We start from the raw sequence: 288358 nt of genomic DNA on the forward strand, positions 1-288358 counted from the left end.
CAGGGAGCCCGTGGGGGGGGGGGGGGGCGGCTCCCCATGATGCACTGCACAATTGCACGGCACATCACATTTTTTTCCGGGGGCCGGAACAACACATCCTGGGCACCGGCCCTTCCCGCTGCCTCAGCATGTGGGGAATCTGCTGGGCACATGGGGAGCGCACCCAGCAACGCCAGGAGGATCGTCTGCAGGGAAGGTAAGTATAACCTGCCTTCCCTGCAGCCCGCTCTGAAGCTCCTCTCATGGATCGTGAGAAGAGGCTCTCAGTCTTAATGTGTTTTATGTTTGTTGTAAACCACCCAGAGATATGGTTTGGGAGCATATATATACTTATATATAATATACTCACCTACCTACCTACTCTCTCTCTCTCTCTCTCTCTCTCTATATATATATATAAATCATTTTAAAAAGAAGTAAGAAAGAGAAGACTGATCTAGCAAGTGGTCATGCAGATTTCTCATTTGCACAAAGAGGAGTAAGAGAAGGCTAATCAGCCTTCAGAATATTGTGGTGTGGGGCTTTGGGCAGCGCAATACCTTCTGAAACCCTTCACTACCACAGTGTTGAATGTAGCATAGCTAAATGTAACACCTGCCCAATAGCCATGCATGACAAACAAAAAGGGAGCACTTGGCTGCATTAATTAGCAAAAGCTCTCAAAGGTTTTCTTTGCCTTGCCACAGGACTGAATGGAGGGATAGGAACATAGGACGCTGGCTTAGACCAAATCAGAGCAATGGCCCATCTAGCCCAGTATTGTCTACTCTGACTGGCAGTGGCTCTCCAGTGTTTCAGGCAGACGTCTCTCCCAGCCCTACCTGGAAGAGATGCCAGAGATTGAACCTGGGACCTTCTGCACGCAAGCAGATGCTCTACCACTGAGCTACAGCCCCATCTTACAGCAGGCAACACTCACATGTAGTCTCCCATCCAAATGGGAACTAAGGCAAACTCTGTTTAGCAAAGGGGACAATTCATGCTCACTACTGCACAACCAGCCACTTTAAGTGGTTCAGCGGGGAAATGCTTGACTAACAAGCAGAAGGTTACCGGTTCGAATCCCCACTGGTACCATATCAGGCAGCAGCGATATAGGAAGATGCTGAAAGGCATCATCTCATACTGTGCAGGAGATGGCAATGGTAAACCCCTCCTGTATTCTACCAAAGAAAAGTCGAGTTGAAATTGACTCGACGACACACTTTACTTTACTGCCCAACCAGCTCTCCTCCACATCAAAAGGTTGTGATGTCTGCTTGGTTACATATACATATCTGCCTGTTCTAGATGGGGTCACACTTCCCCAAAAGGAACAGGTTCGCAGTCTGGGAGTACTTCTGGATTCACACCTCTCCCTGGTTTCTCAGGTTGAGGCGGTGGCCAGGGGTGCTTTCTATCAGCTTCGGCTGATACACCAGCTGCACCCGTTTCTTGAGATCAGTGACCTCAAAACAGTGGTACATCTGTTGGTGACCTCCAGACTTGACTTTTGTAATGCACTCTACATGGGGCTGCCTTTGTACGGAGTCTGGAAACTTCAGCTGGTTCAGAATGCGCCAGCCAGTTTGGTCTCTGGGTCATCTCGGAGAGACCATGTTACTCCTTTACTGATGGAGTTACACTGGCTGCCAATAGGTTCCCGGACAAAATACAAAGTGCTAGTTATAACTTACAAGCCCTAAAGGGCTTAGGCCCATGGTATTTAAGAGAGCGTCTTCTTCATTATGAGCCCCACCGCCCATTGAGGTCATCTGAGGAGGTCCATCTCCAGTTACCACCAACTCATTTGGTGGCTACACAGAGACGGGCCTTCTTGGTTGCTGCCCTGAGATTGTGGAATGTGCTCCCTGCTGAGATACGATCCTCCCCATCTCTGGCAATTTTAAAAAAACACCTGAAAACCCATCTTTTCACCCAAGCTTTCTCAGCTTCCTAAATTTGGGGTTTTTTAATATCTGGTTTATTTTAAAATTAAAAACCCGATTTTGGGATTTTAATCATTGTAATTGTTTAATTGTTGTTTTAAAATGCTTTTAAATTGTTAATTGTTATATTGCTTTTAATTTGTTTTAGTTCTTTACTGTTTTAGTGGTTTGTTTTAATTGTAAACCGCCTTGAGCCATTTTGGAAGGGCGGTATACAAATCAAATGAATGAATAAATAAAATAATAATAAATATAAGCCCATTAGAGTTTATCCCCTTTAAGCCACTATGTTTAACAGTGATGTGGCATTCAGAAATAATTTTGTCACTGGGATTTTAATTTTAAGGTAGAGCTTGAAAATATTATTATTAAGAATTATTGGCCCACATGTTGCACAGCATTACGCAGGCACTTCCAATCAGCCTGCACTTCTGGGGCATCTAAAGAAATGTCTATGGTCTTGCACAAGAGCTCAAGTGTGCAACAACTTAAATTGTGAACTGGCACTTTGGGAGCACAACTTACATTGTTCTCAACTTTGGGATCACAATTTTTACTGAGAACAATGAAAGTGCTCCCAAGATGCAGGAGCACAACTTTAAGTATTTGTGCATTTGCACTCTTTAGCAAGATTATTGGCTCTAACTTAGATGAGCTGCAGGCCACTTGGAAAGGACTTTGTAACACTGCACAACATGTAGGCCATTATTTTTAAATGATGATGATGATGAATATTTATGTACTGCATTTAAAAAAATGGCTTTCAAAGCAAAAGGAATAGGAAGATGATTCCCTAATGGCTCAGCAGGGAAGTAACTTGCCTAGGGAGCAAGAGGTTGCTGGTTTGAATCCCCGCTGGTATGTTTCCCAGACTATGGGAAACACCTATATCCGGCATCAGCAATATAGGAAGGTGCTGAAAGGTATCATCTCATACTATGCGGGAGGAGGCAATGGTAAACCTCTCCTGTATTCTACCAAAGAAAACCACATGGCTCTGTGGTCGCAAGGAGACGACACCAACTTGACGGCACAATCTTTCCTTTCCTCCCCTTTTCCCTTCCCAAAGAGGCTCACAATCCAAAAAGAAATACAGTGGAGATATCAGTAACAGCCACTGAGAGGGATGCTATGTTGGTTTGAATAGGGACAGTTGCTCTCCCCCTGCTAAATATAAGACAGACATCGGTTGAAAAGGTTCCTCTTCTCCCAGTTAGTAGGGGTTTGCCCAGGGATTTACCCAATCAGCCACAAAAATTACTTTTGTGATCTGTTTCCTGCCTTGCTGTGCTACCTTCTCACTACTGATGCCTTCAGAAGTAAAGGAACAGGAAATGACTTAACAGTTATTTGCCATCTTCATTATGATAATGTTACTAGGTTCTTGCCATTTCCTCTCCTTTTCATTTGTCTTTGTCAATGACATGGTTGAAAAGATATAGATCTCAGGTGAGTGTAAAGGGAAGCATGCTTTTCTTAGGTATTAACTGATAAAGAAAATGTTCTATTTGGTGGGGAGGTTTGTAGGCTGCCTCAAGCCAGGTCCCTGGGAGATCATATTAAGCTACGGTAAAAAGACACAATCAGGTCAGATATCTCAAGATTTTCCCAGCAGGATCTAGGGCCTGGCTGCCAAGTGGGATTGAGGGATTAGGCAGGTTTGACGGAAGAGGCATGCAAGAATTGAATTTGAAGATGAAGCCCAAAGAGCAGAAGTTAGGACAGGAGCAAGCAAGGAAGGATAGGAAGGTAGACAGATCAAACAAGAGGAGTGGAGTAGTTCTGGAATGCTGGCCAGAGTTTCCAACAGAATCTTCTGGAATCTAGACTTTGGCTTAACTTGTAACTTGGGACCAGAGTACCTGGTTATCTTTTCCTGGACGAATTTGCCTGTGAATCAAGATCTTCTTGAGAGGCACTTCTCTAAGTGTCCATGCCTTCAGAGAGGAACCAGATGGCAACTGGGGGAAAGGTCTTTTTGGTTGTGGCATCCCATTTGTAAAACGTGCTTTCCACAGAGACTCACCATAACTCAGTGGTAGAGCTTCTGTTTGGTGAGAAGGCCCCACATTCAATCCCATCTCCAGACAGGGCTGGGAAAGACTCCTAACTGAAACCTCAGAGAAGCTGCTGCCAGCCAGTATAGGCAATACTGAACTAGATCAAGGGTCTGACGTGGTATATGGCAGCTTCCTATGTTTCTGAAAACTTAGGTTACATTTGGTTTGCCTATGCACTTTATTAAGGTCTCATACTGGCATTTTTTTACATGGAATGTAAATTTTTACCAGAATTTTTTTTACATGGAATGACCTTAATAAGCGGCTTAATCCGGCATTGGTTTTATACTGCATCTGTGCATTTAGAGCTTTAGCTATTTAAATTTGCTGTGCTTATGATTTTCTTTGAAGGATTTTTGTTTCAATTGTTTATGCTAAGTGGTTATTGTTACCCAGTTTGGAAGCTGTACTCACATTGAAAAAGTGGGTTGTAAATATTCTAAATGCACTAAAAGGGGGTTATAGAAAACTTCCAGCCAATCAGCAGCTAGGACTGAGAACCTGGAATGTTTGACAGAAGGAAGCCAACTGCAATATCTCCTCTGTGTAGAGCCAAAGCATGAAGGGGGAAATGGGACTGGCGAACTACATCCCCTGTCCCAGCACTCAGGCCAATCACACCCCAGGGCATCTTGTGTGTGCTTGTCTGCACAGCCTCAGGTCAGTGCTGCATATTCAGAGGACTCTTCTGTGTGATTTGGAACCCATGTTGGCTGTACACAGAGCAGATAATGAAGAGGGCTGAACAGAGGCGTATCTAGGGAAAACAGCACCTAGGGCAAGTACTGAAATTGCGCCCCCTGTCCAAACATCTGATACCCATCTTTCAGATAACTTTACCATAATATCAGCTGAAAAATATAAGTCAAGCTCATTAATCTTTTAAAATTTCAAAAACTATTTAGCAGTGGATGTAACCAGACCAAAAAATGCTGGAAAACTACACATTTCAGTATGCTGAGGCTCATGAAATACCCAAATACTATCTGGAGGTGTACTTGGAAAATTAAACAGAAGCGCCTGTCTAATTCTCTACTATGCATTGTAGCATCACTATTACATAAGTTTTAAAAATAAATGGAGAATTTGGCTTTTCCCAGATACTCTGAAAATAATTAAAGTATATGCAGAGTAAACTGTGTCACTGCTTGGAATATATTCTAGTCTTTCAGAAAGAAAGTTAAAATGAGAGAAAGAGAGCAAGAAACTCCCAGTGGGCCTTAATACTAAGGATTTCACACTGATTCAAAGAAAAACTGACCATTAATAGACATATTATTAAGACACCACATTTAACTCACTTATCATAAGAAGCAAAGTAAGAGCAAATGAATACAATCCTAGCTCATAAGCTTCTGCTCAGCATTCACAAGCCCTGATTCTCTGTACATAGTGCCAAACTGAATATGTGTACAGTGACTTATATTATATTAATTTTTTTTTAACCTGTAGCCCCTTCAGGGCACTTCCTATAGGCCATGGGGGGTGTCTTCAAAGGTTACCCCTCCCACTACTGGCCTCTAGAGCCTTGCAGAGACCATTTGAGCATGTGCAGCAGCCATTTTTTAAAATAATTGTGGGTTTTAAAAAAAATGGCCACTGAAAACAAAATGGCCACCGCGCATGCTCAAATGGCCTCTGCGAGGCCTGGCATGGCCTAGGGCCTCACAGAGGCCATTTGAGCATGTGCAGTGGCCATTTTGTTTTTGGTGGCCATTTTTTAAAAAAAATTAATTTTAAGAATTTGCACGCCCTTCAAGTGGCGCCCAGGGCATGTGCCCTGCCTGCCTTACCCTAGATACACCCCTGGGGCTGAAGAGGGCTAAAGAGCTACACTTTATAGGTCTTTCAGGCTAGCCAAATAGCAGAGAACTTTGTCAGATCTAGAAGGGTCTGGTCTTAGTTTGCAGGACCTGGTGGCTGACAGAGGTTTCATTCTATGTTACTCCTGCTAACCTGGCAAAGAGGCACATGGTGATTCTCTTTATTTAGCAGGGGGAGAGTAACTGGCCCTATCCACCCCACAGTACTGTACCTCCAGTGACTGTTGCTGGTGTCTATCTTATGGTGTCTTTTTAGACTGTGAGTCCTTTGGGGGCAGGGAGCCATCTTACTTATTTATTATTTCTCTCTGTGAACCGCTTTGGAAACTTTTGTTCAAAAGCGGTATATAAATAGTTGTGGCATGCTGATTATTATGACAGGCATTTTAGTATGTTGCTTGAATACAGAGAAGTTTTTAATGTTTGCTTGTTGAGAATGGTTTTATTCGTGCCCAAAGCCTTGGCTAAATGTATCATCATCATCATCGTTATCGTCATCATCGTCATCGTCACCATCTAACATGATGGACATCCTGCTTTGATATTAGGGGCCTGCTGGGCCTGCTGTATGACTTGAAAGGCAGCCCCGGCAGTGTAGTGGGATGGGGCTGCTATGGAATGACTTAAAACTGTTTCCGGGTAGTCACATAATGTAACTTCCATTGGAACTCAACAGTACTATGCAGGAAGCCTAAAGGACTTCTCCAGTTCAGCAGGGCTGCACAGGAGCAATTTAGTCTTGAAGTCAGCCTCTGTATTTGGTGTTGGGTTAATTGACACAGCCTTGCAAAAGAGTCCACTAAAATTATTTGTCCTCCAAAAAACAGAGACTAGGCTGTCTTCCAGCACGTATTTCATGCAATAGTTATTGTAGTAACATTTTATAGTTGTATAGAACCAGTGAGTTGGTTGAAAATACAGGTGCTCCTGAGGAATTATCATGTTGGGTCCCAAACCCCTGCTAACTGGGCAAAGAGGCACCTTTTACCGTGGTGAATCTCTTTATTTAGCAGGAGGAGAGTAACTGGCCCTATCCACCCCCAGCACAGTACTTCCAGTGACTGTTGCTGGTGTCTATCTTATGTTTCGTTTTAGAATGTGAGCCCTTTGGGGACAGGGAGCCATCTTATTTATTTATTGTTTCTCTTTGTAAACCGCCCTGAGCTATTTTTTGAAAGGCGGTGTAGAAATCGAAATAATAATAATAATAATAATAATAAATAATCTGCATCCCCACAGTGATGTCAATAGGCTATACCTCCCTCGCAGCTCAGGTGGAAGAGGAATGCTGCAAGTCCATCAAACAGTAGAGGAGGAGAAAAGAGGCCTTGAAGAATATATCAAGGACAGTGAAGAAGATGCACTTCAAATGGTCAATAACGCAAAACTATTCAACACCAATGAAAGAAATCAGGCCTACAAGAAAGAACAAGTCAAGAACCGAGCAGAAAAATGGAAAAATAAGCCACTGCATGGTCAATATTTACACAATATAAGTGGAAAATCAGACATCACCAAGACCTGGCAATGGCTTAAGAATGGTTACTTGAAGAAAGAAACAGAGGGTTTAATACTGGCTGCACAAGAACAGGCACTAAGAACAAATGCAATAAGAGCAAAAGTAGAAAATCCACAACAAACAGCAAGTGCTGCCTTTGTAAAGAAGCAGATGAAACAGTGGACCACCTAATCAGCTGTTGTAAAAAGATCGCACAGACTGACTAAAAACAAAGGCATGACAAGGTAGCAGGGATGATACACTGGAACATCTGCAAAAAATACAAGCTACCTGTAGCCAAAAATTGGTGGGATCATAAAATTGAAAAAGTTGAAGAAAATGAAGATGTAAAAATATTATGGGACTTCCGACTACAAACAGACAAACATCTGCCACACAATACACCAGATATAACTGTAGTCGAGAAGAAAGAAAAACAAGTTCAAATAATCGAGATAGCAATACCAGGGGATAGCAGAATAGAAGAAAAAGAAATAGAAAAAATCACCAAATACAAAGATCTACAAATTGAAATTGAAAGGCTGTGGCAGAAAAAGACCAAAATAATCCCAGTGGTAATTGGCGCCCTGGGTGCAGTTCCAAAAGACCTTGAAGAGCACCTCAACACCATAGGGGCCACAGAAATCACCATCAGCCAATTACAAAAAGCAGCTTTACTGGGAACAGCCTATATTTTGTGACGATATCTATAATAACCAGCAGTATTGATGATAAAATTCTGGCATCCCAGGTCCTTGGGAAGGACTCAATGTCTGGATAAAACAAACCAGTCAATAACACCTGTCTGACTGTGTAAACAAGAAAAAATAAAAACAAAAACATGGGTGGAGGAAAACAATTTGCTCTTTCTGAATGATGCCCCCTGATAGGTTGTACTTATTCTATATCATCAGCAAATAACATCTGTTTCTAGTATTTAGCAGTGGACCTTTTGTATATTCTCTTATAAGCTGAACTTCAACAATATCTAATACTAGTTAGCATCCGTCTCATAGACTTTCCTCTCACTACTCTTCTGCTTCATTGACTCTCCATCTCACTCAAACATTTTCCTCTCATTTTGTACACAGTCCATTTTTGATCTCCCTTGGCTATGTGTTGTTTAATGCTGTAAAGCACTTTATGACCCAGGTTTGTACGTAAGCACCCAAAGAAAATGAAACTGTACTATGAATTTTCCTGAGGCTCTTGTTATAAAACACATTTTCCTTCTCTACCTCCCAGTTAAAGGCTTTTGTTAGATCTAGAGCAGCACACAGTATGGGTAGACTGTGTTATCACAGGAAAAACTCCAGCTTTCCCTTGATATTTTGTATTCTAACCCCACTTGAGTTTGTTGACTGTTAATGTCCATCAAAATAAAGAAAGTCATTATTGCTCCATTGTGGCCAAAGGAGAGTGATCCAAGAAACTGGACAAATGAAATTGTTTTGATAGACAATTGGCATCATACTGGGGTCCTTGGGCGAACAGCAGGAGAAGTACATTAAAGATCTATTCAACGGAAGCACCAAAATGTAAGTACTACCTCTACCTCCAAGCAAGCATGGAAGGAATATTTGGAAGCTTTTCTTGCAGCTGATGGGCTACTGTTGTGATAGGATTCCAACCAAACTGTAATACAAGTTCCCTCAACACTAGATAGGGAGATTGAGTTAAAAAGAAACAACACCCCCAAACCATGCAGTGACTTTTAACAAAAGTGGAATTCTCATGCTCATTTAAGGCATTGTACAGCTGATCTGAAGTAGTAGTAGTAGTAGTAGGTGGTAATGATGTGGCTCCTACTTGCCATTTTTGTATGATGAATATTTCATCTGAATCTGCTTTGAAGTGACAAGATCTCTATAATATATCTCAGAAAACTTTAGTTTTCAAATAATAGGAAGTAGTGTTGCAGAGAAATTACAGAAAGCATCTTTAACTGAGAAACAAGAGTTTTATATTCATTACTAATAAAACATAAGCTAAGAAAACAATAAACCAACAGTCTCTTATACAGAGAGGGGGATCCTCTCAGTTTTAAATTCAAGACAGCAAGCAAGAAGCAGACAAACTGTGACTCTGCCCCAAGCCAGTACATAGAGGCAAAACATACAGACAAGCATGTCTACTACAAGCACTGGGACAATGCTATGGCAAAGTCCCTACAAGACATAGGGACTATCATGTGAAGATGCATGCAAGTAGAACATTCACTGTGTCGTGATTACAGCTTAAAATATATTGTGGTAACTTTAAGCAGTGATTCTCAAATCTGGGTCCTCAGGTGTTATTGGACTTCAACTCCCATAATCCCCAACCAAAGGCCACTGAGGCTGGGGATTATGGGAGTTGAAGTCCAATAACACCTGAGGACCCAAGTTTGAGAATCCCTGCTTTACAGTATCAGTGATGAAAGAGTCAACAATGAAACAGAATCTGCTTGGGGCCTTCAGGAAGGAAGCCTTGAAAAGCTTACCTCCCTCGCAGACAATCCCTCCATCCATGCTGGGTGCAGAGATGTGCAGCTGCCTCCCTCCCTCCATGCCCAGATGTGCAGTTGCCTCCTCCTGGACAATCCCTCCATCCATGCCCAGATGTGCAGCTGCCTCCTCTGGCAGCGCAGAGGCTCAGGGGCCAAGATGCATTGCCCTGGCCCCTGGAACTCCCATAATGCACCACACAAGTATGGTGTGGATTCCCCTACATTATAGGGATTCCCCCAGCACTGGGCAGGAGGCTGCTGCTGTATCGGTGCCACACGAAGCTGCACAGCACCAACACATGATCATTTAGCCCAGGCTAAGGGCGTGCTTGCACCCTTAACCCTGGCCAACAGGCGGGGCTCTTTGGTGAGTTTGCCACCATGCCACCACTGGGAGCCGTGTGGCTCCTGGTGGTTCTCACATGCAGGCCAAACCGAGCTTGGCTTCCTTAGCCTGGTTTTGCCTGCACGTGAGAACAGCCTCAGAATCTAAGATTGCAAGAACCTTGTAGGAGTGGCAGGGAACACCATTATTAGTCTTTTAGCATCTGGCATTGGCCCCATAAGTCACCTAATGGTGCAGCGGGGAAGCAACTTGCCTAGGGAGCAAGAGGCTGTCAGTTCGAAATTCCACTGGTATGTTTCCCAGACTATGGGAAACACCTATATCGGGCAGCAGTGATATTGGAAGGTTCTGAAAGGCATCATCTCGTACTGTGTGGGAGGAGGCAATGGCAAACCCCTCCTGTATTCTACCAAGAAAACCACATGGCTCTGTGGTTGCCAGGAGTCAACACCAACTTAATGGCACAATCTTTCCTGTCCTTTATTGGCCCCATACAGAATATTCGGATACTACGAATTTTTTCAATGCTTGTGCTTAATGGAGAGACAGTTTCCCTCTTTCCCCCACTTGCGGGCTTCCTGAATGCACCTGGTTGGCTGCTGCATGAGGAAGAATGCTGGACTGGATGGGCCCAGGCTTGATCCAGCAGGGCAGTTCTTATGTAATGTAATGTGTAAATTGGCCCTTAAGTGGGTGGGCCAGTATGTCAGTCTGTTTCAAGCATCTTTAATCATAAACAGATCTGGAGCAAACTCCACTGCTGAGTTCAACACTGTGTTGATTTTTCATATGTTAATATTGTAAGGAGCCACAGGAGTTTGCTACAGAGATCTCTCTGTAGCAAATACGTACAGAGACATATCCAGATGTCCACTAATATAACAAAAGCACAAAAAGTGCTGCTTTGTAGCTTAGCTTCCTGAATGCAACAAGAAATGATTCAACACTTCAAAAGCAGAACAGTATCTTGTACATACATCTTACAACTTTCAGTAATAAGAGGAAATGAAAAAGGCATTCTTAGTCCTTGAAAAGTGAGCCCAAGCTGAAACAAGTTGTTCTAATCTACCTACTTTCTTTTCACTATCTCTACAACTGGATAAATTTGGTTCAAATCGAGGTCCACAAGTTAGATCTCTTACACCTCAAATGTTCATACGTCCACCATCTTGGATCGGGGTGGATGACATCATCACGAACTATACCATTGGGGAATCCTGATGTGTCCATACAGCTGTAGCAAATTTGGCTTAAAGCAGTTAGACAGTTCACAAATTAGCCCACTTGCACCTCAAAAGTTTGCACGTTCACTATCTTGAATTGGGGTAGATGACATCATCACAAACTATGCCATTGAGGTGTCCCTGTGTGTCACTCACTACAACTGTACCTCATCTGGTTCAAATCGGTTAGACAGTCCACAAGTTAGTGCAATTGTGCCACAGATATTCACAAGTCTACCATCCTGGTTTGGGGTGGATGACATCATCACAAACTACATCATTGGGGCATCCCTATGTGTCTCTACAGCTGTAGCAAATTTGGTTCAAATCAGTTAAGTGGTTCACAAGTTAGCCCACTTGTGCCTCAAAAGTTTATGTATCCGCCATCTTGAATTGGGGTAGGTAACATCGTCACAAACTATGCTGTTGAGGTGTCCTTATGTGTCCCTACAACTGTACCTGATTTAGTTCATATTGATCCAGGCACCGCAAAGTTGAAGGGGCACACTCGCACACATGGACACACAGACACATGGAATGCTGGGTGATCTCATAAGCCTACTGGAAAGTAGGCAGGAAAAACTACTTTCTTGCTGAACTAAGAGCATCTCCTTCTCTGTTTGTTTTCAGGAAGACCCTCAAGACTTTCCTGTTCTTGCAAGCTTTTAATTAGAATTTTAATAATTTTAATAATGTGTTTTATATTGTTTTTATTGTGTTTTATGTATTTTAACCTGTGATTTTAATGTTGGGATTTGTACACCACCTAGAGATTTACATATCAGGTGGTATAAAAATATGATTGATAATAAATAAATTAAGTAAGTAAATAAGCTGCAAAACTCCATATACAAGTTTCAATCACTGCAAAAACAACAATCTCACAGGTATTTAAAATCCTGATTACAGGAAGAAGAAAGTAGATAATATGGTCATAAAAAGCAGCTCCATTCCCCTTTTCAGGTAGAATGTTGGATGAGTTGTGTTTAACTGTTGTATTCAGAAGGGCTGACCCTGTGACAATAGAGTGCCTACACACCTGTCTAATTAAAGGTACAGACGTTCAATAGCCACACTTTGAAATCCCCAGTTCCATGTTTGCAAAATTGAGCAAGTGGTGCATCAGTCACTCTTTGCATCACTTTGCTTTGGAAGAGCCCTCAGAGTTAGGATAATGGGATATGAATATAAAATTAGACAGAAAGTGCTGATATGCCACTTGTTCAGCATAATTTCATGCAACATTAAAAAGGAATTGTGTCTGGATGTGGCTGCGAGGAAGACGTGTAGCAAACTTTAGTGGCTCCTTACAACATTAACATTTAAAAAATGAACTCAAAAGGAAAGAACCCAACAATGGAGTTTGTGATTTAAATTTTTTGAAATAAATTGATGGACCAGCACACCATCATATAATGATCAGCCATGGGGGCAAAGTTGGATTGTGCTGGGGGCAGGTTAACCCTTTTCTCATGCCTTTTTCTTATCCAAATCTCCCCCCCTCCCGCTCACCCTGAAGACTTTTTGCCAAAGTGGCTCCCGCTTGAAAAATAGTGATGAACACTGTTGTTTCCACTGTTGTTTCCTGAACAATGTTCTAGGGTTTAAGAAAGGGAGAGTTCTGTAAGATTGGAGCTGCTTATGCAAAGAATTCCCCCCTAGGGCTCAGTTCCTCTTCAGAATTAAGATAAGCAACACACACTTTGTAAAGGTTCAGGTGTACGTGACTGAAGGTACGAGGTTACAAACCAAATGAGAGAGAAATGGTAAAATTGTACAGGGTTTTTTTGCCTTTGTTTTATCTCCTGATACACTATGCAGATGCCATTTTTGACTGTAAAACAGCATAATAGAAAAGTCTGCAAATTTAGATGAGTAGATGATGCAGCACCTAGTTAGACTGGATGGGGCCAGAAAAGAGATGTTCATGATATCAAGGTATAAAACTAGGAACTTGCAAAGCAGCTTGTCCTTAAAGGGCAAATTATTCTCCCCTTTTACTCTTCCCTCAGGAAGCAATGATGTATAAAGTGCACAACACTTGTCTTTTTAAGCAATGGCATTGAAACGTTAATATTTTATCATTTCACTTCTAAAGGCTGCGTTTGCAAAGGTGAAGGGGCCAATAAAATTTATGACCGCTGAATGATCCGCTCACTAAGGAATAAAAAGCAGGAAGAAGAGACCGTTCCTCAACCACACATAGGTACAGCAACGCTAACATCTTTCCCGGCGTGTTCATTCATAAAGGAAAAGGCATGAAGAAGCAGATGACCTACCTTTGGATTCCCTTTTTGATAGGTAAGGCCCTTGTCCTCTGCACATTTCCCAGAGGTGCCCTGCAGTGTAGCTGTTGGAAAGCTGACCTGAAAGATAGGATTTTTTTTTTAAAGGCAAAGCTTCTGGAAGTAAAATAAATAAACAAATGGTACTCTGTGATCTATGCATGAAAACCAAAATAGACATGACTTGTGAGACCTGCAATTAAGATCTCCTGCAGGTGCTTTGAAGATCAGTGAAATGGTGATACTCTGGGAGAAGAGGACAGGTGCGGGGACTAATTCCTCACTTGCTCTTTCCCAGCCTTAATCCTTTCCTCTGCAAAGTGACAGTTAACTCCATGGTGTAAACTAACAGAAGTTACGAAGCGTATGCAATGCAATCTGCAGCATTGTAATCAAGGCAGGAGGGTTGGTTGCTCTGGTCAGCAAGTTGAAATCTTCTCCCTCAGGTGCCAATAGGATTTTCTGGCTTTGTAGATTGTATATAGATTGTATGTGGCAAGATTTGCTACATGTGTGCATGCATTACGAACTGCAGCTCACCAAAATCAACCATCCTAATAATACTTATTTATTATTTATTTATTTATTAGATTTATATACCGCCCTTCCGATATGGCTCAGGGCGGTTCACAACATGGCATTTATATGTTGTATATACCTGAATTCAAAGCAACTCTGAATCTAAGATGAGCTCCTTTAAAAATAGAGATTAAATAAAGGTTATTACTCTTATTTCCTCTTATGAATGTAAGACGATTCCCTGATTTCTAACATCAAAGAATGGGGGGGCGGGGGGGACCTAGTCTTGGATTCAGGTAAAACCAGTATTGCTTTCTGAGTGTGCAAAGTGCTTTGTGTAGATTATCTAGTAATTCCGAGAAGTGCTTTTCAGGGACGTTGGCCACCAGGGCTTATGCCTCACAACAATTCTTTAGTGTCCTGGTCTTCTATGTTGCCTGATGTTGCTGGATGCATTGTTGATTAATGGCTTTGGAACTTGGAAGAAAGCAGTGGATAGAAAGCGTGAAAAGGTTTATTTATCAAAATTAAATACCATGGTGGGGGGCTGTAGTCCTGGGACCGGGCTTTTTTAAGTGCCTCGTCCCTCCCTTACAGAACGGCAGTTCCCAAAATTTCCTGGAGAGAGTGAATGACTGTTGAGCCAGTTTAAGTCTGTAGAGTAGCTGTTCCGCAAACATTTCACACTGGCTGAATTTAGATGAAAAAGAAAACCGGAGGTGCCTTCACCTCTGGTTTCCAAAGCCACATGTCTGAATTCAGCAAACTGGAGTTTAAAAGGATCTGCAGTTTCCCTCACCAAACTCCACTCTGATTTCCACTTTGCTCAGAGTGGAGTTTTGCCACCCTTAACTCCAGTTTTGCAGTGCCAGTGTTACATCCAAACACTGGCACTGCCATTTGGGCCCCATGGAATCAGAGTTGAGGGAGGAAGCTCCTCCCTCACTCTGGCCTGATTGGCTGTGCGGGCTCTCCTTTATTCAAGAAGGAAGCCAACACAGCCAGCTTTCCTACCTCTCTGCAGTCTTTCTGACCACAGAGGCAGCTCTCCCCATCATCTGAATGTGGGGGGGGGGCAGGACCGCAGATCCATTGGACCCACAGTTCTGCATTATGTCTAAGTTGGGCCACTGTTTTACTACACAAAACGTAAAATGTGGGTTCTCAGGACAATTGTTCTCCTACGCTTTGCTGAAAACGAATCTTTTGGTTCAAGTTTTACAAGGTGTATGCACATAAGATTCCAGTACAAGTGCCATCTGCTGTAGATTTTTCAAATAATGTATAGGGTCTGAATAATCTCTCTCCTACTGGCAATGTACTGGTTGTTTCTGAACCAGTGTTATCTCTTAGAGAGCTTAGGAGGGGAAATTTCTAGGGATGTGCACTAATCGATTTTTTGGATACAATTTGTGCCCAAATTGAATCATCCCTGATTTGTTTTGTGTCTCAATTTGTCCCCTCGAATCACCCCAGATTTGATTTGGATTTGATTCAGATAGATTCAGGCCACTTATAAAGGTCCTAGGGGCACCAAATTTGATTGGTGGGTAGGTCCCCATGGGTGCCACCTACCACCCAAATTTCAAGGCAGTGGGGCACTTGGTTGGTTTTTAAGGCTTTTTAAAAAAAAGTTTTTACTGATTTTGTATATTTCTGCCATAGGAAATAATGGGGATTCAAAGTCGCCCTATCCTAACCCTAACATGGATCCCCAGCTTTAATTAAAAGCAAACAAACTAAGCTCTAGCCCTTGTAGAAGTGGAGTTATGGAGTGTTTGGATTATTTGGTGTATAATAACTTTCGTGTAGTTGGCACATGGCAGTTGACAGTTGGCACTGTCCAAACACAGTCAAAATGAACAGAAGAAATGAATCCTCATATGGATTCATTGAGGAAAGGTTATTATACACCAAAAAATCCAAACACTTGAAAAATAGTGACCACACATTTTGCTCCATAACTCCACTTCCGCAAGGGCTAGAGCTTTGCTTAAAAAGAAAGAAAGAAAGAAAGAAATTTGGGAATCTGGGGAAAATAATAGGAGGAATCCAAATCTCAAAGCGATTCAAATAGAATCTGGCACGATTCGATTTGGACCCAAATCTAGCCAATGGACCACAGGGGCGATTTGTTCTGTCTACAAATCAACAGAATCAGCTAGATCTGGGTACAAATCGATTTGTACCCGAATCGATTCACACATCCCTAGAAATGTCTCTATCTGCCCCAGCTACAGTGGAAGTGCACAGGTAAGGGAGGGAGCACTGCTAATTAATATTGTCTGGAGAAATGGAGTTAAAGTTCCAAATAAAATTGTTTATTTAGGAAATCCATCAGGGAAATAGGTGAGACCTAGCATGTCTCATTGCTAGCTACATACAGGAAGAGGGAAAGGGGAAGAAGGAAGTTGCTTTCTCAGATGAGAGAATGAAACCTGAGACTACCAGTCTAAAAAATGGGAATCAGTTTCAGAGTAGAAAAAGCATGGTCAGAGGGGGAATGCACTTACTGGCTGTCTCTACCCCTAATGCCCCTAGTGATCATAGGGTTGCTGCTGCTAAGAGTTGATGCCATCAGGAGCTGCGTCTCCAACATTATCTGTGCACTCACCTCCCTCTTGTTTTTATTGTCCTAAAGGTAAAGTGTGCCATTGAGTTGGTTTCGACTCCTGGCAACCACAGAGCCCTGTGGTTGCCTTTGGTAGAATATGGGGGGTGGGTACCATTGCCTCCTCCCACGCAGTATGAGATGATGCCTTTCAGCATCTTCCTATATTGCTGCTGTTTGATATAGGTGTTTCCCATAGTCTGGGAAACATACCAGCAGGGATTCTAGCTGACAACCTCTGGCTTGATAACCAAGTCATTTCCCCAGTGTGCCATTAGGTGGATACTTACTGTAAAACACGTTCCTGACATTAATAAACGAACCTTTAACAACCATATGCAAATCTACAAACACAAAACAACCACAAAGCAACAAATCATGTTTGGAGAAGAGAGCTGGTCTTGGAGAGGAGAGCTGGTCTTGTGGTAGCAAGCATGACTTGTCCCCTTAAGGTAAGCAGGGTCCGCCATGGTTGCATACAAAAGGGAGACTAGAAGTCTTTGCCCTGTAAGAGATTCCCCTCAGGGGATGGAGCTGCTCTGGGAAGAGCAGAAGGTTCCAAGTTCCCTCTCTGGCTTCTCCAAGATAGTGCTGACAGAGATTCCTGCCTGCAACCTTGGAGAAGCTGCTGCCAGTCTGTGAAGACAATACTAACTGAGCTAGATAGACCAATGGTCTGACTCAATATATGGCAGCTTCCTATGTTCCTATGTATCCATGGGGAGAATACAGCCTATAAGACAAAAAAGGCAAGGAAATAAACATTTTTTTTCTTTTTTAAAAGGGACTGCAGCTCATGTTCTGACAACCAAAAACAACATACAGGAGGAAATGAAAGCCAAGGCAAGTATCTGTTTCTGCACACATTCAGATGGAAGCGATTGACTGTTTGAGATTGATATGCTTCTAAACTTTCATTATCATTGCGATAATAAGGAAAGTTCAGCTACAGATGAATACAGAGAGATTCTTGCAAACGTCTGTACATGCAGCCTTATATTGTATTCAAAGATCTTCATTCCTCTGGACAATGAAGGCTGTGTTCTCACAACCACAGGGAGCCCAGTTCAAGAATTTACTGTGATCACCGAGTGAGTCCCACATTCTCTCTCAGAGTGTGATGTGAGAAACCAGAATTTCCAGCCAATCCTAGACAAAATAGCATTTAACCAGGATCACTAACCAGAATTGGAATGGATCCTGACACTTGTGAATGCTTAACTTAGCAATAGTGGCAGCAAATTGGGGTGCTCTTCAGCATCTGTGCTGCCAGCTGATCTTCCTTTATTGATAATGCAGTGCCCTTGGCCTTGTATCCAATAGCAATAGTCCAAGGTTTTTGAGGCAAGATTTACATTTGCAGAAGCCATGCTGGTTCTCTCCCAGCAGGGCCTGTTCTTCTAGGTGCTTTACAATTTTATCCTTGAGAATGCTTTCCATCAATTTGCCTGGAACAGACGTTAAGCTAACTGGCCTGTAATTTCCTGGATCACCCCTGGATCTCCTTCTGAGAGTCAGTGTTACAATGGCTACTTTCAAGTCTTCCAGTACAGAGCCTGATTGTAGGGCCAAGTTATATATTTTTGCAGGGAGGTCGGCAATTTCAGATTTGAGTTCTCTAAGGACTCTTGGATGGATGCCATCCAGCCCTGGCAATATTTGTTAGTTTTTAATTATTCCAGACAGTTTAGATAATCTCTTGCCACTTATATCTCATTTCTTTAGGTTCCATCCCTGAAAATTTCCCCAACCTCATTTCTTTATGTTTCCGTTCTCGACCTCATTTCTTTAGGTTCCATCCCCCAAAAGCCTGGTTCAGGAACAGGTATATGCACAGTATCCTCTGTTGTGAAGACAGATGCAAAGAACTCATTTAGTTTCTCTGCAACCTCCATATCCTCCTTAATAATCCCTTTCACTCCCTCATTGCCTAATGGTCCAACTGCTTCCCTGGCAGGTTTCCTGCTTCTGATGTATTTAAAGAAGTTTTTGTTATTTCCCTTGATGCTTTTAGCTAAATGTTCCTCAAACTCTCTTTTTGCCTCCCTTATTGTCACCTTGCATTTCTCTTGCCAGAGTTTGTTTTCCTTTTTGTTCTCTTCATTTGGACAGGCCTTCTAATTTCAGAAGGAAGTCTTCTTCCCTTTTATGGCTTCCTTGCCATTACCTGTTAGCCATGGTGGGCTGGCATCTTCCTGGACTTCGTGGTAACTTTCCTCCTTTTGGGTATACAATCTAACTGGGCTTCTAGTATTGTGGTTTTATGTAAACTCCATGCATTCTGGAGCAAAGTGACTCTCCTGATTTTCCCTTTCAGCTTTCTTTTCACCATACTCCTCATTTTCGAGAAGTTTCCTCTTCTGAAATTCAAAGTGTCTGTGTTAGACTTTCTTGGTGATTCTCTCCCTGCATGTATGCTGAATATGATTGCAGCATGGTCACTGTTCCCTAAAGGGCCCACAACACTGACATCATGCACGAGGTCCTGGGTGCCACTCAGGCTTAAGTCCAAGGTTGCTTTCTCTCTGGTTGGTTCCATGACCAACTGTTCTAGGGCACAGTCATTCAGCGTATCTAGAAATTTGACCTCTTTGTCATTACTTGAATTTGAATTTACCCAGTCTATGTGTGGGTAATTGAAGTCACCCATTATTACTGCCCTGCCTCTCCTTGACGCCTCCTTGATTTCCTTCTGAAACTCCCAGTCACTGTCAGTGTTTTGAGCCGGAGGGCGATAGCACATCCCCAGTAGGACATTTCCTTTCAGGCCTTGTATTGTCACCCAAAGGGGTTCTGTGGAAGACTCCGGTCCTCCTAGGTTTTCAAGCTTGTTAGATTCTATCCCTTCTTTTAACATACAGTGCTACTCCACCTCCAAGGCACCCCTTGGAGTTTATTCTAGTATGTTTTGTCTTGTGCTGTTTGCTGTGTTGTTTTTAAAAATATATAAAATGAAAGGTAAGATTTAAATACAGATAACTTAAAATGGTTGGATTCACATAATCACAAGGATCCTGGTTAAAATGTTAATTAGGATTAGCGAGCTCTTTGTAGATGATTGTGAAACCCCAGAATTTCAGGGCAATCATGGACAAACTTCTCCAGTTAACCAACATTTAACCAGGATAGATAACCATGAGGTTATCAGTCCTGGTTAAATCCTGATTAACTGCAGCTCTGACCAGGATTGCCCTGAAATTCTGGCTTCTCACAATCAGCTGCACAAGGCTCACTAATCCTGAATAACATTTTAACCAGGATCCTTGTGATTGTGTGAATCCAACCAATAAATAATAATAAATATTGACATTCTGAATATGGGCAGCCATTTGCTGTTATTCATTGGGCCCTGCTGGATCAGGCCCAAGGCCTATCAGGTCCAGCATCCTGCTTCACACAGTGGCCCACCAGATGCCTCTGGAGAGCACACAGGCAAGAGATGTGGGCACGCCATCTCTCTTGCTGTTGCTCGTCTGCAACTGGTATTTAGAGGCATCATGCCTCTGCGGCTAGAGGTGACCTATAGCCACCAGACTAGTAGCCACTGATAGACCTGTCTTCCATGAATTTGTCTAAGCCCCTTATAAAGCCATCCAAGCTAGTGGACACCACCATATCCCATGGTGGGATACCATAGATTAATTATGTGTTGTGTGAAAAACTAATTCCTTTTGTCAGTCCTAAATTTCCTGACCTTCAGTTTCATGGGATGACCCCTGGTTCTAGTGTTGTGAGAGAGGGAGAAATTTTTTTCTCTGTCCACTCTCTCTACTCCAAGCATTATTTTATAGACCTCAATCATGTCTCCTCATAGTCCCCTCTTTTCCAACAAGCTGTCCACTATGACCCCAAGATCTCTTTCCTGGTCAGTCACTGACAGGCCAGATTCCATCAGCGTATATGTGTAATTTGGGATTTTTTTGGTGCCAAAATGCATCACTTTATACTTGCTTACACTGAACCGCATTTGCCATTTTGTCGCCCACTCACCCAGTTTGGAGAGATCCTTTTGGAGTTCCTCACAATCTGTATTGGATTTCACTGCTGTAAATAGTTTAGTGTCATCTACAAGTTTGGTCACTTTGTTCCTTACTCCAGCTTCTAGATCATTTATGAACAAGTTAAAGAGCACTGGTCCCAGTACAGATCCTTGGGGGACCCTACGTCTTACTTATCTCCATTATTCACTTAAAATAAAACCTCACCCTGTTTATTCTGTAGTGATGTCATCTATTGGAAAACCTTTTCTAGGATGAGAGGGTGATACTGGAGCTTTCAGTGTCCTCAGACTCTTCATCCATATCCATGAATCCATGCTATTGTTCTGCCTAGACTTCAAACATCATAATTTATACAAACATGTTTGTTTCTTGTTTCAGCCATTGAGGAGTTTTAAGTTCTCCTGCAAACTGCAAAACCTTTCCCACTCTACCTCAACTTCAGGTATTTGTATGTGAAATACATATTAATCAAGGGTGGGAGAATTGATTTATTGGGTTTAATACAAAATATTTGAGCCAGGAAGTCTTATTTGTGATTCAGCCTTATTCTTGTCTGAATTCTTACAGCCTCTGAGTCTTGGACAAACTACTTTATAATGTACTGTATCTCAGTCAGACCATGTGAAAATGAGAGTTAATGATTTTTTTAAAAAAAAAAATCCTCAGCAACTAACTAATTGAGAATTCATTGTTGTAACAAATTTCGGATCTTGAAGGAATTCAGCTTCTTCAAACTTCAGTGAAATGTTGTCCTTTGAGTGCAGAGTTGCTATATAGATAATTATTGCTTAGCTTCTAATTTTTATTTTTTCACCATCCGACTTGTTTCATTAATCTTCAGTGCTAGTCATCAGGAAATTTATGCATATATGTTTAAATTAGCTGAAAAATGCAAGTGTGCAGGAAATGTAATACTAAAGAACTACCCAGCTCTTTCAGTTTCATGAAAATCCGTTTAGAATAAACCAAATAATATGCTAAATATTGATTATAACTTTGTTCATATTACCATTTTTTTGATCGATGCAAATAGACCTGATAAGTTGCCATTTTTCTAACCCGCAACCAATGCCTCATCTCCACAGTTCACACACTGAGACCATCGGACATTAAAGCAATTTCTGCTATAGGAAGTTTGGGACATGTGAGTATAACCAAGAGTGCCATCGAATGGAAGAATCAAAGCTACAATGCTGCTCAGATATGGAACAAAACTGCTAGTGAATTGAATGGTGTAGTTTGGTGTATGAAGTTATATTTATGTTCTGAAATGTGAAATAGGAGAAAAATGTAAGTCATGAGTTCTGTGAGTTCTTCGCTCCATTTTTTGTCCGCAGTGTTAAGACTGCCAAGAGTGGAACTGACCCCTCAGTCTAAAGTTAAAGTGTGCCGTCGAGTTGGTGTCGACTCCTGACAACCACTGTGGTTGTCTTGGTAGAATACAGGAGGGGTTTACCATTGACATCTCCTGCTCAGTGTGAGAGGATGCCTTTCAGCATCTTCCTATATCACTGTTGCCCGATATAGGTGTTTCCCATAGTCTAGGAAACATACTGGCGGGGATTCCAGCTGGCAACCTCTGGCTTGCTAGTTAAGTCATTTCCGTGCTGAGCCATTAGGTGGCTGACCCCTCTGTCTAGCTGTGTTTTTAAAAGCTGTTTCATACACAGAGGCTGTTCTATCGAGCAGCCAATCCCAGGGTTAGGCAGAAGCTTGTGAGAACTGCTGGGATCTACGTTGATCCTTGCAGCCCTGCAGAGCTAAACCTAGCACCAAAGCCCAGATATTAAACAATTGTCCAATATCATCTTTGCCATTGCTCCACAACCATAAGATTGTTATAATTTCATAAAATCCCTACACATCCAAGCATAGCTAACAAGTTCTAATTCATCACTTGTCCTATCGACAAAGACAGAGCTTGAACAAAAATATTTTTTTCACTTTTTTAGCCTCACAAGATCCCTTGTAAGCAGGACACTCACTATTATTCTCATTTTACAGATAAGGAAATGAGGCAAAAATATAGTGATTTAAGAAAATGCCTTCCTAGCCCCTTCAGTGGCCTATAGTGGAATTTGGATTGGAGCCATTCTGTGCTATTCAGAAGTTTCCCTAAAGGCCCATGAGGAGTGCCTGCTCAGTTCCCTCAAATATTCCAGGACTTCCACACAACAGACATCCCTTTGCTTCACCTACACAGTCAGTTTTGCATCAGCTCATAATACCACATCCAGATATTATGGATTTTTTTGGATGGTATTATTTGGGTAGTAGTAGGTTGTCAACAGATCAGCCAACAGTGAGGCAGTCCTCAACTGGGGGTAAGATTCTGGCACAGGCAGCTGTGAGTCAAGAGGGCCAGAGACTGTGTTCAAATATGGACAGGGCAATGTACATGACTCTTCAATACAAGTTGCTCAGACCTCTAAGCTCAGGAGTATTCTTATATAAGACCAGCAAGGCTCCTATTTCCCCAGTTTTATTACATCCCAGGAGCTGCTGCACCCATTCCTAGTCCTCTTCTGTGTAAGATTTTAGTTCCAGCCAACTGATAACATTCTCTTCCCTCATAGAATCTGGACTACAAACTACTTGTTTCTTGGAACAATTGATCACTCTCAAACCACCACACCAGCTCAGCCAATCAGTGGCAAAGACTTCATCTCCAGAAGTGCAATAAAATGTTAATGAATAATGAATTGCACACAACACTGTTATTAAACAATAGACTGGACACCTTATAGAGCTAAAATAAGAGCGAGACGCTTCAGGCATTAAATTCCACTTCACTTTTGCGCCAAATCTCAAAAATCTTGGGATTGGGTTTGATAAGAAATCCTTTCTTATTTTTCTTGTTTAGCCCTCTTACTTGTCAGATCATAAATGCATTTCCCCCCTTTTTCCCTAGTCACCAATGAAAGTTTCCCCCCTGGTGATATGGATAGAGGCTAAGAAAGGTTTAAGAAAAATAATATAAAGTTCTGCTTTGGCAATTAATATTTCACTGAATGTTCTTCAGACATTGACATCTGAATAAATTACTTGATGGAAGTTCCACTGAAATTAGAGAAATACCTTAGTCCTTTAGACTAACTCTTGAGTAGTACAATTGAGTAACTTAGTCTGGATGTCAGGCACTCTGACCAGACTTGCTTGCTGTGCAGTCCAGCATGCAGGGAGGGGGATTGGGAAGCAATTTTTTGCTTCTCACCCCACCCTGCAAAAGCCCTTTTCACTCCCAGAAATATGCCTATGAGGGCTATGCAGCCCTTATGGACATATGAGGAAAGTGAAAAGGGCTTTTACAGGGTAGGGACAGAAGCGAAAATCACTTCCGATATCCCTCCATGTGCACAGGGCTGCAGAGGTAAGCTTTCAATGCAACTAGTCTTAAGATTCCTGCAAGGGCAGAGCCTTTGTTCCCCACCTTGAACTCTTGCATGGTCTGTGGGCTCAGGAATTTAGTATGGAAACACTTATCATTCTGTATTTATTTGCAGATTCAAGATTCTGAAGGAGGCCAGGGAGACTTGTTTCAAAGGTAACACTTTTCATTATCTCCATAAAACACCTTGTTGCCTGCTGCAGATCCCTTCCCATGTGCTTGAGTCAGTCATTTTACTCTCTCTCTGCTGTGCTTCCTCTGCACTCCTTTCTAATCCCATGAAGGTTCTTTCAGTTGTGAATAGTTTGATGGGGGTAGAAAGGAGTACCAGTTGGTGACTGCTTGGTGCTTTCTGAGGCTAGAAAAATAGAAGGGGAGTAGATTTTATATATTTAAAAATAAATGAAATGCTACAGGATGTTGTGATGGCTACTAGCTTGGAGGGCCTTAGAAAAGGACTAGAGCAATTCATGGAGGAGAGATCTATCAGTGACTAATAGTCAGGATGGAACCTCCATGTTCAGAACTGTTGGAAGTGAAGGACAGTACACCAGTGAATATCAATTACTGGAGGGAGGAACAGCAGGAGAGGGGTATTGCTTTCATGTTCTGTTTGTGAGCTTCCTGGAGGCATCTGATTGATCACAATGGGAAGCAGGATGCTGACCTTAAAAGACCTTTGGTCCTAATGCTTAATATTTCTATTTATAGTACAGGAAGGAATCTCATCCAGGAAAGCATGGAAACCCTTACAGGTACATCTGAGAGACTTAAACTCTTGCAAACCTATCATGTGGCTCATTGGCCAGATACTGCAAAAAGTCATGTTGCTTCCACGACTTTGCTTAGCTTTGCTGTGAAAGAGATGTGGAGAACTGTATTGCAAAACCATACATACACATGAGGTCCTCATTTCCAAGTCACAAAATTATGTGGGCTGGGCATAGGTAGCCCTAGGGAGGTGTGAATTACTTTTACTGGTGTTGTCTATGGAATTTTGAAATTTCCTTATGAAATTTGATAATCTGTCATATGATAGAAACTAGATTTTTAAAAAACATGGCCTCCTCTCTAAGTATTTCCTCAGGCATATCTAAATTGTTGACTGCTGTTGGTTGTCAATATAAAATTGATCCACCTTTTCAAAAGTTATTTTTCATTCATTCATTCATTCATTCATTCATCAATCATATATCTATATTGCCTAACATGTGTATATCCCTAGGTGGGATACAAAAGTTAAAATACATCAAATCTAAAAACAGGATAAAATGATTAAAACAATTATGATGGAGAAAAACCCAATTACAATTAATTAAAAGCCTAAGAAAACATGTGCATCAAGTAGGATTGTGCAGAACATTCTGAGCTTGGTGCATTCTGCCTTGAAATGGGCCATTTTGAGTGTTCTGAGCTTGGAATAAAATGCCCTTCAAATGAAGTGCCTGTTCTGAGCTTGGAATGGCCCGTTTCAAGTGCCATTTTGGATTCAAAAATTGCACCCTTCTGGCCTCTGCACTTGCACGGCATCCATTTGCATGGTCAGCACTACCATACAAATGGCTGCCGTGTGTGCGCAAAGACCAGAAGAGCGCCATTTTGGAATCCAAAATGGCACTTGGACCATTCCAAGTTTGAATGGAGTTGGTTGTTCTGTTGGAACAACCTGCTTGACTGGTTATTCCAACAGTAAGTTCCAGGGATTTAGCGTTCCTTTCCAAGCTTGGAACAGAGTGCTAAATCCTTTTTGTGCACATCCCTGGCATCAAGGGTCTTTTAAAAAATAACCAGAGATGGAGAAACTCTGATTTTAAGAGGGGGTGCATTCCAGAGCCCCGTGGCAGCCACAGAGAAAGCCTGGTCCTGAGTAGCCACCAAACGAACCAATGGTAGCCGTAACCGGACCTTCCCAGATGATCTTAATAGGCGGGAAAGTTCATGGCAAAAGAGGCACTCTTTTAAATACCGTGGACCCAAGCCATTAAGGGCTTTAGCCAGCACTTTGTATTTCACTTGGAAACATAGCAGCAGCCAGTGTAGTTCTTTTAAGATCAAGTTTCCCTGCTGCAAGGTTATAAGTGTAGCATAAACATAAGCATTTTATGTCATAAACTAAAGTACTGCATCTCAGGAAATCTTGCTCTTTTAGGTCTGAACTCCTGTCTAATCTAAACTAGTCTATTCATCTAATCACCCAATCAATGGGTGGCTTCACAAAACGACCACCAAGTAAGGCAGGAACTGGAGGTTCCCATGGAGTGTGCTCCCATTGAGCGTGATGTCTGAAACCGCCCAAGTCCACTTTGCAGCCAGAGTTACCAACTTCTTACTGACTTTGTCAAAACAACTCCAGCCCTTGGTAACATATCTCAGGCTGAAGTCAATAAGGAGTGAGTAACTCTGGCCATGAACCTCCAGTGGAAATATGTCCTTGAGGATTGTGCAACCCACAAGGACATTTTAAAAAATGCATAGTGGGCTTCAGAGGGGAGGGGAAATCGGTGAAAACTCTCCCTCCTCCCATCCTATGACAGCATAGCTGCAATCTGGAACTGAACTGCAGCACCCAATCAGTGAGAGTCTGGATGCCAGCCTATGAATTTTCTGAACTGAGTGAGTGTATGTCTTTCAGCTCTTGTTAGCAGGTTTAATCCTTCTGTGCAACATTTCTCTCCTCTTGGAAACCGCAGTATTGCACCAGGAACTGGAATAATGTAAGTATTATTTTTTATTATTTATTTATTTATTTATTAGATTTATATACCGCCCTTCCAAAATGGCTCAGGGCAGTTCACAACATGATAAAAACAATTAAAACAAATTAACAATTAAAATCAAACTATTAAAACACAATAAAACCAATAAAACAGCTAAAAGCCCTGAAAATCAGGGCAACAGTTTAAAATAGTTTAAAACAATTAATCATTTAAAACTCTGGAAGGCCAGGCCAAATAAGTACGTTTTAAGGGGTCTCTTGAAGGACAGCAATGATCTCAAATTATGAATTTCTGCCGGGAGTGCATTCCATAGCCCAGGAGCAGCTACAGAGAAGGCCCACCTCTGCGTTGCCACCAGACGAACTGGTGGCAACTGGAGACGGATCTCCTTAGATGACCTTAACATGCGGTGGGGATCATGTAAAAGAAGGTGCTCTCTTAGATATTGGCTTGGCTATCTGTTAGATATTGGCTTGGCTATCTGTTGTTTACCCGAGAGCCAATGTGTTTGGGATGGAAGCCACAACAGTTAAAACTGTAAAGATGAACACAAGCTAGGGATTTGAGAATAACTTTCTGAGGTAATGCCCATGGTCTGTCCCTCCTGGTTCCTTCTGTTCGCTACAAGCCCAAGCCTTTCACATGACCTCATCCTCTTTCACATGACCTCATCATGGCCACTGGTGGGCTTGCTGCAGGGAAGGCAGGGGCTTGCCTACCTTCCCCGGCAGACTAGCAGCAGCTGCCCTTCACTCTGCCATGCCGCGTGCCCACATGAGCAGTGGTGCGGCAGCAGCCGAAAGTGGGAGGACTTGCCAGGGCATACAGAGGCCCATTGCACTAGTGTGATGGACTCCAAAATGGCTGCCGTGCTGGGGGAGACGGCCTGAATGGGACAAAGAACAGCCAAACGGGCTGGTTTTGGACCTAAGGGAGGCTGGTGGGGGAGGGGGAACTTCTGCGGACCCCGCCATCTTAGAGAACATCCCCGGAGGGGACAAGTTTTAAAACAACAAAAGCCCCAGTCTGGGTGGGGGGTTTGTCCAGGATCGGACCACACAGGGGATGGTTTGGTTCGACCCCGAACCATCGAACCTGTTTGCGCATCCCTATCTAAAACCGACGCCAATCGCCCATATGACTGCCTGCCAAGGTTGCAGGTTTGCTTAACCTCAGTTAAACAGTGGGTTAAAAAGTGGGGTTAGGTGCAGGGACAGCGCCAGGATTGGGCTCGATTCCGGTGCTTCACACATGCAGCCTAGCCTGGGCTAGGCTGCATGTGTGAACAGCCCCATGGGTTATAGCAGAGATTCCTAAACTGTGGCACTCTAGATGTTGCTAAACAATAAGTTCTAGCTAGGGGTGATGGGAGTTGTAGTTCAGCAATATCTGGAGTACCACAGGTTGGGAACCCCTGGGCCAGTGGCAGCCCATGAACGCGCTGCTGCAGGGCGGGCGGTGGGAGGCACCTTTAAGAGTAAATGGATTCAGTGCTTACCTCCACTCCCGCCGCACCTGAACGCTGTTTGGTGAAGCAGCGTGCTGTCCAGCAGCCCCTGCGGTGGGGAATCGCCTCCACCACTCACCTGTCTTCCACGGAGCCGAGCCCCTGCCAGCAGCCAGGTGAGTGGAGGAGGCGATTCCCCACCGCAGGGGCTGCTGGACGGCACGCTGCTTCGCCGAACAGCGTTCAGGTGCGGCGGGAGCAGAGGTAAGCACTGAATTCATTTACTCTTAAAGGTGCCTCCCGCCGCCACCACCCTCAGCACGGGCCGCCACTGTCCTGGGCGATAGCAAATATGCAGAGAACTGGAGTCTTGTCTCTGTATACTAGGGATCCTGCTCCACTCCTTCGCCTTGACTTCTGAGACTGCAAACATGGTTCAGCATAGGGCTCTTATGTGCGTAATGTAGCCTGTCTCCAATACATACAGAGGGGGAGGATGATTGTCATAGATTTCAAGGTAGTCAGAATATTATCTTTGTGTGTATAAAGAAAGAAGCCTTGCCTGCTTGACCAGTTTCCTTTTCCTTTTGTGGTACAGTGACCTCTCCGCACAAGCTAAAGAGATGGTGAAGAGCATAAAAGAGAGTCAGGTAATAATAGGCGTAAAATGTTACAGAGTAATGAGCACTCACAGCCTACACACACAAAAAAAATCATATTTGGAGGAGCGTCTTGAATATTAAGTGGTTTGAACTTTGACCTGAAATTCTCCTCTGGATTCTCACCAAGTAAGCACACATTCCAGCACTGCATTTCCACACAGGGTGCCAGAATCGTGGACTTCTTTGCACGTTAAAAAGTGTTATATAAATTGACCTTCAGATAATTGCACTCCCACAGTGCCCTCAATTCTCTTGGGGTTCTTGAAGAATACATTAATGCAACAGCCCTGGATACGTTAGTTGAAGTTGGTAGAGGATTGTCACCCTGAAGCAAAATGGGGGGTTGGGCGGGGGCGGGGGTGGGTGGGAACACAACAGAAAGGCTTATTCGTTTTAGCTCTCAGACACATGACATGGCATCTACATTTCTCACAACAGGATTGGGCTAGTCAGTGTTAATGCTGCTGACACAGTTAATTTAAGCTTGCTGACTAAGGTGCCAATCTCAGTGTCACCAGTTCCCATAGCAAAGAGTCAAATGTTACCAAGCTACTGGCAGGCAAATAAGCTTTCCTAATAAGAAAAATGGCACAAATCAGGACTGTTTGAGACAATTGTTGGCATTTGGTAACTCTGAAAGACCAAGTACTGAGGAAGTGAGGAAGGAGAGCTTTTCACTTGATTCTGATGCCCTCATTCACCTGCAGTGCTTTCTCCCCACAGTGGATAGATTATCAAAATGACTGGAAGCTAATCACAGTTTTCCACCCATGTCCATCTCAGGCTGCTGTCTCCCAGGTAAGAAGCTCCAGTTTTTACTTGGCAAATGGCCAAGCAATGTGGATTCTTAAACATGCATTTGTTATGGCGTGTTATGGGTATCATAGATGGGTCACTCAAGCTTTCAAGGATGAACAAGTCTTCTTTTTCTAGCAGGTTTTCCCTGTTAATTTAATTTAATTATTTAAAAGAACTTATGTCCCACTTTTCTTACAGTTTGTAGCACAATGCAACTTATAATAAATATTTAAAAATACCATCTTAAAGATTATGCAAAGAGGTTGCACACACGACCTCCAGTGATGTCCTCTAAGGGCTGCAGGGAAGACAGGAGATTGCTTGCCTTCCTTGGCAGATGAGCAGTGGCTGTCCTTATTGCTGTTGCGCACCCACATGAGTGGCAGCATAGCGATGGAAAGGGCTGGGAACAGGAGGACTTGGCTGCTCCCATGAGAGCAAGTGCCATGCTCAGAGCGGCCACTCCTCACCCCTCCTCCACCCCCGCACAGCTCGCTGCTGGAAATGGCACCATGCCGGGTGGAAGTCTTCTAACCAGACCTGCTTAACTTAGACCCCTCCAGCTGTTTTTGGACTACAACTCCCATAATCCCCAGCCACAGAGGCTAATAGCCAGGGATTATGGGAGTTGTAGGCCCACATCTGCAGGAGGGCCAAAGTTGAGCAGCCCAGCTTTTAACCCAGAAATGATCATGCTCATGATCACCTGCCGAGGCTAAACAAGTAGGGCTAGCGTGTTCTGGAGCAGACGGGAGCCTTCAACTCCCACTGCTCCAGACGACACAAGCCTGGGTTACCCAAGGTGGCTCGTGTCATGTGAATAGCCTCAAAGTCAGACAAAACAATATCAGCAGATTTGCCTAGCAAAATGGCTTATATCCTACCTTTGAAAGCGATTAAATGGTTATTGCTTGAGCGATCAGTCCAAGGATTTTTGGTGCCCTGGGTGAAGTATGACTTTGGCATTCCCACCCACATTCACATTGTGAACTATCTAGACCCATCTGGGTGAAGTGGTATAAAAATCAGATAAGTAAGTAAGTAAATGCGAGGAAGTCTAGAATGAGAACATTCTCCCCACTTTAAAAAGTGGGGTCTTCCTTTATTTAAAATAAAAACACACATGTGTGTTTGTGTGTGAGGCTATTCACATGATGGTAGAAAATCGGGCTAGCCTCTGCAGGCCCGATTTCCTACCATCGTGAGAAACACCGGGCTCGGCTGCGAGCCCGGTGGTCCTTAAGCAGGTCACCTGCTTAAGTAGCCTGGTGTTTAAACCGGGTTTGTGGAGCAAGTGCTCCGCAAACCTGGGTTTTGCAATCATGAGTTGACACGGTGCGGCTTTGTGCCGCAGAAACTCACAAATAGACCCCCAACCTGGAGGCTCAAAAGCAGCCTCCCGGCTCGAGGGTCTCTCCAGCAGGCCCTGCATGCTCGTGCAGGGCATGATGGAGCTTCTGGGGGCTGCGCAACTCCTGATCCCCCCATGCCCTGCCGGCTCTGTAACGGAGCTGGCAGTCGTGTGGGTGACCGATGCGGCCCCCCTGCTCATCTGTGGGGAGAGCGGGCTAAGCCCGCTCTCCACGCTAAACCCCTAGTGATGTGTCTCACTGATCGTGTGACTCGCCTCAGAGTGTGTAACCAGCCTTTTCAGATCCATTCTGTTCAGCTCCATTCCAATCCCTCCCACTCCCACACTGGCAGCCAGTCTTAGCTGGGGCTGGATGACGATCGTATGCACAGAAGCTAGCTAACCAGCATGTTGTGTGGGAAGAATGCACATGCGGGCAGGAGGAGGATCCTGGATAGATCCTTACTTGACAGTGTGTCAGTGCAATTGCAAGATGAGCAATCATGCATGGACACACATGAAAGAGCAAGTGTTTTAAGGGCTTTCCCTTCTGCAAGGTTATAGGAGTATCATAAACAAGTCGTGTCAACAGGAAGAGGGCTAGGGCAATTGACTTCGGTGCAACTGCTTTGACCCCCAGTGTTCCTTGTTACAAGGATTCACAGATATTGCTGATTATGACTCCCATAATTCTCAGCCAAAAGCTATTGCAGCTGTGAATGATGGGAGTTGTAGTCAACAATATCTGGGAATCCCTCTTACAGGGAACACTGTTGACACGCATTAAAATTTGGTGCTTTAGGTGATCCTTGCTAACTGAACAAGAGGCACCTTTTAAAGGTGTTGTTCTTTTATATTTTACAGGGGTTGCCTAGCAATGGTCTATCCAACCCCAACACAACATTCCTCCAGTGGTGGTGGTTGTGTCTACCATACGTTTCTTTTTAGACTGTGAGACTAAAAAGGGAACCATCATACCTATGTGTTTATTTATTTTTCTATGCAAGTTGCTTTGAGCACTTTTGTTGGCAAGTGGTATATACATAGCCATAGTAATAGTAGTACTTTTTGATGTCTTTATTGCTTTCCTTTGCCCTACTGACCAATTTAAGCATTTGGGGAAAATTCTTTGCTCTGAACAGTTGTTGAAAAATTTCTACTTTTCTTCACCATTAATCACTCTCACACATGCACTGTGTTCAGACTGAATGAAGGCAATTTCTTTTGCCTCTGGTCTCATTTTTCTACTTGTCAATACTAGACGCTTCTTTAATATTTGGTCTATAAAAATCCTTCCAAAGAACAAAGTCTCTCTCTCTCTCTCTCTCTCTTCGGCCTTTGGTGTACATACTGCTCCAAATTGTCTGCCTTATTACAAATAACAAAGAACAAAAAAATGAAATATCACTAAGTAGTAAGCTCTGAAGCATTCTCTCCTCAGGACTTCAATCAGCTCTCTGCAAATTACTTTCTTTGAAGTCTGCAGAGGTGATAACTGGGTGTGAATACTTGAAAGGCAATATTAACACTCACTGTTCCCAGATGGCTAAAATGCCCAAGGATGCAATCCACAAACCACTTGCTATAGAGGTAAATTTAAAAGGGACATTAGTTGTAGTAACAGTTAAAAAAATCAGGTGAAGGAGGACCAAGGGAGCAACTGCACTAAAAGTGACCAAGACCAGATAGGTCCTCTCCTGGAACTACTGTTACTGATTTGCCTTTATAATGTATAAGAACTATATGGTCTGTATAAAAACTATATGGTCTAACCCTAACCAGCCTCAGAATTGACAATGAAGTCATTGAAGTATAGGATAGCTTCTGCCTTTTAGGATCAACCATCAACAATAAAGGATCCAACAGTCAAGAAATACGCTGCAAACTAGCATTTGGTAGGGTTGCAATAAAGGCCTTGGAAAGGATATTTAGATGCTGTGACGTGTCGACACCTACATAGATGAGAATTGTTCAGACAATGGTTTTCCCGTGACACTCTATGGATGTGAAAGCTAGACTTTGAAGAAGCAAGATAGAAAAAGCATTGCCGCTTTTGAACTTTGGTGCTGGAGAAGACTTTTGAGGATACTAAGGATACAGCCAGGAAAACAAACAAAGGGATCATAGAACAAACCAATCCAGAATTTTCACTCGAGGCACAAATGACCAAGCTCAAACTATCATACTTTGGACACATTATGCGAAGACCCATCTCCCTTGAGAAGTCCATAATGCTGGGAAAAGTTGAAGGAAAGAGAAGAAGAGGGCGACCAGCAGCAAGGTGGATGGACTTGATTATGACAGCAATGAATGCACCACTGAGAGACCTTAAAGGCCAAGTTGAAGATGGATCATGCTCGAGAGAATCTATCTATGTGGTCGCTAAGAGTCGACACCGACTTGATGGCACTTAATCAATCAATCAATCAATCAAATCTGGTCTATATTTAATGTTATGATCCAGTTGCACACTATAAACATAACGCATGCTATGGCCATAAAATACATTCTCTTACAATCAAGAATTTGTAGTAGAGTCTCAAAATCTTGTAATGCAGATTAGTTACTGCTTTAGTTAATCCCTAATATCAGAATGGCTGAATTATAGTGAAAGTTTGTTTTTACATCAGAATGTCCCCAGTTCAAATCTTTCCTCTGCCATTAATTCATTAGGTGGCCTTAGATAAGTTCCTCAACTTCCCATCTGCAATATGGGGTTAATAATACTTGCTTATCTTGTTGTAAGGATTACAAGAAAATAATATATATGAAATGCTTTACATGACTTAAAACACTACCCACACAGTTGCACAGCACTAACTTCCATTGGAAGCAATGGAAGTTGCACTGCACAAATGTGCAGATGCAGTTTTAAGCTTTTGCACAACTTTGCCCTGTTGCATAACACCGTTGGGGCTGCCTTTCATGTTCTACAGTAGTCATAGGAACATAGGAAGCTGCCATATACTGAGTCAGACCATTGGTCTATCTAGCTCAGTATTGTCTACATGGACTGGCAGCAGCTTCTCCAACGTTGCAGGCAGGAATCTCTCTCAGCACTATCTTGGAGATGCCAAGGAGGGAACTTGGAACCTTCTGCACTTCCCAGAGCAGCTCCATCCCCTGAGGGAAATACCTTACAGTGCTCACACTTCTAGTCTCCCATTCATATGCAACCAGGGCGGACCCTGCTTAGCTAAGAGGACACGTCTTTCAGCTTCATCCAATGCTCAGGAGGCAGATTTGTGTAAATAAACCAAATAGACACCAAGTCAGCAGTGGCACTCCTTTCAAGGGAAACCAGAATCCAAGACATATTGCAAGCCCCTGGAACTTCCTGCTTTATTTCTCTCTCTCTCCCATGCACCATTTTTCAATGCATGTTTATAGGTGAGGCTGAAGTTCTAATTCATACTAGCTGGGCCGGGCACAGAACATCTGCGCTTCCATTGGCCGCTTCTCCCCCACCTGCTTCTTCTCCCTGCACCACCTCCCACCCACCCACCAGTTCCCGCCATCCGGCCACCCACCCACTGGCGGGAGCAGCCCGCTTTTTCTCCCCCTCCCCTTTCCGGCTGGCTGGCCGGCTGGCCAGAAAGCCAGCCCGCCACATCCTCCCACCCACCCGTCAATTCCCGGCGGCTGGGCTGGCCCGCTGCTGCCTGCTTTCGGCAGCCAGCCCACCGTGGTCTCCTTCTCCCAGCAGTGAGGCCCAGCCCACCACCGCCTCCTGCTCTTGGCGGCCGTACCCGGCTGGTCCACCATCACCTCCTTCTCCCAGCAGCTGGCCCAGCCTGGTCCACTGCCTCCTGCTTCTCTCGGTGGCCGGCCCAGCCTGGCCAGCCGCTGCCGCCGCCATTGTCTCCTCATCCCCGTCTCTATCTCCCAGGCAGCTGCTCTCGCGAGAGCTGCCACGCTTGGGATTAACGACAGGGATGCCTAGGAGAAATAAATATATAGATTAGTGTCTGTGAGAGGATGAATGTGCAGATGTTATTAAAAAAAAATTAATCTGGATTTTTTTAAAAGCAACAATGCATCCTAATCCACTCTGTAACTTCCCCCCACTTTTTCACCAGGAGACTTCTGCCTTTGACAGCACAAAAGATATTGAAGAAGTCTTGGACTTTTTATATGAAGAAGTAAGAACTTGGATCTGTCAGCTTTAAACCCCTTGCCATACTTGATTCAAACTTATTAACTGGTTGCCTTATTTGTTCATATTGATATGCAGCTGCAGTGCTTGTGGGGGGGGGCAGGGTGTGTCTCTGTGTGTAGAGAAGTGAAGAAAAGGGACTGGAATCATTGAAAGTATGACATTATCAGCTGTTGTCCAGAACTGCCCCAACAGGAGGATCAGATGGACTGTTCTGGGGATTAGATTGAGTGGGAAGACCCTCGGATGTGGGCCCCAGATGACCCTGAGCCACTGGGACCTCCCATGCAAAGATAACCAGGGGAACCCAAGCCAGCACCTCCTCCTCAACCCGAGGAAACAGTTGTGCCTTTGTTCTTTGACTTGGAGGAGGGCCCTGAGGTTCTGCTAATTTTAGTAGAAAGCCCCTGCATTGTCAGAGCCAGCACCTAAGAAATCAAGCAAGGCATTTAAGATACAGGGTCTTCCTTAGGGAAGGGGTGGAGCCAATTCCCTCTGTCTGGGCAGCAGCCATAACAACCAACAGTCCACTTCAAGAAGTCACTCGAGCAATGTTCTGTTAGTGTTGCATTACCCAGCAGCTGTGACCCTGCCTGGCTCTGTCCAAGGTGCTGACTTCGTGCATTCGGAGCTGTGCAAGGTCCATGGTGCCCCAGCATCTCTTCCTTGGTGGAGACTCTGGCTTATTCCAAATTAAAGGTAAAGTGTGTTGTCAAGTCAGTTTTGACTCCTGGCACCCACAGAGCCCTGTGGTTTTCTTTGGTAGAATACAGGAGAGGTTTAGCATTGCCTCCTCCTGCACAGTACGAGATGATGCCTTTCAGCATCTTCCTATATCGCTACTGCCTGATATAGTAGCTGCGGGGCTTCAAACTGGCAACTTTCTGCTTGCTAGTCAAGCATTTCCCCGCTGCACCACTTTAGGATAGCTATATTTCTTCACCATTCAGTGCAGTACTCCACAGGAATTCATGACCAGTATGTCCATTTTTTTTTTGCCTATATCCATGAAACTCCCCTTGAAGCTTGTCTATTAAACCTGCATGGACATTTCACACACTTACAAACACACACTGCCCCACACACACTGCCCCGGGGCCCATTATGCATGAACTGATGGTATTTCCTTGGTTCTCGATCGCACTGTTTTAAGAATACAAACAGACTATATCCCTCCGCTTATTAGTGACTAAAAGGGCCCTTACTGCAAAGCTAAGTATTGTACCACTTCAATTTCATTTTCCTCAGGTGAAGTAGAAATTCTAAGCTTGTTAAAACATTAAATAATTTGGATGCCAGATCTTAAAGCCTTCTTGCAATTGTGCTCAGGTTTTATAACATCAGCATCCTAGTAATCTTGAAGAGGAGGGAGTCATTATGGGGTGGCAGTAATAAATCAGTGGTGGAACTGCTTTAAAGATGACAACTGACATCCTGTCTATATATGCACCCACACTTCAAGTACTTGTGGGAATGAAGTGAGAACCCGTCCATTTCTTCATTGCATTTTGAATTATGAGCACAATTGTGCACTAGAATGCTAATATTTTGGGATACTCTTCTGGTCTCCAGAAGCACCCTGTGGAAGCAATAACATGTCACTGCATTAAGGGATGTGTTTCTACTTCTTCATAGTGCTTCTGGAGTGCAGGAGAGCACCCCAAAATATTAGCTCTCTTGCACAATTGTGCTTATAATTCAGAACACAATAGAGCAGTGTAAAGGCTTTCAATGCATCCCTGCAGCTGCTTGAAGTGTGGACAGGATGTCAGCCCAGGAATAGCACTCCTGGTTCAATAGGATCTCATGTTAAGTCTTCAGGAGTGGCTGGTATGGGTGGGGCAAGTGGGGGGTCAGTAAATGAGCCACAGGTGTGGCTCATTTCAACTCTCCTCTCACCACCCCAGCCACCTTGCTGTTTCTCATTTTTCCCACTGCCACATTAACCTTAGGCATGTGGGTTGATTATTCTCCCAATTCCCTAATTAGGTGAATATCCCACTCGCGTGCCTAGGGTTAACGCAACAATAGGTGAAATGAGGAGTAGCAAGGTGGCCGGGGGGGTGGAGAAAGGAGCGCAGGAACAAGGTGCACTTGCAGCCCTTGCCCCGCCCATACTGGTCACTCCTGTTAGTCCTGCTTCATATCAAGATTGTTGGATTAGATGGACTTTGGTCTGATCCAGTGAGGCAGTTATGTTCTAAGAAGCTCAGTGACCTTGTAAGCAATAGCTTTACTGTTATCTCAGAGATGCAGAAGTGCTTAGAGATTATTGGAAGTATACATCATCTCCTACCGGCAATGGAAATGGCAATGGTAAACCCCTGCTGTGTTCGACTCGACACCGACTCAACGGCACACTTTACTTTACAATGATTTGAGAATGCCCTGAGATGGGGTACAAGGTTGTAAAATTAAAACAGTTGGGGATGCCAATGGCTTATCAAGTTAGGAAAGCATGGAAATTAAAATTATAGAATCCTTGTGACTTGTGTTGCTAATCTAGTACTTCTATCATTGCAGGTTCCCAAAGTTTTTGTAAACCTGGTAGATTCTGCTCTACTCACCATCTTATCTCTTCCAGGCAGGGATCCAAACTCTGGCAGGTAAACTACATGTTCATGACTGACATGATGAGGAAAATTAGTCAAAGTCATCCCATTGAAATTAGAAAGTCAAGTTAGGCATTGCCTAATTTGTCCTTTTAATTTCAATGGGAGTCCTTTGAGTAATTTTCCTCATTATGTCAGCCCTTGCAACTATTTAAAAGTTGGAAGTTCCTTCTTGTGTGTGCTAGGCATGTATTGCTCATTTTGCTTCAGTGACATTATGTGACAAGAGTACAGAAACATGTACTGTATCTACTGTGTAACACATCTCTAATTTTGATTATGAAAACCATGGCGGTGTGTGTGTGTGTGTGTGTGTGTGTGTGTGTGTGTGTGTGTGTGTGTGTGTGTCCAAAAGCCCAACATAAGGAAAACCTTTATTAGGATTTAACTAAAAATATCACAAAGTAGGAACAAGTATTTGCATTCTCCAAAACACTTCTTAATCCTGGATTTAAGCACAACAAAGGTAAGGGGAGGAAAAAAGGGCATGATGGGAAAACCTCACGGTCTGTAGTTTGTAACAGTAGAGTGCAGGAGGTACCCCCATTCATTTTCCATCCATTTTGTTTCTTTGTCCCAACAGTCCTCAGTGCAAACTGATATTTGTCCTGCACCAAGCAGTGGCTGATCAAATGAAAATCTGCATAAAACCTCCTGTGCTCCTCTTATTAAGGCTGTTAAAAATACAGACCTTGCAGTGTTTGCATCGTATCCAAATATGTCTTGCCCTTCCTTCGTTTTGCTCTGCAAGCATCCTGAAGAAGAGTTTTGGAATAATGAGTTTGCTCGTTGTGATGTTTTGGTCCCAATGCCCCACCTTGGCGATTGGATTGAGAACATTTCCATGTTGACCTATTAATCTTCCAAAAGCTCAAAAAGATCATGACTTCTGAAGTAAGCTGTCCTTTGTACTAATAATGAAGATCACCTGTTGTAAATCTTCCCCTTGTATTCAGACCTAGCTGATTTTGCAAATCAGCTTTCAACATACATGGTATATTGAATCATTTTTAAGGGCAGACGTGTTTCATGGAATCTAGGGAAGGCACCACAGAGCCAGCGTGGTGTAGTGGTTAGAGTGCTGGACTAGGACCGGGGAGACCCGAGTTCAAATCCCCATTCAGCCATGATACTTGCTGGGTGACTCTGGGCCAGTCACTTCTCTCTCAGCCTAACCTACTTCACAGGGTTGTTGTGAGGAAAAACCTAAGTATGTAGTACACCGCTCTGGGCTCCTTGGAGGAAGAGTGGGATATAAAATGTAAATAATAATAAAGTTTCCTGTTTCCATAGACATGGAGCAGACTAAAAACAAAAAGCACAAGTTTCTAACATGTATGAGAATTAATTGAAAGTTGTTCCTCTACATGTTTTGTCAGACCTCATGTTCATGAAGGATTTATGGCATTATTTGACTACATGTTGAGGTCATCTGGAGAGGTCCGTCTCCAGTTACCACTGGTATGTCTAATGGCGACTCAGAACTGGGCCTTGTCTGTAGCTGCTCCTGGCCAATGGAATACACTCCTGGCAGATATCTGCAGTTTAGGCTTGCTGTTGGCCTCTAAGAGAGCCCTAAAGACTTACTTGTTTGGCCTGACCTTCCAAAGTTCTAAATTTTTTTGAAGTATTTTAATTGGTTTTAAATTGTGTTAAAATTGTTTTTATATTGTTTTAAGTAGTATGTTTTAAATGATGTTTGTTTTTTATGTTTTTTAAACTAGTTGTGCACCACCTAGAGCCTCTGGATGGGGTGGTTTATAAATGTAATAATTAAATAAATAAAATTTGTTTATTGCTTTCCTTTTGGCATTTTCTAGGGATATTCCTCCCAAACCATGCATTTGTTTCAGTGACTGTTCAAGATTAGAAGACATCATATGGAGCTGGTCCTATCAAGTGAGCATCGTGTTGGGTTTAGTAAAGGGGCGTACAAACAAGTACACAAAATATATTTGTGTACTTTTGTCCAGAAATTAATTTGACACAAAAAGTAGTATTTAATGTCTCTATCACATTTTCTTACATTTATTACACTCATTAAGGATGTGCTCGAAATGCAATTTGGTGTCCAAATCATATTTCGAGCACATCCCTAGCACTCATCCTCCAAGGAGTTGAAGTGCCATGCATGAGGAAAAGTAAAAAGGAAAGATTATGCAGTTGAGTCAGTGTCGACTCCTGGTGACCACAGAGCCATGAGGTTTTCTTGGTAGAACACAGGAGTGGTTCACCATTGCCTTCTCCCATGCAGTATGAGATGATGCCTTTCAGCACCTTCCTATATAGCTGCTGCCCTATATAGGTGTTCTCCATATTCTGGGAAACACACCAGCGGGGATTCAAACCAATCCCCTTGGTTAAAACTATGGGTCTATTGACAGGGGGAGCAGATCCACAAGTAACTAATAATATTTTTTAATTTTAATGTAATCATGTGCTAAAAGTTCGACCTTGGCCCCTGAACACCAAGTTGTGGATGGTTCCGGTCCACCAGGGCATTAGAGTTGTTCAGCCCTGCATCTCTGTCTGTATTATGTTGTCCACCAAGAACTGTCCCTGAGCAGCACTAAGTTTTTCATTTAGATTGGTCCAGTAGGTACTCAGTAGATTGGGAAGAAAGATTTAAGTCATACCCTCTGTAAAATGGGTATAGCACTATTTATTCTGCTGGAATGTGAGTGAGGGATTCGAACCAACAGCCTCCTGCTCCCTGGGCAGGTTGCTTTCCTGCTGCACCATTAGGTGGCTCCATGCATGAGAGGTACCCCATTTTATCCCCACAACAACCTTGAGGGTTGTTTTTTTTTTTAAAGTTGGCACAGTACTATACTGCCTTTATTTGCATTCACTGTCATAGAATCATGTAAGGTAAGTCACCCTTATATATGTCTGATGTGGATAGCACATTGCAGCTGGGAAAGGGTGACTGTCATACATGACTTTCCCTGCTTGAGTCTTCCCAGTGTTATTTATGGATGCCTGGGGGCACTGTTCAAGTTAGTGGTTTTTGGACCTGTTGGGCTCTTCTAGTTCTTACTGCTGATGTGTGGAGTTTTATTCCAGACATGTTATGTAGCAATAAAACCGTGTTGTATTTAAGAGGCTTGCTTAATCCTCCTGCTTCGCAACACAACATCCACATGCAAGGATCGCATCCCAGCAGAATCCCTCACTCACATTCCAGCAGAATAAATAGTGTTATACCCATTTTACAGAGGGGATGACTTGAATCTTTCTTCCCAATCTACTGGGTACCTACTGGACCAATCCAACTGAAAAACTCTCCTGCAATTTCAGTTCTTTAAGTCCTGCTCAAGGACAGTTCATGGTGGACAACATAATACAGACAGTAATGAAGGGCTGAACAACTCAAATGCCCTGGTGGACCAGAGCCATCCACAACATGGTGTGCAGGGGCCGAGGTCAAACTTTTAGCACATGATGCTAAAAGATCTCTCCCAGTGGTTTCATCTACATGAAACCGCTGGGAGAGATCATCAGAAGATTTGGTGCTGGGTGCTATCAGTATGCTGATGACACCCAAATCTATTTCTTCATGTCAGCATCATCGGGAGAGGGCATAAACTCCCTAAATGCCTGTCTGGAGGCGGTAATGGGCTAGATGAGGGATAACAAACTGAGACTGAATCCAGATAAGACGGAGGTACTCATTGTGCGGGGTCGAAACTTGAGAGACGATCTTGATCTGCCTGTTCTGGATGGGGTCACACTTCCCCAGAAGGAACAGGTATGCAGTCTAGGGGTGGTTCTGGATCCCTGGTGTCCCAGGTTGAGGCAGTGGCCAGAGGTGCCTTCTATCAGCTTCGGCTGATACGCCAGCTACGCCAGCTGCGCCCGTTTCTTGAGATAGATGACCTCAAAACAGTGGTACATCTGCTGGTAACCTCCAGACTGGATTACTGCAATGCGCTATGTGGGGCTGCCCTTGTACGTAGTCCAGAAACTACAGTTGGTTGAGAATGCAGCAGCCAGGCTCGTCTCTGGGTCATCTAGGAGAGACCATATTACTCCAGTATTGAAGGAGTTACACTGGCTGCCGATATGTTTCCGGGCAAAATACAAGGTGGTGGTCATAACCTATAAAGCCCTAAACAGTTTGGGCCCTGGGTATTTAAGAGAACATCTTCTTCGTCATGAACCCCACCGCCCATTGAGATAATCAGGAGAGGTCCATCTGCTTTTGCCACCGGCTTGTCTGGCAGCTACTCAGGGATGGGCCTTTTCCGTTGCTGCCCTGAGGCTTTGGAATGCGCTCCCTAGTGAAATAAGAGCCTCCCCATCTCTGACAATTTTAAAAAAGTCTTTAAAGACACATCTGTTCACCCAGGCTTTTAACTGATATTGTTTTTATTGTTTTAATGTTGTTTTTAGAATATTGTTTTAAAATGTTTAAATTGCTGTGTTTTAAATTTTTCTTTTTGTTTTTAACTAATGTTTTACCTTTGTTTTTGTCTGGTTGTGAACCGCCCAGAGAAGTGGGTTTTGGGCAGTATAGAAATGTTCTAGGAACATATTAAAATTAAAAAATATTATTAGTTACTTGTGGATCTACTCCCTCGTCAATGGACCCATAGTTTTAATCAAGGATAGTGGCCAGGGAAAAGGACCCATCCCTGCTCCATCAGTGGGGCCCCTAGAGTGCATGCCAGCCCCAAACAAATGCCAAGTCCTCTCCTCACCCTAAGTTGTTGTTGCTTTCAGGCTGCCATGCTAGGCTTGCTTACATGGGAGTAAGCCTCACTGGGCACACTATGGAGGGTATTTCTGAGAAAGCATGCACAGGATGGCGCTATAAGGCAGTTTCCAGCTCCTGTGTTGCTGCAGGATACCGGGGGGCCAGTAAAATAGTCCCTGTGGGCCAAACCTGGCCCCTGGGCCTTATGTTGTGCAGACCTACAGTAATGGCTTTGCCAGACCTTTGTCCTTGCCCAAAGAAGACTCTTTATTCATGTGATACCTGAACACATGGAGCTTCCCTATAATGAGTCAAAGCAGGGTTTCTTAACCTAAGGCCCCCAGATGTTTTTGGACTACAACTCCCATCATCCTCAGCCACAAAGGCCATGTCTGGGGGTGATGGGAGTTGTAGTCCAACAACATCTGGGGGCCCAAGGTTAAGGAACCCTGAGTCATAGCATTAGTTCATCTACTTTTGTACTGTCGACATTGACTGGCAGTGGCTCCCCTGTCAAGGGATCTAGGGATCTTTCTCAGGCCTACTTAGAGACACCAGGAATTGAACCTGGGGCCTTCTGCATGCAAGGCATGCACTCTGCCACTGAGCTATGGCCCCTTTTCTGAGGCCTAGAAACTTGCTATATATTTGAAACGGAAAGCTGAGACACCCAAACCCTGTCCTCAAGTTCCCAAATCATGTTCCGGACATCTCAAAGTCTCCTCTGATGGGAGAGTTGAGGATTTTTGCCACCTTGGCTATAACTAATGAAAGCTCATTCAGTGTAATGTCTGTTCTGCTAGAGCAGGGATTCTCAAACTTGGGTCCTCAGGTGTTATTGGACTTCAACTCCCATAATCCCCAGCCTCAGTGGCCTTTGGTTGGGGATTATGGGAGTTGAAGTCCAATAACACCTGAGGACCCAAGTTTGAGAATCACTGTGCTAGAGCATCCTATATAATAAAACCCTAAGGTACCTGCGTCCGTGTCTCTTGTGGGTGTTCTGCACATGAGTGGCGCGTTGGAGGGGGTGGGGGTGCCCCGTCATGTGAGGCAGGCAGGGGTGCCGACTTGCCTCCCCCTCCACATGACAGGGGCTGGCCAATAGGAGAAGGAAGCGGGCCAATGGGGTCCTGGCCGCCTCAGCTTGGCAGGAGGAAGGATCATTGCCGGGAGCAACCTGTGGCCACGGGGACCAGCGAGTAGAGGAGAGCGGAGTCAGGGAGACCAGGGAGGGCGGAGGCTACACCTGCAGCGAGGGTGAGCGTTTCAGCGGCGGGGCTTAGAGCCCCTTGGTAAAACTTTCCGTCTCCCTTCTCTTTGGACGTGGCCTAGCCGCGAATGGTCCCCCTCCCACCTTACGCAATTCTTACACTTCGGCCATGAGTGCTGGGTGGAGTCAACCCCCCCCCGCTCGCGGCCTAGCTGGCCGCGTGCACCTGGCCCCTTGTGGCCTTCTAGAACCGCCCTCTAGCTGAGGCCGCGGGGCACGCTGCGCGTGCCGCATATGGCCAAGGGGCACAAGGAGGTCCACGTCCCTTGCCCTTGAAGAAAGACTGTTCTTGCAAACATTTCTACACAACTCTTCTAGCGCCCGTTAATGTAACGGGCTTAATGTCTACTAGTGTCAGATAATTTAAGAGGCGGTGAAGAAACCGGTCCATAATATCGTTAGCTAACTAGAATGGCCTTGCATCTGATATTTCTTCAAAGTATTGGAGGGCAGCAGTTTACATCCTTGAGTGTACAATCCAATTATCTGACTAGGCCTCTTCTCTTTCTAAGAAAATGACTGTGTTCAGTTCATCTCTATGCCACAGGGCAATTTCTGATGGTTGCATAAGATGTTTTTCTGTGAAATTGCTTCTTTTGTGTTTTGACTGTATAATTTGATTGTTCTGGTTTATGAGCTATGGAGATGGATCTGAAATTAATTTAAGCCATGGACAAATCTGTTCATTGTACTGTGTTCTCTGCGGTTATGGAACAGAGTTCATCCAGTTAACTGATTGCTGTTTTGTATAGGATGCTTTGGAAAAGCTGCTGACATCTAGAAAGTATAACCTGAAGGGTGATTTCACTGTGGTTCTCCAGACTTCTATCCAAGAACTAAATATGCCTCCTTCAACAGTAAGTGAACTATAACTAGTTTGCTTTTTCTGGGTCACTGTGCTTGATGGTTTAAGGGGAAAAAATATCTCCACCTAAGAAAAGGGATCAAATCACATCAGGTAGTCAAGTCAAATTGGGCTGTAGTACCTGGATCAGATAGGGAATTGGCTTCCATTGTTGGAGGTGATTCAGGCCTGTGTGTAGACCTTACCTTCTCCATGTGAAAAAGGGAATGTGGAAAAACATAGCACGACCTTCAGGACCAGCTGCTTGGATCTTGCCAGTTCCTAAATAATATCATTGGCTTTTAGTCTGTTTCCAGGCACAATTCTAACCTATCTAAAGGTATCTAAAGACTACCTTCCCAACATTAACCTGCCCAAAAGTTAAGGTCATCTTCTGAGGCCTTTCTCAGTGTGGTGCCTCCTTCTGAGGCAAGGCAAGTGACAAACAGGAAGGCCCTCTCCATGGTTATTATTAAGAGTATTTGTGCAATGCCCTCCCCTGGGAAACTCATCTAGAGCCAAATCTTTTAAATCTTGACAGAGATCTTTTTATTTGCCCAGGCCTTTCACAATATATTTTAGATCTGTTCTAAAGTTGCTAATGTATTTCCCCCCTACTCTGCTCTTTTTGGTTATATTTTGTATTTTTTTCCTATTGTTTTCTCTTCTTGATGGTTTAATGGTTGATTATGAAACTGAATATACGGTATCAAATGTTAATTTTAGACATTTGCTACATTATTCATTTAAAACATTCAATACCTAAATAAATATTTCCCCTTGTGAATCTTGTTGGAATTGCAATAGCAATTGGATTATTTCTAGTCAGAAAGTAAAGGGCTAACTCCTGAAAGAAAGTGGATATGTAATTGTTCCCGGGAAAGCACACAGGAATGATTACATCCCTTCAGAACTATTAAAGACTCATATAGACTGGTGGGCCCCAGCATTGGCTCTTTTGTTTATTTATATAGATCAAACTGCACAATTCCCTCGGGATTGGGGCTCAGCCATGGTGGTCCTGATCTATACAAGAGGCAATATGGAGGATTCCTTTAACTACAGGCCAATTAGCCTTTTGAATATAATAGGTAAATTGTACGCCAAACATCTGTGTGTAAAACTATGCTCTTGGATGGAGCAGGAACATATAATCCACAACGAGCAAGCAGGGTTTAGACTTAATAGATCTGTTATGGACCATTGCTTAATTTTACAACTTGTGGACAAACAAGTTAGGGTCTACAAAAGACCCTTGTTTGCCGCTTTTGAGGACCTTAAAATGGCCTTTGATTCAATTTCAAGGAGTTTACTATGGACCAAATTGGCTAGTACATCTATAGACCAAAGGCTTTTATTACTGCTCATTAAGCTCCATGAGAACTCCTCTTTAAGAGTACACTTAGACACTGCTGGTAATTTTACCAATTCGATTCCAACTGAGAAAGGTGTGCGGCAAGGGTTTGTGTTGGCCCCTTATTAATTTAATTTTTACATCAACGATTTGATTAAACGGCTGCAAAATGTTGATGTCCACGCACCTAAATTAGCCAATAAAAAGATCCCGATCCTGATGTATGCGGATGACACGGTTATTTTATCCCAAACCTGGGTTGGGCTCAAAAGAGCTCTAGGTGTTCCAACGTCATATTGCCAAGAGGAACATTTAAAGATCATCTATAACAAATTTAAAATTATGTGCTTTAAAAATAAAGCAAGGAAATTTATATGGACCTTGGATGGTCATAAATTAGAACAGGTCAATCAAATAAAACATCTTGGGGTGGTTTTTCAGCAAAATGCTGGGAAAGCGGCATACATGAGAATGGTAGCTGATTCAGCAAAATGTAGTGTGGTGGCAATTAACAGATTTTCCAGAATGCAGGGAGCAGATTTTATTCCTGCGGCTTTAAAACTATATTCAGCAAAGGTTATCCCTCAGCTTTTATATGGGATCCAACTGGGACCTTATGTGAATTTTGATACGCTAGAAAGAATTCAATCAGGTTTTTTGAGAGCTATCTTCGGTGCTATGAGATGTACCTCAAATGTTATTTTATGTATGGATGCTGGCCTCATAAAGATCAAATCTCATGCCTGGCTTTTAATTATTTATTTTTGGTTGAGAGTCCACCTATGTTCGGAGGGCCTAATTCCTCAGTTTCTATCGATAAATCCACAACCGCAAGGGTGCACTGTAGTTAGCAAAAACCTTGCTGCTCTAGGAATAGACCCTGAACAGCTGCTGGAGCTAGACTTGGTAAATGCTAAAAGAATAGTGAAACAGCGTTTGACAGATATTGAATTACAAAATAACTGGGCTTCTTTAACAGAATTCTATAAAGGAGTAAGAAATAGCTGGGATCTTTCACCAGCAAATTATTTGTCACATATTACACTCAGCAAATTCCGGTGGGCATTTACAAGGGCCAGAACAATTCTTTTCCTTCTGCACTATTAGCCAGGAGATACAGTGGTATTCCCCTGGAAGAATGCTACTGTAGATGTGGCAGTGGGAAAATAGAATCAATCGAGCACATTCTATTATCCAGTAAAATACATAGACAATCGAGGAAGCACTTAATTTTACCTTTGGTCTGTAAACAGACGGATCAATCTGCTGAACAACTTGTTAAATTTTTACTTTCTGATGAGGATGTTTCAATTTTTAACTCCGTAGCTAAATTTTGCTATATTGCTTTTAAGATGTATAATGAGAATCTATAGAGTTTCTTAGAAATTTGTTTTGCCTTTTGCATGTATGGACCGTTTGGTCTGGGACTGTAAATAAAACTTGACTTGACTTGGATATGTTAATCAATTCCTGTATCCCAGCCATCCAGCATGATTAGGTTTTATTAAGATTTTCTTATTTTATGTCAGCTTAAAGTAAATATTAGTTTCAGTTATGACTTATGACTCGGCGTGGATGCTTTAGAACCATCTTTGCTAAGACATGTGTAGCGAATAGTGGATTTAAGCCCAGCCTTTGTCTCAAGGCAAGCCCACATGGAAGAAAGAAAAATGCTGATTCATTCCATCCATGTTTGATCAACAAAGGCTGTTCCTTTAAGACTTAATTGTTTCTTGGTAATCACTGCCATCAAGCCCACTTTTTAACAGATTTTAATCCCCCCCTGGTATGGGCGAAATTTCAGGGAAACTCTCCTTCATTTACCAATGGAAAAATATAGAAAACCTTCTACTTGCAGTCTACACGTGAAGAGCAAACTTGGTAGTGTGAGTTGCTGAGCAATCAACATTGAGGCATGTTTGCACCAGAGTAAAAACCCCTCTCCTGAGTTAAAAATCCACTCAGACAGGTAAAATTCAAAGAACAAAAGGAGAAATAAAACTTTATTCAAAATACTACAGACTGATTCAGTCTGAGGCTTTCTCAGCTTTTAGTTACAGGTAACAGAAACACTCAGTACTTGCAAGAATACTTTCAAAGAGCACTCCAGCTGGTATTTGGAATGACAGACTTTACAAATTGTCGTTACCCAATTGCAAAGATAATTCCTCTTAGTTATGTTACAGATTAAAACATTATAGACCAATTGTAAGGATTTGCAAAAGCACAAAATCAAAAGAAATCTAATGCAGGCTACCTAACACACAGTTCCCTGGCTAAATCTTTCCCCGAAGCCAAAGCCCTTGGCGTCCTTTCCCCTTGAATTCACCCCAAACTCAAGGAGATAATTCAAGTTTCCTACAAACCTGTCTCTCAAGGATCTGCAGATGTCCTTCACTGGGAGAAGTCTCCAGGCTGGCTGTTAGCCATGAGGCTGCCAGACTTCATGGCTGGTGCTCATGAAGCCTGCTCCCCATCTTTTCTCATCACCCTCCTGGTGCCTTCTGAGAACAAAGACCCCCTTCACTTCTTGCCGCCAGCCCCTCTAGGTCCCAATCACTGTGTGCTGAGTGGCTGATCCTCAGAGGGGGTCACTGCCTGTCAGTCAGGACAGGGTTCACTTCTGGTTCACTCTTTACAGGAAAGGAAAGGCTGTTACTGCCTGATTGTTACAACATGTGCCATTTTAAACATTAAAAAAAAGAAATATAACTTTTAAAGGTGTTGCAATGAATACCACTAACATTTGGGTTGCATTATGTCAAATGTTTTTGTGTGCTTAGTGAATAATCATGGCTCAGAACTGATTCTGGTTTTAGACATGTAAAAATGTCAAAGTTGGCCATGTGATTATTTAATAAACAGGTGTCAAGTTTCTATTTTCAACTTCTCTGTAGGGTTACCAATAAATGAGCAACTAGTGGTAAAATTATTTTTTATTAACCAATAAACGATACTGGTAGAGAATGCTGCTGCCAGATTTCTGACAGAGGCCAGTTATTAGCAGCGTGTGATTCTATCCTCTTCCAGAGCAAGCTGGGGTCTCCATGGGGCAGGGATCCAGGAGGGACACAGACCTCAGACAGCTCCAAGGGGGAAAGGATCAGGACCGCAGCGAACTCCGAGCAGAAACATACAAGAGCTGCATGTTGCTCTAGCACAGGGGTTACCAACCTGTGCTACCAGTGGCAGAGAAGCCAGTGGCGGCTTGAGTCCAGCCCGCCCCTGCGGGCCTCCTAGCCCCACCCCCTGCATCTGACAGCAGACGCAGGAGGTGTAGCTTTGCTTGCAAACGAGGCTGCGCGGCCCCATTTGCAGGCCAAATCCTCTGCCAGCGTCGCATTCGCAGTGCGGCCGGAGCAGCTCTCCCTGCCGCGTTTAGCTCGCAAACGCAGCAGCGTGGCCCCATTTGCAAGCACAATCCCCGGCCAATGCCGCATTTGCAGCACAGCCAGGAGTGATTCTCCCTGCCTTTTAGGCAGGGAGAGCCACTTTGGCTGTGCTGCAAACACAGCGCTGGCAAGGGATTTTGCAGGAACACAGCGCTGGCCACACGGCCCAGTTTGCAAGCAAAGCTATGCCTCCTGCATCTGACATCAGATGCAGGGGGTGTGGCTGGGGCACCAAGCGCGGCCCCTGATTGGCAGTATCCTGAGTTTTTTGAAGCCATTCGCTCAATGGTGGCCCTGCCTCTGTGTGGTACTCCAGATGTTGCTGAACTAGAACTCCTATCTATCACCCCCAGCTACAATTTATTTATTCATTTAAACAATGAGAGCCAGCATGGTGTAGTGGCTAGAGTGCTGGACTAGGACCAGGGAGACGCGAGTTCAAATCCCCATTCAGCCATGATACTAGCTGGGTGACTCGGGGCCAGTCACTTCTCTCAGCCTAACCTTCTTCACAGGGTTTTTGTGAGGAGAAACTTCAGTATGTAGTACACAGCTCAGGGCTCCTTGGAGGAAGAGCGGGATATAAAATGCAAAAAAATAAAATGTAAAATAAAAATAAAGTTCAGCAACATCTGGAGTACCACAGGTTGGGAACTCTTGCCCTTGCAGCTCCTTGGAGCAGACTGCTGGTTTCTATGGCTGGGGTCCACGGAGATGAATGGATGGCAGCATGACATTTTAAAATAAGAAATGAGCACCTATCATTCAGTAGTAGACGTCATCGTCGTAGTAATCTCTATTACAGCCACAGACCAGAGAAATCAGAATAAAACTGCTGATAAGTCATGAAGAGCAATCAGCTCTTGCCGAGTTCTACAAGCAGACAAGCACAATTTGGCAGCGTTTAAAGACATTACACCATTTCTATCTGAGAGTAAATGCTTTTACTCAGGCTTTTCACTGAAATTAATTTTAAACTGTTTAATTGTTTTTATCAGATGGAATTGTTTTAACTTTTTATTCTGTGAAACGGTTTTGTTTTTACTCTGTTTTATATTTGTTGTGTTTAAATGGTGCACACCGGCTAGAGATACACATACCATGCGGTATATAAATACATATTGAAGATATGGCCTGGAAAGTTAGTTAATAAGGGTGATATATACTGGGCACAAATATTTCCATAGAAGTCACTATATAGTACAACATGAGCCATTGTTTCAATGGCACACATGCCACATGGGCAAAGGCAATCTGCATAAGGAATATTCTGAAATTTTACTTCCCAAACAACCACGGGTAAAATATTAAAATGAGCTAATGTTAAAGCCCTTCAATATTTCAGCACCATGGTTTGGCTGAAATATCTGGCTGGCCTAAGGCTAAAAGATTGGTTACCCCAAAAGACATCTCTAGGGACTGCTCTGCCTTTCTAGGTCTACAATTCGTTGTCTGAGTGCTATTTTGGCCCATTTAAAACCCAATACTAGTAAAGCCTGCCTGGTGCCATCGAGTCAGTGTCGACTCCTGGAGTGATCACAGAACCCTGTGGTTGTCTTTGGTAGAATACAGGAGGGGTTTACCATTGCCATCTCCCACACAGTATGAGATGATGCCTTTCAGCTCCTTCCTGTATCGCTGCTGCCCGATATAGGTGTTTCCCATATTCTGGGAAACATACCACCAGGGATTCGAATCAGCAACCTTTGGCTCCCTAGGCAAGTTACTTCCCCGCTGTGCCATCATCATAATCATCATCATCATCATTATTATTATTACATTTATATCCTGATCTTCCTCCATGGAGCCCCGAGCGGTGTACTACATACTTAAGTTTCTCTTTCACAACAACCCTGTGAAGTAGGCTAGGCTGAGAGAGAAGTGACTGGCCCAGAGTCACCCAGCAAGTCTTATGGCTGAATGGGGATTTGAAATCAGGTCTCTCTGGCCCTAGTCCAGCACTCTAACCACTACACCACGCTGGCTCTCATTAGGTGGCTACTAGTAAAGCATCCAATGTAAATCCATAGGAATGCAATTTCTTTTGGAGAGATATTTTCCAACTTGTGTCAAAATTATCAATTAACCAGTGGTTCTAATCCTAGAGGGGGGGTGGGGTCAGCTTTGACTAGTAATAAAAAATGCTTATCCACGTCTCCACCTTGACTATACCTGCTTCCTTACAAAGAACTGCATTGGGCGCACAATGATCCACCTGAAAAGTATTATTTCTCAAATTCAGTAGTATTCTACTAAAAATTCTATCTCTTGCAGGGCAGGCATGCTAATGCCAACTCTACAAAAGGGACACCAATGGAAATACCAGGGAAGGAATATGCTGCTCTAGGAGTAGGACTCTGGAACAACATGGTAAGATCCACTAAAATTACTGACTGACATCCTGCCTAAGCATGCATGTGTATGCCAGGAACTAGTGCATCCACTGTGGAGAACTTCCTGAGCTCCACAGCACTATCACACAAGGGGGGAGGAATTTTGCCAATCTTTCCTGCTCCTGGAAGTACCCTCCATCACTAGAAAATATGTCCCTGAGGGTCACTCAGCCCTCAGGGACATATCTTTGGGTGGTGCTGGGTACTTCTGGGGGAAGGAGAGATTGTTGAAAATCAACACTACCCCTTGCGGGATAGGCATTGCAGAGCACAGGAAGTTCACCACAGTTGTGGTGCTTTTTCCTGGCACACAGTGCATGCTTAGTCAGAATGTCAGCCATTGTGATTACTGAGCAGATTACATAACACAAACACACAGCCTTGCTATGCCTGGGCACTGTGGAGAGAGCATTCTCTCTTTAGTATTATCATTAAGATACTGAGGCAACAATGAGAAGAGGAGATTAGCAGCTTCCTCCTTCGGCTAGGCATGAGACTATTCACTGTATAAAGCTATGTGGTTCATTGTCATCAGGGTTCACTGTTTTCAAAGATATGCTTTCCCCAGAAAGCATATCTGCTTTATCTGCTCAGCATATTTATTTAAAACAGGTGTCCCCAGTCCAAATCCAGTGCTCAATCTGCAATACTGCATTGGCCGTTGGCAATAATATAGGCCACCCATAGACAAAAGTGTTCAGACTGTTCCTCCCCTCTCACTGTTCACATTGCTTAAGCTCCTACCCTGCACTGGCACAGAATAATGGACCAGCCAAAATGAATAGGGGCAGGAGCCTGGCTGCATGGGAAATAGCCCTGCCCCAGTGGAAAACTCTCTTTGCCCCTTATTTTTTTTTAAAAAGGAATGTGGCAGATGTGGACATGAGCATGTGTTGCAAAGAGGAAAAGAACATAACAGTTTTTAGCCTACTTTCCAGTAGGCTTATGAGATCACCTGACATTCCATGTGTGTGTGTGTTTGTGAACCAGTTAGAATTTGAACCTGTTTGCACATCCCTACCGAGAGCTGGGCAGATGGTACCAGGAACTGCTGAGTCACTCACCCCTGGCCCCAGTCCTGCACTCACTCCCCATTGATGTTCCACAAAAGCAGCAGGCCACAGCCCAACAGGGGAAGCAAGGAGCAGGCAGGTAACAGCAGAAGGAGCCAATAGCACGCACGCACATGCACACACACACACACACACAAACACACACACAGTGTCTCACCCTGGGCAGCACTGAATGTACAACTGCAGCACAGTTGTAGTGAGTGACACACAGAGACACCTCAGTGGTGTCATTTGTAATGATGTCATCCACCCCAATCCAAGATGGTGGATGCATGAACATTTGAGGTTCAAGAGATCTAACTTGTGGACCTTGATCTGAACCAAATTTAGTCCAGTTGTAGAGACAGTGAAAGGAAAGTAGGCAGATTAGTTCTTACTAGAACAACTTGTTATAATAGGAAATTGCTGGTGATATTACAGGCAGCACCAGTTAAAACACAGAAATGTATTATAATTCCAATTTGCAGATATGAGCCTTTCATTTTAATGCTGTTCACATCTCCAGTGGTAGGACAAGAGTTAACACTTGAATCAAGGTTGCAACCTTGGATGAAAAGAGTTGCATTCAGTTATCTTGATCTTTCTCTCTTTTATCCGCAAGCACTCATAATAAGGATTGTTAAAGTTCTTGTCTCCACTCTCCTTTTATAGCAGGTCAGATGCCCTGATAAGATACACAGCTGTTACACTCCTGTGTTGTTTGGTTTACATTCACTTTCTTAATCAGGAGGGGGACTGAGTGCACGTGCGCTTGAATTCTAATTTAAAATGTGATATACACTTTTGTTGACATGATGAGCAAGTTGTTGAATTTCTTTTTTGGCCTTGAAGCTTGAACTATGAATTGGTTAAACAGAACGTCTTGGATTACTCAGTTTTTTTTAAAAAAGAAAGCACACATGTTCCTTCTTTTCAATGTTGCAGTGCACCCTTTCAGTGGCTGACATGATAAGGAAAATTACTCCAAGTAGCCCCACTGAAATTAAAAGATAAGTTAAGCAATGTCTAATTTGTCCTTTTAATTTCAGTGGGGCTATTTTGAGTAATTAACCACATGTCAGCCTCTAATTCTTTAAAAAAAAATCTTAGAAGAATGAATACAGATAACCACTTACCAAGTGGTAATTTGCCACAGTGTTCATGTTATCATTTAGTAATCCAGCTATCTGTATTTTCCTGTTGAGGAAGAGAATTATACCATTCCCCTTCCTCCCCAGACTTCTGATCAAGTGTGGATGTGTGGTAAAATTCTTTCAGTGTTTGGAAGAATATTACGATTGGCTAGTCTAACATGGTTACATGCACACCACGATAGGTTACCATTTGGAAACCATGTTCCCATTTCTTTCTCTCAATCCACTCTCTGTCTTCCTTTCCTTTCCTTTTGTCCCCCTTGGAAGTTTTTGCATGATGCAAAACTCTGAGGCTCTTCACACGATTTGTATGAAGAGCCTCTAGGGGGTTTGCGGGGAGAGCGGGCTTAGCTCGCTCTCCCCGCAGACGACCAGCCAGTCTGCTCTGGGTGGCCGCAGTGACCGCTCACACAACTGCCGGCTCTGTCACGGAGCTGGCTGGGGCTGGGGAGTTGGTCTGTGCAGAATGGACTGTGCAGCCCCTGGAAGCTCCAGTATGCTCTGCGTGAGTGCGCATGGCATAGGAACATAGGAACCTAGGAAACTGCCATATACTGAGTCAGACCATTGGTCTATCTAGCTCAGTATCATCTTCACAGACTGGCAGCGGCTTCTCCAAGGTTGCAGGCAGGAATCTCTCTCAGCCCTATCTTGGAGAAGCCAGGGAGGGAACTTGAAACCTTCTGCTCTTCCCAGAGCGGCTTCATCCCCTGAGGGGAATATCTTGCAGTGCTCGCACATCAAGTCTCCCATTCATATGCAGCCAGGGCAGACCCTGCTTAGCTATGGGGACAAGTCATGCATGAGAGACCCTCAGCTGGGAGGCTGCTTTTAAGCCTCCCGGCTGGGGGCCTACTCATGAGTAGCCATGGCACGGAGCTGTGCCATGGCTACTCACAATTTTAAAAACTGGGTTTGCAGAGTGCTCGCTCCGGAAACCCGGTTTAAGGGGAGGGGTAGTTTGGCGGGAGCTACCTGAGAGCCCGGTGGCTCCCACGATCAGACAAAATCGGGCTAGGCTCCCCTAGCCCGATTTCGCCTGATCGTGGGAATAGCCCCTTTGTGTTGCTCAAAAGCTCAATAGCAACAGCAGCTCATACAAAAGTGATATATAATCAAAGTTTAATTATTCTGTGCTTGATGGCTGGATGTGTAAAGATTCCACTAAGGCATTAGGCCTGTTCACACAATCATCAAAATTAGGTTGGGAGGCATTCTATCCTGGCTTGCATGATTGTGTGAACTCACAAAAATCTCTCCAACCCAAGTGGCTCAAAGTGGACTACTCCAGATTTTGTACCCTGCTCTTAACCAAGGTAGGAGGAGAGGAGAGCTCTCCTACCTTGCTTTTCTGGTCATGTAGATCCACTTACCTCTCCTATCTAGCCATAAGGTCTAGAAACAATAGAGAGCTGTAGCTTACAGGGTCTGCCATCTATGGATGTGCCACTCTGCAAAGAACACTCTATGATCCTGTCACTTCAACTTCAGCAGGGCTGGGTCTACCTCCTGCTTCTTCGTGACCAATCAGAGGTCAGCTGATGACATCACAAGGCTTTCCAGTCTACTGGCAGCACAAAGCATGCTCTGAAGGCCTGCTAGGACTTTGAAGGACTTTCCATGCTTGCAGCTCCCAATTTCAGCAATGGATGCCTCATTTGACTTACTTGTGTATTTCTGGGTTTGCTGATCCAGCACACAAACAGAGGTTCTGACTGTGTGTTGCTACTGTGGTAGGAGCTCTCTAAGCCTCCAACCCACCCCCAAATAGTTGTGTGAACAGGCCTACAATGTTTAAGGTGCTGTCGTGTGGGGAGATAGGAAAGTCCATTCTATCAATGAGGTTTGAACATAAGAACATAAGAACAGCCCTGCTGGATCTGGCCCAAGGCCCATCTAGTCCAGCATCCTGTTTCGCATAGTGGCCCACCAGATGCCACTGGAAGCAACAGACAGGAGTTGAGGGTGTGCCCTCTCACCTGCCATTACTCCCCTGCAACTGGTACTCAGAGGCACCCCACCCTTGATGCTGGAGGTGGCCCACAGCCCTCCGACTAATAGCCATTGATAGACCTCTCCTCCATGAAGTCAACCAAACCCCTCTTAAAGCCATCCAGGTTGTTGGCTGTCACAGAGGCGTAACTAGGGAAAACGGCGCCCGGGGCAAGCACTGAAATGGCACCCCCCACGCCCCCCAACATACTACATTATACTTAGGTTTTTCCTCACAAGCGCCCGCCGCCAAGCAAAGCAATGGGGGGGGGGCGTGAGCAGCGCGGAACGGACCGCTCGTGGGGGAGGGGGCGCCGACGCGCTCCCTTGACTGCTGCAGCGCTGCTGCACTGAGCAGGAAACATTTGTATTAACAAAAATTTTTTAAAAAAAATTTAAAAAATTTTTGTCATGGCGGCGCCCCCCACATGACCAGAAAAGATGGCGCCCGGGGCACGTGCCCCCCCTGCCCCCCCTATAGTTACGCCTCTGGGCTGTCACCACCTCCTATGGCAGAGAGTTCAACAAGTGGATCACGCGTTGTGTGAAAAAGTACTTCTGTTTGTTGGTCCTAGACCTCCTGGCAATCAATTTCATGGAGTGACCCCTGGTTCTAGTGTTGTGTGAGAGGGAAAAGAATCTCTCTCTCTCTACTTTCTCCACACCATGCATGATTTTATAGACCTCTATCATGTCTCCCCGCAGTCGTCTTTTTTCTAAACTAAAAAGCCCCAGGTGTTGTAGTCTCGCCTCATAAGAAAGGTGCTCTAGGCCCCTGATCATCTTGGTTGCCCTCTTCTGTACCTTCTCCAGTTCAACAATGTCATTTTTAAGATGTGGTGACCAGAATTGTACGCAGTACTCCAAGTGTGGTCACACCATAGTTTTGTATAAGGGCATTATAATGTTAGCCATTTTATTTTCAATCTTGATTCATTAACCTATGAACATGGACAACTGAAGCTGTTGTAGTCAAAGAATAACGACACACATATATAAGCTGACTCTGGACTTTTCCAGATCTAACACTAGCTTTCCTGGGATTTGCTAGCTTTTCTTGATCTATGTTATTTACTTGTTTCTCTGAGCTGAACAGATTGTCTTATTTTTCATGCCTTTCACCTGTGGACATATTTGGGAAGAGGACTATGTTTGAAATACCTTGGGGGGAAACAGGCTCTGCTACCTAGGAGAGAGATGTTTTGTGTGTGTGTGCGTGCGGGGGTGGGGGGGAGTGGTTTGTCTGTTTTTGCCAGGATGTCTGTTATAGAATTTTAGTGTTCATATTTTTAAAGAGTAGGAGAGAACTAAGGAGCTGTGCTGCTCCACTTCCAACAACCTAGTTTCTTCAGGTTCCAGAAGGAATTGTCTGAGGCTTGCATTAAGTTGTTTCCCTTGGGTACATTTCCTCATCTCTAATCTCTATTTGATGATTGGCTGCAATCCATGCAAGGTCAGATGACATGCAAGATACTGCCAGAATTTAAAAAGCACAAGGTGAGTTTATCTGATCAGCATCTCTGACAAGGAGACTCTATTACTCTCATCAGTACAGCACAGCACAGCAGAAAATCACTAGTGAGTACAAAACAATCCAAGTTCATCACAATGAGAACTAGTATACAATATAGGGCAGAAGCACTAAATATGGTAACTTATGGCAATAAATGCCTTTCAGTCATAAAGAACTGGTTTTATGTGTCCATGTTGTATTCAAGGTGTTTTAAAGGTCCCCTTAGTCAATTTGCCGTGTAAATGGTCTGTGCTGATGATTCACAGCTTTGTCTTGGCATTTTCTTTCTCTCTCTCTCTTAAGGGACTGTCACTACAGTGCATGCATAGCGATGCCCTGTCATAGTTTGTTTGTCTAGATCACCTGTCTAAGTGATAGAGGATTTTACTACAAAATATTCAGATGTGTGGGAGAATGTATGGGGAAATGTTTAGTAAAAAGAGCAATCAAAATGCAAACCTTCAAGATGCAAACTGGAGCCATAGCTCAATGCAGAGCATCTACTTTGCATGCACAAAGTCCCAGGTTCAATCCCTGAGTAGGGGTGAGAATGACTCCAGCCTGAAAACTTGGAAAGCTGCTGCCAGTCAGTGTAGACAATACTGAGATAGATGGACTAATGGTCTGACTCAGTAGAAGATAGCTTCCTATGTTCCTGTGTTTTCTCTCTCAGTATCATATAGCCAAAATCTTTCTTACATACACACAGCTGTATCCCAATATTTTACATAAAGCAATTTCTACCAGTGTTATATATTAACTGAATAACAGTTAAAATTGTCCTGGAGTTAGACTGATGTGGGCCATTGTTCCAGATCAGCCGCCATCTTTAATGGAGGATATACTTGGCCTGAAGTTGGCCCTGAAACAGCCTTTGCAGCCCTATATGGGCTAAGTCATTGTGATCTATAAGAGAAGGAGAGACTGTTGTACACAGCCTTGAGAAAATTAAATTTCTGCTTTATCACTGGCTACATGGATGGCCTGGGCAGGTGAACGTGTTCCCTCAACCTCAGTTTCTAAATTATGGGATTTATAGGCATCCTCCTCCCAGGTTATGACAAGAACTATAAAGGATGCTGAACATACACGGGGTTGTATAAATAATGACAAATAACAACCAAGGGCCAGCCTTGCTGTTTGAAAGCTTCCAGTATACTGTCTTCATGGCAGATGAATTGGCAGGCAGTAAATGCCATTTTCGTGGATAATTCCAGTCTGTTTCATCACCAGTCTGGATCAAGAGGATCACTACCATTGACTTATTAAAACTTGGCACATGGCTGCAGAGAATGGACTCAGCCACTTAGTTGTAAACTGTGCCTATTAGCACAACATTGCCTGGATATTTAATATAGACTGATTGATTTCAGCAAAACACTTGCAACTATATCTCTGGAAGTACAGCAAAGAGCTACGCACCTTCTTTTGTTTATTAAAACGTTTAGGCAAAGTTTTCGGATAGCAAAGCTGTATGCCTGAGCTTTCTGTCTTTAGAGGGGAGAGAGAGAGAGAGAGAGAGATTACATGGCTAATGCAGTCTGCGGTAGAGCAGAAGGGTGGAGCAATCGGCCCTGATAATATCAGTCTACCAATCAGAAGCCAGAGAAAACAGAGAGACAAGAAGAGGGAAAATAAAGAGGAAGACCCTTCCTCACTCCTAATGCCCCTAGTGGCCACTAGGATAAAAAGTGCTAATGGTCAATGCTGCTGGAATTTCATCTCCAACAGGTTTACGCCTAACGGTGGCCCCTAAGATTCCACTGGCTGGAGGCCTTACACACTGGGCTTTTACCCCGAATCTCCTTCAGAAGAGAATGTGTGCATTCACACACCAGCCAAACTTACCTCGAAGTCCCTTCGAGATTTTTGGACCCACTCCACACACAAAGCGGGCTTTGTGATGCGAATTCTAGCTTATCTCGATGTATGTCTGGATTTTAAAAATGCTGGTTTTAAGCTACATTTTTTTGAAAATGTTGGAGCAAATGGGAGAGATAATGACATAGAATCATTAGCATGATAAGAGGCATGCTCTCTTCAGAAATGCAGATCTATCTCTGCAGGAGTTCGCTCCCCCCCCCTCCACAATTGGCTAGAAGGAAAACACGGAGCATGCCATATGGACTTATTTCAAAACAAAATCCGAGAGCAGAGGGGAGGGGCTGCTTCCCTTAATGCCGTGAGTGTACTTCGAAGTGGCTTTGCTCAATGTTTACCCCAAAGCCTGAAGCCAAGTGCAAATAACTCCCTGCTGGTTCCCCACAAAGGAGCACTCCTGGTGCAAGCTGCTACTTCCAGGCTAGCCATGCCATCTGGACCTGGAAATGTGAGCTCATCCTGCAGCACTTCTCTCCAGCAACTTGACATCTGTAACCAACTTCAACTCTAGGTTACTACAGATGCCTGTTCCACAATCTACGCACACTGAAAACAAAACTTCTACGAAATTCCTGTTCTGAGGAATCTGGAGAAGCTAAGCAGAGAAATTGAACAGGGAGGTTTGTGGTCCAAGGCAGCTGGCTTCATGTGGTAGAGGTGGCTCTGGGGCCGCAAGAAAGCGGGCGGGAAGAGCACACCGTCCTCCTGCATACTGTAAGATGCAGGGCAGCGGGAAGTAAAATGGAGAGGAGAGCTGGTCTTGTGGTAGCAAACATGACTTGTCCCCTTAGCTAAGCAAGGTCCACCCTGGTTGCATATGAATGGGAGACTTGATGTGTGTGAGCACTGTAAGATATTCCCCTTAGGGGATGGAGCCGTCCTGGGAAGTGCAGAAAGTTTCAAGTTCCCTCCCTGGCTTCTCCAAGATAGAGCTGAGAGAGATTCCTGCCTGCGACCTTGGAGAAGCTGCTGTCAGTCTGTGAAGACAGTACTAAGCTAGATAGACTAATGGTCTGACTCAGTATATGGCAGCTTCCTATGTTCCTAAGCTTTGCATAGGGTAGCAATATAACTTGAGCTGGGCTAACACAATGCATGTATGTATGTATTTAAAATATTTCTATCCTGCCCCTCCAGCACAATCCTGCTTGGGGCAGCTCACAATAAGAAAACATGATAAAGCAACATACACTTTTTCTTTCTTAAAGCTGTGCTGATTCCTCCGATCAGGAGCTAACAGTGTGCCAGTGAATTGGGAAAGTGGGAGGGAGAGATTAAAGAGCAAGATGTTATCCAACTAGTGCCCCCACCATCTCTTGGGGCCCCAGGGACATTTGTTCCCCCCACCCCTTGTTCAATTGTAGCTATGCCTCTGGCCTTGCTATGGTATTCTCTTGCTCTGTGTGTGTGTGTGTGTGTGTGTGTGTGTGTGTGTGTGTGTGTGTGTGTAAAACAAAGGGCTTCCTTCCCTTGTGAAACCTCTCAAGTAGGCTTGCCTGTTCTGAATGGACATCATTTCCCTCTCTAGTATTTTTCATAATTCAAGCCATTAACATCGCTGGGTTTGCTTTCAACTGTCACCTGGAAATTGATGCAGATTCCTGGAGACTCCAGGCCTGTCCCGAAGGGCTGACAATCCTGAAGTGCTTCAGTAAAGAAACCTCATGTCCTCATCTCCGGCTTGTGACAAGTAGGCCTAGATATAGTGCTATCACCTTTGAATTATGCATGTGTGTGTTTGTTTCATTTATATACACTGCCCATCCACAAATAGCTACGGACTGTACCCAATCAACAATTAAACCATTTAAAATACTAACATAAAACGTAATTCAAAACCTTAAAAATGCTAACACTCATTTAAAACCACTGAATCAATTAATTAATATTAAAAGCCAGACTGAAGAGGTGGGTCTTTATGGCACTCTTGAAAGCCTCCAGGAATAACAACCCTTTTATATTCATGGGAAGTGTATTCCACAACACACTAGGGGTGGCTACTGAGAAGGCCTGATCCCAAGTTGCCACCAGACGAACTGGTGGCACCCAAAGATGGGCTCTCTTGATGACCTTAATGAGTTGTGGGGATATTGCAGAGACAGGCACCATCTCAGGTAACCTGGGCCTAGGTCATCCAGGGCTTTAAAGGTAATTTAAACCCTAATAACCAGCATTTTATTTTATTTTATCTATTCATCATATTTGTACACCATCCAAAAACTTTCATCTCTGAGCGATATACAGTGATGTTTTGGCTGGAAACATACCAGCAGCAGCCGGTGCAATTAGACTTATAAGCTACCTTACATAGACTAAAATGCAGCAAGAGCATATTTTCAATGGATCAGTCTCATGATTCTCACCCTGCTTTCATTTTCTCTTCTAGATGGAACCAGCTGGGCAGAAGCAGCTGTATCATTTTGCAGAGATGCCCAATGCACGGTGTCCTTCTCAGGTAGGAGGTTATTCTTTTTGATATGCAGTTTAACTTTCTGTCTCTTCTTGCAAAATACCAACCTATTCTCAAATTTCCTTGCCCATTCCTAAATATTACAGGGGAGTACACATTCTGCACAGCTTTATAAACTTGGGACCTTAACTGGCTGTCTCAAGATACTTTTAATGCGTCTGGTTCTTCTCACACATGCTTGCTCTGTAAAAACATTGAAATCCCTTCTATATAACATTTTCTAACTCTAATATGGCCATTTGGAATAAGTGAATTTGTATGTTGGATTTAGATAGATAGATAGATAGATAGATAGATGAATATGATTGCCATTCTGCACTAGCAGGAATACTCCAATTAATTTTCATTAATGGGTATTAACATTAAAGAGAATATTCCAAAGTAAATGATTTGAGGTTTGCAGCGCTGGTCGTCAGGATATGTTTTGGAAGCTACCCACCCACGAAGGTGACAATGAACCCAGTTCTATGAGATGAGAAGTCTGAGCCTTGGACATGTTGTTAGGGTTGCAAGGACAGTAACATTTGGTGTTTAATTGGTGATTTCAGTATCATTCTTTATCTTCATATATGGCTCCTTTATGGTAAATTTCACAGGAACAGAACAAGTCATAAAGGCATTCACCTGAATCAGTCTGAGCACCTTTTCATAAGTAACACTAAAGAACATTTTGCTCAGCAGCAATACATCACATCCATATGAAATTAATGAAGTATTAAAAATGGAAGAGAGCCTTTCTGAAATCAGATGTGCATTTTAATGTAACTTTTTCATCTGTCATGGGAAATACAAAAACAGATTCAAGGATCACTTGTGGAAATGGCTGCAAAGTTTTAAAATGGAATCTGGGTACAGCCCCCATAAAATGCAGGGCACAGACAAGAAGTCTGCTCCTGTCCATGCACTGAACATAATAGGAAGCAGGAACACAGGAAGCTGCCATATACTGAGTCAGACCATTAGTCTATCTAGCTCAGTATTGTCTACACAGACTGGCAGAGGCATCGCCAAGGCTGCAGGCAGGAATCTCTCTCAGCCCTATCTTGGAGAAGCCAGGGAGGGAACTTGGAACCTTCTGCTCTTCCCAGAGCGGCTTCATCCCCTGAGGGGAATATCTTACGGTGCTCACACTTCTAGTCTCCCATTCATATGCAACCAGGGTGGATCCTGCTTAGCTAAGGGGACAAGTCATGCTTGCTACCACAAGACCAGCTCTCCACTCACATGTTATTCATAAGGTGTGAATAACCATACGTGTGTGCAGATCTGAATATGCATAGACTGTACACAGATTGTATGTGCATTGAACATAATGGATGAATAGGGCCAGGGGCGTAGCAAGATCCCCAGGGCCCAGGGCCAAAATCTTTGTGGGGGCCCTCCATTGTGTGTGCAAAGTGTGTGTGTGCCCCAAGCCATGTCCCCTGCATCTGTAGTTAGATGCAAGGAACAGGGCAACAAACATCTCCCTCCCGCTGCCCCTGCCCCGCCACAGCTTCTTATCTTTGTCCCCGTGATTGTGATGGGTGCTGTGGCTGGGCTGGGCCTCTCCAGCCAGCCAGTATGCCTCTCTCTCTCTTCCCATACAAACTGCGCACCTTTGCAGTTTGACTATGGACATTGCATGCCCGTGATGTCATGGACATGCAACTTGCATAGTCGAACTGTGCAAGTGTGCAGTTTGGCCAGCCAGCGAGAGAGAGAGAGGCATGCCAAGCCATAGTGCCCGCTGCCACACGGGGGCAAAAATTGCCACACGGGGGCAAAAAAAGCGGTGGCAAGCCAAGGGCAGGGGCAGCAGGGCAAGGATGGAGGCATGGCGGGACAGGGGGCCCCCCTGACTCTGGGCCCAGGGACACTTGTCTCTGTTGTCCAATAGACTCTACACCCATGAATAAGGCTTAAGTGTCCTGTGAATGGAGCCATTCTGTGCAGCTGCAGCCCACTTACTGTCGGTATCCAGCAACTTGTTCTTTCCCAGGGCCCTGATGCATGGACTGCTCCCAGCAGAAGCAGGAGCAGAGCTGCACACAGGGGCCTGGGAAACAGCAAGCAACCAGGTGAAACCATATCATGGGGAGGAACTCAGCTGCCACCGAATGGCCCCAGCAGGTCACAGGGTGTTTGGAAGAGCAGCAGAAGGGGAAGATTTTCATCAGGCCTGACTGAAGCTGTTTTACACCCTGCTCTCCAAACAGGGTGCAGGATCGCACCTTCTCTTAGTGACCACCCAGTTCACACAGTACATTTGCCCATGACATTGTTTACCTAGGATAGTAAGGGCTGATCACGTGAACATGTCTGAACTAGGCATAGTAGAAGGAAGATTGCTTCTGGCAGAATTTTAAACTTGAACTATGATCCCATTTATCAGCTGTTTAGATCTGGGATGGCCATTGGCAGCACACGCACCAATTTTATCTTGTGTTTTGTACCTGCTCATGGCTGTGTAATGCACTTACTGATCAGTGGCATGGATTTTACCACAGAGTCTGGTCGTTCGTGAAGGGTTCTGGTTGTGTGTAATAGATTTCTAGCCATGGATGACCACTGTCTGGAGAGCTGAATGGCCCCTGAAAATAAAGCAGCTGGCCATCCCAGTCAGTAATTGCCTCTGTTTGGTGAATCTGTCCTGCTAACTTCAACCACAGCTGTTTTTACTGTCTTATCTCTGCAGGAGCATCCGTACTTCTTCACATACAGAAATAGTAACTCCTCATCTCTCCCTCCAGAGTCTCGGGCTGAAGCAATATCTCAGGTACAGAAAGTACTGGTTACATAATATTTTATTGTCATATGCCTTCATGTAGAGAGGAGGGGGAGATTTGGTACAAGGACATTACATAGCTCGTGAAATTGTTTTCTAGGAGAAATTCTGCTCATCCAGCCCAGCCAAGCGCATATTTGTTGCTACTTGACTGTTGATGGCCATCTGTAATACATTGTTCTCTGTACCTTTTCAGCAAAGAAGCTTTGGAACTAGCATTCCATGTTCTAGCCGCATCCCTTCAAACACAGTTCCAGCCTCAGGTACATATTTTGGCTCTGTACTGTCTCAATCTGCAAGGACCCAGGATTCCTTTACTGCTGGCCTGCTAACTTTGCTCTCCCCTCCCAGCTGTTTTTGGACCAACTCCCACAGTGGCCAATAGCCAAGGATTATGGGAGTTGTAGGCCAACATCTGCTGTAGGGCCAAAATTGAGCAGGCCTGCTTTACTGGGACAGGGTGAAATCAAGGTACTGTCATACATAGGAATAAGAACACCTTTTAGCTTGGATTGCATCATTTATGAATGTTGTTAATAAGGTACAGAGCGTGGAAGAGAGATTTTCACCTTCAAAGCATACATGGGTTCTAGCCAGTATGGTGCAAAGGTCTGGGACTGAGTGTGGAATTCAGCCCAGAGAGACCTGGGTTTAGATTCCTGCTGAGCTATGAAGCTCACTGGGTAGACTTATACAAGCCAATCTAAACTACCTTACAGGGTTGTTGTGAGGATAAAACAGAAATGTGGAAGCTGCCTTATACTTTGTCAGACCAATAGTCTATATTGCTCAGTACTGTCTACAAAGACTGGCAGAAATCAGTCTAATGGTCCTTATAGTTTAGCATTTCCACACTGACTGGCAGCTGCTCTCCAGGGTCCTAGTCTTAGGGGCCTTTCCCAGCCCTACCAGGAGACTGCGGGGTTTGAAACTGGGACTTGCTTCATGAAAAGCCACTGAGTTACATCCCCATCCCCAGGAGAGCACCATCTTGAACTTATTAGAGGAAGCGTGGTATGCAGATGTGATTAATTAGTCTGGTCATGGTGGGTAATTTTATTTATAACAGAGGAAACTTCAGGGATGAACAGGGGGGGAAATGATGCTATGGGAAGTCTGGAGCAGTACACACTCCAAGATATCTGACAGAAGACTTTCCCAGTCATGTGATGCAAGATGGCAGTGATTAGACCCTTCAACATGAAAAACAAGTGCTCTGCCATTGAGTGATAGTCCCTGCACCATTGCTAGGAACTGGATGCAGGAGAATAGAGTTGTGTGTATCGTTGACAATATCCTGTTCAGAGGTAATCTCCAGCAGTGGTTCCCAAGCTGGGCTCCTCCAGATGTTGTTGAACTACAACTCCCAACATTCTCAGCTACAATTTATTGTGGCTGGGGATGCTGGAAGCTGTAGCTCAGCAACATCTGGAGAAACCCAGGTTGGGAACCACTAATCTACAGCCACATAAAAGAGAACTTATTTTGTTCAAAAGCTAGATGTCTAGGTACATGCTATAGACAAACAGAATCTGTAGACCTCTGAATAGTTATTGCAATACAGTGGCTGCATTTGCATGTAATGCGGAACCAGAGTTGAAGGGGCCAGAGATTGCTGGACCATTATGTCTGAATACTGGACAGCCGCTAAGAACCTCTGATTCCATGCGGAGAGTGACCCAAGGATCTGCTCTTGAAATTCCCATTTGTACCCTTGGGTTGTAGTGAGTTCTGCCATTCCAACACGAGGTTTAATGCAGCCTGCCATGCATCCAAATTCAGAGGTGCAGGCCGCATTCTCTCAAATCAGAGTTGAGGGAGGAAGCTCCTCCCTCTCTCTGCCTGACATTGGCTGTGCAGGCTGTCCTTCATGAAAGAAGGAAGCCCGCAGAGCCAGTCCCCCCTCCTCTTTGAAATCTCGCTGAGTGCAGGCTCCCTGCTTTCCGTTACATCTGAATTTGGACAGGAGAGCGGGGGGTGGGGGGCAGGCAGAACCGCAGGTCCATTGGACCTGCAATTCCGCGTTACATGCTAATGTGGCCAGGGGGGAAGTACAATGGTTGTTTTAGTATCACTGGAATGTAGTGCTACAATCTTCCTGCAGTTGAATTCTCATGTGTTCTTCATCCAATATTCTTTCTTAAAATAAACATTTACAACAATGGTTTGCTACTCAAGAACTTGACAATTATTATGAGAACAAGGAGTACACATATGTTTAATAATCCCATAGTACAGTAAAACAAGTTCCTATTCTTGAAGAGCCAAGGAGGGCAGAAAACATTTACAATGTAATTATAGAACACTGTCTAGTGTAGGTAGGTCAATATGACTGTACCGAAGCAACACTCTATGCAAAAATGTCATCACAACACTTACCTAGATTAAAGTCATAGTTTGAATTATTTGGCCTGATGCTGAAAGCTTTGCCCTCTCCCAGTCTCTAATTTAGATAATGGCGAAATCTTCAAAAATACCAAATGTGCATCATGCAAATCTCCAAAATTACTTACTGATAGCATCGAAGCAGGAATACATTTGACTTCAAGAACCTTGATCCCTTGCTAACTGGGCAAATAAACATCTTTTACAGTGATGATTCTGTTGTACAGTATTTAGCAGCAGGAGAGCAACTGGCCCTGTTCATCACTCCAGTGACTGTTGCTTCTGGTGTTTCCACCTTCTGATTCTCTTAGACTCTGAGTCTCTGGGGACAGAGAACCACCTTCTTATTACAGTATTCTTTTCCTGTGTCAAAAACTCTGAAAACATTTTCCTTGAAAAGCAGTACATACCTAACAGCAACAACATCCACCTAGTTTTTGGGCAACACTTCAGATATTAGATTAAAGAAAGACTCTGTGTGTGAGTGTGTTTGTGTTTGTGTATGTATGTGATATGTGTCTCTAAGACTGTATGTTTTTAGATAAATTTTCAAATCCAATTAGGATCTTAAGCATTCACTTGTATTTGTATTTTCCCATCCAGAGAAGTTCTGATTTATGCTGGAACTCACATGTCTTTTTTTTTTTTTTAAAGAGTGCAGGGTATGCTTGTCCCGTTTGAGGCCATTGCAAGAGTTGGGTGGTCTGGTTGTATCAACAACTGGCAGGACCAGTCTTTTTGGGGACATTCTGCTCCCCAACTGCAAGGACCAGAAATGTCAGATTTGGGTTTGTTGGGATTTTTAAAAAATAAAGATAAAAAGCTAAACATTCCTGCTGTGGAAGACTTCTTGGGAGTAACAGTTAATGAAGAACATGATATTCTGGTCAGCGGCCTGCATTTGCCACTGGGGGATAACAAAATTAAGGTAATTTGGCTGAGTGTGGATGTTAAATAACATCAAGTTCTTGCAACTCCCCCCACAAAAAGATATTCCTCATATAGATCTTCTTTGGGGGGGAAAGTTCCACTGTTCTCTCTATTTCTTTTTTATAGTTCATAACTTGAGACCAGCAGATATTAAAGTTATAGGTGCCCTGGGGGACTCAATAACGGTAAGTACGGATCACTGAAAGGCCTCTATTAAACTGAGTGGTATAAAGGCGTTTCTTAATTATAATTTAAGAAAGGAAAGAGCAAGGATCTTCATGACCAAATGAATCTTCCATGCTTTTTTCTTCATAGCCTCATTATGCTTGGCTATTAATCCCCTTTGGGTTAGGAATGCCACCTCTCCTAGCCATTGCTCATTTGCATATACTAATTAATTCAAATATAAATGATTTCAAATATTTTCCTAACACTGAAGCAGGATCAGTCTGGTAATGTCATTAAGAACCTGATCAGGATAATTTTTAAACAAACCTAGTGGTGAGAATTTTATGAAGGAGCTAAATAGATGTTTCCATGCAGAGAAGAACTGGATAGAGGGCCAGTTTAGATGTGTCATTTTCAGCACACAGTGTTTGCTAAAAAGCCCTTACTTCCATGAAACTACCATAAACTTTTAAAATAATCTTATTAAATCTGCCAGCCCATATTCACACAGTGCTTGCATGCCAGCAATGTATAGCCCAGTCAACTAGATATGTGCATGAAACGAAGTTTTCTATTCATTTTGAATTTGAATCAAATTTGAATCTGGTCTGAAAATTCAATTCAAATTTGAATTGAATTTGAATTTATTTTACTCTGTTTTGGTGCCCTGGATGGTTAAAAAAAAGGTGTCAAATGGCCCTCGAATCAAATTTGAATCAAATTTTGAAAATTTGATTCGAATTTGAATCAAATTGCCCTTTTAAGGGGTAATTCGATTCAAATTTGAATCACTCAGATCACCCAGATTCAAGCTGGATTGATTTGAATTCAAATTGATTTGCATATCCCTACAGGCAGCAGTTGTGCAGGTGTGCTGCAGTATGGGCTGGCTGATGTAGTAAGGACTGTTGCAATGTTAGAAAATAGAGCACTGCTACAGGTAGGGGTTTTCAGTGGTGCTGCATGGAAGACATGTTGCTCTAAATAGGGTCCAAGTAGCATTATTTCTTACTGGTCATATCAAAATTATGTATTGTACATGCATTAGTAACTATTCCTGAGCAGTACAACTGTGCAAGAAACCATATCCTCACCTACTGTGACTTGTTTCTACCCATTTCATTTTAAACAAATTACTCTACAAGGCATTTTTCTTACCAGGTATCTCTTTTGTCCTCTTTGATATTAGGCTGGAAATGGTGCAGGATCATCACCACGCGATGTTTTAGATGTTCTGACACAGTACCGAGGCCTTTCTTGGAGGTGAGTGCCACAAACCACAATGTTTAGGTAGTCTGAAATCAACAAATTGTTTACTCACCAGTGTTGCTATTGCTATTAATATCAGTGAGAATGTTCAAAATAATTTGGGTTATATGTCACACCCTTAGCATGTAAACAGTGTTGTTCAACAGGACCTAGCTGTTTTTTTACTGTGTACATTCATGGTAAATCAAGCCACTGTAGATTAAGCTTGTCCTTCCCATGGTCATAGTGCATGCAGCATGGAAATACAACAATCTGCATTCTCTTTTCCCCTGTGAGGTACCTGGTACAGACATCTCAAGAAGTGTTTCAGCATATAAATATTTTGAGGAAACCCCAAATGGTGATACCATTGATGTGACAATACAGGCACCAGTACCTTGATCAAACTTAGCTACAGTGTAGACAGGTATGGAAAAAATATACGATACAGTACAGACCACACAAGTTTGTTGTGTGCATGTATTGCATGTATTTATTTTAAAGGGTTTATTCTGCCAGTTCAACGTCAAGCTCTTGTGCTGGCATCCAATAACAAATCTAAAAAATACAATAAAATTATCAAAGTAAAAACATTAAAATAAAAGTGCAGTTACTTACAACATAACATCTTAAAACTCTTAGAAATCCACTCAACTAGCCCAGGAGGTAGGTTTTCACCTAAAGATGGGGAGTGTGAACCAGGCTGGGCCTCCCTTGGGAGTGAATTTCATGTCCATAGTGTCACTGCAGAGAAGCTCCTGTTGCTCTCCATACCTCTGGAAGAGAGGTGCAATCAGGCCTCTTCTGTAGATCTTAAGGCACAGGAAAATAGATCTGGGAGAAGATGCACTTCAGTGTTGAAAACCTGACTAATGCAGACACAGACCAAAAGCTAGAGGACAAAGTGGCAAGGCTTCAGCTCTCTTGAGTCCAGAAAAATTGGCTCATGCAATGTGCATGTGGCTGCTGTGTAGGCAAGGTCAGAAACTGTTCAGTTGCCATCTTCTCACATTATCATTTTCTCTAATTATGAAATTTGCAAACTTAAGAGGATAAGAACAGCCCTGCTGTATCAGGCCCAAGGCCTATCTAGTTCATCATCCTCTCTCACACAGTGGCCCACCAGATGTCTCTGGGAAGCCCACAGACAAGAGATGAGAGCATGCCCTCTCTCCTGCTGCTGTTCGCCTGCAACTTGTATTCAGAGGCATCCTGCCTCTAAATCTGGAAGTAACCAGACTAGTAGCCACTGATTTAAGTCAGAAGCAATGTTTTGTCATATTCAATATTCCAGACATTGAAATCAGTAGACAGCATACAACATGGAGGCAATTTTTTTGTAATTATATATTCACCGTTGCACTTATTGACAGCCAGCCCCTCTGCATGCTTATATCAGCAAGTAAGTCTCCTGGAGTTTAATATGGCTTACTCTCAACTAGGGCTGCTGCTTTAATTAGCATTTTATTCAGTTCAGACTTTGATAAAGATTCATATCGTAATACAGAGGGAACACCAGTCCCAGCAGCCGCCCTATCTATGCATCTGTTTTGAGTTTACAACTGTTCTTAACCCCCTTTTTTATTTGTTGTCTAATTCTCTCTTTCCTCCTGCCCTCCATTTCCCCTTTCTTTTTAAAAGTAAGACCCTTCAACATTCTTTAGGTCCTGAAAACTAATAGGTCATTTTGGAGGGTGGTTTAAAATATATATATATATTTTTTCAATTTACAAGTGTATATAGTTCTGTATTCCCAGAAAGTTCCTCAAATACATATGCCACTTCCATATTTTGAGGTGACCCCCTTTCACTTTCAAATTCAACCCACTGAGCTTGCTATTGGAATTTACAAGTGGGACCTGCAACAGAATGCTGCATCCCTCCAATCCTAATGCTCACTTACAGGATACAATAAGTTGTTAAGGACTCAAGCAGCAGGCCAATTTCCTCTCTCTCCCTGCCCCTTGTTATGCTGTTGTTTTCCCCCAACTGACACTGAGCATGCTGTTTTTCAGCAATGGGCGTTCCTTTTCGTTTTCTTCTAATTTACAGACTAATTTACATATGTGTACTTGGTAGTCCACCAAATATGAGAAAGCACTACCTTATTTTGGGTTGGCCCCATTTTTCTTCCAATCAGATAGTCACTCATGCACCTGAGTTTGCTATTAGTAAACAATAATAATGGCTCACAATTTAATAGACTGGACATAGAAGGGAAAAGGAAGAATAGGGAAAGAAAAGAGCAAATTCAGGTACCGTGGCCATTGCACACAAAAGTTCTGGGAGGGGAGGAGCCAAATGGGAATTGACCCTAGCCAGGCTGAAGAAGGGGACTGTGCCATCTCTAACAGCTAATTAACAGCTAATAGCAATCCTAGACCTATTCTCCAAGAATTTGTCTAATTGTTTTTGAAAGCCTTCTCAGAATCTATGTAAACATTATGTGTACTAAACAAACCACATCATGCTTGTAACACAACCTTAACAGTTCCCCTATTGGGGAAAACCAATTTCAGGAGCAGGTAATATACAGCAGAGAAGCAGTGAGGGTGGGGGAAGTAGTGGCTAACATTTTCACCACCTGTTTCCCCCCTCCTATAATTGCTACCTCCTTCCCTGGCCCAAACTGCTCTTCCCCATTGTATTTTTATATTTTTGATCCCAGGGAGAAGCTGGCATCCTAAGGTGGCAAACCTAGATGAAATATATTGTAACCTACCCTTGGGATGAAGTGGGAGGAATCTGGATAAATATAATGGTAGAAATGAAACAATGGTGACAGATGTTAACATATATCATTCAGTCAGAATCAGAAATGACAGATTAGGGACAGCCCTGGACATTTTCCACCTCTTTGTAACACTGAAAGCTTCTGTCTTTGATTGCCTTTAAACTTAGCGTATTGCCTTTTTAAAAATCCATGCTTAGTGGTACACAAACATAAATGAAACTATGTAGAGCTTTCAAGAGGAATATTTCAAGAATATTTCCTTCTGAAGCCAACCGTGAGCCCTTAAAGTATGTCCATGAGGGTTGCACAGTCCTCAGGGACATTTACAGGGGTCACAATTGGTTTCAAAGGGAAGGGGAGGTGGATGAAAAATCTTCCCTCCCTTGGAACACACACTGCTTGCTAGCTTTACAAGTGTTTCCTTAGTCTGAAAATATGTCGACCATTATGATATGAGTCATAGTCTTTCATGGTACACATATGCCTTTTGTTTTGTCCGACTGTTATCTTGGTGAAACAAATTTTATGGGTATTTAAAACAGTAGAAAACCACTCAAAGGCTGTGAATAGCCAACAGTGGGTTGCACATGAATTCTACAGGCAACAGGGCCTCTACCATACCATTTTCTCTCTAACCTAAACTTTTAATAGTGGTCATAATAAGGGTTTAGCAAATAGTCTTGTTCACCGGATGTTTCCACAAATTCTGAAATCAAGCATATGTGGACCTGCTCAGTCCCTTAGACTGAAGACATGAGGCGCCTGTAAGGAGATGCTATATAAGTTTAAATGTTATATGTGTGTGTGTGTATGAAGTTTGCTGAGAATTAGAAACATCACCAGGGGGCACTCTGTGACTTTTTCCAAGCACATGTTCTCAAACTGTTTCCTTTCTTCTTTTTATCTCATTCTGCAGTGTTGGTGGAAATGAAAACATAAGCACAGTCACAACACTAGCAAGTAAGTGCCTGTTTCTCTACAGCTGGCATATTTGTGAAGCTCCTTCATAATTTATGGAACAGGCTTGAGGAAAGGTTTAGCAGGTTGGCAGGCTAAGCCACTTTGCATTCCGTATACAGGACTAGCGGGTTGGGGGTGGGGAGACAAAAAGCTGCCCAACAGCCAGTTCTGCAATCTGCTGTGCATGACTTAACACTGTGTTTTAAAGTTTCCTGAGGTCTTGGTTCAATATTCTAACCTGTATTTTGAAAGTATTGTTTTTATGATTATGATTTAGCCCCATATGACTTGGGGATGAATGAAACAAATGTATTGTTAGCTCTTTACTTCATTTTTATGGACCAAAAAAAAGGGGGGGGGAATTAGCGAGCTCAGATGGACAGCCAATGGACACCAAATGGTAGGCAGCCCACAGAGCCCAGAAACTCTTTAGTTGGATGGCTACTTATAGAAGGAAATGAAGGATGGTGTAAAAGACCCTCCCAGCCAATGGCCTTCTGCCAAGTTCAGTTGCCACAGCTGCTGCTCATCTACAGGAAGCATTCTGCTTGCACCAATGACCAACCAGATGCCTCTGGAAGCTCGAGCAGGACATTATGGTGATAGCCCTCTACCATTGTTTATCCCTACATCTGGTGCTCAGAGCTAAGCTGCCTCTAAACATAGAGGTTGTGTTTTGCTATTAGGGCTAATTGTCACTAAGAGACCCATCCTCTGTAAATCTGCTTCATCCTTTTTTCTAAAACTGTCTAAGAGTGATAGTGCATTCTATAAATTGATCATATTAGGTGAGGAAGTACTGCCTTCTTTTTGTTTGAAACCTGCTGCCAATTCATTTCACTGGGGGCGGGGGTGGGGGCCAGAGTGCAAATATGATGAGCATCTGGAAACAGAAAAAATTTAGTCCATTCACTCACTCCACACTATTCTTCTAGCTTAATAAATTTCTATCATGTGTCCTCACCAGTTAGTAACTGTCTCCCTGCTCCAACCTCCACAACTTCTTCTGTCTTTCCATATAGGGAAGATATTCCTCCCTTTTCATAATTTTAGTTATCACTTGGGTACCTCTTACAACTCTATAATCTCCTTTTGGGGATGATGCAACCAGAACTATGACAAAACACAGAAGAACGTGTGTGTGTGTGTGTGTGTGTGTGTGTGTGTGTGTGTGTGTGTGAAAAATATATTATTTAAGGTATCAACACAATGTAAACATAGGAATGTCTATACTCCACAGTTCCACCAACAGCTAGTCCATGCCTAGGACATAATCATATCTCCTGGTATCAGTCAATTCCATAGATAACGCAAAGGTGCATTTCTGTTATAAATTCTGGAACTGAAGATGTCCAAACACTAAAGTAACTGCTATCTTGATAAACTGCCAGACATGTTTCAGTCTAAATAAGGCCCTCTTCAGTGATTCTGCTCCAAAGTAAAGACTACGTTGGTACACTAGAGAGCTATGCCACAGAGAATAAGAATGTTACTTCTGATACAGGGAATATTGATGGACTTTTTGATCTGGTGGACAAAATGAAGTTAGTACCAGCATAGTCTATACTTTGGAGCAACACCACTGAAGAAGGCCTTTATTTAGGCTGAAATGCATCTGGAAGTTCATCAAGACAGCAGTTACTGTAGTGTTTGGACTTCTTCAGTTCCAGAATTTACAATGGGAATGCACCATTGGATTTTCTATGGAATGGATTTATACCAGGATATCTGATTATGTCCTAAGCATGGACTAGCTCTTGTTGGAACTGTGGAGTATACACATTCCTACTTTTTACATTGTGGTGATACTGGCTTTATTCGTAAATTAATAATTCCTTATACATTTTATTATATTATGAGTATGTTATAGATATTGTATTTCTAAATAATATATTTTTACACATTAGGTTTATATACTTGTTTTCTTCTGTGTTTTGTCTTGGTATATGTGAACCTGGACACAGGTCTTTTCTTGGCAACCAGAACTATGCACTGTATTCTAAATATGGCCATGACATAAGCCATTTTCAGACATTATGTTGTACGTACATACAGGTGCCTGTACCTGTACATGTGTTTATATGAATAACTGTACATGCATTCATTTTAAAAGTGAACCTGGGTAGAGGGCCCCTCAAATGCAGGGTACAGATAGGAGGTGTACCACTCTATATGCATTGAACATAAGATATGAATATTTGTACGTAAATAAAGATCTGTACATGCAGACTGTATGTGTGTTGAACATAATATGTGAGCAAAGATTTCGACTCCTGGTGCCCATGGAGCCCTGTGCTTTTCTATGTGGGTAGGGTGACTGATTTATGTAATATAGTACTTGACTGTTTTATTTCTAATAATTCTTTACATTGAATCTATCTCTTTCATACCTGCAGCACACTGAATTGATGATGTATTTCACATTCAGAGTATACCTAACACATAACGCTCCATTTCATGCTGTATTTCATCTTTTTCAGATATTCTTCGTGAGTTCAATCCTTCTCTCTTAGGTTTCTCCACTGGCAAAGGGGGTGAAAGCAAGCCTGAGGCCTATCTGAACCAGGCTGTGGCAGGAGCACGTTCTGAGTAAGCACGGATGCTGGGAGAATTTATATATGTGTAAACTGGGTTGTTACAGACCCACTAGAACTTTTGGCCTTTCTCTGTAATCGTACTATCACATAATCTTTATTTGGAAGTGCTGCAGCCCTCTCATCCTAAGAATGCTTCTGTGGTTGGCAAGTAATGTTAAATAGGGCCCATATTTTGAACTGAACAATGGCTGAAGGGTTTGCAAAATTGGCTAACTTGATGTAGCTGTAACCTTGTGTTTCAGGACTACCTTAAGTGGCACAGTGGGAAAATGCTTGACTAGCAAGCAGAAAGTTACCGGTTCAAATCCCTGCTGGTGCTATATTGGACAGCAGCGATACAGGAAGATGCTGAAAGGCATCATTTCATACTGCGTGGGAGGAGGCAATGGTAAACCCCTCCTGTATTCTACCAAAGAAAACCACAGGTCTCTGTGGGCGCCAGGAGTCAAAATCAGCTTGACAACCTATTTTACTTTACTTTACGGAGTCCTATCGCAATCCTGATGCTGATAAGAATGGGTGTGGTAGCATGAGCAGCGATTCTGCAGTTCCCCCCTTTGCCATTGCTTGCACTACCACCCATTCTTTTAAAAAATAAAATAAAATCATTTTTGTTTATTAAGAAATAAAAATAGCATGTATACAGCAACATTTCTTGAACTTCCAAAAATTATAAGTAACAATCCAAAATTCTGCTCCCATCCCTTGCCAACTCTCCCCCTCACATCGGATATTACAGAGAAAGAAAAACAATTAATTAATTGATCTTCTGCTTTAAAAAAAAAACCCAAATCTTGGGTGTGGATGTTAACCAGATGCTAGATTAAAATTTATAAAAGGTTCCCAAATAAGAGCAAATAATTCATCTGAGTTATTCCTTAGATAAGCTGTGATCTTAGCCATAGAGGCATAGTCCCATAACTTTAATAGCCATTCATCCAAAGTCGGGGCTGCTTGTAATCTCCAGTTAATCATGTGTAAAGACAACTCTGTATGTTTAATAGGTATATAAGGTTTAGTCGCCCATTCTTAATAATATCAGGGCTGCTTTAGGGCTCTGCAGCAGCCCTGGACATCGTGTTAGCCATTGAGGCTTTTCACCCGTGCAGCCAAGAGTGGGCTAAGGAGGTTGGTCAGTTTGAGCATCACAAACTGATGCTCAAAAACATGCTCAAACTGACCAAGATTGGTCAGTTTGAGCATCACAACCAAGCTTGGTTTATTTAAAGAGAAGCAGATGCTCATGAGGGCATTGGAGGGGTGAGTGTCTGCTACCGAGACTCAGAGATGGGTTGTGTCTTTTTTTGGAGCCAGGCTATAGCTGAGGTTCTGTTGGCTGTCTGAAGCAGCCCAAAGTGAATGGGGTCACACACAGCTTAAGCTTCTCTGTTTTTCATCCAAGTGCTTGACCCCACTAACTGCGCAGAGGAAGCTCTGCAGAAGCTCCAGAGGCCTGGTTTTTAAGACTCGAGGGAATCATGCAGTCCTTGTGCACCTGGGGAAAGCACGGAAAGCTTCTTATGGCATCAGTGCTACCAAAGCTGAGAAGAAGAAGAAAGGAAAGGAAGATGGTTTCATTTCAAATTAGGATAGATTCAGTTATGCCTGCTGAAAAGAAACAAGGGGTTCATTCTCACAATTATTATTATTAGGGTACAAATCTCTTACCCTAGTTAGGGAGCTGTGCATGGCATGCTCCCATTTTGTGATCATCTGTGAGAGTAGAGCAAGATTGGAGGCGGGGAGCTTGCTCATCTGCTAAGTCCCAGCTGGGCAGGACTCAGTCTGAAGCTGGGGACGGACGATGGTGAGAACATGCTTGACCTACCCAACTGGGGCTTAGCGCAAAGCCAGCTTCCCTCCTCCGACCTTGTTTTACACTCATAGATGATCACAAAACGAGAGCATGTGGAGCTGGTCTTCTGGTAGCAAGCATGACTTGTCCCCTTAGCTAAGCAGGGTCTGCCCTGGTTGCATATGAATGGGAGACTAGACGTGTGAGCACTGTAAGATGTTTCCCTCGGGATTGAGCAGCTCTGGGATGAGCAGAAGGTTTCAAGTTTCCTCCCTGGCTTCTCCAAGACAGGGTGGAGAGAGATTCCTGCCTGCAACCTTGGAGAAGCTGCTGCCAGTCTGTGAAGACAATACTGAGCTAGATAGACCAATGGTTTGACTCAGTATATGGCAGCTTCCTATGTTCCTATTATGCTGCATGCATCTGTGCAGTGTGCACCAGTAGGTTCCAAGCAAGTGGAGTGTAGGTGAGGGATTCTGCATTCATTTGAGAAGACATGGTAAAAAGCATTTAGATATCTCTGCTTCATTTTGGAGCATCCCCGCAGGGACGCTCGTTTCAGCACAGTTTTCTTGACTAGGGGTGGCAATATTTGAAGTGGCCCTAGGTTGATCTGTTGCAAGTATTTAAAATGTGTATATTCTGTGGAGCTTTGTTGCCGAGCTTAGTTTTTTTAAAAATAGTACTTAGCTATTCTCTAACACTTTCATCCACAGAAAATAAGAGGGTATTTTTTTCATTTTAGAAAAATAGCAATCACTTGTGTGTCATTCACCGTTTGTACTACACACGTTCATACTGCATAATAACAGTAATTTTTACCCAGGTGATAACACACAATAACAGAGTGCAGGGCTGATCACTGTGGCAGTTATTATCATCATCACTGCTTTTTGAAAGTCATTGTCTCAGTTGGCACAGTCTTCACAGTTATCTGTTCACTGACACACAATAACCTTTATGCATCAGGTCCCCTACTTCGCCCCCTAAAGTTACTGAGTAACAAAACACCTCCACCCCCTCCCAAACAGGCTGTACTATTGGAGATCCCCTTCCCTTGGCTTGCTTTACTGCTATCCTTCAAGACAAAACTTTGCATTATGAAAAATATTGTCCCAAATGGCAGCCTAGTCTTGAGTTCTCCCCCTGCCATTCTGTAAGCAGCACCAAGTTCAGGTTTACGGGAGGAGAGCTGGTCTTGTGTTCGCAAGCATGAGTGGTCCCCTTTGCTAAGCAGGATGATCTACCCTGCACTGTCCCCTCTAACAGGGATTCCCAGAAGTTGTTGACTACAACTCCCAGCATCCCCAGCTGCAATGGCCTTTGCCTGGGAATTATGGGAGTTGTAGTCAACAACATCTGGGAATCCCTGTTAGAGGGGACACTGCCACCCTGGATTGCATTTGAATCAGAGACTATATATGTGAGCACTATAAGATATTCCCTTTAGTGGGTGGAGCCATTCTGGGAAGAGCATCTAGGTTCCAAGTTCCCTCCCTGGTATCACCAAGATACGGCTGAGAGAGACTCCTGCCTGCAACACTGAGCTAGATGGACCAGTGGTCTGACTTGGCATAAAGCAACTTCCTATGTTTCTTTGTTTGGGGGCCCCTCAGCAAGTTGCCTTCCACTTCTTCCTCCTACTTCCACTGGTGCAGCACTGAGGAGGGGGCCTGTGGAAGGAGCCCAGTGAACCTGGTGGTGGGGTCTGCGTTCATAATAGAGGGCAGGAAGAGCTTGCGGCTACCGCTCTTCCACAGCATCAGCAGGCCAGAGGTCGGGGGGGGGGCTCTCTCAGGACCTTGGGGTCTTGGCAGCTACTGAAGGATGTTGACCCCCTGATGCCAGGCCTGTCTTGGCATAGAGTAAAATGTAGTAAGGTATATTCAGTGTCCTGAATGTGCATTTCCCCTTAGCCCTGCTCCACTTCATTGGGAAGGGAAGGGAAACACACAACAGGACACCGGGTATGCTTTACACTTAAATCAACCATGGACTGCTGCAAAAATGATTAAAGGTGTATGATTAAATAATGAGACCATTCACACAAGCAGCCCAACCCAGGTTAGGGCAGCCCAGCCCGGGTTGGGCTGCTTATATGGAGCACTGATCCCGGTGCTTCTGTCCCCACTAGCCCTACTTTTTGACCCAGCTGTTTACTGGGGTTAAATGAACCTGAGGTTCATTTAACCTTGACAGGTGATAGGAACATAGGAAGCTGCCATATACTGAGTCAGACCATAGGTCCATCTAGCACAGTATTGTCTACACAGACTGGCAGCAGCTTCTCCAAGGTTACAGGCAGGACTCTCTCTCAGCCCTGTCTTGGAGAAGCCAGGGAGGGAACTTGGAACCTTCTGCTCTTCCCAGAGCGGCTCCATCCCCTGAGGGGAATAGGGGAATATCTTATAGTGCCCACACATCAGGTTTCCCATTCATATGCAAGCAGGGCAGACCCTGCTTAGCTAAGGGGACAAGTCATGCTTGCTACCACAAGACCAGCTCTCCTCTCCTAGACCAGCTCTCCTCTCTGGGGAGAAGAGGGGCTGTTTGAGCACGGGGCACCCTGGAATGCAGGAGTAGGGGGAAGTCCTCCTTCTCCCAGCTCTTGTCTTTTCCACCCCTTCACTTGTGTGGGCGCGCAGCATAGCAAAGGCAAGAACGGCTGCCACTCATCTGTCAGGAAGGAAGGTGAGCTCCGGCCTTCCCTGCAGCCCCCCAGAGCGGTTGTGTGCATGATCTCAACAAAGAGTACCCATGCCACAATAATACTAGTCCAGTTTCACTAGACCTTCTCAAAAACAGCAGTCCTTCTCTGCTTAGTGCAGGGGCGTAGCAAGGTTGGAGTGGGCCCAGAGACAAGATTTTAAAATGCCCCCCCCGAAGCTCAGCTCATGAAGTAAAGATATCTTAAAAGAGCTGGTTAGGGTTATGGTTAATTGTGGACGATGCAAGTCATTTAATGGTGCTAGAGAAAGACATGCTGTTCTGGTAGCTCCAGGTCTCAACACTCACATCAATTTCGGAGGATGAAAACAACTGAAGGAAGCCCAGGCGGGTGTGCAGCTGGGGGAGTCAGTCACGTGACTTGCCTCTGGGGGCCCCCCCAAGGCAGTGGGCCCCCAGACAACTGTCTCCCCTTGCCCTATTATAGTTACGCCCCTGGCTTAGTGTAATGTGCAGTCATCAGATGCTACTTATTCTAAAGGTAATATAAAGAAGTTATTGTATTTCCACTAAAGCACTCCATACACTATTTAGCTGAATGCAGTAGTTTTGTATATAGTCATCTGTGGATTGAGCCTTGTACATTTGAATTTTGTTCTCTGCACCAGCATATTCCCAATGGTCATGTTCCTCTCAAAATTCAAATGGGTTGTCCTTCTTTACATCTAGGCATGTCCCAGCTCAGGTTAGAAAACTAATAGAGCTGATGAAGACAGATCCTGTAAGTAATGTCATGAGATTTGGGGCTTTTATTATTATTTTTTTAAGTAGTTTATCCCATAAGGCAAAGCATGAGGGGTGGGGAGAAGGGGTTCAGACCTTTAGGATGGAGATTCAGAAGTGGAGGGAAGTTGCTGTCACAATGCTGTTGCAGCACTAGCACCACCACCACCGTATTTTCTCAATAGTGACCTATTAAATGACCAAATCAGGCATGACTTTGATCACATTATTGGCCTTGGCATGTTATATACAGCACATGGGGGTGGCCTGAATTTGAATGGTTGTGGGGAATATGGGGGCTTTAACCATACCCAGGAAAAAAGGAAAAACAACTGATGGGGCTGGTATGTCTCTCTTATTGATGTTCTCAATGCATTCCATTGTTTTCAAGGGAATATTCACAATGATGTGCGTGCTTGTTTGCTTGCTTTATTTGTTTATTTATTTGACATATTTTTATACCGCCCAAAAGTTGTGTCTCTGGGCAGTTTACAATTAAAATTATTTAAAATATTAAATCAATTAAACAATTAAAATCATTTAAACATGAAGATAATTAACATTAAGATAATTTAAAACCAACATTAAAAATTAAAACCATTAATCTAATTAAAAGCCTGGGTGAATAAATGTGTCTTCAGTGCCTTTTTAAAAGTTGCTGGAGATGAGGAGGCTTTCATGAGCATGAAAGAATAACTACATGAAAAATAGCATCCCCCCCCCCACACCCTGTAAGCAGCATGTGTGGCAGAAACCAATCTGGATTGGGAGCACAGCAGCAGTGGGGGGAGAGACCTTATTTCTACCCTCTGCCCCAGTCCCAATCCAGCTCCCTACCACTCATGCATGCTGTTAGCCCTGAGAGTGGGAAGCTGTCATTGGAGCCAATGGAAGCACGCCCTCCCCCTCCACCTGCCAGAGCAAACAGTATGGGTGAGGACCTGATCTGTACTGGGGATGTGGAGGGAAGGGTAGGGTTAAAGTCATGTGTACCTGTGTACACTGTACACTCATTGTACGGGTGTTGAGCATAATGTGTGACTAGGACTAATACACCTGTATCCAACCAGGCCCCTTGATAAAACCGTAGTAGCATTGGTGCTTTGTGGCCATTGTTCAAGCTAGGCCCCTGCAAATGCACCTGCGGTCTGTTATTTTACCTAGCTGTGTGGCACAGAAAGACTTGCTGTAGGTTTGCTACCTTGGTTTCCTAGGTTCTGTACAAATAAAAAAGAACAAGCTGACCGTGCCCTGGGAGAGCAATTTAATTAATCCTTTTAAGGCTGAAGTATTTTTCCTTCTTGCTTTTCATTATGTCTCCTCTTGTTTTTCTTGAATGCAGAAAATAAATCTCCAGGAAGACTGGAAGATCATAACACTTTTCATAGGAGGAAATGACTTGTGCAGATGTTGTGACGATCCTGTAAGTTTCTGGGATATTAGAACCAATCCTCCCCAAACACCATTTTAAAATGTTTCCCCTACCACAAGGATTATTTGTATATCTGAATGTGAATCCCTGGATGTTTCCAAGTGGTAATTGTTTAGATGTTCCCTAGGATACATGTGATTATATGTGCATTGGGTCTGTCCTTTACGTTTTTTATTGTTTTAATGTTGGAGTAGACTGCATTTGCCATCCTTTTTTCTCTGGATGAAACTGCAAAGGATTGTATTGGGACTAGCTCTGAGATCTCTATAGGATGTAAACTGTAGGACTGTGAGAAGCAGCACCTATTCATTTGGGGGGCCACCAAATTGTGTGTGGAAATGTTTGGCACTTCATAGGGGCTTCTATTTCAATTTGGCACCATGGGGGTGTGTGGATCTGGCTTTGCTTTGGCCTGCCTTCAAAGTGGTTGCTTCAGTTCAGGGCCAAAACTTCACTTCCTTACCACTCCCACAACCTCTGTACTACTTAATAGGATCAAGATAGGAGACTGGACAGGCTGTGCTTTATCTTTATTCGCTGTGGCCATGGAGCAGCTGCTTCCATAGCTTCAGTTTTAAAATGGCTTCTGACAGGGTTTAAAAAAAAAATTCCTCTGCAGTCCTGGTAAAGCTGCAGGATTTATTGGGAACTGTAGTCTTTTCTGCTGCTGCAGCCCCAGAAAAGATTACAGTTCCCAAGTACCCTGTACCTTTCTCAGAACTGCAGAGAAAGAAGGAAAAACATTCTTTTAAGAATATTTTATAAACTGAAGCCACAGAAGCTGTAGCTCCCTTGCTGATGGGAGTAAAGATGCTTCCCTGTTTCCTCCCTATGTCCAGTAAGTAGATACAGGAATCAGCGGAGAAAGGTGAGGTGATGTGGCGGGTGGGAGTGCTTTGGCCTGATTCAGCTATGGTTGCTTTGACTCAGATTTGATCCAGTGCTCTGTCTCAATCAAAACTCCAGTAGACAAATCGGGTTAAATATCTTCCAAAGTGAATCAGCCACCAAAGCTTCTCACAGCCCTAATAGACTGGAAGTGGTTCTGACTGAGTCTGCTCAAGGCCAGCCTTACCATGAAGCAGGGTGAAACAAGCTGCTTCAGGCAACAGATTGTGGGCCAGTTCTCAGGGACAGTGCAGCAGTTCACCCAGCACTTTCCCTATGGATGGGCAGCAAAGAAAGGAAGGCAAAATAGCACCACAGTGTATTTCCTCTTCCCAAAAGAGGAAGGAAGGAGAAGAGACTTGATAGAAGGGGGGAAAGTGGAGTGAGATTTTAATAGGAAAAAAGAGAAAGGGGAGGCATGCTATTGGTGCCCCACTTCAGGCAGCAAAATGTCACGGGCTGACTCTGTCAAATCATTATCTCATGTGCTGTGAAGCCACTGATATGAGATAGCAGCCATTGTTACCTGCCACCTATTTCAGAGAGGGCAATGGTGGCACATAGTTGGGTCAATTTCAGGGGGCAGGGGTGTAGCTATAATTGAGTAGATGGGTCCTAAGAACCTGGGGGCCCCAGCTCCTGAGGGTGCCTCCAGCTCCTGAGGGGCCCCCCAGCTGAACTCCTCCCTATTTTCTTCATTATCTCCTTCACTCTGAGGCGCTACTGGGGAGAGGGGTGAACATGGCCCCCTCTCCCCAGCTATGCCTATGTGGTGGTGGCGGGAGGAGTAAAAAGCAGCCCATATGTTCATGTCTCAATCCCTATGGGGGACCTAGAGGTCATTCAACCTGAGGCTGATATCATGTGAAATTATATCTTCAAGAACTCCCATTTATTTCTTTATTGTTGCTACTTCACTATAAAGATAACCTTTTGCTGATTAAGTCAAATATTTAGATAACTGATTATCATTTAGATAACTGATTATCAGTAGGCAAGCATTGTACACATACTATGCCAGATACTTTAGATGAACATAACTCATCTAAAAGTCTACCACTTCCCCTATGTCCTATTGCAGTATTTTAGACCAGCCACGAACATTCTCTTAAAAATACCCTGTATGCACCATGAGCCTGTCAAGGGCACAAAGAGAGGTGTTCTCTATGACTGTCTTACAGTTATGGAACTTTTTCCCTTCATGGTCACCAAATCAGTATATTTTTCAGAATTGTTAGTACAGTTTTATATTTCGGTGGACATTTGGTGGTTGGGTTTATGATTGTGAAGCATTTGGGTGGCACATAAATATTGTGCTTCTCCTGGTTCTTGTTTTTAACTTATTTGAAGCCTGATTATTGGCTCTCTTAATTCATGGGAAAGCTCCTGTGCACACATGCAGCTCCACCCCTTGCGTGTCCAAGTGCTTCCTCATTTATGTTAGTGTCTGGCGCAACTCCATGCACATGTGGAGCTGTCCAGGGTGATGAAGCACATGGATGAAACTCTGTGTATGTATTGAAGTATGCATAAAGCTTTGCTCTGTCTTTATATACGCTTTTATGTGCCGTTACTCGCCTTCAAAACTAAAAATCTGTCTCTTTTCTTGAGATCCCCACCTAGGATTAGGTTTTGTATTTCCACATGGCACTGTGACCCTAAATGTCTGCAGTGCAACACAGGTATAAGATGATGCTTTATGCGGTTGCATTGATAGGTCTGTACAACCAGTCCTATCACGGAGTTTGCTTAACTCAGCAGGGGTGCCTTCTCACAAGACGCTTTGTATTCAGGTTCTGATTACTGACTACAAAAGGCATGCTCATTATGTCCACTATGAAAGCTGTGCACTTGTATGAATTGAAGCTTTCCCCTGCCAACCCTGCGCAAATTGTAAAACTGCTGGGAAGAAACTGGAACAGATTATGAGCTGGACATTGTGCACAAAACTCACCATGACCCTTTTCTTTCCACAGGTACATTATTCCCCTGAAAATTTCACAAACAATATACAGACAGCTTTGGACATACTCCATAAAGAGGTATTAAAGGCAACTTTGCCCTCCAGGCTGAGAATGATGGGAGAGAAGATGAACAAGAAGCTGAATTTCTAGCACTAGCTCTAGAGTTTGCTTGAACCACAAGTGGTAGCACAGCCATGTACTATGACTTGCCAGGTTATTGACAACCCCTCTAGTTTACAGGCAAGTAGCAAAACCTGGAGCCCCTGGTGGGCAGCCAGATATTGCTGATAGGCTACATTTGGCTTGTTGGCTCACAAATTGTGCCAACCTATTCTAGAGACTAACTGAAGCAACCATATTTGTTTTATTAATAGAATGTCTGTCCTGCTTTTCCCTCAAGATAATAAAAGAAACTAGCTGACCTGGCGCAGAGCATCTGTGCCCCTAGTTCTCCCTGTCTCCCCCCCCCCCATCTTTTTGTTCTTCTCCCCACTGCTTCTCCTGGTGGTCGGGCAACCTGGCCGCCACTTCTCCTCCCTGCCTCTTCTCCCAGTGGGCTGGGCCATCTTTCCTTTTGGCTGGCAGGCAGGCCGGAGAGGGAATGTGCCACCCTCTCCACTGCCTGCCGGCCAGCTGGCTGCCTTCTTCCGCCCAACGGGCTAGGCCATCTTTCCTTTTGGCTGGCAGGCGGGCCGGAGAGAGAGGCTGCACTGCCCTCTCTGCTGCCTGCTTGCCACCATAGTTTTCTTGCCCACCTGCTGCTTTCTCTGCCTGGTGGCAGCCACTCACCACCATTCTTTCCCCACCATCCAGCCAGCTGCCACTACCATTTTCTTGCCTGTACCCATGGCTTTCTGGCAGCTGCCCACGAACTCTCATGAGAACTGCCACACATGGGATCAGCCATGGGTACATCTTAGAGACATATAGATAGATAGATAGATAGATAGATAGATAGATAGATAGATAGATAGATAGATAGATAGATAGATAGATAACCTAAATGAATGCATGCCTAGAAACATACACTTAGGTGAATAAAAGCACAGAGAGAATGGCCTGGCCTGGCCCCCTTATCACTGATGATGGCCTTCTTAGCTACAAGGCACCATGATCTGGTGAAAACAGATGGACTTATAGATTTTGTGAAAGGATCTTGTACCTTTTCCCCGCTGTGATTCAAGCCCTTCTGCTGTAATTCAAGCACAGACCAAATGATCTGCATTTTTTTTTTAAAAAATCATACCCTACTTTTCAGGGCTGAAGTACACTCAAGAGTCAAGACAGCTTATCTGCAAATAAAATGTCAATACATTGATAACAAGTGACATCATAACAAAAATACAAGGTTTAAAAAGCTCACTTAAACAAATTAGTCTTCACTGTCCTTCTGAAAGTGATTGCACATTGTGAACATGTTTAAGGAGGTTCTTGCATAGCATGGTGTGTGGTTTTTCTTATGCACTCCATATCATGCATACATGAACCTGTCTTATTTCTGGTAAGACACAAGGATCTCAAATCACTGAAAAAACTGCTTCTTGGTCTTGGCTGTGAAAGTGCTCTCTGCAGGAGTGCAGGGTCTATGAATTGCATAGTACTGCCTCTTCCATTATGTGGAAGGACCCAGCTTTGATAATCTTCCTCCCTGTGAATACAATGACACTTAAGATTTTAAGAACTACTTAAGAGTAGTTCTTAAAATCTTAAGAGCTTTTCAACCTGAATTAAGGGGGTGAAAGAACATGAGCCTAGCAAGAGATGTGGGCAACAAGAAAATTAGAATTTTATTTATTTATTTATTTACACTTATATCCCACTCTTCCTCTGAGGAGCATGGTTATTTTTATCCTCACAATTACCCTATGAGGTAGGTTAGGCTGAGAGCTACGTGACTGGCCCAGAGTCATCCAGTGAGTTTCATGGTTGAATGGGGATTCAAACTCGGGTCTTCCCAGTTGTAGTCCAACACTCTAACCACTATACTGTGCTGTCATATCTTCCACACAGGGAGAGAGAGTAGAGAGTAACCACAGGCTGCAGTCAGTGTTGGGGCCAGGTTTTGGGGATCTGGGGCAAAGTTCTGTACTGCAGTTGGGCCTCTCCCTCACATGATGCTTGGACAGATGCCCCTGTAGTACCCAGGAACGCCAACTGGACAGTGAATGCATGCTCTTCCTTCAGCACTACTGCTCTTGCTGTGGGTAGTAGCATTGAAGGAGGGATTTCTACTGCTTCCCACTGCCAGCTGGGAAGCCTCCCTAGTGGGTCCTGGCAAACGTACCTGGGCATTGGTGGTTAGCCGTGGCAGCAGCAGATATTCCTCCTCCTGTGGTGGTACCATTTTAGGTTACCCATACCCCACCTCTCCAACACTGCATGGGAAATCTAAAATGGTTCCACCACTGAAGGAATATCTGCTACTGCTCCCCATTGCCCAGTAAGCTTGCCAGATCCCATTGATGTAGTTGACTGGGTAATGGTGGGGAGCACTAGCCGATGCCTTTCCTAAAGACTGGGTCTTTAAGGGCTTTGGGAGTCAACTGGGTGGGTCTGGGCCCTCAGGCCTCTGTTCTACCTGGCTTCCCTCTGATGCCACCCTTTGTTACAATTTAAGATTCCTTTGAATGAAGTCAGATGCTTCATTCATTCATTCATTCATCCATTCATTCGATTTCTATACCGCCCTTCCAAAAATGGCTCAGGGAGGTTTACATGGAGAAATAACAAACAAACAAAAAATAAATAAATAAGCATTCCCTCTAAAAGGAAATTCCAGATGCTGTTGACTACAACTCCCAGCATCCCCACCTGCGATGGCCTTTGGACAGGAATTATGGGAGTTGTAGTCAACAATATCTAGAATTCCCTGCTAGAGGGAACACTGTTTCAGTAGTAATTTTAGCTATACAACAGGTAATGTGCAGATTGGATCAGAGGAGATGTTTCTGAAGATGTTGTGAAGCTAGTACTGCCTGCTTCATTTTACATTTACCTCTTGTCAGGTCCCTCGAACCTTTGTGAACCTGGTGACAATCCTTCACATAACAACTCTGAGGAAATTATACCTGGAGAAAAGCGTTTACTGCCCGAGACTGATCATGAGGTTTGAAATTAATTTACATTTCAGCACTTCTGTCAACTCAGGAAAACACAGTTTTTCTGTGTAACTGTGTGTATACAGACTTGGAACATACATCTGCACACTGGCAGTCACGTACACACACTATTATGTCAAACAAATGTTAGAAATGCCAGTCTTGCATTTTGTGGCTTTACTGTTTTAAGGGTGTATCAGGAAATAAATGGCACCCAAAACACAGAGTGAAATAGTCTGTTGGAGAAAAACTGGGAGACTTCTAGAATTCTTTTTTAAAAAATGTCTAGAGTGGCAAGATGAGATGCCATCTTCGAAATAACTTACATACATCTGCACATCGGCAGTCACACACACACTCTTACTGAATACTTCAGATTTTGTTTGCACTGAGTTTAATGTGAATGAATGGGTTTCCTTAAAAACAGTCAACTGCAAGGGACTGGTTCACTCAAAAATCCATGGAGTGAGGAAGCAGCATCCCATCCTCCCAAGTGTATATGCCTTGCTTATGGGTCCAACTTAGGCCCATGTGCCCTGGGTGCAACTTAGGCCCATGTGATACAGTGATACAATGATACAATGTAGGAATAGAATCGAAGGGGTGGCTCATACCACTCATAACTCGTCCTGATGAGCAAGTGGGGTGCCAAAGCAACCAGAGCAAGCTGCCTCTGGTTCCCCGCAGCTCTGTTGTACCTCTCTCTCCCATCCCGCTCACCTGGCGCTAACAAGAGCTGCATTGCCTGCAGGTTGGCCATTCATCATATCAATGATTAACCAACCTGCACAGCACTCCCTGACGAATGGCGAGCTTGTAGGCATTAAAGCTCTCATTAACACCAGAGCAGAGCAGGATGGGAGAGAGAAGACCACTGGGGCTGCCAGGAACCAGAGGCAGCTGCACTTCATTCGGAGCCCGTCTGGCTCATTAGGACAAGCCACTACAGGCTCAGACATAACACCAAACCATGTTGGTAGAATATGCATGAGCAGGCAAGGAGCTTCAGGCTCCTCTCCCTTCTTCCTCCCATCTCTCCTCACATATGCAATTCCCTGCCTCCATTCCTGATTTGAAGCCAAATATAATTTGCTGTTCTGAATGGACCGGTTAAATTATAGTTTGCAGTTGCCCTGCAACTCAGGATCAGAAAACATAGTTTGATCCTGATTTCTGCTTCTGAATTTCAAGAGAGGCTCAAACCATAGTTGTCCAGTTCAGATGAACCAGGAAAGGAGGCAGGAATTTACTTGCCACATGAAAAAGGAGAGGGAAACAGAGAGTATGGGAGTCCAAGACTCCTTCTCCGCTTGTTCAGCTCAGGCAAAATTATTACACCAAATGGTTTGGTGTTATGTCTGAACTAACTCAAAGAGAATAGATTTCATCATCTTGACTTCCAGCTTCCAGCAGAATAAACAGTGCCCATTGGGTCACGTCCTGGATTATAGTTCATAATGAATAACAGCCGGTGCAAAAGGAAATTAGTTAATGCTAAAGACAATTCTGGGGTACAGGTTGTCTGAGAACCATGTTCCATTTTATTGCCTCATACATTTAAATGCATTTCATTGGCAGAGATGCTATTTCATATATGCGGAGCATATATAAATCACAATGTACTTGGCTTGAATCCAGAATGATTACTCTTCTTGCCTTTCTAACCTCTAAATTCTTTCCTGCACACAATGAATCAGGGCATTTGGGAAGGATGGAAAAGGTCACAGGTATCTTGAGATAATCATTTTTCCAAGGGATCAGAGAAACTCATCTCTAATCTCTTAGGCTCTTGTCCCAGCCCTTGTCTAGTTATTAAAATCTTGTGATAAGCCTGTACTTGCAGCCAATGACATTTGTTAAAGAGAAGTTGCAAGGGAAACGGAGAAAGACAGTACATCAGTGGCAATCATACTTTGGAAACGGCAGAAATGCTCTCCATTCATCAAACGGGACTGTCATTCTAGGAACGAGGTTGTGGAAGTGACTGGAGAGGAAGTGACTTGTGGAAGTTGTGGGGATGATCAATGTGTAATGAGCGAACAGCAGCAGAGACAAATGAGTGGCTAATCTTCAGATCACAGCACATAAGCCCTTTTCACACACTTGAAAACCATGTTGGCTGAAGTTGTGGAGCGGAAGCAAGATCATGCCCACTGTTTCTGTAACTGTTCCCAACTTACACACATTCAACAGCACTGTGTGCAGTGTCTGTTAAGTGAAACATGCACACACAGAGCCAATGAGCACATGGAGAATAGAAGTGAAGGCAGTGGTGTAATCCTGCACACTATCAGCCTACACAGTTTCCAATGGTGTGAAAAGAGTTATAGCTGTTCAGTAATTTGTGAATTGGAAAGAGGTCCAGCAACAGGTATTGGAATGGAGGTTCTGGGGCTTACACTTCTCTGAAAACCAGGCCTTAGGAACATAGGAAACTGCCATATACTGAGTCAGACCATTGGTCTATCTAGCTCTGTATTGTCTCCACAGACTGGCAGCAGCTTCTCCAAGGTTGCAGGCAGGAATCTCTCTCAGCCCTATCTTGGAGAAGCCAGGGAGGGAACTTGAAACCTTCTGCTCTTCCCAGAGCGGCTCCATCCCCTGAGGGGAATATCTTCCAGTGCTCACACATCAAGTCTCCCATTCATATGCAACCAGGGCAGACCCTGCTTAGCTATGGGGACAAGTCATGCTTGCTACCACAAGACCAGCTCTCCTTCTGACCAGAAGTCCTGTCTCCCAGTCCCAGATATGTAGGGATGGACCATGGTTACTTGCATGACTCTGTTTATTTATTGGTTTCACCTGTTCCAGAACTCAGCTCTCACAATGAAAAAGAGTTATGGGGCCATCCCCTGGGGAGCATCAAACAAGGAATCAAATTCTACTGTTATAGGCATATGTGGAAGCTGGGTATATTTTATCTTTTATTTTATTTTATTTTATTTTATTTGTACACTGCCCCAAAATTCCATCTCTGGGCAGTTTACAGCAACATCAAACACATTAAAAACAGAAATTAAAACCTTAAAACAATTAAAAACCACATCTCCTGATGATGTTGACATGGAGAAATAGACTTGGGTGTCATCAGCATACCATGCAGTGTTCCATGGGTGTTCTGCACACTACAGATGCTGCTGTGTCTTCCAAACACAAGTTGTGCCATTGGGCATTTGCACAAACACTAAAATTGCTCAGTGGAGTTGTGCCAATGTAAGGCCATTATTTCCAATGACCATGTAATCATGCAACTCCCATGCACGATTTCGGCATTTGCACAAATACAATAGAGTGCAACTTGCATTTTGAAGATGCAAGCAACGTCCACTGTGCAAGACACCTGTAGAATGCTGTGTGGTATGTGAGCTGGTGAAAGGGAGGAGGATGGAGAAGTACCCTGGATGGCAGGGAAAGGCAGCTTGATTGCAAGCTTGCCCACTGAAGGTAGATTTATAATTATATGTCCCGCCTGATAATTTAATTTGCTATGGAAGGTAGCATGCAAATAATCCCACAATGAAATAGCTGCAGATGGGAGGAGCTCTAATACATTTACTCCTGGTGCAGATTAAAAAAAAAAAATAGAGCTGGTACAGATACAGTTGTAGTTTGAAGACTACCACTTCAGGCCTCTAGACATTTCTTATCCCTGATGCAAGTTAACCTGCAATTATCCATGATTTGATTCTGGATGAAGGGGCCGATCTGGTATATATTACGGAGACTTGGTTGGGGGAGGCTGGTGGCCCAGTCTGGTCCCGGCTTCTTCCTCCAGGGTACTCTTTTGAGGAGCAGGGGAAGGGAAGTGGGTGGGGAGATGGAGTGGCTGTGATCTACAAGCACAATATCTCACTTGCCAGGATCCCTGTCGAAGTGTCTGACCATACTGAATGTGTTTACCTAAGTTTGGGGACCAGGGATAGACTGAGACTTCTGTTGATGTACTGATCACCCCGCTGTCCAACGGAGTCCCTAACTGAGCTGATGGACTTGGTCTCGGGTTTGGCATTGGAGTCTCCCAGGCTTGTGGTGCTGCGGGACTTCAGTGTTCAGGGTGGCTCAGGAGTTCATAGCAGCCATGACAACTACGGGCCTGTCCCGGGTGATCTCGGGACCAATGCATATTGGTGGTCACGCGCTTGATCTGGTCTTTCACTCTGGTGGTGTTCCGTGGGTGGGGACTCATGTGATTTCCCCTTTGTCATGGACGGGCCACCATCTGGTTAAGGTTTGACTCATGGCCACACCCCACCTCTACAGGGGCAGTGGGCCCATCAGAATGGTGCACCCAAAAAGGTTACTGGATCCAGTAGGATTCCAAGAAGCCTTGGAGGCACTTAGTGTTGGCTCTGCTAATGACCCTGTCGACACTCTGGTGGAGAACTGGAATAATCAACTCACCAGGGCAGTGGACACGATCGCTCCAAAGTGTCCTCTCTGACCACTTCAAAACTGGCCCCTTGGTATATGGAAGAACTAGGGGGGCTGAAGTGGCAAGGTAGACGATGTCCGGTGGAGTTGTTCAGGGTCATGAAGGGGCTAATGTGTGTCCCTTCTCCCTTGAATCAGTACTTAGAACCAACAATTACTCACTGTGATGTTTTTAATGAGTTCTTTGTGGACAAAATATCTCATATTCAGGCCAACTTGGATTCAAATTCCACAATTACTACAGAGTCTAATGCCGAGGTGTCCAGCAGCTCCTCTTATGAGATGACCCTGGATCAGTTCATGACTCCTGAGGATGTGGACAAGTTACTTAGAATGGTGTGGTCTACCACTTGCCGTCTGGATCCTTGTCCAACATGGCTTATACTATCTGTCAGGGAGGCTGCTGTAGAAGGCCTGGTAGAGATTATAAATGCTTCTTTGAGGGAGGGCAGGATGCCTCTGTGTCTTAAGGAGACAATCGTTAGACCGCTTACGAAGAAGCCTGCCTTGGATCCCTCAGAGTTAAATAATTACAGGCCTGTCTCCTGCCTTCCATGGTTGGGCAAGGTGATTGAGAAGGTGGTGGCCTCCCAGCTCCAGGCGGTGTTGGAGGAAACTGATTATCTAGACCCATTTCAAACTGGCTTTCAGGAGGGCTATGGGGTGGAGACTGCCTTGGTTAGCCTGATGGATGATCTCCAATTGGGAATTGACAGAGGGAGTGTGACTCTGCTGGTCCTTTTGGATCTATCAGCAGCTTTTGATACTATTAACCATAGTATCCTTCTGGAATGTCTGAGGGGATTGTGGGTGGGAGGCACTGCTTTGCAGTGGTTCCACTCCTACCTCACTGACAGATTCCAGATGGTGTGTTTTGGAATCTGAACTTTCGTATGGTGTCCCTCAGGGCTCCGTATTGTCTCCAATGTTGTTTAACATCTACATGAAACCTCTGGGAGAGATCATCCGGAGATTTGGTGCAGAGTGTTATCAATATGCTGATGACACCCAAATCTATTTCTCCATGTCAACATCATCAGGAGAAGGCATAACGTCCCTAAATGCCTGTCTGGAGGCAGTAATGGGCTGGATGAGGGATAACAAGCTGAAGCTGAATCCAGATAAGACGGAGGTACTTATTGTTCAGGGTTGGAACTCAGGAGATGATTTTGATCTGCCAGTTCTGGATGGGGTCACGCTCCCCCAGAAGGAACAGGTGTGCAGTCTGTGGGTGCTTCTGGATCCAAACCTCTTCCTGGTGTCCCAGGTTGAGGTGATGGCCAGAGGTGCTTTTTATCAGCTTCGGCTGATATGCCAGCTGCTTCCGTTTCTTGAGATGAATGACCTCAAAACTGTGGTACATCTGCTGGTAACCTCTAGGCTGGATTACTGCAATGCACTCTATGTGGGGCTGCCTTTGTACCTAGTCTGGAAACTGCAGTTGGTTCAGAACGCAGCAGCCAGGTTGGTCTCTGGATCATCTAGGAGAGACCATATAACTTCTGTGTTGAAGGAATTGCACTAGCTGCCGATACATTTCCATGCAAAATACAAGGTGCTGGTCATTACTTATAAAGCCCTAAGCAGTTTAGGCCCTGGGTATTTAAGATAACTTCTTCACCATGAGCCTCACCACCTGCTAAAATAATCTGGAGAAGTTCACCTGCGGTTGCTGCCAACTCAACTGGTGGCTACTCAGGAACGGGCCTTCTCCATTGCAGTCCCTGGACTTTGGAATGAGCTCCCTGTTGAAATAAAGCCTCCCCATCTCTGGCAACTTTTAAAAAGGCAATGAAGACACATTTATTCACCCAGGCTTTTAATTAGATTTATAGTTTTAAATAATTTTAATACTGAGTTTTAAATGTTTTTAATATTTTAAATGATTTTAATTGTTAATTGATTTAATGTTTTAAATGATTTTAATTATAAACCACCCAGAGACACAAGTTTGGGGCGGTATAGAAATATTTTAAATAAATAAATATAAATAAATAAATAAATAAATAAATAAATAAATAAAGGGAGAGAAATGAGTAGCCAAGTTGAAGAACCATGTCTAATTCTTTTCTTGTCAAGGAATTTGTGCCCTTGTGTCTTGATCCCTGAAGATAACTCCACGGAAATTGAGTTGCTGGACTCCTTTAACAGAAGGTATCAGGTAAGGAAGACAGATTTGAGATGTAGTAGAAATGATCTAGTGGCCTTCTTTATATGCCATAAAGACCACTTTATACAACTGGCGCTCCCACTTGATCATTACAAGCCATCTGCAAATGGTCTTGTAGTTTTCGTTCAGCTTATTGTATGAAATTGCTGCCATAGGTCAGCTGTCATGAGTAAAGCCTTCTTATCTCATGGACGCAGCATTTACCAATGAAGGGCAAGCTGACTGATGAAAAACCTAGCTTTGGGCAACCACCATGTGAAAGAGTCACCTGAATTCGTCCTTCATAATGGATGCAGTAGACCATCTGTGCTCTTGGGGACAATTCTGTTCTTCAGACATCATTACAACAGACAGCATATACAGTATTTTGCCTCACAAACTGAACAGTGCTTAAATCATGGATGGAAAGACAGGAGGATCCTTAATGAAATTCACGAATTCCATCCCCTGCCTCCCCCTGCCTCCAGTTTTATCCAAATTGTGAGTGTGCGTGTGCGTGTGCACGCACGCACACACACACATACCTGTGCAACCTTCTAGATACAGTTGCTCATGGGTGATCACAGTTAGCACCCAGAGTCCTCCCTTTTTCCCCCTGGTGGTAATGCCATGAATGACCAGATAAAACTGCTGTGGAGGAGGTCAGATCTAGCCTGCAGGCACCACTTGGCCATCCCTGTAATAAATGATGCTACTGGAACTTATGAAATAGTTATTCTGCGAATCAGTATTTTAGTTTATCCAAGATATCACTAGTATCTTATATATATGGAATTCTATAGAAAATCCAGTTATGGGAGAGGGATGGCTGACAGGTGACCTTCACAAAGTTATGTGAAGTAGAAGTTCCTGAGTTCTTAATTATTTATCCATTTGTCATGCAGTGACATTTTCAGAATAAATTTATATCTGAATTTTATGTCTCATTCTTTAAAAAAAAAAAGAGCAAGTAGAAACAGAATGAGGCACATTATGCAAAAGAATATTTTCATGGGCAATTTTAATATTTTAAAAATGACAAAAATATATTTCCTCTCCTCCTGCTCAAATCCACATTTGATTTTAATACTTCCCTGAAGTGTTAGGAATCCATACATCATGGTCTGTTATAGAGGCATGATAATGTCTCTGAATTTAAGATGAAGAAAAATTGACTGTTTGCCCATTCCTTTTGGGTTCAGGTTTGTCACATTCTAGCAGCTATAAAATCTACACTTCTTATTTTGAAATCTCAGACCCATCAACTACACAAGAAACACTATACTCTCCCAAAATCTTATCAAAATTGGTCAAAAAATGCCACCTATAATATAATATAATATAATATAATATAATATAATATAATATAATGAGAGAATTTTAATTTTTTTCCTGTGTAAGAAAAAACCTTGCAGAGAAAATATAGATCAAGTAGACACTATGAAACATGTTTAGCTGTACTAAAATGATCTTGGCTATTTTTCTATCCCCTGGAAGACTATAAGACAAAATCTGTATTTGTTGGTATAATGTGAAAAAGAATTACAGCATACAGAAGTTTTTCTGCTCAATACTGGTAGAAAAGACAAATATACTTAAAAAGACAGAGGAGCTGTTTTGTGTTTGATAATTATCAGGTGACCTGGTTAGAAGCAAATAAGGATTAAGCAAAGGATTCCTGCAGGACATCGTCTTTGGGATTTAAAATGTGGTTCAGTGGGACAGTGAATAATGACAGTATGTGAGAAGGGTAGCAGTCCTAGAGGAAAAAACCTACTGTTGTTTCAAAGATGCAGTTAAGAAGAAAGTTCCTCTTTCCTGAGAATGTGGAGTAAATGAAAGACCTCTGATAAGTGAGAGCTAGTATAGTGTCATTTGTTAGGTGTCAATAGCAGAAGGTGGTATGTACATTTTAAAATTAGAAATAACAAATAATAGCAGCAAAGAGAATGATCTATAAACCTGAGGACCAACATTATATATTACTCAGGGGATCTGTGATTGGATTTATCAAACTTGTTCCTTTTCCTTGTTGCTGAAATGCAGCCACAAGAGATGGCCAGCTTTTTCAAAGCACTGGGGTGTGTGTCCTGTGTCTGTATTGGTATTACTTTCTCTCCCCTGCAATGTTTTCCTGATCAAAACCATCCTCCTAGCTACTTCTTGCCTTGTTGGGGGGAAACTATAAAGACCTGTATTTATCCTGCTGTGAGGGCAAACCAAAGCTGGGAACAATTTTGATCAGAAAAGCAGTGCAGAAAAAGTTAAACACTCCCCTTATCCCCCACTCCCCCCAAATGGCAGCCCCTCAATTGTGTTCCATTTAAAATAAAAATTCAGGAAAGCTAATAATAGACTTAGGTGGTGGTGGCCATTTTGGAGGCCGCCAAACATGTGCCCTGGCCCCCAGACCATGCAAATGGCCAGGGCACATGTTTTGTAGGCATAGCAGCCTACAGAATGGCCGTCACCATTGAAGGAAGGGCTGGAATGCCCCCAAAATGGACCAAAATGGCCCTTTAAAGAGTGAGGGGAGGCTGGCGGGGGAAGGGGGAAATGGCAGACACCCCCCCCGGGGCAGCACCCCCAGACCTGGCGGTAAGTTCTAAATAGTAAGAATAATTTTATTTTTAACCTTAGAACCTCTGTACTGGTTCCAACCGGCCCCAGGAGGGTTCAGCTTGAGGTAGAGCCGAACTGGTCTGGTCTGGCTCAAGTGTGAGCCCTCCAGAGCCTGGTTCGATGGTGAACTGGCTCAACTTCAAACTGGTTCGCACATCCCTACTGCTGGCAGTCAGTGAAAACAATACTGAGCTAGATGGACCAGTGGTCTGACTCAGGAAGTATAAGGCAGCTTTCTATTTTCCTATATTCCCTTGTTCCTTCCTGTTGCTTTCAGTCCAAGAAGAAGTCAGGCACTGCTTCAGGAAGGCAACTGAGCACGTGAATTGTGCTGAAAAAGGGTCGGAAGAAGAATCTTTACAGGGGGCTATAGGAGCTGTCAGAAAGCTGCTTCAGTCACTCAAAGATTAATTGCTACAGTGAAGCTTATTTGTGGACTCCTATGTGAACTAGGGCAGTGTCTATCACACAAAACCATGTTCTAACTAGTACGTTTTCTTGGAATTGCCCCCCCCCCATTCTAGATTAGAGCTCTACGGTGATGCAACAAGGAAAGGAGCATTAACGGTTGTTTTTTCTTTGTTAGGAGGGAACTCATCGCTTAGTTGAGAGTGGAAGGTATGACACAAAGGAAGATTTCACAGTGGTTGTGCAGCCATTTTTGGAAGACACAAGTATGCCACTGACTCCGGTAAAGTACAAAATTGCAGATATTGAAATGTTCTAAATTTTTGCTCCCAAGTCATTGAAAAAAGATCTATTTTTCATTTGCTTTAAATACTCTGGTTTTTGTCAATGTTTCTAAAATTTTAAGTTAATTGTACCTAGGATTAAGATGTCAGAGCATATATTTGCAGATGACTGCAATTCATAGCGTAGCTATATAATTTTCATCTGTGTGCACTAGACGTTGCATTTCCTCTCAGTGGCTTGCATTAATCGCAAGCTTTTGAATTAATAGTTTCCACCCTCGCCGCCCGGTTTGGCCAGTGGTCCATCTTGATCAACATCTTGCTTCCACTCCTTATGGAAGAAGAATAGAGAACAACTGTGGATTATTCCATTCCTTTATATTCCCTCCAAGTGTGTGCCTCCTAGAGTGTAAAGGGCATCTTGGGATTTATAGTTACAAAAATATTAATTAGTTTATTATAACTTTGTAAAGATTGGAGGTGATTAATTGTATTATTTAGCATCAATATTATTTATTTATTCATTTTAAATCCATACCCAGGGGTTGGGGGGGGGAGGTATTTATATACAGTGTGTACATATTTGTACTGGATGTTCCTTTCTTTCCTTTGAATTGTGGTGACCTTTGGCTATAAGCAATCATGTTTGTTTACAAAACAGTCAAGAGCTATTGATTCCAGGTCTGGGACAACAGCTCTGTCTCGTCCTCTTTCTGTATCTGTGTTCTGGGCCAAATACAGGGCCAAATGAGTTGTGATCAGCACTTTCATGGTAAAAGAAGATGGTAAAAAGATGGTTTTAAAGAAAATAGTTTCATGAGGGGGATTGGATTGGGGCCATGATGTTGGGGGAGGCAAAATTTAACCTCCTTTCCCTCTGCCATTTTCCCATTTGAATTGCTAATGAGCAAAACCTATGAGCAAAAGCTTACAGATAAAAGGCAAGTGCCCCGGTATGTTTCCCCCCACAAGAAAATAGCATTTCTGAAGGGAGCCAGTTTAATACAAAAAACAGTGAAGTGGTAAGGGTTGGAAAGAACACACTTCCCTCAGCACTACAGACTCAGTCTGAAGTGGGCCCTTCCATAGTTGTATATACCCTTTTAAATACAGCAGGAGGTCTGATCACAGGCCTCCAGACACCACATCCAGTTTGGCTCTCAAGTTAAAATAATGAGAATCTCACTACAAGGGAATAATGCAGTATGTTCACACATCTTTAGTCTCTTTCGAGGTGGTACCATTGTCAAATGCTGTCTCTTTCTTTAGGAAGGGTTGCCTGATTCTTCATATTTTGCCCCAGACTGCTTCCACTTTCAGCAGAAGGCTCACTCACAAGCGGCTCGGGCTCTGTGGAATAACATGGTAAGAGGTTGCCATAGATAAGTCTCTCTCAATGCCATCCTTGAACTTCTTCCAATTTTAAAATGAATGTGTGTGGCACTAGCAAAAGAGTCCAATAATTTCTGCTTTTGGCTGCAGTTCTGTGGGGCTCTAGATCTGTTTGCAAACCAGGGTTAATTGGATCACGATTCCTGTAGCAGATTCACAAACTGTGCATACATGTGCATGTTGTTTTGTTGCATCATGCATATTTAAAAAATAACTTGGAGGCTGAGACAAGAGCTGTTGGGGGGAAACCAATGCAATGAACCCTGATGCAAGCCAAGAGCGAACTGTTAGATTGTGACTGCTTTATCTAGTATCAACATTTGGGCAACAAAGTTAAGAAAAGCTCTCTGGAAAATAGTAGGGATGTGCACAAATTGATTTTTTTCAATTCGGTTTGTGCCCAAATCGAATCACCCCTGATTTTTACCCCAGATTCGATTTGGATTTGATTCAATTCAGATTCATATTGATTTGGACCACTTATAAAGGCCCTAGGGGCACCAAATTTGGGTGGTGTGTAGGTCCCCATGGGTGCCACCTACCACCCATATTTCAACGTGCAACGTGCAGTGGGGCACATGGTTGATTTTTAATGATTTTCTTTTAGTTTATACTGATTTTGTATATTTCCACCATAGGAAATAATGGGGATTCGAATTCCTATCCTAACCCTAACATGGATCCCCAGCTTTGATTTTTTTTTTCTTCAAAAGAAGCTAAGCCCTTGTAGAAGTGGAGTTATGGAGCAAAATGTGCAGTCACTATCTTTCAAGTGTTTGGATTCTTTGGTGTATAATAACTTTTCCTCATAATGAATCCCTACGAGGATTCATTGTGCACCTTCATTTCTTCTGTTCACTTTGACTGTCATTTGACAGTACCAACTGTCAACTGCCATTTGTCAATTACACCCCTCCACACACACACACACACACACACACTCACACATGCACACTGGGGTACTCAGTTTATTTTTTTAGGAATTTTTGAAGTGTCTAGATTCTTTGGTATCTTCATTACATACCTTCATTTCTTCTGTTCATTTTGACCCCACTGCTTTGCAGGTGCAGGTGGGGAATTAGTGGCATCCCATGTGCCAACTACCCCTCAACCTGCAAGCCACTAGGTACTCAGTTTATATTTTAGGAATTTTTGAGGTGTTTAGACTCTTTGGTGTGTAATGAATCCTCATAGGGATTCATTATGAGGAAAGGTTATTAGACACCAAAGAGTCTAAATCAGGGTTTCTTAACCTTGGGCCCCCAGATGTTGATGGTCTACAACTTCCATCATTCCCAGCCATATCCATTGTGGCTGGGGATGATGGGAGTTGTAGTTCATCAACATCTGGGGGGCCTAAGGTTAAGAAACCCTGGTCTAAATAGTTAAACCCTGCTAACTGATCAAAGAGGCACCATTTTAATGTGGTGATTCTCTTTATTTAGCAGGAGGAGAATAACTGGCTCTATCCAGCCCAGGCACAGTACCTCCAGTGACTGTTGCTGTTGTCTATCTTATCTTTCTTTTTAGATTGTGAGCCTGTCGAGGACAGGGATCCATTTTATTTATTTATTTATTCATTCATTCATACATTCACTCATTTATTCATTCTCTATGTAAACCGCTTTGGAAACTTTTGTTGAAAAGCGGTATATAAATATTTGTTGTTGTTGTCTAAACACTAAAATGTCTAGAACATAAACAGAGTAGTACCCCATTCCCTTGCGGATGGGAGGGGATGTAATTGGCATATGGCAGTTGACAGTTGGCATTGTCCAAATACAGTCAAAATGAACAGAAGAAATGGTGTGTAATGAATCCTCATAGGGATTCATTGAGGAAAAGTTATTATACACCAAAGAATCCACAAACACTTTAAAGATAGTGACCACACATTTTGCTCCATAACTCCACTTCTACAAGGAAGTGGTAGAGCTTAGCCTTTTTTTAAAAAATGAAAGCTAGGAATCTGGGGAAAATAATAGGAGGAATCCAAATTTCTAATCGAATCAAATCTGACATGATTCAGTTTGGACCCAAATCTAGCCAATGGACCACAGAGGTGATTTTTTTCTGTCTCCAAATCACCCAAATCAGCTAGATTTGGGTACAAATCAATTTGTACCTGAATTGATTCACACATCCCTAGAAAATAGCCTAAGGAAGTAGTGTAGGGCAGGGGCAGACAACGCTTGGCACTCTGGCTGTTGATGAACTAGAACTCTCGTCATCCTCAGCCACAATCAGTTGTGTTTGGACATGACAGGAGCTGTAGTTCAACAACAGCTGGAATGCCAAAGGCCACTTATTCATGGCATAGGGTATAAAGGAATATCTGCAGTAATTTAAAGGCACTGGGAACACAAAATATACCTATTATTTCCAAGGAAATGCTAAGCTTACATCATTGCACTACTTGTTTTCCATAAGCCAAAGTGGAATAAAGGCATCTGTAATAATATTGGACTGCATCTTTTTCTCAGACAACGTATAGATATTGATATGGCGTGATGGAGCCCAATATTACTGCACTAAAAAATCTGAATTAAGTTGAAGTCGTACATATTTTCTTGCTTCCAAAATTCCTCTGCTGCAGGGGACAGTAATTTTTATGTGTCAGAAACTCTCATAGTCTGAGAATGGGACCTAGCCCTTAGAGATCTCAGAGATCATTTAAGACACAGAAGGGACCAGGCAACATTGGCCCTTGCGACTGATGGACAATATGAAGCTTCTGGATTGGCCATATTTTCAATTGTGCATTGGTTTCTTCCCTCTTCTGAAGGATATGCAGCTTTCAATGTATTATGGTATTATTACCTCTGCCTCTCAGTCTCTTTCTCTTCTTCCTTCTTTTGGTACAGCTGGAACCCTTTGGGGGGAAAACAAATGCACAGGAACTTGAAGCTGTGATAACCCTCAAATGCCCAAGTCAGGTAAAGTGAATCTCCGTAGGCATATATAGCACACTGTTATACAGATGCTCATCCAGGTTTGATAGGCATCTGTTATTTCCATGCCCTTCTCGCCCTGCCTATTGCAGAGACAAACTGTTATGTCACCAGCCTGATTCTGCTCTGGGGCCTATGAATTGCTGGGGCCTATGAAATCCCTCCCCTGCCTCCCCCTGCTGCCTGGCACCTAGGTTTCCAGGCAACACATACAGCAGTGGCCTAGTCCATACGGACTACGAAGCAGGATGCTGGTACAAAATGATGGGTTGGAGTTGGTGAAGGCATGTGCTGCAACTCAGTCTAGCTGTGGTGGAGAAAGAATATGTTCTCTTTTTTTCAGATCAAGGTGCCCCACCTCTATAGAGCAGCAGGGCTGCTCCTGCTCCCCGCAAACAGTGGTGCAGGGCCGGTTAGGGTTAGGATTAAGTTGCTGTTGCTAGGTACTTAAAAACTCCAGGGCCTGGGCCCACAGCCTTCCTTTTAATAATTAAATTCAATCATATCCATCCCAAGAATAATGAAGTATGTTTTTAAAAGTTGCTAATATTATAATATAGCCATATCATTACATTACATATATTAATATCTCTATATATAATTCTCCTGGGTGTGCCCAGGAAAAATGCATCCCGGCAGCCCAGATGATTGGCTGGGCTACGGGAGCGCCTGATTGGTCCTGGCGCACAAGGTGGCGGGCCCCAGGCAAGGTGGCGGGCCCAGGGCCGCGGCGGCGGGGCCCAGCGAGGCGGCAGGCCCAGCGAGCGGCAGGCCCAGTGAGGCAGCGGTGGGGCAAGGCGGCGGGGCCCAGCGAGGCGGCGGGGCAAGGCGGCGGGGCCCAGCGAGGCGGCGGGCTGCGGCGGCAGGCCCAGCGAGGCGGCGGTGGGGGGCCTGGCCACGAGGGCGGGGGCGGGGGCCTGACCCAGGACGATGGTGGCGAAGGTGAGCTGAGCCCAACTAGAGGCACAGATGCTCTGTGCCCGGGTCCACTAGTTGTATAATAATACCTATGAAATGGAAGCAGCAGAAAGCGAGGTGAGGCTTGGAGCTCTCTCCCATGCTCTGTGCATGTACCTCCACTGCTGCACTTCCTTTCTGGAAGAGGTGATGGAGGAGGGAACTGGCTGATGAGATTCGGGGCTCTGAGCAATTCCTTGGAGGCCTGTGCCCCATGGACTACTCCCTAATGACACACTTGCTGTGGTGCATAGAGGTGGCTTGATAAAGGACTGTCTTAGAGGAAGTGAGAGAGGGGGGCTGGAAAGCACTGGCAAAGTTATATCCATGCTGTTTGTCAGGAACTTAATGGGGAGAGGTGATTTGTGGGTACAGAGGTGGATCCAAAGAGTTCACAAGGAGGTAAGAGTGTCTCTCGCTTTCTCCATTGTGAACCTTGACTGATCGTCTGCATCATCAGTGCTGAGTATGGATATGGAAGAAGTTTCGTTTTGATTGTATTTGGGCTGTACAGTTAGAGACAAAAATTATCTCACACACCAAGGTGAGGCATGACCAGCTGCATTCACCCTGCCTGTGGGTTTTGTTTTTGTTTTATTTTGTTGGTTGGTTAGGGATTTTGTTTGTTTGTTTGGTTTGGTTTTTGCTTTCTGTTGTTTCTTCCCCCTGTAAGGAGATGCTGGCCCAGGAGACTCTGGGGTTGGTACTAGGGCTCTTCTATTCCTTGGATCCACCAGAAGTCACCTTGACCAAGAGACATAAGTGTCACACTGGCTGACATTCAGAGCAAGGAAGCATCAGTGCAGCAAGAGAGCAACTTAACAAAACTTCACCAAACTATCTGCACCAGTGCAGCAGTGATCTGGGAATTTTTGATGCCTTCCCCTTCCCCAGGAAATCCTCTGTGCCACCTGAAAACATGTCTCCAAGGGCTGCACAACCCCCAGGGACATATTTTCAAGTGGCACAGAGGGCTTCCTGAGAACTGGAGGGCATAAAAAATAGCTGCTTCCCTAGTGCACTTATGCAGTTACTTGAGAAATTCTGTTAGGCTGCTCTCTCAATTAATTCACCAGTCCCTCCTTGCTCTGAATGATAGTCACTGAGTTTTAGGGTGCAACTAGATAAATACGGTAGGAGATGTGATTATATCTCCTGTAGCTTGGGAGTGGGGGGTCAAGTTAAAAGCAAGCACAGCGAGAGGCTGAGTGGGGCTCGGGCTGCAGCACCAGAGCAGGATTTAAATCCCTGTCCCCTGAATCTGTTGTTTGTCCTTTGCGGGGAAATATACAGATACCATGCTGAGGCAAATAGGAGTTTGGGGGTGCAATTTAGATTGGGCGGAAATGATGGAAGGGAAAAGAATTAAACCAACCCTCCCCTAGCATCAGAACCTTGATCCAACTCCCCCCGCCCCCCCAAAAAACCTTTTTAAAAGACATGAGTTTTTAAAGAGACATGAGTTTTGGGTGGTATAGAAATTTGATAAATAAATAAATAAATCCTATGAGAGATCGGATCACAGATTTCTGCTTTCTCTTTTAGTTCAGTCCTTAGTAGATACACATATAGATAGTTCTATTTGGTCTTTGTAAGACAGAGTTGCCTTTAGAGGGCAATTTGGGACCATCCCCTTGTTTTGACTGAAATATCCTTATGCCATAGGCACAGCCATATTTAATGACAAAGAGAAACAGCAACTACACCTACCCCAGCGAGGCCACCCCAGAGTACGGAAGCCAGATGCTGTGTGAGGATAGAGTTCCATCGATCAACTACCCTACTTCAGGTAATCTAAGCTGCTTGACATCCGTCAGCAAAGGTATGGCCAATTAAAAGATTGTTCCCCCTCCCCAAACAGAGAGATAATGTAGATATCCATTTCCCAAGTCATGCACTTACAGCAGAAAAAGGTAACTTTGCCCTGATGATGATCCAGTATGCATGTCTTTTTATATGAAAATTATCTCTGTTTAGTGAAACAATAAAATATGAATTGACTCTCAGCAGTAGAGCATATACTTTGTAGGGGTGTTCACGAATTGTTTTTTGCTGTTCAATACGACCTTGAATCAAATAGTGAAAACCCGAATAAATTCGTTGAACTGGCCGGCCATAGCCAACCGGAGATTCATGAAAAATCCACAAATCACCCATAAGGAACAAAGGGAAACTCGAATTATCCTGTTCCCCATATGTAGGTCCTAGGGACACCAAAGTGGGTTGGGTGTGGCTGCTGACTAAATTCAAGTCAGACTACTGATTTAATTGACTAAATTCATTTAAAATTACCTGATTGTCTGATTGTTTTGTGGGTTCGATGGTAGGTAGGTTGGGTCATGCCCTACCACCTAACCTACTTTGGTGTCTCTGGGACCTATTCATGAGGAATAGTGGGGTGATTCGAGTTCCCCATTGTTCCCTATAGGCTAAACAAGCAGAATGCACACATTTTGCAACCCTGCCTTGAAGAAAGGACACTGCAGAACAGAAACACACACAGTCCCTCCCAACACAGAACATTTTGCCAAACACACAGTCCAGTGATGGCCAGAAATTAATCACTGCCCCAGGATCCACTGCCAGCCACAGTCCCTGCACTGCAGTAACATCACAAGTTACTCTCTGTGCACACAGAGAGGCTAGAAAAATTAAATCCCCCCAAATAAAGAAGCAGGCTTTATTGGGGTAGGCTGGTTTTGGAGGGGACCAAGTAACAAAGTCCAAGGGAAGGGAAGACAAAGAAGGGCAGGGGAATACTGTGGCCTCTCTAACCCACCCTTCCTGCCCTACAGTCCTGCCATCTAATCCCCCTTTCCCCAAACTAGCCCCTATTTAAATTTAAGAACTTAACCTGACCAAGGTGCGTGTGTGTGTGTGTGTGTGTGTGTGTGTGTGACCTTCCTGTGTCATCTGCTGGGGCTTCCAGCAGCATCTTCAACTGCAGTCTGCCAGGTGTTGAACATGCATGTTTTGTAGGGGTGTTCACAAATAGTTTTTTTGCTATTCAATTTGACCTTGAATCAAATCACAGAATGTAATGCAGAACTGGAGTTGAAGGGGCCAGAGGTTGTCCTAGCATTATGTGCAAATGCGTGCAACTCTGGTTTCACACAGTGACCAACCCGGTTCTCTTTTCTACAATCTGAACCTCATGTAGTAATGAGTTTCGTTGCCACAACCCAAAATTAGATGCAGCCTGTGTTGCGTCTGAATTCAGAACCACGGGCTGTGTCCCCTTTAACTGGAATTGAGGGAGGAAGCTCCTCCATCAACTCCATCAGTGATTGGCTTTGTGAGCTGTCCTTCATGCAAGAAAGAAGCTGCATAGCCAGTTCCCCCTCCTCTCTGCAGTCTCACTGCTGAGAGAGTGCCCTCCATTATGTCCAAATTTGGACAGGAGAGTGAGGCGAGGGGTGGGGGGCAGAGGTTAGTGGAACCATGGATCAATTGGACCACAGTTCCGTGTTATGTGCGAATGCAGCCTCTGTTTCTGTTTCTGATCCAAGTTCTATCCTCTCCTGAGGCACAAAAGCAATGGTTCTCTCTGCCTCCAAGCAGGCACTTGTTTACATTTTGAAACTCCCTCCTTTGGCCTCCCCGCCTCCTTGCTCCTCCCCCCAGCTAATGCGGGGAGGAGCACAGTTGTCCATGCCAAAATTTGATCTGCAAGACAACAAGACAACCAAGAAGCAAGGAGATCTCAAGCCAATTGGAAGGCAGTGCCAGGAAACCAACCAGGAATTGAAAAAAACGGAGACAAAATGGCATCTGCTAAATGAATCATGCGAATCAATTTGCAACAAATCGGGGGTGATTCAATTCACGGTTGAATCAGCCCCTTCATTTAAGGGGCGATTTTGTTTGTTTGTTTGTTTGTTTGTTTATTTGCAAATGAATCTGTTAATCAATTTGCTAGCAAATTGAATTGTGCATCCCTAATGCTTTGCACCAAGTTATGGGTTCCATCTGTGTCTTTGGCCATTAAAGCAACTAGTTTGCCTGGGAAGAGCTGCCTGAGGGCCTCATGAGCTGCTGCTCATCCACACAAATAATACTAGACTAAATAGAGTGGCTAAGCTTAAAAACAATTCTCAGAGCCAAACTACAGGGGATGTTAAATACATTGGCTGACATACTGCACAACGTTATGTACGCGACGGAATGTAACGTTTGCACAGTTGCCCAAGAGCACTGATGCGCAAGTGCAAAATTTGCACAACTGGAGTTGTGCAACTATGAGTCCATATATATAATACATAATGGCCTCACTGTCACAACATTATATGGAAAAGCCTCACTATCACGCAACTCCATTTGTACAATTTTTGTGCTTGCAGAGCAACTTGGACATCTGCACAAATGTTACCTTCCACTCCATGTGTAAAATTGCACAGTATGTCAGCCATTGTTCAAAACCATGGTACAGGGAAGGGGAGATTTAACCCACACTGTAATTCTGGTCAAATTTCCAACCCCAGGAAACTGCTGTTTGATGGAAGCTGCCATCAGTGTCAGTGATGGCTCCCTCCTTGAGCAAAAACCAGCTTTGCAGGTGTGATTTTCTTCAAGATTGTAGTGCAGGGACAAAAGAGTTAAACATTTCCTTCCCCACCATTCTTCAGTCCTGACCTGGAAGCTATTTGGTGGGTGGGATAGAAGGACAAAAACAATTTTAATGTGAGATATAGTTTAGCCCTGGGTTTCTGGAATGTTTGATTAAGACAAAAAATAAAATGGCACCTTGAAGGTTAATTTACTGTTGTAGATGAAAGGGTACTTCGTGCATTCACGCATCTGATAAACCAGGTTCTTACGTACCAAAGCTTTTGCTGCAATACATTAGCCTTTAAGGTACCATAAAACTCCCTGTTCTTTTTTTTTTTTTTTTGCATGGTAGTAGAACAGCTGCTTTCTGGAATTAGTTTGCATAATTTGCCAAAATATGATGATGCAAGGCTCACTCAGTTAAAAGGAATAATCTTCTCAGGTAACCTGTGGACTGAGTTGTTGTAAATAATTAGCTGTAACCTCATAGGACTATGCTTGAAAGGAATTTTGTAACACAGTGAGTAAACGACGCTTGCAAGCATAGATACACACTCCTAAATTTTACTGCATGTCCCCCCTCCTCCACATCAGCCCAGCTGAAGTTGTGAAGAGGCGAAGGAATTTACATCCAGCATTCCACCCCACATGCCACTTGGCTGTTTTTGTGTTGGAATGTTCCACAAAACAAGCTTCAAGACCTACTTTGACTGTAAAATGTTAAAAATGTCCCATTTTCAGTTTTGCCTAGAAATCTGTTTGTTTGGAGCTGTGTGCATTCTTAATTTTAGCTTTCTGGTGCCTGGGAGTACCTTCCATGGGACAAAGTGAGGCAGTTGCCTGGCGTGGCAGATTATATTGGAGTGCCAGCTGGAGGACTAGATGCCTTGGCCACCACCATCAGAGCAGCTCTTGGGGACCAGTCTGACCCTTGAGAATGTTGCCATGTGCACCTCTCCTCACACTCCTTGCAAAGCTCACCAGAAGTGTGAGGAAAGAAGCTGCTGCTGTGCTGGCAACCTTCCCTCCTCTCTGCCCCCTGCACCACTTTCAAAACTTGCAAGGGTTGGTTTTGAAAGGGGCCTGGCCCCTGGCATGGGGCAAGGCAGCATTTTGCCCCGACCTCATTTGCCGCAATACCTTGGGCTGCCCACCCCTGCTACCCTGGGTACACTTGAAGGGATCTCTTTTCTCCTTTCTCATTTCACCCTTTCAGCCATTACACTGGTTTCTGTGTGTGAGAATGTTCTACAGGTAGTCAGCTTCATGCCACAATGATTCACCCATTCTATTCATGTGGATGGAGCCCTGAGGGATACCATACAACAGCTCTCATTTCAGAGAGCAGCTATCTCCGAGTGATCTGAAATCTACCAGATAGAAAGGAACAGAAAGAAAGGAACAGAACCACTGCAAAGCAGTGCCACCTATTCCCAAATCCTCCAAGTGATCTAGAAGGATACCATGGTCAATAGTATCGAAAGCTGCAAAAAGATCCAAAAGAACCAACAAAGTCACACTCCTTCTGTCTATTCATTGGTAGAGATAATCCATCACACTGAACAAGGCTGTCCACCCCATAGCCTGCCCTAAAGCCAGTTTGAAATGGATCTTGATAATCAGTATCATCCAAAACTGACTGGAGTTGATCAGCCACCACCCTCTCAATTACCTTGCCCACCCAAGGGAGGTTGGAGACTGGCCTATAGTTATCCATCACTGAGGGTTCTAGGGTCTCACAATTGCCTCCTTCAAACATGGAGGCATTCTGCCCTCCCTCAGTGAGGAATTTATGATGTCAGCTAGGCCATCTCTAACAACCTTCCTGCTAGATGTTATAAGCCACATTGGGTATGGATCCAAAGGACAAGTGGTAGGCTGAACACCTCCAAGGAGTTTGTCCACATCCTCAGGAGTCACAAATTTGCTGTTGTAGTCCAAAAGCAGTTGCAGGAGAGGGTGACTGAAGTTGTGGAGCCATGTTATAGAGTCTCCCAACTACGATTCTATTCTTAAAGGTAAAGTGTGCCATCGAGTTGGTATTGACTCCGGGCGACCACAGAGCCCTGTGGTTGTCTTTGGTAGAATACAAGAGGGGTTTACCAATGCCATCTTTTAGTGGTGAGTCCGAACCGGTCCGGCGGCCATTCTAAGGAATGGCCGAACTGCCGGACCGGTTCGGCTCTTGGTGGTCCGGGTCCGGGTGGGGGGTATGACTTTAAGGGCGGGAGGGCTTGCTTACCCCTCCTGCCTCTTCGGCCCCCTCCAGCGCCCATATTTAACTTAAAAGCGGGGCGCTGGAAACCAGCCGCCCCCGCCACCGCTACCGCCGCCCCCCCCGAGCAGATTAGCAATTAAGGGTGCCCCTGCCGTCGCCCGCCCGCCAGCCAGCCAGCCAGCCCTCCCTCCCAGCTGCCCGCCCGCGTGTGTCCTTACCTAATGCTTTAAGTAAACGAGAGGAGCTACCGAACGGAGCTCCTCTCGTTAGCAAGGCCTCCAGAAGACTGAAGGTGCTTTGCGCGCGCGCATGCGCGCGCCACAAAGGACACCGGAAGCCCGGTCTACCCGCCGGGAAAAGGCCGGGTAGACCGGGCCTCCGGCGATCAGAGGCCCGGTCTACCCGGCCTTTTCCCGGAGGGTAGACCGGGCCTCCGGTGTCCTTTGCAGCGCGCGCATGTGCGCGCGCGCAAAGCGCCTTCAGTCTTCTGGAGGCCTTGCTAACGAGAGGAGCTCAGTTCGGTAGCTCCTCTTGTTTACTTAAAGCATTAGGTAAGGACACGCGCGGGCGGGCGGGTGGGCGGGCAGCTGGGAGGGAGGGCTGGCTGGCTGGCGGGCGGGCGGGCAACAGCAGGGGCACCCTTAATTGCTAATCTGCTCGGGGGGGGCGGCGGTAGCGGCGGCGGGGGCGGCTGGTTTCCAGCGCCCTGCTTTTAAGTTAAATACGGGCGCTGGAGGGGGCCGAAGAGGCGGGAGGGGTAAGCAAGCCCTCCCGCCCTAAAAGAAAGGGCCCCCCGTCGGTGCCGGTCCGGACTGGGCCGGACCGTGCACATCCCTACCATCTTTCACGCAGTATTAGATGATGCCTTTCAGCATCTTCCTATGTTGCTGCTGCCCAATGTAGGTGTTTCAGCATACCAGCAGGGATTAGAACCAACAACCTCTGGCTTGCTTAGTCAAGTCCTTTCCCCACTGCGCCATTAGGTGGCTGAGTCTATTCTTACAGTGCTGGTATTTGAAAATGTATCTATCACACACAAACACACACCCTCTTATCATATCTATTAGATTGTAAGTCTGTGGACGGGGTCTGTGTACAGGTCCTAGAACATTTTAGCCACTTTAGAAATAAACAATTGACCAAATGAATAAATAATGAGGGTGCCAGAGGAATACGAAACACTGCCTGCCTGGACTGTTTGAAACTTCAGTACCAGGAAAGGAATTTAAATTAGCTACACTATAGACCTAAGATCTGGCAATCAAGTGTCTTAATGCGAGCTTTGGCACTCAGAGCATTCAGCCTCTTCATTAACAGTTTTCATCAGTATGTCCATCTCCTGGTCCACACCCCTGTTGTTTTATTCTATAGAAAACTGCTAAGTCGGAGGGATGGGAGTGAATTAGAGTGTGTTCATCTCTCATTAACGGGACATAGACACTCACTATGGTATAATCCACATCACATAGTTGTGGGGAAAGCATAATCTTCCTTCCTGCTGCAAGTTTAACTATGTTTTTCCCTTTCCAGTGCATAGCCTGAAACCAGCTGATGTGCAAGTAATAGCTGCCTTGGGGGATTCCTTGACTGTAAGAAGCATTGTTCTTTTGCTTTCCCTGCCCCCTCCCCAACAAAGAACTGAATCATATTTTGCTTGCTGAGGTGGTGGTTATTGGGCTTACAGTGTGTGCTGGCACATCAGAGAGGCATTGGGTGCTCGCATGCAAAAACACAGTGTGACTCAGGTCACAGCTTCACCACATGGTGCTGTAGTGGCAGTGACTTTTATTGTCTAAGGGGATGATATGCTCATATGGACCCCCTCCCCTCAACTAGGACCAATATCTATTGCTCACCTGAGTAAGAGAGAAACCATATAGGAAGCGAAGATTGTTTTTAAAATATTGTGGTGGAAATGTAGAAAAATGATGCCTGTTTGGGAAATTTTTGCAAAGACAGTGTAGAAGGAGTTGGGATTTCCTTGTTCAAGACCCAGTCCATTTAGTTTAGCCCAGCCCATTTCAAAGGTTCAGTACAGTTTAAAGCTGTGACCAGATCCATGCCCTAGAATAATTTACTGCATTGCCTTAATGCCAGTGTACATAGCTGCCCTGCCCATAACACTTCGGCTCTGTTGTTCTGCTGCCCATGACAGCTCCCTGCCTATGGGAAAAGGTTCATCTGGCAGATCTGTGACAAGGAAAACCTACAATTTTACATGCCAGTCAAGAGGTCTGTTTTGCCACAGACAGGGGGTCTCTATGGTTGGAAGAACTAATTTGAGTCAACCCCTTATTTACCAGAGAAACTCAGTTTGATGAGATCTCAGAGAGGAGATCTGGAGGCAACTGCTTAAAGGCTAAAACAAGAAAGGTTCATTTTAATAAGTTGCAAACTCAGATAGATAGCCAGCACCCTGTACTAGCTACCTTGTGGTGAAAAGGAAGAAAAAAGAACGAACAAAGAAGAGAGTATCCTAAGAATATCAGTCTACTAATCAGAAGAGATTTATAGCAGAGAACTAAGAGAGAACAAGGAGCAGTCCTATGCTCTCTACCTCTACTCCTAATGTCCCTAGTGGGCAATAGGAATATCAGGGTATTAAGCTTACGGAGTCACATCTCCAACCAGAACTAGTGGCCACTACATTACGTATGATAGTGGCTTGCACAGGTCCAAATACTAGTATTCTCATCTAAATTATCCCATCTCTCTTCCCCCATTAACTCTATTAGCCAGTCAAAATTCCACCCCCTTCCCCACATTCTATAAGATGCCAAATAGTCATCTAATCCAGTTAGACATTTACACACATTTACCAACGCCATTCTACATCCCCTGTATTCTCAATAATTTGGGACAGGATTACCTTAACCCATATGAACTTGCAGAAGCCCTCAGGTTGGCTTCAAGGGCCCTGTTCTCTGACCCGTCTTTATTAGCTAACTGACTGGTGAATACCAGGGACAGGGCCTTTTTTTATTGTGGCACCATAGTTATGCTTTAGGAAGCTTGGAAAATATGTTTATTTCAACATATTTTGGTGATGCTGATTGTTTTATTTTTGTATTAGTATGAATGATTTTACTATATTGGCCCATTATTATTATTATTATTATTATTTTATTTTATTTATTATTCCCTGTACAGAGCAAATATGTGACAGTGCTATCTAACAATTCATTGGCCAGCTTGTGTGACACTTCTCAGTGAATTTCCTGGTATATTGCTCAGTTTATCTTGAATCATGCTGACAACACTTTAAAACACTTCTTCATGCAATCATAACCCTGTTGATGGAAACATGTTGTACACAGCAACTATTTTAAAGTTTTCAAAACGTCATAGAACTGAGTGGTTTTTATAATATAATCCTCCTGCTGCAAGGTCAGATGCCCTTGTACCAGGAGCCAAAGCCTTAAAAGGGTAGTTTTACAATGAACCAAAGCAAACCAAATGGAAAAATAAAAATAAAAATACATGAATAGCTAAATTTATCTTATGTCTCTGTTATGTTTGAGACAGGCTGGTAGTGGCATTGGATCAAAGCCAAATGACATATTGGATATAAATACTCAGTACCGGGGACTGGCTTGGAGGTAAGTGACTCTCCTTGTGCTTGGGGCTGCAGAAAGCAATGGATTTACATGTGTGGACAAGCAAGTAGATATATTTTCCCCCAATCCAATCCAATGTGGCAGGGGATTAACAAAAGGAAGCTTCCCAACTCCTTCTCAACAGGGAGACCAGCTCATGAATTTTGCATTTTCAAACTTTCAGCACATGCTGTCCTAGGCCCTGCATGAACTGTAAACATGTCTTGCTTTTATCCTGTCTAGCAGTCATGGCATCCTCCAAAGAATCCCAGGAATTATCATTTGGTGATGTGCTAAGTATTCTTGGTGAGAGATCCATATCCCTCCCTCTCAAACTAGAATTCTCAGAACTGAGAGGGAAATGGGAATTACTCTTAAATGAGTATAAGGTTTTAGTCTGGATGGTTGTTCACAAGACCAGCCCTACCAGGCTTAGACAGCCCTCCCTGGGTAAGGCTGGTCGTGTGGAGTGCTGGGATCATCCTGATTTCGGTGCTCTGCACAGGGATAGCCCGGGTTTTTCATCCTGGATAAGATGAGAGCACATCCTTCTACTCCACTCCCCAGTTATGTGGATGTTCGGGCTGCCTGCAGCCAGAGCATCCACAGAACTGGGCAGCAAGAGTGCCTGACATCAGGGAAATCTCCCAATGCACTGTGCTCCTGGCACAGTGCATTGTGGGATGCCAAAGGACTTCCTCCTCCAGCTCCCGGCTCTGCTGCTCACCACGGCGCTGCCTGTGTGCTGTGTGAGTGACAGCACTTTCAGTCAAATGGCAACTGTGTGCCGGGAGGCAGATAGGAGCCTGTCCTCCCGCCAGCCCCCCTCCCCTGCAAGAGCATGAGAGTAAATGGTTATGTGAATGACCTTTGGGTCTGCTCTTAGAGAAAAGGCCAGAATATGTCCAGTTTTTTCATTTATTCAAATTCATCTAAGTTCAACTCAGGATTGCTAGGCCGACATTTCAAAAATAAGGGTCATTATAGAACTGTGGCTATTCTAGAAAAGTGTTGGGGATCCAATGGGATGTTCTCGAATAAGACACCCTTTCTTTTTTGTGGAGATCCAAACCCAGCTGCCTGCCAGTGAATGTCTCTGCTCATTCAGATTCTGTAAGCACTCACGCACATCCATAAACACTCCCATCACTTGAATCAACACATAAACACTCGAAACTCTCCTTCCACCATCCCTTTTTCTTTAAGCTAGCCAACAACTCTAAATTCCCCAAATCCTTTTTCCATCGTTTTTTCCTTGCAAACACAGGAGATAGTCTTTGTTGTTTATGTCACTTGTTGGTTAAGCGTAACCAAGAGGCCTCTGGGTATTCTGTTTCTTTTTTCCTGTTGCAGCATTGGAGGAGATGCTTCATTAACGAATGTAACAACTTTGTCTAGTAAGTAAAAGCTTTGCTCCTGCAGTCACAGATTTGTGAAATGAAGAGTCTCTCCCTGTGTGTATTGCCATAAAGAGTAATGAGTCAACAGGGGCTGGGATTTGGAATGTTCGCACACTGCAAAATAATCTACACAATCTACAAAAATGTTCTCATCTAGCTCCTACCAGATAAGCATGGATGCAGAGCCCATCATACTCCTTTCTATATTTAGGTACTCTCTGCTGATTATGAGGCTTTTTGGTCAAACCACCATATCCTCCCTTCAACAGCAGATGAAGCAGAGTGTGAGACAGTTTTTGTATTATCAAGCCGTAGACTATACTGTCAAACTCGCTGGAGTTATTGGCTGACACACCGTGCGTGCAGTGTTTCATGCATGCTTCTATGGGTTTGCACAGTTATGCAGGAGAGCTGCTGCACAAAATGCAAAAATAGGCAATAATGGCCACCATTTGCACAACTGTATTTGCATCAGGGTCCAAACTCTGGGTGTAGCTATACTTGAGCGGAGGGGTTCAAAGAACCTGCCCCCACCCCAGCTCCTGAGGGCCGCCCAGCTCCACCCCTCCCTCTTTTCCTATTTTCTTCATTATCTCCCTCACTCCAAGGGGCCGCTGGAGAGAGGGGTGAACACGGGCCCTCTCCACCCTAGCTACGCCCCTGATTTGCACAGTTCTAGCATTTAGGGCAACTGGCCAAAAGTTATGTTGCAATACACACATAACATTGCACAGTATGTCAGCCATTAATGATGAGGTAGGGTATAAACTGAATCAGTAATGATATTTTGTGTTGGTTTTCTATGTTGCCCAGTCCTTGGCACCCTGCAATATGCATCACCATACAACCTGGCGCCTAATTAATTAAAGGTTCTGGGCATCCCAAGCTCCACTTCCCCAGTGACCATGTACTCCACTCTAGGCAATGCAAGTTTAGTAAATTGCTTGAGTTGAGACCTGAGTTATCATTTCAAGACACAGGGCAATTATGGCATGGTGATGATTCCTGGCAAGCTTGCTAACCGTCTGACACCGGCATGGGGGTTATGTCAGGCCAAAGGTTGGACCAACACATTTCCTGGCAAGGTGGTTCCGCCTTTTTGTACAATACCTGGCCAATGTGGTGCATGATGCATCACTATGCAGCTGCTACAATTAATAAGTTGTGGAGAGCACAGCAGCCACCTTCATCAGGTAACTGGAAAGTAACTTTTTGTTTCCCACTTGGTTTTCCTTATCTTTAGATATCCTCCGTGAGTTCAATACTAATCTCAAAGGTTATTCAACCGGCACAGGTGGCCAAAATGAACCAAATGCCTTCCTCAATCAGGCAGTTCCAGGCGCACAGGCTGGGTATGTTTTTCTACACACACATACACACATGCAAGTGCATCTCAAGAGGATTTGCTATTGTCATTGTGTATTAGTTACTTAATGGGATGAAGAAGGCCTCTTCCCAGTGAAATCAAAGAAGTGGGTGGGGCTGGGGGACCAAAGGATTAACCATGTCCTTTTCTTGTCAACCTTTTTAAAAGCCACTAAACTTTATCCATAATGTGACACCCAATCAGTTGCTACTGGAGGGCTCCCCAAAGTTAGAACATAAGAACAGCCCTGCTGGATTGGGCCCAAGGCCCATCTAGTCCAGCATCCTGTTTCACACAGTGGCTCACCAGGTGCTGTGGAAGCCACAGGCAGGAGTTGAGGGCATGCCCTCTCTCTTGCTGTTACTCCCCTGCAACTGATATTCAGAGGCATCCTGCCTTTGAGGCTAGAGGTGGCCTATAGCCCTCTGACTAGCAGCCATTGATAGACCTCTCCTCCATGAAATTATCCAAACCCCTCTTAAAGCCATCCAGGCTGCTGGCTGTCACCACATCTTGTGGCAGAGAATTCCACAAGTTGATTATGCATTGTATGAAAAAGTTCTTCCATTTGTTGGCCCTAGATTTCCTGGCAATCAATCAATTGCCGGCAGGGCCGGATTAACGTAGTAGCAAAGGTAGCAAATGCTACGGGCCCGCGTTTTCTAGGGCCCCCCACAGCTTGTTATCTTATCTCAGTTATCTGGCTCTGCAAGAGCTAATAGATTGAGCTAATCATTAGCAGAGAGGGTGGGGACACGGGGCATTGAAACAATGCTACAGTTGCAGAAGCTGAAAATCAGTGAGTTTATGCAGGAGGCTCCCTTCCCTTTCAAGTTTCCTCACTTCTCCCTGCTCTCTGTCTGCTGTGGATGCTGCTGTTCTGCTCAGTCTGCTGAGCAAACAATCTCATTTCAAAGCGAACTAAGCATCGTTTCCCAATCATTCATTCATATTTCAAAAAGTGAGCAAAAAATGGAGGGGGATGCATATGGGGGATGTTTTGTGAAATGGGGAGATATCTGGCATAAAATCACTCTGTGTGTCTGTGATTCTGCTGGTGGCTGTGACTGATGTTTGCTTTGTTTATATTATTAAATCCTAGTAAGAAGTTGGGATGACTCCATATATACCATCCTGTTGTCTAGTTTGAACTCGCTTTAGTGGTTGCATATATATTGGCTAAGGCTAGTAGGCAACTTCTCTTTCTGTTTGGCATAAATGGCATTGAATGGGATGCATTTATTGGAGACATGTGGCTAAACGTCAGCATAAATATGAATATGTTGTATGCACATCATGCATATATGTGTTTTGTCATGACACTTGCATCCTGCCCTTCCTTTAAGAGCTTCAGTGTGCATGATTCTTTCTTCCTACTTTTATTCCTACTACAGTCCTGTGAGGTGGGTTAGGATAAAAACTTTTGCTGTAAATTGTTGTTGTGATTGCTTAATTGGTTAAATGCCTGCCAATAAACAGTAAACTTGGCCTAATAATTAACAACCTATAACTACATAGCCACCCCCAGTGTTCCCTCTAACAGGGATTCCCAAATGTTGGGTAAAACAGATTGAACAATCTCACTCTAATGAACATTGAACATGAACTTCTGCATGAAATAGACATTTCAGATATCATCAAGAAATTTGCTCATGCTAAATCTAGGAAATGTAACTTCTAAATTGTAGTTTTCTTACTTTTGACATTTGAAATTGATACCTACAACATGTAAATGTAAATAATAGTATTACTGAAGTGTAAGACATTTGCTGTATTATCTGGCTGTATAGCAAATGAAAAAAATGAATTACTTTACTATGTAAGTAAATAATTTATGTTTTAATATTTATGTTCATTTTTTTAAATTTGGGGCCCCTTCATAACATATGCTACAGGCCCCGCACTAGCTTAATCCGGCCCTGATTGCAGGCAGGAGTCTTTCTCAGCCCTACATGGAGATGCCAGAGAGTGAACCTGGGGTTTTCTCCATACAAGCAGGTGCTTGAACACTGAACTGCAGCCCTATCCCCTAAGGGGAATATCTTAGAGCAGACAATGCTCACATACCCATCCAAATGCAAACCAGGGTAGACCCTGTTTAGCAAAGGGCTCCGTTCATGCTTGCTACTGCAAGACAAGCTCTCCTCCCCAGAGCAGAAGGCCTTCTTCTGTGGCAGGTAGGCATGCTGGTATGGGGTTATTTATAGCAAACAGGGTTCAGTGAACACTCCAGGAGCAGCTGTGTTTGGCCGCTGGCCTGAGGACTGAGTTGGAAGCATATAGGCAGGGTAAGAAGGTGGCATTGCCAATCTTAAAATATTTTTGAAAACTAATACCGGATAAGCCCCGAATGGTACAGTGAAGGAGCAGACATCGAGGATGTTGAAATGTTTTCACATATCCTCATTATTAAAAGTTCTTCAAAAGCAGGGGCAGTACAAGACATTCTGCTGCCCAAGGCAAAGGGCAATAGGACACTCCCCCCCACCCCAGTGGCGGCTGGTGCTTGGCGTGAGGCACCTTTCAGTGTAAATTAGTAGGTGCTTCCCTCCTGTACTACCACACATGAAAGCTCTTCGCAGCAGTAGGGTGCCTCCCAGCACCCTCTGCAGCGGAAGATTGGCTCTGCCACTCAGCTGGCCTTCGGACATGTGTGGAGGCCATCTGCTGGCCACGCAAATGGCCTCCACCAGCTGAGTGGAGCCGATCCTCTGCCGCAGCGGGTGATGGTTGGCATGCCACTGCTGGGAAGAGCTTTCAAGAGTGGCAGTATGGGAGCTAAGTGTTGGGAATTCTCTCTGGTAATTGAATCCCTTTTTCATTATAGCAGAGTGCACAGAGGCACAACACAGCGGAATTTGGTTAGGCATGCGTGTATGCTGAAAGTAAAGTAACTTGGAGCCAGTTCATAGTTTCAAATCAATATATGTGGCATTTATTAGAGAACTCCATTCGGGAAAGGAAAGTGAGGAGTTAGGACCTCTAATCTAGCTAGCTAGCTGGATGCAGATGGATTCTGCATCTCTGCACACATGGTGCAGGGAGAGGAGCTTGCTTGCATGTTGCAAGGCAGAAGGAACAGGAAGAGAAGGGAGAGAGGAAGGAGGAAGTGTCCCTGAGAGTAGCAATCTACATTCCAAAGGGATAGTGTCAGAGCAGTAGAGAGGGGATGACCAATGTCTTGACCCTCTAGCCCTCTGACTCATTAGTCTGTCCTCCTGTGTCTCTGAGACAAGAGACAGCGCAAAGTCCTTCACTTCCAACAGTAAGCACCTACTAATCTACACTTGAAGGTGCCTCCTGCCGCCACCCATCCCCGGCAGCACCTGCACCAGCTGCCATTGCTTCCCTCATTTGTAGGTGAGGAACATGCTACCAAAACAGTAACAGCAACAGGCAAGGACTCTCTGTCTATGCTACACCAAGCCAGGCAATGGGGCAGAGGCATTCCTAGCTCAAGCTGGTAGGAGGGAGAAGAGATGTGCAGGGCAAGGAGGGAGAAATGTGCAGCATATCCTAATGTACGAGGGATAGCAGCAGTGAACGGTAGGATGGCACCGACTGACATAAGGGTGGAGGCCTTATGCTTGCCACCCCCTGTGCCCTCCCCACACTCATGCCTGTGGCAAGCAGCTCACCCTGCCTCATGAAAGGGCCACCTCTCTTAAAAACGCACAAGCATGGTGGGATGAAAGTTGTGTGTCATCACTAGTGATGTCACAAGCACTGCCCAATAGGGGCCTATGATACTCATCAGGTCAAATTCCACCCAGCACTGGGATTAGCAATGGACCAGTGGGGGGAATTAGTTGCGGGAAGAGCTGCCTTTTTCAAGCAATGAGATTTTGCAGTTGGAGTGCAGGGGAAATGAGATATCTCTGCAATAGAAGTGCTACCTTGAGGCAAATCATCAGAATCCCATAAAGCAAGTGAATAACACTTATTAATTCCACTCTGAACTGATTTATATGCAAAGCCTCTTAGACAGGATATTTAAAATATTCTGAGGGGTTTTTTTCTTCTAGTAAGACTTTTGAATTTTATTTCTCCCCCCCCCCCCGAAATATCAGATACAGCTGAAACGGAAGCTGGGATATCAGGCAGTAGGTTGTGTGTGTGTGTCCACGCATGTGTGCTCTATGAGTAAACCCTTCCAAGCTCTAAAATGCCACAAATTGCTATATGTGGTACCTAGAAAGGACCTCCCCCCAATCAAATTGGCATTTTTCTTCTTTCCTCCTTAAAATGGCACAGCTTTTCCAGACATATGTGCACAGACCTTTTAGTTCATTCATGCATTCAGTCTAGTATACCTGGTCTCTGCAGACCACACATACTGGGAAGTCAGCCAGTATTACAACAACAAGAACAAATATTTATATACCACTTTTTAACAAAAGTATCCAAAGCAATTTACATAGAGAAATAATAAATAAGTAAGTAAGATGGAATGGATCTCTCTCGCCAAAGGGCTCGCAATCTAGTCCCTGCCACCTATTTACACTGTAGATAGGAACAGTAGTAGGATCACCAAAGGCTTTACAATCTGCACAGTAAGTCCAGCGACATCAGCATGGGAAAAGGGAGTTTGCTTCTTCCAGATAACTGATTTTTCCATTTCACGTACTTGTGATTTGACACATGACCCTTGTGCATATATGCTCTGTATGTAGAGGTCGGGATTGTGCCCACGGCCCCACCTTCTCACCACGCCCAACTTCTGTCTGCACAGAGACCTATATGTATACACACCTACTACACACCAGGCTATGAATGGATGATCTATACTCTTCATTTTTGCAGGGTACAAATTGTTCTTTACGCAGATGTGACTTTAAGTCTAGAGATTAGCTGCAGTGAGGGGGCAGAGCCAGTGGGTGTCACCCCATCCCTCCCCCAATACGTATATCTCTACATGCTTCTGCTGGACTTAAAAGGAAAACAATTGAAAGACAAGAAGCTCTCACACAGTCACATAATTTATGACTAATATTATAAGCAACAGTCTACTTTGACTGACTATGTGAGGAGAGCTGGTCTTGTGGTATCAAGCACGAATTGTCCCCTTTGTTAAGCAGGGTCTACCCTGGCTTGCATTTGCGTGGGAGACTATATGTGTGAGCACTGTAAGATATTCCCCTTAGGGGATGGGGCTGCTCTGGAATGAGCACCTGCATGCTTGCATGCAGAAGGTTCCAAGTTCCCTCCCTGGCATCTCCAAGATAGGGTTGAGAGAGATTCCTGCCTAGAACCTTGGAGAAGCTGCTGCCAGTCTGTGTAGACAATACTGAGCTAGATGGACCTATTGTCTGACTCGGTATATGGCAGCTTCCTATGTGCCCATGACTCATCTGATCCTTTGACTCAAAGGGTTATGGATTTTTGGCACTAAGAGAACAACATGGAGTAGTTACCTCTTTCCCTATAGCTATGATGGTATAGTATGGTAGCTAAGAACTGGGAAGTTCTGTAAAGATAAAACTCTACATAATTCCATTGTAACTAGTGCATTTTGGTACCTTGGTTAAGTCACTTGGTTGAGAGGTTAACCAGTTTACCCCTCTGTTTAACTAGGCCTTGATTGACAAAGAAGTGGGTCCTTAATGTTTTCCAAAAACAACAACCTATTTAGCTCATTCACCTGTTCTATTCAGTGCATGTGCAGTGTGTCCACAGTTGTTGATCTTTACATGAGTTCAGTTATTCACACATTTCATTCAGTGAATACACAATCATGCACTTCATTTGTAATCTATTTCCATAGCGTCTGGTCCCCATGTAAACTTCTAAAATGAATACATCTATACAAAAAAGTGTATTTGCACATGACGTCGTATATTACGAACCCTTTCACCCTGTAATTATTCAGTAACCATGTGGAGAAAGTTGTTTTCTTAACTGCCTCCTGGCTTTCCCAATGTTTAGCCTTTATCCACATGAGGAAAGCCCAGAATGGGGAGAGAAAGCAGATGCTCCCCCTTCCCTTTCCCCCATTTGTTGTTTGTATGTACATAGATACTATGGTGATGTCCCTGAACTTTCAAAGACATGTTTATTAGAAGTCATTTCCACTACGTTTCATTTACAATCTTATCTGGCTAAGATAAAGTAAAATTGATATGCGTCCTGGATTTCCATAAAAGAACCATGGGAAGGAAGGAACTGTCTTACCTAGTTTAGCTATTTATCTCAGTTGAGATGAGGTCAGTTTTCAAATTATGTGAAACAAGATTAAGAAGGATCCAAAGGGAGCATTTGAAATTTCACGTCTTCCTGACTGTTGGGGAAGCAGTTAAATGTACCTAGTCAAGGATCAGAGTTTGAGCTCATTCTAAACTCCGTAGCTTGCTGAAAAGTGAAAAGTTTCTGTTGCCCTGTTCTGTTTTCTGTTGCTGTTAAAGCACCTCCAAACAGCTGCTTCCATCAGCAGCTGTGTTGCCAAACCAGAAGTGAAAAGGAAAAATACTGCAAGGAAGAGGTAGTTTTAGCACAGAGGCTTGGTGCTGCCATTGCTAGTTTTGCACTTGGAACATAGGAACCTTCCTTATACAGAATCAGACCATTGGTACATCTAGCTCAGTATTGTCTTTACTGACTGGCAGTGGCTCTCCCCAAACTTTCAAGTAGGAGCCTTTCCCAGCCGCCGCCTCCTCCTCCTCCTCCTTCTTCTTTACATTTTATATCCCGCTCTTCCTCCAAGGAGCCCAGAGCGGTGTACTACATACTTAAGTTTCCCTCACAACAACCTTGTGAAGTAGGTTAGGCTGAGAGAGAAGTGACTGGCCCAGAGTCACCCAACAAGTATCATGACTGAATGGGGATTTGAACTCGGGTCTCCCCGGTCCTAGTCCATTGCTCTAACCACTACACCATGCTCGCTCCTACCGGGAGATTCCAGGTACTGAACCTGGGACCTTCTATACACAAGGAGATGTATATCTTACAGCACTCAGTGCTCACATGTAATCACTCATCCAAGTGCAAACTAAGGTGAACTCTATTTAGCAAAGGGGACAATTCATGCTCGCTACTGCAAAACCAACTCTCGGATTTAATCTGGGTTTTGAAAGGAAAGTTCAAATTAGATAGATAGAGAGAGAGAGAGAGAGAGAGAGTAATTTTCCAGTTATAATATGCCTTCATGTATTGTACACAGTGCTAATTTTTAAAAGAAAATGGAGGAAAACCATTGTTCCCATTTGTTAGAAATACTACCAAACTTGGACTGGTTTCTCTGCCTCCTTTCATTGTCCCTGAGATGCCTGGACAAAGAGAGCTACTGCTACTTAGTACCAATTCTATAACTTGCCTTGGCAGGAAGCAGGAAACAAGACACAGTTTTTGTGCTGCTTGCACTTATATTTTACAGTACACAGTACACTGAGATGGGGAGACAGGCAGATCACTAAGTGGAAAGGTTGTCCAATCATTCAGAAAAACCCGTTTCGTGCACATCCCTAGAAAGAAGTGGCTTTGTCAAGCAGATATTACTTGTAAAAATGTCCCCCTTTCCTAAAATATATGTCTCCATGTATTATATGCACTATGAACTGTTATTAAAGGGGGAAAATATTATAGTCAGAAAATTAGGATATGTATTATTTCTTTGCATGTCCACTAAAATGCCACAATAGAGGCTATAATCTCTACTACCCTCTTCTATATCTTCCAAACATATTAAACACAAAATGGGAGAGAGTTACTGACTCTGCACTTTACTTTTGAAATGACAAAGGTTTGTTCAAGAATTCACAGTGCACATTTCCACAGGATCTGATCATGTCTGATGGTTTCGGGCTCCCTTGCTGTTAGAAATGAGTCATAGACCACTTTCACTGATGAATCACTGCTTTAAATTGGTTCTTTTCCCTGTTTTCCCGATCCAGTTGTAAACAAAGGCAATATAACGTAGATGATGATGTAGTTAAAGTATTCCTCTGGGTCTAAGGAAATCTAGGTTTAAGTTCCATCATTGCCAGTGATTTAGATTAGATTGAGCAAGTAATGAACCCAGCTTGCTACCACAGTTCTCTATTAGTAAAATGGGAATATCCAGTTCTCACTTTACAGATGTGTTTTAGGATGAATTTATAGCAGTGTGCAAGCATCAAGGGTGTGGTCATGTCATCTTAATTCACTGTTTGTCCACTTTCCTAGGGACTTACCAGACCAAGTAAAGCAGCTTGTGAAATTAATGAAAAATGACTCAGTAAGTTGGCAACTTCCAAGACACTTGCTTACTTGTCACTATATGAAGGGTTTTGTGAAGGGTTATAGGTAAAGCTAGATAATCATATATATCTGTGTGGATACGACATAACTGACTTTCTCCCCTTTTCTTTATTCAGAGAATCAGATTTGACTCTGACTGGAAGATCATAACTGTATTCATTGGAATTCCAGATCTGTGCAACTACTGCAGAGATGTTGTGAGTTATGAGAGTGTCTAGAAGCTCTGTGGTGCAGAATGAAAGCCAAGACTATGACTTGCAGGGAAATATTAAAGATTATCCTGTGTACAAAAGACAACCATCCATGGCTGAAGAGGGCCCACTGGTTGGCTGGAGGTTCGACCATTCATGTATAGAGTTACCCAGGCAAAGGGAATTATGCTGCCAGAAGTGCTACCCTGGAGTAAGAGCAAGATTTCAAGGGGAAGATGGTGGGAGATCAACTTCCCCTCGCACCTCTTCTAGCCATGGTTTGATGGTGGTTTCTAAAAACACCTAAAGTGTTAGAGATATAGTGAGAAATTCCTGTGTTGTACAGTTACAGTCAGCTAGCTGAGTTACAAAAGCCCCAGATTCACATAAGAAGAACTGTTGGATAGCCTTCAGCAGCTTAATACTATCTCTCCATCCTAAGGGATAGAACTGCTGAACCAGAAAAAAAACCTCAGATTACAAAGTCCCCACAGTATTTGAATGTTGGAGATTACAGACTCAGACATCAAAGCAACTCTCCTGGGAGGCTGAAATGGATCATAAATTGTGAAGGCTATTGTAGCCTTTACCAGGCAATCCAAAGGCAGTTCACCAGTATTTCTCTTCCTCCGATCTAAGTCATGTGTGCTCAGGAGCACTCCTTTGTCATTATGGACCATAGCATACGCACAACAGCCCTGAATAATAATAGGATAATGCTAGATATCCTGTCATCAAAAGAGGATAATGCACCCTTTTGAGCATTAAGCAGTATATCAATGTAATAAATAATTTTAAAAGATAGTTTTGCCTTAGAATGAACTGAACATATTTCACTTGGGCAAAGATAGTAGGCTCTGGTCACTTTTGCTCCTCTGGGATCAGTAACCTTCTTTTTTCAATCCCCTGTTTTCATTAGAATTACTACTCAGCTATGAACTTTTCAAGCCGTGTTCAAGAAGCACTGGATATACTCCACACAGAGGTAGGTGGTGGCTCCTCGAATAGCATCTTACTTTTTTGTCTCAGGGCCTTGCTGCACAGTCACTGGGGAAATGCAGGCCCTCCCCCTGGGCCCCCACCACTAATATAGCACACATTGCTGCTGTTATTGCTATGTGGAATATGGTTGCAAAGATAACTCAAGATCCAATTGAATATTGTGTAGGACAGGGATTCTCAACGTTGGGTCCTCAGATGTTATTGGACTTCAACTCCCATAATTCCCAACCAAAGGCAACTGGGGCAGAGGATTATGGGAGTTGAAGTCCAATAATATCTGGAGACCCAACGTTGAGAACCCCTGGTGTAGGACATGCCTAGTGACCTATGACAAAAGTCCCTCCATTTTCCATGACCAATTTTTTTGTTCCTGCTGTGGTGAATCTGACATTGACTATAGAGACTGACAAGATGCTTCTGGAGATGGTTTGTTTTTTGTTAAAGACCTCTTGCTCCTTTCACCATAAAGCAAAGTCTGGCAAAGACCTAATCAGGGCAAAACTGCATATCACATTAAACTGTGTGTATTAGGAGTTAGATAGCTGCTTCATCTGGTCAAATCTGCTTTGAAAGTGGGTGATTTTGCGCAGGAAAGTGGCAGGGTGTGGAAGACTCAACACTTCCTCTTCAGCTTTTCTGCTTCTATTCATGTCCCATGTGGTTTTTCCTTTCATGGAGATCCAAGTGTCTGTTTGTGAGGGTAAACACATCCCTGGGGGAGAACAGCAACTGGGGAAGAACTGCAGTGAAAAACCATGGTTGGGGGAAGGATTAAGCACTCTTTCCCCCCATACTTCTTCACTGAGAATCCTCCCTTGCAAATCAGCTTTTAGTTTGTTTGTTTTTAACATTTTATATCCTGCTCTTCCTCCAAGGAGCCCAGAGAGGTGTGCTACATACTGAAGTTTCTCCTCACAACAACCCTGTGAAGTAGGTTAGGCTGACAAAGAAGTGACTGGCCCAGAGTCACCCAGCAAGTATCATGGCTGAATGGGGATTTGAACTCAGGTCTCCCTAGTCCTAGTCCAGCACTCTAACCACTACACCGCGCTGGCTCTCATTGACAGGCTTTGACTAGAAGAAGCAACTGTCGGGGTTTTCATATACAAGTTTGCATGTCGTTTAGCCCTCGGAATTTGCCTTCAGACTCACTGAAGAGCTAAAACTAGCAGTGCCACAAGATAGAATTTAGAGATGCCCCTTGTTAGTCCTGAGCAGAGAGTAGGAGCACTAGCCAAATCACTTTCAATAACTGAGAGGGGCTGGGGTCATTTGTGTGATCTTATTTGCCACATCAAGCTGCAAGGCAAAGTTTGGAGAAACAGCTCCTCAACCATTGGTCACTTTGAGATCCAGTGGACTCACCTGTCTTTGAAGGGTGAGTCCATCATCCAGCCTTAAAAAAAAAACCCAAACCGAATAGTTTCCTTTCCTCCTGCATCATGGCCATGTCATTGCAGCAGAGCAGTCCACCTCCTGAATTACTCCTTTCCCGGACGATTGTTCCTGGAAGTGTCATCACCCTCTAGGGCAGGGGGGAGGGTGGGCAATCTTGGCCCTCCAGCTCTTTCTGGACTACAGCTCCCATCACCCCAGCCACAGTGTATTGTGGCTATGGATGGTGGGAGTTGTAGTTCCACAACAGCTGGAGGGCCAAGATCGCCCACCCCTGCTCTAGTGGCTTGCAGGGATATCCTGCATAAGGATAAAATAAACAGAGTGCTCTTTACTTGACTGCGTGGAAAACCCTCAGCTGTTGTATGATACTCCCACCAGAGATTTTGCTGCAAAGACATCCAGCAAGCCGGGAATAGATGCAAGGCCACAGTGCCACATGCTTGGATGACTAATGGAATGTGATTGAGTCGGGAGGTGGAGTCACGTAACTAGATCACTAATTGTGTCACCAGCTATAACTCACATCCATTTTAATAATTTTGTTTTGGCCTTTCTCTGCTGATGTGAATGCTTCCACATGAAGGGTTGGGGAGGCGGGGGGGCGGGATCAGGTCAAACAAGAGGAGGAATGAATCAGATTTGACAGCTGCTTTGACAGCAGAGAGGAGAGAGACAAGCTTTGTGTTTTATCTCCTCTTGCCCGAATAACTGGAATCTTCTAATGAAAGCTTGTTTCCCATCAGGTGCCTAAAGCTCTGGTTAACCTGGTTGAGGTAATGGACTTTCTTCCCTTGAGGCAGCTGTTTCTGGATAGCAGATTACCATGCTCTACACATCTAGCACAGTAAGGCAATCCCGGTCAACTTTGGCTTCCAAGCCATTCAGTTATATGAAAGCCATTTGGGGTCCAGTGACTTTCTCATTGGAAGTCTAGTAGAAATTCTTTGGATGGAACATATACTGAGTCAGACCAATATACTGAGCCATATACTGAGTCAGACCAATGGTCATCTAGCTCAGTATTGTCTACACTGACTAGCAGCAGCTTTCCAAGGTTTCAGGCAGGGGTCTTTCCCAGCAGTCCCAGGGTTCTTCTTTACACAAAGCAGATGCTCTACCACTGAGCTACAGCCTCATGATGGGATGTTGCTTACTGTACGAAGATGACTATCCTGTCTTGTGGGAGGCAGAACCCATGGACAGCCAGGAAGGCAAGAAGTCTAACCAGTCACTGGGGTGTGTGTGGTGAGACTCAGAACTGATGAGAGAAGCTGTCCAGTCCAGCACTTGCACTCCCAGTGAGCAGTGGCAGTGGGAGGCCCATGGAGAGACAGGAACCAGACCCAGCTCAGGTCCAGATTGGGTATAAGGGTTAGGACCTAGGACAAGTCACAGGGAGCAATCTCCCTTTCTCTGATGAAATCCCAGCTCCTGGTGAATACAACAAATATTTATATACTGCCTTTCAACCAAAAAGTTCCCAAAGCGGTTTACATAAATAAATAAATAACATGGCTCTCAGTCCTCAAAGGGCTCACAATCTAAAAAGAAACATAAGAAAGACACCAGCAACAGCCACTGGAGGGATGCTGTGCTGGGGTTGGATACGGCCACTTGCTCTCCCCCTGCTCAATAAAGAGAATCACTACTTTTCAAAGGTGCCTCTTCTGCTCAGTTAGCAAGGGAGTTCTCATATCTCATATATGTCATATATGTGAGTTCTCATATACGAGAACTCACCCGGCTCCGTTAGCAGGGTGAGTTCTCACAACTCTCTTAGCACAAGATATCCGTCTCATGTGCCATCTCTTAAGAGTGGAAATCCTTAAAGGGCCTGGAGGCAAGGAGTCCTTGGATTCTCTGGTTCTACCTGCCTGATCTGCCCCCCTGTGTCAGTGAACAGGCACTGGAGAGCAAGAGGGCCCTGACGTGGCAGGGCTCAGCCCTCCAGGGATATCTGGCTCTGGGGCTCTGGGCTCGAGAGGTCCCAGTTCCAGGGGCCCTGGCTCATTGCTGGGGCCTGGTTCCCAGCACCTGTGCAACCGATATGAGTGACCTGGATCTGAGAGACCCGGCTCCTTCAGGTCCGAGTCCTGGCTGTTGCTTGGAGTTGGAACCATGACGCCAACTTCACTCACAAAGAAAAGGCTTCAAGCAGAATAGCTGAGAGTCCTTGGTTGACCTAAATGAGGCAAAAGCCCGTAATAACTAAAACATGGGGAAGCTTCCCAAAATCTTCTTTGTGCTAGACACTTTGAAACAAACTAATTACGAGCCAGCAGGAACTGTCACAACTATCCATATGTGGTAGCCTCAATAAGTCATTTTACAGGCTGCATTTTCTCCATCAAGTCCCAATTTAGCAGATTTCTTATGAACTCAGACGTAAATATAGGGAAAGTAGCCTTCCTTGGTATTTAAGATGGTTAAAGGAATATAAAGTTGGAAGTGATTAGTCTTCCTTGGAGGCTATTCTCATGACCTCCCAAAAGCAGGCTAAGGGATCTGCGCGGCTCCTGGCAGCAAACCTCCCAAAGTACCCCTCCCCTTAAACTAGGTTTGTAGAGCAAGTGCTCCACTAACCCTGTTTTGGTGCCTGTGAGTCGTGGTGACTCAAGAGGAGACCCTCCAACTTGTTGGAGGCTCCAACAAGCCTCCCGGCCTTGGGGTTCTCCCCAGATTGCCCCACACACTCATGTGAGGCATTCTGGGACTTCTGGGGGCCAGGCAGCCCCCCGATCCACACCGCCCCTACCGGCTCCATAATGGAGCCGGGAGTTGTGTGGGTGGCCAATCTGGCCACCCATGGATGGCTAAGCCGGCTCTCCCCACAAATCACCTCAAGGTGCTTCACTTTGTTTGTGTGAAGCACCTCTTGGATCCTCTACAATAAGGTCTTCAGCACTCATTTCTCTCATACTGATTTCTGTTGTGTTTCCAGATCTGGTTTTCAGTATTTTGGGCATTCTTCCACTTTTTTTTGAGAGAGAGAGAGAGAGAGAGAGAGAGAGAGAGAGAGAGAGAGAGAGAAAATGCCATAGAGCTTAATAGCTCTTATTTCATAGAGTAGTTTTTTAAAGACATAAATTATATACTGGTCCTTCACTTGATCCAAATGAGCAGAGATTATTTGTTTTGTGAGCTTCCCGGAAAGCACTTGTTATTGGGTGGCTATATAAATAAAGTCGTCGTCATTGTTATTACACATAGATTTCCATTTGTTAGTACTGAACAAATTACAACACTGCCCTTAATGCGCCTTCTAAAGTGGTGTTACTTTCATGTAACTCTTATTTAGTAAAGGTCCCAAGAAGTGGCAAAAGTTGGGTGGGATTGGAACATTATGCAATTCCAGCAGAATATTCCACCCACGTTTATCACTTATAGAATGAGCAAGCCCCTAAGAGGAAATAGGCTTGTTCACATAAGAACAGCACTGCTGAATCAGGTCCAAGACCTATCTAGTCCTGCATTGTGTTTCACACAGTGGCTCACCAGATGCCTCTGAGAAGCCCACAGGCAAGAGCTGAGGGCATGCCCTCTCTCCTGCTGTTGTTCCCCTGCAATGATATTTAGAGGTACCATGCCTTTGAGGCTGGAGGTGACCTATAGCCACCAGACTAGTAGCCAGTGATAGACCTGTTCTCCATTAATTTGTTCTAAGCCCCCTTTTAAAGCCATACAAGCTAGTGGTCATCACCATATCCCATGGCAGAGAATTCCATAGATTAATTATGCACTGTGTGAAATAGTACTTCCTTTTGTTGGTCCTAAATTTCCCGGCCTTGAGTTTCACAGGATGACCCCTGGATCTAGTGTTGGGAGAGCGGAGAAATTTTTCTCTCTGTCTACCATTCTGTGGTGGGTAAGAGCCCAGCCAAGATGTTACCTTGTATGAAATGCATGAGCATCTTCTCAGCTTGGCTCCGCAAACCCAGCAAACACATGAGCATGGCTGTTGAGGGCTCCTTTACTGAACTCAACAGCTGCAAGCCCCACCCCTCCACTGAAAGTCCTCTAAGGGCGTGTATGCCTTCCCACCATGCTTAGCATTGCAAGCAGTCTGGAAAAGCTTCATGACATCTGCAACTTTCCTCCGATTGGCCACAAAGCGGAGCAGGAGGCAGCTGCAGCCCTTCCGAAGCTGATCCAGCTTTGTGATCATAGAGTGTCCTTATTGTGTCCATTGATGGTGGCCGCTGTGAGTTTTGTGGGTGCTGGTGACTGGGTAAAAGAGGTATGAGGCTTTTCACAATCAAAAATCAGGTGAGGAGCACTCTCATCTCTTTCACCCTCAGTTCAAAGCTAGGTAAAAAACCTTGGCAGCCTTTCCTGAAGCACCCTGGGCTGAAGGGAAATGCATGAATTCTGCTGATCACACAAATCTGGGTAGCCCATCTCCTACCTTGATTTTAACAGTCATATGAACCAGCCTAGTTGATATCTATCTAGTTGTGCTTCTAATTAAGGGAACTGGGTATGTGCTTCTTGGAAGTTTCATTCCATTCACTAATATCCTTTATTTATTTATTTGATTGATTGATTGATATACTGCCCTTCCAAAAATGGCTCAGGGGAGTTTACATCAAAATAAAACCAAAACGATTAAAATCAAAACTAAATCAATTAAACAATTAAAATCATTAACATTAAATCATTTAAAACCAACTTTAAAATTTTAAAACCATAAATCTAATTAAAAGGTTTATTTCATTTATGCCTTTTCCTCTTTAATTTCATATTTAGAAATCAATGCAGCTGTGTTCTCCCCATTCAAGAAGGCTCATCTGACCTAGTGATGATGCAGAAAGCTGTCAAAGACTATCAGGTATATATACAAGGAGCAATACCCTCATTGTGGTTCTAAGCTATATCCCAATATTTTTCTGAATTTCATTGCAATAGTATAATGTCTAACTACCACCATATATTGCACATGGGTATCCTTTGGACATGATTCAAAACTACTATGCAATATAAACAAAAACCATATCAGTTCCTCAAGAGATCCTACCAATATTTTATGACTTGTTATAACTTGGGCTGTGTATATTCTATGTCCATAATCTGAACTGGCACAGATATTGGTTTCCTGACAGTTTCAATAAGTATAATTTAATATAAAAGTGTTAAGTTTCCAGCCTTCATATTTTCAGAGAACTATTTGAAGACCTAAACAGTATTCTGACCTCAATAGAAATAAACACAATGCATGGACAATATCTTTTGAAATATAATAAATTTAAGAGTGGTCTTTCTTTATACTTCAGGTGGGGTAGGGTCTCTACCTTACACAAAGTTCTTTTGTTAAGAAACAAGGAATTTGTGCTTCTCATTCTACCCTCTCCAGCTCTTCTGACCACACTTCCCTTCTCACCTTGCCTTCTGCTTCTCAGTCCTTGAAATTCTGAAAAATTCAAATATTGCGCGCGCGCACACACACACACACACACACACACACAGGTGTTGGGTCGGGGGGAGCCAGAGATTACTCCAAGGGATAGCAATTCCTCCCCGCAAAATATTCCCCACTCCCCTAGTGCTACCTTAAGTGGTGCAGCGGGGGAAATGCTTGACTAACAAGCAAAAGGTTGCCAGTTTGAATCCCCCCTGGTACTATATCGGGCAGCAGTGACATAGGAAGATGCTGAAAGGCATCATCTCATACTGCATGAGGGGAGGCAATGGTAAACCCCTCCTGTATTCTACAAAAAAAAACAACCCACAGGGCTCTGTGGGTGCCAGGAGTCGAAATAGACTTGACGGCACACTTTACCTTACCACTACCCACCAGACTGGAACTTTACAGCCAAGTGTCAGACAATATAATCATAGTATATTATGATCCTATAGTTTGAATTAATGATTTTAGAGAGTATCCATTGTTTAAGGAAGCCTCATTCACTCACTCTTCTACCCCAGAACATTCAGCTCTTTCATGAAGAATTTGGGAGAGGATGTTTGCACACAGCAGGCCTAGCCTTGATCATAATCAATAGCTTGAAATGTCCAAAATATTCACCTGTTTTTCAGTAAACAATAAACCTCATTTGCAATCAAAACCTGTGGCTACTCAAGCAAAAAGAGGGATTGCCAAGTATGTAAAATAGTCACTGGATATTTTGGAGTTAAGGTCAAAATGCATGCCTGTTGTTGCTGGTGACAAATTCAAGAAGCAAAGGTGTGTTTTCCTTAGGCCACACAATCCTCTGAGGAAATAAAGATTGGTCCTTTTAAAGCCCACTTTCCACCTGGAAAGTACCTTTATGAGATCACCTTGCTGTGCATGTGTGTGTCCCTCCTAACAATTTCTCAATGCCTGCACCGATTTGGACCAAGTTTGGTATAGATATTGTTCCACTTAGGGATACTTGAATGACATAGTTTGTTTTGACATCATGCACCCCAATCCAAGATGGAGACTGCATGGAAACAATCTGACTGCTTGTTTATTATTCCACAGAGCAACGTAAGAAAAATAGTGGAGACTGGCAGGTATGATACCCGTGAAGATTTTACAGTAGTACTCCAACCTTTCCTCCGAACGATCACCTTACCTCTTCTACAGGTGTGTCCTTGCTTAATGTGGATGTTTATCGTGTTCATTTTCTAAATAGGCTTGCAAAACTATCAGGACATTGTGTATGATCTTGAAGTTCTGTATGTAATGCAGACTATTGTGATGCAATTTGGATCATGCTTCACACACATCTGTAGTAACCAGACAATTAAAAAACTAAATATATTAGAAACTTCTATTATTGGCTAGAGTTATTCTCCACCCTTTGACTCTTCTTTGTAGTTCCTTTTAGTTTCTAAATAGCGTGTTCTGCACAGAAATAAAGAAGCATGCTTGTTTCACTACAATAAAATGAAAGAATTTATTTCTTCTGGAATCTGGGGCCCCCTACAAACTTCCTTGACCAAATCTACTGTGGCCTTAAATAACAGACAGTTGTCTATGGAAACTGAACACAGCTATTCAGAAGGGCTTCGTGAACACTGGAATGTGAACTCACAAAACAGACCATAGGCCTAATATTCCACATGTAATTGTAGGAGTTCAATTCCCGGTCTTTTACCATGTTTTTGAACTTATGGTCCCACTTTGAATTCCCAGTGTCCTTTACTTTGTATCTGCATTTCTTGATTTTATCTGAGATTGGGAATATATATACCAAAATACAAAGGAGAAAACAAAACAACGGGAATTCTGAAAAAAGAGTCCTGAAAATTCCTGCATGGCTGTGTTAGAAATAGGAACAGAAATGACCAAGGGTTGTTAAAACTGTGTATTCATTTTGATCGCCAGTTAAATTAGTCTTTTACTCTTACGCCATGCCAACAAGGTGGTATCAACTTTGAATATTTTAACTGACTTCAACAATTTACATATTTTTATTATGCTCCAGTTTCTCCATTTACATAATTTGCACTTTTGCTGTTTTAAAATGTGATTTAACATTTTGTGATTGTACAACCTTTTAATTCACAGTTCATTATTATTTTAGGCTTGAAACAGCTACTTTTTAGATGTTTGTGCTTCTAGAAAGATTTTAAGATTCTTTAAAAGAGTTTTAGAAAAAAGATTTTTTTAAAAAAAATTCTAAAAAGGTTTTTAAATCTTAGATCTGTCAATGCAAAAACTAAAACTGACCTAACAATATATGTCAAGTAGACCAAGTAATTTTTGTGTTGTGTGACCTGAAACCTTCTCTCCTTTAAAGTCATTAGGAGTTTTTACTTAGCTGAAGAATGGCAAATCTATCTGATTTGTATAGGGTAGGTTAAGATAAAGCACTTCAGGTTAAAATGTAGCTCCTCTCTGAAAAATTATTCCTGCCTTCAGGGTATCCAACAGAGTTGTTTTTTAAATTAATGCTGTCTTCTTTTTCAGGATGGGCATCCAGATATCTCCTTCTTTGCACCTGATTGTTTTCATTTGAACCAAAAATCACATTCTCAGCTCTCTAGGGCCCTCTGGAACAGTATGGTAGGATATCAAATTCTAGGGCTAAGAGTTTTGCAAATGTGAATCCATACTCTCTACTTTGGCAGTATATATGTTTATGGAAACAAAGGCCCTCATTCCTCCTCTCACTTCTAGTAGCAGACTGATGAAATGGGCAGTCTCAGGACTGATAAAGCAAGTGAAGGGACAAGTTCAATGCATGCATGGGTTATCCTAGTTTCAGATGTACAATTGGAACATATGTTACAGTTGCCCCAAGAAAGCCTCCAAAAACAATATCTTCATGGCAAATCATCACTTCCGTAGCCATGATATGTAGCAGCTCTCACCAGACAGCTTGAGGCATCACACTGGGTGGGTTCACACATAACACGGAGCCTGTTCGCAAAGTCGGTATTACTGACTTGTCTGTGACTGTCTGAACCCATACCAAGGCAGGAACCTGTGGTTCACTTAGGGCCTCCTCAAACCAAGATGTGTAACCAAGATTTGAAGTTGGCTTGTCAAATCAAGTGTAGCTTGCCCTGAGGTGCATGTTATGTCTGAGCCTATGCTCTTCATGAACTTCTGGTGCCTTCCAGACAAGCCCATCCCGATTGCCATAAGATCAATGGCTGTGAAGTACCTGAGAGAGCTTTCCAGCTGAAGAGCAGTGCACGGCAGGCTTGGGATAGTATCCCAGGATCTCACTGGGAGCTCAGCCAAGGGCATACCTCTGGCTCTACTCAGCTATTTGCAGCAAACCAAGACATGTGATTGTCTGCAGTAGCAACTTCAGGTTCCCTCCATATCTCGCAGTGGGTGGGGTGGGGCTCGGGTGTGAGCCCGGCTATTGTGGGTTTCCATATCTCTGTTTCACATTCTCAGCAACCATTAGGAGAGACATGGAGGTGCCTCTGTTTGTACACGTTTGTTATGCAACCCTCAGGGACATAGTTTCAGCAGATACAGGACACTTCTGGGGGCAGAGAAAAACCACTCACAATCTTTCCCTCCTCCATGTGCATGGGCCCTCCCACGGTGAGGAACCCTCCATCTGCATTAAGAGCAGCCTCTTGCTGTGAGGACGGAGTTCCCATTGCATCTTTGACATCTGCGCTGGATGTCAGCCTCTGTCTCACACTTTTCCATATTTAGATGAATGGTTTATTTTATGTTTTATGTATCTAGAGTGGTTTTATTATATGGTCTTGATGGGTTTAACAAGACACTTATCTTCACGTTGTCTTTAGCAGAGCTCTACATGTATATCTTTTAAATTCGTCTCTACTTTTATCCTTAACTTTGTTTCTCATTTTGTCTTAATGTGCTGTTAGCTTAGTTTTATATGAGTTTTATTATCAGTTGTCTTGATTGTATTTTACTGATGAATCAGTGTATCTATGTAATGTTGGTAAACAATAATGTACAGCATAGCAGCAAATCCCATTATAGCTTATTCCATATCCTCAAATTTTCTCTTTTATTGCTTCCAGACAATATTTCCTGCTCTATAATTTTGTCCTTAGGCAGGGCTACATTATACACACAGGATTTTAGTTACATTTTAGCAGCAATCAAACTGAGTCCTTCTGTATACAGAAAAATAATAGGTTTGCATAGAATTTTGGAGCTCAAATTGCTCAATGAATACACTATAGTATTTATTAATTAGAATGAATTACAAGGGTAAAAAACATAATTGCATAATCATCTTGTTGTTGTTTTCCAGCTTCAGCCTCTTGGGAAGAAAGCAGTTTCCTTTGATTTTATGGCTAATATTACCCTGAGCTGCCCAACTCTGGTAAATATTGCACCATCTTCCAGCAAGACAGTGGGAATGGACATTTGGGTATCTCGGTGTGGGCTAAGATTCCTGAACATTTGGATATCAGCATCATGTTCAACAGAATACACACAGCTTACATGTGATTAGGTGCTGGCTCCTTTTATTGGATTTTATTACACTGGAAGCCTACAGGGCATGCCCTCTCTCCTGCTATTACTCCCTGGCAACTGGCATTCAGAGGCATCCTGCCTCTGAGGCTGGAGGTGGCCTATAGCCCTCCACATAGTAGCCATTGATAGACCTCTCCCCCATGAAGTTATCCAAACCCCTCTTAAAGCCATCCAAACTAGTAGCCAATGCCACATCTTGTGGCAGAGAATTCCACAAGTTGATTACGCATTGTATGAAAAAGTACTTAAGTTTGTTGGACCTAAATTTCTTAGCAACCAATTTTATGGGATGACCCCTGGTTCTAGTGTTTTGTGTGTGAGAGAGAAAGTTCTCTCTATCAAGGTGGGAGGGGCACTGCTTTTACTCACATCCCGCCCCCCGCAAGACGACTGCTGCCTAATTCTGGGAGCGCAAACCACACTCCCAGATTGTCTGCAGTGTGGAGTGCTGGCAGCGTGGAGCTCCAGAGGCCGGGAAATGTGTCCCAGTTTCTGGAGATCCCACAATGCACTGCATGACATGTGTGATGCATTGGGGGATTCCCCCAGGAGACAGGCACTCTAGCTTCCTGTCTCTGTGTGTGGCTGAGCTGGAAGCAGCCTGACACGCACACGAGCAGCAAGCCCAAGTTAAGGGAGCCCTCGCTCCCTTAACCTCAGCTAAAAGCCAGGCTGAAAAGCCTGGTTAGGTGGCACTGGCCTGCCAGGATTGGGCCCGAAACCGGCAGTTCTCATGGACATCCTAACCCAGGTTGGGTGTCCCTAGCCTGGGTTAGATTACACGTGAGAACAGCCTCATTGTGTTATCTGGGTTTTAGAGGAGCAAGCCCTATGCAAACCCAAAATAAGCATTTTGTGTTCAGGATGGTGTTCCTCCATCCCATTCTCTGTTTTTAGTTCATCTACACAGCAGCTTTCCATGCCCAAGGGGGCACTCACCCACCAACTTGTCAGACACACAGGCAGCTTTATCTCTCCACAACATGCCTACAGCGTTTCACAACAGTTCTGCCAGATCCTTCTGCCGGCTACCTCTCCCATAGGCCACCAGTGTACCTCACTTTGAGAAATCTCATTTTTACTCAGTTGAATAATCTTTGTGCCCTAGTTATCTAGTCTCTCTCTCTCTCTCTCTCTCTCTCTCTCTCTCTCTCTCTCTCTCTCCATCCATCTCTCTATTATATTTATAAACCTCCTAACGTATGAATCTTGATTCGATGTACAGCAGTTTTAAAACAGTAGAATAAAACACAATTAAAACAGTTTTTTAAAATGGCTTTTAAAAAGGCCTGACAAAACAGGTACATCTTAGTGAATTTTTGAAGGCACCCAGAGATGGAGAAGCTCTTGTATTGGCAGAGATTCCAAAGCCGTGAGGCACCCGCAGAGAAGCCTTGGTCCCGCGTTGTCACCAAACATGCCGGTAGCAGCTGTAACCAAACCTCCCCACATGAGTTACATGGGGCAGCATCCAGATATTACTCTTGAGTAGTCCCAGCGGCGCTCTTACCCCTGGACTTCTGGGTGGAAATCCAGGGCCTTCACACACCCTGGTGGCCCCCCAATCATCTTTAGTCTGCCCCAGGTGGTGTGGACGCCGCACTGCCGGCCCACACTGCGCCAGGCAGCCTAGCGGGACTGTGACCTGGGCCAGGGGGCTGAGCGGGACCTCTGCTTTAGAGACAGAGGGGGGAGTGGAGAAAGAAATATGTGGGATAGGAATATGTTAAGTTGTGTGTTGCAATGTTTCTACTAATGCATATTTGCATAAATATACCTGTTTTATATTCTTGCATTCTTGTGAATTCAGTTGCTGTTTGTGCCCTCAAGAACCCTCATGTTAAATAGAGTGTGTGTGTGTGTGTGTGTGTGTAGGGGGATGATGTTTAACTTGCAGCGGGGGGACGGGAGGGGGCGCTCCAAAGGCCTATAGATCTAGGCTCCAAAATTACCAAGGTGTACCTCTGAGTAGTCCTGCTGAAATAATTACTCCTATAGAGTAACTTCTGAGTAGTACTATTGAGTGATTTAGTCTGGATGCTGCTCATTGATTAGATCTCATTACCAGTATTTCATTAATCTCAATCATTCTTTTATGCCCTCATCTAAGCTACATAATCTGAAGTAATTAAATTAGAGCTGGTATGTCTTTTTACATATGAGCCTACAGGAAGTCACAGTGAGCACTGGCGGAGCAGGGGAGGTTGAATTGAGAAAAGCCAGTATCACTTTTTAGGGGCCATTTCTTTTAAATGCTGGGGGGAATATCCTTGGCTTTTCCCAAACCAAGTCATATGTATGGGTTGTCTGTCAGTGACTGACCAGGAGAGGGATCTTGGGGTCGTGGTGGACAGCTCCTTGAAAGTGTCAACTCAGTGTGCGGCAGCTGTGAAAAAGGTCAATTCCATGCTAGGGATCATTAGGAAGGGGACTGAAAATAAAACGGCTAACATTATAATGCCCTTATACAAAACTATGGTGCGACCACACCTGGAGTACTGCGTACAATTCTGGTTACCACATCTAAAAAAGGACATTGTAGAGCTGGAAAAGGTGCAGAAGAGGGCAATCAAGTTGATCAGGGGCCTAGAGCCCCTTTCTTATGAGGCAAGGCTACAAAACCTGGGGCTTTTTAGTTTAGAAAAAAGACGACTGCGGGGAGACATGATAGAGGTCTATAAAATCATGCATGGTGTGGAGAAAGTGGATAGAAAAAAATTCTTCTCCCTCTCACATAACACTAGAACCAGGGGTCATCCCATGAAATTGATTGCCAGCAAATCTAGGACCAACAAACGGAAGTACTTTTTCACACAACGCATAATCCACTTGTGGAATTCTCTGCCATGAGATGTGGTGACAGCCAACAACCTGGATGGCTTTAAGAAGGGTTTGGATAACTTCATGGAGGAGAGGTCTATCAATGGCTACTAGGAGGGCTGTGGGCCACCTTCAGTCTCAAAGGCAGGATGCCTCTGAGTACCAGTTGTAGGGGAGTAACAGCAGGAGAGAGGGCACGCCCTCAACTCCTGCCTGTGGTTTCCAGCGGCATCTGGTGGGCCACTGCACAAAACAGGAAGCTGGACTAGATGGGCCTTGGGCCTGACTGTTCTTATGTTCTTAATACTAATGTGTTGTGGGCTACCCTTACCATTAAGCAATTTGAAATGATTTCTTTGTGCAGCAGATTCTAGAAAACAACATTTATTGGAAGCGAATGTTAACATTCTTGCTGGGATCCAAACATCCAAGCCTGCCTTTCCTTCTCTAATAGATTGACACAGGATCACAAAACTAAACACCTCTGCATTGTGAAAGCTATGATTTCAGAACTTCAATTCACATAAGTCAGACTCACAGCCTCAACTCCAATAACTCCATCCTTCTGGTAGCATAAGTCCCAGTATATCTTATTTCCTACCATGGTTGATGGTGTTGTGCTTGACGTACACTTTCTTTCTCTGTTAGCACCAACCCTTCCTGGGAACGTATAAGAACAGCAATGACACACATTCATCTCTGAATCCCACCAAGAATCCAAGCCAGGTAATTCCTTTTTACAGTTTACTGTGTATTAAACATAGGAACATAGTACAACAGTGATTTATTTAAAAGAAGCTTTAACAATTCACATTAAGGGGTTGCATCAAAAAGGCATGATGAACTGTTCAAGATTTCATTTGTGCCTCACATCTGCCCAGGGAAGTAATTCTGCTTCTACTTCCATTTAAATGAAAGCTGAGATTCCTCCCCCCCCCCCCGTAATGCACTCCCTAGAGACAACCAAGGCTTAAGATCTTTACCAGCCTTTAAAAGAGCCCTAAAGTCGCTTTTTTTTTTTAGTCTGGCCTCCAGTGGTTTTTAAATGGCTTTAGATTGTTTTATTATTTAAAAAATTGGTTATTTGTTTTTATCTGTTTTTATTTATGCGAACCGCCTAGAGCAAGGGTTCTCAAACTTGAGACCCCAGATGTTATTACATTTCAACTCCCATAATTCCCAGCCTTAATGGAGGCCACTGTGGCTGGGGATTATAGGAGCTGAAGTCCAACAACAGCTGGTTGTTGTGGTAGCTGGTCTTGTGGTAGCAAGCATGAACTTGTTCTCTTAGCTAAGCAGGGTCCACCCTGGTTGCATTTGAATGGGAGACTAGAAGTGTTAGCACTGTAAAATATTCCCCTCAGGGAATGGAGCCACTCTGGGAAGAGCATCTAGGTTCCAAGTTCCCTCCCTGTAATCTCCAAGATAGGGCCGAGAGAGATTTCTGCCTGCAACCTTGGAGAAGCTGCTGCCAGTCTGTGTAGACAATACTGAGCTAGATGGACCAATGGTCTGACTCAGTATATGACAGCTTCCTATGTTCCTATCTGGGGACTCAAGTTTCAGACCCCTTAACCTAGAGCCATCTGGCTTGGGCAGTATAAAAATTTAATGAATAATAAAAGAGTGCTTAGTGTGATGTGAGAAAACTGCACACTAGTACTGTACTTCTACTGTTGCATGGACCACATAGGACTGTGTGCAGCATATTGGCTGGAGATCCAAACAATGTGAACAGTGGCTGAAATCCTGACTAATAGTGCAGTTGTACAATGATTTACAACAATAATGTGATCTTCTTGTACTAGAACAGCAGGAATTGTTTGGGTTCCGCCACCACATCACTCTCTCTCTCTCTCTCTCACACACACACACACACACACACACACACACACACACACACACCCCAAGTTCAATTCTGTAGATGAAAACTAAATTTGAATTTAAGACTGCTGTGGAGACTCAGGAAAAATGGAGGGAACACACAGGTCTAAAAAAGTTAGTAATTTCTCTCTCTCTCCCCCCACCCCTCAAATCTGCTGCACTATTTTAAAAGAACCCACACAACTATTCTTTACTGATACACTTAGGATCTGCAGAAGCTGCACCCAACAGCTGCAGCTCCCAAAAAACTACAGGAGCTGAGAGGAGCAAAAAGCACAACTTAACAACACAGTACCCCCTGGCATAGGCGCTTTGCAGACTAACTGCTCATTAGCAGCAAAATGCCTCTGTTTGGGCAAGTCACATTTGGAACGGAAACAGCAGGGAGAGCAGTCTTGCAGCAACTAACAACCCAACAAAACAGCAACTTTTCCATGCCAGATGTACGACAATGTAGCTCCATTTCGCAGCGATTAAATTCAAAACAAGGCATTGGAAATGTGAATGGCACCTTGCTGTCCACGTAGGGACTGCGGTGTCAGGACACAGGAAGTGTGGAAGCACACTTCTGAGATGCGTCCTGACCCCGTTGCAGGGTCTAGTCCAGAAAGCACCATAAATAACAAAGAAAGCAAGAGCATTTCTGGCTGTAAGTTTTTTACATCTGTCTTCACACTCAACAGCACTGCATGTCCAATCTCTGTAATGAAAAGTGTCGGTTCTAAGCCTACCATTGGGTGGGCAGGGGGGCATCGGCTGGGTGTAGCCTCAGTAGTGAGGCAAAAACACTCTGCAGATGCTCGAAGACACTCTTTTTACTTGCTATGAATGAGAGAATTGCTTCAGATCCAGGACACTAAACAGTGCTATAGAAATGATTGATAATATTACATGTGTTTACTTCATATGAGCCAGGGCTACATGTATAGCTTCTGAGGCTAAGCCTCCTCCAAAACTCTGATGCATTTTTGCCTCCTCCAAAACTCTGATGCATCAGGAATGGGGAGGAGGGATAAGAAAGTGTATTGCTCCCATTCAAGTTGAGGACCCATCTGATGTAGGATGACCAAACCTTAGCAACAGAGAGTTGAGTCCATATCTGAAGGAACCTGGGTTCAGATCCCCCCTCTTCATTCTCGTGTGACCTTGGGTATGGCTATATTTCAGGCTCAGTTCTTCATCTAAAAAACAAGAGCAGAGTGCTTCCATATAGAGCTGTTTTGAGGCCAAATATGAGAAGGATTATAAATCTCAGTGCAAATTCAAAAGACCAGATGTAAATTGTAAGTAACAGGGTTGTACTTGGTAGTGTGTTCAGAAGCAGGCACGGTGTGGTTCGCCAATTGTTGCTGAACTACAGCTCCCATCATCCATAGCCACAATGTATTTCCGCTGGGGATTATGGAAGTTGTAGTTCAGCAACAACTGGAGAACCACACATTGCCTATCCCTCTTCTAGACAGTAGAAGCTCAGGGATGGTGGCAGTAAAAGTGGTGTGAGGCCTTTTAGCGCACGTACATGGATGCAGGCACAGAAAGCTGGAGGAGTGGCTTCTTCCTAATTCTCCCAGGCTTCTGCATCACTAGTCACTGTTGGACTTCTTATGTCTTTAGTTTATATTAGTGTATATGAATTAATTCAAAGTATATTGTGAATGCATTTTCTTTTAGAACTGGGGTAGTGATCTGTCATGTCCAGGACAGACTGCATCCAGGGAAGTCCCAACATCAGGTGAGAAACAAAATGAGCAGAAAGAAAAAATAGAGGATTTTATCAATATAATTTATTTCTGTATATATTTGAGGTATTTTAGTCTTTCAGCCCACCTTTCAATAACATGTTCAAGAACTCTCATAACAAACAAAAACCCATTAAAAATAAGACTCAAATATTGGAGACCGATAAAACTTAGAGACTGTACACACAATGGAAGGAAACTGGGCTAAGGGAACCCAGCCAGTTTTCCTCCATCGTGAGAACCACCGGGCTCATAGGCAAGCCCAGTGGTTCAACAGCTGCCCGCCACAGTGACTCACGAGGAGACCCCTGACTGGGAGGCTAAAACAAGCCTCCTGGCCCCGTGCATTCGCACAGGGCATTCTGGAACTTCTGGGGGATGGGTGGCCCCCAATCCCCACCGCCCCTACTGGCTCTGTGCAGGCTACTGTTTCGGCCACCCAGGGCTCAGCAACTGATCGTCTGCGGGAAGACCGGGCTTGACCAGCATTCCTCACCCAACCCATTCTGGCTCTACACACCGATCATGTGTAGAACCTCAATATTTTAAAATCTTAACCATTTTACATGTATGTGCCAGGAAGACTAAAACATAAACTGCTCTACAAGCCAAAGCCTGTCTCACACAACGACAGAAGGCCATCAGAGAAGAAGGGCCTCATGGCCTTTGATAGAGATTTCTAAAGCCCAGGCGCAGCCACCAAAAAGGCCTCCTCCCATGTTCCGGCCAAAAAATCCCCTCAGATGTTAGTAAAGCAAAAAGAGGAGGCTCTGTGGAATAGCTTAATAAGTAGACAGACTCATAGAGGAACCAATCCCCATCCCACCCACAGCTGCCCGAGCCGGTTCAGGCATCTCCAGCACAATAAATTGTGTCAAAAAATTCATTAGAAACCAGTCAAGCTTCTTTTACAAGGGAGCTGGCCCAGAATGCTGTGGCGAGATTGTTGATTGGTTCCATTGACTAGGGATGTGCATGGAACTGGCTGGCCCGGTTTAGTTTGAGTCCGGACCGGACTCGAACCATACCGGGCCAGTTTGGTCCGGCACCCCCTCAACCCTGCCCCCCAGTTAGGTTTGGTCCAGGGGGGGTTGCAGACCTTTCCCCCCCCAGAAAATTTTTTTAATGCACTTACCCCCTTCGGGGGAGTTGTTGGAGGCGGTGGGATGGTACGCGGAGGTTCCCCCTGCCCCCGCCGGCCTCAGTGCAGCCCAAACCAGCCCATTTGGCCAGCTCTTTGGACTGTTTGGGCCTTCCCCCTCAGCGCAGTGGCCATTTTGGAGGCCGCCGCACCTGCACAATTGGCCTCTAAGAGGTCTGGCATGAACTGGTTCAACGTCGAACCTGTTTGCACACCCCTACCATTTACTAGGAGCATGCAACTCTGCTTTTCCAGACACGATGCCCACTTTCCAAAGGGCAGGGTACAGCTTCAGTGCTGCTCCCAGCTGCCTGCACGCAGCTATGTGCATGCTGATGCCATATGTAGGCTGCTGGAAGCAGCACTGCAGCCACACACAGCCTTTTGGAAAGTGGGTGCCATGCCCAGAAATGTTGTGGGGCAACGGAGGTGCAGGTAAGGACCTGCCTACCTGGTTTTTAAAGGAACCGATCCCCGCCCTGCCTACAGCTGCCTGAGCTGGTTCAGGCACATCCCTAACTGTGATCTTGTTTTAGGGGTGGGGCAGGTTTCCATCCATGAAAGGCTGAAGTATTCCTGGATCAACAGTTTCATTGAACAGGATCGCTTCTGGCTTTTCTAGATTAACCTTCAATTTGTTCACCTCATCTGCTCCATTGCCAGCTTCAGCCACCAATTCAAAATCTCAACAGGAAAATGATGGAGATAGAGTTGGGTGTCATCTGTTTATCGATGACACATGTGCATTTCGTTTCAGATACAAAACGTTTTGTGCACAAAACAGGCCATTTCGGCTGTTTTGTAGCCAAAACAAAAGACCCAATGCTCAAAACAGAAAATTTTGTAGCCAAAACAAAACGTCCCTGTTTCAGATACAAAATGTTTTGTTGTTTCGGTTGTTTTGGAACTCCATTTTGCAATCGCAAAAAGTCTTTCTCCTTCAGTCTCCATTTGAGTTTTGACATCTGTTTGAATTTCCAGCCCTTCCAGCCTGCAGATTGGCCAGCGAAAGTATGGGCTGATCTGCTGGCAATTGCCTCCTTATTCCTTTTAATCAAATTTAAGGGTAAATTTCACCCTCATTGGCCAGTGGGGCAGTGTGCATTTACCCTCATTGGCCAGTGGGGCAGTGTACATTTCATTGTTGTTGTTTCACACTGTTGTGTGTAGATCAATTGCATTTTGGGTGGGGGGGATGTGGATGTGCATGACCTTTGGAAAACTAGCTGATATTTTCCAAAACTCTGCTGTTGTTGGTGATGTTGATGTTATTTGGGGTGGATCGAGGCAGAAAGGGGGCTTTGGGGCAGAAGAGTGGGTCAGGTGGTAGTGCCCCAATGGGTGCCTGCTGCCACCAGATTCCAAAGGAATTGGAAAAAGGGCTGATTTTTAAAGAATTTCTGAAGTTGACATGTCTTTGGGGCAGATTCAGGGCAGAAAGGGGGCCTGAGGGGAAAAACAGTGGGTTGGGTGGCAGTGCCCTAAGGGGTGCCTGCCACAACCCAGATTCCAAAGGAATAGGGCAAAGGGATGATTTCTTAGGAATTGTTGAAGTTTACGCTCCTTTAAGGTTCCCCCCCCCAGGGAATAATGGAGGTTTCAGCAGACCCATAACTCCACCTGGGAGGCACTGGGGTGGCCGGGAGTGAGTGGTGGTATAGTGCACATAGGGTACCAACCACCCCCATGGATTGCTAACCCATGGGGTGCTGGGTTTTGTTGTTTCTGAGGTGTTCTGAGTGTAGATTCTCTGGTAGCATATGAGATTTTCAATGACAAACCATGAATCCACTCTCATATGCTACCAGAGAATCTGAATCTACACTCAAAACATCTCAGAAACAACAGAACCCAGTACCCCATGGGTTAGCAACCCATGGGGGTAGTTGGCACCCTATGTGCTCTACACTGCCACTTGCTCTGGGCCACCCTGGTGCCACCCAAGTGCAGTTATGGGGCAGGAATTATGGAGGTCCATCATTCCCTATGGGGAACAACTTTACAGACACACAAACTCCATTGCATGTTTAAAAATCAGCCCTCTGCCCAATTCCTTTGAAATAATTCTGGCAGCTTCCTTGCCCCCACTGGGCACTACCACCCACCCTACTCTGCTCTGGGCCACCCCTTTCCCCCCAACATGAACCTATACTTTTGCTGAAACCTCCATTCTTCCCTATGGGAAAAATCCTATACTTCAAAAATTCACCAAAAATCAGCCCTTTGCCCAATTCCTCTGAAATTTGGGTGGTAGTTTCCACCCATTGGGCACTACCACCACCACCCACTAGTTTCCCCCCGGGGGCCATTATTTAAATTCCAAAATGTTTTGGATTCAGATTTTGCAATTTCAAACAAAGAACAAAATTGGGGTGTTTCGGATTGGCTGATTTCGAACAAAGAACAAAATGGAAGTGTTTCAGATTCCGGCCAAAAACAAAACAGAAAAACAAACAAAATGCACAACCCTACTGTATTCTGAGCTGAGTTCCCCAACATTTTCATGTCGTTGTTAAACAGCATGAGGGACAAGATGAAACTCTGTGGGACATCATAGTCCAATGGCCAAGCCATCAACAGGAATCCCTCGGCACCACCTTCTGGAACCACCCCACCTATCATCCCTTCCAGCATTAAAGTAGAACCAGATCCAGATGAGTCCCACTGATTATGTGGGGCCAGAAACTACTTTGGGGCAGACCCATGGTTGTAATGGAGGCCATGGAGTCCTGAGCCATTCCTGACAAGGAGGCCTTGTGGATGTAATAACAACCAATTTAAGAGACTCCAGTAATAACAATCAATTTAAGGGACGCCATCTAGCCTGATTTTAATATTTACTTTAAAAGGTCAGAGTATTGCATTATTGTGATTTTTTTAAAAAACAAAAAACTGGTAAATAAATATGATCTTCAATTTAAATTTCTCTTCGTTCCCAATCTTTTAGCATTGTTGGCCTTTCCATTTTCATTCATATTTCAGCATCCATAAGGGCTGTTTAACTGCATTTAAAAATGAAAACTGGGTCTGAAAACTAGCTCTGAAAACAGCCTGCTATTACAGCAAAAGTGCTTTTTAGGGCTGCTGCTGGTATACAGGGCTGAAATAAAGTATACAGTTAGGCTGCATAAATCCCACTGACTTCAATGGCTTTTAAACACCTAAACTGCATGTAGGATTGCCCCCAAAGTGAGAATTAAATCCAGAGTATAGCAACAAAGATAATAAAGGCTTTGGAAACATGTCTCATGAGGCAAGTTGATTTTATTGTTTAGCAAGTATTTTTAATGTTCTGCATCGTTGATCTGCCTATTATGTTTCTTATTTTTAAAAAGCCCTGTTCAGGCAATCTCCAACTGGGTACATGTACACACAAGTACAGAGGGCACAGGAACCTGGGGACGAGTCCTATTAAACACAGTGTGGCTTACTTTCAAGTAAACCTGCATAAAGATGGCCTTTTTCTATAGTGAATGCCTATTCAGGCATTCTCCAACCGGGTACAGCAGTATTCCCCAACTGGTGTGCCACGGGACACTGGCCACTGTGCCATGCTGACGTGTTTTGAGTCAGCTCCAAGTTTAGGGAGTTTAAACAGCCTGCTTTTGAAGTTGACTGGAAGGACATGTTCTTCCCAGATAGGAGGGAGCTTAAGCTCCCTGCTTTTGGAGCAGGCTCGCTCCCTTATGCACCAAGAGTGACACATCCTTCCTGATGCATTATGGGATGAATCAACTCCAGGAGGGACACAAGGGATGGCTACAAATAAAAATAAAAATCATGTAAGAATAAAGTGGGAAAACGAAGCTAAAATAAGTTTTAAAAAATTGCACAGCAGCTTTGCCGCATTAAAAAAGGGTGTGTATGTTGCAGAGCCGCCGCCCCCCCCCCCAAGTCCTGCTATGCTGCCTCATCGTGGCGGGGGGGTTGTTCCTGGGAGGGATGAGTGAAGAATGCCGGGAGGTATACTCCCAGTAGGGTCACCCAAAGCGCGAAGGTCATCCCAGCTGCCCAGCTAAAGCAAGCAGGCACCTATATTGGACAGCAGCGATATAGGAAGCTGCTGGAGGTGGACGATTACTTCAGTGACAACAACAAAGGCATCATCTCATACTGTGTGGGAGAAGGCAGTGGTAAACCACTCCTGTATTTTACCAAGAAAAGCACATAGATAGACAAAATGGAATGACTGTCAATGTAGTGCCGGATGATGGGCCCCTCAGGTCGGATGGTACTCAACATGCTACTGAGGATCTCTCAGAGTCCTGATGGTGTTTATGACTCAGTTAGACTAAAGCCTTTTGGACGTCTAGCAGCTGATGTTGCCGTGTGGGAAAAGAAAATCCGATGCGGCAAAGACAGAATTACAATGGGAACATGGAACGTAAGAAGCATGAATATGGGAAAGCTCAACACAAAGAACGATGAAATTCTTCAAACAACCAAAGTGGTGCCTATACACATGAACAGCACCAGATGGAGTACACAGAAATCAAATTGATTACATTATTGGTGCAAGGAGGTGGAAGAGCTCAGTTATAACAGCAAAGACATGGCCGGGGGCCGATTGTGGAACAGATCACAAACTGCTCATGTGCAAGTTCCAAGTCAAGCTAATGCGGAAAAACAAAGCTATCCAGCTTCCATGATATGATCTTGAGAATGTACCCACCATTTTCAAGGAAAACATCAGGAATCACTTTTAAGTTCTGAACCTCATTGATAGGGAACCAGAGGAACTGTGGAATGAAATCAAAGAAGTTGTTAAGGATGAATGTAAAAAGAAACTGCCAAAGACCAAGAAACAGAAGAAAGCAAAATAAATGTCAGAACAGATGGTAGAAATTGCCAAGAAGAGGAGAGAAGCCAAAGTCAAGAAAGATAAAGACCTCAGGAAGGAACTTAATAGGGAATTTCAGAGAGCTGTTAGAAGAGACAAGGAGCAATACTACAATATCTGTAAAGACCTTGAGGATGGAAATAGACACGGAAAACCAAGGCAAGTTTTCCAAAATTCTCTGAACTCAGAGGGAGGTTCCAACCTCGAATTTGTATGTTAAGGGATGCCAAAGGATAGATAGTAACTGATTCAGAGAAGATCAAACAGAGATGGAAGGAATATGCTGAAAATCTGTACAGCAGGGACGTCAACATCCAAGATAGTCTAGAAGATATTCCCTACTTTCAAGAACATCTAGTACAGGAAGATGAAGTGAGATCAGCACTCTGGTCAATACCAAATCGGAAGGCTACAAGAATTGATGGAATAGCTACAGAAAGGAGACTTAACAGATTGTGAAACCATCAAACAATATCCTTAATTTCACATGCTAGCAAAATAATGCTCAGGATCATCCAACGTAGATTAGAGCCCTATGTGGAAAGGGAAATGCTGGATGTTCAAGCTGGTTTCAGAAAAGGCCGAGGAACAAGATACATCATTGCTGATGCATGCTGGATAATTGAGAAAGCCAAAAATTACCTAAAGGAAGTCAATATGTGTTTTATTGACTACTGAAAAGCCTTTGATTGCATCAGCCATGTCAAGGTGTGGCATATCCTTAGGAAAATGGGACTCCCAGAACATCTCATTGTACTTATGAGAAATCTATACACAGGACAGGAAGCCACAGTCCAGATGGAACATAGTTAAATAGACTGGTTCCAGATCGGCAAAGGAGTAAGACAAGGCTGTATACTTTCTCCCTCTGTATTCAAGTTATATGCTGAACATATACTGAGAGAAGCTGGATTGGGAGAAGATGAGCGTGGTTTTAAAGTTGGAGGAAGAAACATCAATAACCTGTGCTACGCTGATGACACCACTCTGATAGCTGAGAATGTGGATGATCTCCAAGCTCTAGTAATGAAAGTCAAAGAGCACAGTGAAAAAATGGGATTACAATTAAATGTAAAGAAGACTAAACTAATGACAACGGGTACAGCAATTAGCCTCAGAATTCACAATGAAGGCATTGAAGTGGTAGATAGCTTCTGCCTTTTAGGATCAACCATCAACAGTAAAGGATCCAGCCATCAAGAAATACGCCACAGACTAGCACTTGGTAGGGTTGCAATAAAGGCCTTGGAAAGGATACTTAGATGACATGATGTGCCTATATCTACAAAGATTAGAATCATTCGGACAATGGTTTACCCCATGACACTCTATGGATGCGAAAGTTGGACTTTGAAGAAGCAAGATAGAAAAAGTATTGATGCTTTTGAACTTTTGTGTTGGAGAAGACTTTTGAGGATACCATGGACAGCCAGGAAAACAAACAAATGGATCATAGAACAAATCAATCCAGAATTTTCACTCGAGGCACAAATGACCAGGCTCAAACTATCATACTTCGGACACATTATGCGAAGACCCATCTTCCTTGAGAAGTCCATAATGCTGGGGGAAGTTGAAGGAACGAGAAGAAGAGGACAACCAGCAGCAAGGTGGATGGACTCTATTACGACAGCAATGAATGCACCACTGAGAGAACTTGAAGGCCAAGTTGAAGACAGATCATCCTGGAGAGAATCTATCTATGTGGTCGTTAAGAGTCGACACCGACTTGACGACACTTAATCAATCAATCAGTGTTGCAGAGGGCCAGTTCAGTGTGCCACAATATACTTTTTAAAAATGTAAGTGTGCCTCAGGATGAAAAGGGCTGGAAAACACTGGGGAATAGTATACCTACTCAAGAGGAAGCAGAGTGCACCAGCTGACACGCCTCATAGCTATAACCCAAGTCTGCTCAACTTTGGCACCCCAGTGGTTTTTTGACCACAACTCATATAATTCCCAGCCAATAGCTAGGGATTATGGGAGTTGTAGGCCAACATCTGCAGGAGGGCCAAAGTTGAGCAGCCCTGCTATAACCCCTGCTCTTCTGTAGTTCAGCAGCTAGCAGGCGATATAGCTCTGAAGTGTATCAGCACTTGCAGGTGATTCTAGCTGGGAGTTATTCACACTTGGCTTGAGGCTTCGGGGTAAATGCTGAGCGAAGCCACTTCGAAGTACACTTGCAGCATTGAGGGAAGCAGCCCCTCCCCTCTGCGCTCGGTTTTCTTTTGAAACAAGTCCACATGGCATGCTCTGTGTTTTCCTTCTAGCCGACTGGGGGTGGGGGAGAGAGCTCCTGAAGAAATAGATCTGCATTTCTGAAGAGAGGATGCCTCTCATCATGCTAATGATTGTACATCAGTGCCTCTCCCATTTGCTCTGGTGGTTTTCAGAAAAAGTAGCTTAAAGCCAGCATTTTAAAAACCCGGATGTATGTCGAGATAAGCTAGAATTCGCATCACAAAGCCTGGTTTGTGTGTGGAGTGGATCCAAAAATCTCGAAGGGACTTTGAGGTAAGTTTGGCTGGTGTGTGAACACACACACTCTCTTCTGAAGAAGATTCGGGGCAGAAGCCCTGTGTGTAAAGTCTCCTGGTGATCTCCTTTTGCTCCTGTGCCCAGGTACATTGTACCCAGTTTCTATAGCCTGAACAGGACTATAGAAAAAAGCTAATCTTATACATATTTACTTGAAAGTAAGCCCCCAGTGTTTAACAAGGCTTGTTCCCAAGTAAATGTGCAAAGGATTGCACCTTTACAAGAGTTAAAGTTCTCATTTCTTAGCCCCAGCTATATATATTTTTTCAAAGCTTTGTCTGTTTAACATAACATACCAGCAGCTATCTTCTTCCATATTTTCCCCCCTTGTCTAGTACATAAACTTCGGCCAGCTGACATCCAAGTAGTAGCAGCCCTGGGCGATTCTTTGACGGTAGGTCCGCAACATTCAATATACTACTGGGAAATTCTGTGTGTCCCCCCCGCCCCCCCCGAAATGCTATGGTGTCTGCTGATAGCAATAGCAATAGCAAGCAATAGCACTTACATTTATATACCGCTCTATAGCTGGAAGCTCTCTAAGCGGTTTACAATGATTTAGCATATTGCCCCCCAACATTCTGGGTACTCATTTTACCGACCTCGGAAGGATGGAAGGCTGAGTCAACCTTGAGCCCTTGGTCAGGATCGAACTTGCAACCTTCTGGTTACAGGGCGGCAGTTTTACCACTGCTCCACCAGAGGAAAGTTATTACCAATTACCGTGGAAAGTTAATACCAATAGCTCAGCAAAGGAGAATTCACTCCCAATGCTGTTAGTCCAATGAAAAGTATCATCTGAATGATCTGGGATGCTGTCTGATCAACCTATTATGTCAGCTTGCAACAGGATTCCTATTAAGAAAAGATATTCAGGTGGCAGCTTAGAATAAGGCTTAGAGGGCATGCACGTGAGCAGCCTTACTAGGTTTTGCACAGCCCTACCCAGGTAGAGCTGCTCACGTGGAGTGCCAGAATCAGGCCCAGTCCCAACTCTGCCATGCCAGGTAGCCCAAGCTTTTTACCTGGGCTTTTACTGAAGTAGAAGTGTGCAGGCATGTCCTTCTACCCCAGTTCCTGATTGTGTGCTGCTCTGGCTGTCTGCAGACTGAGCAGCCATAGAGCCGGGTGGCTAGAGCGCCCAGCAGTGAGTAAATCCCCCCATGCACCACACTCTTCATGTGGCGCATTGTGGGATTTCTGAAGGCTGGGCTTTGTTTCCTTGGCCTCCAGATGGCTACGCTGCTCCTGGCAGCATGACGGCATGGCTGAAGAAAAGACAAGGATTGCCTGGGGGAGAGGTAGGTGGGATTCTGCATCTCCCCCCATCCCCAGGTCTCCACACCCTGCGTTACAAAGTCATGTGAACAACCTTTATATGTCTTTATTGTTCAGCTATGGGAGCCCCTTTGCATTTACTATGGGAGCCCCTTTGCATTTACTTTTGTATTAATTAATTCATAGGACTGTGTATATATTTTTATTTTTGTAAGTGGAAGATCTGTTGACTATTATAAACATGATTCTGATTTCATACATCTTTTAGAATCAGATCTATAGTCTCATGAATAACTATGTATGGAAATTTGTAGGAATTTGTTTGGTATCTTATGGGAACAGTGTCAGAGTCCAGGAGCTGCTTTAACTGTTTTGTTTTCAGATCTCAGCATTCCCTTCATTCACAGAGCAGCTCCAAGGTCAACCAGTGAATAAAACATGGTGGAGGAAAAAGTTGTCATCTATACTGACAGCAAATCAGTACCAGTTTGAAAGTGGTTTAATGCTGATCTGCATGTTTACCGTAAAACATCTGGGGACAGCTGCAAATGTAGGAATCAGTGGCTGACATGATGAGCAAAATTATTTAAGGTAATCCCATTGAAATTAAAAGGACAAGTTTGACAATGCCTAATTTGTTATTTTAATTTCAATGGGACTACTTTGAGTAATATCAAAGGAGTGTCATGTCATCCAGTGAGGTTCAAACTGTACTTTTTGGGGAAAGAAACATATTTGCCTTCTGTGACAAAAGAAGGATGCAAATGTACGCGAGATAGAAATCCCACAGTGGAATAAGTTCCCTAGACAGGTTGGGGAATCTTCTCCACTGGGGGCATCAGACAAGAGCTGGATAGGCATCTATCAGGGAATGGGCTACTTCAGTTACAGGTTATACTATCTCAACTGAAGCTGGATCACACAATTCATTTGCTCCCTTCTAGACCTATACTTTGCTCCCTTTCAGACTTCTATTATAAACTCCCAAAATGCACCACCACCCCAGTTGTAATGGGACAGCCAAGCTCCCGCTTCCTTATGCTCTCTTTTGCTTTCTTTCTGCTGTCTTTCTTTATTTACCGTGATACACAGTGAAAGCCTATTTCTGCCCACTTTGTGCCATTTTGCTTTGCACTTCTACTCGTTGTTGGACAGGCATGGACATTTGCAACATGAATTTGCTGCACTTTTCCCTCTGTGGAGAAAATCCATTACTGCACATCCTTCCAAAGAATGTGTTCTTTCTTAAAAAGAGAGAGGGAGGGAGGGAGGGATCTAGGAAGGTAGCTTTTGGCAGGGAAAAGGTAAATATGATTCTGATTCAGAAGCAGGTAAGGTGTAGACATGCAAAGGGAAATATACTGGCTGACATCCAGACTAACACTGCACTAGTACAATGAACAAAGATGCATACATGCAAGAAGGTCACAGAGATGCTCAAAGTTACATAAGCCACAGGTTACATAAGCAACACTAGTCTAGAATTTACCAGTACCTGGTAATTCACAGTTCCTGGTAAATTCTGGTTGACTTTATCCATGATTTCATCAACTGCAGCCTTCTAGTTCAGCCTTTATTTATTTATTTTTTTGATAGATAACAGAATTCTTCCCATTTTATTGCTTCCTCTGGTTCACCCCCTTATCATTTGTCATGATTGATTGATTGATTGATTGATTGATTGTCTTTTATAGACTGGTGTAGGAGCCCAAGCAACTGGTTTGGATGATATACATATAAACTGGAGAGGACTTTCCTGGAGGTAGAGCTTTTGCTTGAATTTTCCACCTGGTTCCACGGGAGTAAAGAATTTAAGGCCTCTTGCTTAAGAGTTAAGAAGAGCACTATAGAGATGAAAATGAGAGTTGAACGTATGTGGGATAGCACATGCTATCTCTAAGCATGTCCTCATACCCACTCGTGCAGCATGTTCCTTTCCAAGAACAAAGGCCTTGTGCATATCCTTCCAACAACATACTGCACCAAGCAGTTTTTACTGTGAATTGCATTGATGCACTTCTATCACAAGTTGCACCTCAGCAAATAATTTCCAAATTAATCAAGGCTAGAGACTAGTGCCAAGCCATAAAGCCTCCACAAACGGGGATGGGAGGTAACAGGCAGGCAGGCAGCTAACATAACTCTTAAGTGTGATGATATAATGTCATTTGTCTTTGAAATAAATGGCTCTGGATCTGTTCAGTTCAGACTTCTGCAGCAAGGGTTCCCAGTAAGAATTTATTAAAACACAGTGAGATGGTAAGATGGCTCACACGACCAAATGGGGAGCTTGGGGGATGGCAGGAGACTACCTGCCTTCCCCCACACCACCAGAGCCTGATCGGGGCTCCGCCACCCACACAGCCATACGAGCAACACAGCAGCAAGCAGCACAACAATCGGAAGGTGGGAGGGAGGAAGCCGGGCCACCAGGTATCCCACAATGCACCACACAAGCAATGCGGTGCATTGGGAAAGTTCCCTGCTGCTGGGCGCTCCTTCTCCCAGGCTCTGTGGCCAAGATGGCTGCTGGCAGCACAACAGCCCACACAACCAGGCAGTGACGTAGGAGGCATGTGCTTGTCCTCCTGCCTTACTTTTAGACTGGGTTTTAAACCATGGCTACCCAGGGGAGGAGTGGCAGGATCAGGAACAATCCTGGTGCTTCACATGACCAGCCCTACCTGGGCTAGCCCTGGGCTAGTACCCAGTCATGTGAACTACTTTAGTGGCTGTTAAAATCTGGAGAAAATGTTGCCTTTGACAACTAACAAGGTATCATCTTGACATATGTATAATGAATGCACCTAAAGGAGCAAACAAGCCGTTTGGATCTAACCAATCTATGTCTGAAATTACCTAGCTTTCTCAGAAATTAGGTTAATCTACTCCTGTTAGTCTACTTTTATGGTATTCTTATGGCCATTACTGACTGCTTTCTCCACTATGTGGTAAAGGCCTTTTTAGCCAGATATATCCACAGTCTGAACTGGCAATGGTTCAGCATATATTCAGATCTCAAACCAATCATGGGGAGAGCAAGTGGGCATATGTAGGAAGGATTGCTGTATATATGCATACACATGTTATGCAGTGGAAAACATTAAAAGATTAGTTGCAGTGGGGGATTATGAGACTTCTGTGCACAAGTGTGACCTGAATGTCAGGTATTGACACACTTCCCTAAAATCTAAAAGCCCCAGTTATCCTCTGGCAGACCTCGGTGCAATCTGTCCTCACTCAACAACTGTTCACAAGTATAATTTATTATCAGCAAGGTCAGCATAAGAAGGTCGGATGAGAGTATATGCACCATGCCACTGAGTAGGGTTGTATTTCTATGTTCCAAAGAGGGTGTTATTGACAAGGGTCTGATTTCTGTTTTATCTGCAATCCAATTTTGACTTGATTTGATATATTTCAATAATTGGCCTTAATTTCTGTTTATTTTATAGTTTATACTGGAAGCTTCCCTCCCCCCACCCCCTTCTTTCATTTCCCAATCCATCTCCTCCTCTCTCCTTTCGTAATGCACTAGCACCATACTGTGTTTCTTGGACAGATGGTGCATCCTTGATACATACAGTGCTAATGCTAACTTAGCAAAGAGGCACCTTTTAATGTGGTGATTCTCTTTATTTAGCAGGGGGAGAGTAACTGGCCCTATCCACCCACAGCTCAGTACCTCCAGTGACTGTTGTTGGTGTCTATCTTATGTTTTTTAAAAAATTGTGATCCCTTTGGGGACAGGGATATTTATTATTTATTTATTATTTCTCTGTGTAAACCACCCTGAGCCATTTTTGGAAGGGCGGTATAGAAATTGAATAAATAACAATAATAGCCTATATTCTGCGATAATATCTATAATAATAACAGCAATAACATTGATAATGAAATCCAGCCATCCCAGGTCCTTGGGAAGGACTCGAGATCTGGATAAAACAAACCAGTCAATAACACCTGTCTGTGTAAACAACAACAACAACAATAATAATAGTAACTGGTGCCCTAGGTGCAATTCCAAAAGACCTTGAAGAGCACCTCAACACCATAGGGGCCACAGAAATCACCATCAGCCAACTACAAAAAGCAGCTTTACTGGGAACAGCCTATATTTTGCGACAATATCTATAATAACCAACAATATTGATGATAAAATTCAGCCATCCCAGGTCCTTGGGAAGGACTTGATGTCTGGATAAAACAAACCAGTCAATAACACCTGTTCGACTGTGCAAACAAGAAATAATAAAATAATAATAATGCCACTGACTGATTTTGTATGCCTCTTTCTCTAGTGCTGGAAGTGAAGGAAGTTTGGAGACCCACACAACTTTACCGAGTGAGTAGCTTGAGACACATCAGTGGTGAAAAGGGAGGGGGGGCACCATGTTTGTGGGCTGCTGTCTTGGAACAAGTATTAAGAAAGAACATACTGCACAGGGCTGGCCTCAGGGGCGTAGCAAGGTTGAAATAGCACTGCCTATGGGGTGATGATGGGCCCTCTGCCTTCTTATTCCATGTCTTTGCTGATGAAGAACTATATGGGGATGGTGAAAAAGCATTCTCAGCAAACTAACCTCTCTATCACTCTTTTCTATCACTCCTTTCTATTGCTCCTGTGCAAATTAATATTACACACTGTGATCAGGAGGCAGCAGCTTGCTAGTGAGTTGGGGGTGGGGGGGGAGAGTGAAGCGTGGGCTGTTTCCCAGCCAGTGGACCCTCCTCCCTTATGGAGCTTGGGGACATTTGTCCTCCGCTTCTTCCATTACAGCTATGCCCCTGGCTGGCCTAACTATGGAAGCAAACTGGGCAACTACCTGCAGTGCCAGAACTCCAGGAATGTGTGCCAAAATCATATAAGTGACTTGGAGAATGAGAGTCAGTGGATGACATCCTAACAAAGCGCACATGTAAAGAGGGACTGAGGGGATGTGACTGGGCCCACGTGTAACTCCCCCAGTCCGTCTTCTTGTATACTGTTGCACAAGCAGGCAAGGTGTGGTGAAAAATGTGTTTCCACCTGCTGGGAGGGAGTGTGCCATCACTACTGTACATAAAGTCCCCATTTCTCTTTCCCACATCATCAAAATTCTTCTCCCCTTTCGCCATCTCCAAATGGCGAATTCGGGGATCATTTCAGCTCAGCCCCAATAGTGAGACTGTATTCAGACCACTTAAATGATCAGGAAAACTTCTTGAAGTAAAATGTGTGTTTTTTTACTTCAGCATTGACATTTTGAACTGCTGAGGGAAATGCAACCAAGATATTTCAGAGAGATAACTCTTTTCTTTTCTGCAATATTTCTTTCATGATTGCCCACAGCTACAATAATGGGCAAATTCATAAAAATGTGTCTCAGCCCTTAGTGACTTAACAGCAGAATTCAGAGATCTCACACCTTGACTACAAAATGATCAACGGGAATTAACAATGGCTCTTGCTCGTCATACAATTACTTACCTTGAGTTTCTCCTTCTCTGCCAGACATTTTGAAAAAGTTTAATTCGAAACTCTTTGGCTTCTCCACTGGCACCCAGAAGGAAACCGCTGGATTCAACAGAGCAGTGGGAGGAGCCACAGCACAGTAAGCACCATCGAGATAAATTTGGGGAATGGATGGGGTGGCATAAAGAACCAGCCAAATCATGTTTTTCATTTCAAATTTTATTGAGTTTTAACAATAATAACCATAACAATCATCACAATCATAATGAACACAAATTGACTTCCCGCGCACCTCTTTTCGTGATACCAACTATAAATTTTACCCTTATAGTAATATTAATTAAACCTTCCACCACCATTAATCAGCCCAACCTGCATTTCAGATTTCAAATCCTGCTGTAAGATCCATAGTAGGGAAATAATTCTTTAAATAAACCAAAAAGGGTTTCCAGTCTTCCTTGAAACGTTCTAAACTTTGGTCTCTAATCAGTGTTGTAAGTTTTGCCATTTCTGCATATTCTAAAGTTTTTATCAGCCAGTCTTCTTTTGAAGGCAATTCATTAGTCTTCCATTTCTGTGCATATAATATTCTGGCCGCCGTAGAAGCATACATAAAAAAAGTTAAGTTATTTGTAGAAATTGCTCCTTGTGTTATTCCTAGCAGGAAGGATTCTGGCTTCTTAGGAAATGTCACTTTAACCAGCCAAATCATGTTAAACATAAGCTGGGCTCCAAAGCTGAGGGCCTTCATTAATACTAATGAAGCCCTCTGTGCCACTCAAAAATATACCCCTGAGGGCTGCGCAACCCTCAGGGACATATTTTCAGGTGGCACAGCTGAAATCTGCGGAAATAGATAGCTAGAGCATACCAAATACCATCTCAGAGGCTCAAATATACAGATAGATCATTGGGTGGAAGCAAGCAGCATATGCACTCCTACAAGGCAACAGGCCTGCTTCCTGTCATCAGTTCCTCAGAAAGAGACTCTTCACTCGTAAGGAGCCTTCAGCTCTCTCCCTGTATCTCTCTCTGTCAGTGTAAAAACTGTATATCTGTCCTAGGCTGCTTTTGTTCTCTCACTCACTCACTCCTTATATTGGGGTAAGCAATCTGTGGCACTCCAGCTGTTACTAACTACAACCCCCATAATCTCCAGCCACAATAAATTTTCTGTCCTAGGCTGATTTATTTCCTTCCTTCCTTCCTTCCTTCCTTCCTTCCTCTCTCTTTCTCACACAAACATATGTGTGCGCACACACACACGGACAAACACACCCATATATCAACCCTCTCCTTAGCTTGAGGGTGGGGAGGTGTCACCTCCTACAGCTCTGCTTGCTTTTCTGATTCCAGAGATATTTCAGAGATATCTCTGTACCCAGAGACTCCCATTAAAAACTTCTGCTGGCAACTAAGGAACATGAACTAGGCATCCTGGGCTATTAACTGATAATTATCTGCCTAATAAAAGATTTGGCTGGCCATCAGCCACATCAATATGGTGGCAGAACAACATCTGCAATCTTTCCTGCTGTGTCCCAGTGACAGGTCAGGCCTCTGATAGCAGTTTGTTGCTGCTGCTGGCCGTGAAAGTGGGATTCATTCTGGGCAGACTTCACAAACCCGTGCCTCATTAATTCTGGTGCTGCCACACAATTGAAGGAGTGACTCATGCCCTATGAAATACATTTTTGCTTGAGATTTCCATAGATAATGTTTCTGGTTTGGTTCACCTCATCTCCTTCTGGGATAGGAGCCTGGTCTAGAAATCCAAGGATCCTCTCTCACTAGTACGCCTTTTACCATGTTGTACCTGTCTGAATGCATTTGGCAACCCCACAGGCTGAGGACCTCAATCGATCACCTCTCGCCAAGCACTAAATTGACTCCAGAGGGAGTGAGAGGTTAGGCAGCACGGCTGTGAAATAGCACAGTGCTTCCAAGTGCAGCCATGAGGATTTAGTGCTTTAACTTCAAATGTGGTCTGTCAGAGGCAATTCTTCAACAAAAATAATTGATCTGAACTTCCCTGCTCTTTGGCAGGCGTCCTGGCTGGTGGTGTTCTGCAGCTTGCTCGAGTCACCTGTGCAGCCACTGTCCTATACAGTGCTTGCTGAAGAATCCCTTGCTTTGTATATCTCAAATAACCTGGGCTCTCTGCTAAAATGGTGCCATAGCCAAGAACAGGGGTAGGCAACCTTGGCTCACCAGCTGTTGTTGAATTACAACTCCTATTGTGGCTGGGGATTATGCGAGTTGTAGTTCAACAACAGCTGGTGAGCCAAGGTTGCCTACCTCTGGCATAGTGGAATAGGCTCAGGTTACTGCTGTTACATGGTGCTGGCAGTTCTTTTCACACTGAGATCCAGTGTGGTGTAGGGGTGAGTGTGCTGGACTAGAAACAGGGAGATGCCAGTTCAACTCACCATGAAACTCACCAGGTGACCAGTCACCTTCTGCCAGCCTAGCCTACTTCACCTTCTGCCTGTTGGAGGGGGGAGTTTTATGCAGCCAAGGATGCACATGTGAGGAGAGAGAGGCTCATTAATGGTACTTGGAGACTGATGATGCTTAAGGTCCAAATGGTTTATTAGGAAAATTACAGGCTGCGGTAGAGAGCCTGTGTCCCTGCAGCTAGCTACCTCATGGTGCTGGGAAAGAGAGAAGGAGGAGCAGAAGGAAGAATATCAATCTACCTGTCAGGTGGGCTCAGAGCAGAGGGAAAGAGCAGAATCAAGAGGGGTTCCCTTTCTCGCTACCTCTGCCCCTGAAGCCCCTAGTGGTCAGCAGGATAAACAGGTGTAGAGAGATGATGTTTGAGGACTCACGTCTCCAACAATTCAACCCTGCTCTTCCTCCTGCTGAGCTCCCTGGATATGAAAAGGAGAGGAGCAGAGTGGTGGGACAGAGGGAAACAGACACTCTCTCCCACTACTCTTCACTCCTCCACTCTTCCTGGAGGAGAGTGGTGGGCTTGAGTGTCTCCTGTTTCCCTGCTCCTTTTATGATTGAGGTGGAGGAGCACCTTTTTGCACTGGCTGGCATGCCACTGGATGTTGGGGAGCGGGGGCGGGAGGCATGTCGCATTAGAGCCAGGCACTCCTGCAAGATCACACCGCTCATCCTTTGTTAGAAGAAAAATAGCTACCTGCAGTTTTTCACTTCCATGAAGAGAAGCTACAATTTTGTGTTTGTGGCTCCCCAGTTACATTGCTCATGTGAATTGATCCATCGCTTGAGGAGGTTTTTATGTTTGTTTATTATTGCATATTCCATCTTAAGACAATAGTGCACTCAAGGTGGCTCACAATTCATAAAGTAAAACAACACAAAAAGCAATTGAGAAAAGATAAAATCAGATTTTTACAAATGTTTCCACTAGGCGCCTGCTGGCAAATCAGGAGAACTGGCTCCTGGTTTCAGAGCGTACAAGTCAGCCTGGGGCTTGCCAAATCATATCTGACCCATCTCCTTTCCTGTCTCCATAGGAATCTCTCAGCCCAAGCCCGTGAATTGGTAGACCTGATGAAAAGCAGTTCGGTAAGCACCTCCAGATACCAGGTGCAGGGAGCAGTGTCAAGAGAGGGAGCATCCCTTCAGCTCCTGCTCATGGACCTTTCAGAGGCATCTGGTGGGCCACATTGGAAAACAGGGTGCTGGACTAGATGGGCCTTAGACCGGGTCCAGAAAGGGTTTTCTTATATTCTGAGTATGCATTATGGAAGTCTAATGAGAAAACTGGCAGTTCGCTCCCGGGCTTCTTCTCCAAGATAGGGCTGAGAGAGATTCCTGCCTGCAACCTTGGAGAAGCAGCTACCAGTCTGTGAAGACAATACTGAGCTAGATAGACCAATGGCCTGACTCAGTAGATGGCAGCTTCCCAAGTCCCTATGTTCACTCACATGGGGAGGTCACTGATTCTCCCCACCACCACCATCTGCAGCCCCCTGAATACTGTTCCTCAAGGGGTTGTGGGCTGACCTTTTGGCTTTGCAAGGGGACAGGAAGATGCAGACGGAGGAAGAAATCGATGACCTCCCACTTGCTTGAAGGCAAAATGGGGAGTTATTAAAAGTGAAACAAGTGAATTATAAAATAAGTGCCTTCCATTCACAGGGAGTCTTTGGATCCAAGTCCTTCCCTCTTTGGGGGGTGGGGCTATAGTCAGTGATAGAGTACTTGCTTTACATGCAGAAGATCCCAAGTTCTGTCTCTGGCCTCTCCGGGTAGGACTGGGAAAGACTCCTGCCAGGTATCCAGGAGACTGACTGCCAGCCAGTGTAGACAGTACTGAGCTAGATGGACCAATGGTCTGAGGAAGTAGGCTCATTCACATGCTTATTTTTAGGGTTGGACAAATGTCCTGCCCTAGTTTGGGAGCTGTGATCTCCCATTTTGTGATGGTGTGCAAGGGGGAAAGCAAGGTAGGAGGGGGAGGAAGTGATCATCTGTGGAGCAGCAGTTGGGTTGGAGGGCTCCATCCTACCCAGCCAGCTGCTGTACCCACCCAGGTTTTTTAATGAGGTCGGGCGAAAAGCCTTCTGACCCAGCTGCTGCTTAACAAATGATCACTTCCACCCCCTCCAGCCTTGCTGTTTCTCTCATACATGATCCCAACACAGGAGTGCATGCAGCTCCTGAACTAGGGTAGGAGGTTTGTTGTCCTACCCTAATTAGGATTGTGTGAACCACTGTGGTATAAGGCTGCTTCCTATGTCCCTTTATTAAGTTCTGTGTTCCGAATAGCAAAAAGAGGGTGGGGGTGGGGAGAAACCCTTTTGGCCTCACCTTACCTCTTCAAACCTGCTGGAAGACCAGCGTCAGATTATCTTCTTAAGCTATTCCCAAGCAACCTGCTAAAATGTCGGCTCATATTATGAAAAATGGTTAGTTTTTCATCATATGAAAGCCTCCGTTATTAGGCATATGAACCAATCACCTTGGTTTGTGCAAAAGGAGGTGAGGTTGTTGATTTGGAATTGCAACTGTGGGGTTGCTCATTGTGGGAACATGGGCTCCGTATCTTCAGCAGCAGCAGATGCTTTCCCAGGTCACGTTTCATTTTTTGTTGCTGTCAGTCTATGCTCATTTGAGAGCTTGGTCTCTTAAATAGCTCTCTCCACTGCTGTTCACATACCAGAGCTCTCAGGTCTCTACCCTGGCTCAGGCTCTCCGAGTCTTTGTCAAAGCGCCAGACTTCGCAGGGGCCTAGGCTTCTTCCATATTTCTGGCTGGTATCTTTTCCTCCTGCCCTTACTACCCTTTAGGGCATGCTGCAGGCAGGGAAGAAAGCAGTCTGCAGGAAGGCCAGACACTGCCCTTGGAAATCTGGAGGCTGACAAAACAGGTCACTCATCCTGTCAAGACGTTCTGCGTGAGGCTGAAAAGCGAAAGATATGCACTTTATTTTTGTTTTTTTAATTAGAATTTTTAATTTAGGAAAGAAGAAAGAAGAAAAAGGATAGTTACATCTCTTGAGCTTCCAGTTACAGCAATTATATATGATATTTCAGATTATACAAAGAAAGAAACCTCGTCCGCCTTAGTGTTAACTTTTACCAGTACAGGAGAACACATAAACTTATGCAATACATTTCGGGATCATTATTGAAAAGAAGAATCAATTTCTGGGAGTAATTAGTAACATTAATAGATTACAAAATATAGAAAGATAACCACTTTTCTTGTGGTTTGAACCCCACCGTTCTGGCTTCAGCAAACCCTTTCCTTTTAACTAAGCCTTTTTCATAGGATATGTACTCGCATTTTAATATTTGGAAAGAAAAAAGAGGAAAAAGACATTCTAATGGGGAAAATGAGTTAGATTTCCTTGGGATTTTTAAAGGTAAAAGTTTTTATAACAATATCCCTAATGCAAACACAGCTAAAGGTAAGCTGTCAATTTCTTTGGGAATCAGAATTGCACTTTGAAACCTCGGGCTTGGGTCTGTAAGACTATAATATGGCTCTGTTTAGAGACTAACTATTCAGGTCTGTCCTTGATGAATATTCAGCAGCTTCATCAGTACAGGCAAAATGAGATGGCCCCACCTCCTGAGGACTGGGACATCCAAAACACAGCCATAGCATGCTCTAGCTTTTGCATTTGCTCCCCATTGTCCTCAGGCTGCAATTCAGGATCATTGGCTATGACCTAAAGCCTTGAGTGGCCAAGGACTCAACATACCTAAGAGATGGCCCCTGCCTTACATGCCATCGTGATTTCTCAACCTGATAGAAACAGTGCCGCCCCTCGAGGGTGTGGGGCCATGGAGATGCAGGGCTCCAGCGAAGCAGTGGCAGCACGGAGATTCCTGCCTGGAGCCTCCCTGTCCCCACCACTGCCAGTCCTGGATCATGGCTCCTGCCGCAGCAGTTGCACTCCAACCCCGCTGGGCCCCATTGGTTGCAGGCTCCACTTGGCTGCAGGCAGTGGTGGCTCTGGCTGGGCTGCACCCTTCTGTGGGCAAATCAGGGAGGAGAGCCTCCCAGCCAAGGCTGCCACTGTACACAGCCAAGCAGAGCATGCTGCAGGGATGCCCGGCTGAGTTGGAGCATCCGGGGCCAGTGGCAGTGGGGACAGGGAGACTCCAGGCAGGAATCTCCATGCCACCAACACTGCTGGCATGGGGTGATGGGCCCAGTTACACCACCAACACCACTACCAAGGACGGCTCTGGATAGAAACCACCTTCTTAACAAGGCCATCTGTGCGCCAAGGAAGGGCATGACACTTATGCAAAGTCAGCAGCTGCCCCACATTAGTGAAACTTGCTTTCCCTGGAGATCTGCCTGGGCATTATTCAGAAGCATTGCAAAGGCTTTTTATTGAAGTTGGCTTGGGGTGGCTGCGTGCAAATGCAGAGGCGAATGTGGGAATGCCTTGCACTGCATAGGGATGGCATTATTTGCCACCCCCAAACAGAGAACCAACCACATAATCCTTTGCCCTCACAAGGGGAGTCATTTGAGAGGAAGCCGAGGGATCTAGTGCTATCAAACTCCTGACAAATCATTTTGTGCAGCCCTGGGGTGGGGGTGGGGTGGCAGCAGAGCTTTCCAAAGCCCAAAACCTTGTCACAGGTGCAGAGAGCTGACCTTGCTGTCCATTTTTGTGCATTAGAGGATCTGTAAGGACTGGGGAAGCAGAAAAGGAGAATCTCTTTCCCTCGCTGCCTTTTCCTCTCTTGAGCAGCAGCCGAGTGGAAACGCTGACATTTGAGCAAAAGTCAAATGGGTTTAGCGAGCCATTATCCTGGCCTTATGAAACAGAGGAGAATGATGTCAGACACCCCTAGCACCCCTTTGAAGTAACTGGAACTGAAGTCGAGGGCCAGGCAAACAAATCCTATTAATGAGACAAGAATTCAGCCTCGTGAGTGATTCCCAGGCCTTTGGTAGCTTTAGGACAGATTCACCCAGGGCTTGTTATGTAAACCCATGGCTCTAAAAATAGCCGCCATCCATTCCTTTCTTTGTACTGCATGTTACAGAATGTTTTCCACTGAGTTACGGCTTTCAGCAGCCCCTATTGTTGGCTGGCAATGACGTCGGTTCAGCAGCTGCCGGCCTTCGCTAAGCATAGCTAAGTCACCTAGCTTGGGACTTCTTCTTTGATCCAAATGACCACACTTCTGGGCATCCCCTCTTTCTTTTCAACAGTTCTGGTAATATGCAGCTGGCAGTGACGCCCACTGCTAAGACTTCATCTAAGCATCTCGTCTGCCTCTTTTGCTTGCTTCTGTACCAGTGTGGAGGGATAATGCTCCCTCATCCTAACCCCACCTTCAGCATCCATTTGGAATCGAAGCATAGGCGTAGGGTCTATTGGACAAGGGAGGGCAAAGGTCCCTGGGCCCGGAGGGTCAAGGGGCCCACAAGCAGAGGCCTGCTGCCATCTGGGGGGCCATCCCACTGCCCACCACCCTGCCGATATTTCTCACATTAGAGTTGAACAATTAGAGCCCAGGGGACGCGCACATGCAGCTGCTCCTTTTCTCTTCTGCAGTGGCGGGTAGGGAGGGGGGCTGCAAGAAGCTCTTTCTGTTTGAAGGACACAAAGCAGCAGCTCCACTGGCAACCGTGCAGGGCTCGGCAAGGTCTGTGTTTCCCTCCTCTCTTCTGAATGGAAGCACTGTTTTGTAAAACGCCTTTGGATTTACCGTCTCTGGACATCACAGCAGAGAGGAGGGAGAGGCAAGCAGGCTGCCCCGCCCTTTTGCATCTGATGTCAGATGCAGGGGCGTGGCTTGGGGTGTGCAAACGCTTTGCACACATGCTAGGAGCCCCCTTCCTGCTGTCCCCAGGCCCCAGGGAAGCTAACTATGCCCCTGAATTGAAGCCTTGCATATGACAGAATCTTACAGAGCAGTTTTTATGCTCAAACTCCAGAGCAGCTGTCACTTGCTCCCTTCAGACAGGAAGCCATGTGCCTTACCAAGGAAAAATACACCCTGGCTTTTAAATATATATCTTTCTGTACCATCCCACTGCAACCCCCAATACTCCTGATCCACAAAATGAGGCATTAGAGTTTCAGACAATGTTTTCCCATCACAAACCATCCAAATACTTCATTTGAACTAGTTTGTCCATTAGAATGTCTGTCACTTCATTCACATGACCACGTATACCTGGGCCCAGCCCCTGCCCTGGGTGTGCATGGCTGTGTGAGTGGATATGTGTGCATTCAGTTACCCCATTCACAAAATCATGCATACTTAGTGTGAATGGGGTGACTGAGTGCACACACACCCATTCACACAACCATGCATACCCAGATCAGAGGCTTTACCAAGGTGTGCATGCTCATGTGGATAGAGTATGTCTTGTTTTCATGATTCCTTGTCTCATTCAGAGTGTTTCAAATACATTTTCTAATTGATGTTCTTGCTCCAGCCCCCCGCATTGGATGTCAGACACAGGGGGCATGGCTAGGCTGGATGGGATGGCTCCACAGAGAGTGGCGAACGGGTTCTTTGGGCCCATCTGCACAATGGTGGCTCCACCCCTGGTGACAGAAGACAGCTGTCATACCTCCCATTAGTCTTTTCTTCTCCAAGCTCAACATACCCAGCTCCTTCAGCCATTCCTCATAGGACTTGGATTCCACACCCCTCACCATCTTTGTTGCCTTTGAACCTTTGTGCCTATGAAATGGCATTTCAGGCTGGTATGTAATATGTGACATGGGAAACATGGGCTTGGGAATTCACTCTGAACTGGCTTTTTTCCATGGAGATGACTTGAGTTTACAAGTGCTTCTGCCTGATATTTGGCAACTCCAGGCACAATTCTGCAACAATTACGTAGAGAAACAATTCCTGTGAGAGCAGAATCTACAAGGTTCTGATGAAAGCCCTCTTGATTGTATTACTCATTACTCTCTTGGATCTTCCAGGCATCAAAGAACTGCTATAATATTGTCGTCCATTTCTTCTGTGTCTCTCCAGGACATCAACTATGAGGAGGATTGGAAGTTAGTCACCATTCTGATTGGAGGCAATGACCTGTGCCAATATTGCTTAGACAAGGTACTGTATATATCTGTAAGCCAGAAGTACAGATGTAATTGTATTATTTAGAAATAATACAATTGATTTTCACTTCATATTTAATCAGTTTGAAATTAGTGTCCCCATCCTGCCATTTGATTATGGCTCTGCTCTCAGATCTTAGCTCTGGTGATTTTAAGAACGTTTCCTGGTAGGGTTGTCAAGTGACTGGAAACCAACTGGTCCAGCCATTGCTGAGTTGTCTGATGTTCTGTTTCTAGAAAATCAAGATTTTCCCACCCCTGTCCATTCAGTTTAAGGTGTTTAATGCTTTGAAGTGCTTATAATTGTGTACATTCATGCACTCAATGGATTGGTCCAGGAAATATGGAAACGACAGAGCCTAGCATGCCCTAAAATACAATGGAGACTTCTGCGGGTGCTCAGAAGACTCATATTTTGGTGTAGGGGGGAACAGTGGGAATTTAAAGAGAATCCCTTTGCGGCCCTCAGCTTTCCCTGCCACTTGTCCTCTGCCTTGCAAGGTAAGTTTTGGAAAGGTGTAGGGAGGAAAACCAGTAGCAGGAAAGACTGGGGATAGTGGAGGGGGAAGGAGTTCCTGAATACATTCAGTCTCTTTGACCTATCAGAGAACTTTTAGGGAAAGACCACATTCTTTTTCTGAGCATTTCCTGAGAACACTTGGAAATACTAGAAAGCTATTCACACAAGCAACCCAACCCAAGCTAGGGCAGCCCAGTCTGGGTTAGGCTGCTAGTGTGCAGCGCTGGGATCACTCCAGATCCTGGCACTGCCAGGCTGCCTAACCCTACATTTCGCCCCGGTCTTTAGCCAGGGTTGTGTGTATTCTCGGGCTGCACGCAGCCCGAGCATACACAGAGTCAGGTCCCTAGAGTGCCCAACACCTGGGGGATTCCCCCAGTGCACCACACTTCTTGGGCGGTGAATTGTGGGATATCCAGAGGTGGGGACGCATTGTCCCAGTCTCCAGAGGTCTGCACAGATCATATGGGAGTGTGTTCTACACCAGAGTTTCTTAACCTTGGGCCCCCAGATGTTGTTGGACTACAACACACATCATCCTCAGCCACAAAAGGCCATATCTGGGGGTGATAGGAGTTGTAGTCCAACAACATCTGGGGGCCCAAGTTTAAGAAACCCTGTTCTAGGGCATCTCACCTGTTTGGGAGGATCATCTGGGGGTGGGGGTAAGTTTGGCACAGCCTTCACCCTCACCCTACTGCCCAGCGGTCATGTGCATAGCCTGCTCGTTGATTCTTTATTGAAAAGGGGGGGTGTGTGTTCCTGTGTCTACCTGTGACATCAGTCACAAAGAGTGATTTGCAATTTCACCCACATTCACCAAGTTGTGACTTAAGTTTTGTTTCTGCTCCCCATTGTACTGTTCTGGCAGGGACACTCATCTAGTCCTTGAACAAGAAGAACAGTGGCAGATCCCTAAAAGGCTTCCTTCTTGCCTTACCTCACAGTTCCCAGCATTGACAAACAAAATGATCCAGTTAACAAAGTGCTGATCCAGTCAACAAAATGCTTCTCTAGTGTTCTCGGGGGGGGGGGCGTTGTTGCACTGTGGTTTCAGAATCCCCAAATAACTTTGGTAAAGAATAACATGCTTACAGTTACACAATTTCCTTGTACACTGGTAATTTACAGCCTTGCAGATTCTTCTTGGGATGTGAAAATTGAAAAGTAATTGTTTTTGCTTTTTAATTGTTTTATATTACCAGACACAAAAGATTCTGCAAACAAAGTACAAGCCTTCACAATTTTAATTTAATTTAATTTAATTTAATTTAATTTAACAAAGACAAAAGAGGAAGAAGGTGATAGGAAATTGGGATTATCAAATCTTAGTCTGCAGAGGTGAATTTGACTTGAAAATTACAAGTGATTCACATTTGAAATTTGACATTTCTTAGCCAACATTTTAAACCGCATTTCAGATTTTGAATTTTGTTGCAAATTGAAAGCTTGCTTATTTATTTTTGTTTGTTTGTCATATTTATATACTGCCTAAAACATATATATCTCCAGGTGGTTTACATAAAAATCTAAAATGCGGCAAAGAGTTAGAAAACAAAACAATTTGAGCTTAATTTCACTGGTTGTATTGCACCCATGTCAGTGTTTGACTGAGGTCATAGCTTGTTCAAATCAGCTTAAATCCAAGTCCTTCTGCTTAACTGAATCAGTCCATCTATACCTGCTTTTAAATACAAGTGGATGAATAAAGGAATCTAATGGCCATAAGCAAAAATGTATGCTAGATAAGTAATATGCATGCTACAGCTGTAAGGTTATTTAGAAACATTTTCTTCCAAAAATATCGATCAGTCATTGATAATATATGTCCTCCTGTATATCTCCTGCAAGAAAAGACTATGCAGTGGGCATTGGGGGTGAGTTTGTCATCTACAACTTTTCATGTACTACTGAAAATAGATCATTTGGTGCTCCTTTTTCTTCAGGAGACCTACTCAGTGGAAAAATATATAAAACACATCCAGGACACGCTTGATATCCTTTACAAGGAGGTAAGATTTTTAAGACACTCTAGAAGGCTGTGTTCTTGGCAAACACACTTACATATTTCTTAACCCTTGTAAATTTTCCATGCTCATGTTTCATTCAAGCCCTTCTTTCAGATAGCTGGCACTGGTACTGTCTCACCAGGAGGGTAGTCTAATGACCTTGATCACAAATGGCCAGGAAAGTAGTGAGGTTCTAGTATGGGGAAAGTGGCAGCATTACAGGGTTTTCTTCATCTCAGATAACATACTGGAGCTCCATCCTCCCTGTTTTTTCATAAATACTTATGGATATTTGTGTAGCAGTTGAGGGAAAAGGATAAGCAGACTATCTAGGAACATAGGAAGCTGCCTTATACCGAGTCAGACCATTGGTCCATCTAGCTCAGTATTGTCTACACAGACTGGCGGTAGCTTCTCCAAGGTTACAGGCAGGAGTCTCAGCCCTGTCTTGGAGATGCCAGGGAGGGAACTTGGAACCTCCTGAATGCAAACATACAGATGCTCTTCTGAGAGCTGCCCCATCCCCTAAGGAAGATATCTTACAGTGCTCAGACATGTAGTCTCCCATTCAAATGCAAACCAGGGTGGACCTTGCTTAGCAAAGGGGACAATTCATGCTTGCTACCATAAGATCAGTTTTCCTCCCCCTCTTCATCTCCTAATAGTCCATAGACTTGACTACTGCAATGCGCTCTATGCGGGGCTGCCTTTGTACGTAGTCTGGAAACAGCAGTTAGTCCAGAATGCAGTTAGTCCAGTTTTCCTCCTCCTCCTCATCTCCTAATAGTCAATAGACTTGACTACTGCAATGTGCTCTATGTGGGGCTGCCTTTGTACATAGTCCGGAAACTGCAGTTAGTCCAGAATGCAGCAGCCAGATTGGTCTCTGGGTTATTTTGGAGAGACCATATCACTCCCCTCTTAAAAGGTCTACACTGGTTGCCGATTAGTTTCCGGGCAAAGTACAAGGTTTTGGTTATAACCTATAAAGCTCTAAACAGCTTGGGCCCTGGGTATTTAAGAGAACGTCTTCTTCGCTATAAACCACACCGCCCATTGAGATCATCTGGAGAGGTTCATCTGCAGTTGCCACCAGCTCGTCTGGTGGCTACTCAGGGATGGGCCTTCTCCATTGCTGCCCCGAGGTTTTGGAACACACTTCCTGCTGAAATAAGAGCCTCCCCATCTCTTACAATGTTTAAAAAGGCAGTCAAGATGCATTTGTTCACCCAGGATTTTAATTAGATGTTGTTTTAACTGTGTTTTAATAGTTCTAACATTTTAAATTTTAATGTGTTAATCTTTTTATTGGTTTTTATTGTCTTGTAAACTGCCCAGAGAACTCACGTTTTGGGCGGTATGAAAATGTGATAGATAGATAGATAGATAGATAGATAGATAGATAGATAGATAGATAGATAGATAGATTATATAAAATAGATGAGTAGATTATCTAGCTGGTAGATAGCTAGTCTTGTGGTAGCAAGCATGAATTGTCCTCTTTGCTATCTATGGCAACATGGTTGCAAGGAAAATATGACGGCGGGGGCAGTCTTGTGCATAGTGTGTGCATAAGTGCACAAATCAAAGAAGGAAGTAAACTTTAAAAAACCCACCTTGATTGGCATTCCCTCTTCTATTGATCTGTATGTTGTGGTGTGTGTGTGTGGGGGGGGTATAATTGGTTAATGTCCATGACTGCAGAAAACAAGTAGCTGCGCAATCAGTGCACCCATTCATGACAGTGCTGCAACAACGCTGGTTGTGCAGCCGTCATTATCTGCAGCTCCCAGGCTGTCTTATGAATCTGCAGCAGCCAGGGGCGTAGCATCCATTATGCAAATGAGTTTGAAGAACCTGGGCTGCTAGGTTTCAGGGGCGGCGCCCCAGCCACACCCCCTGCATCTGATGTCAGATGCAGGGGGCGTGGCAACTGTAGCAAATGGGGCCACGCGTCCCATTTTGAAGAATGATTCGCTGAGCGCTAGGCTCCCAGCATAGTTGGGATAGCTTCCCCCTGCTTTCATGGCCTGGCTGGGAACTCAGCGCTGACCAAAACCTCTCAAAAATGGAGCTGCGCAGCCCATAATGGACTGCAGATGGAACGTGCAGTCATTTCAGAGGGAGGAGGGGAGATGGAAGGAGCTCTCCCTCGCCACCCATGCACCGGCGTTGCTAAAAGGGGGAACTCTCCTATTGGTCCACCACCACCTTCCCCACTGCAGCCTCCAGGAGAAGCCAGTGGGATGGCACGTACTCTGGCCCTCTTCCCACTGGCTAAGCTTCTTTGCAGGGTGCTTCCCATCTCCAGATCCTTGGAGTCAGTCGGAGTTGGGCCAGAATTTGCCGCCAGTAGGCAATTTGCCACTGTAGGCAGGTGCTTACTCTGCCTATCCCTTAACCCGCCCCTGCCTGAGCAGTAGCTTGCTTAAAGTAAAGTAAAGTTGTGCTGTCTCCTGGCAACCACAGAGCCCTATGGTTGTCTGTGGTAGAATATAGGAGGGGTTTTCCATTGCCTCCTCCCGTGCAGTATGAGATGATGCCTTTCAGCATCTTCCTATATCACTGCTGTCCAATATAGGTGTTTCCCATAGTCTGGGAAACATACCAGCTGGGATTCAAACCAGCAACCTCTTGCTCCCTAGGCAAGTTACTTCCCTGCTGTGCCATTAGGCTTAAATCCAGCACTGCAAATTCAGCCACCTGTCTGGAAGAGCCACAGGTCAGGGTTTAGTCCTAGGTGTGTAACAAAGTTTAAGACTTTTTTTTTTTTTTGCTCCCTCGTGGTGCCAGCCTGCAGCTTGGGCTATAATGTGCTATTGTATGTTGCGAATACGATGAATATTTATATACCGCTTTTCAACAAAGGTTCCCAAAGTGGTTTATATAGATATAAATGCATAAATAAAAACTAAATGTCTCCCTGTTCCCAAAGGGCTCGCAATCTTAAAATAAGATACACACCAGCAACAATTCCACTGGAGGGATGCTGTGTTGGGGATGGATAGGGCCAGTTGCTCTCCCTCTGCTAAATAAAGAGAATTTCCACTTTTAAAAGGTCACTCTTTGCTCAGCTAGCAGGGATCTCTGTTCTGTTACCTGTTAGAGGTTGTTGATTTTTACCCACAATAGGTAAAACAGCAGAGCACTAAGGAATGAGCATACACTCCAGTTACAGAGTAGGTAGCAGAGGATGGTTTGGATATTACAGCTGTTTAGAGAAAACACATGGAGATCCTTGTATGACTAAACACTAAATATTTATTGGTTAAATACACTTAGATAGGAAAGACCTATCTCTAATCTAAAGGACTACATAGTGGATAGGTAAGGAGAGAGAGAGAGATGTTTCCATCTGCTCTCTAGGAGGAAAGGAAGGATTGTGACTCAGCACAGGAAGTTCTGCAGAGTCAGTTCAGGGGTCATAGAGTAGGGACCGATAGGGAGACCCTGACTCACTGTCTCTACCACCAATGCCCCTAGTGGTCATTAGGACAGTTGGTGCAAAAGGTCGATGCACTGGAAGTTCATCTCCAACATTACCAGCAAAGTGCACCAGTTTAGTGCCACTGGCCTCTGCACCTCTCCCTCTTTATTGCATGAAGTCCTATGCTCTCAGGGCTGATCTGTGCATATTCTATCTGTGTTGTTATTCAGCTGTCTTGTGCTCTCTGCATCAATATACTTGCTTACTGTAATCCCTGCAGCTCCCTCGGGCCTTTGTCAACATGGTGGAGATAATGGAGCTCACTGGACTGCGTCAGATGGAAAGGGAAGCATCCGGATGTGTTATTCCAGGGGCGTAAGTGAGCAGATCACACAGCGATCTGTACTGAATGCTATTTTTAGGGCTAATCTATATCTTTGTTATTCATAAAGTAGCTGCAAAGGGCTGAAAAACCTGCACCCTGTCAGATATTATTGAACCTGGAAGCTGTGAGGCAGCAGATGCTCTAATTATAACAAGAATATTGGGTTCTGTTTTCCCTTTACTCATATGGGAATAGCCTTCATTGATTTCTATTAGAGTTAGAGCCATTTAAGATAGAGTAGCTTTGGGCTCCCTGTTTTCTGTCTAGATACTAACAACAAGGTAGAGAGTAATCTGTGAAGACTGAGTGATGCTGCTTCTCTGCAGGGGAGCTAGATTTGAGAAACACATCAGCCTGGAGTCCCGACTGTGATGCCATCTTTTAGTAAAACTTGATTGTGGTAAGTGTGTCACGAGCTCATTCCCTTCCACTGCAGGGGAGTGCAGAGGCCTTCTTCTCCATGTCACTACTATTATGAGTTAGTCAAAGGTAAAGGCAGTTTGGAACTCCAGAATTTAAAGGCACAGGCTGACATCCTGTGCAATGTTCCATCGGTCTTTTAAAGAACATTTGTGCAGTTACACGTGTGCACTGTTGTGCAAAATGCACAAATTGCACAAATGCTGTTGTGTGGTGGACGGCCACTGGAAATAATGGCCACCCATCTCACAATTGTATTTGTGCAACTCTTGCATTCTGCACAAGAGTGTTCTTGCTTTGCTGTCTGCATGTTCCGTTAAAAGGCAGACAGAACACTGCACAGTATGTCAGCTATCACCTCCTACCTGCTTTAGGTGGGATTTGTATTCAAGACATCACACACTCAAAATAAGAACCATACCTCTAGACCAGTGCTACACAACTTCAGCTCTCTAGCTGTTTTTGGACTACAGCTCCCAACATCTTCAGCCACAGTGTTCTAAGTTATATACAGCCCTGCTCTAGACTAGACTAACAAGCCAGACAGAGCTCCCCCGAGGCAGCAGTAGACTCAGATTCAAGGCCTTACACTCTTGAGTGAGACTCCTAAATATATCCACATCAGCAGGTGCCTATAAAGGCCCAATCCAGTTTAACAATGTGCAAGTTGGAAGCTGAAACCTTAGGCATGTGTCTCTGAATCCCTTCTTGGCCCATGAAAACAGCAAATATCCATTTTGTGTATTCTTAAGCAAGCAGGCACCTATATTGGGCAACAGGAATATGTAGTACACCGCTCTGGGCTCCTTGGAGGAAGAACAGGATATAAAATGTTAAAAACAAACAAACTAAAAGCTGATTTGCAAGGGAGGATTCTCAGTGAAGAAGTATGGGGGGAAAGAGTGCTTAATCCTTCCCCCAACCATGGTTTTTCACTGCAGTTCTTCCCCAGTTGCTGTTCTCCCCCAGGGATGTGTTTACCCTCACATACAGACACTTGGATCTCCATGAAAGGAAAAACCACATGGGACATGAATAGAAGCAGAAAAGCTGAAGAGGAAGAGTTGAGTCTTCCACACCCTGCCACTTCCCTGCGCAAAATCACCCACTTTCAAAGCAGATTTGACCAGATGAAGCAGCTATCTAACTCCTAATACACACAGTTTAATGTGATATGCAGTTTTGCCCTGATTAGGTCTTTGCCAGACTTTGCTTTATGGTGAAAGGAGCAAGAGGTCTTTAACAAAAAACAAACCATCTCCAGAAGCATCTTGTCAGTCTCTATAGTCAATGTCAGATTCACCACAGCAGGAACAAAAAAAACGGTCATGGAAAATGGAGGGACTTTTGTCATAGGTCACTAGGCATGTCCTATACCAGGGGTTCTCAACGTTGGGTCTCCAGATATTATTGGACTTCAACTCCCATAATCCTCTGCCCCAGTTGCCTTTGGTTGGGAATTATGGGAGTTGAAGTCCAATAACATCTGAGGACCCAACGTTGAGAATCCCTGCCCTACACAATATTCAATTGGATCTTGAGTTATCTGTGCAACCATATTCCACATAGCAATAGCAGCAGCAATGTGTGCTATATTAGTGGTGGGGGCCCAGGGGGAGGGCCTGCATTTCCCCAGTGACTGTGCAGCAAGGCCCTGAGACAAAAAAGTAAGATGCTTTTCGAGGAGCCACCACCTACCTCTGTGTGGAGTATATCCAGTGCTTCTTGAACACGGCTTGAAAAGTTCATAGCTGAGTAGTAATTCTAACGAAAACGGGATCGAAAAAAGAAGGTTACTGATCCCAGAGGAGCAAAAGTGACCAGGGCCTACTATCTTTGCCCAAGTGAAATATGTTCAGTTCATTCTAAGGCAAAACTATCTTTTAAAATTATTTATTACATTGATATACTGCTTAATGCTCAAAAGGGTGCATTATCCTCTTTTGATGATAGGATATCTAGCATTATCCTATTATTATTCAGGGCTGTTGTGCATATGCTATGGTCCATAATGACAAAGGAGTGCTCCTGAGCACACATGACTTAGATCGGAGGAAGAGAAATACTGGTGAACTGCCTTTGGATTGCCTGGTAAAGGCTACAATAGCCTTCACAATTTATGATCCATTTCAGCCTCCCAGGAGAGTTGCTTTGATGTCTGAGTCTGTAATCTCCAACATTCAAATACTGTGGGGACTTTGTAATCTGAGTTTTTTTTTCTGGTTCAGCAGTTCTGTCCCTTAGGATGGAGAGATAGTATTAAGCTGCTGAAGGCTATCCAACAGTTCTTCCTATGTGAATCTGGGGCTTTTGTAACTCAGCTAGCTGACAGTAACTGTACAACACAGGAATTTCTCACTATATCTCTAACACTTTAGGTGTTTTTAGAAACCACCATCAAACCATGGCTAGAAGAGGTGCGAGGGGAAGTTGATCTCCCACCATCTTCCCCTTGAAATCTTGCTCTTACTCCAGGGTAGCACTTCTGGCAGCATAATTCCCTTTGCCTGGGTAACTCTATACATGAATGGTCGAACCTCCAGCCAACCAGTGGGCCCTCTTCAGCCATGGATGGTTGTCTTTTGTACACAGGATAATCTTTAATATTTCCCTGCAAGTCATAGTCTTGGCTTTCATTCTGTACCACAGAGCTTCTAGACATTCTCATAACTGACAACATCTCTGCAGACAATCACTTCAGTGACAATGACAAACAACAACAGCAACAAATATGTATATACTGCTTTTCAACAAAAGATTCCAAAGCCATTTACATAGAGAAATAATAAATAAATAAGTTAGATCCCTGTCCCCAAAGGACTCACAATCTAAAAAGAAACATAAGATAGACACCAGCAACAGTCACTGGACGTACTGTTCTGGGGGTGGACAGGGCCAGGCAAAGGCCTCATTTCATACTGCACAGAAGGCGGCAATGGTAAACCACTCCTGTATTTTACCAAGAAAACCACATGGATAGAAGACATTGAAGAGGTGGAAAGCTTCTGCCTTTTAGGATCTACCATCAACAGTAAATGATTCAGCAGTCAAGAAATACGCTGCAGACTAGTACTTGGTAGGGTTATAATGAATGCCTTGGAAAGGATATTTAGATGCCATGACATATCTTTACCTACAAAGATTAGAATCATTCGAACAATGTTTTTCCCTTTAACACTCTATGGATGCAAAAGTTGGACTTTGAAGAAGCAAGATAGAAAAAGTATTGACGCTTTTGAATTTTAGTTCTGGAGAAGACTTTTGAGGATACCATGGACAGCCAGGAAAACAAACAAATGGATCATAGAACAAATCAATCCAGAATTTTCACTCGAGGCACAAATCACCAGGCTCAAACTATCATACTTCGGACACATTATGTGAAAACCCAGCTCCCTTGAGAAGTCCATAATGCTGGGGAAAGTTGAAGGAAAGAGAAAACCAGCAGCAAGGTGGATGGACTCGATTACACCAATGAATACACCACTGAGAGACCTTAAAGACCAAGTTGAAGAGAGATAATCCTGGAGAGAATCTATCTGTGTGGTGACTAAGCATCGACACTGACTTGATGTCGACTTGATTGATTCCAAATCAATCAATCAACAATTCCACAAATGGTTGCAAAAGCATAGAAACTGATATTGGGGCATGGACCATCATGTAACATTTAACTTTTTTTAAAGCAATTTGAAACCCATGTTAATTGAGCTGAGCTATCTCTCTTGGATTGGTGTTGATAGTAGCTTTGCTCTCTTTCAGGAGCCTTTGCCCATGCATTTTGAACCCTCCGGGAAACTCACCTGAACTTCAAGAAATGGAAAGGATTAACAGAGAGTTTCAGGTGAAAACAATAATCATCATGCTAATTATTTCTTAGGTGCTTAAAAAGTAAGGCATTATACAATGTACAAGATAAGATTAACTGTGAGAAAAATGTGACTGAAGGCTTGCTGTCTTTATAAAAAGAAACGTGAGGAAGAGGGAACGAAGAGAAACAGTAGCTGGATTCAGATGTAACCCAAAATTATGGTTTGTACTAACCATAGTTAAGGATCCACACAATGGCCACATTCTCATGTAATGCCCAACTGGAGATGAATGAGGCAGAGGCTGGAATTTGTATACCTTCAAATGCATGAAACCTTGGTTTTACTGCAAAAGTGAACTGTGGTTTCCTTCACCAAGGTCCAGTTTGAACCTTTAGTTTGTAGTACGTTTTGCTGCTCCAACCTGAGGTTTGAAGGCAGCAGTGTTACGTCTGAATGCAGACACCACATACCCGGGGTTTTGTGCTGTTTCTGGGACTCCTGAGGATGTGGACAAGCTGTTTGGAATGGTGCGGCCTAATATCTGTTCTCTTGTCCATTGCCCAACATGGCTTATACTATCTGGTAGGGGGGTTGTTGTAGAAGGCCTGGTAGAGATTATAAATGCATCTCTGAGGGAAGGTAGGATGCCTTCTAGTCTTTTAGGCAATTATTAGACCGCTTATGAAGAAGCCTACCTTGGATCCCTCAGAGCTGAGTAACTACAGGCCTGTCTCCAACCTTCCGTGGCTGGGCAAGGTAATGGAGAAGGTGGTGGCCTCCCAGCTCCAGACAGTTTTGGAGGAAACTGATTATCTAGACCCATTTCAAACTGGCCTCCGGACTGGCTATGGGGTGGAGACTGCCTAGGTCGGCCTGATGGATGATCTCCAACTGGGAATTGACAGAGGAAGTGTGACTCTGTTGGTCCTTTTGGACCTCTTGGCAGCTTTCGATGCTATCGACCATAGTATCCTCCTGGAGTGTCTGAGGGGGTTGGGAGTGAGAGGCACTGCTCTGCAGTGGTTCCGCTCCTACCTCTCGCACAGGTTTCAGATGGTGTCCCTTGGAGACTGTTGTTCTTCAAATTTTTTATGGTGTCGCTCAGGGCTTCATATTGTCTCCGATGTTGTTTAACTTCTACATGAAACCGCTGGGGGAGATCATCAGGAGATTTGGTGCAGGGTGCTATCAGTATGCTGATGACACCCAAATCTATTTCTCCATGGCAGCATCATCAGGAGAGGGCATAACCTCCCTAAATGCCTACCTGGAGTCGGTAATGGGCTGGATGAGGGATAACAAACTGAGACTGAATCCAGAGAAGACGGAGGTACTCATTGTGCGGGATCGAAACCCGGGAGATGGTTTTGATCTGCCTGTTCTCGATGAGGTCACACTTTCCCAGAAGGAACAGGTACGCAGTCTGGGGGTGCTTCTGGATGCAAGTCTCTCCCTGGTGTCCCAGGTTGAGGCAGTGGCCAGAGGTGCCTTCTATCAGCTCCGGCTGATATGCCAGCTGCGTCCATTTCTTGAGATAGATGACCTCAAAACAGTGGTACATCTGCTGGTAACCTCCAGATTGGATTACTGTAATGCACTCTATGTGGGGCTGCCCTTGTATGTAGTCCGGAAACTACAGTTGGTTCAGAATGCGGCAGCCAGGCTGGTCTCTGGGTCATCTAGGAGATACCATATTACTCCTGTATTGAAGGAGTTACACTGGCTGCAGATATGTTTCCAGGCAAAACACAAGGTGTTAGTTATAACCTATACAGCCCTAAACAGCTTGGTCCCTGAGTATTTAAGAGAACGTCTTCTTCGTTATGAACCCCACCGCCCATTGAGATCATCAGGAGAGGTCTGTCTGCATTTGCCACAGGCTCATCTGGCAGCTACTAAGAGACGGGCCTTCTCCGTTGCTGCCCCGAGGCTTTGGAATGTGCTCCTTAGTGAAATAAGAGCCTCCCCATCTCTGACAATTTTAAAAAAGTCTTTAAAGACACATCTGTTCACCCAGGCTTTTAACTGATACTGTTTTGATTGTTTTTAATGTTGTTTTAGAATATTGTTTTGAAATTTTTTTAATTGTTGTGTTTTAATTTTTTGTTTGTTTGTAACTAATGTTTTAATGTTGTTTTTATTTTGTTGTAAACCACCCAGAGACGTAAGGTTTGGGCAGTATAAAAATATGTTAAATAAATAAAATAAATAAATAAAATAAAAACAGAAGAGAGGTTGCCATAGAGAGGGCGGCCCAGACCCACCCAGGAATGCGCCCGCCCCATGACTGCCATGCTTCTCACTGGCCGCCTCTCCAAGCACTTGCCCCACCCCCTGTCTCTGCACTCGTCAAGCTGTTACCCACCAACAGGGATGCCACGTTGGCCCATCCCAAGCTTCTCAGCCTGTCAAAGGGGAAAATCATATTGGGATGCCCACAATCAGAAGAGAAAGGGGACGAGATGGCACTATGTGTTTTGGTCCCCAGAAATGAACGATAAAGAAGTATGTTCACAAACACATGTAATTGCAGTGGCACCATAAACGAAACAACCTGATTAGATCACTGCAAATAAAACACATGGCAGGGCAGCGATGCCTGGGGTCAGATTTAAAAGGCAGCCCCACCCAGGAATTCCTGAATGGCTCTGCTCTATTTTTTTGTACAATAAAGTTGGGAAGGGGGCACCAGCCCTTTCCCCTTGGATAAAAAGCATGCAGACTCTGAAAGGGTTGCCTGGAGAGGAGGGGGCCATGGTGTACAAGTTCTGTTATTTGCCAGAGAGAACAGAGGCCCCACACAAATGCCCCTGCCATCCTTGATCTCTTTGGCCTACCTCATGAGAGCGCAGTCTGAAGAAGGCCTGAAACTCACTGTGCCTCTGGTCCTCTCCAGTGGACTGGCCCTCTCATGAGAGGGCTAATCCCCGGGAGGCAAACTGGCACAGGGGCAGGAGAGTTCTTGAGTGTTCCTGACTGCTTTGCCCGGGTCTACCATCACAAAAGCATCCACTGTCACAGTGGACCAGATCCCAAGATCCTTTGCCCTCCCTCCTATACATATTCCCTCCTAGGAAGTCATCATGATATCTCCCTGGAGTAAGAGAAAGGTAGTGTCCCTCTCCAGCCATCCTTAGTCACAGCAGCGGCAATAAGAGCGAGGCTGGCAATGGGAAGTGAAGCCCCCAGCCCAGCGACACTGAGAGGGCCATCATGCACGCCTCCCTCCTTGTCGCCCACACCAGCAGTCCGCCCCCGTGTCCCATAATTCCTTCTCAGTCAACAGCAGCATTCCAGAATCTCTAGGCACAGCATAGGAGGCTCAGAAATTTTAATCTTCTCTGAGGCCAGATGGGCGTGAGACTGCATGAGCAGGAGCGGGAAAGTGAAGTAGGACTGGTGACTGTGTAGAGAAAGAGAGACAGAGATACGACCAGGGTTGGAAGAGTGCCTGTGGAGAACCTTTTATTCCCATCCCCTGTCCTCTCTTGGCATTTGTTTTCATTTCAACAATACATGGCCCCTAGCACCACCCCTGGCCTTCTGGCCACCAGTGATCTCTCCCATGCAGCCTGACTCCCTTCCCTCCTGGAGCTACTGCCTTCTCCACTTCCCTGCCCAGCACACTAGAATAGAAAGTACAGTGAAAGTTCAGGTCCTAAAGTTAACAGCAAATAAATCCCCGAGACAGTGGTTATGGCCTTGATTATTGTATATAATTTTATTTATATTTCTCTGTAATCTGCCTTGAGAAAAATTGTATTTGTAACTGCGGGGGGTATAAATGCATGAAATATACATTTATTCTGTGAATTTTTTTTGTTGAGAAGTGGTTTACACAGCAAAAGGTATAAGAAAACATCTGCTCCAAAGGAGCTTGCAGTCTAAAACAAACTCACTCGCTAACTGACACTATTTACATGGTATGTCATCAGTCAGTATGATAACCATAAGAAACATTGAGACCCCGCATATGCTATTTTGCCCCCAGCCCCACACACCCCTAGGGACAGCCCTGGATGTGGCTGAGGTGCCATACTTTCCTCTGCCTTCTATGGCTCTCCCTTACTGGCATCACTAGCCTCCTGGTCCAAGAGTATTTGTAAAATGGAGAGAAAAGCCCTGTGTCACTGCCCCTCCAGGGTTGCCTTTCACGTGGGCAGATAAACACTGACACTGACCTTGTTGTTATGTTACTCCCCATTCCCAAACAGGATAGAACCAGAGTGCTGATCAACAGCAGCCACTATGCCCAGCGGGAGGATTTTGTCATTGTTGTGCAGCCGTTTTTCCGAAATACCATCATGCCACTAGACAGCGTGAGTCACTGTTTGTTACCTGCAGCATGAAAATCCAGGATTTGTTTAAGGTGGTAAGGTGTTCAGGGTGAGAATCGGATGAATAGATGGAAGGATGGGAAGGAAGAAGGAAAGAAAGAACAGCCAGTTACTTCTGTCTCTGTGCACACTATAGCATGACTAAGAAAAAGAATGTAGGCTTGTGTAGATGAAGCAACAGAGCTATGTATCTGAATTGTTGAGGGTGAGTGTTTTTGTGAATCTGTGCTATTGTAGAGACTCACTGCACAGCCATCCCTTGGGAAGCCCTTTCAGTGTGCAGGGCCTTGCTCTGGCACTTGCTCCGCTTCATCCATCAGAATGCTAGGCATTTTGCTAGCATTGACAAAAGGTAGGCGATAAAGAGATGTGGCTCCTCAGTGCAATAGCAGATAACATTCATAAATATGCAAACTCATAATGTATTAATGGGAAGCTTTTGGTAAAGCCGTGAGTCACTTCCACCCATTTTCTTCCTTTTGCATCTTTCCAACAAACACTTCAGTCTGAAGCTTGTTCAGCCCTAATCATGCGGGTTTCAGCTGCAACCCAGGCAGCAGTTCACCCAGAGCTCCTGCAGCATAACCATAATCACACTATTCCCAATAGCAGATCCAAATTCTTATCTGGGATGACCTAAATCAGCTTCACTCAGATAGAACATTATGCATATCAAAGTACTCTGAAATATATACAAAAAAGTCAAGATACACTTTCGATATTGTAATATCTATTTGCATTGTAATAAAATATAACGCCTGTGCTATACTGATAAACATTTGTATAACATTTGAGTAGCTAAAGCTACTCCCTGGCAGTTTGACACCTGAGATCAGGGTTTCCCAACCAGTGTTCCATAGGACACTGGCCAGTTTACCGCCACTGACTTGCTTTGAGTTAGCTCCAAAAGAGGAGCGTTCACAACCCCTGTTTTTGTAGCTGACTTGACCCACAATGCATTGGGAAGGATGTGTCCTTCTTGGTGCATCAGAGAGTGTAAGTTTAAGCTCCCCACTTTTGGAGCTGGCTTGCTCACTTATGCAGCAGGAGTGACACATCCTTCCTGGAGCATTATGGGGCAAATCAGCTCCAGAAGGGATGCAAGGGACAGCTACAAATAAAAATAAGAAGTGTATAAGAATAAAAGAGAGGGAAGCTGCTTACATGAAAACAAACAAACAAACATTGTGCAGAAGGTCTGCTGATAAAAAGAAAAATAAGATATGAGTGTTGGGGGGCAGTGAGCCCCAGCATAGATATGTGTGTGTATGCGCACATGCGTGCACATATGTGCATGCACCCCAGGATGAAAAAGGTTGGGAAGCACTGTTCTAGATGAGGGATAATGACCCCTACCTGGTTTCTCTCATACCCACACGGCATTGCAGTCAGATCATGAGCAGAAAGTCTATTGCCATGCTAATTCATACATGAAAGGCCCCTCTCTTTTCTCAGGACGGGCATATGCACTTCAAGTCACAATCTGGCACAGGGAGTGTTGGCAGGGGCCAGCAGAAAGTTGCATGCTGTTTTTTCCTTGCAGGCATCCCCTCGTTCTGGGGGAAGTCAGGAGGACTGCTTTGCTTCCCAGAGAACGAATCTCTGCCAGATTGAAAGCATGCATTGTTTTCAGCCAAGTCAGGCAGTCCATGAGAGAGAAAAGCACCAGCCTGCTTTAAACAGTATGCTGGAAGGACAAGGAAAACTTACCTATGCACAGTTCCTAATGCCCAGTATCTCATTGAAACTGGGTGCATGCACACGTGTGTGCACATGCACACAAGAATGTGGCATGAGTGTAGCAGCGCAGCACCTGCCTAGGTTACAAATCCCAGGAACGCTATCACAGCATGCCTAGGTGAGGAGACCTGGTTTAAATGAGATGCTAGATATGGACACTGCCACACAGGTACGCTCATCTGGCCTGCCTGGCATCACATTTAAATCGGGCCACTCACCTAATTAAAATAATCATGAAAGTCATGAGCTAATTTCAGTCTGGAAGGTGTGCCTCCCTCCCTCCCTGCCCCCATTTGTAGCTTTCAGGAGACCCCTGCCCATCGGCTTCTTGTAAGGAATACATTCTGCCTGATCAAGCTGCTGGGGGAAGGGGCAATAATGACATCATCGTCAATGGAATCCGGCTGCTTACCAAGCTCAAGGCATTGGGCATTCCTTCCCTACAGCATTCAAGAAATAGAAATCTGGAAGCCAGTATGCTGAACAGTCCTGGGAGCAAACTGACACGAAACTGATATTTAATTAACCATTCATCAGTTCAATGAACTATTCATCGATGGCAAGGACATTGGTGTAAAGGCAGCAGTGTGATGATCCAAGAACATAAAATTAGATATCTGAAGTGGCCTTCTGAAACACTAATGCCTATGTCATCTTAGGGCTGCTTCATACATGCACGTGTTATCACCTGATGTCTTATCACATTATGTTTGTCACTTGAGGGCTCACAAGTGGACATGTGAACTGCCTCTGTGGAAGAGCATTGAGGAGGTGGCAGATGAAAGGATATTGTAGAACTGGAAAAGGTGCAGAAGAGGGTAACCAAGATGATCAGGGGCCTGGAGCACCTTCCTTATGCATCAAGGCTGCATCATCTGGGGCTCTTTACTTTGGAAAAGAGCGACTAGAGGGGGACATGACCACTGTTCCCTTTCACAGGGATTCCCAGATGTTGTTGACTACAACTCCCAGAATCCCCAGCCAAAGACCATTGCAGCTGGGGATGCTGGAAGTTGTAGTGAACAACATCTGGGACTCCCTGTGAGAGGGAATGATGGACATGACCAAGGTGTCTAAAATTATGCACTCCGTTTTTCCAAAATACCATCAGAGTGGAGAAAGTGGTATTTCGGAGTGGAGAGAGTAGACAGAGAGCAATTTTTCTCCCTCTCTCACAATACTGGTTCTAGGGGTCATCCCATGAAACTGAAGGTTGGGAAATTTAGGATTGACAAGAGAAAGTACTTTTTCACACAGCACATCATTAATCTATGGAATTCTTTGCCATAGGATGTGGTGATGACCACTAACTTGAATGACTTTAAAAGGGGCTTGGACAAATTCACAGAGGACAGGTCTATCAATGGCTACTAATCTGGTGACTACAGTCCACCTCCAGCCTCAGAGGCATGATGCCTCTCAATACCAGTTCCAGGGGAGCAACAGCAGGAAAGAGGGCATGCCCTCACCTCTTGTTGTGGGCTTCTCAGAGGCATCAGGGTGCTTTCCAGACTAGACCCTACAACGGGGTCAGGACACATCTCAGAAGTGTGCTTCCACATTTCCTGCGCTGTGACACCACAGTCCCTACAGGGACAGCAGGAAGCTGTTCACATTTCCAATGCCTTGTTGTGAATTTAATCGCTGTGATACAGAGCAAGGATGTTGTATATCCGGCATGAAAAAGTTGCTGTTTTGGGGGGTTGTTAGTTGCTGCGAGACTGCTTCCTCTACTGTTTATGATCCAAATGCGACTTGCCCAAATGGAGGCATTTTGCAGCTGTTCCAGCAGCTAGTCTGGAAAGCACCCTGGTGGACCACTGTGTGAAACAGGATGCTGGACTAGATAGGCCTTGGGCCTGATCCATCAGGGCTGTTCTTATGTTCCTTAGTTACCAATGAACATGCATGTGTGAATTGGCTCTTAGTGTTAACGCCTTTGACTTCTTTCCCCAACAATGCTCTATTATTGTTTAGAAATGATTTTGATTCTTAGTGAAAGACTCTCCATTCTCTTGCCCAGATCTGTGCAGGAAAACACCACACATAACGCAGACTTAGCCTGTTGGAAAATATCTCTTTTGACTCGAGTGAAGAAGTCTCTGCAGGCTGAAGAATCCTGCCAGTGCATCAGAATCACCACACCCTCATTAGATGGCTAGTTTTGGGCCTCAGTCAGTAATCTAGTGTGTTGAAAGGACCTGGAGACAAGAGACACCATTGATATTGCTGGTTGCTGTTTTATGAGAAATAAAAGTAACCATTTGCCATAAATACCAATTAGAAAAAACTGTAGCTTATGCTGTCCTCTCAATCTAACAACATTTAAAGTTGTAAAAATAGTGCATCCTTATCCCTGCTGATCTTTGACTAAGTGGATGTTTACACCTTACATAAAAAGGCTAAACCTAACTGGCGGTTGCTGTAGGAGTTTATTTTATACAGAATAATTATGCGACTACTCTTGGGAGACATGATTTGACTGGCTCAGCACCAAGAAAAAATAGATGAGAAATGCCAGAGCCATACTAATAAGGGATAAAAGATCTGCTGAAGCTGAATAATTATATTTTATGTTAAATCACAGGATGGGAAACCAGATCTGAGTTTCTTTGCTGTGGATTGCTTTCATTTCTCTGAGCGAGGCTATGCTGAGATGGCCATGGCACTCTGGAATAATATGGTAAGCGTGGTTGTCTGAGCTCTAGCTTGTCAGGTAAATTCACTTTCTGAAAGGAAGCCTTGCATTATAACCTCATATGGAGCAACTGGGTCTGGAAGGCACTCTGCACATGCTTGGAAGCACTCACTTATTATAATTTCCAGGGCTGACTTATGCTATTCAGAGTAGATCTCTGAGATTTGTCTCACATTGAGCTCTCAAGGGACTATGGTAATGAAAGATTTGCAAGCAATGGCCAGCAAGTGGCACTGTACGATAGCATAAGAGCTGTGCTCAGGGTGTGGCCAGAGCACCGACACTTGCTAGGAAGGACACGAGAATCTACAGAAGATCACACAAGTCTCTGGACTGTGCACAAGAGCCTGTAAGTAACAGCAGTGAAAGCTTTTTTTAAAATCTGCAATAAACTCATGTCTGAAAAAGCCTGTAATTGTACTGTCCCATAAGCTATTCAGTAATGAAAAGGAATGTATTTGCAAGTGCTAGCCAGCAGGTGGTGCTGTGAAAATAGCATGAGGGCTGTACTCAGCATGTGGCCAGAGTGTAGAAATGTACTAGAAGGACCAGAGAATCTATAGGAGATGATGCAAGTGTTTGGACTGTGCGCAAGAGCTCATAAGTAACTGCCGCAGAAGCTTTTAAAAGGCCACAGTAAACTCACATCTGAAAACCCGCTAAGGCTGCTATCCTAAAATACTTGCTTGGAAGTGAATACCGCTGAAAACAATGGAACTGACTTCCCCATCTGTGTGAACTGGATGCTGCTCTAAAAGCACTATTTGTTACCAGTAAAACCCTCAGTAGCTTGGGATCTGAATAGCTTGGGGCAGGGACAGCATCTGGCTGCTAGGTGGCCTGCTAGTAGACCAACCCCATCACCACCTTCACATGATGCAGGAAACCCAGAGCTAAAGCCGGAGAGGAGAGTTGGTCTGGAGAGGAGAGCTGGTCTTGTGGTAGCAAGCATGACTTGTCCCCATAGCTAAGCAGGGTCTGCCCTGGTTGCATATGAATGACTTGATGTGTGAGCACTGGAAGATATTCCCCTCAGGGGATGGAGCTGGGAAGAGCAGAAGGTTCCAAGTTCCCTCCCTGGTTTCTCCAAGATAGGGCTGAGAGCGATTTCTGCCTGAAACCTTGAAGAAGCTGCTGCCAGTCTGTGAAGACAATACTGAGCTAGATAGACCAATGGTCTGCCTAAGTATATGGCAGTTTCCTATGTTCCTATGTTCCTCAGCAGATTGCTCTGCAGCCTCTGCATGAACACCTCCAGCAAGGGAGAACACCCTCTCCGCTAGGTAATAAGTTTCATTGGCAAAGTGCTCTTCTTATCATTAAGAAGTCTTTCCTAATGTTTAGTCAAAGTCTACCTACCCTCCTGTAACTTAGCCCATTATACCTAAAAGAACAAGTCTTTGTCCTCTTCCATGTGACAGCCTTCAGGAATCTGAAGAGCTCCCTCAATCTTCTCTTCTCCAGACTATACATCCAGTTCCTTCAAGCTTTCCTTGCACCATTTTTATGTCTTAAAATAATAATAATAATAATAATAATAATAATAATAATAATAATAATAATAATAATAATAGTGGTAAAAGTCACATCCAGCCCATAAAAAGATGTATAGTCAGAGGTTGTTTTATTTGCTTTCCGAGTTCTGACACATGTTGCAGTCGTGCTGCCAGAAACTGGATTTATTTTCCAATCAGATCTTAGAATAACAAAAAAATATATAGTTTGCTGTCCATAGGCTTAGAATTGCTTTACAGCCGACAAGCTAAGTGTGACACGGTTCTTTGCCTGGGTCAGAGAAGTTGTGCTGATCTCTGTATGTTTCAGAGTTCATGATGGTGTTGTTATCTTTGAGTTATTGCAAGGATTTAAATGCTTTCCCTGAGTGGCAAGGACATCTTCATTGCTGGAGTAAAGGAATGAGAACAGAAGGAGTTTATCTTTTTTCTGCCTTCTCTCCCGAGGTTTTTCTGGGTCAGGCAACATTGGAATCTCTCTAGGGGAATTCTTGCCAGAGCCCTGCCAGCACAGGCTGCAGAGGGACGATGCCAGATCAGCACATTCTCAGCTGCTGTAGCAAGCCACTTTTCTGGCCTTCCCAGGATTTTTAAGCTGTTCTGTTCTCTGTCAATGTACCACGTCGTCTCTCCTGGGAAGAGTCTGTGTGTGTAGAAGCCCTCTGAGCCAAAAACGTAGGCCAGCTTGTCTTGTTAGTGTAGTTAGTGCTCAAAATGAAGATTAAAGCCAGTATGATACAATAATTTAATCCATATATATATTCTACTTTCTGAATCAATCATTGAAGCTATTCACACATGCAGGCAAAATGGGCTAAGGAAGCTCAAAGCCCAGTTTTGCCTGCACATGTGGGATCATGCCCGATCTGGTGGCCCCTTGATGGCAAACCCACCTCTGGAGCCGCCCTCCAAAATGGGGTTAGGAGAGTGAGCGCTCTCCTAACCCCACTTTACTGATCGTCTGCCATCTCCAGCTGGCAGGCTGTGGGGCTCCCAGCTGGTTTCAGGGAGGGTAGGGGGGATCCCCATAATGCACCGCACACTTGCACTATGGGAGTTCCAGGGGTGGGGAGATGTAAAGTGATGTGTCCTGGCATCCCGACCCTCAGAGCTAGGGATGTGCATGTACCTGTTTCAAGACCCTTTTATGGGCCTCCGAACAGGTTCAAAAGACGGGGTTCGAAAGACGTGCACTCGCATGCCGGGTACTTCCGGTCACGTCCGGTCCAAGGAGGCAACGGGGCAGCAGGAAGGTATGCTTCTGCCCTACCGGATAATTTTTAAAGAGAGTACTGGTGGGGGAAACGCAGCGGGTGGAGGGGAAATGCTCCCTCACCAGTCCTTAAAGTTATCCCCCGCCATGCACAGCACTACTCAGAGCTACCAGCAGAAGCCAGCAATTGTCTGGGCGGCTGATCCGACCACCCAGCAACAAGAAGAGGCTTCCTCCCCTTGCCGCTTCCAGCCCTTCTCACGGATCGTGAGAAAAGGCTCAATATTTATTATTATTATTATTATTCCTTGTTTACACAGTCAGACAGGTGTTATTGACTGGTTTGTTCTATCCAGACATCGAGTCCTTCCCAAGGACCTGGGACGGCTGAATTTTATTGTCAATTGTTATAGATATCGTCGCAGAATAATTGGCTGATGGTGATTTCTGTGGCCCCTATGGTATTGAGGTGCTCTTCAAGGTCTTTTGGAACTGCACCCAAGGCGCCAATTACCACTGGGATTATTTTGGTCTTCTTCTGCCACAGCCTTTCAATTTCAATTTGTAGGTCTTTGTATTTTGTGATTTTTTCTATTTCTTTTTCTTCTATTCTGCTATCCCCTGGTATTGCTATGTCGATTATTTGAACTTGTTTTTCTTTCTTCTCGACTACAGTTATATCTAGTGTATTGTGTGGCAGATGTTTGTCTGTTTGTAGTCGGAAGTCCCATAATATTTTTACATCTTCATTTTCTTCAACTTTTTCAGTTTTATGGTCCCACCAATGTTTGGCTACAGGTAGCTTGTATTTTTTGCAGATGTTCCAGTGTATCATCCCTACTACCTTGTCATGCCTTTGTTTGTAGTCAGTCTGTGCGATCTTTTTACAACAGCTGATTAGGTGGTCCACTGTTTCATCTGCTTCTTTACAAAGGCAGCACTTGCTACTTGTTGTGGATTTTTTGACTTTTGCTCTTATTGCATTTGTTCTTAGTGCCTGTTCTTGCGCAGCCTGTATTAAACCCTCTGTTTCTTTCTTCAAGTAACCATTCTTAAGCCATTGCCAGGTCTTGGTGATGTCTGATTTTCCAGTTATATTGTGCAAATATTGACCATGCAGGGGCTTATTTTTCCATTTTTCTGCTCGGTTCTTGACTTGTTCTTTCTTGTAGGCCTGCTTTGTTTCATTGGTGTTGAATAGTTTCGCATTATTGACCATTTAAAGTGCATCTTCCTCACTGTCCATGATATATTCTTCAAGGCCTCTTTTCTCCTCCTCTACTGTTTGATGGACTTGCAGCATTCCTCTTCCACCTGAGCTGCGAGGGAGGTATAGCCTATCTACATCACTGCGGGGGTGCAGAGCATGATTGATGGTCATGATTTTCCTGGTCTTACGATCTAGCGTCTCTAGCTCTGCCTGGGTCCAGTCTGTTATTCCTGCAGTGTATCTGATAAGAGGTATAGCCCAGGTGTTTATGGCTTGTATGGTGTTCCCGCCATTGAGTTTGGACTTGAGGATCTTTCTAACTCTCCTGATGTATTCACTTCCAATTTTTCTTTTAACTTCAGTATGTGCGATGTTATCAGCCTGGAGAATGCCCAAGGATTTGTAAGGTTCTTTCTCTTCCAGGTTCTTGATGTTGCTTCCATTGGGCAGTTCTATTCCTTCTGTTTTTGTTATTTTTCCTCTTTTCATTATTAATGCAGCACACTTGTCTAGTCCAAACTCCATTGCTATATCACTACAGAATATACGGACAGTGTTTAGCAGTGATTCAATTTCTGACTGGGACTTTCCATACAACTTCAGATCGTCCATGTACAGCAGATGGTTGATTTTACTTGATGTAGATGTTTGGTATCTGAGGCCTGTTTTGTTTACTATTTGTGAAAGTGGGGTCATGGTGATTACAAACAACAGAGGGGATAGTGAGTCCCCTTGGAAAATGCCTCTTCTAATGCTAACCTGTCCAAGTGTCTCGCCATTGATTGTTAACTGTGTACTCCACATGCTCATTGCTTTTTTTATAAATATCTGAATGTTATTGCTGACACCAGTCCTTTCTAAACATTTTAGTATCCATGTGTGAGGCAATGAATCGAAGGCTTTCTTGTAGTCAATCCATGCAACACTTAGATTTGTTTTTCTTCTCTTGCCATTTTCTAAAATCATTTTGTCAATCAGCAGCTGGTCTTTTGTGCCTCTGGTGTTCGGGCAATTTCCTTTCTGTTCAACTGGAAGCTGTTTGTTAGTTAATAAGTGTTGCATGACTTCATCTGCTCTTATTCCAGTTAATAATTTGAACATGGTTGGCAGGCAGGTTATCGGTCTATAATTACTTGGAACTTCACCTTTTGCTGGGTCTTTCATGATGAGATGATTTTTCCCAGTTGTTAGCCATTGTTCAATATCACCTCCTTGCAACATGTGATTGAACTGTTTTGATAGTTGTTTATGAAGGCTTGTTAGGTGTTTAAGCCAAAAGCCATGCAGTTCATCGTCGCCTGGTGCAGTCCAATTTTTAATTTTCTTTGCTCTTTCCCTTATTAATTCTGGTGTTATTATTAGATCTTGCATTTGCTGGTTACATTTTTCGACCTCTTTCATCCAGCCTGCTTTTTTATTATAATCTATTGGATTGTCCCATAATTTCCCCCAGAATTGCACTGTTTCTTCTTTATTTGGTGTTTCTGCATTTCTTGCAGTTTCTCCTTTTATGCTTTGGTAGAAACGTCTCTGATTCGACTGGAATTGGAGATTCTGACTGTGTTGTGTAATTCTGGCTTCGTATCTGCTAATCTTCTTTGACACTGCTGTTATTTGCTGCTTCATTATTTCCAGGACTTCTCTAATTTTCCTTGAATCTAGGTGGTATTTTTGGATCAGATACTGTTTGGTGTTTTCATTCTTCAGCTTCTTGTCTTTCATATCTTTCAATTTACTAGCATCTGATCTAAGCCTGGAGGTTTTATTTTCTAATCTAATCTTCCATTTAGGTGATGTACTGCTTTCTTTTTTGACAGGTCCACTGATCTTATATCCGAGCTCTTGTGTTGTTATTGTTGCTGCACTGTACATTAGTTGGTTTGTTTCTTGCAAATTATTGGTTGTTATTTCTGCAAGTGCAGCATTGACATCTTTTAATGCCTGAGCAAGTTGTTTTTTGGCAACTGTTTTTAGAGCTGGAAGCCGAACCCTGGAGGTTGTTTGGTTCATGTGCTCAGTTATTTTTTGCTTTAGTTCTTGTTGCTTTTCTGTTAAATGGCATGCGGGTTTTTGAGGTGAAGGCAAAGGGGAGGTTGCCTGGTTTTGATTTTGAAACAGTTCAGCAAGAGTGGCATCCTCTATTTCCAACATCTCCTCCACCTGCGCCTGAGCAACTTCTTCAGTTGATGGTAATTCTTCTTCCATATCTTGAGCCTGTGTTGCTCTTTGCAGTTCTTCCAGCTCAACTCCTGTGAATACTTTATTTCTTATTATGAATCTTCTCTGGTCTGCTAGCCTTTGTTCTGTTATTTCTGTATCTGGATGCTTCTCTTTCCAAATTTGGTACACTCTTTTTAAATAACCTCTTCTAGTTGGACTAGACTTGTAATAGCAGATCATTATTTCCTTGTTGGCATTTTTCGTATATTTTTTCCGGTTAAGCGACGTTTCTTCCAGTAACCTTGCAGTCTCCATCCCTGGTTGCTCAACTGAAGATCCTGAGTCCTGTTGCCCACTTGCCACCAGATGTCCAGGGACTCCAGCACCTGGCGCGGTCCTTGTTGACCCGGGCGACGACCAATCCGGTATAGATTTATTAAAGTTACGTCTCACCATATTGTTGATGGGAGAGACACTCTTTGTCTGGCTCCTCTGGTGAGACCTGTCCAGTATGGTTGGACCTTTGGCATAGCTCTCACCTTCCTCAGAGCACGCAAGCCCCACAACCACGCCGAGGTAGTGCCTCACCGGGGGATTATTATTATTATCTATATATATATTTCTCCTAGGTGTGCCTTCCAAAATGCATCCCGGCAGCTCAGCTGATTGGCTGGGCTGCGGAGGTGCCTGATTGGCTGCCGCACCCAGGAGAGAGGACAATTGGCCAGCGGCGTGGGCCAGGGCTGCCAGCGGGCCTGGCCTGGCGGCGACGGGTGGTGCGAGGGGGCAAGGCGAGGAGGAGGACAAGCCGAGGGGCAAGGAGGCGGCAGCGTGGCGGGCCCCGATACTGGGGTGGGGTGGGGTGGAGGAGAGGTGGCCGGCCCCCAAAGAGGCCAGCCGCAAAGACTGGCAAGCGGCTCTCAGCGGGCCCGCTGGCGGTGGGGGAGGCTCTCGGCAGGCCCGCTGGCAGCGGCGGCTCTCGGCGGGTCTGCTGGCGGCGGCGGCAGCGCCACTCAGCCCCGCTGGCGGCGGCACCACTTGGCCCCGCTGGCGGCAGCGGCGGCACTCGGCCCCGCTGGCGGCGGTACCACTCGGCCCCGCTGGAGACTGGGTGGGAAAGGTGGCCTGCCCCAAAGAGCACACAGATGCTCTGTGTGGGGTCGGCTTGTTATTTTTATTATTCATTCGATTTCTATACCGCCCTTCCAAAAATGGCTCATGGCAGTTTACACAGAGAAATAATAAATAAATAAGATGGATCCCTGTCCCCTAAGGGCTCACAATCTAAAAAGAAACATAAGATAGATACCAGCAACAGTCACTGGAGGCACTGTGCTGGGGGTGGGTAGGGCCATTTGCTCTTTCACTGCTCAATAAAGAGAATTACCACGTTAAAAGGTGCCTCTTTATATACCCCTCTTCAACAAAAGTTCCCAAAGTAGTTTACAAATAAATAAATAAATAAATAGGTCCCATGTCCCCAAAGGGTTCACAATCTAAAAAAGAAACATAAGACAGACACCAGCAACAGCCACTGGAGGGATGCTATGCTGGGGATGGATAGGGCCTGTTGCTCTCCCCCTGCTCAATAAAGATAATCACCACTTTTAAAAGGAGCCTCTTTGCTCAGTTAGCAGGGGACAGTCAGTTGATATAGTGGCAGGTTGGAGAAGCCTGGATTCAAGTCCCTGCTCTGCTAAGTTATCACTGAGTAGCTCTGGGCAAGTAACTGTTCCTCAGCCTGCATCAGGCATCTTGCGGACAGCATTAGCCTGCACCTTAGGAATGGGGCTATAGCTGAATGATAGATCATCTGCTGAAATCTTGGAGAGCTAATGCCAGTCAGTGTGGACAATACCGAGCAGATGGACCAATTAGTCTGACACAGTATAAGGCAGTTCCCTCTGTTCTTGTGCTGTCATAATGTAATATGGGAATGACAGGAGAAAGTGAGAGTGAGGAAGACAAGACTGAATAGTAAGTCTTATGCTTCGGTTCCTTACTTATAAGCCAGGGATAACAGCATCTCAGAAGCAGGAGGTGAAGAGGAAAAACTGGAGACATTTGGAACTGGAAGCTTAAAAAACAGCCACCAAAAAAAACTACAGAGACCCCTTTTTGCATTTTCATCAAATATCAGGACATGGAATTCTGTCATGGCCGTTGCATACTATGTTGCCCGAATCAGGTGAGGGGGTGGTTATTTGGTCAGGATGGGGCACATTTCCAGTTTTAAACTGACCCAAGACCTCTGCCAAACAACTTAAAAGGGGCCGCTCTGCCACAGGGTGCGGAGTGGGTAGAGCAAAGCAACTAAGGGGCGAGCCTCACAAGGTGCTGAAGAAAACAGCATAATGTATTCACAAAAGCACCCTGGTTTTCTATGGCTCGGATTCAAAGAGCTACTTAGGCATGCCCTAGGGATGCGGCATGCCTAGTAGAACCTTTGACTTCTTCCTGACGGATCCCCATGCCATATCACAAGCTGTTTTTCCAAATTTCCTCCATTTCAAAAGGGACTTGCCATGCATCTACAGGGAGCAGCTGTCCAAGCCACACAAGTCCAAATCTCCTTGATCATAAAGAACAAATTGTGCAATTCTTTTGATCCAACCTGTTGGTTACGCCTAATGGCGTTCCACTGCAACACGTTTTCATCAGAGACCACCACCCTTTCTGTTGGGGGGTTGTAATTTTTACCCCCAGTTAATTAGCAGAGCACTAAAGAAGCTACCTACTCCACTTACAGAGTAGAATGCAGAGTTTAGTTGTTGCAGATAGTTAGAGAAGACACACAGAGATTCTTGTAGAACTAAGTATTTCTTGGTGAAGTACACCTTTGGATAGGAAAGACCTCATCCTTAATCTAAAGAACTACATAATGAATAGGTAGGAAGAGGGAGAGATGTTTCCATCTGCTCTTTAAGAGGAAAGGAAGGGATTCCTGACTCAGCAAAGGAAATACTGGAAGAGTCATATCAGGGGTCATAGAGTAGAGACTGATAGGAACAGCTAGGGAGACCCTTACTCACTATCTCTACTCCCAGTGCCCCTAGTGGTCATCAGGACAGTTGGTGCAAAAGGTCGATACACTGGAACACTTTTTTGCTTTCCCAAAAGACAAAGAAACTCCTCATTCAGGAGACAGTGATGCTTTTCTATGACACCTTCTGAAGTTCCACTCTGGCATTTTTGGTCTGGAGGTGGTCTGTCTGCTTTTCTTTCTCCCCCCTGCCTCCCGACCAGAAAACTGGTCCCCAATCTTTGCATCCCCAGATGGTGCTGGACTGCAACATCCCAAACTTGGGGATGATGGGAATTGTAGTCCAGCAAGACACAGGGACCCAAGATTGGCAACCCCTGTGCTAGAGCATGGCAAGAACGAAACATGGGTGATAAAGGGGAGTGCATTCAATTATGGTACTAAATCCCCACCCAAGCTGAAATTTAGCCTGTAGAGTGCCCTAGTGGAAGTGTGCCAGAATTTTCTCTCTCAAGAGGTAAAAGCAATTAAGCAATTAGCCTCAAAATATATGGGGACAAGGGAGAATAAAAGCTGCACCATGAGTGGCTTGCAGGCATCCCTACAATGGATCTTGCAACATCCACATGCCTGGGTGTGCTCTTGACAGCACCCTCGCAGGCTGCTCTCAAGCAGGGGTTCTGCTCAGGCAACTAGAATAACATCCTAATAAGGGCTGATAGAACTCCCAACATTGCCAGCTGGCATAGTTAACTTTGTTCCTCATTTACACTGCAGCCCTGTCTCGGAGAAGAGACTGCCCAAACTGTGTGGCTTGTGCACATAAGAAGTGTGATGCTGAATCACCTTCTGGAGAGCAGCCAGCTCTTTCCTGTGTTTCTGGCCAGCTCTGGGAACTTAGAACAAACACTACCATCCTATGCACGCTTCCTTGGAAATAAATCCCATTGCAATGAATAACGTTTACTTCCAAGTAAAGATGGATCATATCAGGTTACAAAGGCCAAATAATTTCTTCCCATCCCTCTTGAGGCCCTTAAGTTCCACCCGCACAGACTTCCCTTCCTGCCGGAGGCAAAATGACTAATCTGCCATATATTCCATCCCTCCATCATATCTTGCTGTTATTCTGCCCTGTTAAGTTAGCACAAGGTGTTTTTTTGTTTGTTTGTTTGTTTGTTTGTTTGTTTGTTTGTTTGTTTGTTTGAATGAATGAAAGGGCCTTTTAACAGGATATGTGTTACATTGCCTTCTTTCACGGACTGTTCTTGAGACCATTGAGAAGTTGCTTAATTTACTTTCATTTCTGCTGCATCTCTAAAAAGAAATGTAACATTGTTCATTCTATAATACAGTAATATATAGACTGCTAAAAATATAGTGCCTGACATGATGAGGAAAATCATTCAGAGTAGTCCCATTGAAATTAAAGAACAAGTTAGGCAATGCTAATAGTAATTTGCCTCCTCATGCCAGTCAGTAGATATAATTGTGAAGTGCTGAAATATAGTGATGGTATGAATGTTTAAATGTGATTTGATAGCATACTATAACATGTCCAGTTACAGGAAGGCTATAGAACTGAAGTTTAGAGGTAAGCTTCTTCTTCTTCTTTCTTTCAGCTGGAACCAGTTGGACACAAGCAGACGTACAATAACTTCACATATGACAGATTGAAGCTCAAGTGCCCAGTAAGTAGGCTTGTGCCCGAAACGTTTCGGGGGCCATAATGGAGGCCTCTGAAACGTTTCGGCTCCGGGGGCCGTTTCGGTGCTTCGGCACTGGTGGGGGTGGTCCTTTAAGGGCAGGGGAGGGTGCACTTACCCCTCCCGCCGCATATCCCCCGCCGGCGCTCCGTCACTGTTAAGCCCCTTGGGGCGGCAGCGTTCCTCCCTGCCGCCCCATTTCTGTCATCGGCCAGAAGTGGCCGGAAGAAGCAAGCGCGCATGCGCCCGTTGCAGGCATGCTCGCGCCTGTCTGCCGTGTGGGTGCATGTGCACAATGGGTGCACGGGCGCTTGCTTCTTCCGGCCACTTCCGGCCGATGACAGAAACAGGGCGGCAGGGAGGAACGCTGCCGCCCCAAGGGGCTTAACAGTGACGGAGCGCCGGCGGGGGATATGCGGCGGGAGGGGTAAATGCACCCTCCCCTGCCCTTAAAGGACCACCCCCGCCGGTGCAGAAAAAACTTTGTGCACATCCCTACCAGTAAGTAACAAAGGCCTGCAGAAACATCCTAACCCCACTGTTATCTCTGGAGCTGTGATACTAACTCCAGTAGAATCAGGATTTCACTCTAGGCAGGGGTGGAACTACCAATGGACAATGCGTTTAGTGGATACGGGCTGCCGAATGGGGCTAGGGCCAATGCCACTGGCCTCCCTCCTTCATCAGCAAAGAGCCACCCACACTCCTCTTGCTCACCCTCCACCCTTGCCCACAGGCTCATGATGTCACCATCTGGCAACACACACTGGGCTGTGACATAATTAGCCCGTGCTCGAGGGCAAGAGGCAGGTGGATGGGTGGGCAGATCATCTGGCCTGGGCCTCATGCACACCAGCTCTTTGGCAGCACTTACAAGGGAGGCCAGGGGCAGGAGCCTCAAAAATATCTAGCCGCAGGCCACCACCCACGTCACTATGCCACTAACTCTAAGAGAGTGTAGATTCTCTGGTAGCATATGAGATTTTCAATGACAAACCATGAATCCCCTCTCATTTGCTACCAGAGAATCTACACTCAGAACACCTCAGAAACAACAGAACCCAGTACCCCATGGGTTAGCAACTCATGGGGGTGGTTGGCAGCCTCTGTGCACTACACCACCACTCGCTCTGGGCCACCCCAGAACCCCACAAGTGCAGTTATGGGGTTGCTGACACCTCCATGTTTCTTTATGGAGAAAAACCTTAAAGATGCGTAAACTTCAAAAATCACTTAAAAATCAGCCCTTTGCCCAATTCCTTTCAAATAATTCTGATAGCTTCCTTGCCCCCCCTTGGGAACTACCACTCACCACACTCTTCTCTAGGCCACCCCTTTCCCCCCAGTGTGAAGCTATACATTTGCTGCAATCCTCATTATTCCCTATGAGGAATTCAATAATATTTTAAAATTCACCAATAATTGGAGGAGTGTCCAATTGCCTTGGGGTTTTGTGAGTGGTAGTCACCCCGGGGTGCCTACCACTTACTCCACGTTTGTGCCCCTAGGTGCTCCACAATAGGGGATAATGGGCTGGTTCGGGTCCCATTATACCCTATGAGAAAAATAATTAAAAATATTTCAAATATTCATAAAAAATCATAGGAATGTTTGATTGCTTTGGGGTTTGGATGGTTTTTTGCACCCATGGGTGCTCCACAATAGGGAATAATGGGCTGGTTTAAGTCCCATTATACCCTATGAGAAAAAATAAAAATACATTTCAAAAAATTAAAAAATCATAAGAGTGTCCGATTGCTTTGGGTGGTAGGTACCCATGGGTGCCAGCTACCATCCCACCCACTTCTGGAGGTTCGAACTGGTTCAAAATGAACCACCCCTACTTTGGTTCAAATTCGAACCTGCAGCTCGAATCCGATGGCTGGTTTGGTTCGAATTCGAACCATCGAACCGAATTGGTTTGAATTTGAACTGGTTCGAATTTGAACCAGTGTGCACATCCCTACTTCCAGGGTGGGATGGGCAGTCTGAGTAACAGCAGCTCACCAGGGCCTCGGACCTTTCTTATTTAGCTACTGAGCCTCAAACTGTGGATATTAGGGATTGAACCCAAGACCTTCTGTTTGTAAGGATGTGCCCCACCACTGAGCTATCTTTCCACCCAAATATTTAGACAAAACTGTTAAACTAGATTTAGTCCCTAAACTCTTCATTCTCCTCTTAACACAAAAACTTTCATTCCACCAGAGTTTATTAGAGTTACATACTCCCAGTCGGAGGTTTAAAATAAATGTGCTAAAAGCAGTGCTGAACCAGCAGAGGGTAGATTCAGAGACTTCAAGGGAATAAATATGTTTATGACTTTTGAAAGCACTAAGATGGTGAATCTTTCTGTTTTACAAAATGGGAATCTCTCTCTTCTCCCCACCCTCCCTCTCCCTCTCTCTCTGCTTTTATCCTGGGAGATTTCCTCTCACTTCACAAGGAGTGAAAGAGTGGCTGGCATGTAGACTGAATAGTTCTTTCTGTAAACCTTCTCTTTCTGCTTTAGGAATATCCATATCTTTACACATCACAAAACAATGAAGGACAGAGTTCAAAGAGCAATGGAAAGCTGGTGCCTTTCTGGGCTGTGATTGTGGCAGCAACAGCTGGAGTTTTGGCAGGATCCCTGATTGTTTGGATTTGGATGACTCAGAGAATCAGCAAACGCTCACAGGCAGGAGATGCAAGGATCGAAAATAAAACAGCAGTATTTTAAATCTGTACCTGCACCAAGGAGACCCAACATAACATCTGCCTCCGGTGACATGTGAAGAGCAGAAAAGCTGATAGCTTTTCACAGGCTATTTTTAACCCATTTTTCCCATCTGAAATTGGAAGAAGAGACATCAGTCTATGCTTAACATCCCACACATCTTGGTAACTTATAAAAGGCCAGAGTTTAAAAATATGTTATATAAGGCCATCCTGTGCAGTAAATTAAAGCAAGAACATTCCAAATGTATCAGCCTTCCTTAATTTTAATTAGACTATTTGTTCGTGTAATGGGAATGGCAAGGTTCAGAATGCTTTTATACATTGATTAAATGGTCCATGCAGATTGCATTCCTGGTAAAGGTTCATTCACAAAGTCAGGTTTGCTTTCTTAAATGTGGTTTGGATGAGTAGTCTTCTCTGTGAAGTTTTAAATCAAAGTGTATAAGTGAGCAGCCTATACATCTTGCCTTCTAGCCGAAGATCAGCCCTGGGAAACGAGTGGCTGCCTAGTTTATCATATCAAATACACTGCAGTTATTAAAAATCTCTTGTATACTGCCTCCTCCAAGACTCTAGGCAGCTAACAAGTAATAATTTAACAACAGCAATAATAATTAAAAAATCAAAGGGCAAAAGCCTGGCGGAAAAGGTAGGTCTTGAGAAGGACCTTAAATGCCACTAAGGAGGAGTCTGAATGAATCGGCGAGGAGGGTGTTCCAAAGAAGAGGGGCAGCAACAGAGAAGGCCCTGCTACAGGCCCAGGCACCACACACTACACCAGGGCCTGGGACACTAAGGAGGGCCAACAGAGAAGACCTCACAGGACAGGATACAACTGGCCGAGAGAGGCAATCCCGGAGATATACAGGTGCTAAGCCCATAAGGGTTTTGTAGGTGAGATCCAGCACTTTAAATTGCACCAGGAAGTGAACAGGCAACCAGTGCAGCAACTATAAAAGAGGTGTGAAAACTATCAAATCTATGGCCACCCATGAGGAGGCAGACCACTGTATTCTGGACTAGTTGAAGCTTGTGAATTGTTTTCAAAGACAACCCTAGGTAGAGCACATTACAGTAATCCAAGCAAGAGGTAACAGAGGCATGAGTTACTGTTGTCATGGCCTGCTGGTCAAGAAAAAGGCCTTAACTGGCAAACCAGTTGAAGCTGGGCAAAGGCACCCCTGGCCATAGCCTCCACCTGCTTTTCCAGCAGGATCCATGAGTCCAGAAGGACCCCCAGATCACCAACCCACTCTCTCAAGGGAAGCACAACCCCGTCAAGAGATAAACTCACACCGGCAAATGGCCAGATCGCAAACTGAACAAGAGCAAGTCAGTCTTGGAGGGATTAAGCCTGAGTTTATTTTGGCCCGTCCAGGTCCTAACAGCCTCTAGGCACTGAGCCAGCACATGAGCAGCATTAGCTGTTTGGCCAGGGGTAGAGATATAAAGCTGAGTATCATTAGCATATTGATGAAAACTTACCCCAAACCAATGGATGTCCAGGCCCAGCAGCTTCATGTAGATATTAAAGAGAATGGGAGCAAGGACTGAGCCCTGTGGGACCCCACAAGAAAGGGGCCAGGGTGCAGAACACTCACCCCAATCGACACTGACTGGAATCACCCCGTGAGATAGGAACGGAACCAATGAAGATCAGTGCCCCCAAGGCCCAGCCCACCAAGGCGTTCCAGAAGGATAGCATGGTCGATGGTATTGAAAGCCGCTAAAAAATCAAGAAGAACCAAGAGAGGTGTGCTTCCCACATCAAGGTTACAATAAATGTCATCCAACAGGGCGACCAGTGTCATTTCAGTGCTGTGCTGCGGCCTGAAACCCAACTAGCAAGGGTCCAGAAAAACTGTTTCCTCCAGGACTCTCATCAACTGAGCACAAACCACCTTCTCCAGAATCTTACCAAGAAAAGGAAGATTGGAGACCGGATGATAGTTATCCAGATTGTCAGGGTTGAGAGAAGTCTTCTTCAGCAGAAGGTAGACCACCGCCTCTTTCAGGAATTATGGAACAAACCCCTCCCAAAGAGAAGAATTAACTTTCTCCCAAATCCAGGAAAGAACATTCCCCCTCACAGCCCTAACCAGCCAGGAGGGACAAGGGTTCAGGCTAGAGGTTGTTGTGCCCACATTGGGGAGAATCCTGTCCACATCATCAGTCTCAACAAGCTCAAAGGTATCCCAGATAGGATCACAAGACCCAGCTTAAATATCCAGGGTTGTATCTTACACAGGGGCAACACCATGATAATGCACTTTAGGTCCAGCTGATAGGCATGCTAATCTCTGTCCTAGTTGTGGGCACCCTTCCCGTTTTCTAAAACTGGGAACTACAGTTATGAATGTTGACCTTTTCCTGAGAAGCAGATAAATGGGGGGCAGGGAGCCAACAGCAACTTAAGTCACTGAAATCATGTGGGAGCCTTCAATGAACACAATAACTACCAGTGTTAAGAAGAAGGAACTATCATTCAAGATTACCAACCTGGATGGTGAGCTAAATAAACACTACTCAAAAAGCCAGCCTCAACATTTGTATATTAAAAAAATAACATCTTTGAGGCTGAGATTCTCACAGGGAACTTAGAGGAGAGCTTTTCTCCAAGAGGAAGAGAGATCACAGTTGTTTAGAAATAAGAGCCAGTTCATGTGCCTATTTGGCATGCAGAAAATACAGACCAAATGGATATGGACAGAGTCCAGCACAGGCTGAAGTAATCTGTGATATTGCTTCAGCACATGCTCACCGTGTGACTCTGACATTTACTGTGCCATTGCAAAGCTGCTAAAAATGGTTTAGTTGGTGGCTCGTTTTTACCAGAGTGCATACAAAATATCACACAGGAGCGCAGCACTCACAGTCAGGCAAAGCCCACTTACCACCCTTAGCCATTCAGACATAGCTATTAAATGTGGAACCTGGCAAAGGGCAAATGAAGAAAGAGAGGGAAGGAGCATCATGCAACAAAGGCAACATGCATGCAGCGGTGCCGCTGCAATGCAACCAAGCTCCTTAATACTTCCCATACTAGTACATCCATGAGGATCTTCCTGCTTATGGATTATTGTAGCGGTTCCCTCCCAACTATTTTTTTAACAACCTTTCTATTGCAAACCTTTAGCTCAGTTACAGTGGCACTCTGTGGAATGGACTTCCGGGCAAAGGTCCAGGCCCTGCAGGCCTGGGGTGTCTCCAAATTTATAATAATAACAATAACAATAACAACAACAACTATTATTATTATTATTATTATTATTATTATTATTATTATTACATTTATATCTTGCTCTTCCTCCAAGGAGCCCAGAGCGGTGTACTACATACTTGAGTTTCTCTTTCACAACAACCCTGTGAAGTAGGTTAGGCTGAGAGAGGGTGACTGGCCCAGAGTCACCCAGCTAGTATCATGGCTGAATGGGGATTTGAACTCGGGTCTCCCTGGTCCTAGTCCAATACTCTAACCATTACACCACGCTGGCTCTGAGTGCCAAGTGGCCCACTACCTTAAGTGGCAGGATTGTCCATGCAAAATGTGGACTCTCTCTGCAAGTCAGTGGGAAGTATCTTATTCAGAATCTCTTCTAAAAATACAAAGTGGGGGAGAGTTTCCAGTTTTCCCTGAGCATGTTCTGGTGTAAAAAATAGTGCATTGCAGCTTAAATGGCAGTGGCACCAGGGGCAGAGGCAGCAGCAGCTGTGTGTGTGAGTGTATGCACAAATGGCCTTTAGGTCCAGGCTCAAAAAATTACCTATGTGCACTTCTGCTCAGGTATGAGAGAGACAGAGAGAGAAAGAGATGGTGTGCACACACACATTTTATTTATTTGCTTGATTGATTGATATACTGCCCTTCCAAAAATGACTCAGGGCGGTTTACAACAAATAAAATCAATTAAAATCAATTAACAGTTAAAATCAAAAGTAAACCAATTAAAAATTAAAATCATTTCAACATTAAAAACACCAACATTAAAATCATTTAAAACCAGCATTAAAATTTAAACGATGAATCTGATTAAAAGCCTGGGTTAATACCTGTGTCCTCAGCATCTTTTTAAAAGTTGCCAGAGATGGGGAAGCTCTTATTTCAACAGGGAGTGCATTCCAAAGTCGACATTTAAATTTTACATACAGGCTACTCCAGACACTGGCATACATCCAGACTGAGTTACTCATGTGTGCTCTGACTGAAATTATTAGGACAAGTTTATCCCATTAATTTCAACTGGGGTAAAGGTAGAGTGTGCTCTCAAGTCGGTGTCATGCCCCATCTCCTGAGGGGAATATCTTACAGTGCTCACACTTCAGGTGTCCCATTTATATACAACCAGGGCAGACCCTGCTTAGCTAAGGGAACAAGTCATGCTTGCTACTATAAGACCAGCTCTTCTCTCCAAAAGTGGAGTGGGATCAAGTGGGATGCTACCCCACTTCTCTTCAGGCAGACCTAAGATTTTTAAGGCTCATTCTCACAATTATTAGGACTATAGGAAGCTGCCATATACTGAGTCAGACCATTGGTCTACCTAGCTCAGAATTGTCTTCACAGACCAGCAGAGGATTCTCCAAGGTTTCAGGCAGGAATCTCTCTCAGCCCTATCTTGGAGAAGCCAGGGAGGGAACTTGGAACCTTCTGCTCTTCCCAGAGTGGCTCAGCCCCCTAAGGGGAATATCTTGCAGTGCTCGCAATTCTAGTCTCCCATTCATATGCAACCAGGACAGACCCTGCTTAGCTAAGGGGACAAGTCATGCTTGTTACCACAAGACCAGCTGCACACGTTCTCATTTTGTGATCATCTATGAGAGTAAAACAAGGTCAAAGGAGGGAAGCTGGCTTGTGCGCTAAGCCCCAGCTGGGTAGGTCAAGCATGCTCTAACCATCGTCCGTCCCCAGCTTCAGACTGAGGTCCTGCCCAGCTGGGACTTAGCAGATGAGCAAGCTCCACACCTCCAACCTTGTTCTACTCTCACAGATGATCACAAAATGGGAGCGTGCACAGCTCCCTAACTAGGGTAAGAGATCTGTATAATAATAGCACCTGTCTAACTGTGTAAACAAGAAATAATAATCATCATCATCATCCTTGGGAAGGACTCGATGTCTGGATAAAACAAACCAGTCAATAACACCTGTCTGACTGTGTAATAAATAAATAATAATAATTAATTAATTAATTAACAAAGGCATGACAAGGTAGCAGGGATGATACACTGGAAAATCTGCAAAAAATACAAGCTACCTGTAGCCAAAAATTGGTGGGACCATAAAATTGAAAAGGTTGTAGAAAATGAAGATGCAAAAATATTATGGGACTTCCGACTACAAACAGACAAACATCTGCCACACAATACACCAAATATAACTGTAGTCGAGAAGAAAGAAAAACAAGTTAAATTAATCAACATAGCAATACCAGGGGATAGCAGAATAGAAGGAAAAAAATAGAAAAAATCACCAAATACGAAGATCTACAAACTGAAATTGAAAGGCTGTGGCAGAAAAAGACCAAAATAATCCCAGTGGTAACTGGCACCCTAGGTGCAATTCCAGAACAACTTGAAGAGCACCTCAACACCATAGGGGCCATAGAAATCACCAAAGGCCAATTACAAAAAGCAACTTTACTGGGAACAGCCTATATTTTACGACAATATCTACAGTATAATAACCAACAGTATTAATAATAAAATTCAGCCATCCCAGGTCCTTGGGAAGGACTCAATGTCTAGATAAAACAAACCAGTCAATAACACCTGTCTGACTGTGTAAACAAGGAATAATAATAAAAATATTACTGGACAGGTCTCACCAGAGGAGCCAGAAAAAGAGTGCCTCTCCCATCAACAATATGGTGAGACGTAACTTTAATAAATCTATACCAGATCGGTCGTCGCCCATGTCAACAAGGACCACGCCAGGTGCTGGAATCCCTGGACATCTGGTGGCAAGTGGGCAACAGGATCTTCAGTTGACCAACCAGGGATGGATACTGCAAGGTTACTGGAAGAAATGTCACTTAACCGGAAAAAATATACAAAAAATGCCAACAAGGAAATAATGATCTGCTATTACAAGTCTAGTCCAACTAGAAGAGGTTATTTAAAAAGAGTGTACCAAATTTGGAAAGAGAAGCATCCAGATACAGAAATAACAGAACAAAGGCTAGCAGACCAGAGAAGATTCATAATAAGAAATAAAATATTCACTGAAGTTGAGCTAGAAGAACTGCAAAGAGCAACACGGGCTCAAGATAAGGAAGAAGAATTACCACCAACTGAAGAAGTTGCTCAGGCGCAGGTGGAGGAGGTGTTGGAAATAGAGGATGCCACTCTTGCTGAACTGTTTCAAAATCAAAACCAGGCAACCTCCCCTTTGCCTTCACCTCAAAAACCCGCATGCCATTTAACAGAAAAGCAACAAGAACTAAAGCAAAAAATAACTGAGCACATGAACCAAACAACCACCAGGGTTCGACTTCCAGCACTAAAAACAGTTGCCAAATAACAACTTGCTCAGGCATTAAAAGATGTCGATGCTGCACTTGCAGAAATAACAACCAAAAATTTGCAAGAAAAAAACCAACTAATGTACAGTGCAGCAACAATAACAACACAAGAGCTCGGATATAAGATCAGTGGACCTGTCAAAAAAGAAAGCAGTACATCACCTAAATGGAAGATTAGATTAGAAAATAAAATCTCCAGGCTTAGATCAGATGCTAGTAAATTGAAAGAAATGAAAGACAAGAAACTGAAGAATGAAAACACCAAACAGTATCTGATCCAAAAATACTACCTAGATTCAAGGAAAATTAGAGAAGTCCTGGAAACAATAAAGCAGCAAATAACAGCAGTGTCAAAGAGGATTAGCAGATACGAAGCCAGAATTACACAACACAGGCAGAATCTCCAATTCCAGTCGAATCAGAGACATTTCTACCAAAGCATAGAAGGAGAAACTGCAAGAAAGAAACACCAAATAAAGAAGAAACAGTGCAATTCTGGGGGAAATTATGGGACAATCCAATAGATTATAATTAAAAAGCAGGCTGGGTGAAAGAGGTGGAAAAAATGTAACGAACAAATGCAAGATCTAATAATAACACCAGAATTAATAAGGGAAAGAGCAAAGAAAATTAAAAATTGGACTGCACCAGGCGACGATGAACTGCATGGCTTTTGGCTTAAACACCTAACAAGCCTTCATAAACAACTATCAAAACAGTTCAATCACATGTTGCAAGGAGGTGATATTGAACAATGGCTAACAAGTGGGAAAAATCATCACATCATGAAAGACCCAGCAAAAGGTGCAGTTCCAAGTAATTATAGACCGATAACCTGCCTGCCAACCATGTTCAAATTATTAACTGGAATAAGAGCTGATGAAGTCATGCAACACTTATTAACTAACAAACAGCTTCCAGTTGAACAGAAAGGAAATTGCCCGAACACCAGAGGCACAAAAGAAGAGCTGCTGATTGACAAAATGATTTTAGAAAATTGCAAGAGAAGAAAAACAAATCTAAGTGTTGCATGGATTGACTACAAGAAAGCCTTTGACTCATTGCCTCACACATGGATTCAAAAATGTTTAGAAACAACTGGTGTCAGCAAAAACATTCAGATATTTATTTTAAAAAGCAATGAGCATGTGGAGTACACAGTTAACAATGCATGGTGAGACACTTGGACAGGTTAGCACAGGGGCATAACAAGGTTGGAGTGGGCCCAGAGAGAAAATTTTAAATTGGGGCCCTTCCTGATACACAGGTACACACACTTCACAATATATAGTGACGTGGGAGGTGGGATTGTAACCCAGTGATCTCATCTCTTGATTCTTCTGGACTTTTCAAACGCGTGGGAAGGAAGGATCATTCAGAATAATGAAGGAAGCTCGGCGGGTGTTGGAGAGTCATGTGACTTGCCTTTGGAGGGCCACTGGAGGTGTGGGGGGCCCCAGGCAACCGCCTCCCCTTGCCTAATGGTAGTTACCCCCCTGGGTTAGCATTAGAAGAGGTATTTTCCAAGGGGACTCACTATCCCCTAATCGCCATGACCCGACTTTCACAAATACTAAACAAAACAGGCCTTGGATACCAAACATCTAAAACATCAAGTAAAATCAACCATCTGCTGTCATGGATGATCTGAAGTTGTATGGAAAGTCCCAGTCGGAAATCGAATCACTGCTAAACACTGTCCGTATATTCAGTAGCGATATAGCAATGGAGTTTGGACTAGACAAGTGTGCTGCATTAATAATGAACAGAGGAAAAATAAGAAAAACAGAAGGAATAGAACTGCCCAATGGAAGCAAAATCAAGAACCTGGAAGAGAAAGAACATTACAAATACTTGGACATTCTCCAGGCTGATAACATCGCACATACTGAAGTTAAAAGAAAAATTGGAAGTGAATACATCAGGAGAGTTAGAAAAATCCTAACTCCAAACTCAATGGTGGGAACACCATACAAGCCATAAACACCTGGGCTATACCTGTTATCAGATACACTGCAGGAATAATAGACTGGACCCAGGCAGAGCTAGAGACGCTAGATCGTAAGACCAGGAAAATCATGACCATCAATCATGCTCTGCACCCCCGCAGTGATGTAGATAGGCTATACCTCCCTCGCAGCTCAGGTGGAAGAGGAATGCTGCAAGTCCATCAAACAGTAGAGGAGGAGAAAAGAGGCCTTGAAGAATATATAAGGGACAGTGAAGAAGATGTACTTCAAATGGTCAAGAACGAGAAACTATTATTTATTTATTTATTTATTTATTTATTTAATCATATTTTTACACTGCCCAAAACTTGCATCTCTGGGCGGTCTACAACAAGATTAAAAGGAAAACATTAATTAAAAACAAAAACAAAAAATTTAAAAGCAAGAAATTTAAAACACAATTTAAAATTTTAAAACAATATTCTAAAAGCAACATTAAAACAATCAAAACAATATCAGTTAAAAGTCTGGGTGAAGAAATGCGTCTATAGAGACTTTTAAAAAGATGTCAGAGATGGGGAGGTTCTTATTTCACTAGGGAGCGCATTCCAAAGCCTCAGGACAGCAACGGAGAAGGCCCATCCCTGAGTAGCCACCAGACGAGCTGGTGGCAAATGCAGACGGACCTCTCCTGATGATCTCAATGGGTGGTGGCGTTAATAACGATGAAGACGTTCTCTTAAAAAAAAAACAAAACAGGGCCCAAGCTGTTTAGGGCTTTATAGGTTATGACCAAAACCTTGTATTTTGCCCAGAAACATATCAGCAGCCAGTTAACTCCTTCAATACAGGACTAATATGGTCTCTCCTGGATGACCCAGAGACCAGCCTGGCTGCCGCATTCTGGACCAACTGTAGTTTCCAGACTATGTACAAGGGCAACCCCACATAGAGCACATTGCAGTAATCCAATCTGGAGGTTATCAGCAGATGTACCACTGTTTTGAGGTCGTCTAATGCAAGAAATGGACGTAGCTGGCGTATCAGCCGAAGCTGATAGAAGGCACTTCTGGCCACTGTCTCAACCTGGGACACCAGGGAGAGACTTGGATGCAGAAGCACCCCTAGACTACGTACCTGTTCTTTCTGGGGAAGTGTGACCTCATCCAGAACAGGCAGATCAAAATTGTCTCTCGAGTTCCGACCCCGCACAATGAGTACCTCCATCTTATCTGGATTCGGTCTCAGTTTGTTATCCCTCATCCAGCCCATTACCAACTCCAGGCAGGTATTTAGGGAGATTAAGCCCTCTCCTGATGATGCTGACATGGAGAAATAGATTTGGGTGTCATCAGCATACTGATAGCACCCTGCACCAAATCTCCTGATGATCTCTCCCAGAGGTTTCATGTAGATGTTAAACAACATCAGCGACAATACGGAGCCCTGAGGGACACCATACAAAAGTTCAGATTTTGAAGAACAGCAGTCTCTAAGGGACACCATCTGGAACCTGCCTGAGAGGTAGGAGAGGAACCACTGCAAAGCAGTGCCTCCCACACCCAACCCCCTCAGACGTTCCAGAAGGATACTATGGTTGATAGTATCAAAAGTCGCCGATAGGTCCAAAAGGACCAACAGAGTCACACTTCCTCTGTCCATTCCCAGTTGGAGATCATCCATCAGGCCGACCAAGGCAGTCTCCACCCCATAGCCAGCCCAGAAGCCAGTTTGAAATGAGTCTAGATAATCCGTTTCCTCCAAGATTGTCTGGAGCTGGGAGGCCACCACCCTCTGCATTACCTTGCCCAGCCACGGAAGGTTGGAGACAGGCCTGTAGTTACTCAGCTCCGAGGGATCCAAGGTAGGCTTCTTCAGAAGCGGTCTAATAATTGCCTCCTTAAGACTAGGAGGCATCCTACCTTCCCTCAGAGATGCATTTATGATCTCTACCAGGCCTTCTACAACAACCTCCCTGCTAGATCGAACAAGCCATGTCAGGCAAGGGTCAAGAGGAGAAGTGGTGGGTCGCACCATTCCAATCAGCTTGTCCACATCCTCAGGAGTCACAAACTGGAACTGTTCCAACCTAACCACATAAGAGGAGACACTGGATACCTCCACATCAGATACTGAAGTAAGTGCGGAGACGTAATCTATGTCTGCCCGAATATGAGAGATTTTGTCCACAAAGAATTCATTAAATACATCACAGTGGGTAATAGATGGTTCCAAATTCTGATTCAAGGGAGGAGGGGCACATACTAGCCCTCTCACAGGACAACTCTGCCGGACGTGAACTTGCGGATGCAATACAGGCAGAAAAGAATCGCTTCTTTGCCGCACCTATCGCTTGAGCATAGGTCTTCAAATGAGCTCTATGTTGCAATCTGTCGGATTGAAGCCAAGTCTTTCTCCACCTGCGCTCCACCTCGCCGCTTCAGCCCCCGTAGTTCTTCCGTATACCAAGGGGCCAGTTCTGAAGCGGGTCAGAGAGGACGCTTAGGAGCAATCATGTCTACCGCCCCGGTGAATTTGCTGTTCCAATTCTCCACCAGGACATCAACAGGATCGCCGGTGGAGCCAACACTGAATCCCTCCAAGGCTTCTTGAAATCCTATGGGATCCAATAACCTTCTTGGGCAGACCATCCTAATAGGTCCCTCGCCCCTGCGAAGGTGGGGAGTGACTGTGAGTCCAACTTAACCAGCTGGTGTTCAGTCCATGACAATGGAAAAATCACAGGATTCCCCACAGTGCAGTTCCAAAAGACCTTGAAGAGCACCTCAACACCATAGGGGCCACAGAAATCACCATCAGCCAATTACAAAAAGCAACTTTACTGGGAACAGCCTATATTCTGCGACAATATCTATAATAATAACAGCAACAAAGATATTGATAATAAAATTCGACCATCCCAGGTCCTTGGGAAGGACTCGATGTCTGGATAAAACAAACCAGTCAATAACACCTGACTGACTGTGTAAAGAAAAATAATAATAATTTATAATTGTGAGAATGAACTCCTTGTTTCCTTTCAGCAAACATAACTGAATCTATCCTAATTTGAAATGAAACCATCTTCCTTTCCTTTCTTCTTCTTCTCAGCTTTGGTAGCACTGATGCCATAAGAAGCTTTCCGTGCTTTTCCCAGGTGTGCAAGAACTGCATGACTCCCTCGAGTCTTAGAAACCAGGCCTCTGGAGCTTCTGCAGAGCTTCCTCTGTGCAGTTAGTGGGGTCAAGGACTCAGATGTAAAACAGAGAAGCTTAAGCTGTGTGTGACCCCATTCACTTGCTGCTTCAGACAGCCAACAGAACCTCAGCTATAGCCTGACTCCAAAAAAAGACACAACCCATCTCTGCATCTCAGTAGCAGGCACTCACCCCTCCAATGCCCTCATGAGCATCTGCTTCTCTTTAAATAAACCAAGATTGGTTGTGATGCTCAAACTGACCAACCTTGGCCCACTCTTGGCTGCGTGTGTGAAAAGCCTCAATGGCTAACATGATGTCCAGGGCTGCTACAGAGCCCTAAGGCAGCCCTGATATTGTTAAGAATGGGTGACTAAACCCTATGTACCTACTAAACAGACAGAGTTGTTTTTACACATGATTACTGCAGCTAGGATTCTTTATGGGCTAGAGTTTAGTTTCTTTTCTTTCTTTCTTTTAAATTAAAGCTGTGGAGCCATGTTAGGGTTAGGGACAGGGCAACTTTTGAATCCGCTTTATTTCCTATGGGGGAAATATATAAAATCAATAAAAATAAATAAATTTATTAAAAATCAACCAAGTGCCCCACTGCCATCAAATATGGGTGGTAGGTTGCACCCCTGGGGCCCTATGTAACATCCAAATTTGGTGCCTCTAGGACCTTTAGAAGTTGGCCAAATCTATCCAAATCCAAATCAAATCAAATCCAACTCGAATAGAATCAGATCAGATTCAAGTTTGCAGATTCAAGTTTGAATAAAATCTGGCTGATCCATTTCAACCACAAATCGAATTGCAAAAAATTGATTCGTGCACATCCCTAAGTACTAGTACGCTCTTTTGGGAACTCCTGAAATATTGCATTGTGGCGGGGGTGGGGTGGGGTTGGCTGTACAAAGCTCAGTTTGTAGTCTTTGGCAACTTTCTGTCTCCCAGCCTATTCTGCCTCACAGATCTAAATGTTGCTCTCACTTCAATTGAGCAAGGGAAGAATGCAAACATTGCAAATGCGATCATTGGGCTTGGGCTTGGATTAGGATTTATAGGTGTGTATGTGAAAGAGTGCACTGTGGTTCAGCTGGTCTAACAAGCTTAGAGCGACGATAAGAACTGCTGTTAAGCCTGCTTCCAGTTTACAAACAGTGGCTGATTCACCACATGACAGTACATCCGTCTAGCAAGATCATATTTGCACAGTGTGCATAATTGCGAAAATGTCAATTTTGTAAAAATTGTGTTACACAAAAGTATACCCATTGGAAACAATGCATTTACTCTTGTGTAACATAATTTGTGCAACCTTCACCAATTTTGCAAACTCAGCATTACTAGGCTGCCATCCTGTTGCTCAGTATGTCAATCACAGTGCCTAAGGTTGTATCTGCCACCATTGTGTATGACAAAATAGGCCTAAATATGCAAATGCACATCAAATCACTTACAAGAAGTGGGGGTTGGAGGCACAATGAATTCTGATGCACCATTTGGGAAAAGGCATGTATGCAGAGCTTGTTACTGAGAAATAATCCCACTATGTTCAATGGAATTTCTGCCTAGACAACCGCACGCATGATTGCAGCCTAAAACCTCTCTCACTCTCTCTGGTACAAATTCAGTAATTTAGAGAATTAAAAGGAACTCCAGGCAGCCTCTAGCAAACATTAAGGCAAGAGTGTTGTATAGCGGTTAGAATGTTGGACTAGGACTGAGGAGACCTGAGCTCAAATCCACATTCCATTTACACCACTCTGGGCTCCTTGGAGGAAGAGTGGGATATAAATGTTTTAAAAGTAATTAGAATAGAATAGAATAGAATAGAATAGAATAGACTACTTATAGGTGGCAGGAAGCCACAGAGCAAGATCAGAAATTGGCTCTGAAGTGTCGTCATCTTGTTTCTGTCCATGCATCTTTTAGTTCAATGGGCATCTAAAGGTAACGTGTGCCGTCAAGTCGATGTCAACTCCTGGAGGGGTTTACCATTGCCTCCTCCTGCTCAGTATGAGATGATGCCTTTCAGCATTTTCCTATAGCACTGCTGCCCGATATAGTACCAGCCGAGATTCAACCGGCAACCTTCTGCTTGTTAGTCGACCACACTTGAAAACCCAAAATTTAATTTTATTTGTTTGTTTGTCAAACTTTCGTCTCTAGGTGGTTAAGAAAAACATAAAACAAGTTAAAACATACACAAAAATCTTAAAACAATTAAGGCAATCTAAAAATTAAAAACAGGTTAAAACTTAAAAATTTAAAAAGCTGGAAAAGCTTGGCTGAAGAGGTGGGTTTTCGAGCGCTTTTAAAAAATTGTCATTGTATTAACGGGTACAAGTTCATTAAATGAGTATGTTAATTAAAGAGCCCTGACACGGTCTTAAAAAGATCATGGTTTATTAATATAATATTTTGAAAGATATCAAAAGGTCCTTCAAAAATATTTTATTAATGCATATATTTTATATATATATATATATATGTAAAAATAATAATAATAATATATAAGTGGATATATACGTGGACCTTTTTCAGAAATAGTCCCTTCCTGTCCTCTGCGGTTGCCTCTGAGCATGTGCAAAGTTCATTCTCCCAAAGGGAATACCTTTAAAGAGAAGAACCTAAAGAAAGTGCCTCTGAGCATGGACTTCCTGCTTCTTTTTTGGTAAAAGGCATGCCCCTCTTCTGCAAACCATCTGGCCATGCTGTGGAATCTGGTGTCTTGTGCTTTGGCCTGATCCGGCCTGCCTCGGGCAACAGTGGCCTCCTGAGTCCTGTGCTGGCTGAGAAGCAGCGTAAGCCAAGATGGCAAGGACTTTGTTCAATGAAGAGCAGAGCAGCTGTAGCCTCCGGTGGGTCATCAGGGCCCCTCGTGACACTTTCCCCAGGGAAGAGAATCCGCTTTCCAGCAGGCTGACAGCAGCACCAGATGGCTGACCTCCAGTGGCCCGTCAGGCTCTTGCTAGATCCAGTTAGCAGCCTTTCTTCCCGGCCTGCTATGGCACGAGCTGAGCGGTTGCTGCTCTTCCTGCTACAGCCATTGAGCTGTTCTCCCATTCCTTCAAAGGCAGCTGGGTGTGTTGCCTCCCCTCTGGGTCGCTGCTTGCTGGCAGTAATCATTCTTGCAAAATAAAGAAATGAGTCAGCCTGGCAATTAGGCTGGGTAGCTGAGCCACATTCCTTCGGCTGCCTCTTGTTTACATCCAACAATTAACAATATAATAACACTTTGCCCTTCTATCCAGCCTTTGTCAGAGGATCTCAAAAACACTTTGCAAATGTTGTTGATGTTGCCATAACATTTCTCAGTCCTCCACAGAGTGGACTCATATTATTGCATGTATGAGGGAATGTAGCTCGCAAGCAAAGTGAACGGAAAGAACCTGCCGAAGACTACCGTGAATCAGTGGCAGAGTATTTATTTATTTATTTACTTACTTACTTACTTACTTACTTACTAAGAAATTTACTGTATACCGCTGCCTCCAAAGGCTCTAGGCAGTGAACAAGAACAAGAATAATATATGTGTTTAAAAAATCAAAGGGCAAGAGCCTGGCGGAAAAGGTAGGTCTTGAAAAGGGCCTTGAAAGACACTAAGGAGGGGGCTGAATGAATCTGGGGGAGAAGAGTGTTCCAAAGAAGAGGGGCAGCCACAGAGAAAGCCCTCCTATGGGCCCAGGCACCACGCACTACATCAGGGCCCGGGACACTAAGGAGGGCCAACGGAGAAGACCCCACAGGCCAGGATATAACCAGTCGAGAGAGGCGATCCTGGAGGTATACAGGTGCTGAGCCCATAAGGGGTTTGTAGGTGAGAACCAGCACCTTGAATTGGACCTGGAAGCAAACAGACAACCAGTGCAGTGACTGTAAAAGAGGTGTGACACTATCAAATCTACAGCCATCCATGAGGAGGCAGGCCGCTACATTCTGGACTAGTTGAAGCTTCCGAATCGTTTTCAAAGGCAACCCTAGGTAGAGCGCATTACAGTAATCCAAGCGAGAGGTAACAAAGGCATGAGTTACTGTTGCCAGAGTAGAGACTCCACCCAATGAACCTTACTGCCTACTATGGAAACACTATGTATTCTATTACTGGGGCTAAGTTCACCTAAGCAAAAGAAAATAGCATGCGGTACGCCAAGCCAACTAATGGTGCAGCAGCAAAATACTTGACTAACAAGCAGAAGGTTGCCGGTTCGAATCCCCGCTGGTACTATATCAGGCAGCAGTGATATAGGAAGATGCTTAAAGGCATCATCTCATTCTGTGCGAGAGGAGGCAATGGTAAACCCCTCCTGTATGCTACCAAAAGAAAACCACAGGGCTCTGTGGGCACCAGGAGTCATAGCCTAGGAACATAAGAAGCTGCCATATACTGAGTCAGACCATTGGTCTATCTAGCTCAGTATTGTCTTCACAGACTGGCAGTGGCTTCTCCAAGGTTGCAGGCAGGAATCTCTCTCAGCCCTATCTTGGAGAAGCCAGGGAGGGAACTTGGAACCTTCTGCTCTTCCCAGAGCAACTCCATCCCCAGAGGGAATGTCTTAGGGTGCTCACACATCAAGTCTCCCATTCGTATGCAACCAGGGCGGACCCACCCTGCTTAGCTAAAGGGACAGGTCATGCTTTCTACCACCAGATCAGCTCTCTTCTTCCTCAAAATTGACTTGACAGCACACTTTACCTTTTTATTCCTGTAGAAGAGAAATCAGGCTTGTTCAAAAGATCCTGAACAGGGTCCGAAAAAAGCCCAGCCAGGGTAGGAGAGCTGTGTGCACTCCCAATCTGCAACCATGTGAACTCAAAAATTAAAGTAGGAGGAATTGGGAGTGCTTGTGTGGGAGCTGGGATTTGGGTAGGACAGCTTTTTGTCCTCCCTCGGGGGGGGGGGGAATGCTGAGGAAGGTGGGTTTTCTGCGCCTGTCCTACCCAGCTCCCACATGCTCACCCGCCCCTCCTCCTCCCTTGATCTTTGCAAACACACAACCACTGATCAGGAACAGACACAGCTCTCCTACCTTGCTGGCTGCTCCTCTGAAAAGCCCTGTTCTTTCAAAGGGCCTGCCTTACTACTTTGCAGTTCAGATCATGTTCATAGAGAAGTAGCATATGCCCTGCTTCTTCCCATTAAATGATGGGAAGATGTCCTGGAGTTCTCTGCTCTGCTTTCAAAGAGCATTGTATTAAGAGAACATCTTCTTCACCATGAGCCCCACCGCCCACTGAGATCATCTGGGACTTTTACACACAGCAGGCTTTACCACACGTTTACTGGGAGGCTTTACTGTGAACTCGAAGTTGTCCCAAAAACCCCAACACAAATAGTGGATTTTTTTTACCCTGAATATAAATCGGACCACACTCTAATGCGCTGCGAAAAACCCAAATTGTGTGTGAACTGCTCCCTGATAACTCGCAGGGACTTTGGGGTAAATCTGGCCGATATGTGAACACACCACCTCCATTCCAGAGGAGATGTGAGTTAAAGGGCTTTAAAAGCCCCATGTGAAAAACTTCCTGGAGAGGTTTGTCTGCTGTTGCCACTGACTCTTCTGGTGGCTACTCAGGGACAGGACTTCATTGCTGCTGCGAGGCTTTGGAACGCACTCCTTGCTGAAATAAGAGCCTCCCCACCTCTGACAACTTTTATAAAGGCAGTCAAGACGAACACATTTGTTCACCCAGGCTTTTAATTAAACTTACAGTCTTTAACATTGTGTTAAGTTTTAAATTATTTTAATGTTTTAACATTTTAATTTTGTTTTAATTTGTATTGTATTGTTGTAAACCTCCCAGAGACATAGGTTTGGGGCAGTATATAAATATGTCAAATAAATAAATAAGGAATAACTAACTAAATCAATAAAAAGAGAACAGAGGCAGCCAAGGGGTTACAGTCCCAATGCAGTCCATATATCAGCACTTCTGGTGCCATTCTAATTGTGAATGTCAGACATACAGGGATTTTAACCTTGTAGCAATCCAGAGACCAAGTGATCCTCCTATTGGTATCTATAAAAGCATAATGGTCAGTGACAGCTTTCAGTTTTAATACTAGAAGTTCCGTTGTGAAATGCTCTTTAAAGGTTCTCCCAGCCACATGGTTGCTGCTTATTGGAGTGACTCTCACATGGCTGGGAGAACAGCTGAAAGGCCAGACCACATGAGTGGGTCCTATTGCCTTTCTTTTTCATGCAATTGGCCCTCTCTGTCCACATAATGTGGCCAGTTAAACCATCTCCCAGCCATGTGGGAGAAGTTAATGGACAAGGAGTTCCCACATGGCTGTAAGAACATTTAAAGGGCACCTGACTTGGGCTTATCCTGTGGAGGCACCTTCTAAAGGTGTGGGGCAGGTTGCTTTTCAGCATGTACAAACATTTAGCAAGAGTCCTATTTCGAGAGGGCACTGAGGGCAGAGAGGAGTCGGTTCGCCCTGCTTTGTCCTGGAACTGTTCAAACTGTGTTACACTGAAGAAATGTATCATGAGAACCTGGCCAAAATCTATTAGGTCACTCATCAATAACAGCACAAACTCTATGCATGACTTGCTTTAATCATAAATATAAATTGCACTTGCCATCACTGACTCGTGTACGTAAAGGGACAACTGTACAGTGGACAAAGTTTGCATTTGATTGAGCATCAAGGGCAGAGAGGCTCAGCATCTGACTTTGCGATCTGGTTAGGATCCAGGTCCATTCCAATGATCATCAAGGAGGGTGGAGGAGAGAGGAGAGAGGTGGCCCAGCAACCCCTGTTGCACTCCCATTTGCATTACCCTCACCCCAGCAGTTACTTTGCCAGCACTGGTTCCTCTGCCAAGCGAGCAAAGCTGCATCCAGCAGCCTCACAATGCTTATTCTGTGCAGGACAAACAACAGAATTCAGAAGATTCGGCCAACACCGACAAGTTGCACACAGAGCCTAATTCAGGCATTATTTCCAACACTTGTGCAACAAGTGTACAGATCTGTACCCAAGTACGGTTATGCACACATTAAGTTGAACACAGGTACAGCAGTACACTTCCTATCTGCACCATGCATTTGAGGGGCCTGTACCCAGGCTCGCTTATTAAAGGAATGCAGGTACAGGCATTCACACAAAAGCATGTACGAGTGTACAGATCTCTCAAGCCCTATTCAGACGTTATTGTAAAGATTCTGTAGGCAAGTGCAAGCCTCAAAAGTGGGGCCAGAAGTCCTGCCTGTTAGATATGTTGGCTTGTTTAGTGAATCTACAGCTATGTTTAAATCTGTACTGAAATGTGTTGAATCTGCCAAGCTGTTGTATCTGCTAGCTTTACTTAGAGTGTTTGTTGCTCAATGAAAATACTTTGGAGGCAGACACAGAGCTCTGAACAATCACAAGTCCAGTCCCTCAGGTGGTTTGCAACTCTGTTCTGGATTGTGCCAGACCCCTTCCTGCACACAGCCCTGATAGCCAGCAAGTTCAGTGCGGTCATCCAGCTGTGAGGCCACAGAAACAACTGTATATTCTCCACACTCAGTTTCTAGTGCAGTTGTAGCAGACTCCGCTGCTTCCTGCTTCACTGCTGATGGAAACACAAACAGTTCTGAGGACATTGGTCCAGCAGCTCATGTTGGTGTCACTGCAGAGCCCTGCAGCTGACCAATATGGCGGACTCAAATCACACCTGAAGATACTTGGACAACACCCTGGCCTGTTACTCACCACCGGCAGCGGGCCACTCACAATTACAGTGGCGTTTGAAGAATGCCAGATCTGTGATGGCAGGTGCTCCATGATTGGGAGTCTAGGGCTTGTACTCATGTATAGGGTCTTTACAATGATGTCTCAATAGGGCTATAATGTCTGAATGGGGCTTCTATGTAACATGTAGCTGAATACATGCATCTGTTTCACTGGCGGTAAATGTTCAAGCAAGCTTTGAGCTAAGAGTGTCGGGAGCTTGTTTGTGGCCAAAGTCCTCTGGCAGCTCCCCCACCCCCTAGGCTTTACCATCATGTGTCCCAGGTCACACACCCTGCATTTGACTGAAGGGGGCAGGGACAATGCCGAAAATGGGGCCCATCTGTAGGAGAAGAATGGCAGTTCAGTCCCCAAATAGCAAAGCAAAACCAGTTTGGTAAGAAAGCAGGCAAGCAAGAGGTCTGGAGACTGTTCTTTAAGTTTGAAGAACAGCAAGGATTTATTTAGAAGTTACAAAAGGATAGGAAAGTTGAGTTTAAGGCTGAAAGGGGAGAGAGACTAAACAAACAGCCTTCTCTGCAGAGACAAAATGGAGACTAACACTGGAAGAACAAAGAGGTGAGGAGTCCAGCACTTTTATCCATCACCCTCCCCTCCCCTCCAAGTGGTCACTATGAGACATTGCAGCTGAGAGATGATGCTGCCAGGGTCCTAGCTCCAGCACCATCAGCCTGGCAGAGCTTCCCTTCCTCAATCAGTGCTGAGTGGAATTACTGACTGGGAGCTCTTTCCCCTGCTTTTCTGAGAAGGCAGGAAAGGGAGCTTCCAGTCAGTGATTCCATGAACCACTGAGTGGGGAGGGGAAGCTCTGCTGGGGCTTATGGGCCCCGTTCTCTTCATTGGACCCTCCCCCTTGTGTCTGATGTCAGATGAAGGGGCAGGGCCAGTACTTGGGAGAGAGTCCCTTCAGACCCTCTCCCATCCCTCCCAGTCAGCATTTCATTGAAAAACTGGCTGGCTGGGCTTTCCCAGCCAGGGAAAAGGGGAATGTCTCTCACTTCCAGCAGGCGAGCACTTTGTTCACCGGCTGGGTGCAGGAAGGGGCAAGGGGGTACCTTGGCCAAAGCTGAGGGAGAGCATTGGCAGCTCCCCCAGACCCTGGCAGCTGGGGGACAATCATCACCCCTTGCTCCGTAGTCCCTACGCCCCTGCTACCACCAACCATTGCCCCCTACTGCATTTACACACTGTAGACCTGGTGCACACAGCCACTTCAAACATGATTCATCATTTGCAAAAATGCATCATTTTATTTGTTTGTTTGATTCAGTTTATATGCCCCCCACTTCCTAAAGTGGCTCAGGGTGGTTTACATTAAAATCAAAAACATATCCTAAAACAATTAAAATCAGAAAACATAAACCAGATAAAAACTTATTAAAATCAAACTAGAAATCATTAAAATGTCTAAAAAGATAGGTCTTTAAGGCTCTCCTGAAGGCTTGCAAGGAAGATAATCCTCTTATGTCCATGGGGAGCGCATTCCACAACACACGTTGTGTGCATGTTCCACAACCCCTGCTAACTTGACAAAGAGGCACCTTTTAACGTGCTGATTCTCTTTATTTAGAGGGGAAGAGCAACTGGCCCTATCCACCCCCAGCACAGGACCTCCAGTGACTGTTGCTGCTGGTGTCTATCTTATGTTTCTTTTAGATTGTGAGCCCTTTGGGGACAGGGATCCATCTTATTTATTTATTCTTTCTCTGTGTAAACCACCCTGAGCCATTTTTGGAAGGGCAGTATAGAAATTGAATACATAAACTAACAACAACAACAACATGAGGCAACAACTGAGAAGGCCGATCTCAGGTCACCACCAGATGAACTGGTGGCACCCGAAAATGGATCCCGCCTGGGCACTTTCCAGATTAAACCCTACAACAGTGTCACTACGGATCTGCAAAGTGTGTTTCCATACTTCCTGTGTTGTGACACAGCAGTCCCTGCGCTGACAGCAAGGTGACATTCACATTTCCGATGCTTTACTTTGGATTTTCTCTTTGCGATTTAGTACTACAATGTTGCAAGTCTGCTGCAGAAAAATAGCTGTATTTTCCTACTGTAAGAGTTTGAGATTCTGGGGATTGTTTTTAATACGATCCTGCCAAGTAAAAGCATTTTACTGCTGTTTGAAGGTATAATCTGGAAAGCACCCAGATGAACTTAATAAGTGGTGGGGATCTTGTCGAGAAAGGCACTCTCTCAGATAACCTGGACCTAAGCCATATAGGGCTTTAAATGTAGCAACTACATTTATCATGAATAAAGGTATGATGCCTTTATCAGTATCATGGAGTGGAGACTTCTAATTGGTAATGTGTGAAGATTTCATCACTTGATGGAAAATACTGTTGGAGTATATTCATTTGCTTTAATCTCTCAACAGCTCCAAGGAATACTTGGACACCTATGACCAGAAATCCTGCCTGTCCATATCTCATTAGGGAGCTCCTGGCATCCTGAGCTCTTTTGACAAGCTGCTTGACATGACCTACTTAGAGTGCCATCAGATGGTAATCCTGCATCAAGGATGCCAGAAGTGTGACCTCCTTGCCATATTATGGGGGGAAAGTTCTTCTTGTTGCTGACCCAGGGTATCCTTTGACCACTGAGAAAGGAGGTTCAGTCAGGAATCCTGCCTCTGCTTTCTCCAATATCCCAACTAGACTCTGCTCTGTGGAAACCTAATACTTACAGAAAATACTTTTTGGAGGCGGGGGGGAACCATCTGCTGTGGTTCTTTGCTCATGTGACTTCTGGATCACAGGAGCCATAACTAAAGGGGTTAGATCTTCAAGTTTCTCTTATGTGCCAGAATCCTTTCATGCAGTCAATTCTGGAACTGTACTGCACTCCCATTCATTATTTGATTCTAATTATAGTTCCGCTTGACTGCAAGTGGAGGCTGCCCTTGGTTCTTTCTTTTTTCTTTTTTTTAAATTGAACTGGGTAATTGAAAGTTAGGTCACTCTAGATGGTTTGCTTGCATAAAGCCAGGGGTGCCCATAAGCCATTGGAAATACATTAGCTCCCTCCCTCGCTCCTGGAATACGTCCAGATGAAACACAAAGAAGGAGAGGATAAACAAGTAGCCTTCTGCCATGCTAGGAGCACTTCCTGACGTCAGCTTCTATGAACCAGCACTTTAATCATCGCACAACCATTTTTTAGCCCTTTGTCCTTACTTAGACATTTTCTGTACACCGATGTCCAAGTTCCAGAGGAAAAAAACAGAAGAGTTAGTAACATTTCATTTCCTTTCCCCAATATAATATAATAATAAATGTGCAGATTGACACCATCCCTATTCATCCTATTCTGATGCATGAAATAGGTCCAACTATCTATGGGTATAGCTGACCCATGAACAGAGAGAAAACGACGGACCATATCCCGTGCAAAGCTATGTGGAAAAGCCAACAGAAAATTTATCCTTAAGAACTCTGAAATTCAGAGAGAATTTCAGATTCTCTCTCTCTCTCTCTCTCTTTGGGGGGGGGGAGCCCTGAAGTGGTAAAGGATTGTCCTCTACTAAACAGGTCCTAAAGAGGACCACAACTGACCAGCAAAAACAAACAAGCAAAATCAACCTGGCTACTTTTGTGTCCTTCACAGCTTGATCTGCAGAAGTCAGCAGATCAAGCTGCTGGTTAAAAGCAGAAGAGCTTATGATACAGCAGATCTCTTCCTATGAACATTGCTGGAAAGTCAGCGGCTGAGCATTGTGGTGGTGCTGATCCTTCTGCTTCTGGGGCCACTTCCCAATATCTACTAGTTAGGATAGAGGGAACACCTCCCTGGGTCCCCCATCACTGCTCAGCTTCAGCCAAGTAACTCCTCCCACTTCTCCAGCTATGTCAGCCAATTAAAAAGCAATGGGGTTCTTCAGGTTGCTGCCCCCTGTCTGTCAGTAGGTCATGGAGTGACTTTTACGGTAGCATACCTCTGAAACAGAGGTGTCCAGGCTTTCCCCCTGTTTACAAGCAGGAAGAAGATACTTTTTACAGGTCCATCACTTTGGGGGTTGCAGGTGTTGTGAATTCCTTTGTGTGTTTCCTTGGAGTTTAAAATGCAGCTATGGAAATAACCAGGAACAATTCTTTGGAGGGAGGCTCGCCTTTCAAATTTAATCTCTCATCACGTTTGTTTGTTTTCCCATTTTCCTCTGAAAATTGAGTGCGGGAGCAACTCTCCCTGGCTGCGTGCCACAGATGTGCCTTTGGGCAAGAAATGCCATTGTGTGCCGAGTGCGTCGGCTGCTGCTGCTGCGGTGGGCAAGTGCTGAGACCAGGACTCGGTGCAGCAACTGAAAGATGAATTGCATTCTCCCCGGTGCCAGGACACTGCCTCACTGCACACATTCTGAGACATACCAGAGAGAACAGACAGGCAAATCAATAATAAAAATGATAGTAATTACAAGCAGACTATGGCTGATGTAAATGCTGTCAGTTGGGCCTGACAGCTGCTCCAAAAGAAAGCCTGCTGCACAATGGAGTGTTTTCCTTACTGTCGTCTCAGCAAAATGTTTCCCTGGACCACTGTACAGGCTTGTATCATCAGCTGCTGCCATTTCCCTAATGGAGACCGAGGCATATTGCAAGAAAGAACTATGTCAGCATTATCGCCTTGTTGTGGCTGACAGTGTAATTAAAGAAGGATTAGAAGTGGATTCGCCACAGTCATATTTTCCCATTCTTCACAGAGGTCTGTCTTGCTTCTGAAACTGCTGCTGTGCATTCCTTTCATAAGAGCTGGAGATGTAAGACCTTTATATATTTCTCCCCAAAAGCACATAAATAATTTTCTGCATTATGCATTTTTCACAAAAAATCATGCGCACAGTCCACACATCTTTCCTTGGGGTTGCACTTCTATTGCTATACTTAAACTGGTTTAATAACAATTCTTTCTTCCCAGAAAACCCTGGGAATTATAGTTCTGTGAGGGGTACAAGGCGGTCCCTTAACAGAGGTATCTCAATCCCCTTATCAAACTACGATTCCCAGGTTTATCTGAGGGAAGCCATGGGACAAAAATGATGTGTTTGTGGTCCATGCATACCATTCTCACCTCATTTTGTGAACTTTGGGGGTTTCCCCCTAATTTTACTTTAAGTACTGTATGCAAACACCAGATTTTGCCCAAAGAAAGCCTGTGCAGGTTACAAACCTATATGAGCACAAGCCCCATAAATATGAATGAGGGAGAGCAAGCAGTGTTCTGCGGGGGGGGGGGATCATTCATTCATTCTCTGGGGCTGCAGTCCCTGCTCCCCACCCCTACTTAAGAAAAACAAGAAGAATGGAAAACTAATTACTATCTGAGCTTCTCTGCAAAGCTTAAAAGTGTTAATTCCTCCCTGGTGATCTCTTCTAATTGGATCAAGTTTAAAAAGCAGCTGAGCTGACTGGGGCTAGATATTTTGTGAGTGATCCAATGAGAAGAAAAAGGAAAAGATTAAGCTGACTCAAGGCCAGGTCAAGGTTTTATGCTGCCCTACATGAATTAAAATGTTGGGCATACATTCCTTATAGGCTGTGAAGGCAGTAACTCATTCATATTAACCATTCTAGATTATTTTGTTCTAGATGTCCCAATCGGTTGACCAGAGAAACACAAGGACTCCTACATTTATTCATTCAATTTGTCTGACATATTGATATGCCTAAACAGATGCCTCAAGGTGGTTTGCAAAAATTAAAATTCAAAGACCATAAAAATTTAATACACAAAATTTGCACACACACACACACAAAAAAAAAAAGCCCAAAGAAACATTATGAAACTACTTAAAATTTAGCAAAAAGCCTGGTTAAACAGGTGCATTTTGAGCTTTTTTCTAATGGCTGCCAGAGATGTTGAAGCTCTTATTTCAAGAGAGAGTGCATTCCAAAGTCTTGGGGTGGCTGTAGAGAAAGCCTGTCCTTGAGTCACCACCAAAATTGGTGGGGGCAACTTCAGGCAAGCCCTCCCAGATTATCCTAATGAGCTATGGGGCTTGTGGAGACAAAGGTGTTCTCTTAAATACTCAAATACTTTAAATGTTTCATTTGCTGGTGAAAGCCCTGTTTGCTGGGCAATTCACAAAGGAAAGGGAAGCACCCCACAAATCATGGTACCCAGTAGCAGCTGGTGGGCATTGGAGCGGGGGGGGGGGGGGCAGAGAAAACCTGGTCATGGAGGCAAGCCTACCCCCACCTTTCTTCCACATCAGCAGGCTGGGTATTTACCCAAACCTCCCAGCACTGAAGAAAACAGAAAGAGCAGAAAAGCAGGGCAAAAATAGAAAACAGAAAGGTTTGTGGGGGAGAGGGGCAGAAAGCAAAAAATCCAGGGCAAAAAGCAGGGAGAAAGGCAGAAAGCAGAAAGGAAGGGCAAAAAGCAGAAAGAGCAACAGAAGGGAGAAAGCAGGGATCGGGGCGGAGCCACCATTGGGCAAACGGGTTCAAAGAACCTGGGCTGCCATCAATCAGGGGCCCTGCCTCATGGCCCTCACTCACACACACACACACACACACACACACCAGCATCTGACATCAGATGCAGGGGTGCTGGTTTAGTTCAGGAGTTGGACAGCCAATACTGTGCTCGCAGCATGGCCAGAAGTGGCTCTCCCCTACCTTTAAGGCAGAGAAGAGCCACTCCCGGCCACGCTGCAAACGTAGCACCAGCCGGACTCAAACTCCCTAACGGAGCTGCGCAGCTCCGTTTGGGAGCCAGACCATGCCCCCCACATCTGACATCAGGTGCGGGGGTATGGCTAGCCCCACATCTGACATAGGACATGGGGGCAGGGTGAGCAGGGCCGCTGCCTTGGCCAGCCACGGGCCACTGGCGTTCTGGTTCCGTGCCTGGCAGGGATTGCATCCCACTTCCCACCAAGCAAACAAGCTAGTAAAAGATCAGACTTACCAGCAGCCAAAGAATCCTCAAAAGCAAGGAGCTTCCTCCAGCCTCTCTTCCCCTGCCTGCAACTTCCTCTTTTGGTCTTAATAGCTGGAACAGCTGCTATTCAAGCTGCTCCAGCCAATCTGATTCCTAAGGGGCTCCTCCTGGCACCGCCCCCAGAAAGAAGGGGGAAATATATTTAAAATATACTCCCTGAAGCAACCAGGAAGTGCATTTTAACCCATTATTTCAGTTCTTCCTGGGGGTAGTGCCAGGAGGAGCACCCTAGGAATCAGGTTGGCTGGAGCAGCTTGAGTAGCAGCTATGTTACAGGCAGGGGAGGAGGGGCTGGAAGAAGCTCTCTGCTCTGAAGGTTTCCCTGGCAGCTGTTAAATCTGAGCCTTTAGATAGGATTGGAGCACACTGGCTAGGCACCCCGCCGCCCCCCCCCCATTCCGAGGTGCTCCTGGCATTCAGCACCTTCTCTGAAGGTGGCACAAGAGCTTAAAGGGGGGGGGGGCAGTCAAGGATGTGGCCAGGAAGTGTGTTGTTGGCACAGGGGGCCTGGCTAGCCAGGATGCTAGAGCTGGTCTTAGAGAGGAGAGCTGGTCTTGTGGTAGCAAGCATGACTTGTCCCCTTAGCTAAGCAGGGTCTGCCCTGGTTGCATTTGAATGGGAGACTAGAAGTGATAGCACTGTAAGTTATCCCCCTCAGGGGATGGAGCCGCTCTGGGAAGAGCATCTAGGTTCCAAGTTCCCTCCCTGGCTTTTCCAAGATAGGGCTGGGAGAGATTCCTGCCTGCAACCTTGGAGAAGCCTCTGCCAGTCTGTGAAGACAATACTGAGCTAGATAGACCAATGGTCTGACTCAGTATATGGCCGCTTCCTATGTTCCCATTTGTCCTTTCCATGTCATGGATCCAAGGCAGATCCATGTCCTCCACTAAGGCCTAAATAAGCCTATGGTGCCATCTGATTTCTAAAGGTGGAGAGACGGCTTCTTGACCTACAGGGGTCTGGATACACCACTTCCTCTTTTGTGCCAAGCAATTCACAGCACGTTTGCTCAAACGCCCTACTGAATTCATTGGGACTTCCACTTGCTCAGGATACCATTATTGGGAGCAGGCATTCCCTGAACTACACCAGGGGCTCCCAGCCTGTAGTACTCCAGATGTTGCCGAACTACAACTCCCATCATCCCCAGTTACATTTTTGGGGCCTAGGGAGGATGAGAGTTGTAGTTCAACAACATCTGGAATACCACAGGTTGGGAACCCCCTGCTACACTATAATCCACAATCCCATTTTAAAACTTTTTTTTGCCTTTTATCGTTGCCATGTGTGTTTTATTAGTTTAATTTAATTTGAAACAAAATCTGTAACCAGGCTATCCCTGGGGTCCCAAATAAAAGGGAGGAACTATTTGATCTCTTAAATACCAACATGCACTTATATCTGCATAACATAGTTAATGATAAATGACAATTGCAATAGTTCAGAATTTAATCTGATTCTTCCGTAACAGTTAACTAATTTCTTTTTGTAAGTAGCGTCATCCCTTCCACTATAGATCTGCTCAAATATTGCTACCCTTCAGAAGTATCCAGCCTGATACATCAGGAACTTAAAGAGTAGATCTCCTAATCCAAAAGGAATCAAGTTGTATTTAAATCCATAGTTTTAATGCAAAATAAATGAATAAATCTGTGCTTTAGATCCTTAATCATTATTTGACAATATTGAATTGGCCATGTGCCTGCCCATTCCTAAATCAGCCAGAAGCCCAGGTGTTGGGGTGTCCCATTGTCCTATTAGTTACTCTTGTGACCATCCATTTCTTTATCCTCTCCTAGCATTCCTCCTTCTGTGGAGTGTCCATGTGAAAAGGGCTTGCCTGTGAAGCAGGGCTTATGTAAACACTAAATGCCATACAAAATGCTACCCCCATCAAAAATGTAAAAGGCTGCTCATGGCTCATTTAACAAGGTCTGTAGTTCACATATGTTTTCTGTTACATACTGTAAGCTTTCTGCTAGCTGAACCTGAACAAAGGGAACCCAGCTGCTGCCAATTATGGTCGGGGATGCATTTAAGTTCGATTTTGGAAACAGTGTCATGTTTCATTCATTTGCTCCAAGAAGTTAAGTTCTTCCTTTCACCTTATTTTGGTTATACCTGTTTGACATGCTCAAGTCTGGGCTCTTGCTTTGTTCAGAGCTTGTCCATATGATCAGTTTACCGGGTGGGGGGGGGGTGCTGGTGCTGAACTGAAGCTGAATTCACACACAGGAAATCTGCAATCTACACTGTCTATCCCAGGGATATTTGGAAATTTGTGTAGTTACACTAGGAATCCTTGGATGCTTAGAAGTGTATGTAACAAGAGACTGCTGTGCTCACTATGTTCCTGCCACACAAATCTGATCTTTTCCAGGACCAAATCAGAGAAAACCAGCTCTATTTATTTAAAGCAGAAGTCTGCTGTGTATGGCACTCATTAGCTGCTGTCTTGTGACACCACAAACCCACCTCTCCAAAGCAGTTAGGAACATAACCAGTTGCCTTATACCAAGTCAGACCATTGGTCCATCTAGTTCAGTATTATCTACACTGACTGGCAGCGGTTTTCCAAGATTTCAGGAAGGAGTCTTTCCCAGCCCAATCTAGAGATGCCAGGGATTGAACCTGGGACCTTCTGCATGCAAAGAGATGCTATACCACTGAGCTTCAATCCTACCTAGGGATGTGCACTCCCAGGAGGCAGGGTGGTGGTTTAAGGGGCAGCGAGTATATTCTTACCTGCCCTGCTGCTTCCCCCCATCAGCGCTGTCCTGAAAAGTGTCAGTGCGAGGCTGCGGCATACCTTCCTACAGCCCCGGTCAGCATTGTACTGGAAGTGGCGTACACGCGTCAGCCACTTCCGGTACAAAACTGACCTGGGATGCAGGGAGGTACGCTGCAGCCCCACACCAACACTTTTGGGGACAGCGCTGGTGGGGGGAAAGCGGCAGGGTAGGTAAGGGCACCCTTCCTGCCCCTTAAAGGGCCCCCACCTCCGAACCACCTTGACTTCCAAATCAGTTCGGTGCTCCAGAAAAGGTGCACCAAACCGGTTCATGCACATCCATATCCTATCCCCTAAGGAGAATATCTTGCAGCAAACAGTCCCATGTAGTCACCCAACCAGATGAATACCAAAGCCAATTCTGCTTAGCAAAGGGGACAATTCATGCTTGTGACTGCAAAGCCAGAGCCACCTACTGGTGCAGCGGGAAAATGACTTGACTAGCAAGCCAGAGGTTGCCGGTTTGAATCCCCACTGAAATGTTTCCCAGACTATGGGAAACAGAAACACCTATATCGGGCAGCAGCAATATACGAAGATGCTTAAAGGCATCATCTCATACTGTGTAGGAGATGGCAATGGTAAACTAGGCTTGTGCATTTCAATTTGGGTAAAAAATGTTTTGTGCCCAAAAATGGCAATTTTGGAGGTTTTGTAACCAAAACAAAATCAAGAATTAAAAAATAGAGATTTTTGTTTCCAAATCGAAATGATTGTGTTTTGGACAGAATGCTTTGTTCTTAGGAAAAGCATTGCAATTCAAATCGACTTCTCTGACTCTCTCCACTCCAGCTGAGACACTGAGTGATCAGCAGAAGATAAGATATGCAAAAAGCTTTTGAGCTTGAATGGTTTAGTTAATTATGTGTTGTATTCAGTGTGATTGAAATGCAAACTGACCTTGCAAAGGGATTTGGAAGACAGCATTTTGAGACAGAAATACCCAAATATCTTTGGGAGCTCAATGCAATTCCAAAGCTCTTGCTAAAAGCCATGGTATAAATTGTGTGGAGAAGCTTTTCGAGAAGCTGGTTAGGAAAGTTCTGAAGTTACACAGGTTTCCCCCCCCCCCCAAAGGTTTAGAAAGAATCTCTTGACTTGTTCAGGGGTCTTTTGAAGAGCTATTTTGTTTTTCTTCTGATTTTTATGAGTTACAGTGGTGTCTAAGTTTTGTTGCCCAAGTTGAACAGTCTAATGTAATGTAGGCCACAATGTAATTTGGTGGGACATGATGTCTAAGCCAGTGGTTCACAACTTTTGCCATTGCAGGGACAGTTCATCATGGGACTACAGGAGCCAAAAGGAGGGGGGTGGGGAATCTCCCTGTCAATTTATTGACATCCCCAGGAATCTTAGTTGCTTCTCTCTTTCTTGTAACCATGTTCCATGGTTTTGTACTTTCTTAAATGCAGTGATGATAAATCTCAACAATTCTGAACAGTAGGCTTATTTGTTTGGGCTACGGCTCACTCCACTTCAGTTAAATGAACATTTGAAGCTGTTCCATAGTACCAAGGCAGTTTTATTTATTTATTTATTACATTTTATATCCTGCTCTTCTTCCAAGGAGCCCAGAGCGGTGTACTACATACTTAGGTTTCTCCTCACAACAACCCTGTAAAGTAGGTTAGGCTGAGAGAAGTGGCTGGCCCAGAGTCACCCAGCTAGTATGGGGATTTGAACTCGGGTCTCATTGGTCCTAGTCCAGCACTCTAACCACTACATCACGCTGACTCATTGGTCTATCTTGCTATCCCAAATGACCTGTGGTCACTGTTCTATGGGGAGGGAGTGTTTTTTATTGAAAGATTGCTTGAATCCACAAATGGATTGTGCTGCTGTGCTAGTGCCACAGGGACAGGCTCCCACCCGCTAAAAAATTCTCAAATAATTGTGCCAAAAATTAAGTTTCATTGTTGTTCATCATTCTCTTCACTCTTTCAACTTTTTTATGTGGGGCTTCAGGGGCAAAACAGTGGGTTGGGTGGCAGTGCCCCAAGGGTGGTGCATCCAGATTCCAAATAGGGCACAGGACTGATTTCTTAGGAATTTTTGAGGTTTACACGTCTTTAAGATTTTTTCCCCATAGGGAATAATGGAGGTTTCAGCAGCCCCATAACTCCACCTGGGGGGCACTGGGATGGCCCAAAGTGAGTGGTGGTGTAGTCCACAGAGGGTGCCAACCACTCTGCTGGATTGCTAACCCATTGGGGTACTGGGCTTTGTTGTTTCTGAGGTGTTGAGTTTAGATTCTCTGGTAGCAAATGAGATTTTTAAAGAAAAACCATGAACCCACTCTCATGTGCTACTACAGAATCTACTCTTAGAACACCTCTAGAACAACAAAATCCTGTACTTCATGGGTTGTCAACCCATGTGGGTGGTTGGCACCCTATGTGCACAACACTGCCACTTGCTCTGAGCCACTCCAGTGCCCCTCAAGTGGAGTTATGGGACTGCAGAAACCTCCATTACACCCTACAAGGAAAATCTGAAAGACATGTAACTTCATTAATTCTTTAAAAATCAGCCCTTTGCCAAATTCCTCTGAAAAAATTGTGATAGCTTCCTTGTATCAGCTGGGCACTACCACCAACCACACTCCACTCTGAGCCACCCCTCCTCCCCTTGAAACTATATTTTTCCTGAAACCTCCATCATACCCTATGGGGAAAATCTGAAAGACGCGCAAACTTCAAAAATTCACCAAAAATCAGCAGTTTGCCCAATTCCTTTGAATTTTTTGTGATAGCTTCCACTCATTGGGCACTATAACCCCCACTCACTCTTTTGACCATGTGACCCATTTTTAATCTGAATTAATTCAGATTCAGATTCGGATTAATTTGGATACAAAACAAAACTGGGGTGATTTGGAAGGCTTAATTTTGGACAAAATACAAAATGGGGTTAATTTGGATTTGGTACAAATCAAAACAGAAAAAGTACAAGATGCGCAACCCTATGGTAAACCCCTCCTATATTCTACCAGGGACAACCACATGGCTCTGTGGTCTCCAGGAGTCGATCCCGACTCGACGGCACACTTTACTTTACGGCAAAACCAGCTTTCAATCCTAGTTTTACACTTTAAAAAATCTCATTCTTTTTCTTTTTCTTTTTGGCTCAAAAATAAGGTGATGAATGAATCTTCAATTGCCTAAATGTACAGAATACTTTGAGATCTTTAAAAAAAAAAAAGGGCTATAGACAGACTGCCTGATGTGTGCTAGGAGGTGAGGTGTTTGCTCTGTCCCCATTGCTGATATAGTAGCCTGTAAAGGAAATTGGCTGAGGACACCCCACAATCCTGATGCTGGCACTGCCCTGGCTAGTAGGATTATCAGGTTTAGTACCCTTTAGAGGTGCACGTAGGAGCACTGTTCACCAATGGCACCTCCTCCCATTACTCCAGAGCTGCATTGGGGAGCTGCCAAAGTTCTGCTTTCTGTGTAACAAAGAGTACAGAAGCCCTCTTGGGGTCTGGGCATGACAATCCTAGTGATTCGCCCATTTTTGATACATTATCTAAAGAGGGCGGGGAGTTGCTATCTTCATGCAGATCTGCAGCTGTGTTTATATGTGAGCAAGAGAGAAAACGTGCTGGGGTGTGTGCATGCGCATGTGTGTGTGTGTGTACATGCTAAGAGAAAATTCATATCAAGGTGCAGTTTGCAGCTAGAATTTCTCATAATCATACTGGTTCATCTTAGTGGGAATGCACCATTTTAAATAGAATATATGATCTAAGGTGGTGGCTGATAAATCGTGCTCATTTACCCTCAAAGTATCCGAATACAACAAATATTTATATCCCGCTTTTCAACAAAAGTTCCCAAAGATAGATATAAACAAATAATGTGGTTCCCTGTTCCTAAAGGGCTCCCAATCTAAAAAATAAACATAAAATAGACACCAGCAACAGCCACTGGTGGGATACTGTGCTGGGGGTGGATAAGGCCAGTTGCTCTCCCTCTGCTAAATTAAGAGAATCACTACTTTTAAAAGGTGCCTCTTTGCTCAGTTAGCAGGGGAACAGGAGCCCAAACTCTCACAGCACAACTCAGAAACACATGGACACTGTGGAGAAAATGTGGATTTTGAACCAGTTAAAACACAGCTAACCAATGGCCATGAAAACAAAGAGAAACAGATGCATGGATATTTTTGATTGCTTTTGAAATGGAGTGTGTGAGCTTTCTGAAAGACGAACACACTCCTGCTTCTGAGCTGCACAGAGCTTCATAGGGATGCAACCACATTTCCCTGAATCTTTTGCATTCTATTTATGATGTACTTGCTGCGTACAGCATAAACTTATTGCTATGCTGTGCACACCATAAATGTATTGCTGAATTTATGGCACCACAGAAATTCAGCAATTACACATCAATGGTGTGTAACCCCCTGCTTGTGGGCTTCTCGGGGGCATCTGGTAGGCCACTGTGTAAAACAGGATGCTGGACTAGATAGGCCTTGGGCCTGATCCAGAGGCGTATATAGGGAAAATAGCGCCTAGGGCAAACACTGAAATTGTGCCCCCTGTCCAAGCATCTGACACCCATCTTTCAGATACCTTTACCATAATATCAGCTGAAAAATACAAGTCAGGCTCATTAATCTTTTAATATTTCAAAAACTATTTAGCAGTGGACTTAGCCAGACCAAAAAATGCTGGAAAACTACAAATTTCAGTATGCTGGGGCTCATGAAATACCCAAATACTATGTGGAGGTATACTTGGAAAACAAAACAGAAGTGCCTGTCTAATTCTCTATTATGCATTGTAGCATCACCATTACATAAGTTTTAAAAATAAATGGAGAATTTGACTTTTCCCAGATACTCTGTAAATAATTAAAGGATATGCAGAGTAAACTGTGTCACTGCTTGGAATATATTCTAGTATTTCAGAAAGACAGTTAAAATGAGAGAAGGAGAGCAAGAAACTCCCAGTGGGCCTTAATCCTAAGGATTTCACACTGATTCAAAGACAAACTCACCATTAATAACCATATTATTAAGACATCACATTTAACTCACTTATCACAAGAAGCAAAGTAAGAGCAAATGAATACAATCCTAGCTCATAAGCGTCAGCTCAGTATTCACAAGCCCTGATTCTCTGTACATAGCGCCAATCTGAATATGTGTACAGTGACATATATATATATATATATATATATATATATATATATATATATATATATAAATTTTTTACCTGTAGCCCCTTTGGGGGGCTTCCTAAAGGCGGGGGGGTTGCAAAGGTTCCTCTCCCCCCCCCCCACTGGCCTCTAGGGCCTCGCAGGGACCATTTGAGAATGTGCGGTGGCCATTTTTGAAAATAATCTTTTTTTTTTAAGAAAAAAAAGGCCACTGAAAACAAAATGGCCACCACACATGCTCAAATGGTCTCTGCAAGGCCTGGCATGACCTAGGGCCTCACAGAGGCCATTTGAGCATGCACGGTGGCCATTTTGTTTTTGGCAGCCTTTTAAAAAAAATTTAATTTTACAAAATGGCGCCCCCCCTTCAAGTGGCACCCGGGGCACGTGCACTGCCTGCCCTACCCTAGATACACCCCTGGCCTGATCCAGCAGGGCTGTTCTTATGTTCTTAACGGTTGACAATCCAGATGCAAGCATGCATGTAGCAAAGCGACTGTGTGAATACATCCTCAAAAGCACACACTTCCATTTAGAGTATCACTGCAAATAAGCCTGCTTTGGGCTCAGTGGTGACCCAGCATAGCATATCCAGTCTGAGTCATTTGCAGAATGACCAGTCCCCTCCTGCTTCCTGACCATATCTACAGCATGAACATCACTTCATGCTCAGGGTTTCCCTTCTGTTAGCATGGCTTTTCTCAGAGCACTGCTGAAGTAGTTGATGTCTGCAGTGATAACTCCGAGGAGCTTCTGATCCCCGCAGTTCAACCCTTAGCACTTGTGGTACCCGGGGATTGATCTGATGGCTCCTCCTAGTAGTATAATGGGACAGAATGCATCAAATGGCTCATAAGGTTGATGTGACCATAGGGGAGCAATATGGAAATGTTCCTCCAAGGATGGACACAGAAACAATTAGGAAGCAGGCATTCAAGCACAGCAGCTTGACTCCAGCTTGTTAACTTTCTATTTCCAACACTAAACGCAAGAACAAAATGTTCTCTCTTTGCTCAAGGTTGTTGCTTAGGGAGGGAAATGGGCTTATGAGGCCCTTCACACTTGTTCAATGGATCCCACCTTTGTCATGATCAAAGTTTGCTTCTAAACTGGTGGCTAAAATAAACAGCGGATAACACTCGAGTTCAGGAATAAAGGAAGCTGTCCAGGTGCTTAGCAAGGTTGGAGTGGGCCCAGAGACAAGATTTTAAAATGCCACACACACACCCCCGCCCATTGAAGCTTAGTTCATGAAGTAAAGAAATCTTAAATGAGGCTGAATAGTGGTAACAAAAAGGATCGTAAAATTTACATCTATATCTATATATCTCCTATGTTGCACAATAGAACGTCATCCTAAATTATTATATAAAATATCATCCTATATCATAGTAAAATTTAATCTACAGCTATATCTCCTATGTGCCACAATAGAACATTATCCTAAATTATTTTTTAAAAGGTTTTGTAAATTGTGGACAATGCAAGTCATTTAATGGTACTAGAGAAAGACATGCTGTTCTGGTAGCTCCAGGTCTTAACACTCACATCAATTTCGGAGGATGAATATAACTGAAGGAAGACCGGGCGGGTGTGTGGCTGGGGGAGTCAGTCATGTGACTTGCCTCTGGGGGGGGGCCCAAGGCAGTGGGCCCCGAGACAACTGTCTCCCCATGCCCTGTTATAGTTACACCCCTGAAGCTGGCTTATACAGAGTCAGACCATTGGTCCATTTAGTTCAGTACTGTCTACACTGACTGGCAGTGGCTCTCCAAGGTTTCAAGCAGGGGTCTCTCTCCTAGCCCTAGCTGGAGATGGCAGGGATTGAACCGGGGGCCTTCTGCATGCAAACAGATGCTCTACCACTGAGGTTCAGCCCCATCCCATAGGCAGAATACCTCACAGCAGACAGTGCTGACGTGGAGTCACCCATCTGAATGCAAACCAGTCACCCATCTGAATGCAAACCTACTCAGCAAAAGGCACGATTCATGCTTGCTACCGCAAGACCAGCTCTCTATGATGAGAAACAATAAGGTGGTCTCTTCAAGCATGGGTTTGGGGGTCACTTTGGGGGTGGCTAGATGCACTGCTGCCCACTCCCTTGGCAGTCCTAGCCACACCGTTGCACTACCATCACCCAGCATCATGGCACAGCTGAGGCTCCCTGCTGACTGTTGTCCTGAGCTTGCGCGCAAGAGCAGAATCTGGCCTGCAATGTCCAGACCCACCATCTGCCCCCACCCCTGCCTTGCGTGTCTGCCTAAGGAAGAGTGAAGGCAGGCAGCGAGTCCAATGGAGCAGAGAACGTTGCTGGCCAGAAGCCCCACTTGCACGCACACAAAGGGTGGAAGTCAGCAGGGATCCAACCAAGGTGGGTAGTGGTGAGGTGGTGGGAGGAAGCAAGTAAGGCTAAACTGGATGGTGGCAGCTGAGGTGGGCAGGTAGGCAGAGTGTGTTCCAGGAGCAGTAGGGGAGGGGAGGGGAGGGGAGGGGAAAGAGTTGGGAAGAGGGGTGATGGCAGCAGGCAATGCAAGGGGAGCTGGTCTTGTGGTAGCAAGCATGACTTGTCCCCATAGCTAAGCAGGGTCTGCCCTGGTTGCATCTGAATGGGAGACTTGATGTGTGAGCAATGTAAGATATTCCCCTCAGGGGATGGAGCCTCTCTGGGAAGGCATCTAGGTTCCAAGTTCCCTCCCTGGCTTCTCCAAGATAGGGCTGAGAGAGATTCCTGCCTGCAACCTTGGAGAAGCCGCTGCCAGTCTGTGAAGACAATACTGAGTTAGATAGACCAATGGTCTGACTCAGTATATGGCAGTTTCCTATGTTCCTAAGGGGGGGGCAATGCAAGGGGGGCAATGCAAGGAGGCGGAGCAGGCAGCTTGTCTCAGGTGTCCATTTACATCAGACCACCTCTGCTCTAGTTATTATGAGATGAGGGCTTCTATCAGTGATGTATTTCTGCCTTCTCAACAGAAGAGTCTTGCAGTAAGCAAGTATTATAGCTTGCAGTCATCCTTCCAGGTAAAAGAGGTGAGGGATACTGTACATGGTGAACATCACATGGAGAATATGGGCTGTGTACATGCTGCCCGATGCATTGCACAGCGTAGACATGAGTGGATCAAGATTTCTGCACCAATCTTATTCCAGTTTCTGCAATTCCTGACAACCACAGAGCCAGGGGCGTAACTCCTATTGGGCAAGGGGAGGCGGCTGCCTGGGGGCCCCCATGCCTCGAGGGGCCCCCCAGAGGCAAGTCACATGACTATATATTGTGAATGTGTGTGTGTGTGTCAGCAAGGGGCCCATTTTAAAATTTTGTCTCTGGGCCCACTCCAGCCTTGTTACGCCCCTGGGGGTTTCTTGTATTCAACCCCATTTTGTTGATCGTGTGCTGCTGCAGTGCGGCTCCACACCATGGCAACACACGAGGAGACCCCCACTGGGAGGCTGAAACAAGCCTCCTGGCCCCAGGGGTCTCTCCAGGATGCCCCGCACACTTGCACGGGGCATCCTGGAACTTCTGGGGGCTGGTTGGCGCCCAATCCCCGCCAACCCTGCCGGCTCCATGACGGAGCCAGCAGTCGTGTGGGTGGCCGATCCAGTGAGGACAGCTCCCTGCACTACCCCAAACGGCGCTTCACACCAATCGTGTGAGGCACTTCAATAAGTTTTTGTATTGTTTTGCCCTGCTTTGGCTTTAAGCAGCTATTGCCAAGGTATGTTAAAAGGGTTAGCCTAGAATTGTGTTGGAAATAGAAGCTGCGCTTTCAGATTCTGCAGTGAGATCAAAGAGAGTGATCTTGGACATGCAGATTTCTGCTTATATGGCCCAATTAAATTTAGAATGCCATGGGTTAGCATAAAATACTAATAGTCCCTGCCTCCAGAGAGCAGACTGTCTAATCAAGTGAGCTAGGAAATGTAGCCTCAGAGCAGCAAAAGCAAGCAAGTGCTCAGGTTTGCAGAGTGGAAATAAATGTACTGAATCCAGACCCACCATGATTCACCAGGCTGAGCTGCAAACCAGGGCTGGTCTTTTAGTGGATCCAGTGTTTTCTAGAAACAGAGTTATCCTGAAGGTAGCTCTGTGACACTCGCCTTTCATTATACTGAATGACTTGATGGGCTCAGTCTCACAACTAACATTGACAGGCCCAGTGTTAATGTGAGAGGTTTGTTGGTCTGTCCCCCCACAACTTTGAAACTATGAGGGCTGTTCACACAACCAAAATCTCAGGTTTGGGAGCTATGTACATGGTTGTTTGGGAGCAAGCAACTAGGCAGGAGGAGGGAGACGTGACTGAGTCCATTCATACAGCACAAGCTGCTTCAGTAGGAAATACCCAAACAGCCCACGTTGTCAGGGAGACTGGGAGGCCTTCCAATACAGAAGCTGCAGATCAGGATAGCCCAGATCCACTACCTGGGCAAAAATGAGGTCGGAGGGGGAAAGAGTCCATACGACTTCACTTTCTGCTCATCTGCAGCACCAGAGCTCTGAAAACATCTGCCAGGAGTGGCAGCCATAGTGTCTCAAGTGCAGCACAGCCAGGGAGAGGAGCCCTGCTGCATTGGCTAGGGCTGCCTCTCTGCTGCCCGTATGGTGCATTGTGGGATGTGGGAGGACTTCCTCCTCCCAATCCCGCTCTGGGCGTCTGCTGCTGGGCCGGTTGTGTGGGTGCACAAGTGGCGGAGCCCCCAAAAGGCACTAATCGTCTGGGGGAAGGTAGGTAGGATCCTGCCTTCCCACAAGCTCCCCCCACATTTGATCATCTGAATGACCTCACTATGTGGGAGACAGGAGCTGGGTAGGACAGTGCCATCCTATCCAGCTTTCAGACCCAGCATTTGACCAATACAGGAGGAAAAGCTGTCCTACGCAGCTCCTGCCTCCCACACAATCACTTCTCCTTCCTCCTACCTAGTTGTTTGCTCCCACACAACCAAAAATTGGGAACACGCATAGCTCCCAAACCTGGGTAGGACACTTGTCCTACCTAGTTTTTGGTTGCGTGAATAGCCTCAATAGAATTCTTCTACACTTCCATCTACAAGAGGTTTAATGGCAGTTATTCAAAGGCTATATCTATTCCAGCAGCATATACACTCTTACTGTCCACTCTCCAGTTGTTCCAAGATCTCTTGATGTTCTCAGGAGTCCTCTTGATGACGTTTTTCACATTATAATGAGCAGCCCTTTCCACACATTTGGTGAACATGTTACGGGGTGGGAAGTCAGGCTGGCACTTGCTGTTCCTGCTCCCAAGATCTATGTCTTCATCTGAAGGTGGGATTATAGCCTATGCATGTACTACTGTGAGCACACAAGCTCCATACACACGGTTGGAGACCCTGCATGTAGAGAGCAATGCATGTATAACTTGTATGTGTGGCAGCTTTAGGTACTGTGGCACCTGAGGCAAAATGCCAAATGCTGCCCTGCCCTGCACCCCTTTTGAGGGGCAGTGTTGTAGGAAAGAAATTTCAATGATCCCAATCAAAACAGAGCAAGCATGTGTGAGAAGAACCAAGCCCACTAAGAGTTTCTTGCAACAGACATTTAAGGTCACAGAGGTTTATTTAGGAGGTTCCATACTCGGATAGAAAGCCTGCGTCCCTGAGCTTTCTACGTAGCGCAAGAGCAGAACAAGAAAGAAGGAAGGGTGCAATGCAACAAGCAGGCAGGAAGAAGAGGGGGAGACCTGGGAGTATCAGTTGACCAATCACAACACGAGTGGGGGAAACAAAGAGGAAAACCCTTGCTTACTATCTCTATTCTCCATGCCTCTAGCGGTCAATAGGTTAGAAGGTGTAAAGAGTCACAAATCAGGGGGTGGAGCCACCATTGCATGAAGGACACCCCTCAGGGGCCACGCATTGCGCCCCAGCCAAGCCCCCTGCATCTGATGTAAGACGCAGGGGCATTATTTTGATCGCAAACAGGGCCACGCAGCCCATTTACGAGCAAAATCTGGCCAGCGCTGTGTTCGCAGTGAGGCTGGAGCAGCTCTCCCTGCCTTTTAAAGGCAGGAAGAGTCACTCCCGGCCATGCTGCGAATGCAGCACTGGCTGGTCTTTGCTGCGAATGCAGCGCTGGACAGACTTTGCTCGCAAATGGGGCCACGCGGCCCCATTTGCAAGCGAAGCAACACCCCGAGTCTGATGTCAGATGCAGGGGGCGTGGCTTAATCACGCTCCCTGCGCCTGACATCAGACATGTCTGATGTAGGGGGCAGGGCTAGGGCAGCGATGGCAGGCTGAACTGGGCCGCCGCTGGTCTCCCTCCACCCCTGGTCGCAATACTGCTGGAGCTGTATCTCCAGCAGGCAGCCCCCTGAGGTGGTGCGAGTGGTGGAAAGGAGGGAATGTTGCCAGCGGCCTCCTCTTCTCTCCTTGTGCTTCTTGCAAGCTTTGCAAGGAATATGAGGAAAGGCACTCCTTGCAGAGTATGCACAGACTTAGATTAATCCGGAAGAGCTGCTCCTATGATGACCGGGAGGGGGATCTCGCCACCCTGCTGGCACACCAGTGATCTGCTGTCTGAGGCAACCACCTCACCTCACCTCATGAAAGGGCACTCCCCCCATATGTGTAGGCTCAAATGTATGGAGGGCGGGATTAGAGGCAGTGGGTCCGATCCTGATCCCATCCCTCTAGATACACAGAATGCGTGGAAAGGGCTGCTGGTGAAAGCAGGTATAGCCCTGTGTATGCGTGGCCCTCTGTTGGATCGGGAATGGGTAATTGTTTTTGGCCGTAGGGGGTTGCTACAGGAGAGAGACTGGGGGTGAGGAGTTCTGAGGAGGGATTCTGAGGGAAAGGATAAAGAAGAGCCTGAGGAGAAACTGGATTTCTATAGGAGTTTATGAAGTGTTTGAAATGGGGAGATCTGAGAAGGGATAGAGACCAGGAGACTGGTGTTGTAGGGAAGGAATTTCAATGACCGCCAATTATAGCAGAGCAAGTGAGTGTGAGAAGGGCCAAGCCCAATAACAGTAACTTGAGACAGACATTTAAGGTCCAAAACCTTATTAAGAAAGTTGCATATTTGGCCTATGTCCCTGAGCCTATGTCCCTGAGCCATATGTCTTCATAGCGCGAGAGAAGAACAAGGAAGGAAGAAGGTCAAAGACCCCTGCTAACTGAACAAAAGAGGCACCCTTTAAAAGTGGTGATTCTCTTTATTTAGCAGGGGGAGAGCAATGGCTCTATCCATCCTCAGCATAGCATCCCTCCAATGGCTGTTGCTGGTGTCTATCTTATGTTTATCTTTTAGATTATGAGCCCTTTGGGGACAGGAAGCCATTATATTTAGTTATTTTTATCTATGTAAACCACTTTGGGGACCTTTGTTGAAAAGCGGTAATTAGGGGTGGGTCCGGACCGGTCTGGAGGCCATTGTAAAGGCCTCCGGACCGTCCGGACCAGTTCGGACCTGGCCGGTCCGGTCTGGGTGGAGGGGGTCCCCTTAAGGGCGAGGAGGGTTTACTTACCCCTCCCGCCACTTTGCCCCCTCCAGTACCCGTAGTTGTTGTAGAAATTGGGGCGGCAGGATACCTCCCCGCCGCCCCTTCTTGATCTGCATTGCAAAGGCTGAAAGAAGTCTTCTGCGCACGCGCATGCGGCGCGGTGCGAAAGCTTCACATCTACCCGATGCGACGGGTAGACCGGGCCTCCGACCGCCAGAGGCCCGGTCTACCCGCCGGGACGAGGCCGGGTGGACCGGGCCTCAGATCACCGGAGGCCCGGTCTACCCGGCCTCGTCCTGGTGGGTAGAACGGGCCTCCGACCGCCGGAGGCCTGGTCTACCCGGCCTCGTCCCGGCAGGTAGACCGGGCCTCCAGCAGTCGGAGGCCCGGTCTACCCGTCGCATCGGGTAGATGTGAAGCTTTCGCGCCGCGTGCGCGTGCGCAGAAGGCTTCTTTCAGCCTTTGTATTGCAGAGCAAGAAGGGGCGGCGGGGAGGTATCCTCCTGCCCCAATTTCTACAAGAACTACAGGCGCTGGAGGGGGCAAAGCGGCAGGAGGGGTAAGTAAACCCTCCCCGCCCTTAAAGGGACCCCCTCCACAGTGCCGGACCGCAGCTGTGCGGTTCTGTGCACACCCCTAAGCGGTATATAAATATTTGTCGTGTTCGTAAGGTTAAAAAGGCAGCAAGCAGGTACGAAGAGGAGGGGGAGATCTGAGATTATCAGTCTATCAGGGGAAGTTAGAGAGAGACAACAAGGGTGGAAAACCAAGAGGAAAACCCTTCCTCACTCTCTCTATTCTCAGTGCCCCTAGTGGTCAATAGGACAGAAGCTATCAAGAGTCAAAGTTGCTGGAGCTGTTTCTCCAGCTGGAAGGAGAGAAAGTGGCAGCTTTCTCCCATCAAGCAGCTGTAAGGCCAGCACTTGGACTCCAAGTGCTGGACCTACATCTGGAAACTGAGGTCTGAAACCACAGACAAGCCCAGGATCTGCTTCATTATCCATCTTGTAGAATATAAACCTTTATGAAACGCTTCTTTTGGAACTGGCTTGCTTCTACCCTCATGATTGACCACCTTCTGAGGGAATTAAAGTTCAGTGTTTATGTGTGGGTGGGTGGATTATGAATTAATGTGTCTAATTTGTTCAAACTGATTTATAAGTATTATTGTTTAACAGTTAATTATTTCTTTTCATTGCCTCCGAATCAATTTCTGTGTTGGTCTCTGGAGTGTGGACTCTGGGATAAATAGTGGAAGGTTCCACATGTTGAATATGAGGAACTTCACAAATAAATTTCAGGGGATCTTGGAACAAGAAGAAGCGGGATGCTCAAGAGAACTGGGCCACATTCGCACATAACGCAGAACCGAGGGTCCAAAGACCCACATTTCCACCCTCTACCCCTCCCCGCACCATGCTAACCTGTCTGTGTTTGGATGTAACCACCAGGACTTGAACTGCAATCAGGGAGACTGCAGAGAGGAGGGGAAACTGGCTGTGCAGAGGGGAAATGGCTACCAGACATCCTCCTTTGCATGAAGGACAGCCGCAGCAGACCATCGGAACAGAGGGAGGGAGGAGCTTCCTTTCCCCAACTCGGGTCTCAGATAAGGCTGCCTCCAGTTCGGCATTCAGATATAACAACCCCAAACTCAAACCACAGGTAGGAGCAGTGAAACTCACAACAATCCGAGGGTTCAAATTAGAGTTTGGGGAGGGAAACCTAAGTTTGCATTTTGAACAGGACAGAGTTTCCATGCCTTTGGACGTACAAGAAATCCAGCCTCTTCCCCATTTAACTCAAGTTTCCCATTATGTGCAAATGTGGCGTCTATGTGCTGCTGGAGCTGGCATAGCCCCTGATTTTCTGTAATTAGGTCTTCTTGTAGACTAGAGCAGGTCTGTATAGAATGAAGCCCAATTGTGGCTGGCCCTGGCCCACAAACTGGCCTTTGAAAATCTGACTCATTCCATTTGTAATGCTGTAATTGTGTCCACTTCATTTGTTGTATGAAATGACAGCTTGACTTTGCTGCAGAGTACATCTTGCTGAGGATGTTCCTCATTGTGATCTCTCATGGCTGCTCTGTTCCATTCCATTACATTTTAGAGGTCAAGCTCAAAGATAGGAATGGAATCTCTCCATTCAGCCAAAGTAATTTTAACATGACGAAGGAGGCTATGACCTTTTCAGATCCATGACTATATAGCATAGCAGTTTGTTCAGTACCATATGCATATATTGTTCAGTACTGCATGCATTTATTGTGAACTACCCAGGGACTTTTTTGTATGGGGCGGTATAGAAATGTACAAAATAAAATAAAATAATCACATTGGAATTGTGGAACAAGATAGAGGACTACTATCAATTTGCATATAACTGTTATATATTTAGGTTGGAGCCTGCCCTATCTCAAGGACTCAGCATGGGAAAGGCATAAATGTAAGCTGCTATGAGCCAGTTGCCATGGCTTACAATCTAAAACAGGGGGGAAAAGGTTGGGGTGGAGCAACAGGAGATAAAGAAAGATGTGCACAGCATGAATTATATCAAAGTAACATAACAGTAAAGCCAGAATATTTCCTTGTAGGTCAGAAGTCAGCAGGAGAAACAGGATGTCTGTAAAACAACTGCATTTATTCTATAGACTACAATTAACTAAGGATGCATAAGCCAGCAGTGTCCAGGCTGTGGAAATGCACTGCACTTGCCACTTTGTGGTCAGCCATGCCCATTCCTCTCCTAGGCAGAGTTCATGAGAAACTCGATTGATAGGCTTAAAGCAAAAGCTTGCTATACGTACAGAAGTTCTGTTTGGCTAGTACCTGTGATGTCATCATTTTACCTTCCCAAATCTCCAGGGCAGTTTTACAACCTTTACAAAATAGACTGTGCATGTTTTTATTAAAGAAGATGCCAAATGAACGTTAAATTACATAAAGGTGTTTTCAGTGCTCAGTTTTTATGATTCCTTGAAGTATAGGGGAGGGGCAGGACTTGCTGCCAAATCAGTATTGGAACTGCTGTTATAGGTCTGTCTTTAACGTATCAAAGGCAGGATTATTTATTTATCTGATTGATTGATTGATAAACCATCCTTCCAAAAATGGCTCAGGGTGGTTTACATCAAAATACAAACAAAACAATTAAAATCATTTAAATAATAAACATTAAAATCATTTAAAACCATTAAAAATTTAAAATCATAAATCTAAAGCCTGGGTGAATAAATGTGTCTTCAGTGTCTTCAGGAATAAACAGGTTAACCCCATAAGAGGTGGGGGAACCCCTGTTGAAATGTATACTTGCATGCACAAGCAAAATAGGCTTCAGTCAGCCTCAAGGTCAACAGAACTCCTTATATGACTTGGACTTCTTACTAGATGTTCTCTGGAAGTGTCTTAAAGCAATAGTTATCATATATTACGAACTAATCCCACCGTATTAGTTCTAAAATTGCCATTTTCCCCCTATTTCTGCTTCTGTGACAACCTGAACCTAACACAAAGAAATTAAGCAGGGGACACTTTCCTACCAAATTTTTCCCCCAATGCCAGGAAAACTGTCCATCTGTTTGTAAAGGCATAGGAGTAGGGCCAAGAAAAAAGTGGCAACCCTGGTCTCTGCAGATAATCTGGCTCCCTTTCTTTCCTTTCTTCCTCTTTTCTTCACGAATACGGATGGTGTCATATTACACTTTGAAGACAAGTTGCATTTATTTTGCATGAAGTTTCTTTTGCTAGGTGTCCTTCTTTCTTTTGTCTTTGCTTTTGATCCTATAGCATTTTTGCTGCATCTTTTGCTGTATCTTTATGCAACAGTGAAGATTAATGGAGCTAGACCCATTGATCCTGGAACTCCACATGGATGAGGTCCTCATTTCAAATCACCACAGGCATACTGGATACATTAAGGTGCTCTCCCACAGAGGAAAACAGCAGAATAGTAGTGTGTTGATTCCCCCCCCCCTCCAAGTCTAGGGCTGCTAACTGCATGGGTATGTGTTCTTACAGGGAAATGTCATGCTTCAGCAGTTCAGCTGATGGGCATGCCCTGTTACAGAGATAAACAGCTGAGATGACTTTCCTTACTGTCTTTGCACATGGGAGCCAGTAGTACAGTACTGCAGTTCTTAATAATTCATCACTGGTAGTTCCATAAGACAATGCACCTCGAGTATTGCAGCAGCTTGTTGAGTACCATGAAACACCAGAGAGGTGGCACATAAGCCATACCCATCAGGCTGAATTAGCACTTGCCAAACCACAGCCATTTTAAAATAGGGCAGCCAGGGGGCATTCTGGAGACAGCCAGTGTGGTTAGAATGCCAGACTAGGGCTGGGGAGGCTCAGGTTCAAATCCCCACTCAGCTGGCCCCTGACCAGGCATTTAGCCTATCCTACCCACAGGGTTGTTGTGAGGTGAAAATGATGAGCCTTGCATGCCACCCTGAGCTCCTTGGAAGAAGGGTGGGATAGAAAGGGAAGAAATTGATAAATATCAGGATGATCCCTCATGAGACCTACTAGCTAGCCAAGGAAAACCAGGACCCTGGGCCAGTTGAACTTTTGTATATATGACAGTATATGATGGATATATATGACGGATATTTATATACTGCTTTTAAACACAAGTCCCCAAAGCGGTTTGATTGATTGATTAAGTGCTGTCAAGTCAGTGTCGACTCTTAGGGACCAAATAGATCAGTTCTCCCCAGGATGATCTGTCTTCAACTTGGTCTTTGAGGCCTCTCAGTGGTGCATTCCTTGCTGTCGTAATCAAGTCCATCCACCTTGCTGCTGGTAGTCCTCTTCTCTTTCCTTCAACTTTCCCCAGCATTATGGACTTCTCAAGGGAGCTGGACCTTCGCATAATGTGTCCGAAGTATGATAGTTTGAACCTGGTCATTTGTGCCAGAGGTTTACAGTTTAAAGCAGTTTACATAGATATAAATAAATAAATAAAATGGCTCCCTGTCCCCAAACGGCTCACAATCTTAAAAAAAGAAACGTGTGATAGACACCAGCAGTAGCCACTGGAGGGAAACTCGCTGTGCTGGGGATGGATAGGGCTCTCCCCCTGTTGCTCTCCCCCTGCTAAATAAAGAAAATCACCACTTTTAAAAGGTGCCTCTGTGCTTAGTTGAATGCTTAAGTGGTGCAGTGGAAGTGCTTGACTAACAAGCAGAAGGTTGCCGGTTTGAATACCCACTGGTACTATATCGGGCAGCAGCAATATAGGGAGATGCTGAAAGGCATCATCTCATACTGTGCAGGAGGAGGCAATGGTTAACCTGTCCTGTATTCTACCAAAAGAAAAACACAGGGCTCTGTGGTCGCCAGGAGTCAAAATCGACTTGACGACACACTTTACCTTTATGCTTAGTTAGCAGGGGACTAAATGGCTTGCATGATGCAAAAGCTAGAGTCTGTTTGCCTGACTTCTGTGAGTACAGCTGGGATATTCTGAGCGATAGGTAGGAGCAGCAGCAGCAGCAGCATTTTCACTTCGTATGCCTGTTTGAACTATGTGATAGATTCACCAAGGAGACAGACTCAGTTCATTCCCAGCAGCCTAAAAATACAGACTAATTCCATCACTCTTAATAATGTCTGAAGCCATCCTCAGTCCTGCGGACCAAAGAGTTCAGCGGATTAAAGCGGGCATCCTCAGAATTCAGGCTGCCAGGTGGATTGGGAGCTGCCTGGAGACACGATGGCACAAACAGAATGTCCCTGTGAAAGACTCTGTGTCCATATCAAAGGAGAGGACAGACTTAACCCAGCTACAAGCAGTAACTGGTTGCCCTTCCAGCCAGAGGCTCTCTCTGCACCTTGAAAAACTGCAGCACGGGCAGAAAGCAAGAGCTGTGGCTTTCCCCATTTCCTCATGTTCATGCTGGGAGATGGCTACCCCTGCTGCAAGGGTGGCTCCAGAGAGGGCAAGCACAAGCACACTGTTGGAGACGGAGTTCCAGTGCATAGGCCTTTCGCACCAACTATCCTAATGACCACTAGGGGCATTGGGAGCAGAGGTAGTTAGTGAGGGTCCCCTTACCTGTCCCTGCTTTGCCTCTACTCTATGACCTCTGCTGTGACTCCTCAGGTATTTCCTGTAGCGAGGCAGTTCTACTTCCTTTCTCCTCGGAGAGCAGATGCGAACATCTCTCTCTCCCCCCCTCCTATTCAGTATGTAGCTCATAGTTAGGATAGGTCTTTCCTATAAATAAATCCTATTTAATCCTATTTAGGTCAATTTATTATTTACCTAATAAATCCTATTTACTTTATACTGCACTACAATCCCCATGCTCGTTCTTGACTAACTGCAACAATGAGGCTCTGTACTACTTCGTAACTGGAATGGGCAGCTTCCTCTTGGTGCTTTGCTAAACTACCACAAATTACAACACCCCCACCCCCACCGGACAAGTGGCTTGCCCTCCCCACTGCCCCCGCCCAATTTCTGTTGAAGAAATCTAATATGTGGGACACAATTTGCCCACCCAGAAATGTGCTTTGCCCCTTCAGTGCCTGCCTTCAATTTATTTTCTGGTGCCGCTGGTGCCCTGCTGAATGTCTGCCTGTCATGCAAGCTGTATAAGACACAGAGCCTCTGTCAGGAACAAAGGTGGCAATCAGACTGCTGGCTACGATGATGCAGTCAGCTCACTGGACACCACCCCAGAGCTCTCCAGAAAACACTTGAGTTGAAATAAGTCAGGAAGTTCTCAAACCAGCCAAGCATGAATCCAAACGTTCATCAAAGAAAGCAGCTCTTTGTTTCAGTTCTGAGTAAGACTAAAATAAGTGGCACCTCTTAATAACCAACAATATTTAGTGTTTTGATATGCCTCCAAAGTTTCAAACGGCTCTGCCAACATTACTTAATTTGGACAACCAAGAAACAAGCAGCTGCTTCATTGCCTTGTTCTCTCCCCCCACCGATTAGGGCAGTCTGAGGTCTTCAGGGTGCTTCAAGATGGAGCATGTGCTCCATTTGGACGGAGCAAATCCTCATCCAAATGTCAGATCAACAAGCAACTGACAGTTACTGATTTCTTGTTGTAAGAAGCAGCTTTACATGTGCTCCTCCCTTCTTTTCAAACTTAATCTAATTCATACAGCAGGTGCCAGGTCTATATAGTTCTTTAATCCAGATAAATAGATATGGTGAGCAATACCATTTATAGATCAGCTTCTTTCCAGGACTGGCTCATGAGAATGCCTCCATTCTGTATTGAGAAGAAAAAGAAATTAACCGCCTTGGGATTGTTTTAATGAAAGGTGATATACAAATTTAACAATAAATAAAAATAAATAAAAATGTGGTATGGTGATAGTGGAGAGGCATAGATCTGTACAAACTCCTTAACTGTGGGCACAGTCCCTCAGGATCTTTTAAAGGATCTTTTTCCTTTTAAATCTATCTATCTATCTATCTATCTATCTATCTATCTATCTATCATATTTTTATACTGCCTGATATATACATCTCTAGGCAGTGTACAAAGCTTAAAACACAATATGAAAGAGTAAAAACAGTTTAAAATTTACAAAATACAATAAAAACAACCTGATAAAAACAAATTAAAAATTGATTTCAGTTAAAAGCCTGAGAAAACAGGTGCATCTTCAGGGTCTTCCTAAAAACAAACAGAGAAGGAGATGCTTGTTCCAAAGCCCTGGAGCAGCCACAGAGAAGGCCGGGTCCCGAATCGCCACCAAACAAGCCGGCACCAACCATAACTGGACAGCTCCAGAAGACTGTAATAGGCAACAGGGTTCACAATGAAGACGGCACTCTCTTAAGTACCCTGGACCCAAGCCATTAAGGGCTTTATACGTAATGACCAGAATTATATTTTACAGTAGTTTAATTTCAGCTTGGCATTTGCCAGAGAGATGTCCTCATTGATCAACTTCATCTGGAGCTCACCAACAAAAACGCCAGCTGATATGGGAGATGTATTTGAAGTAACCAAGGCCACAAGGTGACTTTGAGACTGGTGATCAACCATCAAGGATTGCAATCCTGAGAAATTTGAAGTAATAGCCAACAAACTATCTTATCTTATCCCATCACCATATAGGAGCAATCTGCTTCACATTATTGACAACCAACCACTTCAAGTGCTGGCAGATTCTGGATCTGGTGCTAACCATACTAAAGGGAGAGAACCTGAAATAAATTCAAAACACTGAAATATTAGGGGATGGGGCCACAGCTTGGGGATGAGATGCAGCTCAGTGGTAAGAGCATCTGCTTTGAATGGATAAGGTCCCACGTTCAATCAAATTCCCTGGCATTTCCAGGCAGGGCTGGGAAAGCCTCCTGCCTGCAACCTTGGAAAGCCACTGCCCGTCAATGTAGAAAATACTGAGCTAGATCAGAGATTCTCAACCTTGGGTCCCCAGACGTTAGTGGACTTCAGCTCCCACAGTCCCCAGCCCCAATGGCCTTTGGTTGAGGATTATGGGAGTTGAAGTCCAACAACATCTGGGGACCCAAGGTTGAGAACCCATGAGCTAGATGGACCAAGGATCTGACTCAATATAAGGGAGCTTCCAATCAGGATCTAGCAGAATGATCACTGATGGCACGTTTCCTAAAATACCAGTCTCCGATTTCTGGACTTTCATTTTGCTGACTTATTTTTTTACTCTTCCTTTTCTCCAGGGAGCTCAGAGCAACAGTCCCCTCTTCATTTTAGCAGCACAATAAGCCTGCGAGGAAGGTTAGGCTGCAAGATAGCGACTGGCCCAAGGTCATCCAGTGAGCATTATGACTGAAAGGGAATTTGAACCCAGGTCTCCCTACTCCTAGTCCAGCTCTCTAACCATGACACCACACATTCTTTTCTAGATACTTAGGTCTAGTGCTAGTTTCTGAAGCAGGGTGGATTTCAGGCAAATTCACCTGTGAAAGTCCTATACCTGTGCAGGAGGGATGAAGGCATGGCTAATGGAGGGAGCAGAGGGGAGAAAGGCATATGAATGAAGAGAACATCTCAGAGGCTTTCGTAGTAACCCGGAGGATTCTAACACAAGGGGCTCAGTACATTAGACAGTGGGTGACATCTTTCCTAAATTTACCAGAAAAAGTCCTATTGAAATTTAGTTATTCTTTTGAGTTACTCTTGAGTAGTACTGCTGAGTAACTTATTATTATTATTTATTCTATTTCTATACCGCCCTTCCAAAAATGGCTCAGAAAAATAACAAATGAGATGGATCCCTGTCCCCAAAGGGCTCACGATCTAAAAAGAACATATGATATAGACACCAGCAACAGTCACTGGAGGTACTGTGCTGGGGGTGGATAGGGCCAGTTACTCTCCCCCTGCTAAATAAAGAGGATCACCACGTTAAAAGGTGCCTCTTTGCCAAGTTAGGCTCAATGTCAGCCAATGTGCACGTCTTCTGACCCATGTCAAATGAGAAACAAGATGGAGGTACTGGTTCTTAGTGAGTAGGTCCCTCTTAACTAGTCTGGCCCCTGCAAGGCACCTGACTCAAATGAACTTCGGCACTGGTTATGTAGATACTGCCCACACATGGCCAAAGGTTCTCCTCAAACCCGAAAGTTAGTCACAGAAAACATGTTACAGTTCTGCTGCATTTTACCAGCTGCTGCTTCTGTTATTTTATGTTGCATTAGTTTTGTACTTGTTTTTACAGCATTTTTCTTTTAATGTTTGACTGTAGTACCACCCTGGGAGCTTTACAAGAAAGGGCAGCTTATATTAAAGCATTATTTAAACAAATCTGCCTTTAAAAAGAAGAAATCTGAGTTTATAAGGAGGCCAGCTTCTGTGCTACACTTGTATAGCAGATTCCTGAATGTGCAAAATTCATACCGCTGTGAGCATGCAGTGTTCTGTCAAATAGGAATAGACTGGCAGGGGAAAGAGGGTTTCCAGACTTCTGAATCTACAAACCAGTCAGTGGTACAATGTTTAGGTTCTCTTACACTGCAGATGGGCCATGCAGTACAACTATCAATCTCCATTGTGCAGTCAGAGACCAAAAGCCAAAACAGGCCCCTAAGCCAATCTGTGTTTCTTTTTCATTGCTTTTGCAGCTCTTTCATATGCTTTCGGGCTACAGTGTGCTACCATTTCTCACACTGAGTAATCACTTGCTTCACAAACACTGCCATGGAAATCAATAAGCACAGTAAGGAAGGAAATTAATGGTAGTAGAAGCTGACCATTAGCACTCAGGCCTTTAATTTATTGTTGACTTTGCCACATTGCAAAACAGGGTTGGGGCATGTATTACTTTGTGCCAAAGCACAACAAACTTACGTAAGTAGTGGGCATACGGTGAAATCCTAATGTATATGCCGGAAACCGGGTACCTCAACAAGTGGAGAGCTGGTCTTGTGGTAGCAAGCATGACTTGTTCCCTTGGCTAAGCAGGGTCTACCTTGGTTGCATATGAATGGGAGACTAGAAGTGTGAGCACTGTAAGATATTCCCCTCAGGGGATGGACCCGCTTTGGGAAGAGCAGAAGGTTTCAAGTTCCCTCCCTGGCTTCTCCAAGATAGGGCTGAGAGATATTCCTGCCTGCAACCTTGGAGAAGCTTCTGCCTGTCTGTGAAGATAATACTGAGCTAGATAGACCAATGATCTGACTCAATATATGGCAGCTTCCTATGTTCTTATGTTACTTCACACATCCAAGCAGTGAACTCCACAATCCAGCAATTAACAGATTCCAGTCATGTTGCCTCCAGGCCAGTGTCCTCTATGACAAAGATTCCCAGATGCTGTTGACTACAACTCCCAGCATCCTCATCTGCAATGTCCTTTGGCTGGAGATTGTGGGAGTTGTAGTCAACAACATCTGGGGATCCATCTGTTAGAGGGAATATTGCTCCAGGCTCACTCAGAATGAATCTGAGTTGACCATTAGACTGCAGCCAGACAACTCTGTCTGGCTGGTTTCACAATATGAGTGCAGGAGTGGCTAAGGGAACACTTACTGTCACCAGTACTTTCTTCTTTTCCTATGACATTTCCCATGATCTCACTACAACAGCCAATAAGGCAGGCAGGAAACCTTCAGAAACTGCTCTACTGCATGGTTCCTCAGTGAGCAGAAGATACTGTTGCAAAGTGGGGCTGCATTTTCACTATCATGGCAGTCCTAGGGACATAGGAAGAGAGAAAACTGCCATATACTGAGTCAGACCATTGATCCATCTAGCTCAGTATTGTCTACACAGACTGGCAGTGGCTTCTCCAAGGTTGCAGGCAGGAATCTCTCCCAGCCCTGTCTTGGAAATGCCAGGGGGGGAACTTGGAACCTTCCACTTTTCCCAAACCGGCCCCTTCCCCTGAGGGGAATATCTTACAGTGCTCACACATGTAGTCTCCAATTCATATGCAACCAGGGTGGACCCTGCTCAGAGCTGCTCAACTTCAGCCCTCCTGCAGAAGTAGGTCTACAACTTCCCAAAGCCCGTGACTGGGGATTATTGACCCCGTGACTGGGGATTATGGGAGTTATAGTCCAAAAACAGCTGGGGGGCCTAAGTTGAGCAGGCCTGGAATAAGTCATACTTGTTAACCAGGATTGCTGAGCCCCACGGAGCTGGTAGTAAGGATGCAAATTTTTTGGACAATCCTGTCAAGCCACTGTGGTTAACCACATATAACCAGGATATATTATCAGGATCGGATCAGATCCTGGAATCTATCTTGCCTAAATGCAGTTTAAACTCTGCAGTTCAACCAGGATTGCCCAGGGAAATCTATGTTCTCCATGGGGTTCAGCAATCCTGGACTCTCCTTAACCAGGACTGCCATGATTATGAGAATGCAGCCTGGATGTAACCACCTGAAAGCACTCTAGGGTCAACTTCAGACATTACACTGTATGTGTGTGCAGGTGTCTGTAAACATGTGTGTGCGTTTGTGTTAACAACAGTACGTACATTCATTTAAAAAGTGAATCTGGGTGCAGGCTTCCTCAACTGCAGGGTACTGGTAGAAAGTGTACTACTGTATAGACACTGAACACGTATACAAATCAGTGTGTGCTTACATCGTACACAGATTATACATATGTTAACATAGTATTTAAACCTCAGGAGAGGTCAGTCTCCGGCTGTTGCCAGCTTGCCTGGCAGCAATTTGGAATCAGGCTTTCTCTGCAGCTGTTCCTGGGCTCTGGAATATGTTCCCTATAGATATTAGATTAGAGGCTTAAGAGTTTTAGCAGCCTTTAAAAGAACCCTAAAAACATATCTGTTTAGCCTGCCTTTTAGTGATTAGTGAAATCATTTTAAACTGGTTTTTATTTTGTTTTAATGAGTTATTTATTTTTTTATTATCTAGAGCCATCTGGGCAAGGTTCTAGACAAACAAACAAACAAACAAACAGGGTTTAGGCTTTTTGAAGAGAGATGCCCAGATTTGGAAGGTATTATTGCACAAGCCATCTTCTCCTCTTGCCTTATGGGTGGTAAACAGAGCAGGCCATCATCATTATAGCCATGATGGCTGTGATTGTTATTCCATTACAGCATAGGTCTCCTCTATTAAAGCAATGGATTTATATACAGCTAGGATGTACTATATATATGGATTTGTATGCAGCTAAGCTGCATACAGCTTAGACAGATACATAAATCGAATAGTCACTCTCCAGCTATCGATTTGCATGTTTCTAGTGAGAAATTGACTTTTCAAAGTTGATGTTGGTTTCAAAATCATGTGTACTTTTTATCTAACTTTTTTCAGTGATTCACTCCTAGCTCTGTTAATCACCAATGAGAAAATGTAGTCCTTGGGATTTGACTTCACCATGGAGATTTTGAAGCAGGACCTTGGACAATTAATTTTATTAGAACAATAAATAAAGAGAAAGCACCAGGTCATTCTCTTTCAGTAATGTTTCTACCTGAGATGACACAGCAAAGTATATTATAGGCATATGGTACATTCCTAGATGCAATCAGCCAACTGGATTTACTAGGATACTGTTATACAGGTTGCTAATGGACTGCAACTACACTTACATAGAGGAAAATTCCATTTAAATTCCAACTAAATGTGTAAAAGATTATTCTCATTAATAAAGGTATATAGAAGGTCTATTTATCCTAATATTAGAACTAATTCCTGCACTTTAGGAGCTCAAGGATAGAGTTAAGCAAAATCTTTCCACTGAGTAACGTTAAATTGCCCTACAAAAATGAAATCTTGATTTGGCAGGAATGAAATCTCCCTCAGGTCCCACAGAACTTCCAACTGGGTAAAGGAAGATTTACAAATTTATACTGTATTTTTCTTCCTGGATTAAAATAGAAAGCACACTACGCTCTACACCCAAAAGGTTAATATTGATATGGTTGCTGGTTAGTCGTTCTTTTATTAGGCAGATTGCTCATCAGTAATCCAGAATTGCTGAGAGATGTTTCATCAACAGTAGCTAATAGTTAGAATACAATCTCCTGATAGTGGGGCACCTCTCTATGTTTTTGAAATCATAGCTTGCAGAAGGTAACACCTCTCTACACTAAGGAAAGAAGGCAGTTACAGATGTGTGTGAGAAACAAGAATCAGGAGTTTTGGAGGAGACAGAAGTAGAAAGCAAGTGTGTTGAGATTTCCTCACTGGATTAACCTGAAATTGGGGGTATAGCCAGAGTTGTACCCAGTAGCTAATCAACGGTAGATAATGGTTAGAATTCCAACGTTCATCAGTGGTAACTAATGGTTAGAATACAATCTCCTGATAGTGGGACATCTCTTTGAATGAGATGTCCATCATAGCTTGCATATAACACCTCTTTAAGCTAAGGAAAGAAAGTAAATACAGATGTTTGTGAGAAACAAGAATCGGCAGTTTGGGAAGAGGCAGAAGTAGAAGGCAAACGTGTTGAGATTTCCTCGCTGGAATCACCTGAAATTTGGGGTACATCCAGAGTTACTCTTTGGGGGATTTTCTTCCTTGTAAGAGTGTCTGTCTGCCTCCAGTTATATTTGTAAACAAAGCAAATATTACAAAGATGGTAAGTCTCCAGGGTTCACATCCAAATGAAATGAAACCCAGAAGAGCCTGCCCCTAGAATTTCTCACCACTCAGGGAAATGCAGGAAGTGCAACAATATTCTAATAAAAGGGTGGGTTGCTAGCTGACTGGCCATTCATTTGTAGTTTAATTACTGTTAATGACTAACTACTCTGAATGGCTCCCATCCTGGGAACTGGGAAATGTGAGAGATTGTCATTGGGAAATGTGAGAGAATCACATGCTTCTTACCTCCTGGCAGGGACTCAAGGGAAGTTATAAGATTAGCTGATCCCCCTTTCCCCCCTCATCTGTGTGTTGAATCAATGAAAGAAACAACAGGCACCTGCTAGGTGAGAGATTCAAGGAAGGATTTTAGGGGGAGCCTGGAATGGGGCAGGATAATGTATAACCATCAATATAAAAATATTGATTGATTGATTGATTGATTGATTGATTGATAGTTAAATTTATATACTGCCTTTCATTAAAGCAATCCCAAGGCAGTTATATATCTATCAGAGAGAATATTGGCCAACTACATTCTTGATACCTAGCTGGTTTTCTGCATGGTCTGGCAGCTGTGTTATGACTGGCACCTGTGTTATGGCTGGCACTTTTTTCCAAGCTCAGCTTCAGTGCCAGGCAAAGTTCCATTTTAAATGTGCAGTTATTGAAGGAAAACAAGTTGTTCTAGTAAGAACTAATCGGCCTACTTTCCTTTCACTGTCTCTACAACTGGACTAAATTTGGTTCAAATCAAGGTTCACAAGTTAGATCTCTTGCATCCATCATCTTGGCTCAGGGTGGATGACATTATTACAAACTATACCATTGAGGTGTCCCTGTGTGTCACTCACTACAACTGTATCAAATTTGGTTCAAATGGGTTAGACAATCCTCAAATTAGTGCACTTTTGCCTCAAACGTTCACACGTCCACCAACCTGGATCAAGGTGGATGACATCAGCACAAACTACACCATTGGGACATCTCTATGTGTCCATGCAGCTGTAGAAAATTTGGTTCAAATCAGTTAGACTGTCCACAAGTTATTGCATTTGCACCTAAAATGTTTATATGTTCACCATCTTGAATTGGGTTGGATGACATTGTCACAATCTATGCTGTTGAGGTGTCCCTATGTGTTCCTACAGCTGTAGCAAATTTGGTTCAAATCGTTTAAGTGGTTTACAAGTTAGCCCACTTGCACCTCAAAAGTGTATGCATCCACCATCTTGGATTGGGGTGGATGGCATCAACACAGACTATGCCCTTGAGGTGTCCCTGTGTGTCACTCACTGCAACAGTATGCAATTTGGTTTAAATCAGTTAGACAGTCCACAAATTAGCCCGCTTGCAGCTCAGATGTTCACATGGCTGCTATCTTGAATTGAAGTGGATGACATCATCACACACCATGCCATTTGGGCATCCCTATGTTTGGGGTCCAAACATAGTCCACAAATTACCCCATTTGCATCTCAGATGTTCACACGGCCACCATCTTGAATTGGAGTAGATGACATCATCACAAACTATGCTGTTGAGGTGTCCCTACGTGTCCCAACAGCTGTAGCAAATTTGGTTCAAATTGGTTAAGCAGTTCACAAGTTGGACTCACTTGCGCCTCAAAGGTTTACACATCTGCCATCTTGGATTGGGATGGATGACATCATCACAACCTATGCTGTTGAGGTGCCCCTATGTGTCCCTACAACTGTACCTTATTTGGTTCATATTGGTCCAAGCGTTATGTAGTTGATAGGGCGGGACACACGCACACACACATACACACACACACACAGAATGCTGGGTGATCTCATAAGCCTACTGGAAAGTAGGCTAAAAACACGCTAAGATATATGGAAGAGAAAGAGCACCCAACCTCTTAATGCTGCTTCTGAAATGTTGGAGATGGAGTTCCAGTGCATCGACCTTTTGCATCAACTATCCTAATGACCACTAGGGGCATTGGGAGTAGAGGTAGCTAGTGAGGGTCTCCTCACCTGTCCCTTCTTACTCTACTCTATGACTCCTGCCTCGACTCCTCAGGTGTTTCCTGTGGGAAGTCAGTCCACATCCTTCCCTCCTGGAGGGCAGATGGAAATATATCTCTCTCCTCGCCTATCCATTATGTAACCTTTAGAGAGGACTAGGTCTTTACTATCCAGAATGTACTTCACCAATAAACCTATTTAGTTTAGATTGCACGACAGTCTCCATGTGTCCATGTGTGTTCTTTAGATGACTGCAGCAACAGAACTCTGCACTTTACTCTGTAACTGGAGTGGGTAGCTTCCTTTGTTGGCACTTTGGAAGACAAAATCCAACATGAAATGTATGTAGAGCTCCTGTTCATACCATGGGCCACATAAGAACATAACAACAGCCCTGATGGAGCAGGCCCAAGGCCATCCAGTCCAGCATCCTGTTTCACACAGTGGCCCACCAGATGCTCCTGAGAAGCCCAAAGGCAAGAGATGAGGGCATGCCCTCTCTCTTGCTGTCATTTCCCTGCAACTGGTATTTAGAGGCATCTTGACGCTGAGGCTGGAAGTGGCTTATAGCCACTGGACTAGTAGCCATTGATAGACCTTTTCTCTATGAATTTGTGTAAGACCCTTTTAAAGCCATCCAAGCTAGTGGCCATCACCACATCCCATGGCAGAGAATCCCATTGATTAATTATGTGCTGTGTGAAAAAGGCCCTCTTTTTGTTCGTCCTAAATTTCCTGGCCTTTAGTTTCATGGGATAATGTCTGGTTCTAGTATTGTGAGAGAGGGAGAAAAATGTCTCTCTGTCCATTCTCTCTACTCCATGCATAATTGTATACACCTTGATCATGTCTCCCCTTAGTCACCTCTTTTCCAAAGTAAAGAGCCCCTGATGCTGTAGTCTTGCCTCATAAGGAATGTGCTCCAGGGCCCCTGATCATCTTGGTTACCCTCTGCTGCACCTTTTCCAGTTCTACAATGTCTTTCTTAAGATACAGTGACCAGAACCGTACGCAGTACTCCAAATGTGGCCACACCATTGATTTGTATTAGGGCATTATAATATTAGCAGTTTTATTTTCAGGCCCCTTCCTAATGATTCCTTGCATGGAATTTGGCTTTTTCACAGCTGCCGCGTACTGAGTTGACATTTTCAAGGAGCTGTCCACCACAACCCCAAGATCTCTCTCCTGGTCAGTCACTGACAGCTCAGACCCCATCAGTGAATATGTGAAGTTGGGTTTCTTTGTTTTTTGTTTGCCCCAATATGCATCACTTTACACTTGCTTACACTGAACCTCATTTGCCATTTTGTCGCCCAATCACCCAGTTTGGAGATATCTTTTTGGAGCTCCCCACAATCTGTTGTGGATTTTACTACCCTAAATAGTTTAGTGTCATCTGCAAATTTGGCCACTTTGCTGCTTACCCCAACTTCTAGATCATTTATGAACAAGTTAAAGAGCACTGGTCCCAGTACAGATCATTGTGGGGCCCCACTTCTTTCTTCTCTCTATTGTGAAAACTGTCCATTTATTCCTACCCTCTGTTTCCTGTCCTTCAACCAGTTACCAATCCATACATGAACCTCTCCCTTTATCCCATAACTGCTAAGTTTACTCAAGAGCCTTTGATGAAAAACTGTGCCAAACGTTTTTTGGAAGTCCAAGTATACCATGCCAACCGGATCACCTTTATCCACATGCCTGCTGACATTCTCAAAGAACTCTAAAGGGTTAGTGAGGCAAGACTTGCCCTTGCAGAAGCCATGCTAGTTCTCCTTCAGCAAGGCCTGTTCTTCTATATGTTTCTCAATTTTGTCTTTAAGTATGCTCTCCGTCAATTTACCCAGCACAGAAGTTACGTTAACTGGCCTTTAATTTCGCAGATTCCCCCCCCCAGTCCCTTTTTGAGAATCAGAGTTACATTAGCCACAATGTATTACCTCGAAATGTGGGCCATAGTAAAGCTGCTTAGGGATTAAGTATTCCTAAAGCTTTGATTAAATACGGAGGGCTACACATTGCAACAGCTGCATACATACTAAACAGAAAGGCCATCCATTTCCAATAGATATGCTACTATCTGCAAGAGTAGACTATATTTTGTTTTTACTGTTTTTCAGCATACTTGAGATAGTTCTAGATTTAGGACTTATCCAGTGAAATGCTTAAAACTAACACTTAGCTCTTGTAGCTATGTTTTTTTAAGCTTAAGTTCTGTTTATAATAAAAGTAAAGCAATAACAATAATGATTTTATTCTGGTTTTCACTTCTACCCCTTCCAAAATCCTTCTAGGACTTCCGATAGTTTCCCTCTACTCTTTGCTGTTGAGTTGTTAACTTTTTGAGTGGCCCAGCTCCTGTTCCTTCAAACAGCAATCCAATATTCAAAAGTTAGCTAGGTGAAGTTTCCCCCATCATGTTTCTCCCCCTGCCAGAGAGTTATTCACACTTGGCTTCAAGTTTCAAGGTAAATGTTGAGCGAAGCCACTTCGAAGTACACTCGCGGCATTGTGGGAAGCAGCCCCACCCCTCTGCTCTCGGTTTTCTTTTGAAACAAGTCCACATGGCAGGCGTCAGTGTTTTCTGTCTAGCCAATGGGGGGAGGGGGCAGGCGAAGAAAGAGCTTCCTGCAGAGAGAGATCTGCATTGGTAAAGAGAGTATCCTTCTTATCATGCTAATGATTCTATGTCAGTGCCTCTCCCATTTGCTCTGGTGTTTTCAGAAAAAGTAGCTTTAAACCAGCATTTAAAAAACCCGGACATACATCTACAGTTGCCACTGGCTCGTCTGGTGGCTACTCAGGGACGGGCCTTCTCCATTGCTGCCCCGACGCTTTGGAACACACTTCCTGCTGAAATAAGAGCCTCCCCATCTCTTACAACTTTTTAAAAGGCAGTCAAGATGCATTTGTTCACCCAGGCTTTTAATTAGATACTGTTTTAATTGTGTTTTAATAGTTTTAACTTTTTAATTTTAATTGTTGAAATGTTTTAATCTTTTATTGGCTGTTTTTATTGTTTTGTAAACTGCCTAGAGAACTTGCATTTGGGGTGGTATAGAAATGTATTAAATTAATTAATTAATTAATTAATAAGCTAGAATTCACATCACAAAGCCCGGTCTGTGTATGGAGTGGGTCAAAAAAATCTCAAATGGACTTTTTTCAAATGGACTTCAAAGTTTGCCTGGTGTGTGAACGCACACACTTTCTTCTGAAGGAGATTCGGGGCAGAAGCCCTGTGTGTTAAGCTTCCAGGGAACATATTTCCCGTAACTTTCTGTATGCTAGGCTGCTATTAAATGCACAGGAGGACGGCTGATAGAAAAGCTGGCAATCTACTTTTCTAAATACATAAGCAATACATTCCCATATGGCTTCATAGAATAGTAATTGAAGAATGCTGATGATCGGAACCCATTCCAATAGCAAAGATACCCAGTGATCAGGTGGAAGTATATTAACATGAGTGTATTCACACTTACAGTAACTTCTCTCCTTATTCTTGTAAATGCTGCAGCTACTGTAACTTGAGCAATGAGACATCCAACACAGAAAGTTCCATGTCCCAGCATCTTCCTGACAAGAAAGAGCAAAAGAGTTTTTTGGCACCTTAAAGAGCAACACGTGCATATTAATTATTATTATTTCTTGTTTATACAGTCAGACAGGTGTTACTGACTGGTTTGTTTTATCCAGACATCGAGTCCTTCCCAAAGACCTGGGATGGCTGGATTTTATTAGCAATATTGTTGTTATTATTATAGATATCATCGCAAAATATAGGCTGTTCCCAGTAAAATTGCTTTTTGTAATTGGCTGTTGTTGTTGTTGTTGTTGTTAAAAATTCTCTGCAGTCCCCTGCCAACATGAGGCAGCCACTGGGCTGCTACGCAACTTCATAAGCAGCCCCGATGGTGTTGTGATGGGGCTGCTGCAGAATGGCTTTAAGGCACTTATTTGCAGCAGAAAGGAGTTCTGTGCTGCTGCCCAGAAGCACTTTAAAGCCATTCCTCAGCAGCCCCATTGCTACACTGCCGGGATTACCTTTGAAGTTGAGCAGCAGCCCTGGTGTGTGCTCAGCATCAGTGGAAGACTGTGCAGAATGTCAGCCCCCATTATCCTCATCCTCATCCTCATCATCATCCTTGTGCTCCAGCAGAAGTTCCTTGTCCCTGTCTTCAAAGCCCTCCATGGTCTTATCCCTCCATACCTCTCATGTCCTGCTATGCTTCTTAGCATGACCTTCATCCTCCAGCTCAGGAGCATAGTTATCCTTGGGCAACCAGGTTCAAAGAACCCAGGCCACTGTCCCTCAGGGGCCATGCCTTGTGGCCCCAACACACACCCCGTGTCTGATGTCAGATGCGGGGGGCATGGTTTAGCTCCCGAATGGGGCCATGTGGTCCCATTCAGGAGCTAAATGGCCAACGCTGCATTTGCAGCATGGCCAGGAGCGCTCTCCCTGGAGGAAGAGCCACTCATGGCCATGCGGCAAATGCAGTGCTGGCCCCAATGTAGCTCCCGCATCTGACATCAGATGTGGGGGCATTGCTAACCACCCACATCTGATGTCAGACATAGGGGGCAGGGCGAAGGGGCCACCACCGTGGGTGGCCAGACACAGGCCACCACTGGCCTCCCTCCACTAGTGCTCCAGCTTCATCATCCTCAGCCATTTGAAGTTCTCCTGCCCCCTTAAAGATACCTGCGTTTGTCCCTTGCTGCCCCTTATGCTTGGAGCTTCCTCTTGAAAAACCTGTGCAATGTCTCCTCCATAACTGTTCACAAATCCCTTCTTAAAACTTATCTATTCCATGAAGGCTTTGGCACAACAACTTACTCCCCATTCCCTACTAAATTCAGATACCTGTAACTGAAACTGCTTATTCTTCCCCTCTTTAACCCTGCCTTCATTTCCCTCGCCTGCCTCTGTTGCTTCCCATGTGTCAGTATCTATATTACAATGTTCTCAGGATAGGGACCTGTCCTCTTATTCTTTCAAAGAATTACGTACAAATATGGTGCTATATAAATAAAATATAATGTATTATTATTACGGTATTATTATTATATACCATATTATTATTAATTCCCTGCTAACTGAGCAAAGAGGCATCTTTTTAAAGTGGTGGTTCTCTTTATTGAGCAGGGGGAGAGCAACTGGCCCTATCCAGCCCAAGCACAGCATCCTCCAGTGGCTGTTGCTGGTGTCTAGCTTATGTTTCTTTTGTATATTGTGAGCCCTTTGCAGACAGGGAGCAATTTTATTTATCTATTTATATCTATATAAACCGCTTTGGGAACTTTTTGTTGAAAAGCAGTATATAAATATTTGACATATTCATCATATTAATCATCATCATTGTTGTCATCTTTTTCCTCTTATGTACATTGCAAAGTGGCTTAGAGAATAGTTCAAGTAATAAACATCACATCATTACTAAGAAATACAACCAGAAAAAAACACAACAGTGAAACAATAATTAATTATAATTATATCAGCAGAAAGTACAAAATCAGCCACAATAAGCAGAACAGGGAACAAGCCACACAGAAAGACAACAGAATTAACTTGTCTCAGATGTCTTCTTAAAGAGCCAAGTTTCTATCTAACATTTGAAGGCAGATGGTGCAGGCCAGTTTGGGGAGGAACTCCATGGGATTGCTGCCACTACTGAAAAGGCCCTGCTTGTAGTAGGCACCTGCCAAGCTTCAGTCAGCCAGTTACAAGAAGCACAACTTCAGAATTTCAGTGGAGTGAACAGAGAAGTACATACAGGTGAAAGCACCCAGATCCCAAGCCATTGAGCACTCTGAAAGAACCAGCACCTTGAACTAGGCTTGGAAATTAACAGGCAATCCGTGTGGATCGAACACCACTGGAGTAATGTGTTCTAATAAGCTAATCCCTGTCAGCAATCAGGTTGGGGCATTTTGTATCAGCTGAGGTTTCTGGATACTTCCGAAGGATTTCCAGGTGTGGGTGGCATAAGCATTCAACAACAAGTCCACTTCTGCAGATGCATAACGTGTGATCCTCAGCTGGCATGTACAGGAGGACCTCAGTATCTGCGAGAGTTCCGATCCCCACAATTACTGCAGATAACGAAACCGTGAATACTGAATCATTATGTCGATGGGATTGCAGGAGTTAGGTTCCCAGGAGGTCAGAAAAATGTCTTTAAAGCTGGTAAAATGGCCCTAGAAACACAAGGGAATGTGGCCTACGATGCTCTGTGGGTCCCCAGCGGTACAGCAATGCCCCTCGCAAGAGTCTCAATTCCACCATTTTTTGGTGGAAAATCACATGGAGTTTTTTTTTAGTGAACTACAAGATGGATCCTTAGGACAAAATGGTGGCCAGAAAGAACCTCCGGGGTTCTTTCTGGCCACCTCTAACCCATGGATAGATGAATTTTACCCCAATCCATGGGCAGGTGAATTTTATGTGCCCCCCTCCATATCCCCCCGCGTATACTGAGGTTGGGTGTCAATTACCCAACCGCAGATCAGAGGAGCACCTAGATACTTTTGGAGCCTGCATATAAAGGCTTTTGGAGGGCCCCACCCACACAGTATCTTTAATACATTTTTAACATGACCACACCACCCAGGACAGACTAGAAAAGGATTTGGGGGCCCGCAGTGTGTGTGGGGGCCCCCAGGGTGTGTGTGGACTTCGGCCTGAAAGTCCAGGGGTATGAGCACCACTGCGTGCACACACACACACACACACTGCGACACATGCAGTATTTTTAACATGTGGGTTCTTGAGGGCACAAACAGCGACTGAATTCACAAGAATTTAAAAATATTTAAAAATGTATATTAATGCAAAACATGTCAACATGCAACTTAACATATTCCTGTCCCACATATTTCTTTCCCCACTCCCCCCTCTGTCTCTAAAGCAGAGGTCACTCTTGGCCACCTGGCACTGTTCACAGTCACACCTGACCGCCTGGCGCAGTGTGGGCTGGCAGTGCAGCTCAGGCTAAAGAGGATTTGGGAGGCCCCAGGGGGTATGGAGGCCCTGGACTTCGGCCCAGAAGTCCAGTGGTAAGAGCATCTCTGCTGCGGATACACAAAACTGTGGATGCTGAATCCGCGAGTAACGAAGTCCTCCTGTATATATGTTTAACGAGAAAAACAGTTTCTAAAACAGTGGGCCCAAAAGGGTATGGACTGCAAACGGCTGAAGTAGGTCTATCAAGAAAGAGGTGGCTTCTGTCAATGCCCCATTTACAATGCAAGATGAGATGGAGACAGGGCCTTTTCAGTTGTGTCCCCTCGACTTTGGAATGGCCTCCCGGAAGAGCTTTGTCATACTCCCTCCCTTGGTGTTTTTAAGAAACAACTGAAGATGTATCTCTTTAGAGAGGCTTTTTAATATCTTATTGTCTGCTTTTATCTGGTGGTTTCTTAAGTTTAGCTTTTTAACTTTTTACTGGTAAGTTTTAATTTCCATTTTAAAACTAGGTATTCTTATTGTGGTTTTAGCCTGGTTTTTTAAAAAACCTTTTTAACCTTATTAAATTTTTATCCTATATTTTATCTATTTCCTTAATGTTGTAAGCCACCCCAAGCAGTAGTGCACTGAAGGGGTGGGGTACAAATATTTTTTAATAAACAATAATAAATAAATGGAATCTCTCAGCACAAACTGCCCAGCAGTAACAATGACCAGTGACTATGCATGTTAACAGTACGTGAAAAGTAAAAAGGAGCACTACCATCAAGTTATAATGTTTCCCAAACATGGTTGTGTATTCAGCCTCGCCCTTGATCTTCCCGCTTGTTATTTCTTTCTGCTTCACTGCAGAGCTTCTTTGCCTTCGCATCTTCTCCAGCCTCTTTTTGCTTGGCATTTTGCCTCAGAGCTTAATAAATGCATTTGTCTCATTCAATGGAGTTAAGAATACTTGGCATCTGTGAAAATCAGCCCCCCCTCTCTGTAAGATAAACATTCCAGAAAAGGAGAAGGAGAAATGCAATACTTGGCCATTTCAGAAAACATCGCCCAGAACATTGGTTGAGAACAAGAGAAGCAACTGCCAAGGTTGGGAAAGAGGCCTGCTTGGAAGGGGACTACTGAACCAGACCTTTGGTGAAGAGAGATCACTTTATGTAGCCAGTAATGTTGTGCTTAAAGGCAAACTGTGTATTCAGTATGAGTGCCCACAAGAATAACAGTTAGCATACACAAACAGAAAACTACACACACAAAATTTAAACACACGCACGCACGCACGCACTTGCATGCGCGCACACACACACACACACACACACACACACCTGCAGAGAGAAAAATAATTGTAAAGGGATCTACCATAGACTTCTGCCTGCCATGTGCAGTGATTTTTCCCCATGGGGAAGCATTCGGACACACAGCCATCCTCCTGCAGCTTGAAATGGTACTGTTTTTCCATGTTGTTTAGACTAGAGCCCTATTCAGACACTATTTCAAGAAAGCTGTATGCAAACTCGGAGTGGAGACTGGAGAGCCAGGCTTGTGGTAGTAAGCATGGATTGTCCCCTTTGCTAAGCAGGATCTGCCATGATTTGCATTTGAATGGGAGACTACATGTTTGAGCACCATAAGAAATTCCCCTTAGGGGATGGGGCTGCTCAGGGAAGAGCATCTGCATGCAGAAGGTTCCTACTTCCCTCCCTGGCATCTCCAGACAGGGATGAGAGACACTCCTGCCTGTAATCTTGGAGAAGCTGCTGCTAGTCTGTGTAGTCAATACTGAGTTAGATGGACTGATGGTCTGACTCAATATATGGCAGCTTCCTATGTTCCCTATGTAAGCATGAATTGTCCCCTTTGCCTAGCAGAGTTCACCTTGGTTTGATTTGAATAGGTAACTACATGTGAACACTGTTTGCTTTAATATATTTGTTGGAGCTCCAGTGCATCGACCTTTTGCACCAACTATCCTGATGACCACTAGGGGCATTGGGAGTAGAGATAGTGAGTAAGGGTCTCCCTAGCTGCTCCTATTAGTCTCTACTCTATGACCCCTGATATGATTCTTCCAGTATTTCCTTTGCTGAGTCAGGAATCCCTTCCTTTCCTCTTAGAAAGCAGGTGGAAACATCTCTCTCTCTCCCTACCTATTCATTATGTAGTTCTTTAGATTAAGGATGAGGTCTTTCCTATCCAAAGGTGTACTTCACTAATAAATCTACTTAGTATTTTATTCTACAAGAATTTCCATGTGTCTTCTCTAACTATCTGCAACAACTAAACTCTGCATTCTATTTTGTAACTGGAGTGGGTAGCTTCTTTAGTGCTCTGCTAATTGATCTGGGGGTAAAAATTACAACACCCAACAATATTCCCCTTAGGGGATTGCACTCTAGTTCACTGATAGAGCATCTGCAGAAGGTTCCAGTTGCGGTCCCCAACCTAACCTACTTCACAGGGTTGTAGCCTAACCTACTTCACAGGGGTATTGTGAGGAAAAACTTAAGTATGTAGTGCACCGCTCTGGGCTCCTATAAAATATCATCATCATCATCATCATCATCATCATCATCTCCAGGCAGTTCTCCACACAGCAGGGTAACTGTGAGGCTTTACTGTGAATTCAACTCTATCCAAGAAACCTGATGCAAAAAGTGGATTTTTTAACCTCATATATAAATTGGGCTGCACTCTAATGGCGTAATGGGAAAATGACTTGACTAGCAAGCCAGTTGTTGCTGGTTCGAATCCCCGCTTGTATGTTCCCCTGACTATGGGAAACACCTGTATTGGGCAGCAGCAATATAGGAAGATGCTGAAAGGCTTCATCTCGTACTGATGGCAATGGTAAACCCCTCCTGTATTCTACCAAAGACAACCACGGGGCTCTGTGGTCACCAGGAGTCGACACCAACTCGACGGCACACTTTACGTTTATTCTAACGAGCAGTGAAAGACCCAAATCATGTGACTTGTGTGAAGTGCTTCCTGATAGCTCGCAGGAACTTTGGGGTAAATCTGCCCAATATGTGAATGCCGGTGGTGGAAAACTTTGAAGTCGGGCTGAGAAAGATTCCTGACTGAAACTTTGAAGAGACTGAAACTGTCTACAGTGCAGACAGTACTGAGCCAGATGGACCAATGGTCTGTCTCGGTATAAGGCAGCTGCCTATGTTCCAGTGAGTACAGCTATCCCAAAGCAGGCCCTAAGTCCCGCCTTGGTGCACTCACCCTGCACCTGCCCTCTTCCCTGTTAGGGCAGTGTTAGTCTAAAGAGGTGAATGCCCTAACCATGTTGGCAGGCATTTGCCTCTTGAGACTAATGCTGCTCTAACCATGAAGAAGGCAGGCGGAGGGGTGAGAGATGTGCCAAGGTGGGACTTCTGGAATGTTTGGGGATAGCTGTATTTGCATACAGCTTTTATGAAATAACATCTGAATAAGGCTGTTGTCTTTGTCCCTAGCATTAAAAGAGTGGCAAGGAGGGATATTCCACTTCATACAAAGTTAAAACAGCTAATAGTGTGGGAGATTCTGTTTACCTTAACATATACTAACATTCCACTGAAAGTAGAAAGGATCATTGGCAGACACGAGGAAAACTACTAATCCTATTGAAATTAAAACGACTTTTCCTTTTTATTTCAATGGGACTGCTTTGAGAAATGTTCCTCATCTTGTCAGTCACTGGTTGTACAAAATGGTCTGCTGGTTTATTAAACAAGATCTACCTAATGCTTGGCACAGCAATGAACAAATAAAATGTCAAAATACTCTGAGACACATTTTTCTCCATCATCATCCTAAGAGGCAGGTAAGAATGTGCTGTTCTTTTGGAAATCAGTGTTCCTTCCAGGGGAAAACTATTGCTTTCACTCAGTGATGTGGCTATGTCTCAAGACCAAAGAACTGTACTCACAAGAAGCTAACATTCTTCAGAGCTTGGCCTGGCTGGAATGCCATCTTAACCCACTTCTGGAATAAGAACAAGAAACACTGCTAGTGTTTTCCATGGATGCTGAAAACTCTCTCTTCCTTCAATAGCTGAAGCAACATGCTAAAGGTTACATAATCCTGACTTTAGTAGGTTATCTGACCAGCCCTCCCTTTCTTGAATTATTGCTTCAACCAGCATTTGGTGACACTGGATCCAGTTAGACAGGTATAGTCTCCTCCAGGTGGCTACAATGTGGGGCCTACTATTTTTTAAAGACTTCTAATTACATCAACACAGGCTTTTGATAGAAGGTAGGAACATAGGAAACTGCCTTATACTAAGTCAGCAGGAGTGTAGTGGGGGGGGGGTTGCGCAGGTACAAAGCACTGGTACTTCTCAGCTTCTTTGGCTGTTGGAGTGGGCACGGCCATGGGGGCTGTCATGGAGAGCCCCTGCACTTCTGAATTTGCAACTACATCACTGTGAGTCAGACCATTGGTCCAACTAGTTCAGTATTGTCTACACAGACTGGCAGCGGCTTCTCCAAGGTTACAGGCAGGAGTCTCTCTCTCAACCCTATCTGGAGATGCCAGGGAGGGAATCTGGAACCTTCTGCATGCAAGCCTGCAGGTGCTCTTCCCAGAGCAGCCCCATCCCATAAGGGATCCCCATCTTACAGTGCTCACACATGTAGCCTCCTATTCAAATACAAATCAGGGTGGACCCTGCATAGCAAAGGGGACAATTCATGCTTGCTACCACAAAACCAGCTCGCCTAGGGCAGCCTGAATCCCATGACACAAGGGCACTTTCCAGATTACAGCTACAACAGGGGTAAAATGCTTCAGCTTGGTAGGATCGTATTGAAAACGATCCCCAGAATCTCAAACAGGAAAATACAGCGACTTTTCTGCGACGCACATGCAACGTTGTAGCACTATAACACTAAGAAGTGCTCTCCCCCTGCTAAATAAGCAATGAAAAAATAAAGATAACAGCCGAAAAAAGGCATCGGAAATATGAATGGCACCCTGCTGACAGCACAGGAACTACAGTGTCAAAACACAGGAAGTACGGAAGCACCCTGTCCGGCTACACATCCCTGTCTCCTTTACCCAGCCTGGCTAGGCTTATCGGGTCTGGCCTCAGGGCAGGGACAGGGAGGGGGCTGAGCATCACCCTGTGCCTCCTCCATCCCAGGCGGCTTGCTCCTTGTGTCTGCCCCACTCCGTGTTGGGGTGGGGGCTAACACTCTCCACCAGCCAGCCTCTCATCTCTGGCTGGCTCCTTATATGCCTCCTCAGAGGCTATGCATCGCCCACCCTCAGTTATGGGGCCAACACCCCTCTTTATTGCCTGTAATTGATTACCCCTTACAGCTGTTGCCAATGCCTCTCCCCCTTCTCCCTCCTCTTGCTCGGATGCCCTCCCTTTGGGAGGCATGCTGCTGATGTTATCCTCACACGCCTCCCCTTCAGCCTTATCAGGGCTCTGCTCCTCCTCCGCTGGAACTGAGTCCCTGCCTGTTGGCAGTCTTTCCTCCATCTCTCCCCGGCTGCCACCCACCCCTATCGCCTTGGGCCCTCTCACCATTCCGTCCTCGGAGGTAAGGACAGCCGGCCTCGCCAGACACACACTTAGCGGACACATATTGACACTGTTGTAGAGTGTAATCTGGAAAGCTCCAAGGCAAGGAATGAGCCCAGATGGCACTGCACACTCTCAGGGAGGGATACGGATATGAATACAGCGAGTATTTATATACCACTTTCCAACACAAATTCCCACAGTGGTTAACATATTGATTTAATGGCTCCCTATCCCCAAAGGGCTCACAATCTTAAAAAGAAACATAAGATAGACACCAGCAACAGCCACTGGAAGGATGCTGTGCTGGGGATGGATAGGGACATCTGCTCTCCCCCTGCTAAATAAAGAGAATCACCACTTTTAAAAGATGCCCCTGAGAGCTGGTCTTGTGGTAAGGTAAAGTGTGCTGTCAAGTCGATTTTGACTCCTAGCAACTACAGAGCCTTGTGGTTTACTTTGGTAGAATACAAGAGGGGGTTACCATTGCCTCCTCCTGCACAGTATGAGATGATGCCTTTCAGCATCTTCCTAGATTGCTGCTGCCCAATATAGTACCAGTGGGGATTGAAACCGGCAACCTTCTGCTTGTTAGCCAAGCATATCCCTGCTGCACCACTTAAGGTGGGCTGGTCTTAGAGAGCATGAATTGTCCCCTTTGCTAAGCAGGGTCTGCCCTAGCTGTATTTGCATGGGAGACTACATGTGTGAGCACTGTAAAATATTCCCCTTAGCGAATGGGGCCATTCTGGGAAGAGCATCTACATGCTTGCATGCAGAAGGTTCTAGGTTCCCTTCCTGGCATCTCCAAGATAGGGCTGAGAGAGACTTCTGCCTGCAACCTTGGAGAAGCCACTGCCAGTCTGTGTAGACAATGCTGAGCTCGATGGACTAATGGTCTGACTCAGTAATATGGCGGCTTCCTATGTTCCTATGTACTGTGTACTCAAATCTGAAGCTGAAGTGAAGTGAAGGAAAAGTTTTCATTTGGGGGACAAAAGTCAATGGCTGACATGCAGACTAATGCAGTAGTGCAAACATGTTGCACTAGTGCAAAGATGTGGCACTAGCTACTTCCATTCACTCAGGAGCTTGCATTCCAGACTAGAGTTGCACCAGTGCAAGAAGGTGCATTTGTGCAACCCGTGGCATGCCTCCTGTGCTGAAAACTCTTCTTCAGTCCATCTATGTTGCAGGGAATGAGGCACACCTACCTGCTAGTCTGGTTGCACAAGTGCAATCCTTACGCAAGTGGACTGAGAGCTTGAGCAGCTTTGAACATCCACTCAGCAACGTGGCCTTCGTGTGTGTGTGTGTGTGTGTGCGCGCACACACACACACATCGCCCTTTGTTGCACTGGTGCAGTGTTAGTCTGAATGCCAGCCCATGTAAGCAATTCCCCAGGAAGACCACAAAAATACATCCCAGAGTGTGGTTCAGGGGGTCATATGCTGGACTTGAACCCTAATTCAAAACTGAGTTATTAACTCATCGAACAGCCTCAAGTGACAGAGCTCCCTGACTCCATTCATCATCTGTAAAATGGGGGTAATAAGAGCCCATTTTACAGGGTTACTGGGCAGGCAAAAAAGATGTTCATTTTAAAGCATTCTGCACATGGAAGTGTTGTGGGAAATAACTGAATAATGAAACAAGTAAAAACAGAATAAGGTTGCACACTTTACCTAGTTCCATCATAGTATACTACCTAAGAGTTGTAGTTGAACAACAGCTGAAGTACCAAGGTTCCCGAGCCATGGTGTATGGCCACAGCTGGCCCTACCATGAAGTGAGGCGAAGCAGGCCAGTTGTGGGCCAGTTCTTGGGGGGAGGGGGGCAGCAGCATGGCATCTCACCCCGCCTCCCCCATGAATGGCCTGCAGAGGGAGGGAGGGAAAATGATACCACACTGCTTTTCCTCTTCCCATCCTAACAGAAAAGGAAGGAAGGGGGAGAGATTTGAAAGGAAGGGCAGGATTGGGAAACAGAACAAAAGAGACATTGAGAAAGAGGGAGGGGGTGGGGAGGGGGTTGTTTGGTGCCTTGCTTCAGGCAGCAAAATTTCATGACCTGGTGCTGCTAAGACCATAAGTACCCCCCATTTTTGCTCCTTGATTCCCCACTGCATTATGGTCTTCAACGTTCTGAAGATTTCTGATCCGTATTCTAGATCACATTCTCTGTTCACTTGGCGCATTTGTTGGGCCTCACTATTTATATTATTTATCTTCTCATTTTATTTATCACATTTCTGTCCTGACTTTTGGTAAAACACTTCCAAGGTAGCCAGTAACACAATTTAAAGCAGACCACAAAACCAGCCAAAGCACCAGTTAGAGTCCAACAATAAAACCATCAGCAACAAGCCAGCAATAAAATGATAAAAAGCCAATTAAACACACATTTTACTCTGCTTTTTGTTACCACTATTCAGCCTCATTTAAGATTTCTTTACTTCATGAGCTGAGCTTCAGTGAGGGGGGCACTTATTAAAATCTTGTCTCTGGGCCCACTCCAACCTTGCTATGCCCCTGAGAATAGAAGTCTTCACTTGGCAACTAAAGCTAATAAAGGAGGGTCCTGCTAAGTGTCCCTGGGGAGGGCATTCTGCAACTGGGACAACTCTGCCAACAAGGCCTCTCTCTGGTTGCCATCCACCTCAACTTTGAGGGCAGGGGCATCTAGAGGGTCTTGAAAGACCTGAAGGAACAAGCAGACTAATCTGAGAGCTCCCCACCCCACCACACACACATAAGTGAGAGTGCACTCTAGAAAAAACCTGAGAATCCCCTGGGGCTGCATTTTGTAGGGGAACATAGGAAGCTGCCTTATACTGAGTCCAATCATCATTTCTTCTAGTTCAATATTGTCTACACTGACTGGCAGCAGCTCTCCAAGAGTTCAGGCAGGAGTCTTTCCCAGCCCTACCTGGAGATGCCAGGGAGTACACCTGCATGTAAACTTTCTGCAGATGTAAGCAGATGCTCTACCATGAGCTACAGCCCCATCCCCATAAGGGGAATATCTTAAAGCACTCACATGTAGAGGCTGTTCTCACGAGCAGCCAAGACCAGGCTGAGGCAGCCAACCCTGGCTGTGAGAATCCTGCCTGTGAGAACTGCTAGGATCCACATGGATCCCGGTGCTACCTCGGTGGCAAACCCATCAGAGAAGCCCACCGGTTAGCTGAGATTAAGTGCGTGAGCGTGCTTTTAACTCAGGCTAACTGGCGCTGGTACAGAGGTGGGTGGGCTTCTGGCCATCGCCAGGGGGATTCCCACAATCCACCACACACTCATGCAGTGCGTTGTGGGGTTTCTGTAGGCCAGGACGTCGCGTCCCAACCCCCGCACCTCCATTCAGCCTGTTGCAGCTGTGGACCACCCCACAGACTCTCTACACAGAATCCCCACTGGAACAAACTTCTAAACAACAAAACCTAAAATACACTGGGTAGAATACAACAGGTACCAGATTTTGTTTGTTGTTAAGATGAACCACTATTGGAAAGTATACAAATTTAGAACAGGTTCCTTCTGTGGGGATACAAAAAGGGCGCACACAGCCACAAAACAGCTCTCTGATGGTTACTTTATTGCAGTGATTCATATGCTGCAGCCATATCTGCAATAGCACAAATCCCCACATCTACTATGCCTCCAGCCTGCACAATCACAGATCTGTTTATTTTGGATTACTTTCCTGCCCTGGCTATCCCAAATATTCAGGGTTGCTTACGATAATAAATCCTTATCTCATTTTCTTCTGAGACAAGCTTATGCAACAAGCTGAGGAGTAGTGACTTGCCCAAAGTTACTCAGCAAGGAGCCTTGGGAACCCATTTGGTCTGTTGTATAGTAAGTTAAATATGGAAACTCTGCCTATAAAGTCCATCTCCTCCTTGGACTCTGTGTGGGTCTTGGGTAACCCATGACCTTGCAGCCTCAGTTTCCCTGTCTTTGACATGAAAATTACTACGTCAGGCTCAATGTAAGGGCAAATGCAATATAAACAATGTATACCATATGATTTTGCATATTTAAAACAATCCTACAGAAATTATACATGATAGTGTTATCTGAGCAAAGATTTAATTGTTAAGCTCTTTTATGTCCAAACTCAATATTTAGTCATGGCTGCATCGTATCAGTTACCTGCACGAAAACATGGTTCGGTTTGAATTTGAATCGAATTAGAACTGAACTGCATTCATTCAAAGTAGGATTTCCCAAGAATCTGCATTGCAGCCAGGGTTTTTTAAACTTGTTCATAAATGATTTGTAGTTAGGGGTAAGCAATGAGGTGGCCAAGTTTGCAAATGACTGAACTACTCAAGGTGATGAAAACCAAAACAGAATGTGAAGAGCTCCAAAAGGACCTCTCCAAACTGGATCAATGGGCAACAAAATGACAAAGGCAGTTAAATGTAAATAAGTGTAAAGTGATGTGTATTGGGGCAAAAATAAAAAATATCACTAATTTACATATACATGGATGAGAAGTTCTGAGCTCTTGGTGGCTAACCAGGAAAAAGATACTGGAACTGTAGTGGTGGATAGTTCAATGGAAATATTGACCCATAGAAATATAGGAAGCTGCCTTAAACCAAGTCAGAGACCATTGGTCTATCTAGCTCAATATTGTCTACACAGACTGGCAGCGGCTTCTCCCAGGTTACAGGCAGAAATCTTTGTCAGCCCTATCTGGAGATGCCAGGGAGCGAACTTGAAACCTTCTGCATGAGCATTTCCAGATGGGGCTTTTAGTTTGCTGATGCGGCTTTTTAGTTCATGTTATCAGCCAGATTTACCCCAAAGTCCCTGCAAAAGCTATCGGTCAGCACTCCAGACCAATTTGGGTTTTTCATTGTGCATTAGAGTGTAGCACAATTTATGTCCGGGGTAAAAATATCTACTTTTTGTGTCTTTTTTGGGGAGAAATTCAAACTCGCCGTAAAATCTCTCAGTAAAGCCTGCTTTCTGGAAATGCTCCATGTAAGCATGCAGATGCTCTTCCCAGAACGGACCCATCCCCTAAGGGGAATATCTTACAATGCTCACATGTCTCCCAGTCAAATGCAAGCCAAGGCAGACCCTGCTTAGCAAAGAGGACGTCATGCTTGCTACCACAGTGTAAGGCTGCTATGAAACAGGCAAATTCCATACTATTAGGAAACGGGTAGAAAATAAAACTGCTAGTATTATAATCATTATACAAATCTGTCGTGTAGCCACATTTGGATTTCTGTGTGTACAGTTCTGGTCACTGCACTCAAAGGAGTTACAGTATTTTAGAACTGGAAAAGGTGCAAAACTAAAAAGAGGCTGCCTTCCTTACAAGGAACATGTTTTGGAGGATTTTTAGTTTAGAAAAAAGTTCAAAATGAATGCAGTTCAAAACAGGGGTGTAGCAAGGTTGGAGTGGGCCCCCTCACTGAAGCTCAGCTCATGAAGTAAAGAAATCTTAAATGAGGCTGAATAGTGGTAACAAATATATAACTTATGTGCCACAATAGAACATCATCCTAAATTATTTTTAAAAAGGTTTTGTAAATTGTGGATGATGTAAGTCATTTAATGGTACTAGAGAAAGACATGCTGTTCTGGTAGTCCCAGGTCTTAACACTCACATCAATTTTGGAGGATGAATACAATAGGCGTATGCATTTCGATTCGGGTACAAAATGATTTGTGCACAAAAATGGCAGTTTCGGAGATTTTGTAACCAAAACAAAATCAAGAATTAAAAAATAGAGATTTTTGTTTCCAAATCGAAATGACTGTGTTTTGGACAGAATGCTTTGTTCTTAGGAAAAGCATTGCAATTCAAATCGACTTCTCTGATTCTCTCCACTCCAGCTGAGGCACTGAATGATTAGCAGAAGATAAGATATGCAAAAAGCTTTTGAGCTTGAATGGTTTAGTTAAGTATGTGTTGTATTCAGTGTGATTGAAATGCAAACTGACCTTGCAAAGGGATTTGGAAGGCAGCATTTTGAGACAGAAATACCCAAATATCTTTGGGAGCTCAATGCAATTCCAAAGCTCTTGCTAAAAGCCATGGTATAAATTGTGTGGAGAAGCTTTTCGAGAAGCTGGTTAGGAAAGTTCTGAAGTTACACAGGTTTTTCTTTCAAAAGGTTTAGAAAGAATCTCTTGACTTGTTCAGGGGTCTTTTGAAGAGCTATTTTGTTTTTCTTCTGATTTTTATGAGTTATAGTGGTATCTAAGTTTTGTTGCCCAAGTTGAGCAGCCTAATGCAATTTAGGCCACAATGTAATTTGGTGGGACATGATGTCTAAGCCAGTGGTTCACAACTTTTGCCATTGCAGGGACAGGTCATCCACATGGGACTACAGGAGCCAAAAGGAGGGGGGTGGGGAATACCCCTGTCAATCTATTGACATCCCCAGGAATCTTAGTTGCTTCTCTCTTTCTTGTAACCATGATCCATGGTTTTGCACTTTCTTAAATGCAGTGATGATAAATCTCAACAATTCTGAACAGTAGGCTGATTTGTTTGGGCTACGGCTCACTCCACTTCAGTTAAATGAACATTTGAAGCTGTTCCATAGTACCAAGGGAGTTCATTGGTCTATCTTGCTACATATCTCAAATGACCTGTGGTCACTGTTCCGTGGGGAGGGAGTGTTTTTATTGAAAGATTGCTTGAATCCACAAATGGATTGTGCTGCTGTGCTAGTGCCACAGGGACAGGCTCCCACCCACTGCAAAATTCTCAAATAGCTGTGCCAAAAAATTAAGTGTCATTGTTGTACATCATTCTCTTCACTCTTTCAGCTTGTTTAGGTGGGGCTTCAAGGGCAAATCAGTGGGTTGCATGGCAGTGCCCCAAGGGTGGTGCACCCAGATTGCAAATAGGGCAAAGGGCTGATTTCTTAGGAATTTTTGAGGTTTACATGTCTTAAGATTTTCCCCCATAGGGAACAATGGAGGTTTCAGCAGCCCCATAACACTACCTGGGGAGCACTGGTATGGCCCAAAGCGAGTGGTGGTGTAGTGCACAGAGGGTGCCAACCACGCCCCTGGATTGCTAACTCATTGGGGTACTGGGTTCTGTTGTTTTTGAGGTGTTGAGTTTAGATTCTCTGGTAGCAAATGAGATTTTTAATGTAAAACCATGAATCCACTCTCATATTCTACTAGAGAATCTACTCTCAGAACACCTCTAGAACAACAAAACCCTGTACTTCATGGGTTGGCAACCCATGTGGGTGGTTGGCACCCTATGTGCACAACACTGCTACTTGTTCTGAGCCACCCCAGTGCCCCTCAAGTGGAGTTATGGGACTGCAGAAACCTCCATTATACTCTACAAGGAAAATCTGAAAGACACATAACTTCATTAATTCTTTAAAAATCAGCCCTTTGCCAAATTCCTCTGAAAAAATTGTGATAGCTTCCTTGTACCAACTGGGCACTACCACCAACCACACTCCACTCTGAGCTACACACACACCCCGCGTGAAGCTATACTTTTCCTGAAACCTCCCTCATACCCTATGGAGGGAAACTGAAAGATGCACAAACTTCAAAAATTCACCAAAAATCAGCAGTTTGCCCAATTCCTTTGAAATGTTTGTGGTAGCTTCCACTCATTGGGCACTATAACCCCCACCCACTCTTTTGACCATGTGACCCATTTTTTTTCTGAATTAATTCAGATTCTGATTAATTTGGATACAAAACAAAACTGGGGTGATTTGGAAGGCTTAATTTCGGACAAAATACAAAATGGGGTTGATTCAGATTTGGTACAAATCGAAACAGAAAAAATACAGAACGCGCAACCCTAGAATACAACTGGAGGAATCCCGGGCAGGTGTGTGGCTGGGAGAGTCAGTCATGTGACTTGCCTCTGCCCCCCCCCGGCAGTGGGCCACCAGACAACTGTCTCCCCTTGCCCTATTATAGTTACACCTGTGGTTCAATATGAGTTCACTCCCCTAGTAAATGTGCTGCACTATTTAAAAGTTTCAAAAGCCATGGTGTACACGTAGTCATGCAGCTCCCTTCTACAAATGTTTACTTGGAAACAAGCTCCATTGAATTTAATGGGATATACTCCTACTGCTATGCATAGGGCTGCTGTCTTGGTTTGCTCAGTAGCTAGAGGATCATGTCCTATGTGTAGTCTTCAGATAAACATTCCTCTACTCTAAAACAAAACACACAAACAAAAAACTCTTACATTTTCTTTCTTCATATTTGTCCTCATATCTTGAATGAGTAGAATGATCTCCACTCTATCAAACCCCGCTTTTGCTAAATTACCTATTCTTTTTAACTTTTAATTGCATTTTATTAATTACAGTGATTTCTACTGCTTTGGAGAAAGAAAAGGGGAAATTACTGCTGTGATTAACTGCACGTGAAAGCTAGGCTATAGAAAGCTTAATGTGCTCACTCCATTAATCAACAAACTGGATATTATGTTCGTTATTATGTGTACTGTATATTGCCAAACAATGGAAAGAATTATTACGTTTCCATTATATTGCAATATTATTCCTTTATAGCAATAACAATAGCAATAGCACTTACATTTATATACCGCTCTATAGCCAGAGCTCTCTAAGCGGTTTACAATGATTTAGCATATTGCCCCCAACATTCTGGGTACTCCAACATAGCATATTTAGCATATTTAGCATAGCATATTTAGCATATTGCCCCCAACATTCTGGGTACTTATAGGAGACCTTTGGAAAATGCTGTCTTACCTGTGCTGTATTTTAGTGGTATACACTGTTCCTTGGAGAAATGGGGATGGGGCTTAAACATTTCCTCCATTAACTTTCAGTGTGTCAAAACATTTGCAGGAAATTTAGCTCCATTATATTATGACTTTTCTAGCTGAATAGTGAGAGGTGTAAGAGTTAAATTAGAACCCTTTGGACATTATGATTAATTACGTTCAGAGTTACCTAAGGCTGAAAAGCATGTTAGTTATAGAACTGGCCACCCACAAAAATGTTTATATAGAAAAGAGATCAAAATATATGAATTATTTAAAATAATGAGGTATACAAAGAACATGCCTTCATATATACAGAAGCTGAAAAGAAAAGATTAGCACTCTGGAGAATCTAGAACTAAGTGGGTATTACAGGATAATTATCATAATAATTATGATAATTTCTGTCATACACCCTTAGTTCTATAGTCTAGTTATTATTGTTATTGTACTTTAGATAACTATGCACTGCATATGGGCTAGACAGGCCCTTCAAAAAGATCCTAGGAATTCCCCCCCTGCCCCGTTTTATATAATAGCAAAATTAGAGGGTACCTAATGAAACTAAACACAAACAAAATGTAAATTAACTCGTGTGTGTGTGTGTGTGTGTGTGTGTGTGTGTACGCGCGCAGTGGTGTGTGTGTGTGGCGGTGCACTATTGATTTTGACAGCTAATTGCCAAATTAAATGTTAATGGACAGACATGCAGCTAAATTCCACAAAGAAAAGCCGGGGGGGTGGGGGGTGGGGCGGGATCATGAAACAAAGTACTATGGATACTATGGATGGCTATGAGCAGGTCAGGGTGTATTTCCCTTTCGTGGATAGGTAACAAACATTAGATTGCTGGAAAAGACTGATGAGGGCTGGTGTGCTCTATCGTATCAATGGCCTGTGCCACTATACTATTACTGCAATAATATTCAGCATGGGCTATTATCAGATATTTGCGTAGGTGAACTCTTGGCCTAGCTTGATAAGGCTGCTATTTTTTAAAAAAAAAACATCAGCTGAAGTGAAATTCCAAGTAATACAATATTCAAGAAGCTCAGAATGGTGTACAAAGTCCACCCATCCCAAGTTATCCTCACAACAACCCTTTGAGATGGTAACTGACTCAAGGTGAATTTCGTAGCTGAATAGGGATTTGAACCTGGATCTATCTGACAAGTGTTCTGCATCTTTAGCAATTACACAATGTGTAGGATTTCAATAGGTAAAATTTATTTATGCTAGAAAAGCTGTAAGTGTTCAGTTTCTGCATGCTATTCATTTGCTGAAGGCTGTGTAAGCCTGCATGCCTTGTACTCTCCCAGGCTTTCTGCTTGGGCTCTGGCTGGCAAAAACTATCATGATCCAGACTACTCACTCTCCAATCATCTGCCCTGAAATGTAAACACACAGAGGTTAAATGTCCAGGTATCATGTGCACTGAATCCAGGGGCACCATCACAAGAGACACAGAGACCATTGCATGAGGTAAGCCAACACAGATCTTGCCATCACAGGGAAACAAGAGCAACAGCAAAGTGATCAAGAGATGACCTGACATGGGGAGCAAACACTAAAGATCTGGTGAAGAGAGCACAGCAGAGATTATACTTCTTGAGAGTTCTCCGGAGGACTAATCTTTCAAGTAATCTATTGTTGGTGTTTTATCGCTGTGCTATAGAGGGTGTGTTGACTTATGGGATCTGTGTGTGGTTTGGGAGTTGTACAGCCAGAGAAAGAACACTGCTGTCCAAGGTTGTTAAGACTGCGGAGAAAATAATTAGGTGTACTCTTCCTACCTTAGATCAAATCTATGCCACTAGGTGTTATAATAAAGCTGTAGAGATAGCGCAGGATCCCACGCACCCTGGAAATGATCTCTTTCAGCTTCTGCCTTCGAGAAGGAGGTATAGGGTCTTAAAGACCAGGACCAGCCGCTTGAGAAGTAGCTTCTACCCAAAAGCGGTCTCAGCTTTGAACGCAGCAAAACACAGCTTCTGAGGGGTTTTTTGTATTTAGTTTTTAGAGGTTTTTTAGTGGGTTTTTAGTGGGTTGATGGGAGGGGGGCGTATGGGTATATGTTTAGATTATTCCTGTTAGGTCCTGTAGTAGTGGTGGTTGTAGATTCTTTTCAATCTCGTTGTTCTGCACAGGACAATGACAATAAAGATCTATCTATCTATCTATCTATCTATCTATCTATCTATCTATCTATCTATCTATCTATCTATCAAGGCCAAGTATTCAATTTCCATTTAGAGTCCAGTGGATTCAGTTCTGAAATACGTGCATTTGGGGACTGTTCAATGACAAATGAGCCAGCATGGTGTAGTGGTTAGAGTGCTGGACTAGTACCGGGGAGACCCGAGTTCAAATCCCCATTCAGCCATGATACTAGCTGAGTGACTCTGGGCCAGTCACTTCTCTCTCAGCCTAACCTACTTCACAGAGTTGTTGTGAGGAGAAACCTAAGTATGTAGTACACCACTCTGGGCTGCTTGGAGGAAGAGTGGGATATAAAATGTAAAAACAACAACAACAACAAAACTCAGAGTAGGAACTACTGACAATAACAAGCAAAGCTAGGGAACTGTCAAATGGATCACTTTGACTAGGCTCATGACCAGTTCTTGAGGGGCTTGCGTTTTCTCCCATAGAGGCCTGATCATCTATTGGTGATATAAGTATGTGATGGTTTGTGCATCTGGCCCTCACTTCTCGGAATCAGTATGATGGCTGCTTCTTGAATAGTTTGACAGATATTATTTAGATGAGTAGGGTGTTTCTCCCACATTAGGCAATACAGCATAATGTCTTTGATGTATGCTGTCATGTAGACTGTATATAGGGTGAGGATTTTATCTACAAGGCACTAGAAGGTTTATGGAGCCTTATGGAGTTTATGAAGTTTACTGAAATTACTATTTCAAGGAATCCAGGTCTTGAGAAGTGCGATGTGTTCTCCTATGGCAGTCCAACCTCAACTAGGAGGGGAATTTGTGTAGTTAAGTGGCTCTTTCTGGGGCAACATTAGAAAAATTCCCTGCTATGTGCACTTAAGACTTCCTCAACTTGATGGAAGAATGTGATGGAAGAATTGATGGAAGAATCCATCAATTGGACCAAAACAGCCTTCACAAGCATCTTGGTTGTCCCAAGCAGTCTGGTGGAAGTGGCTCTGTTTTTGCGTTTCCTCCTGGCCACTCTGCAACTTCATCAATGGATCCATCCTGAACACAGATGGCAGCTTCCTCTGACTCATTTTTATCTGCCACTGTCCTCTCCAGATTGCCAGGGGACTCTAAGGTGGTCTCTCAAACATTGATTTTAATGCAGCAACCATAGTAGAGGCTTTTGGGCTTCATGCAGTGCAAACAAAGTGGCAGGCAACATTTTACCCATGGCTGATGGATTTGTTTGTCTGCTTCATTGACCTAGGCATTGATATTGTGTTCTGCCAGGTGCAAGGGGGACCACTGAGGATCTTGTTTGAAAGCCCCCAAATCATGTAGTTAGCATTAGGCCTCTCGTTAGTAGTTACGTAATTGTTTTCAGCTAGATTATTGTGAACCACTCTATGAGTCCCATAACTGAGATAGAGAAGTAGAAAGTACATGTTTAAAATAAATGATTAATTCATATTAAAGTGTTTAGAATACACACCATTTCTATTAATGGGCATGCCTCTCTGTAGCACAGCGGGGAAATGCTTGACTAACAAGGAAAAGGTTGCCGGTTCGAATCCCCACTGGTACTATATCAGGCAGCAGCAATATAGGAAGATGCTGAAAGGCATCATCTCATACTGCGCGGGGGAGGCAATGGTAAACCCCTCCTGTATTCTACCAAAGAAAACCACAGGGCTCTGTGGGCACCAGCAGTCAAAACCAACTTGACAGCACACTTTGCCTTTACCTATCCATATATGGGCAAAATCTCATATAACATCACAAACTACAATGATTGAATTGATTTTACAGGAAAGCGCCATGTACATTGATGGTACTATATGTGCTGTATAAATAAATCAATTTAACAGCAACATTTTAAGAGCCCTGATTTTAAAACAGAATTTAGCAGCTTGTGCTTGTTCAGGAGCTTCTGGATTCTCTGGAATGAGGGCTACAGGAATTCCTGTCCCGCCCCCACTTACCTCTCAACAACACTTGGACTCAGCTTCATGTTAAAATGTTGTAGGGAAAGCCGATATGCAAAAGAAAAACCTGATTATGTCAGCATTTTTTATGTTTGTAATTTGCTCAGTTTTGTATACAGTAGAAAAGAAGACACAGTGTTAGTAGCGTAATCCCCTGCTTCCCTTTGTCTTCATTAAAATTTAGACTTTGCATGAAAGCTCTGCTTGCCCTAGGAAAACCATGGAATAATTTCTATGTCATTGTAAGCTTATCAATGGCTTATTTCCATTTAATGCTTGCCACTCTTTCTCTCTGATGTGATGCCATTCTAAATAACATAATGAAATGATTTATTATGGATATTTTTTTACTGCCCAAGGCTTTCCTATGGAGATTTAGAGGAATATTATGTCATTCTTAATTGTATTATTTATAAAACTATTAGAGCAGCAGGAACAGGGTGTGTTTCTCTTTTAAATCAAGTGATGAAGCATATTTCAATTGTACTGGATTTTTACACTCTTAATGACATGCTATTGTTTAAAAAGTGCACTAAAAATTATACATAGTACAAACCAATCAAAGTTAAGTACTTTAAGTCCTACAGAAATAGGGGTGTACATGGACCATTTGGCACGGTTCAGTCCTAATTTGGTTCGAATTCGGACCCAACCACATCAACTGGAACCAGTTCAGTTGAACCAATCAGTTGGGCTGGTCAGTTTGACAAATCAGCTTGAATCAGTTTGAAGCGGTCTGCAATTGAACAGCTTGAACTGGTCCAGTTTGTGAACAAACTGCTTCTGCACATCTCTATACATAAATCAATGGGGCTTACTTCTGAATAAACATTTTATTTTATTTTATTTTACATTTCTATTCCACTCTTCCTCCAAGAAACCCAGAACAGTGTACATGGTCATGTTTATCCTCACAACAACCTTGTGAGGTAGGATAGGCTGAGAGATAAGCGACTGGCCCAGAGTCACCCAGTGACTTTCATGGCTGAATGGGGATATAAACTCAGGTGTTCCCGATCCTAATCCATCACTCTAACCACTACAGCATGTTGGCTTCATATTTTGGATCACACTGTAAATCACACTGATTTTAGTGGCAGAGCTACGCTCATTCTGAATGTTTCCCATTGAAATCAATGGAACTTAAAGGTGCTGAACTTCAGCTGGATTGTGCCCAAAATGGTTTGACCTAGAGTACAGCAAGACAAGTGGTCTGCTAATCGTGACTTTTAAAATTGGTGACTGGCATCCGAAGGAGGCACCAGTGCAGTGAGTGCAGCCCTCAGGGACCTATTTATGCATGACATAGAAAGGCTTCCAGGGACTTTTAAACACAGCAGGTTTTACCGCAAGTTTACGGGTAGGCTTTATTGTGAACTCGAAATTGCCCCATAAAACTGCTGGAGATACAGGATTTTTTTACCCCAGATATAAATCGGGCTACACTCTAACACGCAGTGAAAAACCCGAATTGTGTGTGAACTGCTCCCTGATCATTCTCAGGGACTTCGGGGTAAATCTAATCGATGTGTGAGCACACCCTCCATTCCAGAGGAGATGTGAATTAAAGAGCTTCAAAAGCCCCATGTGAAAAACTTCCTGGGGAAGGGGAGTTCTAGAAGAGCAGAAGCATAGGCCTTGATCCAGAAAGCCCTGTTAATACACATGTATCCTGATCACTTGCAATCCATTTTTTGTTGAACTACAGCTCTTCTAGCCCATTCACAACAGCAGTAATTTCTGAACTCAAACAAGATAACAAGCCTCTTGCATTGCAGCATGGCGATTCTGATGCCTGACAAAATCAGAATAAAACCTTGTTGGACATATATATCTTCATTTAAAATATCGTCATTAAAATATCATTTAAAAAAATTTAAATTGTTGTAATGTTTTAAACTTTTGGTTTTAACTAATGTTTTGCTTTTTCTGTTTTTATTTTGTTGTTAACCGCCCAGTGATGTAAGTTTTGGGTGGTATAAAAGTATGTTAAATAAATACATACATACAAATGAATTTGCATATCTGTGGATGGGGATCATCATCTGCATGTTAAGCATGTGCTTAACTCCCTCCAACTGATTTCCACACACTGAGAAAGTGCTTATCTTTGGGTGCATCATGCCTTTGCAAGGCAAATCTATAGTCCCCCTTTGCTAAATGGTCACTCAGCCAATGCCAACAGAAGCACAGCATAATTGTATCAGTAGTAGAAGAGAAAGTACAATCATAGCTGCAGAGACAACATTTAATGTAGCAATGCTGGCTTTCCTAGAGTGCCCCTAAGAACTCCCACCACACATAAGCAAAGCATGGAAGATGGCAATCAACACATGGGATCATCATAAATGACATGATGACATCACCCAGTTGTTACTGCACCCCTCCCAGACACAGGGCACAAGAAGTTGTCAAGATGAGCCCACAACCTCTTCTGCCAAAAGCCTTCCACTGCCCATCAGTGAAGAGGGCAGCAACTGGTGCCTACAGCCACAACCTTCCCTTCTGAGGGACAGTAGTCTCCAGTAGCCTATGGCTAGCACTAGCCCGCAAACAGCTACCTTCCTCCTGCCAGAGATAATGTTAGGAGGACCACACAGGGAAGAAGGCATGCTATGCCAATCATTACAACCTGCCAACTCCATAGCCCAGGGGTCAAGTAGCAGTATTCACTCATAAAGCTGATAGGGGCCTCAGGAGAAGGGTTCAAGTCCTGCTGTGGGACTAATGTTTCTGTACCCACCTCTGGGAGCAGTGTACACAGCATGTTTGTCCTGGTGTCTGTGTGAATGGAACAAGTATTTTCGCAAGGAAGCCATGTGGACAAAGAAGAATGCGCACAACCAGAGGCAGCTTCTCAGGAAGGAACATTATGACCTGGTTAGTAGATCAGTGGGAACGAGAAAAGCAATAGGACATAAGAGCTGTGGGTCTGAATCCCAGGCTGGGGAGATGAAAATGTAGCACCTATACAGCAAAGCTTATCTTTTATGATGGCTGTCAGCAATAAACATGTTAAATGGGAAAGGTAGAAAAAAGGGAACTCTGGACTCCCCACAAATTGATGACAGAGTCATGTAATGGGAACTTTGAATATAAGTATTATTACAGGTTACTAAGGGCCACTTGACTATCTTTGTGTTTGACAGATTGCTGGCTGAGAGACAGAAAGCCAGAGGGTGTTTCTGAGTGGGATGTTTCTCCCCGCCGAAGGGTACTCAAACGCCTTCCCTCCTTCTTCACAAGCCGCTCTCCTGGAGGGGAGGACAAGCACCTGATCTTCAGTGAGAGGAATATTTGTTTATCAACATTTCTATCCCCCTCCATTCTCCAAGATCCCAGAACAATGTGCAAGGCTGTATTGACTGAAATCAAATAATGATTAAAGCTTAGGCGGTGCTTGAGCTGCCTCCCGCCTTCTGCACTGGAGGCTGGAGCTGCTCTCCTAGAGGGGAGGACGAGGGAGCGGAGGACATGAGCGCAGGGCAAGCTCATAGGAACACAGGAACATAGGAAACTGCCATAAACTGAGTCAGACCATTGGTCCATCTAGCTCAGTATTGTATTCACAGACTGGCAGCGGCTTCTCCAAGGTTGCAGGCAGGAATCTCTCTCA

General features: G+C 44.3%; 1 protein-coding gene and 1 long non-coding RNA gene across 4 annotated transcripts; one reads left to right on the forward strand and one right to left on the reverse strand.

Moving 5' to 3' along the window:
* Nucleotides 1-43520: 43520 nt before the first annotated feature.
* Nucleotides 43521-201743, forward strand: PLB1 (phospholipase B1). Of its 3 annotated transcripts, none has more exons than XM_053306297.1 (46): nt 43521-43585; nt 44638-44742; nt 51750-51845; nt 61847-61915; nt 64608-64688; nt 64894-64960; nt 68139-68197; nt 69370-69443; nt 73079-73122; nt 75603-75711; nt 80911-80962; nt 82307-82387; nt 85261-85326; nt 88254-88354; nt 94860-94941; nt 98138-98242; nt 99513-99608; nt 102500-102571; nt 105209-105332; nt 111840-111898; nt 113835-113908; nt 115259-115302; nt 116549-116657; nt 124829-124880; nt 125020-125100; nt 126014-126079; nt 128238-128338; nt 132241-132322; nt 133958-134062; nt 135392-135487; nt 137178-137249; nt 140873-140950; nt 143780-143840; nt 152705-152763; nt 155342-155409; nt 157949-157992; nt 159142-159241; nt 162594-162645; nt 168558-168638; nt 171110-171175; nt 174880-174974; nt 179167-179248; nt 183431-183535; nt 187881-187976; nt 198694-198762; nt 201290-201743. In XM_053306297.1, the coding sequence occupies exons 2-46, from the start codon at nt 44728-44730 to the stop codon at nt 201497-201499; spliced, it is 3600 nt and encodes a 1199-aa protein (XP_053162272.1). In that variant the 5' UTR covers nt 43521-43585; nt 44638-44727; the 3' UTR covers nt 201500-201743. The 3 variants fall into 3 exon arrangements, with proteins under 3 accessions (XP_053162272.1, XP_053162265.1, XP_053162282.1); XM_053306290.1 differs by lacking the exon at nt 43521-43585 and adding an exon at nt 43740-43872; XM_053306307.1 differs by lacking the exons at nt 43521-43585; nt 61847-61915 and adding an exon at nt 43740-43872.
* Nucleotides 67073-131491, reverse strand: LOC128349656 (uncharacterized). The gene is made up of 5 exons (XR_008318906.1): nt 131384-131491; nt 102456-102507; nt 99485-99593; nt 69339-69475; nt 67073-67404 (listed from the first exon to the last, which is right to left on the reverse strand). It is a non-coding gene; the product is annotated as an uncharacterized LOC128349656 (long non-coding RNA).
* Nucleotides 201744-288358: the final 86615 nt, after the last annotated feature.

This window comes from Hemicordylus capensis, chromosome 1 (assembly GCF_027244095.1).
Source record: "Hemicordylus capensis ecotype Gifberg chromosome 1, rHemCap1.1.pri, whole genome shotgun sequence".
Lineage (NCBI taxonomy): Eukaryota > Metazoa > Chordata > Lepidosauria > Squamata > Cordylidae > Hemicordylus > Hemicordylus capensis.

Excerpts from the sequence above, each read along its gene's own strand:
- PLB1 (XM_053306297.1), top strand. Across the intron at positions 125,101-126,013 it reads GCAACTACTGCAGAGATGTT|AATTACTACTCAGCTATGAA; the intron begins GTGAGTTATGAG and ends TGTTTTCATTAG. Across the intron at positions 155,410-157,948 it reads TGGAGAGGACTTTCCTGGAG|TGCTGGAAGTGAAGGAAGTT; the intron begins GTAGAGCTTTTG and ends CTCTTTCTCTAG.